We start from the raw sequence: 288,358 nt of genomic DNA, 5'->3' as shown, positions 1-288,358 counted from the left end.
TTGTTTTGTTCTTTTTCATAGGTCCAACCCGTTGGTGGTGGGCCTCATGTTTCACATATACTGCGGCTGCGGGGGTCGCCCTGTAGTCACACTTACATCAAGGGTCCTACCCCTCTGGTACACCTCTTTGGCCATGCAACTCCCGGCTTTGTGGTTGTGATTTGCAAGCAGGTCACACACAAGATCAAATGACATGACAGTGTGCTTTGATGCCCCAACTTTTGCTGTTTTCTTTATTTTCTGAGGAGTCTGGGGGAAGAAGGTAGAGCAGAACCCTCTACAGGTGGATGGCCTCAACCAAATGCACATCGCCAGATGTTGGCAGTCTAAAGACCCCGTCTGAGGTAGGAACACCCCCTATAAGTGAAGGCTTACAGCCAGTAGTACGATCTTTTTGTACGGTGGCTGATGCACCTAGACCCAGTTCTACTTCTACTGAACTGATTTAGTGGGTTATTGCCAGTGCTATAAATGGGCCGGTACTGAGTACCAGCACTTTTTTATTTTGAGAGGGAGAGTACCTGCACTTCTCAAGAGTGGCGTAATACTTTTAATTGGAAAATACCAGAACCTCTCAGAAACAAGCAGGTACTCTGGTAGAGGGTACCTGCACTTCTATTTTTCCATTTCAAGCACTGGTTATTGCCCCAACAGCCGAAGTCAAATATACAAGAATGCTGAAACCATTACTCCTTTTTGGGCACAAGGTGCTGGAGACAATTACACATTTTCCATAACACCAACTAGTGCTGGAACACACACTATGGAGCTTCTCAATTGTATCTGGAGTTCATGGTGAGCAAAAAGGGCAAATAAAGGGGAAGCCAAAAATAACAAGAAAATGACCCGAAAGAGCCACACCTACTTGATAAAAGTTGAAGGAAAAGAAGGTGAACGTTAGAGGGGTACCCAGCCTCCTCTGTGCGTGTACGGGCCCACCCTTGGACCAGGCTTGCCGGGTGTCCTCTCGCTGCTGGACAGCTGAAAGCATTATATAGAGCAAGTGAAGATGGTCCCGCCTCTCGCCTCAGAGTCAGCTAGGGCAGTGCTGAGGCTCCTGGGACAGGTAGTCCCTCATGAAGGCGTCTGTATGTGTTCCCTCGCTGCTGGACAGCTGAAATCGCTATATATAGCGCAGGTGAAGATGCCCCCTTCTCTTACCTTTGAGTCACCTGGGGCAGTGCTGAGGATCATGGGACAGGTAGTCCCTGATGCTAGTGTTGGTCTGTGTCCCCCGTTACAGGAAAACTGAAAGCACTATAAATCACAGGTGAAGATGGCCTCTCCTCTCACCCCCAAGTCCCCGTACAGTGCTGAGGATCCTGGGACTGGTAGTCTCTAATGCTGGCATTGGTCTGGGCCTCTGTGTCGCAGAACAGCTGAAAGTGTTAGATAGCGCAGGTGGAGATGGCCCCTCCTCTCTCCTCCGAGTCATCTAGGGCAGTGCCGAGGATTCTGGACAGGTAGTCCCTGATGCTGGTGTCAGTATGGGTGATTTATACTATGCATAGAACTGTTTGGTTATTAGCTTGTTTTTAGCATGTATGACGAAACACTTGTCCACTTACTGCTTTCTAGGCATTGATAATAAAGCATTACGTTTTTGGTTGGTGTACTCTGCGCGAATGGTTCTATACTTATCTGTTATAACATGGAAAGTATTATGGTTGCGATCAGTGCATTGTGATATGTTATGCTGTTCGTGGTAGCATAGACATGATTGCACGCTATGATTGTGGACAGTATTATTAAAGCTGACAACTATGTATGTGATCTTAATTATTGAAGCTGACCCCATGGCTTGTCTAGCTCACACCTGTCAAGTCTGTTTACAATTTCCTTTAGTTATACAAGATCAATAGTCAACCATATTTTGACCCTCCCGTGTAGGTATTTGCATTCATTTGTGGTGTGGATGATACACCACCAGTTTAATACTCAAAATGATGAAAATGGGCCTATGCGTACGTATATTACTCATCAGAACTAAATGGTTTAACCCCTTTCCTGCGCATGATGGAACCACACCGTCATGAGCCACGGGCAGCGTGTGCTCATGACGGCGTGGTTCTGTCATGTTTCGGCCGCTCCGCCCACGCAGCACCGATTCCCCGCCTGTGCGAGCGAATTAGTGAGTGAGTGGAGTCGTGACGGAACCACACCGTCATGAGCACAGCTCGCCCATGACTCATGACGGCGTGGTTCCATCACAAGCATGGTTGCACCGTGCTCAACCCCCCAGTGCCGCCGCAAAATTAGAGCCGCGGCCAAGGGGTTAACAATATATTGCTTATCAAAATTAACTGTGTTACATATTTTGCCCTCTGATGTATATGGATTGTATGACCGATAAAGTTAAGTTGACGATATATATCCCTTTTTGACCATTTGCACATTTAAAGATGGCACTCAGTAGTGCATCCCTACCACTTCGTTGTCTATTAATACTGCACTGCACTTTACAGTCTGTGTGCTGTTGGGAATACATCACCACCCATGAATAAAGCTAAAACGCAATGGGAGATTTGTGTTTCTATTGTAGGTCATAGTGTAGTTTAAATCTATTGAAATTAAATCTATTGGTTTGAATTGAATCAGGCGTATGGGATTCTTTTGCGGATGGTTGTTTATCACACCTCAGCACACATATGCATCACAAGGGTCGGTAGGAGGCTTCTTTGGACTTGTACAATGTGTGTGTGTTAAAAATGACATATAATAATTACATTGTTATTTTGTTATTTTAAATTTGACAGTACACTTAATTCAGAAATGGAATTAAATGTAACTTTTGAACTTTAGTTAAAAAAATGAAAAACAATTTAACTTAATTCAACACATAACAGAATTGTAGCAACCTGTTTTGTAATTATCCTGTTACTTTCTTCCTAACTGCTCAGTCAGTGTGAATGTCCTGCATGGAATGTTGGTGTGGTGAAGATGGATGGAATGTTTGAGTGCCTGTGAACTGAAATGTGACAGTTGGAGTATGGGCTGAGCAGCAGGCAGACTGCTCCTGGAGGGGCTTCTTCACAGGAACTCAACAACTTGTAACCAAGACGTAATAAATCTACCTAAATACATCTCGGCTACTGTACTTCATTACATCACATTTTTGGCGACGATCTGGAGACTGACCCGTGTGTTCAAACTGGATTTCAAAAGAAGATGTTAAAGCTGAGGAATCTTGCACAATCTACTGAAGCTAACATTTTAAAATGCAAAGTCTGAAGATATTGACTGAATCAAAAAGGCTCTGTCCATGCGATGTACACCCATCTACAGAAAGCAAAACTTTGAAGGAAATTCATGGTAATGTTAACCAAAGAGAGTCACAAATTGCCCTTGTTTTTAAGAATTCTCTGTGACGAGCCACATTGTGTTTTATTTTGCTGTCAAGGGAAACTTTCTGCCACATCGCACTACTCTCTGCCTGTACGCTGGAATACACTAAGACGGTATAAGGACAAAAGTTAACTTGATGATGAACAAGCAACCCGGACCTACATTTTTCTCAACGCACAGCCCCAGTCTTGTAGGTTCTACATGAAAAGAGACGTTTTGGGACCATTCATTTAACATCATCAAGGCATGTTATTTTGGATTTGGTGGCTGAGTTGGTAAGCAGACATGTCCACATCTTTAAAATTGTATATGGTGACATTGTATTTTCATGGCTGAATGCACAAGGATGCAACCTTACCTTTGCTGCGGTTCACGCGACTCTTGGTTGTTGCCGTGGGTGTTAGTCATGACGCTGTAGGGCGAGCAGTGAAGCTTCCCAGTAGCTGTTTGTTGGCAAATGCTCCATAGCGACATTTGGTGCACGCACACGCCTTGAGCCATCCGGCACTGGGTTTCTCTACTTGCCACCATCTTGGTTCAGTGCGGCGGTACACTGTGATACTGGGTGTCTTTACTTCAGTTACAACATCGTGAGTGATGACATTCAGGCATACACGCGAGGAGGAGGCACAGGCACAAGGAAAGCACACAATTCCGACTGTTTGTATTCTGGATATGTTGTGTACTCAATAGGACTATGTTCGGAAGCTGTCATTTCAAAGTGAATTCACTTGGTGATTACTGTCTAGCCCATGTGGGTGAGAAATTTTTTTTTCTCTCTACTAATGACTTCACATCTTGCTATTCACACTTCATGAGGTAGTTTGCTATTCTATGTCAGGACAGGAGGCTCCGATTATGCTTTCTCATTTCTTTAATGAAATGCTCAGCAGCCAATAAAAATAACCAAAAACTACATTTCCCATGAACATTAGGGAATGACCATAGAGACTACAGTATAAAAGGTCCCAACATTAGTCCTTCTTCCTCTTTCTTTGCTGCTCCGCAGCCAGTTAAGTGTTTCTATATATTCATGCTTACTTGTTTGCTAAATGCTTGCTGTGCCTTGGTGTTTTCAGACTTGTGTTTGGCAAATTTCCACAGTGCGCTGCGTTTGTGCTCCGTTGGTACGCTCCGGCTCCAGCTGTTTCGTGTCTGAGCTTCGGTTTCGTGTCCGTTCGCCGTTTCATTGTTGGGAGCGTGTGCACACCTCCGTTTTCAGTCCGGGCGCTTGGTGATGCCTGCGGACTTTGTGGAGCGGGAGCAGGGGTTCTGACTCGCACAGGGAGCGCGAGCACTCTCGAGCCGGTTTCTGGTGTCAGGCGGCGGTCGCGCATGCGCGCTGATTCTTTCCGGCGTCTGAGCATTCTCCTCAGCGCCGGTTGAGTGAAGGAGACGTTTTTTCAACGCCCATGCCCACAGCCTGTCTCAGTTTAACCCCGTGTGACACTGGAGTCTGGTAAAGGCTTCGGTTGTGAACTAATAGCATAGGCTCTGCCTAGAGTGTATTGGACTGCGCAGGCTTTTTGCTCCCTCCACGCTTGAATTCCTTTGGAGTCAGGTGTGTGCCTGATCTATCATAAGCCTGCTGTGGGGTTTCACACTCCCCCCTTGACTTGTGTTTTTTGACACTCCATATTCCGGTGGTCATCTGGTGGGCTCTTGATACTACTTTTAGGGTAGAATGGCAAACTACTATGACGCAGATGATGACTACTATTATGGGGATGAGGATGACGGGTCTTTGGAGCATAATTTGGTGGAGGAATTGGACAAAGGGGTCCAACAATCGGTTAATAAAACACTGGTACGTGCAATTAATCCCCTCAAGCGTCATTTAAATATGTATGCGCAGCAACAAGGCTGGCTGCCTCCTCCTAAAAAATCCACGAAGTCGCCAGTTAATCCCCATAAATCTGACTTCCAGAGGCTGGCCAAAAATTTGGCGGCTGCGCCTTCCAGTGCATCTGCTCCTCAGGATACTGATTCGGACAATGCTCATTCCTCAACGTCTTCAGATCTTGCTTCTCTCCCGCCAAAAAAGCGTGTCCATAAAGAGCATTTTGTGGACGCTCCGGAACGTCCTTCGGTGCTCACTTTTGAGCCAGCGGATATCTTACATCCGAATTCATCTTCCTGGTTGCCTTCGCCTGCTGTTGCCGCCTACATTCAAGCACATATTCGGCAACCTTTTGAGGCTCCGGTCCGTGCTAGACTCTGTTCAGAATGTCCGAGGCCTGACCTCGCTGACCATTTAGCTGAGACACCGGAGGTCGACCCTATGATGATCACCTATTTGAAGAAATATGCTAAGGACCCGAAAAAGGGCCTTGACCGGTCTTGGCGGTCTTGTCAAGATAAGATGTTGGACATGCTTGGGCCTCTTACCAAGATTCTTGATCTAGGCTTCCAGGCGAAGGAAGCCTCAGCCCTTGTGGACCCGGACGAGTTGATTGAATGGGCACAAAGGGCGATCTGCCAATTGGGTAATGCCAATTGCGCTGTGTCTGCTGAACGGCGCAGGTCGATTCTTTTAAAACTGGATCCAAAGCTGTCCGAGTTGGCGACTTCGAAATCTGGTCCTGATGCGCAGGGTCTCTTATTTTGACAGCCTTTCTTGAAAGAGCTTACAAAGTTTGTTTCCACATTCAGTGGCATTGACAAGGCGCAGGCGTCCTTGCGCCGGGCTATGCGTCCGGTTTTTGCCAAGGCCGGACGTGGTCGTGGACGCTCGTTCGGCCGTGGCTCCACTCAACAGTCCCACCGAGGTCATCCCTCTCATCGTGGTGGAGCGCACGACTCAGGATACTCCACCAGAGCTAACTTCTATCCCTCCCGCAAGGGGAAAGGACAATATGGAAAAGGCCGTCCCGGAGGACAACAAGGACACTACCAGGACTCCAACTCTGCAGGTGAGCCTGATTCATGCTTGCGATGTGATGTTGGGGGGTCGCATACAGTTTTTTCTCGAAAACTGGCGCATGATCTCCAACGATGCATGGGTGCTAGAAACAGTACAAGGGTTCAAGATAGAGTTCTATCACCCTGTGCATCAGATCCGTCCTCCCCCTTGTTTAAGTTTTTCCCTTCAAGATCAAGTTTGCCTCTCCGAGGAAATAAGCGTACTTCTCCAAAAAGGGGCAATTCTTCCAACCGTCCGTCATCCGACGGGGTTTGCCAGCTCAGTCTTTCTGGTCGAGAAGAAAGGAGGCGGATCTCGTCTAGTTCTCAACCTGAAAGACTTCAACGGTGGGGTGGTTTACCGGCACTTCAAAATGGAGGGCATCCATCTCTTGCGGGATCTCCTGCGCAAGGGGGACTGGATGGTACGCCTGGATCTCAAAGACGCGTATCTGTCAATACCGATCTTCAGGCCCCATCGTCGGTTTCTCCAGTTTCAGTGGCGCGGAGTTTGGTACGAGTATCAGGTTCTACCGTTCGGCCTTTCGTCGGCACCATGGTGCTTCACGAAACTACTGAGACAGTTGTGGAACATCTGCGAGCTCGGGGTGTCAGACTGATTATTTATTTGGACGATATTCTCCTTATGGCGGATTGTCCAATCCGGCTTCTGCAACATCTGGAGTGGTCCATCGGTCTTTTGCAATCTCTCGGGTTTCTGATCAATATTCCGAAATCGGTTTTGACTCTCACTCGAACTATAGATTTTCTGGGTTTCAAGATAGACTCTGTTGCTTGCCTGCTCCTCTTGCCCAGACAAAAGATTTGTTACATCAAGAGGGAATTGACATCTATTATTTCCAAACAGACTGTGTCATTGAGATCGTTGGCACGTGTGGTCGGTCTGTTAGCGTCTACAATTCAGGCGATCTTTCCGGGTCCTCTACATTACAGAGCAATGCAGCGTCTGAAGATCCAGCATCTCCGGAAAGGTCTCGGGTACTCGGAGCAGATTCCTCTGACGGAGGAAGTGCAGTGGGAGATGCAGTGGTGGCTAGCCCACATGGAGGCCTGGAATGGTCGAGCCCTATTCGGTGCATCGCCGGAACTGGTGGTAGAATCCGATGCCAGTCGATGGGGTTGGGGAGCCCGTTGCGGTCCTGTCTCGACGGGGGGTCGTTGGTCTCCTCAGGAGTTGTCGCTCCACATAAATTGTCTGGAACTCCTGGCGGGTTCTTTTGCGATCAAGTGTTTCTCCCCGCGTCAAACCAGTTGCTGCATTCTTCTCCGGATGGACAACGTGTCCGCAGTCCGTTATGTCAACAAGCTGGGCGGGACTTGATCCAAAGTGTTGGCGGAGATAGCCAAGGATTTTTGGCATTTTTGTCTGCAGCAGAGGATCACTGTTATTGCAGAGTATCTTCCGGGTCGCAGCAATCAAATTGCGGATTGGCACTCCAGGCATCTTCGGGATTTCAGCGACTGGAGGCTTCATCCTCGAGTGTTCCATTCCATTCTTCGGCGTTGGGGGTCAGTGTCGCATAGACCTGTTTGCCTCTCGCCTCAACACACAACTACCGATGTTTTACAGTTGGAGACCGGATCCGCTAGCTCTAGCCACGGATGCTTTTCTTCAGCATTGGCCGTCGACTCTGTGCTATGCGTTTCCCCCATTCATGATGCTACCCAGAGTTCTGGCTTACACCAAACGGTTTCGAGCGGATCTGATTCTGATTGCTCCGCTCTGGAGGGCTCAAGCGTGGTTCCCGGTTCTCCTGGAGATGTGTTGCGAGCCACCTCTCCTTCTTCCCCAGAAGTGGAATCTGTTGTTGGATCCTCTCGAAGATCCGTATCCCCTAATTCTGTCAGGCTCTCTCCAGCTGCTGGCGTGGCGAATCTCGGGGATCGCTGGACGATCCTGGGCATTTCTAGCGACGCTTCCAAATTCATTAGTGAGGCATGGTCTCCCAATAATCACAAGCGATACAAGGGGGCTTGGAAGCGGTGGTGTGATTGGTGTGCTCAACGGGAAGTTGATCCCGTTTCAGCGGATGTCTGTTTGATCATTAATTTTTTGGCGTCTTTGGCCTCTTCAGGTCTGGCTTATAGGACGGTCAATAATTTTCGCTCAGCTATTTCAGCTGGCCACGTCCAAATTGATGGCAAGCCAGCTGGGGAACACCCCTTCATTTCCAAATTGCTTAAAGGTATTCGTCTCTCGAAACATCCCACTTCTAAGTATGTCTCTCAATGGGACGTTTCCCTTGTCCTGCGGTTCTTGGAGGCCTGGCCTTCCAATCTGTTTTTATCACGAAAACAATTGTCCGCTAAGTTGACCATGTTACTGTGTCTTCTGTCTTGTAAACGTGTATCGGATGTCCGCGCTTTAGATCTTGCGGGTCGCAGTTTCACGCCTGAAGGTGTTTCTTTTCGCCTTTCCAGACGGACTAAGTGTAATACTACTCTCATTACTTATCCGTCTTTTCCCGCACATCCCAACCTTTGTGTTGTGCAATGCCTGAAGGATTATGAGGTGAGTACTGCTTCTTTACGTTCAGACATGCAGGGTCAATTGTTAATTGCCTTACAGAAACCATTTCGCCCTGTCACTCCAGCTACTCTGGCGCGCTGGGTGCGTTGGCTTATGTCCGAGGCGGGCATTGATGTATCTGTGTTTGGTCACATTCTGCCCGTGGAGCAATGGCTTCTAAAGCTTTTTCCATGGGTGTTACCCTTTTTGACATTATGAAGGCCGCAGATTGGTCTTCTGATTCAGTTTTCAAAACATTTTATTACAAGCCAATTGATAGTGTTGCTTCTGTGGTGGTGAAACAGCTTTAAACAAGCATAATCGGAGCCTCCTGTCCTGACATAGAATTCAAAATTTGCAAACATACATGACAAGAATTTTCAATTCTATTAAGGACAAGGAGGCGAGGATTATCCCACCCATTGTATTTGATTTGCATTGTTATATTCTGCAATCTGTTTTGATGTTATTGCAAATCTTTTATTCCTTGTTCTTTCCCCCCCTGGATTGCTTTTGACTCTATTGCATTATTTGGATGTTACGGCTCTATATCTCTTTCAGGTTCAGACCCGAAGTAGAGTTTGCCGACTTCCTCCTGAAGTTCATCATTTTCCTGGTTCACGGACCCGGAGTTCTTCTACGGCCTGCTTCCAGTTCCTTTGGATTTCTGCGGCGTGTTTGGAGTTGTTATTGTTATTCTACATTGGATTGTATTTTGACCTTGAACTGTTTCCACAACAAAGAAAGAGGAAGAAGGACTAATGTTGGGACCTTTTATACTGTAGTCTCTATGGTCATTCCCTAATGTTCATGGGAAATGTAGTTTTTGGTTATTTTTATTGGCTGCTGAGCATTTCATTAAAGAAATGAGAAAGCATAATCCTCGCCTCCTTGTCCTTAATAGAATTGAAAATTCTTGTCACGTATGTTTGCAAATTTTGAATTGTGTGCCACAGGGTGTGCACATGATGTCTGTGTGGACGACCCAGTATTAGCCATCATGGAGACTGTTCGATCTAAGTTTATAAACCTGTATGTGACATGGGTATATCACCTCTTCATAACTTGTATTATGCTGGACCCCTACTAGCGCTGGTATACTTTTCTAACAGAGGATGCTGGTAAGACTGCTTTTGTTTCTTGGACTTCATCTTGCCAAGATCTCCAGTTGTTTTTAATGGGACTAGATTTGGGTCAAGACTTTTCGTGTGAGAAACCTCTCACGGGAGGCCTGGTTCAGGTCATGAACACTTTACATGGTTTACCTGTATGGTCATCACTTATTGGTATTGAAGTTTTGGGTGCTAAGTTTCTGAGTTGGAATTTCCTGCACACTTTTCTGTTTTTATTGTTGTGTAAGGTTGCAGTGCATGGTATCTCTACTGTGTCTAGCTGTGTTCGGTCAAGTACAGTGTTGGTGAGTTTTCTTTTACTACGATGCTAGTTGTTTGTATGTTGGTGTTGCTCCCATTTCAACACTGTACACTAATTTTATTTCTCTATGGGTGTGCTCTTGACCATGTTTCTTTAAGTTTACCCTACTTGCCCTTACATTAGGGATGTGTATGTGAGTGTCACTCACCACTACTACTTATGGGTACTAGTCCCATGTGTACATATCACGTTGCATATCTTTTCTTGAGGGATGAATGGGAGGTGTGTAAGTCACCTTGCTACACGTTTGTTAAACGGTGTGTAAGTCACCTTGTGCTGCATGTTTGTTGTATGGTGTGTAAGTCACCCTGTGCTACACATATTCATGTATTTGTTAAAAGGTGTGTATGTCACCTTGTGCTGCACATTTGTTTTACGGTGTGTAGGTCACCCTGTGCTGCACATTTTCTATTAGTTGTTTTATGGTGTGTAAGTTACCATGTGCCACACGTGTTGTTTTCTGCTCTTAGCTCATGAGCGGCTGTATGGGTAGGAGTCAGCCATCTTTTCATTTTCCCCTAAACTCTTGTACAATTAGGATGTTGGTTGGGTGTGGGTGTCCCCTGCTGTTTCAGGTTTCTCCACTCGCCAGTGTTTTTGGGGACGTTTTTTCGATGTGTGATTTATTATATTGTCTTGTATATTTTTCCACGTATCTTCTCTATGCTTCCTAATCTTTATGCATATTTTCCTATGCATTTTCTTTCTTCTTCTTGTACATCCTTCTATTTCATCTACTTCATTTTCACTTATATATTTTCTTGTTCATCTTCTGTATAATTTCCTTTCATGCTCATGGTGGTTTTTTATTGTATCTATGCTGTGATTCTTTCAGTTTTTGAGCTGCATTCCTTTTGGAAACTCATTCAAGTTTGCAGTTTAATTTTTTGTGTTGTATACGGAGGGAGGATATGTGGTAACCTGAATTGTAATTATCCTGTCACTTTCTCCCTGCCCGCTCAGTCAGTGTGAATGTGCTGCGTGGAATGTTGGTGTGGTGATGATGGATGGAATGTCTGGGTGCCTGTGAACTGAAGTGTGACAGTGGGAGTATGGACTAAGCAGCAGGCAGACTGCTCATGGTGGGGCTTCTTCACAATAACTTAACAACTTGTAACCAAGACTTAATAAATCTACCCAAGTACATCTTGGCTACTGGACTTCATTACTACAAGTATTTAATACACAGTAAATAAAAATACAAATGTTAATGTGAATGGTAGTATTTCGATTTATTCTTTAAGCAATATTATTTATAAATACAAATATTTAAATTAATGTTTTAATGCACATTTCATTTAATGGGAAAATGAGCTACAATATTTTATTTTATCAGTTCTATGTGAATAACAAATATTGACATTTTTGTTGCATTGATATTAAAATGTTTCAAGATTTTTGTTAGCGAATAACAAACTTTAATAATTTTCCCTATACATTCCCATAGGGAGATCTCCATCTTAGTGGTGGAGATCTGCATCTTCCGTGGCTAAAGTTATAAGTAGTAACTTCACAATCAAAAAATCAGTCTTGAGGTCTCCACCCCTGAATGGAGAAGGTTGAAGACATGTTAGTCTACAATGAAGTTTACATCTACATTCTGAAATGGCGAATATCATAAAGTGTAGGATTACACTTAAGTGCAAGAGTAGATTTTGACATGAGTAAACTTATATATTTAAATTTAACTTTGTGAATAGGCCCTTTGGTGTTTTAGTTAGGGTCAGAAGTTTAATGGTAGCTCAGGTGATCAGAGGGTATATAATGGACTGTAACATGATGAAGCAACAGTAAGATTATTACAGGGGACAGATTGTTTGTTGATTTGTATACTGTATTGATAATTTATCTTACGCTTAATTTTTTGTTTTTTTTAGCAATTCTTCTTGGTGTGAATATGTGGAATTGAGGGTGTGCCTGGGAAGATTACATAAAGTTCAGGTTGCAAAATTCAGAACCTTTTCTAATGGATGCTTTCAAAAACTCATAGAGATTTGTCATGTTCGAGCTGCACTGAAGTTGTCAAAATAATTTTCTGGAATGCCAAGTTACATTTAAAAAAATCATGCTTCTATTTATACATTATAGTGTTTAAAACTCACAGCAGAAAATGTATACTTCCAAAACTCCATTCCCAGCTAGTGTATGTTTCAGTCCCGGCATGGCCCTTCCTCATGGCTTCCTGAGAATACACTAAGGGCCTCATTTATGGGGTTTTGGCAAAGGGCAGTGCAGCAAGTTCCCTTGCTGCTCTGTATTATGGCAAAGTGAAAGGGCAGGAATGCCCTGTATTTATCCAATACAGTGCCTTCTTGTCCTTTGCCCCTGCACTGGTGCTGTTTCGGCAGCCTAGCACCAACGCAGGCACCCTTACCATGGTGCAAGGGTGCCAGCCTTCTGTGTGTGCTGCAGGACACATAGAAAGAGGAAAGAACTATGAGAAACAAGCATTGGCATAGCCAATAGGTCTCGCCTCTGGGACCTTAAGTGTTTAGCCAGAACTTTTGGCTATGTTGTAGATCATTGTGGCTGCTGTGCATTATGTTGAAAAGTTATAATAAATAGTGTTAAGCATTTTTGTTACCTTTATACAAACGTAGATGACATTATATACAGCTGAAAAAACGGATTAAAAAAAGATTTTAACATAAAAAATGTCTTCTAGTTTTCTTGTACTTGAACTGCTGGCAACTTCTTCCTGCCTTTCTCTTGCTTTTTTGTTATAAAATAAATTGTTATTGGGGAGTGCGACATAAATAATGGGGAAGGAGAGGTTGGAAAATAGTAATTTAATTAGAAAATGAGCAGGGGACGGACACTAGGGCAGAATCAACAGATGCCAGATTCCAAGGGCAGACTGACGTGATGGTTTGGTGGTGCGCGGATTCAAAATGGTGGTGGCGAATGATGTTTGGTGCTCAGGTGGTGACACTATATAGTGTGGACTGGAGGTTTGTTGTGGATTGTGGAGCTCTGGAGTTGAAATATGATGTTTGGTGTGAAATTATGCGGTGTGAATTGGAAATGTGTGGAGTTGGATTGTGTGGCCTGAAACTGTGGTGTTGAGTGAAATTATGCTTAGTGAAATTGTGTCATGGTGTGGAGTGCATTTATGTTGCTTGGTGGTATGTGGTATAGAGTGCATTTATGTGGAGTGTATTTATGTTGCTTTGAGTAGAGTGCAATTATGTGGCATGTAATTATTTAGCACTGACTGGTATTATGTGGAGTGTATTTATGTTGCATTGAGTAATTATGTGGCGTGTAATTATGTGGTACTGCGTGGTATTATGTGGAGTCTATGTTGCATTGAGTAGAGTGTAATTTTGTGGCGTGTAATTATGTGGAACTAAGTGGTATTATAGGGAGTGTATTTATGTTGCATTACGTAATTATGTGGTGTGTAACTATGTCACACTGAAGGGTATTACGTGGAGTGTATTTATGTTGCATTGAGTAGAGTGTAATTATGTGGTGTGTAATTATGTGGCACTGAGTGGTATTATGTGGAGTGTATTTATGTTGCATTGAATAGAGTGTAATTGTGATGTGTGATCATGTGGTACTAAGTGGTATTATGTGGAGTATATTTATGTTGCATTGAGTAGAGTGTTTTTTATGTGACATGTAATTATGTGGCACTGATTGGTATTATGGGTAGTGTATGTTGTATTCAGTAAAGTGCAATTATGTGGCGTGTAATTATGTGGCACTGAGTGGTATTATTTGGGGTGTATGTTGCATAGAGTGCAGTGTAATTATGTAGCACATAATTATGTGACACTGAGTGGTATTGTGTGGAGTGTATGTTACATTTAGTAGAGTATAATTATGTGGTGTGTAATTATGTGGCACTGAGTGGTATTATTTGGAGTATTTGTTGCATTGAGTGCAATGTAATTGTGTAGCATATAATTATGTTATTTGAAAAACAGGGGACCCCTACAGTAATAAGTTTGCTATACGTAGGGAAACGACAATTTTAGAAAAATACAATTATAGCAAACACTCAATTAATAAATGCCAGCTCTCTCAAACAACAGGAATTAAAACATGACAAAAGAAACGACCTTCAATGTACGCCTATAAATATAGCAACACAATGTATTCTGATATACAAAACATTTTATTTTATATAGAGATTTAGATCAAACATTATTATTTCTTAAATATTTTCATTTTCTGTTTCATTAAATTATTCAGTACAGATACATTGAAATTGATCAACAAATCACAAAAATAAGAGAAAAGAGACAAACAAAAATTACAACAAGTCACACTGGACCGGTCAATATTCTATAATGGTGGGCAAAGCGGTTGGATTTGACTACGCGCGTTTCGGCATTCTGCCTTCATCAGGTGACCGTCATTCGCACATACACTGAACAGGACATAAACTAGAAGAAAAATACAGAAAATATATTTATATATATATATATATATATATATATACACATATTATAAAAAGGTCGCATAATGATACTAAACAAATTCTATTTACAAATATCAGCAAGAGAGACAAGGTCATTATTTGCAATAAAAAATTGTGAAAAATACTTTTTAATATTTACAAAATGTGCCGCTCATATATGTCTTGTAACGTCATTACTCGGACGGACATTCTAGACATGTTGCATGTTCCTATGTATATCACATGATATCTCCAATAATAATCCAGAGTCTATATCTAGCATATATTAGCCACAATCCTTATAAACAACACGACTTAGTTATCAATTCATGTTAAGCTGTCACTCTACATATTTTATCGAGCAGTATCTTAGATTCTCTTTTGGCCACTGAAGGGCAATACATAGAATGTGCAACTTCGATATGGAGAAAAGATGTACAGAAACAGAAACCACACGTCATAATTAAGACAGAGGTCTAAGGGTTGATAACTAACCAATATTCTCAGTTTAAGCAGATAACCAGGCTTCATTAAGGAGACTATGCTTTAGCCGATCGTTTTAACAGTTATAATTTTCTGGATATACTTACGTAAATTCTAAGTAAAAGGTAAATCTTACGTCTTCTATGATATCATCGTCTGACTTCTATGTTTATTGTTATTAACCTTAAATGCAATGAAGATAAATGAGGGCAATGCTGGACATAAAAGAACGATTTGTATTATTAAATCCCTATTAATTTCACAGAGGTGCTGTCCCAGGGAAACATATAATGAAAGAGTCAGTTCTAATTTCATATGGAATATTTATACTACTAAACTTAACCTGTTAGTATAGTTCTATTTGTTTACCATATATGAGACAGGCTGATTCCTAAATCAAAGGATGTTTGACTTGAAAATCGGGATTCAGCATAGAGGTAAAGCGGGTAGGTGCTGGTTATTAGAGGGTCCACATCGACCTTAATCAACAGATAGATGTGGATCTAAATATCAACAATATAGGCACTATTTAAACTCTCCATCCATGTAAGTATACTTTCCTGGATAATTACCTTAATTTGATCGAGGTATATCGCACTAATTCATGGATCTAGGCGCGAGCGATACTGACAGGCTCATATCGTGGAGGCGGCAATGTTCTACGTAGAATGAAATAAAATGATGGAAACAATTTCTGGTAAACCTGATGAAAAACGAACGAATGCTATACTATTTGAATTCCAAAAGACTAGTTAAGATGCACGGTACCTTTAAGATCAAAAATATTCCCTGCTGAAAACTGGTCTCTGCCGTAGTATGCACCCATGCGTTTGGGCTATAGTCTGTTAATCCTAGACAGCCGGGGAACGAAAAAAGAACTGTTCAAGCTACCATGTCCAAAAGTTAGTTTACCGAAAAACACCGCTCTTTTCAAAATCGCCTTACCTTCATGTTGGCCCGTATATTCAAGACCCGGAACTCCCAAAAGTAGTCTGCATCGAATCCTCCACGCAGTACTAAAGAAGCGGGGGACTCTAAGTGTGTTTATATACCCCAGGCGTTCCCGCGTAGACGGTACTGAATTGAGAGCACCTGTGTACAAACATAGCGCATTCATGATGACGTCCTTTCTATGCGATGTATGGGCATAGAGATCGAAAGCGGATGAACCAATAATGTGCGCGATAAAGAGGCATGGTTGTTCAAGTTGTGCAAACATATAGAGTGTGCTTTATATACACACTAATATTCTATAGAGCCAATGTCATGTTTTTTATTAAGTATTTGGCGAAGAGGCAGCATTAGTGATAATTTACCATTTTTAATACACAAACTATGGATGAAAGTTACGAACTCCCTCTTAGATGGCTAATTGATTGTTACTTATTCAATTGCATATAGGCCTTCAAACAAGACCATAAAGATTATGATCAATACATAGTATTGGTGTACACACCGATATAATTGTATTAAATACGTATGTATATAATAGATGAAAAGACCCAGCCGAATATTATCAGGAAGGTTATATCCAGTAAATATGCTGGGATATATACTAAGCATAGTTAGACTACAAAGTAAGGCTATTATAGAGACATGAATATCACTATCTCTCATATCTTATATGATCGCCTGCTCCCATGGAATGTCCAAATTGAGACCCCTATTGATAGTGTCTAGAGAGAAGATCCAATAAACCTCACGAGGGTTATTATGTGGCATATAATTATGTGGCACTGTTGGTATTGTGGCGTGTATTTATGTTGCATTGAGTGGAGTGTAAGTATGTGGTGTGTAAATATATGGCACTGAGTAGTATTATGTGGAATGTATTTATGTTGCATTGAGTAGAGTGTAATTATGTGGCATGTAATTAGGTGGTACTGAGTGGTATGGGGCGTGTATGTTGTGTTCAGTAGAGTGTAATTATGTGGCGTGTTATTATGTGGCACTGAGTGGTATTATTTGGAGTGTATGTTCCATTGAGTGCAGTGTAATTATGTAGCATATAATTATGTGGCAGTGAGTGGTATTGTGTGGAGTATGTTGCATTCAGTAGAGTGTAATTCTGTGGCATATAATTATGTGGCACTGAGTGGTATTATTTGGAGTGTATGTTGCATTGAATGCAGAGTAATTATGTAGCATATAATTATGTGGCACTGAGTGGTATTGTGTGGCGTGTATGTTGCATCCAGTAGGGTGTAATTAAGGGTGTGTAACTTTGTGGCACTGAGTGGTATTTGAAGTGTATGTTGCATTGAGTGCAGTGTAATTATGTAGCATATAATTATATGGCACAAAGTGGTATTGTGTGGAGTGTATGTTGCATTCAGTAGAGTGTAATTATGTAGTGTGTAATTATTTGCCAAGGAGTGGGATTTGGAGTGTATGTTACATTGTGTGCAGTATAATTATGTAGCATATAATTAAGTGGCACTGTGTGGTATTATGTGGAGTGTATTTATGTTGCAATGAGAAGAGTGTAAGTAAGTGGCGAATAATTATATGGCACTGAGTGGTATTATGTGGAGTGTATTTATGTTGCATTGAGTAGAGTGTAATTATGTGGCGTGGAAATGAGTGGTATTATATGGAGTGTATTTATGTTGCATTGAGTAGAGTGTTATTATGTGGCGTGTAATTATGTGGCACTGAGTGGTAATATGTGGAGTGTATTTATGTTGCATTGAGTAGAGTGTAATTATCTGGTTTGTAATTATGTGGAACTGAGTGGTATGTGGGGTGTATTTGTTGCATTGAGTAGAGTGTAATTATGTGGTGTGTAACTATGTCACACTGAGTGGTATTATGTGGAGTGTATTTATGTTGCATTGAGTAGAGTGTAATTATGTGGTGTGTAATCATGTGGCACTGAGTGGTATTATGTGGAGTGTATTTATGTTGCATTTAGTAGAGTGTAATTATGTGGCGTGTAATTATGTGACAAGGAGTGGTATTATATGAGGTGCATGTTGCATTGAGTGCAGTGTAATTATGTAGCATATAATTATGTGAAACTGAGTGGTATTGTGGGGAGTGGATGTTGCATTCAGTAGAGTGTAATTATGTTGTCTGTAATTATGTGACACTGAGTGGTATTATGTGGAGTGTATTCATGTTGCATTGAAAAGAGTGTAATTGTGACGTGGGATCATGTGGTGCTGAGTGGTATTATGTGGAGTGTATTTATGTTGCATTGAGTAGAGTGTAATTATGTGGCACTGATTGGTATTATGGGGAGTGTATGTTGTATGCAGTAGAGTGTAATTATGTGGTGTGTTATTATGTGGCACTGAGTGGTATTATTTTGGAGTATATGTTCCATTGAGTGCAGTGTAATTATGTAGCATATATGTTTGTGGCACTGAGTGGTATTGTGTGGAGTGTATGTTGCATTCAGTAGAGTGTAATTATGTGGTGTGTATGTATGTGGCACTGAGTGGTATTTGGAGTGTATGCTGCATTGAGTGCAGTGTAATTATGTAGCATATAATTATGTGACACTGGGTGGTATTATGTGGAGTGTATTTAAGTTGCATTGAATAGAGTGTAATTGTGACGTGTGATCATGTGGTACTGAGTGGTATTATGTGGAGTGTATTTATGTTGCATTGAGTAGAGAGTAATTATGTGGCGTGTAATTATGAGGCACAGAGTGGTATTATTTGGAGTATATGTTGCATTGAGTGCAGTGTAATTATAAGGCATATAATTATGTGGCACTGAGTATTATTGTGTGCAGTGTATGTTGCATTAAGTAGAGTGTAATTATGTAACACTGAGTGGTATTTTGTGAAGTGTATGTTGCATTGAGTGCAGTGTAATTATGTAGCATATAATTATGTGGCACTGAGTGGTATTGTGTGGAGTGTATGTTTCATTCAGACGAGTGTAATTATGTGGTGTGTGATTATGTGGCACTGAGTGGTATTTGAAGTGTATGTTGCATTGAGTGCAGTGTAATTATGTAGCATATAATTATGTGGCACTGTTGGTATTATGTGGCATATATTTATGTTGCATTGAATAGAGTGTAAGTATGTGGTGTGTAAATATATGGCACTGAGTAGTATTTTTTGAAATGTATTTATGTTGCATTGAGGAGAGTGTAATTATGTCTCGTGTAATTATGTGGTACTGAGTGGTATGGGGAGTGTATGTTGTATTCAGTAGAGTGTAATTATATGACGTGTTATTATGTGGCACTGAGTGGTATTATTTGGAGTGTATGTTCCCTTGAGTGCAGTGTAATTATGTAGCATATAATTATGTGGCACTGAGTGGTATTGTGTGGAGTGTATGTTGCATTCAGTAGAGTGTAATTCTGTGGCGTGTAATTATGTGTCACTGAATGGTATTATTTGGAGTGTATGTTGCATTGAGTGCAGTGTTATTATGTAGCATATAATTAAGTGGCACTGTGTGGTATTATGTGGAGTGTATTTATGTTGCAATGAGAAGAGTGTAAGTAAGTGGCGTGTAATTATATGGCACTGAGTGGTATTATGTTGAGTCTATTTATGTTGCATTGAGTAGAGCGTAATTATGTGGCGTGTAATTATGTGGAAATGAGTGGTATTATATGGAGTGTATTTATGTTGCATTGAGTAGAGTGTTATTATGTGGCGTGTAATTATGTGGTACTGAGTGGTAATATGTGGAGTGTATTAATGTTGCATTGAGTAGAGTGTAATTATCTGGTTTGTAATTATGTGCAACTGAGTGGTATGTGGGGTGTATTTGTTGCATTGACTACAGTGTAATTATGTGGTGTGTAACTATGTCACACTAAATGGTATTATGTGGAGTGTATTTATGTTGCATTGAGTAGAGTGTAATTATGTGGTGTGTAATCATGTGGCACTGAGTGGTATTATGTGGAGTGTATTTATGTTGCATTTAGTAGAGTGTAATTATGTGGCGTGTAATTATGTGACAAGGAGTGGTATTATATGAGGTGCATGTTGCATTGAGTGCAGTGTAATTATGTAGCATATAATTATGTGAAACTGAGTGGTATTGTGGGGAGTGGATGTTGCATTCAGTAGAGTGTAATTATGTTGTCTGTAATTATGTGACACTGAGTGGTATTTTGAGTGTATGTTGCATTGAGTGCAGTGTAATTATGTAGCATTATGTGGCACTGTTGGTATTATGTGGTGTGTATTTACGTTGCATTGAGTAGAGTGTAATTATGTGGTGTGTAATTATGTGGTACTGAGTGGTATGGGGAGTGTATGTTGTATTTGTATTCAGTAGAGTGTAATTATGTGGCGTGTTATTATGTGGCACTGAGTGGTATTATTTGAAGTGTATGTTCCATTGAGTGCAGTGTAATTATATAGCATATATTTATGTGGCACTGAGTGGTATTGTGTGGAGTGTATGTTGCATTCAGTAGATTGTTATTCTGTGGCGTGCAATTATGTGGCACTGAGTGGTATTATTTGGAGTGTATGTTGCATTGAATGCAGTGTAATTATGTAGCATATAATTATGTGGCACTGAGTGGTATTGTGTGGAGTGTATGTTGCATTCAATAGAGTGTAATTATGAGGTGTGTACTTATATAGCACCGAGTGGTATTTGGAGTGTATGTTGCATTGAGTGCAGTGTAATTATGTAGCATATAATTATGTGGCACTGAGTGATATTGTGAAGAGTGTAATTTGCACTCAGTAGAGTGTAATTATGTGGAGTGTAATTATGTAGCATATAATGAAGTGGCACTCTGTGGTATTATGTGGAGTGTATTTATGTTGCATTGGGAAGAGTGTAAGTATGTGGCGTGTAATTATATGGCACTGAGTGGTTTTAGGTTGAGTCTATGTCGCATTGAGTAGAGTGTAATTATGTGGCGTGTAACTATGTTACAATGAGTGGTAATATGTGGAGTTTATTTATGTTGCATTGAGTAGAGTGTAATTATCTGGCTTGTTATTATGTGGAATTGAGTTTTATGAGGGGTGTATTTATTGCACTGAGTAGAGTGTAATCATGTGGTGTGTAACTATGTTACAATGAGTGGTATTATATGGAGCGTATTTATGTTGCATTGAGTAGAGTGTAATTATGTGGTGTGTAATTGTGTGGCACTGAGTGGTATTATGTGGAGTGTATTTATGTTGCTTTAATAGTGTACTTGTGATGTGTGATCATGTGGTACTGAGTGGATTATGTGGAGTGTATTTATGTCGCATTGAGTAGAGTGTAATTATGTGGCATGTAGTTATGTGGCACTGATTGGTATTATTTGGAGTATATGTTGCATTGGGTGCAGTGTAATTATGTAGCATATAATTATGTGGCACTGAGTGGTATTGTATTGTGTATGTTGCATTTAGTAGAAGGTAATTATGTGGCGTGTAATTATGTAACACTGAGTGGTAGTATTTGGAGTGTATGTTGCATTCAGACAAGTGTAATTATGTGGTGTGTAATTATGTGGCACTGAGTGGTATTTGGAGCGTATTTTGCATTGAGTGCAGTGTAATTATGTAGCATATAATTATGTGGCACTGTTGGTATTATGTGGCGTGTATTTCTGTTGCATTAAATAGAGTGTAAGTATGTGGTGTGTAAATATATGGCACTGAGTAGTATTATGTGGAATGTATTTATGTCCATGTGGAAAACTCTATGTATGTCAGACAGAACGCAAAATCAAAATAAGAATCACCGAACATAAGAGTAATATCCGACAAAAGAATCAAAAATCTACAGTAGCTATGCATTGGATGGAAGAAGGACACAACATTACTCACCTTTGGTTTACCATATTAGAAGTGATTAAACCTCAGCAAGATACAGATACCCATAAAAAAAGACTCAGATCTGAATATTATTGGATTCGAAAGATGGGCAGTCTTCAGCCACAAGGATTGAATGACAGGATAGAATTATCATGTTTTTTGGAACTACCGACTGGGAATGCTTTTGTGATTCTGTACATAGCATGTAGTGAATATTTTCTGCACGAAGAAAAGGACCCAAACCAAGATGGCCGACACTATTATGAAACCATTGCAGGCCATGCATATGTTTTACTTGTTGTTTAGCGATGTGGACATTATAAATATTGTGAGAAGGTCACTTTCATTTATTTTTGGTATCCAACGTACTTATGACCACTTTGTACACTTGGTGAGGAACACACATTTTGCGCTTTAATTCGCACTGAGTTCACATAGCCAACATTAAATCACTTGATATTAGCTTTAAGACAAATATTAAGCGTTGGCACCATGCTTAATAATCTTTAAATAAACCAAGATAAGCCTGTTACGGCTGTTGTAATAATCCGCGATCATGTGACACAGTTGCGGTCCAATCAACACACTGGTTAAAAGTTAGCAAATGCTGTAGACTTTTAGCGCGATTTCGAGTGGTTGAACACCGAAGCTCACTTCAGTTACACTTCTGTAAGTACAAACGAAGACGATTTAGTTGTTTCAAAGTGTGTACTTTGAATATTTCTTAGCGGTTTAGGGCAGGATACATAAATGAAACTTGAACACATTTTATTTTATCACAACTTCAGGTTTCTCTGATACATAATTTTGAGACATACATGTTGGCACTTTTTTACCCGCATCGACTAACAGAACACTTGTGGTGATGTCAACTCCACATTTGAGATTTAGCTTGGGCAGTTGAGAAAAATGCATGCACTGTTGGAATCCTTGTTACAGATTATGAAATTTCATACACTGATTCGGTTTTTGGACTAATGAATAGTTGTTTTGTCTTATCATTGTTTGTTTATGAGGCTGGATCAAAAATCCTTGTTTTTTTCTATGTACAGACCCCTGAGGAAGGGTCCCATATGACCCGAAATGCATTGGGTATATGTGGAATGATGAAGTGAAGTGTACCAACGATATTATGATGTTCATGAAGAATATGAATATGATCAAATAGAAAATAAAAAATATCAACGAATGAAAAGAAATTCCTTGTGAATGATTGGATATAGAGAAAATTGAGGACGACCTAACGGTCAAAGTATAATTGTGCGCACGACCACCAAAGGTGGAATTCTCCACCTTTTCTAGCAAGTTATCACAAAACAGTGTTCCCAGACAAAACACTTTGGGAGGAGCCGCACAGAAATCAAATTGGATTAAGTAAATACATCAAATTGAGTTAATACAGTGTGCACCAACGGACCTTGTAAAATTTACTACAGAATTGTCTACCCCCCATTGGTATTTAACAACAAGGGGTGGTGATGGACAGAGTTTCTGAATTAAGCAGAATACTCTCACCCAGTCAAGAGATCAGGGCTAGATCCAACACCGTTTTTTAGCTCACTGCACCATCCCAGTTCAGAACCTGGCTATATGCAAATTAGTCTGTTCCTGTCCCAGTGCATGATGGGAACAGGGCAAACCAAACTACCAAGCCAATTCTTACACTGGGAAGGAAACAAGCTTCCGGGGACCGGTTTCTGCCATTTCAGGCGTCGTCGGCCCGGCTTGCTTGAATCCTGATGGTGCAATGAGCAAGGGACTCACATCTGAGTATACCCGTCCACGCTTAGGGTGGACAAAATATTTAACAACAAGGGGTGGTGATGGACAGAGTTTCTGAATTAAGCAGAATACTCTCACCCAGTCAAGAGATCAGGGCTAGATCCAACACCGTCTTTTAGCTCACTGCACCATCCCAGTTCAGAACCTGGCTATATGCAAATTAGTCTGTTCCTGTCCCAGTGCATGATGGGAACAGGGCAAACCAAACTACCAAGCCAATTGTTACACTGGGAAGGAAACAAGCTTCCGGGGACCGGTTTCTGCCATTTCAGGCGTCGTCGGCCCGGCTTGCTTGAATCCTGATGGTGCAATGAGCAAGGGACTCACATCTGAGTATACCCTTCCACGCTTAGGGTGGACAAAATATTTAACAACAAGGGGTGGTGATGGACAGAGTTTCTGAATTAAGCAGAATACTCTCACCCAGTCAAGATCAGGGCTAGATCCAACACCGTTTTTAGCTCACTGCACCATCCCAGTTCAGAACCTGGCTATATGCAAATTAGTCTGTTCCTGTCCCAGTGCATGATGGGAACAGGGCAAACCAAACTACCAAGCCAATTCTTACACTGGGAAGGAAACAAGCTTCCGGGGACCGGTTTCTGCCATTTCAGGCATCGTCGGCCCGGCTTGCTTGAATCCTGATGGTGCAATGAGCAAGGGACTCACATCTGAGTATACCCTTCCACGCTTAGGGTGGACAAAATATTTAACAACAAGGGGTGGTGATGGACAGAGTTTCTGAATTAAGCAGAATACTCTCACCCAGTCAAGAGATCAGGGCTAGATCCAACACCGTTTTTTAGCTCACTGCACCATCCCAGTTCAGAACCTGGCTATATGCAAATTAGTCTGTTCCTGTCCCAGTGCATGATGGGAACAGGGCAAACCAAACTACCAAGCCAATTCTTACAATGGGAAGGAAACAAGCTTCCGGGGACCGGTTTCTGCCATTTCAGGCGTCGTCGGCCCGGCTTGCTTGAATCCTGATGGTGCAATGAGCAAGGGACTCACATCTGAGTATACCCTTCCACGCTTAGGGTGGACAAAATATTTAACAACAAGGGGTGGTGATGGACAGAGTTTCTGAATTAAGCAGAATACTCTCACCCAGTCAAGAGATCAGGGCTAGATCCAACACTGTTTTTTAGCTCACTGCACCATCCCAGTTCAGAACCTGGCTATATGTAAATTATTCTGTTCCTGTCCCAGTGCATGATGGGAACAGGGCAAACCAAACTACCAAGCCAATTGTTACACTGGGAAGGAAACAAGCTTCCGGGGACCGGTTTCTGCCATTTCAGGCGTCGTCGGCCCGGCTTGCTTGAATCCTGATGGTGCAATGAGCAAGGGACTCACATCTGAGTATACCCTTCCACGCTTAGGGTGGACAAAATATTTAACAACAAGGGGTGGTGATGGACAGAGTTTCTGAATTAAGCAGAATACTCTCACCCAGTCAAGAGATCAGGGCTAGATCCAACACCGTTTTTTAGCTCACTGCACCATCCCAGTTCAGAACCTGGCTATATGCAAATTAGTCTGTTCCTGTCCCATTGCATGATGGGAACAGGGCAAACCAAACTAACAAGCCAATTCTTACACTGGGAAGGAAACAAGCTTCCGGGACCGGTTTCTGCCATTTCAGGCGTCGTCGGCCCGGCTTGCTTGAATCCTGATGGTGCAATGAGCAAGGGACTCACATCTGAGTATACCCTTCCACGCTTAGGGTGGACAAAATATTTAACAACAAGGGGTGGTGATGGACAGAGTTTCTGAATTAAGCAGAATACTCTCACCCAGTCAAGAGATCAGGGCTAGATCCAACACCGTTTTTTAGCTCACTGCACCATCCCAGTTCAGAACCTGGCTATATGCAAATTAGTCTGTTCCTGTCCCAGTGCATGATGGGAACAGGGCAAACCAAACTACCAAGCCAATTCTTACACTGGGAAGGAAACAAGCTTCCGGGGACCGGTTTCTGCCATTTCAGGCGTCGTCGGCCCGGCTTGCTTGAATCCTGATGGTGCAATGAGTTCATGTCATGAAATCATTAACTAACGCTGTGCATCGGAGTCGAGAATGTGATTTTTATTATGCATTCTGAGAGGCCCAGCAGCCCGAGCAGACAGCCAGCCTCTGAACAGTTTCCTCGAGTGAACACCCCCTGCCCTCACCTCTTGATTGCCTTTAGAGTGGCGCCGCCGAGGTGAAATCCTTGCCTGAAGGCAGGGATTTCACCTAAGCACTTGATGGGTTATAAGCATGGGGTGTGAAGTGCACAGCAGGGGGGAAGGCATGGCCAGTGCAGGTGACGCTTTTCTTTTGTATGGGAATTTCTGCTGGTGTCATAGCCCAGGGTGTGCTGTCTGTGCCCTTGTATAGATGTGCATTCCATACAAGTGCACAGACAGCAAACCCTGGGCTAAGACACCAGCAGAAATTAATTTACAATGGAAAAGCGTCACCTGCACTGCCATCCCTTTCACCCTGCTGTCTGTGCACTTGGATGGAATTCACATCCACCGCACTGCTCACCAGATAAATGGTGAACAGGGCCATGGATCTTTCTATTTTCGCATCCAAGGGCAGCAGCGAAGAAGCAGAGGAGGCCCAGGCAAGGAGAATCCAGGAGACCTATCTACTCTGAGACCTTCGAGGGGCTGGATGCCAGGACGCAGTGCTGCTGATCAGCCCGACTCCACAGTATAGTATCAGAGGAGCAGGCAGCAGGGGTTAATTTTAGGGTTCTGAGCGGGTATGGGTTTTGGGGTTCCAGGGGGCAATTTTAGGGTTTAGGGTGGGTATGGGTTTTGGGGTGCCAGGGGTCATTTTAGGGTTCAGCGTGGGTATGTGTTTTGGTGTGCCAGGGGTAATTTTAGGGTTCAGGGAAGGTGTGGGTTTTGGGGTGTCAGCTGGCAATTTTAGGGTTCAGGGTGGGTATGGGTTATGGGGTGCCGGTGGAATTTATGGTTCAGGGTGTGTATGGGTTTTTGGGTGCCAGAGGGTAATTTTAGGGTGTGGGGTGGGTATGGGTTTTGGGGTGCCAGGGGGGCGGATACTTTTAGGGTTCAGGGTGGGTGTGGGTTTTGGGGTGCCATGGGATTAATTTTAGGGTTCAGCGTGGGTATGTGTTTTATAGTGCCAAGGGTAATTTTAGGGTTTAGGGCAGGTGTGGGTTTTGGGATGTCAGGGGGCTATTTTATGGTTCAGGGTGGGTATGGGTTATGGGGTGCCAGAGGGGAATTTATGGCTCTGCATGGGTATGGATTTTGGGGTGCCTGGGGTAATTTTAAGGTTCAGGGTGGGTATGGGTTTTGGGGGGCAAGGGGGGAATTTATGGTTCAGCATTGGTATGGTTTCTGGGGTGCCAGGGGTAATTTAAGGTTCAGGGTGGTAATGGGTTTTGGGGTGCCAGGGGGTAATTTTAGGGTGTGGGGTGGGTATGGGTTTTGGGGTGCCGTGGGGGGGGATAATTTTAGGGATCAGGATGGGTATGGGTTTTGGGGTGCCAGGGGTAATTTTAGGGTTCAGGGCGGGTATGGGTTTTAGGGTGTGAGGGGGTTAATTTTAGGGTTCAGCGTGGGTATGTGTTTTGGTGTGCCAGGGGTAATTTTAAGATTCAGGGTGAGTATGGGTTTTGGGGGGCAAGGGTGTAACTTTAGGGATCACTGCGGTATGGGTTTTGGGGTGCCAGGGGTAATTTTAGGGTTCAGGGTGGGTATGGGTTTTGGGGTGCCAGGGGTAAATTTAGGGTTCAGGGCGGGTATGGGTTTTGGGGCTCCCGGGGGGTGATTTTAGGGTTCAGGGTGGTAATGGGTTTTGGGGTGTCAGGGGGCAATTTTAGGGTTCAGGGTGGGTATGGATTATGGGGTGCCGGGGGTATTTATGGTTCAGCATGGGTATGGGTTTTGGGGTGCCAGGGGGTAATTTTAGGGTGTGGGGTGGGTATGGGTTTTGGGGTGCCAGGGGGGATACTTTTAGGGTTCAGGGTGGGTGCGGGTTTTGGGGTGCCATGGGATTAATTTTAGGGTTCAGCGTGGGTATGGGTTTTGGGGCTCCAGGGGGGTGATTTTAGGGTTCAGGGTGGTAATGGGTTTTGCGGTGTCAGGGGGCAATTTTAGGGTTCAGGTTGGGTATGGGTTATGGGGTGCCGGGGGGAATTTATGGTTCAGCATGGGAATGGGTTTTGGGGTGCCAGGGGTAAATTTAGGGTTCAGGGCAGGTATGGGTTTTGGGGCTTCAGGGGGGTGATTTTAGGGTTCAGGGTGGTAATGGGTTTTGGGGTGCCAGGGGGTAATTTTAGGGTGTGGGGTGGGTATGGGTCTTGGGGTGCCGGGGGGATAATTTTAGGGATCGGTATGGGTTTTGGGGTGCCAGGGGTAATTTTAGGGTTCAGGGCGGGTATGGGTTTTAGGGTGTGAGGGGGGTTAATTTTAGGGTTCAGCGTGGGTATGTGTTTTGGTGTGTCAGGGGTAATTTTAAGATTCAGGGTGAGTATGGGTTTTGGAGGGGCAAGGGTGTAATTTTAGGGATCACTGCGGGTATGGGTTTTAGGGTGCCAGGGGTCCTTTTAGGGTTCAGGGTGGGTATGGGTTTTAAGGTGTGAGGGGGCATTACCCGATCCTGATTATCTGCCATTTTAGCTCCGCCCCATTGATTAACATTAGCCACGCCCCTTCTTTTGCCATGTTAGCCCCCCCCCCGAAATGAAGACCTAGTTGCGCCCCTGGCAACACCCACCACACCGATAGAACCTCCTGATGGATACACCGAAATGGTGCACGCACACACCAGGGACACCCCATAGCAACTCTTAAGTAGGAGCTCAACTCCAGATTAGCTTCAGGAAGATAATCACCCCCTCCCCCCACATTCACGGCAGTAGCACTCCAGATCATCAGGTGACCATTCAGACAGAAGATCTGCTTCCCCCCTTCCTCAGTCTGCACCCCCTCCACCTCCCTCCCCGCTGACCCTGTATCAATACCCAAGTTCAACACTCAAGTTATTAGTCAGGGATACAGGCCAGTAATTTGGTATCGACATTAGTTGGCAGATATGTAGCCCAACTCCGGGGATAGAAAACCATGGTTCCCAATGACGTCTAAGGCAGATGAAGCTCTTACACTAGGGGACATGCTTATACACATCATATCTAAAACACCTTGACTTTGTGGCTCGCCCTAATATGCATGTACTCCCAGGTCAATACAAATGATAAGAGGCTATTACGTTTGAAGATCACCACCGATGTACTATCTACTGCCACTTTCATGTCTGTCTATTTCAGTATGTATTTCATATATGAACCTATGCTTCTCTGTATATAAACTGTTAAAATCTAATAAACAAAAGTAAACAAAAAAAAAGTAGGGGAGTCTACGGCATACCATAAGTTATTCACATCTCGCCAATGCCTGAACTATTGGCCAAGTCAATTTGAATGCCTTTTAGCTATGTTATCTAGTAACACATCTGCTGTTCAGCATGGCTGAAATTTAGTGGAAACCCAGAATCACAGGATATTGAGCCGACGCCAAGTCTCTTTGTCCCGCACCCCCATGTTGAGTTTATTGTCTTGCCCCTCCTAACACGAAAAAGCGATATGACGTGGCCTGTGCTGGCCACGTCATGGCACTTTTTTTCAGTGACTTTCTGCCATACTGAACAGCAGATGTGCTGCTAAACATCATTCAGAAAAACTGAAAGGCTCCATTCCATGTTTAGAAAAGTTTCTTTGCCACTTTCTAATCAGTATATCAATCCTGCCTCTTTCTGACATAGACTCAAATCTCTACCACTGCCTCATGATTGTGAACAAAATTTATCAGCTTTTAGAAGCCTGTTTTTTGGTGGTTTCCAGCAAGCTCTATCAATGGTACTTGAACAATTTTCAGAGTGGGGGGGTGATGCTAACAGTGTTACATCACTGAAGTCATAGGAATTGTAACAAAATCCAAGCATCACACAAATATTAAGTACAGCAAATGAGCCACGCCCATTCAGCAGGAGAGCAGTATGGACGTGGTATGCAGCAGGTAGTGAATTTTGGGAACACACAGTCATAAATATATTACTACAGCATGGTGTGGTAGCGCTTTGTGATTTACAGACATCACTTTTCCCATTAAAATCGCAACAACATTTTCAGACATGCAGTGTTACTAAGAAAATATCATGGTGCACAAACAATAATGTGTAGAAATCGCTTTCAGCCAATATTTATCATTTGCACATCACCAAATAAAGATTCTTCATTTATTTTGATCCTATTAAAATCTTTGTTTCCTTCACATTTCAGAATTACAAAACATGTGCTTCATGTGTGCTTTTCTAACTGCTATGTTTTGGAATATGTGTACAGTTAATTTCCAGGTATTTAATGCTTTTGTGTGGTAGTGAACTTGGAAGAAGTTGATAGTGTCTAGAATTGAGAGGAGGCATCTTCTTGAAGTCTTCCAAGATGCAGAGGTTCCTGTAGCTTTTGGTCACGTTTAGGCAAGTGCTAGCAAATGCTGATTTGTTTTGTTGAGGCGTGTATATCACTAAGGAATTAGTAAGTGAAGGTGGGAGTAAGTGAGCAACAAATGAGAATAGGTTTTCATTTGGCAGCCACATCCACGAGGAAACTGTCAGAAAAGGTCACTGATAATAAAGGCGTGTCTCCAGTGTATGTCTTTAGAAATCTCCCTGATTCCGCTGATAACATAAATTTGATCTGCCCCTGTGATAATCAATCTGCACAATCACTTTCGCACTTTATGTTCCTTTGCAAATCATACAGTCTAGCACGTAAGCACTTTGTATCCAGCCTTTGCTACGCAAACTAGGTTTCTGACAGTGTAGAGTAGCCGTGCTCCACTTAGTTTTTAAGCTCATACGAAATGTATTTTTCTGTGGGTGCATTTCTGAAAACAGCCATTCGGGTTAGAAAATCTATGGATGGCTAACTTGCTTGCACCGAATCCCTCCTCGTCAGATGGTATTAGACCAAGGAGTTTCACTTTTATTCTTTTAGCATTAGCTAGGTGCACATGGCGAACCCTATTTGCGGTTTTTGTCCTCCTATCTTGCTTGATAATTGTGCATTTGTGTCCGTGTTTCTGGTAATGTTTGTGTTTGCGTTTTTAACTTGGTTATTCGATGAACTCGGGCACCTAAAATGCAGTGACGTAATCACACTTTTAAATGTTTTTTAAATGAATGCAAATTTGGCTTTTTCCTATTGTCACACTGTGGATCTCTATTTTGATTTCATGTGCTTTTATGGTCTATTTTATTTGGCAGAGTAAAGAATTTTGAATTTTGCTTTATTTTGATGCTATACTTGTGGTAGAAGACACTACACAAAAGCTGATAACATAACATGTTCACGTAGACCATAAAGAAACCAATCTTAAAAGATATGACTGTTCAGTGCTCGTCAAAACAACAGTTAATGATTCGATACATTTAAAGTGCTATTCCTCAAATGGCTGGTTCAGGTTCCAGTTTTCCATTTGTGTACATACACATTGGCCAAGTAAATCACACGTTCATTTAAATGTTGGTGACATTTGATGTTGGTTTGAGAAATCAATGCTTTAAGAATACTGCAAAAAAACCATTTTGTACTAGTGCTGCAAATCACACTACATACAGACACCTTTCAACCAGTGAAATCCTTGCTTTGTCACACAGGATACGGGGAGAGGTCGGGAGTTGTAGGACTGTTCTTTCCATCCTACTGCTGTGATGGGGTATGGGGTAGAGTCAGAGAGAGATACCAGTGAGAGAGAGAAACTCCATATCGCTTAAAAAAATTAGCTTTAGCTGCCAGTTGTTGTGCAAATGAACTGTATTTAACAGTGCTTCATTTGTAAAAAGCCTAAGTGTCAGGGCCCTCCTCGGAAGGCCGCTGCAGTCTGCACCACAGTGTTGCCAATGTCAAAGTGTGACAATTCAGACTATTCCAGGCTCTGAACACTATAAGAATGGATGAGCGTTGTAGGAATTAGTCCTTTTTCATGTCTATGGGATTAAAAAACAACTGTTGGTGTGCTCATTTTTAAATTTGGCAAACAGTGGCAGCATGTTGCAGACTGTCATAAGTGCCGGTGTTGACAATTAAGTGGCAGTGCCAAGCACCGGAAACCACAGGCTCAAATTAAGTACTGGTATTTAGTATGTTGAATATTTGTATTTGTTGAGACAGAAAAATCCTTGGCATGGTAATCGAAGTACACCCATGCCCTGAGTGCTCAACTGCACTAATGCATGGTTCCCTAATGCTGATTTTTGTTGTCATAGACAAACACATATCATGCATGTGCGCCACGACATAGGCCTGTCTCACAGATTGTGGTCATATTGGACTAGGAGGCAGCGCCCAAAACCCTACCCTCATAATGGTGGAAGTCTATCGCCTTCACCAAGAGTTAAGCAGCATGAGGCTGGTGGTGGCAGCATGCCATGTAGTGATCAGCATGAGTGAACAGGGGCTTTTTAACCTGTCACTGGAGTGAGGCCTACATGTTCACTCATTTGTAAATTTCCGCTTCTGTGTGTCCTTGGCCTGGATCAGTTTGGTGTGCAGTGCATGAGTGGTGTATTTGCACTGGGTGTATGTGTGCCTGGAAAGGGTACAGTGCACAGATAAAGCAGTACTGAGCAGTGCATGCACGTGCAGTGTGTATGTGTACCTATGAATGGAACAATACATAGAGGATGTAGTGCTGTTCAGTGCGTGCATGGTAAATGCATGTGCTGGATGTATGAGGTCCTATGAGTGGTGCAGTATATGAGAGATACAGTGCAGTGCGTGCATGTTAAATGTATGTGTGCCTGTAAGTGGAACAGTACATGAAGGATACAGTGTGCGTAGGTTGTATACATACACTGGTTGTGTGTGTGCCTGTGGATGGTACAATACATGGAGGTCTCCGGGTTCCATTTTGGGGGACCCAGGCCTACATGATGAAACATGAAGAGGAGGTAGAGCAATCCCCACCCCAGACAAATGTGTGTATTGGTGCATTCCTGTAAGCTGGGTGGGACCCACACTGGAGAGGGGAGAGCCAGGCTTCCACTGTACACTTCAAAGGGTGCTCTTTGATTCAGTGAGAGATCACAAGGAAGGGTCCTGGGCACATCTCAGGAGATGTGGCTTAAATAGAGAATCATAAAGAGTAGGACTGGTGCCCTAAGCTAACTCTTTCATACATATATCACTGTGACTGACATCAAGGTGTGAACACAAGTCACTCCCAGGGACTGCGTTGCGGGGCTATCAGCGTCATTTCTGCTGTAACAGACTGCTTTCAAGAAGAAGAAGAGAGCAGAGGAGTGGGTCCTTCAATAGAAGCAGCCCCCAAATAAACTTCAAAAACGCAGACCCTGAATCACATTTGGTGTCTGGAAATGGACAACAAGAAAGAGAGCTTGATACCTCAAAAATTGTCATCTGCCAAGCAGCCAGATGGCCTTTGTGAGGAGGAAAGCTCTTCAAGATTTCTGCCAGTGACCAGGACTGGCCTGCTAGTCTCCCTGCTGGGTGATTGGATATCACCCAGGGAATCCAAGAGCGCCTGCCCTGGATCAGCACCTGTCTGCTTGCCAAGACCAGTGTGCCCTGTGAGTAAGAGGAGGACTTTGGAGGGAACAAGGTCCAGTAGGGAGGTAGCCACTATAAGCCGCTCTAACTTACTAAAGAGCGAATCATTTCTAGCAACCACTGAAAATGACAACCCCGATTCCTCAGGAATCCTGGAAACAGTACAGAACCTTTCGCTCAGTCACTCGTGCTGACTTGCTCTCACAGAAATATACAGAGAATACCCAGTGGGACGTTTTCGATAATATTTATTGAACAAACTTTATTCTTGCATAAAATACATGTGCTGCAATTATTAGGGGGCAGATGCAAATAAAGGAGATTACAGGCACCAAGAGAGTAAACAGTAGATACATTTCTACCATGGTGCTGAAGCAATGTATATATGCAGGTATATATGCAAAATGGTAATCTACTGTACTCCTACGATGTGAACCCTACTCTAAGTGTACTAAGAGTAGGTGTAGAGCCAACAATCCCCGCTAGGGAAGATCCAACTCCATTACCTGATGGAAGAGAGTTAAGGACCCCGTCTTGGTCTCGAGTTAGATACCCCTCATGGTATGTCTCACTTGGCAGGGACTTTCGGTGTCAGCAAAAGTGCCTCCTCTATCAATCTATCAGGATGCCTATTATTTATAATAAAAAGCAGCCTATGCAATGTGCGCGCTAGATTAATGATGTTATGGATATGCGGATAGTGCTGTTGCCCCGTGGATGAAGATAGGACGACTTTGTACCTTTTGCGTAGAAAGGGCTAGCACATGATGTTCAGGGCTTCGTGACAATGGTGTACATAGCTGGATGTATAAACAAAGTAGTTTCAGGGAACCTAATCCAACATTCACATGCATGCAAATGTGTGAAAAAGGTCACTGTTGAAACGTTATTTTCTAGGACAATGTAAGGAATAAGCTGCCTTGCTACATGGGCCTAAATCAGGAATATACCACCACTCCTCATCCTAAGGGTCGATATATAAAAGCTATCTAAAAAGCCAGTATAAAAAGGGGATACAAAGGTCAACACTATTCTTAACATAGTCTAAAAGCAAGCTTCGCCTTTAAAAGATTCTAAAAAGTCCGTGTCCTTACAATGTTTGAAATCTTAAGCACTCTGAAAGCCATGGTGACTAGAAAAGAAAAATGCAACAAAAATGTTTTGTTTGAATTTAGTTTATAAAACAAGCCGAATTGTTCCCACACGGAAAAGGCAAATTATTTCATTTGTTCCGGGTGGTAGACACAACACTGTTTCTGTCCATAACCGCAGATGACAATCCCAGAGGCACACCTCGAAGCAGATTAATTAAGCACAGGTGTTTCCATCCAATTCCAACAGCAGCCGCTGAGGAAGAGACTGCATCCTGAATGCTTATTGTGGAGCCATTGCCAAGTCACTAGGAGCCGAAGCGTCCCAGGGTAGCTCAATAAATGCATTAATCAGCAACGTAAGATGCTGGGAACAAAAATACCCATGGGCAGTTACCGGGTCCAGCAGAACATCAGTGTCCAATGGCGCAACCAGGTGTGATCCTTGGCATATGGAAAATACGCATAGGTGGATGCAAAGCGGACAGTAGAATACAGGTTGTATGCAGTTAAGCCAAACAGGCTTGAAGGACAAGAACTAGTGCTCTTCCAGTTCTCGAAGTTGAAGTGTGCCAAACGTGTGAATCATGCTCCCGGCATCGTAGCACAAGTAATGCTGTCTCCATTCCGAATTGAAGTGGAATGTCCATTGCGGATCAGAAAAAATAAAATCAGGATTACTGCCACAAGTAGCAGCACAAGAAGAAGCCCTCCAAAAAGGCTTCCCAGCATGGAGTGTATGAATGATGGAATAAATCCGAAGACTGTTTAAAATGTGCTAACCAGTCCAGAGCTGATACATTTAAAAAAAAATGCACTGTTCCTTTCGTATCAGAAATGTTAAAGATATGAAGGAGTAGCTCCCCAAAATGCAGCGGGAAGTTAGGGTGGAGCAGTGTCTGTATCTCCGACAAGGACCTTGCAACCTGGAGATAAAATGTCTCTCTGGCCGAAATTAAGATATCTTGTTGAAAAAGCATGGCTTTCAGTTTGCTAAGGGAATCAAAACGTATGTTGAAAACATTTTTCAAAGACCACAGCGCCGCCTCCCTAATTTTGCGGGCAGGTGGAAACAGTACCTGTGTACAACAAATGACTAGGGAATTACCCGTCACCAGAAAAGCGATGCCAGGTTCCATTCCACAGCAACAGTGATCATTCAGCATCATGTAGTTCCCATTCAATGCTTCAAAAGAAGCATGACCTGCCCCGAGAAGAAAAATGTCCTTGCAAACTAAGGTACCGGTTAGGGCATCCTCACAGTCAGAACCACAAAGAAAAATGTTTGTGCCCCCTTTTCTGCTCTTAAACCTGAAAGGCTATTCCCAATACTCATGCACATAACCTTCCCCAAGCTTTTCGTATCTGCCTACCTGTTGGTATTGGAGACAATATTGGAATTGGAAAGTCGTGACCGTTAGGGTGATATAACAAGTCCACGGATGCTGTTTTTGCCACGGTAAAAGGTAATTGGTCTAATTTTTCAATGTGCAGCATGGTGTATTTCGCATCTGTGCGTGCCATAGTTATCTGCCTTTTCATCAGATCGTATTCAGAAAACAGATTGGTAGTGTCAATGTAACACCAAAGCACATGGCCAGAACGTGGCGTTTGCAACGTCCAGCTCAGCATTACAATGGAACGTAATTGTGATCGTCCATGTTGTAAAATAGACTTGTCCTGCTGTATTATGTCAATTGCAGAAGACACAATGCTGCCCAGTGAATACATTTTGGATGATAAAGTGGTCATACCGTTGTCAACCACAGCCAAAGCCTTTTCCATATTTACCCTGTCGATCTTGCACAATCTCTCTGCAGCTTCTTTCTGAGAAATCTTCTGTGGCTCGTTGTATATTCCATACAAGAAACGCTTTTGAAGTGGGTTTCTGGGACCAAGTAAAAAAAACCTGAGATCCAGGTCATCAGACAGAAGGGACAAGTGTTGTTTCGTTTTGGAAAGTGTTGATGTCTTTTGACAATCTTGGCATAACTTCTTAGCACTATACGATGTTACCACCTCTTCGTGTTCTGTTTGTACATAGAGTAGGTCAGGGCTGTTGATCTCCGATCCTTCTGTGTTATCCCAGAACCTAGACTGACATTTGTCTGTGTCTGGAGGCCAAACAAACAAGCCCTGATGATCGTGGTCCGGTGTATTGTATGAGCCATTGAGGAGTATGGCATCTAATGTATCCTCAATATACTTTGGGGCAGATTTACGAGCCCCTTGCGACACATTTACGCCGCTGTTGCGTCCCTTCTGTGATGCAGCGGCGGGGTAAACCATGCCCGTGTTGCCCCTTATTTTCAACGTGACGCATCTAGGGAGATGCGACATGTTGTAAAGTCCTGCGTATGCAGGGTGGGCGTTCCGTCGGAAAAGGCCTCGGAAAAGTGACGCAGTGAAATCTACAAGATTTCACTGAGTCATTTTTCCCACGCTGCTGCATCAAAACCGTGCGCCTGCTTGAAGCAGGCGTAAGGCGAGACGCAGCACGTTAGGTATGGGCAGCCCCTGAGCATTGTTGGAGTTGCGTCACGCTTGCGACACGACTCCAGAAATGTGCAGACCTTACGCCATCAGATGCGTCACGCATCTGTTTATCCTTGCGCCATGATGCGCCGCATTGTAAATGCGGTGCATCTGTGATGACGCAAGGGTAAACTTGCATGCCGCATCTTACCTGGCGCATCCCTCCTGATATGCAGGGATGAGCCAGTCATTGTAAATCTGCCCCATGGTGTATTGTTGCCAATGTTCAAAGCTTGCAAATATGAGAATGCAAGATATGTTCAAATCTTTTGCCTAAGCTAAACCAAAACAGGAAGTTTTATTCAGGAAAATCATTTGATGTGGAATGAGACATGCTCTAAATAACGCCTCTTTTGCCTGAACCTGCCAATCTTTTGTTCCCCAGACAGATTTTGTGTCTGTTGTGTCCTTCCAAAAGTCGAATGCCTGTGAAGACAGTTGGGAAATAACGGAAGCAGAGTACATCAGCTTGGTGTTTGTGAGCATATTCTTCTTTGTAGGTGTAGGTGCAAGCTTCTAGTAATAAGAGGCTGGGTCCGATGTGTCAAATCCAGAAAAATATGCAAACGTCTGTGCAAATGTTTTTAAACTACCTTCTGGCAGTGTTGGGCAATGTTCCCATTGGGTGTAGTTGTAAACAGTATGTGGTATACTAGCTTTGTGTAAAAAATGGTGACCATAATATTGATAACAGAACATGTCTCTAAAATTACCTGTGCCATTAGACAATTCATCATTAGAATGGTCTAGATCTGAATGTAAATTATGCAGTTTCAATATCCCAATCATCAGATAATATACTAGAGGTGATGATATAATTTAAAGATATTTTAAACAAATATGGAAATTGTAAAAGTTAAGTTGGACCATATACGTCATATGATGCCCTGTCACATACTATTGCATCCGGAACTGGAACTGCTGTAATGTTCACCAGGGACAGGACCCTTAGTTCACAGTGCGAAGATGCATGTGGTTTTAGAACCAAGTTCACATGTTGGACTACAGAGTGGTCTGGGAAATAATATCCATTCAGATGTAGAAAAAAGACAGTCACCACACAAATCCAGAGTATCAGAAAAAGTAATCTAATCGTGACCCAGAGGTATATCCAGGGGGCAACAAGGTATGGCTGTTAAGTCAAAGATAGACAGAATAAACTTGTAGCTTGAAAGGGATTGGCAGTGGTGGCAATTCAGGTTCATTGGGATCCGATGAAAAGTCTTCATAATGCATGAAGTAGCCAGATGCCATCCGGTCTATTTTTATCAGGTCAGCAGGTTTTGTAGAACTGGAGGTGACTCAATCTGTGGCATGTTGACATAGACGTCGTCAAGTTTTCAAATTGGGATTTCTGTACTAGATGACTGTACTGTTGTAGTTGTGTCAATGGAGAGAAGCATCATCTAATTTTCGTTGACAGCCTCTCTTTGGAAAGTGGAGTCTTCTTCAGTCATTATTAAAGCTTCAATCTGAACCTCCTGTAAGGTAGCGAGAGGAGATCGTCTTCTATCCAGGAGCCCATGTGTCCTACTGTTGAGAATCGGCCACATAGTGTGGTTTGTTCAGATCGATGAAAACAAACCCTTTGTCTCGGGACGGGCAAGAGACGGAAGAAGTACACTTCTGGTTCCTTCAACAGCCAGGACAGGTACAGGTGATCTGAAAGACGCCTCAAATTCTTTCTTGTCCTGTATTTTTTCTGTGACCAGGTCCCAAATCTTTCGGACCTAAGCAGGTCTTGCCGAGACGGCTTTCACTTCTCTAGTGGCAGTGCATTTAACTTGGATGTTGCTTTGTAAAGCTCAGTATTCTTTTAGGTCCTGTAAAACATCCAAATGATCATTGATGTCAAATTGCGTTTAAGCCGCCACTGCACTGACACTTTTGAGGTCTGTGACCCACATTCTCAACCCAAACAGGAGCTCATAGGGTGTACGACCCCCCCAGTGATTTTCTTGGCATGTTGTGAAGTGCCCTCTGGACCCCGCATATGTGATTGATGCAACTGCCACGAGACTAATACGCTAGCTGTTAAGGATTGCTTAAAGTCACGGTTCTTCATCTCAATGACAGACTTTCCCTTGGGATGGTAGGAGGAGGGATATTGCAAGGCCACACCCAATCTTCCCATGGCTTCTTTGAGAGGGCGAGAGCTAAACGTCGGACCTTGGTTGGAATGTAATGTGCCAATTGCGTATATCCCAATAAAGACTTGCAAATGCTTTATAACAGTTTGGGCGTCAGCCGAGCGCTGGGGCCAAATCCATAGGAATCTGGAGCATGAATCCACTGCCACCAAGATGTACTTGTAAGCCCCGTCTGAGTGTAAAGAGCCACAGTGATCCAAATAGACACAAGCAAGAGGTTTGTCTGAGATCAATAAAGGTGTTTGCAGTTGACATGCTACGGTTGAGCCTTTCATCTGCTGGCATATTTCGCATTTAAGTGCAAAGTCCATGATCTGTTTATTGCGGCCTGGCCACCAGTAGCGCTGCTTTAGTAAACTGTAGCAGTAATTCGTGCATTTTCCGAACCCAGACCCTCATGTGCAGCTAGTATCAGTCCCAATCTGTGATCAGTGTTTGGTATTACTCTATCCCCAACTCCTGGAATTTGAGCATATGTAATATTTTGTGCATCTAAATTGCAGGAGTACTTGCGTGGAAAGCCTTTCAGTAGTGTTGAGCTGTTGTGTGTGGCATTGACAGCTATCATAGTTGTTCCATCTATCCTTGTACTAGAACGAGTGATTGTAGTATTGGCAGCAGTTTGCACTGTTGCCTTGGCGGCTTCATCCGCCATTGAATTCCCTTCAACGTGAATGCCAATACGCTGATGACTCAATGTTTGAATTACACATGCCTGTGGCAGTCCTTCTTTCAGCTTTGCCAGTTGTTCCCAAAGCATCTTTTGCTTGATTGTGCAACCCTTCAAATGTCGAAACCCATTTTGGCCCCAATAGTGAAGATATTTATTATAAGACTGGACACAGTAAAAGGAATTGCACACTATAAGTGTGGGGAATTTGTGATCTGTACGTTGAAGTGCCAGTATCAGGGCTTTTAGTTCTGCCAACTGTGCAGTGCAGTCCCCTAGGGGCTGTGTTTGTATTATTCCAGGAAGAAACTTTCTGTCTCGTATGCACCCTTTTACTATTGCGCATACCACGGAATATTGTTGTTTCGATCCAACGGCAGGTTAAGCAGATCCATCGGTATAAAAGATACATCCATATCGATCTAGAGGCATAATTTCATTCAACAGAGGATATTCTTGTTCGTACTGCAGGAATGCTTGTGTTTGTAATGTAGTGTCAAATCGGTAATCTACATCAGTTGCAGAGAGAAAGTTAGCCCATCATATCCATCTTGGATGTAGAGCTTTAGCATTTGGAATGCTCACTTTAGTAATCACCTCTAAGGCTTACTCTGGATGTTCACCTACTGAAACGCTAAAACCCTAAGGTCAGGGCGGCTGTTTAGTTGTTTGCGAATATCATATTTTTCTTTTGTTAAGTTAGTAGTAGAATTAAAATACATCTACCCTTGACTACTATTCCATCAGACGCTGAAAGGTAAAAGCGGAGTGTTGAGTAAGACTAATATGACGTGCCATGTGCATTGTAAATTGGCAAATAATGTCTAATTAATAGAAATGTGCTATCTTATAGAGACATCTAGCCGCAGATTCCTTGGCTTAGAATATCCTCCAGGCTCCAGTCTGAAGTTGGAGATATTTCAGCAGCACCTCTGCGCGCCGGGGCATGGCGCTGCATGTCTCCCCCCCTGATGTTGTCCACGGAAATGACATCAGTGGAGCCATGTAAGTCCCTCCGGCGCGCTGACGTCAGTTTTCTTGTTTCCGCCCCTGCGACATGGATCCAGAAGAAGGGGTTCCTCTGGCCTGTTTTAGTTTTGGGCCTTACTGATGCCTTTTTGTGTCTGGGATCAGTGTGCGATGCCTTCTGGCTTACAAATCATGCAAGAGCTGTACGTGGCACATGTTGGCGACAGATCCGCACGCAATCTGTATGTGGTACTTGGGTGAGCACCACGACGCCGTGGAGTGCAACACCTGTCGGCAGCGGAGGCCGAAGTCACTGCGGGAACGTTGGATTAAGTTGTTGTCTGCCCGGATGTCCTGTTCGCAGTCCAAGTGCCACCGGTCTCCACCTCCAGGTGAGGCTCCTGTTTGGGGCAGGTCACTGAGTCATTCCCGCAGATGTTGCTCACCTTCCGCAGGTAAGCACAAGAAGTCATGGAGGCCGTCGGCCTCACGTAGCTGTGACATCGGTGCCACTGCTCCCGGTCTTCACCGGACACGGCCCCATAGCAGTCGACCCCCACCTACCCACCTTTTCCCGGTGTTGGGGCACCTAGGACCCAGATGGAAGCCTAGTTTTGGGCTTTGCAGGCCATCTTTGGGTCACCCCCTCTCCCTGGTGCGCCTTTGGGCCCCACAGAGGGGGTAGGAACTCAGATTGGGAGCTCACCAGCGGATTCGCCCTCGCGCCAATCGAGTGCCTCGACTCCGGTTCTGGAGTTGCTGCGACAGCTGGAGTCGGCCCATTGGGGCTTCCCAGTCAGATGTCAGGTTGCAGTCCACCTTCAGCGTCATGGCACAGTCCTGTGGGGCTCTCTGTGAGTCTTTCTGATGCAGCCGCAGCAGGGAACTTGTCTCTGAGTTGACGTCTTCCCACACCGCAGTCTCTCATCACGGTGGTTGTCGAGTCAACGTCGTCCCGATGCCGGCCGATGGTGTCTCATTCGGCGCTCATCGGCATAGATGAGACGCCGTCTCACCGTTGTTCAATGCCAGTGGCGTCCCTTGCTTCTCCTTTGCTCATGAACGATATCACCCCTGGGGGTTCACCCCCCCCAGTGTTGCTTACATGTTCCCCGGGACGTGTTCCAGTGGAGCGCTTCCAGGCCCTTGGTCCTCCTCAGGTTGCAGAGTTTTTGGCTTTTGGTGGACGTGTTAGCCTGCAGCTGTCCCCTATTGATGATCTGCTATCGCCACATTGAAAGGCTACGGAGGCTAGTGCAGCGTTTGCAGGAGTTGTTCGCAAAGCTGCTGACATGAATGAATGAATGAATGAATATGGACTTGTTATAGCGCATGGCTACCCTAAGGCATCTCAGCGCTTTGACCCAGGACACATCACAATCACTCATCGGAAAAGAAAGGTTTTTAATTGTTTCCGGAAAATAAGATGGTTCGGTAGAAGTCGGATGCTCTCAGGAAGATTATTCCAAAATTTGGCTGCTTGCAAGGAAAACTGCCTGCCCCCCGTACGGGATCTTTTGATCCTAGGGACTGTCAGAAGATTGAGTTCACTAGACCTAAGGGTTCTAGAGGGTCGGTATGGACAAAAGAGTGGGCGAAGAATATCAGGACCGTTGTTTGTGATGGATTTGTGAACCATGCACATGGCCTTGAAACCTATCCTCTCCTGGATGGGCAGCCAGTGTAGAGCACGCAGAGCCGGCTTAACCAAACTGTATCTGGGGACTTTGACCAGAAGTCGAGCAGCGCAATTCTGGACTAACTGCAGAATTTTGATGGTGCCTATCGGGGCACCAAGATAGAGTGCATTAGAGTAATCCAATCGGGAGATTATAAAGGACTGGACCAAGAGCCGTCTGGAATCGGGAGGAAGGAGGTTCACAACCTTCCTTAATACCCTAATCAGGCTAAAGCATGTTGCGGCTACCTTCCTTGCCTGCACTTGAAAGCCGAGGGAGGGGTCAAGCCAAACCCCCAGACTCTTGATTTGTTTCTTTGGGGTCGGGGGGGGACCCAGGCAACTCGGCCACCATGGGTTGAGGTTCAAGGGAGCTTTATAACCCATGATCATGATCTCGGTTTTTGTCCCATTTAGTTTCAGAAATGAGGCTTCCATCCAGTCACGAACCTTAGTGAGACAGGGGGATAGATTGTTTGTTCCAGGGGTCCCTTCTTCAGACCTCGTGAGTGAGACCACCAACTGGGTGTCATCGGCGTAGGTGACCAATTTTATTCCCCAGGGAAGTACCACCTCGGCCAGGGGCCTCATATAGATATTAAATAAGGTGGGGCTTAATGAGGATCCCTGGGGAACGCCGTAGTGAAGAGGGAACTGTCTTGATGTAAACTTCCCTTCGAAAACAGAGAAAGTTCTTTCTGCTAGGAAAGATTGCAGCCATTTAAGGGCAACGCCAGCAATACCAGCCTCGCCAAGGCGGCCAATCAACAGGGAGTGATTAACCGTGTCGAAGGCTGCGCTGAGGTCCAAAAGGATCACCGCAGCGCAGCCTCCAGCATCTACAATCTTTCTCGCTTCCTCCACTACAACCACCAGGGCCGTCTCAGTGCTCTGTTTTGTTCTGAAACCAGTTTGAGTAGGATGGAGCACTGCCTCCTTTTCAATAAAGGCAGATAAAGCTAGGTTTACAGGCTTTTCTGTGATTTTACTTATCCCTGGCAACAGGGAAATAGGGCGGTAGTTTGACCAGTCCTCAGGGTCAAGATTGGCTTTTTTTAATAAAGCTTTGACTCTGGCCTGTTTCCACAGTGGGGGAACCACTCCCATAGAGAGGGAGGAGTTGATTACATCCCTCATGATTGGAACTACCACCTCCGAGATTTGTTTCAGGACAGAGGGCGGAGCCATGTCCGAGGGAGAGCCTGACTTAAGATTTTCCAGAAGTTTTTCTACTGAGGAATGATCTATCGAGGGTAGAACATCCAGAGTAGGTGAAGAGGCCAATCAAGTGGTAGGCTCAATGGAGTGACCCGGATCATTAGTATCTTCCTTCACACATTCCACAGATCCAGCCTCCATCAGTCTCTCTGCCTTCTGATCCCTTGTTGGATCTGCTCCACCTGGGAGATGCAGACGTCGGGCCCTTGCTGCCTTTTGTCGAGTCATTGTACGACATTCTTCTAGGGACTTGGGTGCCGTCCTCATCGGGGGACCCTGTGGATCGTGTTATGGCACATCGTAATCACCCGGCTCCCGATGACCTTGTCTGTTTGTCCCTCCACCATAAGGCTCAAGGGCTGATCGTCAAGGCAGCCTCAGACTCGCTGCCTTCGTCCTCTCTTCCGTTACTTTCACCAACAAGGGAGTCTCGATGGTCGGAGACGTGTGGTCAACATATATTTGCATCCACGAGCTTGGCCTTTGGTCCTTGAACACATCCTGCGTGTTTGCGTGAGCTACTTTTGCTCTCTGGGACTCAGTTGAGCACTTCCTTCCCTCTCTTCCGGAAGGCCCTCGAGCTGACCTGGTGCAGTGTAGAAATCTACCTCCGTGAGGGCACACTGGTGCAGGGCCACCCTCTCGTCCACAGGGCCGAAGACTAACCAGAGAGAGATCGGCAGTGAAGTGAAACCAAGTTTATTTATTGCTCATGAGCAGGACTGCGTCCGAACAACACCCTCAAGTGTTGTGGGAGGAAGTACACATAATGCAAAAACCATCGTCCTTAAATACTGTTTGTTGCAATGCAATCTCATGGGAAGGAAAACTGGAGGGAACAGGTTTAAGCTCGGAAATAGCTGTAAGCAAACAAGAACAAAGGCTGAACAGATGGTCAGGAGATGAGGAGGGGGAGTAAGGAATGTTTATGGCAGCAATAAGCTATCAATCGATAACCTCTGAGACTAGGTGGACAGTAGCTGCAACCCCCCAGCACGTGCATCAGATTGACCATGTCAGAGAGGTCAGCTAAAGTTAGAGGACACAGGCTGGGTGAAAAGAGGAACAGCAGAGAGTAAAATTAACACGACAGAAAGGAAATGGAGGCGATAGTCAAAATGGCTGCCACTTATGCTAACATAGAATTTACACTTTTCCACAGACGACCCTTTTAGCATAAGCTTAGACAGTTTTATGTTCCTTCTTAAGGGCATTTCATATGTCCTCAACATCTATTGCCATAAGTCTGTATATTTCTTGTTCCATTGCTAAACAGGCATTTACATTTTCGACATTCACTTTAGACGGTATGCAGGCAGTACAGGCAGAAGTACAGAGGGAACAGAGCATTGGTCCACAATGAATACACAAGCAACAAGAGAGGATGATAGCTATTAATATGCTATTAATATGAACAGGGCTGATAATACTTTTAAACCCCAAGCTGGAAGTAAGTTCCAAAACCACCCAGTCCAAGTCCATGTTCCTGGGTCTTGATGTATTTTGGTGGCTATTTTGTGCAGTTTGGAGATGGCCGCATAGACAGAAGGTGAATTGTCTGGTATTAAAACACAGCAGCTTGATCCGATGATATGGCATGCTCCACTTCGGTCAGCTAGAATAACATCTAAAACAAGTCTAATCTGTAAAGCAACTACACAGCTTGATACTTGTTCTTCTGTCAAGTTTCCTAAGGCCGCAGTTGTCGGATTGATCACTGCCTCCATTGTACGGGTGAGGCGACGGACCAACTTATTGTTCTGTACTGGGCCAACGAAGAAGAAAAATCCTTTATTAAAGTCTGTTTATTGTTCCCATGTGGTCTCTGTCTGATCGACGACATAGACATCGATAGCATGTTTTCCCCTACTACCAACATGGTGATCAAACAATTGCAAATCTTGGGGGTATGTTGGGGGAGCTAGAGACACAGGAGTAGAAGAAAGGCTATGTAAAAGGTACCAGACCAGCCTAAAGGTAGGAAGTAGTATGCCTTAGCCCCACAAACAAAATAAGTATGACGTGATGCAAGAAAGCTGCTTCGGCCTCTCGTAGACATCAGCAACACTGTAGTACAGTTACTGTGGCCCACTGGCACATCGCCTGTACTCTGTACGCAAAGGGAGCCAGCAGTCAGAGCAACAGAGATAACAGGAGGCCCATTTCGTCTAGCCGACCTAGAGTTTGGATACATATAATTCATTGCTGCACTTCCTCTACTGTATTTTTCCATTTCCAAGGCAGTCCCTTTTGCTTGTGGGTCCCCATCTTCATTGGGATAACATGCTTTATTCAGTTTGGCGTTGAGGTTACCCACATCCCATGTTTCTGAGAGGTTACATTTGTAAGAAGCATATAGAAGCTTTTACCAAGCTTTGCACGAACCATTGTTAGAAAATGGCAGTGGTGACAATGGGATTCCTCTTATGTTCTGGTGAGGAGGAATCTTGCCACAACCCAGCCGTTAGTAGCATTGCTTAGCTGATGTGTCTGATGCAACATTTGAAGAAATTAATTGTTTTTCAGATGTTGCCGGTACCCCTGTTCATGTTGCAGCAAATCAAAATGATGATGTTCCTTGGTAGCAAGCGATGTAACAGTAATGTTAGGCAAGGAAGCTCCAGGCATTGCTTCCTACACTACCCACATTATAGTAGCAACAATGGCAGCAGCCAGAGTCAAATCAAGGATACACATTGTCGCAGCGTTCTCCTTTTTCTTAGGCAAGCTCATTTTCATCAGCAAACGACAAGAAAGGTAGCGTCCTAAGAGTTCTGAGCGGACGTTGGTTTCTTCACTGACATTGAGACGAGTACCTCTTATAGGAGGCCCCCCTTTGTAGTCACACTTAACCACTCAGTATAATGGCTTCACCTGTCTTGGTTTGTACTGGAGCGCCTTGCTTTCTGGATTAGAGTAGATATCTGGATGCACCGGGGATCTTGTGATCCGGGAAGACTCCCTCAGTTGTTTCAGGTGATGTCTCTATGACCAAGATGTCGCAGTGATCCTTCAACGCAGTAGGATTCACAAGGGTGTGTGGCACCTTTCTACAGTACGTGGCATGCGTCCAATTATTCTGGTTGGTCACTTGGACTGCAGTTCTGGTGGCGAGAAGGACTTACTCCGGACCCTTCCAGCGAGGTTCTAGACAGTTCATCCACTGGAAGACCTTCACCATAATGAGTTCACCCGGACGTAGGTCATGTCCATCACCTTGTGACCGGTCCAGGAGAGCTTCTCGAACCTGCTGATGAATAGAAAGTGAACTGTCAGTCAACTGAGACAGAAAATAACTCATCAATGTGTGAGGCACATCATGTATAGGGCGAGGCTTTGGGATTCCCCCAAATATTCATGGGCCTACCAAACACAATCTCATATGCGGTAAGCTCAGAGCGTGTATGAGGTAAAGATCGAATGGAAAGCAATGCTAAGGGCAATGCATTAGGCCATTTCAAAGTAGAAGCGTGTATTTTTTCCAATTTCAGTTTCAATGTGGAGCTGTAGCATTTCACCAAGCCTGCTGACTGTGGGTGAAAAGCAGCATGGAACTTCCACTTGACCCCTAGCCCTTTCATAACATAGTTTACAATTTGTCCAATGAAATGAGGCCCATTATCACTCCATAAAATTCAGCAAACAGCAAATCGAGGAGAGAACTCCTTTGGGACTATTTTTGCAGTCGTGTGGGCAGTATTGTCTTTCATAGCATATGCCTCCACCCATTTACTGAATGCGCAAACTACTACTAAGACATATTTAAGATTGTTACAGCGCTCAAACTGAATGTAGTCCATTTGTAGGACCTCAATAGGTGCAGATGGTTTCGCAAACCCTCCTGTTGGAGTCTGAGCTCCCTTTCCAGGATTATACTGGAGACAAATCAGGCAAGACTAGACTATCTTTTTAGCGGTTCCAGATGATCAGACTTGCATAAGCTGTTTTGCTACTGAAGATGCACCAACATATGCTGGACCATATGCCATATGGATCAAAGGATATAGGTATGCAGTGGGCAACTTCCATTTAGTCATATCTTTGATCCTCCAGCAGCCCTCAACATCCGATCCTCCCTCCTTAAACCATTGGTCTAATTCCTCAAAGGAGGCAGATTGTTGCATATCCAACACTTCCTCTCTAGCATCATGCCAACGTTCAGCTTGTGACTTAACCCTACACATAGAGGTGGTGCTGCGCTGTGGTGCGGTCTCACGAGCTGTGCGATCGCAAAGGCATTACCTGCTCCTACTTTACCTATCACCTTCTTGTGTGCACTACACTTAATGATAGCTATTTTCTTGGGATAAATTAAGGCAGTAAGAAGATTATTCACTAATTCTCCATGCACTATCTGTGGTCCATTTGAAGTGAGGAAACCGCGTTCCTTCCACAAGCGGTCAAAGTTGTGCGCTACCCCAAATGCCTACTGACTGTCAGTGTAGACATTGACAAGCAAGTCTGTACTAAGCTCACATGCTCTTGTTAGAACAATCATCTCAGCTGCTTGGGCTGATTTCTGTGGGATGCGAGCTGTCTCATCCACTGTCTGGAGTGTCAGGCAGCAGATGTGGTGCCATCGGGTAATTTCAAACATGACCCATCAACCCACAACTACCCATTTGGAATAGAGAAGGGAGTGTCTTGCATGTCAATGCGACCCTTCGTCTGTTCTTCAGTGTGAAATATATAATCATGTGGCTCCTGTGACTGAGGCTGAGTAGATGGAAAAGGTAACAGTGTGGCAGGATTTAGTGTCAAACACCGTTTTAGCGTTATTTGCGTGGCAAAAAGTGTCAATTCATATGCTGTCAGACGGGCACTAGTCAAATGCTGCATCTTCGCTTAGTTTAGTTAGGCATCAACTGAATGGGGTACTAACACAAGCAGTTTGTGTGACAGAACTATACCTTCACTCTGGCGTATAGATACAGCCGTTGCTGCGACTGCTCGGAAACATCCAGGCAGCGCGCAAGCGACTGGGTCAAGGATAGCTGAAAAATATGCACACAGGCATTGTTTATCGCTGTGTGTCTGTGTTAAGACCGAGAGGGCACAATCTTCCCTTTCGTGGACATAGAGTGTGAAAAATTTAGAGTAATCTGGCGTACCTAATACTGGTGCAGAACAAAGGGCTTGGCGTAACTGTTGAAAGGCGCTCTGGCATTCAGTGGTCCATGGGAGGGGCATTGGGGTGTCTGGTCAAAAGGGCTAACAAAGGTTTGACAATATGCGAAAAACAGGGGATCCACTGCCTACAAAAGGAAGTAAGGACAATCAATGCAAGACATCTTTTTGAGTACGGGGTACAGGAGTGTCTAGAATGGTTCAGATGCAATCTGGTGTGAGCCCGTGTCCCTCCTTAGACAGGAGGTGACATAAAAAGGTAAATTCGGTCTACAATATTGCAATTACTTTCTAGAAACTTAGTGATTATGTGATGCAAGAAACAATAACAGTAACAATGTACCTTCTTCACATTGCTCTTGAGTGTCAGCAGCTAATAAAATGTCATTGACATACTGAATGAGGGCCACCCCTTTTGGTACGGGCTAGGAATTAAGTTGTCTCTTCAAAGCCTGACTGTAAATACTAGGACTTTTTGGATAGCCCTGTGGAGCTCTACACAAACGGAAGGATCTATTTTTTAGTGTAAATCCAAATAGATAGCGGCTTTCAGGGTGAATAGGTATTGAAAAGAACGTGTTTTTCAAGTCAATGACCATCAGTCAGACCAAAAATGTCGTGGCAGTGGGAGGGACCATAGTGAGGAGGGTTGTTATGTCAGAAACTACTGGATATTGGGGCACTACAATTTTGTTGACCTCACGCAAATCAATAATAAACCTATAAATCTTAGTGTCAGTGTCCTTTTTCAAAATGGGAAGGATAGGGCTATTGCAAGTATTATGGGGAACTCTTCCACTACACCTACTTCAATCAAGTCCTCTACAATACCTGCTAGTGCCTCCTCACCCTCTCGAGATATCTTGCATTGAGGCAATGAGGCATCTTCTCTCACTTCAATTCGTACAGGAGGAATAACCATTTGACCCACATCAGTATCTGAACTAGCCCACAGGGTGCAAGGCAAGGACGCCAGAGTGGTGTCCTTACTGAAAAGGCAAGATCTATCAATGATTGGATAGTTGTCATTGAGGATAACACGTACACCTTCTGGGGAACAGCGTATTTAGCACGAAAATATTTTAGTATATTGATACCTACAATGTTATCTGCAGTGTTAGGGGTAAGCAAGATTGGGCATGTTGTAGTAAATGTATCAAGTCCAAATTCGAGTGGCTGTGATAATGGGCTAGGTGTAGGTGTTCCATCGAACCCGATTGATGTTATCATTGTGCCAGACAGGGGATCCCTAGGAACCAGTCTTTTAGACAGGGTACTACGGGTAGCCCCTGTATCATCCAGAAATTGATCAGTAGATCCCAAGACATTTGCGTCAACATAGGGACCCATTTGATCTACTGGCACCTTAACCGGTCCCACACCCCGTTCTAGGCATCCCTACGCATAGTCGGAATCTGTGGGTGTATCAGCAGAATAGTCAGTCATTTGGTACTGATGTTATTTGTCAAAAGCATTAGGGTAATTTTGTCCCTTTTCAACTGCCTCAAACCAAGGGGCGAACAATTGCACCACCCCTGCTCCCTACGTTCCCTGATGCCCTCTCATACTTCCCCATCCCCGCTGATATTGCTGACCTTGCAAAACAGGGCACTCAGAACGCCAGTGCCCAGTCTCTTTATAGTAGGCACACTGATCAGGAGACAAATTGGCCCGAACGAGAGGGAAAGATCCTGGTGCATGCATCGCACATGCGCCCCCCCCCCCCCCCAACTCTCCTAAGTGATGGGCCATACGCTTGAGCCATCATCACCGGTCTTCAATTCCTTAACCTTTTTATCCTCCCTCCCTTCACTTCTAGTTCTTGTCAGTCATAATATTGTGCCATTGTCAAAAGGGAAACTGGGGAGGAAGTAATCCAAAAACTTTCCCTTGCTTCAATGTGACTAGCTATTTCTGGTAACATATTAGCAACAAATATGTCGACAAACAAATGTTTGCCGGTGTCATCGGCCAGGGACTGGCCACTAGAATCATTAAAAGTCTCCTCAAACCTTGAAAAGAAATTAGAGAGGGATTCATCTTTTTTCTGTTTACAGGACGCCAATGTAGTCCAATCTATTTTCTTAGGGGGTATGAGAGTCTTCAATTTAATCACAATAGCTTTAGGAAGATCTAATATCTCCTGTTGGAGCTTCTGGGCAGGTAACCTATCCGCATCTATTTCTTCTAATTTTATCCAAGTGTCACCAAATGCCTCAGCGTCATTGATTTTGCGTATCGCTCTCCACATATCAGGGGCAAAATAAGCCCAAAGAACATATCTATGTCTGCTAATGTCATAGTACAAGAGGACTACAGAGGAAGAGGAAAAGGCTCGACAAGAGGCCAACGCAGACAAAAAGGAAACAGACAAGGAGAGGAAAAAAGAGCAGACGAACCAGAACATGTGGGAACCCGGACACGCACAGAGGAGACTATAATGGAAGAGTTACAGATTGTAAACCTATCCAATCTAATTATGTCAGAATGGAAATTAAAGTAGTAAAACATGGTTTAAACTTTTGACCTCTCAAACGCATGGATTTAGCTCAAACATGTATCGACATATATCGATATGTAAGAAAAATCAAGTTAGCAAAAATAATTGCTGAACACAAAAAAATGTGTGAATATAAGAAAACGGTTTCAATAACAGAGACACTCGCAGCAAGGGATGCTGTGCCTCTATTAACTCTGATTAATTTGGACAACACTAGCCAAGAAAATGACATTGACTCAACCACAGCATGTGAACAAATGGGCGCCAGCTTGAGCGGTATGAAACCAAAATCACAATGTTATCCTCAATTGCCCCCTGGCAATAAAATTGATATTTTCCAGGAAGCGGTAACGCAGGATATTTGCTAAATCAAACCAGCGAGGTACAAAGACAACTTAACAAAAGAGGAAAGAACAGCGGTATGGAACTTGTCACGAGATGACGGATAGTAATAAAGATGGCAGACAAAGGCGGAAACGTTAATATCTGGGACAAAAAGGACTATATCAAAGAAGCACATTCCCAGCTAAACAACCTTGAATACTATGCCAGATTGAAAACCAATCCTACACTTGATTTAAAAAAAACTTGGGTTGCCCAACTTGACAACTGGCACACTATGAACCTTCTAGATGAGGATGAAGTTAAGTATTTGAAAACAGAATCTCCAATCACTCCAACAATTTATTTTTTGCCTAAGATTCATAAACATGCCACAAAACCTCCAGGAAGACCAATAATAGCAGCTAATGGATCTTTATTGGAAGCAACTGCAAATTATGTGGACTTTTTCCTGTTACCCTTTTTTCAAAATATAATATCGTACATTAAAGATACCAGCGACCTTCTAAGGCATATACAAGACATCCCATGGCAGAGTTCCTATTAAGTAATAATAATGGAGGTGATATCACTCTACTCCAATATTGAAAATCAAATAGGATTAAGAGCTTGTAAATATTTTCTGGGAAAACGCAATATTCAATATCAAAATCACAATAAAATGGTATTACAGATGATTGAAACATGTTTGACCAAAAATGTTTTCCTATTTGGGGATGACCTCTACATCCAATCAAAAGGGCCGGCCATGGGATTTTCCTTTAGTCCCAGTTATGCATGCCTAGCAATGGGCTGGTGGGAGCAGCACCTTGCCTGGCACCCCAATCATGATGAGCATGTCAACAAGATCGTGAGTTGGCTAAGATTCATAGATGATCTTTTCATAATTTGGGACGGTACAGAATCAGAATTCAAACAATGTTTTGAGATACTCAATAACACAGAGGCAAACTTACATTTCACCTATGACATCAATCAAGAAAGAATAATTTTTCTGGATACTGAAATGTATATAAAGGAAAGAAAATTACACACAACTTTACACCGGAAAAAGACAGTTACTAATGCTGTCTTGCATGCACAGAGCTTCCATCAAAACTCACTAATTCAAAATATCCCGTATGGGGAGTTTCAGTGCATAAAGAGAATTTGCTCAGCGCAGGAGGAGTGGCAAAAACACAGAGACCAAACAGTAAAAAGATTCATAAACAGAGGATATCATAAACAAATAATCACAGGATGTCGCAGAAGAGCCTAATCTAAATCAAGGGATAATATAATCAAAGAGAGATTACAATACCCGAAACAAAGGAAATTCGACTGATCACCACACTGTCACAAGAATCCAAACAGCTAAGAGGCATTTTGAAAAAACATTGGAAAATCTTAAAACTAGATCCAACACTAGCTGCCATTATGGGTGACCATCCAAGTGTGACGTTCGTAGAGCACCAAATCTAAAAGACACCTTAGTCCAAAGTCACTTTTGGAAAAAGAAGAAAAAATCATCTCAATGGCTACAGACAACCGGCTTTAATAAATGTAATAATTGCAAAGTATGCCAAATTGCACGTAACACCAAGGAAGTAGTCTGGGCAAACAAAAAAGTATGGAAAATACAAAAGCTTATCACTTGCAAAACACAGTTTGTGGTCTACGTAAAAGAGTGTCCGTGTCATCTCAAATACTTTGGGAGCACAATTTGTGAGCTCAAGAAACGAATATTAGAACACGTGAGAGCCACCATTGCGATGGATAGAAGCGATGCTGTGGCTAAACATATGGAACAGGCTCACAACAGCGATTGGAAGCAACTAAGATTCTATGGTATTGAGAAAGTGGAACAACATGCGAGAGGAGGTAATCGGGAGAAACATCTGTGACAAAAAGAATCCCGCCAAATACTTGCCCTTCGAATTTATATGCCTCACGGCCACAACCAGGACGAAGAACTTTATGTACATTTGTAAATAATGAACTATGGTTTCGCTGCCCATCAATTTTAAGACCAAGGTCTTCATTTTAACAAAATTTGTTTTTGTTTATAATTTTAATTTGAGGGTCTTTGCATAAATCATATTAATGGTCTGTCAGCTAGTTACATGCATCCACCGGTGGATTGTAGGTTAAACCCCACCAGAGAGCTCTATAGGAATGGATACTACCATGCAATAAGGTACATGGATGGTTATATCCTATGAGTGCATCATTTTTAATGCAAATTTACCGGACGTGGCAAAACCCCCACTAGCGGGGCTTAAACTTAAACTTGCATTCATTATTGCAATGTAACTTGCAAAAACGGTAAAAGTTTGCATTGGTGATTATCAGGTTGCAAACTACAAAGACCAGAATGCCTAGCGTTGGTTGTGAAATGTTTGTTTTATAAAAAAAAATATATATTTTTTAAGTCATGTGACTTGGTTTGAAAATAAGTATGTCGGGTAAACAGTGTAAATCTAACCGTGACCAAGCTCTCATGGAATGCGATATGCGTTGGTGAAGACTGTGGATTGATCCGTGTGGAATGGTTTTTGAAAAATAAACACCTTGTTTGAAAAGCCCTTTGTTAGTGCACTCCGCTTGTTCTTTCACAAAAGATATATATATATATATATATATATATATATATATATATATATATATATATTTTATCGCTTCAATTCTTCTCCCATTCACCAGGAAAAGAGAAACAGCACTCACGGGATACTTTGCACAGCAGTGTTCTTTATTAAATCGACAGACGCGTTTCGGTAATTCCCTTCTTCTGTGTCTAAGCATAACACACATTGCTGCGCCATTTATAACTCTATGATCATGGAAACAAACATAGGACACGACGTGACCCACAAAATTGTGCACGCCATCTTGGAACGATGTCCACTCCATTCTATGGATATAGAACTCTTGGTTACATAAATACATTGATTATATTTAACAACATAAATATGAATACCATTTCCGTATATCAAATATATTCAAATAGTTAGTTCGAAAGAGTGTGGTCTTGCCGTGGATCGGCGATGGCAACCTACAAGGTTGCCCAGATGTCCTATTCTTGCCCTATTACAATTGAGTTACCTCTAATAGTTATTTATGCCAGGCTTTTCAACTACTCATATCTTAATGAACTTGATTGCTTTTTCCTTACCAGAAAGAAGAAGATTGAATGCACACAAAACCAATCCATACAAAAATAGTGTCAATACAGAAAATGAGCGTCGCCCCGAATATTGAAAAATTTCATAATTTCCTATGTGCCCAAAAGTACCGCCAATTCTTCCCCACCGTTAAGTCCCTCCGGACTTTTAGTTTGCAGATCCACAATATATCTAGACTCTAGTCTGCGTAACCTTTGCAGTCAATCCCCTCCTCTTGCATTTTCCGGTGCACAATCTAGACAAAAGTATTGCAACATACTCCTATCACTCTTATGTTTAATGAAGAAGTGGCGTGCTACCGGCTAAGTAAAATCCTTATTCGTAATAGCACGCATGTGCTCCAGAATTCTCAGTTTCACACAATTGATGGTGCTACCCACGTATCTCATCCCACATGGGCACTTCAAACAATAAACTGCAAATGTAGTCTGACAGGAAATGAATTTTTTATTCTTTTTGCCATCTTTCAGTCCTTTCACCTCATAGGATAAAATGTGTTTGCTGGCTGAACACGCTTTACATTTCCCACAGGGAAAGAACCCTTTAGCATCTTTCAATGTACCTTTCTTTTTTACGATGGGTTCTAGATGACTGTGGACTAAACCATCCCTCAGAGAACAGCCACGGAGGAATCGGTTCTGAAATTGCATATAGCCAGTGTCTAACCCAGGGTGGCGTGGAGTGCAAAAAACAATGGATTTAGGCCCAGATCATTGTACTGGGGTGAATGTATGACATTGTTCTACATTCTGTCCATCAACTGTGTTTTTTGCAATTTTCACCCCGAGTGGGCTGGGTATGCTCAGACGTGAGTCCCAGGCTCTCCACACCACTGGAGTCAAGCTATCCAGGCTGAACGAAGGCTGATAGCCAGAAACCGGTCCTTGGATGCTTGATTCCGGTCTGGGAAAGACATGGCTTGGTAGTTCGGACTGGACTGTTCCCATGAGGCACAGGGTCAGAGCTGATTTGCATATAGCCAGTGTCTAACCCAGGGTGGCGTGGAGTGCAAAAAAACGATGGATTTAGGCCCAGATCATTCTACTGGGGTGAATGTATGACATTGTTCTACATTCTGTCCATCAACTGAGTTTTTTGCAATTTTCACCCCGAGTGGGCTGGGTATGCTCAGACGTGAGTCCCAGGCTCTCCACACCACTGGAGTCAAGCTATCCAGGCTGAATGAAGGCTGATAGCCAGAAACCGGTCCTTGGATGCTTGATTCCGGTCTGGGAAAGACATGGCTTGGTAGTTCGGACTGGACTGTTCCCATGAGGCACAGGGTCAGAGCTGATTTGCATATAGCCAGTGTCTAATCCAGGGTGGCGTGGAGTGCAAAAAAACGATGGATTTAGGCCCAGATCATTGTACTGGGGTGAATGTATGACATTGTTCTACATTCTGTCCATCAACTGTGCTTTTTGCAATTTTCACCCCGAGTGGGCTGGGTATGCTCAGACGTGAGTCCCAGGCTCTCCACACCACTGGAGTCAAGCTATCCAGGCTGAATGAAGGCTGATAGCCAGAAACCGGTCCTTGGATGCTTGATTCCGGTCTGGGAAAGACATGGCTTGGTAGTTCGGACTGGACTGTTCCCATGAGGCACAGGGTCAGAGCTGATTTGCATATAGCTAGTGTCTAATCCAGGGTGGTGTGGAGTGCAAAAAAACGATGGATTTAGGCCCAGATCATTGTACTGGGGTGAATGTATGACATTGTTCTACATTCTGTCCATCAACTGTGTTTTTTGCAATTTTCACCCCGAGTGGGCTGGGTATGCTCAGACATGAGTCCCAGGCTCTCCACACCACTGGAGTCAAGCTATCCAGGCTGAATGAAGGCTGATAGCCAGAAACCGGTCCTTGGATGCTTGATTCCGGTCTGGGAAAGACATGGCTTGGTAGTTCGGACTGGACTGTTCCCATGAGGCACAGGGTCAGAGCTGATTTGCATATAGCCAGTGTCTAACCCAGGGTGGCGTGGAATGCAAAAAAACGATGGATTTAGGCCCAGATCATTGTACTGGGGTGAATGTATGACATTGTTCTACATTCTGTCCATCAACTGTGTTTTTTGCAGTTTTCACCCCGAGTGGGCTGGGTATGCTCAGACGTGAGTCCCAGGCTCTCCACACCACTGGAGTCAAGCTATCCAGGCTGAATGAAGGCTGATAGCCAGAAACCGGTCCTTGGATGCTTGATTCCGGTCTGGGAAAGACATGGCTTGGTAGTTCGGACTGGACTGTTCCCATGAGGCACAGGGTCAGAGCTGATTTGCATATAGCCAGTGTCTAACCCAGGGTGGCGTGGAGTGCAAAAAAATGATGGATTTAGGCCCAGATCATTGTACTGGGGTGAATGTATGACATTGTTCTACATTCTGTCCATCAACTGAGTTTTTTGCAATTTTCACCCCGAGTGGGCTGGGTATGCTCAGACGTGAGTCCCAGGCTCTCCACACCACTGGAGTCAAGCTATCCAGGCTGAATGAAGGCTGATAGCCAGAAACCGGTCCTTGGATGCTTGATTCCGGTCTGGGAAAGACATGGCTTGGTAGTTCGGACTGGACTGTTCCCATGAGGCACAGGGTCAGAGCTGATTTGCATATAGCCAGTGTCTAATCCAGGGTGGCGTGGAGTGCAAAAAAACGATGGATTTAGGCCCAGATCATTGTACTGGGGTGAATGTATGACATTGTTCTACATTCTGTCCATCAACTGTGCTTTTTGCAATTTTCACCCCGAGTGGGCTGGGTATGCTCAGACGTGAGTCCCAGGCTCTCCACACCACTGGAGTCAAGCTATCCAGGCTGAATGAAGGCTGATAGCCAGAAACCGGTCCTTGGATGCTTGATTCCGGTCTGGGAAAGACATGGCTTGGTAGTTCGGACTGGACTGTTCCCATGAGGCACAGGGTCAGAGCTGATTTGCATATAGCTAGTGTCTAATCCAGGGTGGTGTGGAGTGCAAAAAAACGATGGATTTAGGCCCAGATCATTGTACTGGGGTGAATGTATGACATTGTTCTACATTCTGTCCATCAACTGTGTTTTTTGCAATTTTCACCCCGAGTGGGCTGGGTATGCTCAGACATGAGTCCCAGGCTCTCCACACCACTGGAGTCAAGCTATCCAGGCTGAATGAAGGCTGATAGCCAGAAACCGGTCCTTGGATGCTTGATTCCGGTCTGGGAAAGACATGGCTTGGTAGTTCGGACTGGACTGTTCCCATGAGGCACAGGGTCAGAGCTGATTTGCATATAGCCAGTGTCTAACCCAGGGTGGCGTGGAATGCAAAAAAACGATGGATTTAGGCCCAGATCATTGTACTGGGGTGAATGTATGACATTGTTCTACATTCTGTCCATCAACTGTGTTTTTTGCAATTTTCACCCCGAGTGGGCTGGGTATGCTCAGACGTGAGTCCCAGGCTCTCCACACCACTGGAGTCAAGCTATCCAGGCTGAATGAAGGCTGATAGCCAGAAACCGGTCCTTGGATGCTTGATTCCGGTCTGGGAAAGACATGGCTTGGTAGTTCGGACTGGACTGTTCCCATGAGGCACAGGGTCAGAGCTGATTTGCATATAGCCAGTGTCTAACCCAGGGTGGCGTGGAGTGCAAAAAAATGATGGATTTAGGCCCAGATCATTGTACTGGGGTGAATGTATGACATTGTTCTACATTCTGTCCATCAACTGTGTTTTTTGCAATTTTCACCCCGAGTGGGCTGGGTATGCTCAGACGTGAGTCCCAGGCTCTCCACACCACTGGAGTCAAGCTATCCAGGCTGAATGAAGGCTGATAGCCAGAAACCGGTCCTTGGATGCTTGATTCCGGTCTGGGAAAAACATGGCTTGGTAGTTCGGACTGGACTGTTCCCATGAGGCACAGGGTCAGAGCTGATTTGCATATAGCCAGTGTCTAACCCAGGGTGGCGTGGAGTGCAAAAAAACGATGGATTTAGGCCCAGATCATTGTACTGGGGTGAATGTATGACATTGTTCTACATTCTGTCCATCAACTGTGTTTTTTGCAATTTTCACCCCGAGTGGGCTGGGTATGCTCAGACGTGAGTCCCAGGCTCTCCACACCACTGGAGTCAAGCTATCCAGGCTGAATGAAGGCTGATAGCCAGAAACCGGTCCTTGGATGCTTGATTCCGGTCTGGGAAAGACATGGCTTGGTAGTTCGGACTGGACTGTTCCCATAAGGCACAGTGTCAGAGCTGATTTGCATATAGCCAGTGTCTTACCCAGGGTGGCGTCGAGTGCAAAAAAACGATGGATTTAGGCCCAGATCATTGTACTGGGGTGAATGTATGACATTGTTCTACATTCTGTCCATCAACTGTGTTTTTTTGCAATTTTCACCCCGAGTGGGCTGGGTATGCTCAGACGTGAGTCCCAGGGTCTCCACACCACTGGAGTCAAGCTATCCAGGCTGAATGAAGGCTGATAGCCATAAACCGGTCCTTGGATGCTTGATTCCGGTCTGGGAAAGACATGGCTTGGTAGTTCGGACTGGACTGTTCCCATGAGGCACAGGGTCAGAGCTGATTTGCATATAGCCAGTGTCTAACCCAGGGTGGCATGGAGTGCAAAAAAACGATGGATTTAGGCCCAGATCATTGTACTGGGGTGAATGTATGACATTGTTCTACATTCTGTCCATCAACTGTGTTCCTTGCAATTTTCACCCCGAGTGGGCTGGGTATGCTCAGACGTGAGTCCCAGGCTCTCCACACCACTGGAGTCAAGCTATCCAGGCTGAACGAAGGCTGATAGCCAGAAACCGGTCCTTGGATGCTTGATTCCGGTCTGGGAAAGACATGGCTTGGTAGTTCGGACTGGACTGTTCCCATGAGGCACAGGGTCAGAGCTGATTTGCATATAGCCAGTGTCTAACCCAGGGTGGCGTGGAGTGCAAAAAAACGATGGATTTAGGCCCAGATCATTGTACTGGGGTGAATGTATGACATTGTTCTACATTCTGTCCATCAACTGTGTTTTTTGCAATTTTCACCCCGAGTGGGCTGGGTATGCTCAGACGTGAGTCCCAGGCTCTCCACACCACTGGAGTCAAGCTATCCAGGCTGAACGAAGGCTGATAGCCAGAAACCGGTCCTTGGATGCTTGATTCCGGTCTGGGAAAGACATGGCTTGGTAGTTCGGACTGGACTGTTCCCATGAGGCACAGGGTCAGAGCTGATTTGCATATAGCCAGTGTTTAACCCAGGGTGGCGTGGAGTGCAAAAAAACGATGGATTTAGGCCCAGATCATTGTACTGGGGTGAATGTATGACATTGTTCTACATTCTGTCCATCAACTGTGTTTTTTGCAATTTTCACCCCGAGTGGGCTGGGTATGCTCAGACGTGAGTCCCAGGCTCTCCACACCACTGGAGTCAAGCTATCCAGGCTGAACGAAGGCTGATAGCCAGAAACCGGTCCTTGGATGCTTGATTCCGGTCTGGGAAAGACATGGCTTGGTAGTTCGGACTGGACTGTTCCCATGAGGCACAGGGTCAGAGCTGATTTGCATATAGCCAGTGTCTAACCCAGGGTGGCGTGGAGTGCAAAAAAAACGATGGATTTAGGCCCAGATCATTCTACTGGGGTGAATGTATGACATTGTTCTACATTCTGTCCATCAACTGAGTTTTTTGCAATTTTCACCCCGAGTGGGCTGGGTATGCTCAGACGTGAGTCCCAGGCTCTCCACACCACTGGAGTCAAGCTATCCAGGCTGAATGAAGGCTGATAGCCAGAAACCGGTCCTTGGATGCTTGATTCCGGTCTGGGAAAGACATGGCTTGGTAGTTCGGACTGGACTGTTCCCATGAGGCACAGGGTCAGAGCTGATTTGCATATAGCCAGTGTCTAACCCAGGGTGGCGTGGAGTGCAAAAAAACAATGGATTTAGGCCCAGATCATTGTACTGGGGTGAATGTATGACATTGTTCTACATTCTGTCCATCAACTGTGTTTTTTGCAATTTTCACCCCGAGTGGGCTGGGTATGCTCAGACGTGAGTCCCAGGCTCTCCACACCACTGGAGTCAAGCTATCCAGGCTGAATGAAGGCTGATAGCCAGAAACCAGTCCTTGGATGCTTGATTCCGGTCTGGGAAAGACATGGCTTGGTAGTTCGGACTGGACCCATGAGGCACAGGGTCAGAGCTGATTTGCATATAGCCAGTGTCTAACCCAGGGTGGCATGGAGTGCAAAAAAACAATGGATTAAGGCCCAGATCATTGTACTGGGGTGAATGTATGACATTGTTCTACATTCTGTCCATCAACTGTGTTTTTTGCAATTTTCACCCAGAGTGGGCTGGGTATGCTCAGACGTGAGTCCCAGGCTCTCCACACCACTGGAGTCAAGCTATCCAGGCTGAATGAAGGCTGATAGCCAGAAACCGGTCCTTGGATGCTTGATTCCGGTCTGGGAAAGACATGGCTTGGTAGTTCGGACTGGACTGTTCCCATGAGGCACAGTGTCAGAGCTGATTTGCATATAGCCAGTGTCTAACCCAGGGTGGCGTGGAGTGCAAAAAAACAATGGATTTAGGCCCAGATCATTGTACTGGGGTGAATGTATGACATTGTTCTACATTCTGTCCATCAAGTGTGTTTTTTGCAATTTTCACCCCGAGTGGGCTGGGTATGCTCAGACGTGAGTCCCAGGCTCTCCACACCACTGGAGTCAAGCTATCCAGGCTGAATGAAGGCTGATAGCCAGAAACCGGTCCTTGGATGCTTGATTCCGGTCTGGGAAAGACATGGCTTGGTAGTTCGGACTGGACTGTTCCCATGAGGCACAGGGTCAGAGCTGATTTGCATATAGCCAGTGTCTAACCCAGGGTAGCGTGGAGTGCAAAAAAACGATGGATTTAGGCCCAGATCATTGTACTGGGGTGAATGTATGACATTGTTCTACATTCTGTCCATCAACTGTTTGTTGCAATTTTCACCCCGAGTGGGCTGGGTATGCTCAGACGTGAGTCCCAGGCTCTCCACACCACTGGAGTCAAGCTATCCAGGCTGAATGAAGGCTGATAGCCAGAAACCGGTCCTTGGATGCTTGATTCCGGTCTGGGAAAGACATGGCTTGGTAGTTCGGACTGGACTGTTCCCATGAGGCACAGTGTCAGAGCTGATTTGCATATAGCCAGTGTTTAACCCAGGGTGGCGTGGAGTGCAAAAACACAATGGATTTAGGCCCAGATCATTGTACTGGGGTGAATGTATGACATTGTTCTACATTCTGTCCATCAACTGTGTTTTTTGCAATTTTCACCCCGAGTGGGCAGGGTATGCTCAGACGTGAGTCCCAGGCTCTCCACACCACTGGAGTCAAGCTATCCAGGCTGAATGAAGTCTGATAGCCAGAAACCGGTCCTTGGATGCTTGATTCCAGTCTGGGAAAGACATGGCTTGGTAGTTCGGACTGGACTGTTCCCATGAGGTACAGGGTCAGAGCTGATTTGCATATAGCCAGTGTCTAACCCAGGGTGGCGTGGAGTGCAAAAAAACGATGGATTTAGGCCCAGATCATTGTACTGGGGTGAATGTATGACATTGTTCTACATTCTGTCCATCAACTGAGTTTTTTGCAATTTTCACCCCGAGTGGGCTGGGTATGCTCAGACGTAAGTCCAATGCTCTCCACACCACTGAAGTCAAGCTATCCAGGCTGAATGAAGGCTGATAGCCAGAAACCGGTCCTTGGATGCTTGATTCCGGTCTGGGAAAGACATGGCTTTGTAGTTCGGACTGGACTGTTCCCATGAGGCACAGGGTCAGAGCTGATTTGCATATAGCCAGTGTCTAACCCAGGGGGGCGTGGAGTACAAAAAAACAATGGATTTAGGCCCAGATCATTGTACTGGGGTGAATGTATGACATTGTTCTACATTCTGTCCATCAACTGTGTTTTTGCACAATTCCAAGCCCCTGCAGCCACACATTACTTTTCAGTGGTGGTGCAGTCTTTCTCAGCTAGGTTGGTGTGCTAAAAATCCAACCAAACAACTTGCCATAAAGCAAAGACGCACTTCAACAATGAAATCTTCCATCCGAAGCTATATTAATGAAACCAGCATTTGCATTCCAAAGATTTTCTTTGCCTTGCCGACATGTTTCGGGGCTCCTGTGTGTATGTGTCTACATGTAACCAGTCCAGTGCCCTTACCCCGCCTGCAGCGCAGTGGCCTTTTCTCACAAGGGGGAAACCGGCGCAATCCACATGCAGTTTGTTTCAACATGAGTTCACTGTGGGTGAGTCTCAGCTTATGAGGCTTTTCCACAGTAAAAGCAAAAAAATTAGGTGTTCAAAAAGTGAAAAATCCAGGCAGCTCAGATGGTCAGAACCACCTTCTAACACTGCCTGTTTAGTCAATCTTATTGAGAGTTCAGTTCTCTTTTGGAACTTGCTGGGTTTCAGTCATAGACCCTCCTCCAATGGGGTATAGCTTTGGTATCTATTCGAAGTTAAGGAATCTGCGGCTAGATGTGTCTATCAGATGAACAAGTTACTTACCTTCGGTAAAAATGTACCTGGTAGAGACACAGTCTAGGCGCCCATCCTCTCCGCTCTACGAGGACATTTTCAGGTTGGGTTCTTACCTACTGATTTTGTCTCCAGTGGTCTCTGTCTTCAGGCGTGTTAGTCTACCTCCCATCCTTCTCAGGTCAGGATGCCTTATTCGGTTTTCCCTGTTGCTTCTCCACCCATTCTCGCAATTGGGTGGTGGGCTCCTTTATCCATCCACGCCCTTGCACCATGGTTCTTTTCCAGTGTGCAGATTGGTTATGTCCTTCTTTCCTCCCTCACCCCCGATACTTTTTCTCCATTGGTTTGGGGTCTATTTGACTGTGCTACAGTCAATTAGTCATATATAGTGCGTACGGTTGCACATTCTCGGTTGTTCCTGAAGTGTTGTAAATTGCCATAACAGTCTTGTTGTGCATTACCATACCATTCATGTGGTTGCAGACTGCTTGTCATTTACCATAACATTCTTTTCCATTGCTATTTTGCTTCATAGGAGGACATGGTTCTTCGCTAATGCAAGACTGTTTCTAGGGGCAAGCACTCGGCTCTCTCCTTTCAGTCCCTTGCAGTCTGAAGTGTTTTCATCTATCATCCATTGTGATGTTTCTCATCATTTTAATTCTTTATTGTCATTTTGTTTCAAAGATTTTCACTCTTTTTTGGCACACTGTTCCCACACTCTCAGTTTTAGTAGTAGCTCTGCGTTATGGCGCGGAAAAGTTTCACAGTAGAAAACGGACTTCAGTGCGCTGGGAGGGACTTATATGGCTCCACTGACGTCATATCCATGGACGTCAGGGTGGAGCCATGCGACGCCGCCCCCCGGCCTGCCGATGTACTGCTGAAAAATCTCCAGATCCAGACTGGCACCTGGAGGATATTCTAAATTAAGGAATCTGCGACTAGGCAATATCTCTACCAGATATATCGTTACCGAAGGTAAGTAACTTGTTCACTACTGTCAAATTCTGGTGAGGAGGGTGGGTGCATGTGAATCTACAGCTCTACACACTACGTAGATGCTAATAGGGTGACATTCTCTGTTCATTGCAAGGGCCTGTGGATAAAAATGCTTGGCATTGACTGTACAGCAGCTTCCTCCCAACAGTGACTAGCGAGCAGATGGTGCTGATGTTTGCAATAACCTTTCTAAATAACCAGGCCATCCACAGCAAGTTGAACAGCTTGTATGTCCACACAGTAATGTTTTGCATTTGTGGTGGTGGTGAGGCATTGCCGATATTACCTACTGGAATGTTACCAAGGAAAGCGATTGTGGCTCCCTTTTTATGTGTGGCCTTGAGGGGGCAGTGAGAACATGTTTCGTTTTGGCATAGCAAGTTTGTATGCATTTGACAATCCATCTTGTAATGCCTGAAATAGGACAACCTTTGTAGGGTTTAGCAAAAGCCACAAAGAGCTGGTTAGTCTTGCGGAAAGCCTTAGTTGTTCCAATATAACACATAAGTGCCTGCTTAAAGGTTAAGGTGTGTAACGTTATTTTCCCTGCGGAATCGGGTTGTGGGAAGAATAAGGGCAGCTCGATGGTTAATCTAGAAAAGTGAGACGACCTTAAGCAGGAACTTTAGATTGGTTCTAAGGACTACCCGATCCTTGTGTACCTGAATGAATGGTGCTTAAATGATGAGAGCTTGGAACTTGTTCATTTGCCAGATCGAAATTATAGCTATAAGAAAAGCCACCTTTCAGGAAACGAACTCTAAGTTGTAGTTATGGAGGGGTACAAAAGGCGGTCCTATGAGATGTGTATGAATTACATCAAGTTTCCAAGCTGACGCTGAAAGAAGTTCTTGAGGGTATCACTCCTTTGAGTTCTTCCATGAACGCCTAGAATACAGGACTCTTGAATAGAGGCAAGTGTTCCCTGTCCTGGATGTGTGCACCCACAGCAGCTAAGTAGAGGTATTTAGAAGAATGCAAAAGGCCTGCCTTTAAAAGGTGTAAAAGGAAACAGACAATGTTTTAAACTGTGACCTTGAAGGGGGTCTAGTTGCTAGGAGATGCAGTAGTGGACATATCTCTTCCACTTGGTCACATAGCATGCACGTAGTGGGCTTAGGTGTCTCCAGCAGGATTGTCATACACTCCTCAGAGAAGGTTAGGTAGCCACACTCTTAGACCTCATGTGCCAGTTTGCTAAGTTGAGCTGCTTGGTATCTGGGTACCTCATTTGGCCCTACTGCAGAGTAAAGAGGTCCAACCTGACCGATAGCTTCTCGTGGGGCTGATGGAGTCCTCCAAGAGCATTGAGTAACATGGCTGTCTGCCTCAGGTTGGGGTGGCTATTTGCCTTAACTTCTTCACTGTGTAAGGGATGAGTGGGAGAGGAGATGAGGAAAAGTGTTGTCAAATACCCCTGATGAATTATTCCATGATGATTTGCTCATGGAATATGGGTTTGGGTATCTGCAGGTGAGGCTTGAGCATTTTGCATATTCTGATGAGACCAAGAGGTTGATGGCTGCAGTTCCCCACTGCTTGAAAGACCTGTGGAGGACCTCGAGGTGGAGTTCCCACTCATGGACTTGATGATGTGTCCTGGTTAAAAGGTCAGCAAGATTGTCGTCCACCAATGGAAGGTGTTCTGCCAGGAGACAGATCTTGTGGTGGACTACGCAGATCTCTTATGCTATCACAGGCAGCTGGGGGAGAGGGTTACCCCATTTCTGTATGTAGTACATTGTGGTCATTATGTCGTTCCTTACAAGGACCACCTTGCCGCAGAGGGCTAGGCGAATGGGCATGAGCTTTAGGTAGTTCATGTGCTGCCACCGATGGGGGGCAGGTGGGGGTCAAGAAGCCTTGCACAGTCATGTTGCTGAGATGCGCACCTTACCCAACAAGCGATGGATCATCGGCAATAGTTACCTTTGGCAGAGAGTCTAAGAAAGACCTGCCAAGCATCAGGTTGTTTCTGATCCACCATTGTGGAGAGCCCTGACTGCTGTCCTTTATCATCACTAGGTCTTCCCAGTGACCCCTTTCTTGTGGCAATTTTCTTGTGAAGCACTGTTAGAGAAGGCACACATGCAATCTGGTCTGGGGCACAACTGCTATGTAAGGTACAAATATACTCAACAACTTTCTTATCGTTCTTAGGTCAAGGGAAAATTTGACTGAAAAGGAGACAGCAGCTGTTAAAATGCTATCACCCATTACTAGTTGGAGGCATGCTTTCCTTGCGGCAGGAAGGGCTTATCTCTAGGGGGTTAGAGGCGGGACTTCTTTGTGTTTATGGTGAACCCTAAGCTGTGAAGCAGGGTTAGAGTTGTAGAGTGTGTACTAAGTATTGCCTGCTGCTGTTCTTGATCAGCCAGTTGTAGAGATATGGGAAGATGTGGATGCCCTCTCCTTGTAGATGAGTAGCCAGCACCACCTTAAAATTGTTAAAGGCCCGGTAGAGCATCGATGAACACGAATAGTAGAACTAGAAACTGGTAGTGCTGCCCACTTACCAAAATGTGGAAGTAGTTGTGCTTTCGATAGAATGCCATCAAGAAGTCGTCCTGGACGAGTAGCAGGATGATATCCTGCACACTTGTCACATAAAAGTGCTCCGACTAGATGTACAGATTGAGCAGCTTCAGGTAAATAAATGGGCCAGAGGGCACCTTCTTTCTTTGGAATGAGGAGGTACAGCTAATAGACAACCTGACCCATTGGTGTGAGGGCGCCAGATGTATTGCAGCACTTTTGAAGGAGAAGCCCTGGTAAATGCCTGCTAGTTTCCATCGATGTGAGATGATTTCCTCCCAGCGAGTGGTAATCCCTTAACTTTCCCAACAGGTGATGTGAAAGGGGTAAGAGGGGCATGGGAGATTCAGTGTTTGCGAGTATGGGCTTCATTACCAGAGTAGCCTCTATCCAGGCCCTTGCCTGTAACCTCCCCAGATGTATCCTCTGCCTGGCTGCCACTCATGAAAGGGCTATTGTTGGCACTTGTAGGATTGTGCCTGGCTTGAGGGTATGGTCTTGCTTCCACCCCTGGACTGCTGTTTGTGAAAAGTGCCCCTCAGTGGTGCGGACTGAAGGACACCCATAGACTTTGTAATCTGTGTTTTTCTTTATTATCTTTCGGTATGTCTCAGGAGGCACTGCATATGTCCTTCATCTCCTACCAATGATCTGTCAGTTCAGTTCAGTTCATGAAGCTTTATTCGGTTCATAATAGAAATGATCATAAAAGCACAGCAAACAGGCAACAAAATTAAAGAAAATGCAAACATGATTAAAAACTCATACTTTTTCTAAAAGCCATAGATTTACATATAAAACTGGCAGTATAAAAACATATGTCGGGGTGGTCCAAATTGTACAGCAAACACATAGCATCCTCCACATTTAAAATTCCATACTTAAGAAATATTGGTTTTAAAAAAGGAGATCCTAACATTCTGAAATAGGGAGCAGATGAGCATAAAGTGCATTGTGCTTTGCTTAGAATGTCCATCACAGGGACAAGGGCCCAACGGGGGCTTTTTAGGATGTGGGAAGGCCACTAATACATGAGCAATGCCAACTCTTAGTCTAGTCAATACAAATCTATGTGTTGGCCTGGTTACTACGTTCAAGTAATGCTGAAATCCCTCGACAGCAATATATTTATTGTAAGTTTTAACAGTAACGAGGGAGTTGGTTATTACTGAACGTTTATGCGCTTTATATGACATAAAGGTATTTTTTAGATCCTGTTTGGCAAGACCTCTAGGGGGACAGTTTTCTAACAACAAATTAATATCAAGGATACTGTTGTAACAATCTCCCACATATTTAAGCCACGGTATCTGCATACATTTGTCTAATCCAAGACTGTCCCTAATTACAAGTTGATTGAACTCAGTCTCTTCCTTAAGCCAAATTGCTCGGTAAAGCAATAAAGGCCTAAGTAAGGCAAGCTCGGTCAGGTGAAAAACCCCAGCCTCTCTATGGGTCAACTCTGTTGGGGCAGATTTAGGGAGGTACAATAATTTCCTAAGAAAGTTGTTTTCTTCTATCTGTAAACAATCAGTATTACAGTAACCCCAGAGCCCCGCCCCATAAAGGGCAATGGATACACTACAAATGTGAAGCTACAGATGTTGCGGGATTCTCTTCCAAAGGAAAAGACAAATGCTCAGAGACCACAGGTTGTGAAACCGTGGAAGTTTCGAAGACGAGATTAAAAGAAGGAGGTTGCTCATAAGTCAAATCAAACCAATCACAGTGCTCTGTCTCTGAAGTGGCATGCCCTTTGATAACATGGGCCTGAAGTGGAGGGTCTCTGAGCATTTGTCTTTACCTTTGGAAGAGAATCCCGCAACATCTGTAGCTCCACAGTTTGTTGTCCCTGTCAATTTGTCATTACCATCAGATACAGTTGTTAAGGAGTCTTCTGAAGTGGCAACCAAAAGAGCTTTTCGTTTAAAACAATTGTCTTGTAGATTGAGAGACTATGTTTTGGAGTAGCTTTTTATTTGCAAATGTCTGTTTTCTTTGTTACCCTTTCAAGAGGGGAAGATGTTATATAATCATAATTTCATATTTCCTTTCTGTATTCTTTATGTATGCCAATAGTCTTGTACTTGCAAGCACAAGACTAGTTCTATGCTTTGGGTTCTGGAATGTCGCCCTTCAGTCGTGAAGATTCCCTGAACGTCATTCTGGACGTTGGCATACTTCACGACTGGACGGCTCTGGTTGTGGGTGTTATGGACTTTTATTCGAAACTACAATAAACCCACGATTGAACCGCAACAAGTCTCCGGTTCATTATTCAACAGGGGTCTCAAAGGATACTAACCATTATTTAAATACTTAATTGATCAACTATCCTTAAAGTAATCTCTTACAGAGAAGTATGTATAAGGAAAGAGGCAGGCATGTAGCCAATATTCATGCAGAAGATGGTTAATTACTTGATAAATCAGCATTTAAACCTAAAGATTATTTGCTGTTTTCATTCGATCCCACACTTTCACCAAAACAATACAGTCTTGAGGATCTCACTAATTTAGATCCTTTGAAGTAGAAATACAAATCTACCATTATATCATGTTAGATATTCTATAGAAATTAAAGGTATTCATTAATCAAGTGGTATATGAATATTGGGTATGCTTGCACCTGCAACTGAAGGTTTGGGGATTCCCTTTCTGAAGATCACTTGGTTGGATGCCCAAAGGTGGTGGATTCCCAATAGAGCGCAGCAGTTTGCCTTGTAAGGACTCAACACTCTCACGGATACCCTCCATGTCATATGCTGCCCCTCAAACTCATCGTAACCAGTATAGGTAAGGTGTCTGAGCGATGTCCAACAGGTAACATTGGGCAGAAAGCAACCTTTTGCATTTCGCTTTACGTGTGAGTTTGAGCAAGTGACACTATGCTTTTCAACAAGACAAATGAAGCTGAGAAAAAACACTCCCTCCCAACTTGCAGACGTTAGTGGGAGAAGGTGTATAACAACTTGTTCTGCCTGGAAGAAGCTGTAATACTCTGGGTTGTTCAAGTCACTCTTCCTCCCTTGCAGCAGTCTCATGGATTTCCAATGCTACATCAACCTACCAAGTGCTCCGCTGAGGCAGATTGTGACTTCTAATGGTCCCATCACTGTTGAAGAATCCGAGAGGTTACATCCTCTTGCCAGCCCTTTTGGAAGAACTGCATCCCCAGTTGTATGTGCTTCTGTGAGCCAATACTCATTACTGTCTGTGTTGTAAACTTCAATTAGGGTGAGTTGTGGTGCATTGTAGTTCCTGCTTGCACATGCCTAACAAGACGTAACTGATTCTAGACACAGCAACTCCAGCTCTGGCACCTTAAGACTGTGAGCGCCCAACTTGTCCTGGAAGCAGGTAAGACATTCAATTTGGTGAACATGTAAGCAAGCTGCTTGTGCACCAACCAAATAAGCACAAAGGAACCTCTGACTACAGGAATGATCACTGTAACTGCTCTATGTAAGGACTTCAGGCAGAGGCAGGTGACCACAGTAAATATGTAGGCAACCCTGCACTTGGTGGAGCTAACACCGTTTGCCCATTATGTACTACAGGTACTGCGCGTTTTAATAGGTTTTATTGTAATGTAAAGAAAAAAAGAATGCATTTTAACTTCGTGTAGAAATATATTTCTCCTACCCTGTAATATTTCTCAGATGCCCTGCAACTTTCAACCCCCTGCCCTCTTCCAGGTTTCTTCGTGCACCTTATCCTACTTCAGTCTCTGATCCCATTCACTAGCCCTTTGCATAAGTCTCTCACTCTCTGCTCCATTCTAGAATGTGGCTTCATCATTTTTTACTCAATAGTTATGGTCCACATCTACCGTTCGAGAATTTGAAGGACCCAGAGCATTTTGTATTGTATTGAAATTGCATTTATATAGTGATTACTACCATTGACGAAGCTGGACACTCCAGCTCTTTGACTAGGTTGCTTATTATTCTAGTAAGAGGCTCCTTGTTCCCTAAACTCTTTTTGCATGTCCTGTGTGGTTTCAGTCATTTTTCCAAGCCCAACCTCTGCCATAGTTTTTGGAGCAACATATCACAGGTACTATGTTACCTATCTGTAAATCAAGTCCTTTTCTTATATCGAAACAGTGACACAGCCTTTTTAAGTTTTAGGTGTTAACTCAGTAATGTTTTATTCTGAGTTTCTAAACTTACATTATTCTTTAAGAGTAGCTGTGACTGCTTCAGCCTGTTACCACTAGAGTCAAAGCCCACAAGGAAGGTTCTTGACATTTAGTGATCTGCACTGTACTACCAAGAATCCGGACATGAAAGACAATGACTGCCATATGGTTTTCTCAAGATCTCGGGCCATGTTTCCACAGGAAAAGCGTTTTGTGACTTACTTAAATCTTTGGCATTGGTGGATGAATCTTCATGGAATTTTCCAAAAAAGGTGTCCTGGTGATTGTTGTGCATGGAAAGTTTCGGGGTGATCCGTCAAGCGGGCGTGAGAAAAGGGGGTTGTAAGAAAAGTGTTTTTCAAATGCTAACTTGCGCAGAGATTTTAGACAAAACTACTGCCCGAACCACTGAACAGAATTACACCAAATTTGGCAGAAAAGTAGCCCTTGGTCTAGAAAGAACCCTTTTTGTTATCTGGTGTACATCCATTCAGTAGTTTTTGAGATATTAAAGAAAAAAGATACATACACACAGACATATATATATATATATATATATGCAAAGGCTCCGCTGCGCCCCTTGAGCTCATGCTGAGATCAGATTTACTGCCAACACTTCAACTAGGAAATCGGACCTACTACCACACAAGCCCTAACATACCCATTCACAGACCCATACCAGTACTCATACCAACAATCACTCATGCATAGAGATTCCCATGTCAACTTACTCATACAGAAACTCACACAGCCACTCAAGCACCAACTCACTCACCAATACAGCCACCTACACATCCAATCAGGCACTTACACACCCACTCATACACCCTTACAGTCACTCACACACGCATGCACCCACCATACAGCCACTCGCACAGCGATTAACTCACCCATAAAGCCAGCCATAAAGCCAATCTCCAATACAGCCACTCACTCACCCATACAGCTACTTACATACCAACTAACTCATCCATACGGCCCCTCAAACACCCATACAGCCACTCTGTTATCTATCCACACACTGATACAGTTAAACAGCCACTCAGTATGACTAATTACTAGTTCAGAAGAATAATAATTTAACTTATGCTGTAGCTTAGTACACATCTTACAGTCTCAGAATGTTTACAAAACACTTAGTCACTGGATGATCTCATCAGTGATATCATTTAAGAGGTCATCAGTGATGTCACTGACCAGGTCATGAGTGATGTAATATGTGAGGTTATCAGCAGTGCATTGCAGGGTGTAAGTTATAGTTAGCTCAGGTAACTAACTGCTGAATTTCACTGGTTTCTTTTTTCCAGTGAATTTCTATGTTTTTTTAAATTCTAATTTCTAACTATAACGTCCCTGCAAACCTTGTTTTTACACATACATACACACACACACACACACACACACACACCCCCTACCTACCTCCACGATCCTTACCTTCACATCCCAGGGGTAAGTTGTCTCTTTGTACCGCGGAGCAGGCAGTAGCAGCTGATCTCGGAACTCATTGATGGGCCACCAAATCAGCGAGAGTTGAATCCGTAAGATCCAATGCCACATTAGTGGAGGAAATAGATAATCAAACATTATGCATTGGAAAGAAATGCTGAATGTTTGGAATACGGCAGCCCTAGAACCTGATGGTGATTTAAATTACACCCGTTTGGAGAACTGTTTTTTTTTTACTCATTTCCCAAAAACAAAAAAAATCAAAAGCAAGAAATTGTTCAGTTTGTATAGCATGACTGGAAAATGGAAAAATGCCTAAAACAATTAAGTTAAGTTCTCACATTTTATTTGACCCGCGTCAACATTTAGACTGAGTCTATTCTGTGGCACATTATTTGATGGTTAAAATTTAACATCAATATTTATTATCAAACAGAGTTAATACTGGGTTATGGGCACCGGAGAGTTTGCATTTAACACTCTACAGAACTTTTACAACATTTAGTAACTTATTTAAGAATCACATACACATCATTGCATCTACGCCTAATACATTATAAAACACACCCGAGTATTTACATATTTGTATAGTCAAATATTTTTACAAGATCGTCGGTGGTGTTTTGCTGCAGCAGATCTATCAAACTGATTGGATTGTACATAGACACCATCTTTAAGAACATATATATATATATATATTCAATGAAAAAACCATTTGAGATGTCATCAGTGATGTCATTTGAGATGTCATCAGTGAGGTCACTGACCATGTCATGAATGATGTACTATGTGACATCATCAGCAGTGGATTGCGGGTGCGCGAAATATATAGTTAGTGCAACTAACTATATATGGGAATTTCATTGGTTTTGTATGATTAAAATATTCACCTAACTATATATGGTCTCAAACCTATGGTTTTTTCTGTGAATATATATATATAAATATATATATAAATTTCTATGGCAAAATGAAACCCCTCATTTTGTTCCTTTTCAAAATAAATGTATTAAGTGTTAACACTTTATTCCAATCAAGATGACTTCAGGTGTGCCATACTTTTGTCTTAAGTAAGACTGTTAGCGCTCTAGTTGTTCTTTAGAACACTCTAGGACATTCTGTCATTGGGCTATAGTTGGGCTACATCTGTCTGATATTTGGGCTACATTTGTTTTTTTTTGTCTCTGGTGGCCATCTTTGGGCTACATTGGGCTACATTTGGGCTACATTTGGGCTCTTGTCTCTGGTGGCCATCTTGGGAGACTGCATATCAGAATTTTTTTAATGAAATATAAGAGGATTTGAGAAGTCACTCAAAATGTGCTCTAATTTTTCTTTCTTAAGCACTAATCATAATTTATATGGCAAAATGAACCCCCTCATTTTGTTCCTTTGCAAATTAAATGTTTTAAGTGTTAACACTTTATTCCAATCAAGATGACTTCAGGTGTGCCATACTTTTGTCATAAGTAAGACTGTTAGCGCTCTAGTTGTTCTTTAGAACACTCTGGGACATTCTGTCATTGGGCTATAGTTGGGCTACATCTGTCTGATATTTGGGCTACATTTGTTTTTTTTGTCTCTGGTGGCCATCTTTGGGCTACATTGGGCTACATTTGAGCTCTAACATATATATAGCCCAATGTAGCCCAATATATATTTTTTCAAAGTACATTTTCGTAAAAACCACTGTAGCACATATCTTGAGACATAGCAAAGGCACATCGGGGTACCAGTCCCTACAATTTTGCCAAGTTTGGTGAAAACCCATTCAGCCGTTCGGGCTAAAAGTGAGGCCAACCGCCCTAAGGAAATTAACATGGGGAAAACACGTTTTGGGACCCCCCTTTTTTCTCGGCCCCCCCTTGACGAATCCCCCCCAAACTTTCAGGGAAGGACCGGAGAGTAAATGTGCCATTTTCAGGAAAATTTCAGCCAATTCCGTCCATCAACGCCAAAGTTATTCAACATAGAATTTTGAAAAATCCCATAGGAAAAAGTCCTAACTATATATACCTACTGGCGACCGCCAGTAGGTAATATATATATATATATATACATCCCAGTACTACTTGTGTCATTTCACAGACATTTTTTTTTAAGTTCCATACAATATCTTAATATAAAAAGTTAATGGCAAATGCATTTGCCGGAGGACAAATTCTCAAATTAGATTTACAAAGTGAAACAAATGTGTGTTGTAAAAATGATGAGTCGAGTGATTCTGCATTAGTCGACCAATGAATTCACTGAAGAGAAACTGACCTATGGCTTTTGTGCTTTAGAAGTAACATTATACTGTACTGTGGGTTTAACACAGCAAAGGGTATCCGTGTCCTGGGTCATTTACAGACTGTTGACTAAAAGCAGGTGCAATAAGTGGAGTGGCACAGATGTGAAAAAGTACCAAGCATTGCAGTTTTGAAAGAAGGAACCTTCCATTTACTCTTTTCCCATCCCACTCATTTCCCCTCCTTGCCTTGCAAGTCGAAAACATTCTGCCACACAATGATACTGCAATACACTTGAGCCTCTGATCCACACCTCAATGCTAATTTAACACTGGTTTCAATCTCATCCTGTTCACACTATCGCCCAACTAGAGCACAACGATCAGGGATGTCATATTGTTCGGTTAATCTGCCCTACCCTGCAACCTAGTGCCATTCCCCTTAATCACTAACCTCTACATTTTCTTACTTGTCTCTTTTTAATGCCCTGAAATGCTACTTGATGCCATCCAACCACTTGTGCTTCAAAGTAGTTCCGATCTTACGCTTTTCTGCCACCCCTTTTCCTGTTGAAGACCGTCCCTACTAGAGGTCAAGATGATGGACGGAGTGCTAAAAACAGTCAAATGCGTGCCCAGGTCAGGCCAGAATTCCATTTCGCCTTGTTATTACCAGTACTGACTTACATGTAATAGTCTGCCTACATTTAACCATCTTTTGTATGCACCTAAAATACAATGGAAAATAAAGGACTTTCCCTACAAGAATGCTCCTTACCTGTTCAGGAGCCCGAAAGACAATATTTGCTAAAGCAAGTAAGGGTAAATATGTATGCATGTACAGATTTTTTTGTATAGCCTAAATCTAGCAGGAAAGCAATGGGCCAGTAAAATAGGCAGGAACCCTGTGAGACCATTCAGGATCATGCAAATGAGGCAGAATGGAAGAAAGATTAGTGCGAGAAGAAAGCGAACGTGCTGAAGCATGATGAAGTGCAGGAGGCGGCGAAGGATTAAGTAATACTGAGATAAGTAAACGGATATCATGATTTTCACTTTACCTGAAAACTTACTGTGATAATCAGCAAAACAAAAACACAATATTTTAAAGTAACATTTTAAAGACTGTTGTACACAAAAAATAGAAAAGCTATTACGAAGTATTGTAGTATAGAGTTACTGTAGCGTTCGCAGATCGCGAATTTATAACACATTATATGTTCCAGTATATCAAGAAGCAAACATAACATTAAATATATACGTGCAAGGTCATTTTTAGGAAAAAGAAAACCTACTGCTGGAGGTGGCATCTCCAAAAAATTATTATGAAACATTTCTCTTCCTGGATTGCAGGTATCACAATAAACAGTGTATACTGACTTGTAGCTGCCATTGAAATATAAGTACAGGAATTAGATGTATAGTCAGTGCGAAGCAAGTTGTTGGTTGGACAATGCTTCAGGGTGCAATAATAAATATTTTGTAAAGGCGCTCTGTGCGAGTGCCTGCGCCGTCTCTTTTGTCCAGGTTTATGCACTTCCGAATCACAGATTCCAATATAATGCATACACAGCAGCAGTCAACTAATGCCACAATGAGGGAGAAGCAACAACAGCACCATTTTCACTGGTGCTATATAGCCATTTTATGTTCTTCGAGTAACCTGTGGTAGTGTGGAAATGAGAATGCAAAAGTAGGTTCTCTAAGCAAGTTCAACCTTGGAATTTTTCAGAGTACCCTACTAGTTATAGTTGAGTGAGGGGAAGATCAGACAGGCTGTCGGGGAATTCAAGGAATACCATCCTTTCTCTGGCAGCACTGCGAAGGTGGCACTTCCCAATCATACACATAGGAAAGTCTGTGTCGCACCTCCTCCTTACATAGTCTTCCATCTTGCACCAGGCTGCGGTGCTTTTCCAGCATGTCTTCCAGGCTCTGCTTGTGACTCACAAGGTACTGGTTGCTGCAACCGCGAGATTTGTACTCCGTGTCAAAGCGGGGGTCATGCACCCGCTTCAAATCCAGGGGCGCCAGCCACACACCCAGAGAGACATCCTCATTCTGCCACAGGCCAAAGTAGTCATGATTCAGAGCCAGGTAGCGGACCAGGTCCCAAGAAAGCACATAACCACCCCCAAGGGCATATGGCAAGTAATAGTCACACAGCACCCAAGTACTCTCCTTCCACTTTCCACCAGCTTTCACCCGTCCTCGACCGGAGAAGAAACCCCAGTAGAGACGGTGCGGCTCCTGGGCCCGCAGTTCCTGCAGCATAACATCAAGCCGTGCAAAGGTATCATCATCTGCTTTGAAGACATATTTGAAGTTCAGGTTCTTGTCGAGCCAAGTGTAGACTTGAAGGACTTTGGTGGTTAAGTTCTCGTAGGAGTCACGGAGTTCTGGAAGGAGCAGGAGATCCCCATGCTGCATTTGTTCTTCTTCCAGCTGCCGGCGGTCCTCTGCTAACAGCCCTGCTGTGCCAATAGCAAAACGTCGCCACACATCAGGTGGTCCAGGAGCAGAGGATGTTGAAAGCCAGGTGCTGCGGATAACACCACGGCGTTCAGCATATTTGGGTCCACTGGCAATGACCACAGCCAGGAAGGCGGACTGCAGAGAAAGAGAGTGATGGTCACCGCCATCGCGATGGTGAGCAGAAATACGATGAGGACTTCCTGGCCCAGTTAGATCTTCTGATGCACACTTGGCAAGGTATAGCAAAGCGGTCACAAATATAGCTACAGCACCCAGAGCTAATGTCGTTTTGTGGCGACAGAAAAAACGCAGGAAATTCATGGTTCACTTATTCTTTAGGTTACCCACGTGCTAGTGCAAATGCTGATTGTTTTCAATTATGACTCCCAATGCCTTCAATAAGATCCAAGTCTCTGAGGAATACACCCCAATGCTCAAGCGACACACACACTTTTTTAATAAAAAAAACATTTGTTCATTTCATGGACGTCATGGTAAAAAAAAACACAGAGCGGTTGTAATGCAAAAAGCTACAAATACCCCCAATACTGAAATTTATATGTGGCCATATTTTATCTAAAAACACGTCAGAATGTCACTAAAACACTCAGCAAGTATGTTCCTCTTGAGTTTCCCATGTTAATGTTTAATAAGGGATGGGGTCAGATTCAGCTGTATTTTGTACTGAAACTCTCCTTTGTTTCTGGACACTCGATCCAGGATGTTTTGGAGAACTGCAAGATAAAAAAAAGTAATAATTAGCAGAAAAAATATTCTATGCAGTCTTTTACCACGTTCAACTGTTCAGAGTATTTTTTTTTAATCGTTTTATTAAACATCCTCATAATATCTCTTGCAATGCATTACAAGCACACATAATTTACTGTTTCAATACATTGGTGTCATTATAGCCAGCGCAACATTTAAAGTACACCCCAGTTTTGTCAGGTTATCACATCCTTAACAATGGTTAGTACAAACAGTTTAAACTTGGGATTGCCACTTTACACAGATTTCGCCTATTCCCCCTGCCTCGCACCTTAGCACTATCCCTTCTAAGTTTCTATATGTCTCCCAGGGGGACCACATTTTTTCTTACATCCTTCGCTATAGTATATCACTTTTACCACCTGGACGCACCAGTCAAGGTCTGCCTCCCATTTGGTAACAGTTGGGTGGACGCATCACCCCCATTTACATGCTATGTTACTGTTGGAAAACGAGGCAGTATCCGTGAGGCCTGCACAAATAACATGACACATTTGTCCTTCACTGGGAACCAAACACCCTAGGGCAGCGCCTGACTCTCAGAGGGTAGCGTTGCAGAGCAGTCTGAGGCTTACTCAAGGGAGGTGGTGTGGGCTAGTAATCGCCATTTTCAGGTGCGCAAAAATAATACTCAATAATTGATTGTCCAGTCTGTACTTTGCTTTATAAAAGTAAGAGTACATTTATTAAACACACACACCACTCAATACTATGCACCAATTTACAAATAAACATAAGCTGATGGAATTACTTGGTGACATTGCATAACATCTCCACCCCTCCCGCAGGGGGGTGGGGTCTAGTACCACCACTCCCATGTATGCACATCATCTTGCCCCCAATGCAGTGAATTGGTCTTAACCTGGAGCGAGGGCCCTGCGCACTGGCGCCATCCCAATGGCGACCCCCCCATTACCTCCACAAGCATTAAACAGGCTACACCTGCCTTAGTGACACATGACCCTGACTGAGCATCTCCTACCGACCATACACTATTCACCTCTTCATCTTAAGGGCTAACATTCTGGGGTCTTCACCTAAGCGCAGCAGCAAGAATACATGTTTAGGCACACTTTAGAATGACAGTACTCAGCACATTTGGAAATCATTAGAATGCATTGCAATTACAGCCCCTAAAGGCATCACAGATAAAATCACAGGTTTAAGTATCTACAGTCAGACACCCTAGCAGGAATGTCTAGCCACTCAAATCTATTTTTCATAAGGCATCACCTTGCACCAGCACCTCACATTAACCAAGTGAAAGTCAGTCCCTCTACAAGAAATAACCATTAATAATCGCAGTTCAGTGCAATTACACCTCTTCACCTCCAGGGGATGCCTTTCTTGACATCCTCCATCTCAGCTCTCCACTCCTTGATGCAATTGTCAAAACACCCTCAGCTGAAGAACAAAAGTTCCAGCCCAGAGAGTGTTAACTGCCAGTTGAGCCCTGGAGGGGTTATTCTTCTCAAATCCCCAGGACACCTAGGGTGACTCGTCATCTTTGCGCTGGGGGAGACTGTGTAGCTCCTGCAGCTCCCCCGGCACCTTTACACTCGTGTAGGGGTGACCCTGCCCTCCTGGGGCCCCCACAGGCAAAGAACACGCTGTTAGCCCTTGCAGGCCGGTCCTGGCCTGCAAGGCATTATGGGCTGGGCCGCATATTAGATGAGCGGCTCTCCCGCTGCTCCGGGGAGAGCCGCGCTGGCGCTTCGCCGCTTTTCCTGGCCTCATTGGGGGGGGCCCGGTCCCACCCGGACCCCCAGGGATGCACCTACGACTAGGGGAGCCCACCCCCGGCGGCTCCTCTTCTTTTCTGGGGCCCGGTCCCACCCGGGCCCCTTGCACCACCGATGGTCTTTCCTGGGGGCCCGGTCCCCCGGGACCCCCGCGATCCTCCTTTGTTGGAGGGCAGCCGGGGGAGCCCACCCCCAGCTGCCCCCGCCGGCTCCCCACGCGGCCAGCACTCTTCCGTGCTGCCGCGGGAGCCGGCCGATCCCTTCTGTTCCCGTCTGCCCGCTCCGGCGGCAGACACGAAGACCAGCGCGGCTCCCGCTGGCCTCAGGGGAGTGATGCAGCACTCCCCCCTCCTTCCTTCTGACATCGGGGCCCGGGGATGGGGACCCGGGCCCCCGGACTCGCACGGGGGGGGGGGGGCGCGACGGCGCTCCCCCTCACCCAGGCGCCTCGGGCCCGGGGATGGGGTCCCGGGCCCCTCCTCTCCTCTTCTTTGCGGGGTGCGCGACGGCGCCTCCCGCCCCCGCCTCCTCACACGGGGCCCGGAGTTGGGCTCCCGGGTCCCTCTTCCCGCACCGCTTCAGGGGGAGCGCGACGGCGCTCCCCGGCGCAGGTTTCGGCGGGGGCCAGGGTGGGCTCCTGGCACCCCGTGGGGGCATCTTCACGGGGGGCGCGACGGCGCACCCCGGCTTTACTTCTTGGCGGGGGCAGCCCCCGGGACCTGACCCACCCCGGGGGCATGATTGCGACCGGCGGCGGAGCCCCACGCGCTTCGTCGTCGGTCCAAGGCGGGGTCAAAGGTCGCCTACCTTCTCGGGGGCATATCTCGGCCCCCTGGAGTCCGATTTGCCCCATTTTCGCGTCTTCTCGCTCCTGGTGGCGTCCCCCAGCCACTGGGAGCACGCTCCTCCGTCCTCCGGGTCTCCAAGAGGGTGCATTCTGCAGGGAGCGGTTTTCACGGGCTCCCTGCGCCTCTCTTCTCTCTGCGCAGAGGCCCTCTCTTCTGCGCCACGATCCTGGGCTCTTCTTCTGGCGCTGTTAGGGGCCTGGGGGGCAGTCAGGGGTTTCCTCCTTCCAACTGCCCATTGCACCAGGCTCCAGCACCTTTCGCCTCCGCAGACCACACCCCAGAGAGAGCGTCTCCTCCTGTGCAAGTACTTTTTAAAAGTTGAGTAGGGGGCTGGCAGAAAGTCTCTGTGTGTCCTATCACACAGCGACACATCACTTCCCTGCCCCCTCCCTCCTTCTTGTCCAGCCTCTGGGTAGTTCAAAATGGAGTCGTCCAGTGTCTCTGGCCACATGGCCTCTGAAACCCAACTCCTTCCCCCTTCACTGCCTTCTCTCCTCGGTGCAAACTGGTGCCTGGCACCCTATCGACAGCAGTTGATGGATTGGCTTTAGCTCCACCTATCTTTTCTCCTTGGAGGGAAGATCTTGCTCTGGGAAGAAAGGTCATTAATCTAACCTGCCATGGCCAGACCCCAGCCAGGGACTCAGGGAAATATGACCTTTCTGGACGACCCAAAAGCAGTACAAATATGACTGTGGACTTTGCAGAATACTCATTTTCACATCTGCTACACTGGACATTCGTGCGTGTGTGGAATCTGTAGGCTTTGTGGAAGTCATTTTAGGCATGGGCCCCACATCCCCATAGGGAAATAATGAAGTAAAAACACAGTAAAACACACTGACTTTCCCTGGCATGGTCCTTCCCAGGATATAAAGCCTATTCCATGTCACCACCCAATTCTGCATAAGCTGGTCACGCCATTTCCTCTGTAGCTGCTCCTGGACTGCGCACGCTAGGAATCTCCCCTGCGCAGCCCCTACACGTGTGCACACGCATGTACACCTGTGTCTGCATGTAACCAGCACGGTGTCCCATACTCCAGCTGCTGCGCAGCGGCCTGGTCAAGCCAGGCGGACACCAGTAAAATCTCCATGCAGTCTCCTTCATTATGAGTTCACTGTGGGTGAGTCCCAGATTATGAGGCTCCCCCACAGTAAAAGCTCAACAATTAGGTGCTCAAAAAGCGAAAAATCCGGGCGGCCCATAGTGTCAGAACCACCTTCTAACAGTTACGCTTGGCCACTCCGGCTGAGAGGGTGAGCCAGATTCTCATGTACCTAGGCCAGTCTTCTTCATCCATGATTATCAGTAGGAGACCCTTGGCCTCCATAGGTATTTCTAATCCAGTTACCCTGGTCATTATCGCCACCGCTCCCTGACAATAGAGCGCGACCACTGGGCATTCCCAAAGTATATGAAAGGATGATCCTTCAGCTTGGCATCCTCTTATGCAGTCTGCGGACTGTACTTTGCCCCATTTGTATAGTAGTGTGCGAGGATAGTACAAACGATGCAGTATTCTGAGCTGTAGCAGCCAAAATTTAGACCGGATTGCTATTTCTCTAGGCCCCTGCAATACATCGGTCCACTCTTCATCTTCAAAAGTGCCCACCTTTGAGTTCCAAGCTGCACGCAGGAGTGTCAGGGGATCCGGCATATTATAAGATTCGTTTTTTTTATATATTATCAAAATCGCCTTGTCCAGTATGGGATCTGCCAGTAGACTATCCTCTAGGAGGGGATGGTTTTTCCTTTTTAGGTCTCGGCTAGCGTAGGCTGCACATGCGCAGTCTCGCTGGCGAAATCTTATGTCTTCTAGTAGGGAGGTAAACGAGCTAGCTTTTCTCCATTGGCTGGCTTCCTAAACTGCAGAGCTGTGTCCGTCACTTTAAGCCCCGTCCGTTTTGGATTGAGGGGCGTGTTTTTTGCTGTCCTTTCTATCCATGACGTCTTCAGGAAAAAACACGCCCCCCCCCACCCCCCAGTCTGAAAAGGGCGGGGCTTAGAGCAAATGGCGAGCACTCGAGCGCTTGTTAAAGTATGTCTGCTAAAGGGGATAAAATACCGTCCGTAAGTGCTTCTCTATTTTCTGTACAGGCTGGGACATTAAAATATAGACGTGAAATTGTGCATAGGGGCAACGTTTTTGTATTGTTTTCACAGAAATCCAAGATGGAGCTGGAACCCTGCAGATGAGGGTCAGCTGACTGCAGCCGCGGTACATGTGCTCCACGCCCTTCGGTTAGGTCCTCCGGTGCCCCTCTACATCCCCGTCCGCCGGTCCTGGTGCTGGACTCCACGCCCCGGCGTGCCCCACGTCGGGCGGAAGTGCGCCACGTCCCAGAGTACAAAGGGCTGCATCTGGGGCCTGGGCGATTCTCTTGCTTTGGCGCCGGTGGCAGGAGCAGTGGGTCCATGTGCGCAGCGCCCGCACCTCTTCATCACTACGATCGCACAGCCCCGCCAGCCCTCCCACAGCAGTTGTGGCGGGTTCTGGAACTGGTGACGCTTACTTTCTTGCACTCTTCTATTCACTCATCCCGAACCGCCATTGTTGGGCGCCTTTTGACTTCTCACTCTCACACATCCATACGTGCTTCTGATCCGGTCACTGCCGGGTCCCCAAAGATGAGCGAGGCTTCTACGTGCACGCCTCGCCGAAAGACCTGCTGCCACAGCTCGTAGGCCAAGGGCCACGTACCTCTTTCAGCACTCGGACTAAAGCGAGCTTCCCATCCGACAGTCGTCTTTGTAGGACCGTTCAGAGAAATAACCGTAAAAGTGGCACGTTTATGAATTCTTAATTATTTGAAAATATCAATGTATTGATATGGCATATACGAGTTGTTAGGTTGCAAAGCACAAGAAATGTTGACAGTTGGTTTCCTGAGTTCAGATCTTAATGGAAACTGACATCATGGACTCGTTAATAGAAGGAGATGCTATCTCCTTTCTGGATGAACTTTTTTCCGCATAGCTTTCGGTGTAATCACATTATCTAATTACCCATTTCCGTTGCTTTCACGTGCATGTGGATATTGTATACTTGTGGTGATTTTAAAGATTATTTTCACAGCCCCTATAATTATCTTTAGTTCTCCTATTTACCGAAACTTTCCTTTATTATAACCGGCATTATTTGGATTGCGTACAGCACAGAAGCGTCGCTACCGAAGCACCACCTAAACCTGCTTCATCTCTTAATAATTGGACGATCTTTCGTATGTGTTTGTGTGTGTGTGTGTGTGTGTATATATATATCCAAAAGGGGAGCTACATAAAACTAGCGAGATTAGCATACCTTACTGCCCACATCTCTGTGTGTGTGTGTGGCTCTGTGTGTGTGGCTCTGTGTGTGTGTGTGGCTCTGTGTGTGGCTGTGTGTGGCTCTGTGTGTGTGTGTGAGTGTGGCTCTGTGTGTGTGAGTGTGGCTCTGTGTGTGTGTCTCTGTGTGTGTGGCTCTCTGTGTGTGTGGCTCTGTGTGTGTGTGGCTCTCTGTGTGTGTGGCTCTCTGTGTGTGTGGCTCTCTGTGTGTGTGGCTCTCTGTGTGTGTGGCTCTCTGTGTGTGTGGCTCTCTGTGTGTGTGGCTGTGTGTGTGTGTGTGGCTCTGTGTATGTGTGTGTGGCTCTGTGTGTGTGTGGCTCTGTGTGTGTGGCTCTGTGTGTGTGTGTGGCTCTGTGTGTGTGTGTGGCTCTGTGTGTGTGTGTGGCTCTGTGTGTGTGTGTGGCTCTGTGTGTGTGTGTGGCTCTGTGTGTGTGTGTGGCTCTGTGTGTGTGTGTGGCTCTGTGTGTGTGTGTGGCTCTGTGTGTGTGTGGCTCTGTGTGTGTGTGGGGCTCTGTGTGTGTGTGGGGCTCTGTGTGTGTGTGGGGCTCTGTGTGTGTGTGTGTGGGGCTCTGTGTGTGTGTGGGGCTCTGTGTGTGTGTGGGGCTCTGTGTGTGTGTGGGGCTCTGTGTGTGTGGGGGGCTCTGTGTGTGTGGCTCTGTGTGTGTGGCTCTGTGTGTGTGGCTCTGTGTGTGTGTGGCTCTGTGTGTGTGTGGCTCTGTGTGTGTGTGGCTCTGTGTGTGTGTGGCTGTGTGTGTGTGTGGCTCTGTGTGTGTGTGGCTCTGTGTGTGTGTGGCTCTGTGTGTGTGTGGCTCTGTGTGTGTGTGGCTCTGTGTGTGTGTGGCTCTGTGTGTGTGTGGCTCTGTGTGTGTGTGGCTCTGTGTGTGTGTGGCTCTGTGTGTGTGTGGCTCTGTGTGTGTGTGGCTCTGTGTGTGTGTGGCTCTGTGTGTGTGTGGTTCTGTGTGTGTGTGTGGCTCTGTGTGTGGCTCTGTGTGGGTGGCTCTGTGTGGGTGGGTGCGTATGGCTGTTTGTGGTTTGTAAGTCTTCAAACTATAGCGTCGCTGTACCCCTCCATATGTTGCTGAGATGATCGATACCCAAGGATCTCCATCCCACACACCCCTCCATGTTCACCTCCCCCAGCAGGTCACCCACCCACAGTGGTGTCATCGCCGTCAGGCGGCGATGTCACCCTAAGTATTTATTAGCTGCAAACCAGCACTGTAGGACAGCTGTTGTATGGGCCGGTAGAGCCTGCATGTTACCCTGGGCATATAGCAGGGCCTCATGGTTCCCATTGGGCATAGCCTTCCTATCCATTCTATACGCTGGTTCATCTCTTTCAGTATATATCCGTTTGTTGATAACATCAGCTGTGAGACCCGGTAATATAGCCTGGCATCAGAGACCGCAAGACCGCCGTCGTAGACTCCTCTCTGTAGCTTCTTCAAGCTTCTTCAAGGCTATTCTAGGTGTCCCCCCCCCCTGCCAGATTAAGCTGCAGAGTTCCTGGACTATCTACTTAAAAAAGACGGCTGGCACCGAGTAGGGTGTGTTCTGTAGGACATAAAAAGGGCACAGTGTATTTTATACAGCGCCACCCTACCCATCAGCATCAGGGGGAGTGTGCGCCAGCGCCCCGCGTCCACCTGATATCTCTGCAGTGTTGGATAGAGATTTGCTTGTAGGAATGACTGAGGATCTCAAAATATGTACAGAACAAGATACTTAAATCCTTCCTCTACCACTGGGACCCCGCAACCAGATGGCAGCCTCGGAGGGAGTCCAGAGAGGGGCATAACTATAGATTTGGTCCAGTTTATAACAAACCCTGAGTAGCTGCCAAACAGATCGAAGATGTGGAGGATCTGAGCGATGGAAAAATAGGGTCTTGATAAATATAGAAGTATATCATCGGCATAAACCGATATGCGCTCTTCCCACCCTCCCGGTGCCTGAACACCCAAAATCCTCGGGTCTTTTCTAATCCAGTGCACAAGTGGCTCCACCGCCACCGCAACCAGTAGTGGTGACAGGGGGCAGCGCAGTCTAGTTCCACTCCCCAGTGCTAACCAATGGGATAACGTCCCATTCTCCTCACTTGTGTGAGCGGGTCACGATATAACAGACAAACCCATTTGCAAAACTGCGGGCGGAAGCCCAGCCTGGCTAGGACAGTGAATAGATATTCCCACTCTATACTATCATAAGCCATGGAGGCATCTAGTGCCATCAATGACGATTGTGGGGATGTAAGGGCGGCCGTCATGTGCAGGACGCCGTATAGATGCCGTAGGTTGTGACGGGTACTCCTGCGTGGAATGAAACCTGACTGATCCACATGAATAAGAGTCTTTAGGACTGCCATCAGTCTGTTGGCAGAGCCTTGGCTAGTACCTACGCCTTGACGTTCAAGAGGGAGATTGGGTGGTACAAACTACAACTTTCTGGAGGTTTCCCCGCTTTCCGTATCACCACAATTGTGGCTAGGCGTTGGTCTATAGGCAATGTACCTAATTGTCTGGCCTCTTCAAGCATGTCCAATAGGGGGCGAGTAATTCTAGAAGCCATGCCTTTAAACAACTCATCCGGGAGGCCGTTAGGGCCCACAGCTTTCCGAGATCAGAGGGGTTTCAACGCCAAGGCCAATTCCTCTTCGGAGAGGTCGGCAGGAGAACTCCTAGTGCAGGGGGCTCCAACCTTTTCTGTAGTGAGAGCCACTTCTGATCTGTGAAAATCATCGTGAGCTACTAAAGGCAATACAACTTGAACATTATTCCCCAAGTCCCCCCACGCCCAACTTCATTGACTAGGGATAAAGAGATACCCATTTAGTGTGCTCTGTGTGTGTGGCTCTGTGTGTGTGTGGCTCTGTGTGTGTGTGGCTCTGTGTACAAAACCAGAGAGCCTGGGATTAGTACTGACTTCCCTCTTCAACAAATTGTGTGCTCCTGAACTCTGTAGTTACCAGCTAAGAAGGCTACTATCATCATACAGACCTGCAGTGGTGTTCAAACCGGTCAGCATACTAAAAACCATAAACTGCACATCTTTGTCTCACACCTTTTCATCCGCCACACTACTATGTTCCATAACTCCGTAATTGCACGTTGATGGTGATCACGCACAACATGGAAAGACTTTCCACATAGGAATACAAAATAAAAACAACACCTTCCAACCACTCAGGATTAGCTTGCTGACCATGTAAGTGCTTCAGTGCACCACATAAGGGTTGTAAGCACTATATAAATGCTGCAATATTTTATTTATCTTCCCTCCTTTCTCTAGTCTACATTATCACACAAGGGGACTTTGAAATGCCTGAGTTCAGGGTGTGCACAGTACAAAATTCTCTCCTAACAGACTATACATTTGTTCCACGTAGTAGTAACCTATTCGACATGGATGGTGCACATGGCTTGCCACTTAGTTCATTACTATAGCTTTGTCATCAGGAACGGTGGGAGACCATGAGTGTTTCATGATCAAAAGCTATTACTTCTAAAAATGCCTCTAAATGTAGTGAGATAATATTTTGTTCATATGAAATGCTGTAGGAGAAATAAACATGGCGATTTTCCAACACATTCCATCATATTTTTAATGACTTTTGTGTCACTATTTACACTATTTTCAAATCTTTGCTCATGCAAGGAAGGGGCCACAGACCTAAGCTTGTCCCATGCTCAGCTCTTCCTGTAAATGTATTGGCCTAATTTATAAAGGAAAAATATGGCCAATGCAAGGATGAGGTACTTTTTTTCAAATGGGATCAATTGAAAGTGAAATGTTACGCCTTATGTTCCATTGTACCATAACATTAACACTCCATTTGAAATTTCTCCCATGATATCTGAAAATTAAAAGCATAGTTTTACAGATATGTGTTTTCAAATAAAGCCTCTCTTGGAAGTTTTCTCTGGGCACCATCCGGAGCCAGGAACTTAATTTTATAATTCTCGCATTATTTCATTAAATGTAATGAAAAAACATGCAAAATTATGTTCTTGGTTTCGTTTTGTGGCCAGGAACAACGTGCAAGGGACATTATTTAAAAGAAAAATATGCCTGTGCAGCTCTGCTTTTATTTATTGAATAAATTAAGAGTGTTTCTAATGGATTTTTTTAATAAATAGAGAACTGCTCCCGTTTTAGATGCCTTGAATAACGCCATGCACAGACATCTTTTTAAAAAAACTTCTTGACCACAATCCTGATGCCTGTCTGGTTGTGCCTAAGGTGGCAAGCGCTGCATCTCCTGTGCTGCGGGATGTAGAGCCAGTTGTGCATTCAAGGCTGTGGCTCCAGCCGCCAAATCATGCAGGATCATAGCCATAGCTGCCAAGGTTCCCGTTTGTTTATGACTAATATTTTTATACGTTTTATGTGTGACATCTCAAAGTATTATGTCTGACACTTTGAGTGACACTTTGTTATCAGGATACCAAAGTTTGGAATGTCAGAAATTACCCATTTTTCAAAACAATATTAGTGTTCTTTTAATTGTGGGGAGATTGAAACACAAACAATTACAAAAAGGTTTGCACTTTCAAACTCGAGATTATCAGGATTATTCTAGTCACTGCTCCCTTACTCTTCATATCGCTTACTCTTTAAAAAGTATATTCTTCACATAATGTTTACCGAACATATGCGGTATCTTATTTTAATGAAACCCGATATCAGCAAGATAAAAGATTGAAGGAAACATATGTTGTTTCCAGAATATTTGACTTTTAAATATGTTAATGGAAAAACACCATTGTGAAAGGGAAATATGTGTCTTTCCAAATAATGTCCGTGCACCCCGTAACGAAGCGCGCAGTTTTATAAAAGTTTATTATTAAAGCTGCGTGTTTGAGCATGTGCTTTATAAGCACATTGACAACAGGAGGAGTAAAGTGACGAGCGCACTTACAACCGGATTTGATTACTTTGGTGGCTGCTCCCATATAGTTCTGTGCCGAGGCTTTCTGCTGCAGGGGAGAAGGGACTTGCCTTTGAGCTTTAAATCACCAGGACCGCCAAGGACAGGACTTCAGCATGCCTGTCTACATAAAAGCCAGAGGTCAGGTTCTTTCAGCCTGTTTGGGGCATTCTTGTGGAGCGTGTTCCCTGCCTCTCCTCGGCGCTTTCTTGCTTCAGGACGATCAGAGCCACTGCTGGGGAAGGCAACATAGAGTTTGCACAGCGCACGTGGGTGACAACAAATTACGGCAAGCAAAGGGGGGGGTCGCTTGCCCAGTGCTCTTCAGTGGGCAGAGAGTCTGTCGGATTCATCCCAGGCGCAAGAAAAATACCTCAGCCTTCCACTTGCAGGCAGGGGAAGAAGAACGGACTTTACCGGGAGAGTTTTAATTACTCAGCTTAGCCCTGCCGAGTGCCACAAACATGCGGTCTTTGCACGGACGTGCATATATCACTAATATGCATTAGATTGTTACACGGTTAGAGGTTATTATAACAAGTTGTTTGGTATGTGCGACGGCTGTCATAGTGCGATTCAGGGCTGCAGAAGGCAGGCTTCGTGGTTCTCCGTGGTCTTGCTAAGGCATCTCATGCTGGCCCAACGTCCGCCCCTTCGCCCCGTCCTGGATAGGCTCAAATAGACAGTGTGAGCGGCTCGTATAGCTGCAGAGAAGCATAGACCTCAAAAGGCCTCAAAACCAAACAAGACGATGTCGATAGGGTACAAAAGTTGAAGTTGGGCCGCGAGCTACTAGCAGGGTGTGAGAGAGCTATTTGTAGCTCGCGATCGACCGGTTGGAGACCCCTGTGACCTAGTGGGAGCTCAAGCAGTAGCGCACACATTTTGGGAAGCATGATCAAGTGTAATCTGGGTGGCACATATGCAGAACAGAGTCAAGTGACGCCCATCCCAACTGCCCCCAAGGGCTATCCCGCAGCCTGCATCATCCCTTAGTATCTTATGAATCGTGAGGGGAAAGGAGTTGCGCACCTGGATCCCTACCCCTCTAGAACCACCCGTGTATCCCAAATGGGCCACTAGTTTGTAGCCAAAGCGATCTAGGGCCTTATAATGACTTCCCTTTATATATGTCTTGTGGAGCATGACTACTTCTGGAACATGACGTTTAATGTATTCAAGCACCAGAGTCCGTTTGATCTTGTTCCCAAGACCATTTACTTTCCCAATTGTACAGCAGACCTCTGGTGCATTTTGTGCTGACCCTGAGCCCTTCATGTGTACACGGTTGACTATTAAAGCTATGAGCCTCAAAACAACAAACTTACAACGTGGACTCCTGAACTCCCCCTCCCTGTATCCCTGCTAGGTGAGTTATAACCCCCCACCACACCAACATGCAGAGTGCCTGTCGCCCAAACAAAAACGTGATGACAAAGTTACAATTAGCGGGGTTAGAGAGCACCAACTGCTTGGAAGTTCCGGAGCACAGTTTGGACCCATTAATGATCCCCCATTAACATGCTCAAGCACCTTCTAAGGATTAATATTAGGGACAAGGCGCGTCAAAACAGATCAGCCCCTCGGCCACGCGCAGATGTGTATTATCTAGTTAGCACGGGCTGTGCCCCCTGTCCCACTCTCAAGGCTACTCGGAGCATGGGGACCCATTACTTCAGGCCCCTCTACAATGTCCCCTGGACCCCAAATGTCACTTATCTGAACCACATTCATTGGCTTTGTCTGGCTTGGAAGGCAGGCCCCGATTCTTATGCTACTGGTCTTTTCGCACCAGTGATTGTGCTTGGTTCTTTTTTCGCCCAGCAACCTGCCATCCCTCCAACCAGTCCCACGCTGCCTCAGGAGAGGTGAAGAAGTGCGACTTCTCATCGGGCAACACTAAGTTTTGTGGAGTACATCATCATATACTTCACATTTCGTTCTTGGTGGGTCCTTTTAACAGAGTCAAATGCCCTGCTTTGGCGGTGTACCTGCAGTGTAAAGTGTGGAAAGAACCGGATTGTGGTGTTTTCAAACTGAATATCTCCCCGGGTTCGAGCAGCATGCAGGATAGCATCTCTATCCAGGAAGTTTAAGATGTGGGCCACTATAGTACGCGGAGGCACACCGGGGCGTGTGCCCAGCTCACGATGGGCCCAGCTCCACTGTAAAGAAGTTGGAGAGTCTTGTTGGCTTGAGGGCGTGGGTGATCAGGTGCTCCTCGAAAAGGTCCACTGACTGTCCCTCTGCCCCTTCTGGCACTCCCACAACGCGGATGTTGCGGTGCCATGCCCTACCCTCCTGATCCTCCAGACGGGTCATGATGTCCACATTTTGTTTAGTAAGGGCGGCAACCTGTTCTTCAAGGTGTTTAATCTTGCTTTGCAGAGTTCCAATGTTTGTTTCAGCTGCGGATGTTTTGTCCTCCAATTTTCATAGGTCAGCCCTGAGTAGGTTCACCTCTTCAGTAACTGAGTCTAATTTAGGCTTGAGGGTGCCCTTCAGGCCTGCTATCGCCCACATAACATTCATGAGGGATGGGCCCAGATTCAGTTCCCCCTGCAGAGGAGCCGTCTCCTCCTTCACTCCGTCGCGGCTCATTGCAACGATATATTTATAAATTTGATTGTTCTGCCCCGGGTCTTAATAACGCCCCATCGTGTTGAAAACCCCTCCTGTTTGAAGCCAGGAGGTCTCTCTAGCGGGGTTGCGGGCTGTTTCCTGTATGTTAGGACCGCCAGTACATTTGGTTGTTTTGATTCCCTCTAGCTGTACCCTCGTGGGTGCAGACCTCAATGCCTCTCTGATGTGTCTCAGCTGATGGCCTTATGGGTACACCCCTGCATCGTGGGTCTCAAATCCTATTATCACTGCTGCATAAGAACGAATGTGCCTTGCAGGAGTGGGTTGCCATGCTTTCTGTGGGGGCTATTCCTGACATTGATGCTGGCTGCTTGTTGGGTGCCACTCCACCCTCTGATGCCGGCACCCCGCGTTGCGGCGTATCCTGGGGGGCTCACTCGGTCTGCTGTGTCCGCCGCCGACTCAGCGCAAACACGCAGGTGCCTGTGTGCACCTGCCTGGGCAGACAGTGCGGGTTCACCGTTCTCTGGGGGGGTTCCCGGCCTCAACGTGAGCTCTGGTGTAGGTTAGCGGCCAGCGCGTCTCCGTTCTTTATGCCCAGTGGGGATCCGATGCACCGTCGCTCAGGGGATCCAGATCCTCAAGCGCACCTCGGGTGCAGGAATACGTCCGGCGCCATGTTGAGACGAGGTCACGGCTGCTGCTCTCGCCTCCTCCCTTCAATAGCGCCTGAAGTTCGACCAGGACGGCCCACACTCAAGTATGCGCTGTTTCTGTAGGCGTTCCTGCCTGTCGGTGCTCAGTTTTGAAACAGCGAATGCCGGATTTAATGGAGATCTAGCAGTTGGTTTGGCGGAGAGCACTCACAGAGCGGCCATCTCGGTCGGGCTCAAGCCAATCCCTTAACTGTTCAGAGTATTGAACAATTAGCAAAGTCCAATGCAGAAAAAACAATAGTGTTTTTTGTAAGAAATATAGGCAACTGTAGTTTAATCAGCTTCCCTTTGACTGTTTTTTTACCTAGTGTTAAAACCATTATCCTTATTTTTCGGAAGTGGAAAACCTTTTATAATTATTTCATTTTAGCCATCTTTAGTGTCCTGTTGTTTGCTTCTGAATATATTTCAACATTATAACTGTTACGTGAAGTGGTAGCATAACCAGATAGCCGTGGTCCCCACGGCTTACTCTTTTCTCCCAGGCCATTTCTTTTCTGGCTATAAATCAGAGATACCTTTTCCTGGGTTTCCATTTTATTTTACATTTTCCTTAGGTGTTGTCTTCCACCTGCCAGCACTTTTCCAATGCCTTGGGCGTCTGTGGTCCAGAACAAAGCAGTGTGTGTTTGTAAACTTAAGCCATCAGCTGTGTGCGAGCTGATGCAAACGAAAAGAAAAGTGCACCGAAAATAAATTAAATGCCCAGAAGAGTAACACAACATGTAATAAAGCCAGTGTCCATGGGAAATGGACAGAACAAAACAACAAAAGGCGGGACAAATGTAACCAAATCACCACTTAAAAGCAAGGATTTCTGACACACAAGAACGAATGAAAAACATTGGGCATGCTTGAAACCTCTAGACCAGATATAGCATGTCTCGACAGAGCACGCGCTGTCTAGGCTCGACCTAAAAACAGCCCAATTGGCCATAAAACAGGCCCACAAACTGCTAAAAAAAACAGCTCACACACTGACAAGTGAGACCAGCCTATTGGGCACTGCCTAATTGCATTGTAGGCCGGTTCGACACTGGGGGCTGTTTCTCTGCTTTGAGTAAAACAAATTGCAATAAAGTGGCAATCGAGTCATCTCACACAAGACATGAAAATTACACACATTAACATAATGCAAATATTGAAATGCCCTATATAAATAGGAAGAAAACAGGGTAGGCGAGCTAGTCTCTCCCTACAGAAAAATAATTTATCTCATTTGATCTCAAAGCAATCACCCTATAAAGTCAATTAGTCTCAAACTCTTTGGAAACTGAAAAGGTTGCTAAGCATGCGTTAACACTAGTCCTTGTGCAGCATGCCCAGGATGGACGTGGCAACCCAAGTTTTCCATCTCCTTTTGTTGGTAGCCTCTGTGTAATGCATACAGGCCAACTCCCCCGATTCAGTTGGGAGACTACAGATTTCAAAACTAGTCTCCTGCCTTCCGATTCCTGCAAAACCCCAATTCCTCTGCAGGCTTCAGCCAACATGGACTGGACTTGTGTGACTCGGAGTATGCACTGGCACACTGCCAGTAGTTAGGGTGACCAAATGTCCCGAATTTGCCCGGACCGTTCCGTATTTTTGATGACTGTCCCGGCGTCCTAACACGTATTGTAAAAATGAATAAATGTACAGGTTTTGAGAGATGGTCGGGTGTGCATGCATATTTACCACTGTGCTGTGAAAGCTCACATTCACACGGCCCTCTCGTGACACCAGGGACAGAGTTTTAATTGAAAGAGTCTCCTACTGTTCTGCCTGACTTAATCAGTCAACATAGGAGGATTTAATTGGGCGGGGGAATATCAACCACTGAAGAGGCCATAAACACACAGGTCCCCCTGCAACACACCCCAGCATGGCCAAGGAAGTCTTTAATTGTTATGCTACCGAGGTGTGCACACACCTATGTAGCATGAAAATCAAAGCCTTGTTTGGCTTTGCTGTGGTGTGTTCCATATGGCTCTCCTGAACACAAACATATAAACATACTATATATATATATATATATATTTATACACACACACACATAGCCATTGACATAGAAATCGGACTAAATGTTGACCAGTGTAAACATTGTGTCCTTTTTCTATGTCAATGGCTGTCCCGGTTTTATTAGGTTCTGAAAATCTAGTCACCTTACCAGAGTACAACATAGCTGTCAAACTCTCTCTGCCTACCAAAGCGTTTTCGCCGTACAAGGAAAAAAACATATTTTTATATTTTTTATATCCTAACCTGCAGCATCATGCGTGTCAATATACCCGATTCAGGCCTCCATAGCAGTTAATGGGAGTAATACATTCTCCCAATTATTATTTTTAAATCGCCCCCTTTCGTCTTCTAAAATGTTAGCATGTATGGGAATACGACCCTTCAGACCGCAGCTCATTCGAGGCATATACACACGGGTAATTCATATAACCTCTGCTTCATATGCATTCTATCCATTCTGGTGACCAAAGCTAGTGACGCCTCTCACTTGCTCCAATTCAATGACTGCCTGCCGGAGCTAGAAAATCCTTCCTCTGTTCTATTGTCTGTCCCAACCTCTGCAGTTTGCTAATGAAACTACCAACACTAGGAATCTCTGTTTAGAGCACAGTCCTTCCAGAGTCCTTACCCCCAAAGTGATCTTGCGTCTTGACTCCAGCTTCTTATACAGACCCTGATCTTGTTAACATTTCTTCTACGATGGCTGGGGATGGAGCAAGGAGGCATGACAGCAGAAACAAAAATAGGACTACCGAGTCTGTGTAGACCCGTGCTGTTGAAACTGATCGCTGAAAGAGGTGTTTAGAAATATTTGTTATCCGTTCCCTGCTCTTAACCGTCAGAAATAATTTTAAAATATTAGGTAAATAAAGCATTTCAATTATTGTTAAAATAGTCGGCAAGTAAAATAATAGCCAACACGTCAAATATTTTTGATTTCGTACAGAAAATAACCTTTGAAGAAAATAATAATTGGGCATCATACTCCCCCGCCCCCCCCCACGATTTCCTGAAAACATGCTTGATGTATGGCGTTTCCTATCGTGCACATCCGAGCATACCATATAAACATGGCCGCCACCCCTATCGTGTGTGGGCGGACGACTCCAAACGTCCATACCTGTAAAGCTCTCATTGGTAATCGGCAGCAGACAAAGTCCAGCAGAATGTCTTTCCTTTTAGCAACAGACCTGTACTGCCCCGCCCCGTTCACAGTAAGGAAACAGAAGTGCTCATTGGCAAATCTTAGTCAATCGGTTATAAGCATGCCATAAATGTACTATTCCCCAAACTCTCCACTCTTAAAAAATAGGACGTCCAGTTTTCGTAAGGAGTCCAGTCTTCAAAAAGGGTGCTTTACCGATTTTTGTAGCTTAGCGACTTCATTGGTGGTTTCACAGGATACCTCTAGAAAGGTGACTTGGGATACTGGACACTGATATTAATGACTTCTTTCTGTTAAGTGACGGGTGCTCCTGCATAAAGATCTTGCTGCCGACAAATCAGATCGGCGTGCAGCTTCTCGGGTCTAATTGTGCCGAGAAGAGGGGAGGGTCGAGAAGCTGGTCCTCCACGAGGAGGCGGGGCTATGAACGAAGAGCCAATAGTGCAAAAGGAGGGAGGAGTCTGGAAGGTAGTCGTGGAGCAGGGGTTACGCTGATTTTCAAGGAGTACCAATTATTGTACGACACCGGCCACTGTCTTCTGTTTATCTCCATGACAGGAAGAGGGTGACGCGTCACTGTACACCGTGCTCCACCTAAGAGAAGCAAGGCAGAGAGTACCTCGGAGCACTCTCTAGTGGGCCCCGACAGCTTGAAGTGCTTTCTGTGGTAAGAAGGTGTGTTGGGGAGGCAGGTCTCAGCAATGGGATAACGCGGTGCGAGGTTATCTGGGGATAGTGCACACATTCAGGCATACTAGGCGTTCGAAATGTAAGGGTGAAAAAGATAAGATTTAGACCCAAGGTGATCTAGACCGGTGTCCAAGGGAGGATGCCGGTCCTGTTAGGCAGGCAAGATGAAGAAGGCTGTGAGCCAAACATGCAAAGGGAAAGCATCGGACAGGGCCACGTAGACTTAATTTAGTGGCTTCAGGAGCCCTGTGCGTAGTAAAAGAAGGGGAACTACATTGAAAAAATGTTATCTGTAAAGAAAGGGTGCTTAAGTCGGATTATCGGATGGAGAAAATGCTGAAATCGATTTAGTGGTGGGACAAGATGAGACAGTCAGACCTATAAATAAAGGTCAAGACCTTGAACTGTGTGGTTGAGTGCCAAAGGGCAGTGGCTCCTCCAATATTCTTATTCGGAGCAGGACGGTGTTCTGGATGGTGCTGCTGTCACTGTGGTAGACTATATTGCCATGAATATTGTTTGCACCAGATTCTAAATCTGGTCACCCACTGTCATGCCCCGTAGCACCAGTTGATAACAAAAGTCTTTACCCACTGTTGTTATGTCATTAAGGCATTCCAGGCCAGACTGATAGGGCTCTCGAGTGGCTTGGCAGCACAGGTCTGCTCGTCTGAATTGGCTGAAAGCAGAAAGTATAGTCACAGGATGGGGAAGGAAGGCAGGGAAGGTGGTGGGGCTTGGTTAAGGATGGCTTTCAAGAATCATCCTCTCTTCTTCTATCTAGGTTATAAGGGTAACATTCGTTGAGGTGCATGAGGTGGGATGTGTGGCTACCTACATCAAGGGATAATCATAACGTTTGCCAGAGGGAACCTCAAAGTCACTAAAGTACCGTGAGCTCAGCTCCCTGCTTTACTACTGCACAGAGCAGACAGGCTAAACCTGGGGCAATATGTAAAATATTAATGCAGTACCAATGAAGTTGAAACAGAAAACAATAAAAATCCCAACCGAATCAGCGAAATAGAGCAACATATAACAGTAACAATGACAATAAAATGTCAAAAATCCAATAGGAGGACCCTGAGACATTAATTAAATTTTTTTAAAGTAGGAATAGCGCCAAGAGACATACATGTTGCCCCCTGTGCCCTCCCGCCCCGCTCCCCGCCGCCGTGAGATCGGACACACCCCCTTTTCTTTCTGTGCCCTCCCCGCTCCCGCCTCCCAGCTGCTCCTCCCTCCCTCCCTCGCACTTGGCCATAGATGGCGACCGTGCGGCGCAGGTGAGTGTGACCTATTCCTAGGACACCCCCGCGCCGCACGGCCACCAGCTGTAGCGTGTGCTCCCCGCCTGCTTCGCTGAGCCTGCCTGCTGCTGGCTGACCACGCCCCCTGCCTCGCTCGGCGTGGTCTCCTGCGGTCTGTGTCTGCTGAGTTATTTCTGTTGCCTCGTTGCCTAATTTAGGCTTTTTTGCCCCTTTTTCTCGCTTTCTGTGGGCCCCCCTGTGCTGTTTGTCCCCATTGTTGACCCCCTGTGCCCTCCCTCCCCGCTTCCCGCTGCTGTGAGATCGGACACGCCCCTTTTTCTTTCTGTGCCCTCCCAGCTGCTCCTCCCTCCCTCGCACTTGGCCATAAATGGCGACCGTGCGGCGCAGGTGAGTGTGACCTATTCCTAGGACACCCCCGCGCCGCACGGCCACCAGCTGTAGCGTGTGCTCCCCGCCTGCCTCGCTGAGCCTGCCTGCTGCCGGCTGACCACTCCCCCTGCCTCGCTCGGCGTGGTCTCCTGCGGTCTGTGTCTGCTGAGTTATTTCTGTTGCCTGGTTGCCTAATTTAGGCTTTTTTGCCCCTTTTTCTCGCTTTCTGTGGGCCCCCCTGTGCTGTTTGTCCCCATTGTTGCCCCCTGTGCCCTCCCGCCCCGCTCCCCGCTTCCCACCGCTGTGAGATTGGACACGCCCCCTTTTCTTTCTGTGCCCTCCCCGCCTCCCAGCTGCTCCTCCCTCCCTCGCACTTCGCCATAAATGGCGACCGTGCGCACGCGCAGCGGGCGCACCGATTGTGCGCCAAAGGTAAGCCCGTCTGCGCCCGTCCGCGCCAGGACCGCGCCCAGCGCCAGGACCCCTGGCCCCCGCAGACACCAGCCCATCCGCTGGACCTACGACGCCACCGAACTCAACACCGGCCGATCCCCGGGATGCCACCGAGCCACTCAGAGACGCACCCACGGACCCTTCAGCTGCCACTCCTGCAAGTTCACCTGCAACCGGACCTGCACTACACCAGCACCCAACAAGCCGAACACCAGCAGCAACCACCTGAAGTGCATCCTGCTCAACACCCGCTCTGTCCACAGACACGCCATCGAACTCTGGAACCTCCTCGACACCACTTCTCCAGACATCGCCTTCCTCACGGAAACCTGGATGAACGCATCCTCAGCACCCGACATCGCCATCGCCATCCCGGATGGATACAAGATCTCCCGGAGGGACCGCGCCAACCAGACGGGAGGAGGCATCGCCATCATCCACAGGAACACCATCCGCATCACGACCAACACCGACGACACCCTCACAACCGCCGAACACCTGCACTTCCAGATCCACACAGACCCCAAGACCACACTCAGAGGCACCCTCATCTACAGACCCCCGGGACCTCGCACACAATTCAGCGAAGACATCGCCGACCTCATCAGCCTGCACGCCCTCCCCTCCGCTGACTACATCCTCCTCGGGGACCTCAACTTCCACCTGGAGAACAACAACGACCGCAACACCACCACCCTGCTGGACAACCTCGCCAACCTCGGTCTCAAGCAGCTGGTGACCACCCCCACCCACTGCGCCGGACACACGCTCAACGCCGTCTTCTCATCCAGCAAGGACATCGTCTACAGCCACGCCACCGGACTCCACTGGACGGACCACAGCTGCGTCCACTTCAGCTTCAGAAGAACCACAACCCACCACCACCAGCAACAGGTTCCTCGCAGGAGCTGGAGCAAGATCACAGCCGACCAGCTCGCCGCATCCCTGAGCCAGCACCCTCCCACCAGCTCAGCGAACCCTAGCCAGGCCGCCAACAACCTCACGAAGTGGATCAGCAACTGCGCAGACGACCTCGCCCCACTGAGGACCCCTCCCAGCAGACCCGGCAGCAAGAAAGCATCCTGGTTCACCGACGAACTCAAGAGCTCCAAGAAGAACTGCCGAGCCCTCGAGAAAGCATGGTGCAAAGACCCAACACCAGACAACATGACCACCCTCAAGCTTGCCACCCGAAAACACCACCAACTGATCCACGCCACCAAGAAAACTGCATTCAAGGCACGACTGGACAACAACGCACACAACAGCAAGGAACTCTTCAACATCATCAAAGAGCTCTCCAACCCCAATGCCGGAACCAACGACATCACCCCATCTCAAGACCTCCGCAACTCCCTCGCCTCCTACTTCCACAACAAGATCGCAGACATACACAACAGCTTCAGCACACAACCGACGCACCCCAGGACCGCACCAACGCCCCCCACCACCGCCGTCCGCGCCTGGACCCCGACCACCACCGAAGACACCATCCGTATGATGAACTCCATCCACTCCGGATCTCCAACCAACCCCTGCCCTCACCACGTCTTCAACAAAGCCAACGCTGTCATCGCACCCCACCTGCGGGACATCATCAACACCTCCTTTGACACCGCCACCTTCTCGGAGAGCTGGAAGCATGCCGAACTCAGCGCTCTGCTGAAGAAACCATCAGCGGACCCCACCGAACTCAAAAACTACCGTTCCATCTCGCTCCTCCCGTTTCCTGCCAAAGTCATCGAGAAGACCGTCAACAAGCAGCTGGCCGCCTTCCTCGAGACAAACGGATCCCTCGAACTCTCGCAGTCTGGCTTCCGGGCCAACCACAGCACCGAGATCGCCCTCATCGCAGCCACGGACGACATCCGAGCCCTGCTGGACAACTGGGAAACAGCGGCCCTCATCCTCCTGGACCTCTCCGCGGCGTTCGACACTGTCTGCCACCGCACCCTAGTGCAGCGCCTCAGCAACGTCGAAATCCAGGAGAAGGCACTAGAATGGTTCATCTCCTTCCTCGCCGGAAGGACACAGAGTCCGCCTACCCCCGTTCAGATCAGAAGCCACCGAAGTCATCTGCGGCGTTCCTCAAGGCTCCTCGCTCAGCCCCACCCTCTTCAATGTCTACATGAGCCCCCTTGCGGCCATCGCACGCCAACGCAACCTCAACATCATCTCCTACGCCGACGATACCCAGCTGATCCTCTCCCTCACCAACTTCCCCGCCACCGCCAGAGCCAACCTACACGAAGGGATGAAAGACGTTGCCGAGTGGATGATGAACAGCCGCCTGAAACTGAACTCAGACAAGACGGAAGTTCTCATCCTGGGCTCCTCGCCCTCCGCCTGGGACGACTTCTGGTGGCCCCCCGCCCTGGGCAGCGCACCCAAACCAACAGACCACGCACGCAACCTGGGCTTCATCCTGGACTCCTCCCTCTCCATGACCAGACAAGTCAACGCCGTCTCCTCGTCCTGCTTCAACATCCTACGCATGCTACGTAAGATCTTCCGGTGGATTCCCACCGAGACCAGGATGACGGTCACCCAGGCCCTCGTCACCAGCCGACTGGACTACGGCAACGCCCTCTACGCCGGAACCACCGCCAAGCTCCAGAAGAGACTCCAGCGTATCCAGAACGCCTCAGCAAGACTCATCCTCGACATCCCCCGACACAGCCACATCTCCAAACACCTGAGAGACCTGCACTGGCTCCCGGTCAACAAGAGAATCACCTTCCGTCTCCTCACCCACGCACACAAAGCCCTACACAACCAAGGCCCAAGATACCTCAACAGCCGTCTCAACTTCTACACTCCCACTCGCCAGCTTCGATCGACCAGCCACGCCCTCGCCGCCGTCCCCCGCATCCGAAGAGCCACCACAGGAGGAAGATCCTTCTCCTACCTGGCCGCCAAGACCTGGAACTTCCTCCCGACCCACCTCCGCCTGACCCAAGACCACCTCGCCTTCAGGAAGCAGCTCAAGACCTGGCTGTTCGAGCAGTAGCGGACCCCCCTCCCCCAAGCGCCTTTAGACCCTCCGGGTGAGTAGTGCGCTATATAAATGGTTTTGATTGATTGATTGACAATGCCAATGACAGTTACTGGTCGCTATGGAACGGAATTTAGGCACAATTTAACGCAGACATCGATGGAGCACAGGTCAGATACACCAACCAGGTTCAGCCTGGTCAAAGATTTTACCTTTTGACTTCCCAATCTACTACGGGAGTACACTCTTAAACTTCCCTGGACCTCAGGGAATGCACTTAGAGACTCACAGGGTGTCCGACAGCGAGTAACGTCCAGTCTAGGTTCAGCAGCCTCTGATCAGCTGTGCAGTTTCAGGAAACTCCTGTTGCAGATTGCTGTTTCCCAGTAACTTGAACAGGAAGTCAGGCGTATGACCCTTAGAGTCGACGTCTTTGTCCTGAGTGAAAGAGAGAGCCGGTCTTTTCCTTTAGGGCTCTTCTTAAGTTGCAGACACCAGGTTAAGTCCTCTTCTGATCTTCCTCATGTCTAGAAGTGTTCAGAAATGGGTGCCTGGAGATGCCACATTTGTCTGGCATGAGACGGTGATTGGAAATGACTCCTGGGTGCAACCTAATCAATGGGGTAAATGTTTCTAATACCAACCCTACCCACTTTGGGCATTTTCAAGATGGCGAAAGTCACTGTCCACTAAATTTGGGGTCCGAAGGTTGGCAGAGGGTGCACTGTGTTTTGGGACTGTGCTATGGTAATACTAGTCTCCTCCCACATATAACACTACAATCCAATTTGGGGCAGCCACTCTACCTACATAAACCCAGATAGAAGACTGGTAGAACAAAAGTAGAATTTTTCAGGAACCAGACAGTGGCTACACATAAATTGTTTTGTCATCCTGTTCCCCTTCATTTCAAGTTTGCCTCAGTGTTATATGTAAAACCCAGAGACAGAAGTCTGGTGGGCAAGGCAGGTGCTTCAGCAACCAAACAGTGTACACACAAGAACTATCTTGACATCCTCTTCTCAGCCTTTCAGGTGTGTTCTGAATCACTAAACCCAGGAGAGCATTATTTGACACTCCAGCGTGATTTGAAACTGTAATGTCAAAAAGAATGCTCAAAGCCCCCATCCTGCATATTCAGTGAGGTTCAGAGGAGTCCTCTCTGCTCAGTCAGGTCAGCCTATTGTTTTCCCTTAGAAAGCATTTCACACCTATTCAAATGTTAATTACTGGCATGCAGAAGAATGAGAGTAAATGCAATTTTAGCCACCAGGCACATTGGCTAGTGAAAAGGTAACTTTTTAAAGTTACTCCCTTAATATTTATTAAAAAATCAGACTTCACCATTGAATCGGATTTTTATTAACTATTAAAATAGTTGTTACTTATTTTTTCAGTTTGTTTCATTCCCGAAATACAGTTTGGGGATTTTAATGTATACTCTTGTTTTCTACATAGGACAGTTAGGCCTGCCATAGTGAAAAATAGCATTTATGTGCTAGTTGCTGTAAAGACATGATCACATTACATTTCTACTTGCTCTACTTTTGAGTTACCTGCACCCTGCTTTGTGCTCTACAAGATCTAACTAGGGGCGAGATAATAATATTTAAAGGAAGGTTTTGACCTGTCAAAAGGGTTTATTTTGAGAGGTTGAACTGCAGTTTTTATGCTGCTGCAGTCTGTCTACATTGGTAGGCCAGAAGTCATGTTTTGCACTGTCACTGTAGTACATGGCACAATGGCTACCGCAGGCCACTTATGACATTTATCTTACAGTCCCTGGGTATATTTTTTACCATTTATTAGGGACTAGTAGGTAATTTAAATATAACAATTTGGAAAATGCCAAGTTGACCATGTTTAGAGGGGTAGACAGGCAATTTACCACTATTAAGCTCAGTTAAAGTGCACAGAGGTCCAAAGTCAGCAAAATAGTCAAGGCAAATATCTGGCAATACACCATGCAAAAGATGCTAATTCGTACACTTTGCTAGAAAAATCTATATCTGAAGGCAGACGCATCAAGAACATTTCTCGTAATGGAGGGTGCTCAAAGGGAGAAGAGGTGAATATGGTTTTGAATTTGCAGTGTAAATGCAATGTAAATATTGGACAAGCAGCCTAAAAACAAAGAACAAGAAGGGAACAAAGTACGGAATGTAGGCCAGAAGCATTAATGTTATGAATATGGGGGGTTCAAAGCATACTGTGTTGACCTTTTATGTTTCCAGCTATCAAAGCAGGATGCTATAAATGTAAAATGTTAGGTGTTGTAATTTTTCTCAGGTGTGTAAGGAGAGTAAGTAGAGGGTAATAATTCTGTTAATGTGATACATAGGGGAGAACCTTAGATGAAAAGTAGTGAGTGATGAGAGCAACATGGGAGTTCTGATTGTGTTTGGTGGCAACCTATCTGACTTTACTGTGAACAAATTGAATGAATCATGTCATCCTCCTAAGAGTTTAGTGGGGATTAGAAGCAAGGAGATACTAATGTAGGCAGATTTGTGTTCATCATGCACTCTGATTGGCAAATTGTTTGGGAAAAGTTAAAAGGTTTTAAGTTACTAAAGGAACTTTAGAACAAGTGGCTGCTGTGGTGGCAAGTTCTGATACAAGGATATTTTTAGGTTGAATTTTTCCTATAAAAATAGGAAGGCAGAGACCAAAGTGTATATAGTAGAGAAAGGAAAGATACTTGCGTTGGAGAGAACACTTTGGGCATGGTCCTGGTCTCCCCATTGTCTTGAGCTGGTACTTCTTACAGAAGATGCATAAAAATGATTGCATGATTTCCCGCAAATGTATGCTTTAAAGCTTCGTTGTCTCGCAACGAAATTCGAACATAGAATTATTCTCAAGGAGGGAGCTGTACACAAGGTGAGGAATATTCCTTTAGCTATCGAGGACTTTGATCAGTTGTGTAAGTGTAACGTCAGAAAACCTGTAGAATCTTGAGATTTGCTTATTCCAGTTTTAGCAAGGAAGGCAAATTATAAAAGATTTGCACTTGTATCTAAGAGATCTGAATGAAAGTATCTGGGTTGATCGCCATCCCCTTCTGAGTATTGTTTAAATTTGGGTGAATGTGAAGGATGTATCTTGTTTCTCCTTGTTACACTTTTTGAGTGTATATGAACAAGTGTTGTTGCACCCAGAATCTAAACATTTGACTTTGTCTGTGATGACAGAGGATGCTTTTCAATTTGTGAGAATGCCCTTTGGTCTGGCCTCTGCGCCTGCAGTTTTTAACCGATTTTAATACGAAGATTGTTCGGTGAGTTGCACAATGTCTTATTTTTTCGAGATCATGTGGGGGTCAACCAAGGAAAACATGACAAAGTCTTGCCTTGTGCTCTCTCTAAATCGGAAGAAGCCATATTAACTGTTGTTATATACAAATGCAGGTTTGGAGTGCATGAAGTGGAGTATATGAGACAAACGGAATCCAGGGAGGGGTACTAGTGTTCTCTAAATAGAGAACTTTCCGCACATTCGTTGACTTCACAGTATCAACTGTTCTAATATAAACGTGGGAATAGTATATACTATGATAAAGTTAAATAATGGGTGCTCAATTAGCCCTAACAACACCCACTACCCAGTGGTGTATATAGCGCACAAAGTGTGCTTCAGACAAAAACACAAAAGGAAGGGCTTGGACAGCACACCTATGGTCACTTATTAAGTCAGCAAACATATATTACAATCAATGGGTGTCAGTATTACCCACTCCAACCTAAACAAAATAGTATCAATCACAGTAATATTCATCAAAATATAAGGATCCCAGGCACGTGGTAGTCTTGATAATCACACAATCTATATTAAAAAACAGAAAGAAGTTATCCATTATACATACAAAAACAGATACATATAGACCTATATTAAGGGAGAAAATAAAGAAACCATGATGTCCCTATGATAAACAAAATTGTTCAACATCAGTTACACTCAATTTTGGCAGCAGCAAGACAAAGTGCCATCGCTGCTGCAAAAATTGAGTGTAACTGATGTTTTCTCCCTTAATATATGTCGATAAACTTTGAGTTCTAATTGTCAAAACGTTCTAAGCTCCCTTTGAGATATGAGATCAAAAGGTTATATCTGATGTATCTGTTTTTGTATGTATAATGGATTACTTCTTTTCGTTTTTTAATGTAGAATGCACTGTTTTTAAGAGGTGTGTTTATTTTAAATAATACATTTATAGATTGTAATGGACTTTCTAATGTATTTGATTCATTCATTTATTTGTATGGAACACTCATGGGTGTATTATTTTAATATTTCCAGCCTTGAAAAAGTCTCTTAAGACGAAACACGTGTCTGCAAGTTGTGTGCTGCGAAGTTTTAAAGAAATTGTATTGGAATAAAGATTATCAAGACTACCACGTGCCTTGGATCCTTATATTTTGATGAATATTACTGTGATTGATACTATTTTGTTTGGGTTGGAGTGGGTAATACTGACACCCATTGATTGTAATATATGTTTGCTGACTTAATAAGTGACCATAGGTGTGCTGTCCAAGCCCTTCCTCTTGTGTTTTTGGAATCCAGGGAGAGTCTAAGTTAAAAGATTAAGCTTGCGTGAGCCATCAAAAGGGACCCTTCTTCATGTGATAATGACCTTTTGTGTTTATTTCTTGGCTTAATGAGTACACTGCCAAGTTATTGGATTTTGTTTTCTGTCATAGTTTAACTACTAAGTAAATTGATGAAAAGAGATTAAACATTTGTATAGTCCAAAGAGTGCTAGCAGTTGTCCGAGCAAATACATGTACAGCTGGGGCTGTTGTTCTTAAGACACACAATAATAATACAATTATTTATAAAGCACCTGGTTGCTCCATACGGAGTGTCCCCCGGCAGCCGGCAGTCAAAAAAACACTCGCTTTCGCATGCGAGTCAAAGTGAAGCACTCACAAAAAAAATGTATGCCGTCAAGAATAATAAAAAAGCAGTTAAAAACAATCCCCTTGCAGTTTCCCCCAAGCTAATCAAAGTGTCTTATTGAGAGCTCCATGTGATCAGACAATAGTGGTCACAGATGCCAGCATGTATGGTTTGGGAGCAGTTTTGATGCAGGGCAGGGACAGATGAGAAAGAGTGGTTGCCTTTGCGTCACATACTTTGAGTAGCTCACTGTTCCGGATTACCAAATAGGCATAGTAGGCACTAGCCTATGGGCCCTTCTCCCTTTTAGGGGCCCGCAACAACTGATCAAAATAATATTGATTTGATCTTGAAAGAATATTACAATCAAGCTTTCTTAAATACTGTTTCCAAAAGATAGAAAAACATTAATCAACTCAAAGAAGCGAAAACATTATATTAAAGACTCTATAGAGAAACTACTGCATCGATGTAAAGTACCTAATAACAACTTAAAGCACATAAACCAGAGATATCAAATTCACATAAGTTTGTCTCTTAAAAGCTCATCTCCTGGCAGCTGTCAGTTTGTAAAAACATCCAGTGCATTTGCGAGGGGGCGGGGGGAGGGCAACATTTTGACTGCCTAGGGGCCTGCACAGGGTTTAATCCAGCACTGATAACTCAAAGAACATACGCCTCCATTGAACATGAAGCATTGGCCTGTTGGTGAAGTGTGCAGCATATTAGAATTTGTGTGTACCAACCATAAGCTTCAAGCTGAGTTGTTTTTAACAAAGGGGGCAAACAGAGCAACACCCCATATTGTGAAGGGGATTTATAGAATGCATGAATACAGTTTTACTATTAAATATGTGCCACTGTGAAGAACGTAAATGCTGACTACTTATAGTTGCCATTGAGGGCCGATGATGTTGTTGATGACGATCAATAGAGCGTAGCAGAGAAGGAACAGTCGTGTCATGGGGCAGTTTGGGAAGATGAATGGAAAGCAACTGTAAAAAAAATGATACGGCCATGTTGTTGCTTGTCGAACATCTTCTGAAAATTTGAGATGGAATGTGAATGCCTCGTTTGGACTTGGGAGAATTCAAATCTTTTTGGTCTGAATTGTCATTTGTGGCTGAAGTGTAACGAAGGTGTGATAGGTTAATCGTTCTTGCAAGTTTAGGAAGGAGGCGTGAAAGCTGCTGGATGACGTCCAATTGTCTTCAGCTAAACGCTAGTAAGACCGAGGTCATGGTATTTGGTAGACAGCCGGAACTGTGGGGAGAGAGATGGTGGCCGGGGGAGCTGGGTCCTGCTCCCATCCCAGTCGCCGAGCTTAAGAACCTCGGGGTCTGGCTGGACCCCTCCCTTACGTTTGCATGCCACACTAAACGCACGGCTGCATGCTGCTTCGGCATCTTGCGTGGGCTACGTCCTGTGCTAAAGTTCTTCGATGCCCCCACCAGGCAACTCATGATCCAAGCTACTGTCATCTCCAGGCTGGATTATGCGAGTTCCTTGCTGGCCGGTTTAAATGTGGCAGAGATCGGGCGCTTACAGAGGATCCAGAACGCCGCAGCGAGAGCGGTGGTAGGCCTTCCAAGATTCTGTCCTACCTCCAGCACCATACGGGCGCTGCATTGGCTTCCGGTGGCCCAGCGGATCCAGTTTAAGGTCCTCTGCGTCGCCTATAAGATCTTGAAGGGGACCCCGGCAATGATCCTTACGACCCTCCTGGCCAATTACATCCCAGCACGACTCTTAAGATCGGCAGACCTCGAATTGGCCGTTGTGCCGCGCTTCAAGCGAAGTAGGGCCGGTGGACGCTCATTTCGAGTGCGTGCAGCTACCCTGTGGAACTCCTAACCCCCGGCAATTCGCGCTATGAGCGATTTGCTTTCCTTTCGTCGCGCGTTGAAAACGTTTTTATTCCCTTAGTTGTATGTTTGTGTTGCTTATAGTTTAGTTGTGTTGTGTAGCTGCCTTGTCGGGCGCCAGGACGCTCCTTAGCTGGAGCATCTGTGCGCCAAATAAAAAATCACATAACATAACATAACATAACAAAGAGGTGTGGCGCAGCGGCCAGGGCGACTGACGCTGGAATCTGGGGCCCACGGTTCGATATCCGGCACCGGCGGCAGGTCAGCCCAGCACCATATGACTCTGGGCTTGCTTAATCTTCCAGAGGGCCCCCAGCGCTGGGACACCACTTCGGAGGTAGCTGCATGCTTTACAAATACTGGTATTTCAAGATTGTTGAGGTGGTTGTTTGAGGGTCATGGTAGAATTTCTGTCATGTAGATTAAGACCCTGGTAGAATTTGGTGGCCAGGTATGTGTTGTATCCTGCTTATGTTATGTTATAATAATAATCCTGTATTTGTAAAGCGCACAGCTACCCGTAGGTTTACCAGCGCTGGGGGCCGTCGGGAAGATTAAGCAAGCTATTGCCCAGAGTCACATGGTGCTGGGCAGACCCCTGCCACCGGTGACAGGCTGCTCCTGGTGAGGCTGGAGATTAAGGAACACCAGGCTAATGAACATTTGTACATATTTAATAACCTGCAACAAGAAGTCAATAAAGAAACTTACAAAACTCATCTCAAATATTGTTGTGTGTGCAAGTGGATGAATGAACTGAGCCCCTACAGTGTCTTTCACATCGGACTGCCAAAGTCTATGCGTTTTCCTCTGTTTGACATCTTTTGGGCAATATGATGAACGCTTACTTCTTTGGGATGTTCCCCTGCTGTGCTTGTAATAAGGTCGTGTGAAGATCTCTACACTGTGACCCCCTGAAAATTTTGTAAAATTCAGCGGGTATTTGATCCGGGCCTGCTGCTTTCCCCAATGGGGGGGGGGGGTCCATAGCTTCCCCCAATTCCTGTAGTGTGATTGGGAGATCTTACTCCTCTTTTTCCTCCTTGGCTAGTACCGAATGTTGAGTACCTCCAAGGTACTCCGTGACCCAGTTTGCAGAAATTGGCTGTTGTTGATCGTAAAGAGTCGCATAGAACCCTCTAAAGACCTCCCTAATAGCCTCAGGGCTATTTACCACTCCCCCCTTACCGTCTGAGATTTCCTTAATTTCCCCTTAATTTCCCCTGCTGCCAGTTTCTGCCTTGTTCGGATTGCCAGTATATGCCCAATACGCTCGCTAAGCTCATAACATTTTTCCTTGTTAGTTAGGTAGTTACCGGCTGCTTTACTCGAAATACTTTCACTTGCCTCTTCTTTGTTAAGGTCAATCTTTAGGAGAATATCCTCCAGGGTGCCCTTTCTTTCTATAGCCCTAGACAGTTGTTCTTCTAATTCTGCTAAGTCTTTCGTGATTTTATCTACTCTGGCCCTCTCCTGTCTATTCCTGTGTAGCGTATAGCTTAGTTTTTCCCCTCTAATGCTGGCTTTAAATGCATCCCAGGCAACGCCTGGGGGAGCACTCCCTCTATTAATTTCCCAGAATGACACCATCCACTCCTGCATATGTTTGATATATTTCTCGTCTTTCAGGAGGGCTCTCTCAAATGTCCAGCTGGATTCTTTCTTCGGGGAGTTTCCTAATGTCAGCGTTAGTACTAGTGGGTTATGGTCTGAGATAATTCTTGGTAGCTTATCTAACTGGCTATTGCTTACCAGAGAGCTGGAAATAAAGAAGTAGTCCAATCTAACAATAACCTTATGAGGGGCCGAGTAAAACGTGCTACCGGAGCCAGCTGGGTTGCACCCGGCCCACAGATCCACTAGTGCATTGTGGCACGCCTGGTTAAGTATTGCTTGGCATGTCCGTTTCTTCCGGCCAGAGTAGATCTGTCCGGCCTCCGTACCTAAACAATCCAGCCCGTTAATATTAAAAACCCCGCAGCAGATGACTGGTTCTGGCCATAGAGGGAGTTCGGAATCCAGGAATTCAAATAAGTCCGGATCATCCTCTGTGGAATCTTAGACAGAAACTTATGTGAATATTTCGCCCCTGGTTTTACCTTCCAGCATTACCCACCTACCCCATTGATCTTCTTTTTTCATTCTGATCGTGATATCCCCCCTTTTGGCAAGTATGGCTACCCCTCTTGTTTTAGTCTCCTGCTTTGTGAGTGCCAATACTTCAAGACCTAGCTGTTCCGGCAGGTATCATTTAGTTCCTCGATGTGGGTCTCCTAGAGACATATTATGTCTAATCGCAATGTTCTCAACAGTGCTGCCACCCGCTGCCTTTTATTCCCGTCATTTAGGCACAGACATTAATAGAAGCTATTCTCATGCTCATCTGTGCTTGCTGAGAATTTCCTCCTCCTCTACCAGTCCTGTGCTATTCTTGCTCACCCATTGCTTAAGAGTATAAATAGAGCATATGTAGTGCTGTGCTATGTTACAATGTGCTGTACGAGCCAATCCACCACCAACTACTCTCCCCCCCTCCCCCTCTGCCCTCCCCACCCAGACCCCCCTCCCCATGAGAACCCCCCCTCTTTTACAGCAAATAGGTCACTCATTTTATTTATTTATTTTATTTATTTTAAGAGTTTTATATAGCGCTGTTAGACCCGGAGGTATCAGAGCGCTTTACATGAGGAATTTAGCATTTAGCATATTAGAACGTTACAAAATTTACATGAAAGATCGTTGCGAGGAAGAGGAAAAACAAGGTTATACAAATACATCTAATGATTAGATCATTACAAAAACAGAAGATATTAAGGAGCAATGGGAGCGAGGGAAAATAGGGGTAAGGGAAAAGAGGGAGAAGGGAAACGTGGGAATGAGTGGGAGCAGGGAGAAAGGAACTGACAAAGGACGGAACAAGACGGCAGGTCAGGATCAGAGGAGAGGGTGAGAAGGAAGATGGGGACAAGAAAAGGGGTTCTGAGAGAGGGAGAGGAGGTCCTCGGAGGAAGATATAAAGAGACACCAGCGAAAGGATGTGGAGTGCCATGCACCAATGTCCGGCTGAGTAGGTGACGGCCGCGGGCGCCAGACTCCTCTATAGCCGTACCAAGCGGCTCCACCGGGCATCGGCCATGTCGTCTCAACGTCTTTACATAAGTTTCCACAAAATTATAGAATTACACCAGTTACAAGTTACATGAGGAATTTAGCATTTAGCATATTACAAACGTTACAAAATTTACATGAAAGATCGTTGCGAGGAAGAGGAAAAACAAGGTTATACAGATACATCTAATGATTAGATCATTACAAAAACAAAAGATATTAAGGTGCAATGGGAGTGAGGGAAAATAGGGGTCAGGGAAAAGGGGGAGAAGAGAAGGGAAACGTGGGAATGAATGGGAGCAGGGAGAAAGGAACGGACAAAGGACGGAACAAGATGGCAGGTCAGGATCAGAGGAGAGGGTGAGAAGGAAGATGGGGACAAGAAAAGGGATTCTGAGAGAGGGAGAGGAGGTCCTCGGAGGAAGATATAAAGAGACACCAGCGAAAGGATGTGGAGTGCCATGCACCAATGTCCGGCTGAGTAGGTGACGGCCGCGGGCGCCAGACTCCTCTATAGCCGAACCAAGCGGCTCCACCGGGCAATGGTCATGTCGTCTCAACGGCTTTACATAAGGTTCCAAAAAAACAGATGAACATGAAAATCAAGATCAGAAAGAATGGGGAAAGCTGGTAAACCACAGGAGGAGACAGCAGCGGGGAAGAAAACGAGACAAATGTCCAAAGTACGAATGGGTAGGTGACGGCCATAGCGGTGTGCCAGAGCCAGTCTCCCCTATAGCTGTCTGAGCAGCTCCACCGGGAGTCGGTCATGTATGCGTTTCGGACTCCGCCAGAATAGAGTGAGGATCAGGAGGTGATCAAAAAGTCTAGTCTTTGGGGTACCTATGTGAGAGATCAGTCTAAAGCAATGTAATGAGGACATTCCAAGATGGCCGAATCCTTAGTATGACTTGTTGCCCGGATATATAGTCCTTTGTTAATGTCCAGCATTGGTGAGTCCTATTACTCTGTTTAGTGATTGTAGGGACTATGGTCCTCTTTCAGTTGTCATAGGGTAATGGGAACACACCAGCAAGCGGCCATTTTAAATTAAACCACTATGTTGAGGAGTCCATAGCATTTAAATACATACAGGGCCAGTAAAATAAATAAAGTGAAAGTAAAAAAGAAAAAGAAAAGTCACCGACTGAAGTTCAAGTTATCAAAATGCAAGGCAGCCAAGGTGGAGGAAAAAAGAAACTTGCCTTAGTTGTCAAAAGTGCCTCCTATGTGGTGTGAGCAGGACGGTGATGGCGCTGTGGATTTAATTTAATTTAATTGTGGGTTTATATAGCGCTAGGAATCGACTCCCGGAGGAGTATCTCCACGCTTCCTCTCTGGGATCTTCGTGAGGGCCCATGAAGTCGGCATAGGTAGGGAACCGGATCTTGACCTGAGTGTCTTTCAGCTGCAGGGAGTTGGCGATCTCGATGCGCCTGGCCCGGGTCATTTCTAAAGGGTCATTTTTGCAAATGTGATCATTGTAACAGGTATTTGTGTATCACTGGCCTGCCACTGGTTTGGTATTGTAGCAATTGTGGATGTCTGTAATGTTTCTTGCACAGTTCTGTGCTATATTTTGTTTTTTAAAGTTCGGGACATCTATTACAAAGGTTTGTGACTTGGGTACTACGCGTCCTTTGATGGTTGAATAATTGTCCAATAGTCAGCTTGATGAGGTCCTTATAGTAATATTGTTGCAGTTGAGCTCATTTGTGCATATTTTTTATTGTGTTGGGTGTTATCTTAGTCGGCTGGGCAATGCCCTTATTTTGGCTGCCTTTGTGTGGCTTGCATCTGAAAAATTGTTAGCAACTTTTTGTAGTGGGAGTAAAACAAAGAGTCCATGTGGATTCCTGTTACATGAAGTAAAGCATTGGCCTGGTGGCTGACCGTCAGTCTTTGTAGTATCTAGAATGTGTGTGTGCTGTACAGTGCAGTATCTTGAGATATGACCAAAATTATTGAATTTGGGTTTGCATGCTTTGTTTAAGATGGTATGTGATCAGTTTAAAGCTTCTGTTTTTTTTGTTTTTGTTACTTTTTCGATGAAGTCACATTATTTGCTGTATTGCCTTTGGATCCACCTTAGTTGCTTACCAACGTGGTGTTGGTGCAACAATTCTGTCTTCTTTCACTTCTTTCAGCTTTGACCTCTAGTTGTGTATTCTGTTAGTGCTGTGGAGGCTATCAATCAAAGGAATGTTGCTGAGGCTTTATATGGACTGACGAAACAGGAGGTCCATATGCTGACCTATTGACTTTCGTAATGCTTTTTCCTGATTCTGTTAATCTTTGGCAGATACAAAACATGGTTATTTTTGTATTGCTGATGTTTACCAGCACTGGCAAAAAAATTGAAAAAACAAAGTGCCATGATGCATATCCATACATCCGTCATGAAGATCTGGGGACCACAGTGCATTCATCACAATGCATGCACGTACATATGGAATGATGTGATGATCATTTTGTTTTTGTTGTTTTCATTTACCATTCCAAGATGGCTGTCCGTTTCCAAAGCTTTTTTTATTGCTGCTGCTGAATCCTTCAAAAAAGGAAAAAACGTCTTTTATTTTGTATTTTTTGCTAAAGCACGTGATGATGAGAGCAATGGAGGTGCGGTGGGGTCGCTGAGTTTGTCAAAACAGACTAGGGAATCAATAGAGGCGTAGTAAGGTTTGGGGATCTAAAAAGTGAAAAAGAACTTGCGAGGATTGTGGAAGTAATGGTGGACGTGGGGTAATCAAAGTGGAAAGAGTAGGGATTGGATGGTGGCTGGCAGCACATGAGGGAGAGAGCAAAAATGACATGCACTTCCATGGAATGCAGAAATAACAAGCATTTACAATGCAACGGTTTCGCCTTTGAGAAAGTTAGACCTATTGGCATTGTAAATGACAACATTTTTATTTATGTGTTGATTTTCAAAACAGATAAATAAATGGCACTGTCATTTACAATACCAATAGCTTAATCTCTCGCAAATGCCACACACAAACACACAGACCCACAGAGTCCCACACACATCCATACCTGCAGAGCCACACACACACACACACACAGAGCCAGGGTGTCTGTGAGGAAGATGGACAGGTAAGCCACAACAACAAGGGAGGGGTCGAAGTTACAAGGCAAGCAACAATAACGAACAGGGAGGCGGGAGGAGTAGGGAAAAGCAGCAACAATAGCAAAATGGAAATGGAGAGGGACGGGAGCAAGCAATAACAAGCATTGGCAAAGCTAATAGGCTTTAAAAAATAAATATATATTTTGGCAGTGAGACGTGAAAGAAGGACAGGAGGAGTAAAATAATCAGAACAGAAGGACAGGTAGGGGAAATAGCATGGAGGGCAGGTGGGGGAGAAGCGGAGTTGAAAAATAAAAGCACACTGGAAACCGAGGAAAGCAGTGGGGAGAAAAGTACACGACAGACAACAGGTGGACACACATGCACTCTCATGGAGTGCTTCGCAAAAAGAAACAAGTAGACCACAGAAACATCTGTCCAGAGCGCGCCTCAGGTCAGTGGAATGTCAGGCTGCACGCCATGGACGCATACACGGAAGCAACGCGAGATCACGGCGCTGCCTGCTGCTTACATGCGAGGTAATTGGTAAACTGATTACACGAGAGGTAAAGTGTCCTGGCGCGTAGCTGGAAAGTGCAGACAGAGATGGGAGTGACTGCAGTGGAAGGGGGTGAAAAGAGGGAAACTTATAATACAAGGCAGAGACCGACTGATCCAAATAATAGGAGGAACAGGTAATTAAACATGCAAGCAAGGATAAAGGACATTAAAGATGGATAAAAAAAAAGCATAGTCGGCGAGTGGAAAACTTCAGAAAGGAACGGGAGCGTCGTACAAGTTAACGGCAGAAAGTCATATGTGCAGTCATGAAGCGTCACATGGTGGAGAGGCGAAGAGGGAGTGGGATCCCCACACGCTGAGACGAGTCAGGCAGAGTCATAGGGGAGATGTGTATAGAAAAGAGGCGACTAAAGTGTGGGGGGTCACACGGGTGGTGAGGAGTTGGGTATAGTCGGAGCGAGGGGCGATGAACCACGGTATACCAGAGAGGCCCGTGTGCTGGGTCCGCAAGGGCCTCGAAGCCTCAGGCTTTCCGCTCTTTCCTTTGTTTGGCGCTTTCTTCAAGCGCCTTCACTGGGCGGAAGCTTGAGACGCTCGAAAGCCTAGATTTCTCAACGCCAGATTGGCGATTTTGTCTTTTGAGGCACAGACTTTCAGCACAATAAACTAACGCTGCAGCGAAACCCACTTAAAAAGAAATCTACGTGCAGCTCCTGCTGTTTTCCAGCCTAGAATGGGGGCACGGCCCCAGAGAATACAGCAATGTCCCTCGGGGCCTCGATAGAGGCTTTACAGTAAACCCTTCCTCGTCCAGTGCGGTTCCCTGGGTATAGGTCTTAAACTACGAATATATAACTACGCAGAGTTCACCGTCTGCACCACACCCCCGGTTTCGAGAGCGTGTTGGGTGTAGCCGCTACTACACCCAATAACCGAGGCCGGTCTCCCTGTCTGCTTACTCAGGCTCGGACTCGGAGACACGCCGGGCCTCCCCCGACTTTAAAGCGGGACCCGGCTTTACACAGCCCGCTCTCCCTCCCGGCTCACAGGCCGGTCTGCAGCCTGCATTCCCACGCCCCCGAGATGCCCAGCAGAGTGCAGCCAGCAGCATTGCTGCATTTCAGCCCAGTGCCCCAGATCACACTCAACACAGGCATATCAAATAACACCCAGTCTCTGCCCCCGCATACAATACCAGTCACATTACCCACACCACTGCTGCTCTTACGGACATTACATCACAGAACAGGGTAGCTGATGTGCCCACACGAGTGGGAAAGCGATCAGCTGTAGAGGAACCACCTTATTTTTTATGCTGTATTTTTTTTTATCCCTAGTTTTCTTCCTTACTGCCTACTATGTAAAGCAATTTCCATCTGTTCTTTTACAGGATGTATGTAAAGCGCTCTGATACCTACTGGTTAAGCTAGCGCTATATAAAACCTAAAATAAATAAAAGACGGGAAGAACAGTTATAGCTTGCCGTCTAGGGAGGGGGGGCACTTTTTACACCCACGTGTCAAGCACCGGCTCTGCATCCTCAGAGGCAGCTGCTGCCTCCCAGACCTGCTAATTCCATCAGGGAGCGGAGTCCCACCCTGTCACCAAATGCTCTCAAAAGCTGTAATTGTGCTCACAACATGGTGCAAGAGCCAAAACTCGCACATCAAACGAGATTCCCAGCCCCCACCCCTCCCAGGCAAAAGGAAACCACGGGGCCACCCCAAAACACTATGCTGGTGGGAGTGGCTTCGTCCCACACGGCACATAAAAGGCACTCCTATAACCAGGTATACATCCCTTTTCACGGGGTTCACAATACAGTTCACGCTGGTTGCGATTCCCTTAAAAGCATTTTTAGAGACTCTCCCTTCTGCCCCACCACAAACACGTGATAATAAATCAAGGATTTGCCAGAATGAACAAAAGAGACGTGACCTGCGATAACACCACTTGCACGAGGAAAGTTCACTTCCCAGCCAACCTGTGGCAGGCGAGCTGCAGAGGCTAAACTTTGATCCACACCCAGTTGCCTGCAATGAACCTTCTGGGGAGTACCAACTCAGCGTGAAACAGCCTGGAGCAGTTCTCTGACGTGCAACATTTGAACATACCACCCCCTCCATCAAGGGATTCCAACACAGAACAGGCACACAGGCTCTGTGCGGGGCGTTCCTTTTTTTCACAGAGCCCCGAGGTAATCAGATTTTCACAATATTTGAAACAAGGCTGTTGGGACTTCCTGCAACGTAAAAGAACAGGAAACATTGACCACCGCACCCAGCCCCCTTAAGACCGTAGCGCGAGTTTGGCAGGGGGGGGGGTGCATTTTCAGACCGGGTAGTAAAAACTCCCCCTCAGGCTCAACTTTTCTATTATTCAGGCTCACCTCTGCAGATCCGGGAGGTAAAAATCCACAGAAAATCCAAAATAACTGCCCTCCGGTCCGGTGTAAACTGCTGGGTTCCCTAAATCCAAGAGCCCCCGGGCGGAGGAGGCACAGGGCGAGGAGAGCCGCAAGGGTGGGGGGGGGGCTGCCATGGTTGGTCTCCTGGGTTCTCTGTGCGGACCGGCGCTGCTCTCTGCCTCCTGTCCTGTCTCTACGGCCCCTGCTGCGGGCTCTTTCCTGCCTGTGAGTCACTGCAGCGGGGCCTGGGAGTAGTCTGCTCAAAGTCACCAAGCCCCCTCTAATTCTGGCGCAGGGGCCCGCCTGCCCCAGGCATTGGAACTAATTAAGTACGTTCTGTGTGCTTTTCACATCACAGCCTTAAGCCCTGCCCCCCCCTGCCCGGTGACATAATGCAATTATTCGGAGGCCGCTGTGTCTCTAGCCCCCTTCCTTTAACCTTTTTAAACCGCGAGAGGTGCACGGCTGGGAGAGGACCAGGGGCCCTTCACAAACGCCAGAAAGGGAAAGTTGCGACACCTCAGGTGTGGGTAGTTAATCCAGTCCTGTGTTTATTCATTGCAATATGTATGATACATGCAGTTCTAATACTTTCGAATTAGAAATACGGGATTCCAAGGCTAGGTACAAACAAGTCAGGTCCCGGGCCGGCAGCAAATCACAGCGCGGCCCGGGAAATGACGTCACGGGAGTGTCCCGGGCCGGCAGCCAATCACAGCGCGGCCCGGGACAAAGGGGCGGGGCTTAAAAAAAGCACCAGAAACGCCCCCGAATCGCGTTTTCAAGAGAGAGCGCGATTGACAGCCTCTGTCTCCCAATGGCTAGTCTCCATTTATGGAGCTAGCCAATTGGAAACAGAGGCGGTCCAAACATCCCTACTGAAAACAAAAGTTTTCGATCTGGGAGGGGCTTTGCCCCTCGCCAGGTCGAAACCTAAAAAGGAGAAAAGTATTTAAGCAGTGTAAGGATGCATGTGATCACAGTGAAAGGATGGTAAAGAAGCTATGCTTCAGTGAAAGTCCTAATGCAAAAAGAGGAAGGAAATCCATCAAATAAGGAGCAAGCAAAGAAATTAACAAGAAAGTCAACCGTTTGTAAGCAGTGAGCTGACCAGTTGTAAGCAGTAGACCATCCCAAAGCCCACTATAAGTATTGGTACTGTCCACAATAGGTCTCTGACAAAACAGAAATGTTGATATTTGGTACTCCTTCTCCAATCGATGTGGCAAGTCTATGGCCTACCAAATTAGGGCAAGGACTGACACCCTGAACAGTCGTCAGGAATCTTGGGGTGTTGTTGGATGCAGCATTATCTTTCAAATCCCAAGTCAATGCTACAGCTGCTACTTGTTATAGGCTTCTAAAATCACTAATGAAGTCCTTTAAAATATTTCCCTCTCGTCACCCAAAAGGTGATGGTATGTGCCCTGGTTGCCTCCAGATTAGACTACGCTGATGTCCTCTATCTCGGAGCTTTTCAAGATCTGCTTTCATAACTTCAGCGTGTTCAGAATGCTGCAGCCCAGCTTGTACTAGATATTCCTAAAAGGGATTCTATCAGGTCAGGCTTAAAGGAACTGCCTTTGCCTGCCAATCAAGTCTACAATTAAGTTCAAAACATTTCTGATCACTTAAAGAGCATTTCATCAGACTTGCCCACGGTAAATCCAGAATAGGTGAACAAGATGCTCCCCTGCAAAGGGCATTGCGTTCTGCAAATCACAGTCTGCTTTATGTTACTAAAGTACGAACCCAAATTTGTCGGGAAATCGTTTTCTTTCCTAGCCACACGTATTTGGAATTATTTACCACTGTATTTTCGTACTATTCTCAATGCAAGCCTATTTAAGGCTCAATTGGAGGCCTTCCTGTTCCAGAAATTGTAGACTCTGCTCTTACTCATGCCATTTTTTTAGCACCAAGACGCTTTTTAAGAAGTAGCAGTTCTGCTCTAGAAGTTGCATTTGATCCATTCATCGATAAATTAATTCATTTATTGACAGCAGATGGCTTAAAGCGGTACATGGGTGAGACCTAAAATCTTGCCTCTAGGAGCATAGCTCTGATATTTTTGATGGTAAAAGTGACGGACCAGAAAACCATTATTAAGAAAAAAAAACTTATTCCAGCCCTACCCAGATCTGTCCCGTGCCAGGTTATTACCCACTTGCAATATCTGTTCGGCTTTTTATATAAATTCAGTAAGCTGAAAGTGCGACATGTCCAAGGTTGCAAGCACGATTAGGTCTCCAACCTGAGGGTAGATCTACGTCCATCACTATACATCCAAGATTACTCTTTCTTGTTGCTAATATTGTGAATCTTCTGTGCATCTAACTGCTCACTAGTGTAATCCTTTGTTTCATAAAACCTGTAATTGTCATGCTGCTCCCTGAGAAACCAGTAGCAAGTGCCAAGGTGTTTGCCAACCTCTATAATATAACAGCTTGTATTTTGGCAAATGATCTGGTTTCTGTCACTCAAAAGGAGCAGACATTGCAATTAATGATTCAAGATAGCCTGGCTGATGAGGATTATGAATCCGAAACCGGTCCCAGGATGCTTGTTTCCGGTCCATGGAAGACATGGCTTGGCAGTTCGGGCTGGACTGTTCCCATGAGGCACAGGGTCAGACTGATTTGCATATAGCCATGTCTGAAATGGGGTGGCTGAGTGGGCTAAAGAATGGTGATGGATTAAACCCAGATCAGTTGACTGGGGGTGAGTGTTTGATTTGCTCAAACGCTCCGTCCATCGTCCCCTTTTGTATCGCTTTGTTCGCCCTAAGTGTGGCAGGGTATGCTCAGACGTGAGTCCCTTGCTCACTTGGCCACTGGATTCAAGATAGCCTGGCTGATGAGGATTATGAATCCGAAACCGGTCCCAGGATGCTTGTTTCCGGTCCATGGAAGACATGGCTTGGCAGTTCGGGCTGGACTGTTCCCATGAGGCACAGGGTCAGACTGATTTGCATATAGCCATGTCTGAAATGGGGTGGCTGAGTGGGCTAAAGAATGGTGATGGATTAAACCCAGATCAGTTGACTGGGGGTGAGTGTTTGATTTTCTCAAACGCTCCATCCATCGTCCCCTTTTGTATTGCTTTGTTCGCCCTACGTGTGGCAGGGTATGCTCAGACGTGAGTCCCTTGCTCACTTGGCCACTGGATTCAAGATAGCCTGGCTGATGAGGATTATGAATCCGAAACCGGTCCCAGGATGCTTGTTTCCGGTCCATGGAAGACATGGCTTGGCAGTTCAGGCTGGACTGTTCCCATGAGGCACAGGGTCAGACTGATTTGCATTTAGCCATGTCTGAAATGGGGTGGCTGAGTGGGCTAAAGAATGGTGATGGATTAAACCCAGATCAGTTGACTGGGGGTGAGTGTTTGATTTGCTCAAACGCTCCATCCATCGTCCCCTTTTGTATCGCTTTGTTCGCCCTAAGTGTGGCAGGGTAAGCTCAGACGTGAGTCCCTTGCTCACTTGGCCACTGGATTCAAGATAGCCTGGCTGATGAGGATTATGAATCCGAAACCGGTCCCAGGGTGCTTTTTTCCGGTCCATGGAAGACATGGCTTGGCAGTTTATTTTTATTTTATTTATTTTATTTATTTATTCAATTTGTATAGCGCAATTATCACCGATAGGTCTCTAAGCGCTTATGGTGTAAAAAACTGAATCAGTACAGAGGAGAAGATCGCCCAAATCATGCCAAACCCCAAGCTTCTCGGAACAGGATCGTTTTTAGCTTACGCCTAAAAGGCAGTAAGTTTGGTTCTTTCCTCAGACAGAGCGGTAGTTTATTCCAAGCTGCCGGGAGAGTAGTGGACATAGCACGTCCACCATATGTGGTCGTGCGGTAGCGAGGACAAACTAAAAATGACTCCTCAGATGAGCGCAATGTTCTTTTGGGAAGGTAGTGTCTCAACTTATCCTTAATATATCTAGGAGCATTGCCATAGACTGCCTTATGCGCAATGCACATGCCCTTAAATAAAATCCTCTGCCTAATTGGGAGCCAATGTAATTGGCATAGGAGAGGGGAAGCATGTTCTCTTCTAGCCTTTCCAAAAATCAATCTCGCAGCATCATTCATTACAATTTGTAATCTTGAGAGTTGCTGCTGAGGGAGTCCAACATAAAGGGAGTTTCCATAGTCGAGACGCCCTAAGATTGTTGCGGACACCACCGTTCTCAAGGTAGAGAAAGACAGCATCTGCGAGATTTTCCGCAGTTGCCTAAGAAGGCCGACGCATGTACCCACCACCGACGACACCTGATTTTTCATTGACAGTTTCTCGTCAATGTGGATGCCCAGGCTTTTCACCACCGCAGCTGGTACCGGAGTCCTCCCCAGCTCCTTAGGCCAGAGGCAATCGTTCCAAGGGTTTCCCGAGATGGTTATGGGCAACACCTCAGTCTTCTCTGGGTTAATTTTTAAGGAGTTGGTGGACATCCAGTTGCTTGTGAACTTTAAGATGTTATGTAATCTATCCTGGGTTCCAGATGAATCTTCAATTTGTATGATCTGGGTGTCGTCGGCGTAGTTATAGACTTGGCAATCCATATGGTTGAGAGCATAGATCAGAGGCTGGAGGTATATATTAAAAAGGAGCGGTGAGAGGGCTGACCCCTGCGGAACCCCGCATGTCAAGGCTGCTGCAGTGGAGACAAAGTCTGACAACTGAACCCTCTGCGATCTTCCCTGCAGAAAGGAGGTCAGCCAACTTAACACAGTCCCCCCGATGCCCAGATCTCTCAGCCGCTTCAACAACAGCTTATGACACACCGTGTCAAACGCGGCTGAGAGATCTAAGAGCACCAGGGCCCCAGGGATCTTCTTGTCAGCTCTACAACGTAGTTCATCCAAAATGGAAACCATCACCAGCTCAGTACTATGGTGTTTACGAAAGCCAGCTTGATTATGCTCTAATAAGTCACAGGTCTCCAGGTGTTGTGATAGGAGTGTTAGGACGTGCTGCTCGACTACTTTAGATAAGAAGGGAAGTTGGGAAATGGGCCTGTAATTCTTTAAAAATTTTACATCTGCCCCTGGCTTTTTTAAAAGCGGAATCAGCCGGGCTTCTTTGAAAGACGTCGGCACCTGTCCAGTTTCCAACGACTTATTTAGGAGAGTAAGAACATCTCCTTCACACCCCAAAATAGCGACCTTAAAGACGCTAGGGGGACAGGGGTCTGCCTGGGATCCTGAGTTGACTCTCTCCACCAAACTGGAGAGCCTCTCCTTAGTAATCAAGGGGAAGGTCTCAAGTGCTTGGCGTACGTCCTGAGTAGTTGGCAGAGTACAGGATGGACAATCAAAAATAGGGGTCCGCGCTATCTCCTCCTGGAGATCCTCTATTTTACTTATAAAGAAATTCTGGAAGTTCTGACAGTCTTCCTGGGAGAACTCCGGCTTTTGTTCTTTAACATTTTTCAGTTCATTGAGAACTTTGAAGATTTCTTTCTGTGGGATCCGGGCTGTCGCTATTCTTGTCTCAAAAAAAGCTGCTTTACAGGACACGATAGCTTTTTTGTACAATGCTAATTCTTGTACATAGCGATTATGTGCCAACGAACAATAGTCCTTCCTCCACGCTCTCTCCAGTCTCCGGAGGGCCTGTTTCTTGGCTCTTAAAGTCTCATCAAACCAAGGTGCCCCTGGCCCTCTATCCACCCATTTCACCTTTTCTGCTGGAGCGACCACCTCCATGGCTCTCATCAATTTATCAGTGAGCTTTTGACTGCCAGCCTCGACGTTCTCGTTGGTCATATTTAGGACAGTGGAGTTCGCTAGATGTTCAATCAAATCTGTCTCATTTATATGATTCCATCTCCTAACGGTTTTCCACTTCATTTTCTGCCTGTATGCCCCCTTGCCAAGCTTCTTTTGACCTATAATTAGAAAATGGTCTGACCACACACACGGCACGGAGGTGGGTTGTCCTGATGTAGAGTCAGTGGTCCATACCAGGTCCAAAGTATGACCTTTGGCATGGGTAGGGCCAATTACCAATTGCGTCATTCCTATAGCCCTAAGGGCCTCTTCTAAAAGAAGAGCCTGTCCTTCCTTTGGGGAGAGCTCCCAATGAAAGTTAAAATCTCCCATAATCAACAGATTTTTATAACGGGATCTAAGATCATGAGCAATTTCCAAAAAGGAATCCAGGAAAATTGGTTTAGCCCAGGGAGGACGATATACTAATAAAATAACCCAGCAGGTAGTACCCATCTCAAATTTTACTCCCAGCACCTCTGCGCCTCCGCAATTTTCTGCGCACACCCTCTCTGTCCGCCGATGCCCGTTATAGAGGAGCGCCACCCCCCCTCCTCTCTTGGGGCCCGGACGATTAAAGCAGATAGCCTTATAGGTCGGAGGAAGTGAGGGCCACCAAATCTGGGTTGGAATCATCTTCGAGCCACGTTTCCGTAATACCCAGAATATCAAGACCCTCACCCTGAAGTAATGAAAATATTTCTAGGTTGTGCTTTTGTAGGGAACGGGTGTTTAAAAGGCCGTACCTCAAGATGTTATCAGTTCGTTCATTTTTCCTCTCCTCCCTTGGACGTATGGTTGTATATAGACCCTCTTGCTGTAATATCGTTAAGCATCCCTGTGAAGGTATGGACCCAGCATGCCGTAGCTGTAGCAGAGCCGCTTTACTGTACCTGATGAAATGGCCAGGGGTTATGGCCCCAGGGCCCGGCTGGGCGTGGATTGGGCGTAGATGGGCTCGCTGGACTGTTCCCATGTGGCACAGGGTCAGACTGATTTGCATATAGCCATGTCTGAAATGGGGTGGCTGAGTAGGCTAAAGAATGGTGATGGATTAAACCCAGATCAGTTGACTGGGGTGAGTGTTTGATTTGCTCAAACGCTCCGTCCATTGTCCCCTTTTGTATCGCTTTGTTCGTCCTAAGTGTGGCAGGGTATGCTCAGACGTGAGTCCCTTGCTCACTTGGCCACTGGATTCAAGAAAGCCTGGCTGATGAGGATTATGAATCCGAAACCGGTCCCAGGATGCTTGTTTCCGGTCCATGGAAGACATGGCTTGGCAGTTCGGGCTGGACTGTTCCCATGAGGCACAGGGTCAGACTGATTTGCATTTAGCCATGTCTGAAATGGGGTGGCTGAGTGGGCTAAAGAATGGTGATGGATTAAACCCAGATCAGTTGACTGGGGGTGAGTGTTTGATTTGCTCAAACACTCCGTCCATCGTCCCCTTTTGTATCGCTTTGTTCGCCCTAAGTGTGGCAGGGTATGCTCAGACGTGAGTCCCTTGCTCACTTGGCCACTGGATTCAAGATAGCCTGGCTGATGAGGATTATGAATCCGAAACCGGTCCCAGGATGCTTGTTTCCGGTCCATGGAAGACATGGCTTGGCAGTTGGGGCTGGACTGTTCCCATGGGGCACAGGGTCAGACTGATTTGCATATAGCCATGTCTGAAATGGGGTGGCTGAGTGGGCTAAAGAATGGTGATGGATTAAACCCAGATCAGTTGACTGGGGTGAGTGTTTGATTTGCTCAAACGCTCTGTCCATCGTCCCCTTTTGTATCGATTAGAGAAACCCAACACATTTCTCAGTGAAGAGAAACAGGTAGCAGAAAGAGCTCTAACCACTTTTGTGCAGCCTATGATCATTGTGTTATGGTTATTTTTATTAGACAATTTTAACTGTATTTAGGAATCACGGGCACTCGCTTTGAACAAATGAATCCTTCCTTCAGAACTTCATCCAGTAAATTATAAATAGATCATCTAAATCCCGGAGAAAAGGATGCTTTGTCACATGCTACCAAATTCCTTTGCTCAGTTTTAGTATTTTACTGTCAATAGCCACGTCTAGGATAGCCAATCGGATATCAACGGCAGGTGCAAATGTAAACTGACTGTTTCAGAGTCTTTTCTTTCTAATGAACCAAACAAGGAGGATGACAAACACCTCAATGTTCATAAATTACAACTGTTAATTGATAAAGGGCAACAACCCTGTCTTTAGGGTGGTAGAGTTCCAGGGTTCCATTCTGTTTATATAAAGAGAGTGGTCTAGCGCTAAGGTATGTTGTTGTGGCTGTATTTGGTGATCAGTCTGGCGGTTTTGTGTTCCTTGAGTCAGAGAAGGCTGTTGTTTCTGTTAATTTCTGCTGGGTAGTTGGAAGCAGTGTGTATGTGCATTAGTGTTCTGCTGTCAAATCTGGGAAAAACGGGAAAACGCATCAGAAAGAAACACCATGTGGATGATCCTACATCTGCTTCCTGCTCTCCTTCACCTTGCAGAAAAAGATCTAGACAGAGATCTACAGATGTGTGAGGAGGATTTTAAATATTAAGGGCCATATGTACAAATTTAAGGAATATCAATTACCTGATTGCAATTATTTTGCGAATCACAATTTGGAAATTGCTATTCCTCATGTATGAAATTCATTGAGTTTAATTTAGTGATACCTACTGGGTCGCTAATCGACCTACCTCATAAATATTAAAGAGGTAGGTCGCAGTTTGTGACCCATTAGGAATTTCGGCCATCGTAGGGATGGTGGCCTGCTGAGCAGACCACCATGTCTGTAATTGTTTTTAATAAAGCAATCTTCTTCTTTGATAATTTTTAAATTGCAGGCCTTTTTCCTAAAAGGAAAACGTGATGTGTTTAAAAAATAAAATGAAACGTCCAAGTTTCATTTTGCTCTTAAACACCGTTTGTTTCAGCAATCACAAAGGGGAAGGGTTCATCAAAACAACAGATGACACATGTTTCGTCCCGATAAGGACTCTAGCCCTGTACTTTTGGGCCTCTATGTTATAAGAATGCAGTGTTACTAAAGATAGAAGCCATGCTGCTGTACTTGTATTACCTGCTTATTGTTTGGGAATGACCCCTCATCAAGTCAGGTTGTATGGCTATATGCCCTTCGACAGGAGATTCTGTTCTATGTACAAACCTGGCGAAGGCATTTATTTATGTTTAGTTACCCAGGCCGTATCTATATTTAACACGTTTAGCCAACTGCGTTTCTACAGTATACTCCGATACCTACCCCAGGATCCAGGACGGCAACCACCACAAGCATCTTTCCCACCTGCTTGGGCTTCCCCAATACCTCTATGAGCCCTGAAGAAGTCACTTATAATGAAACGCGTGTCAGCTGTTGTTTGAAGACACATGTACCGGTGACTTCAGCATTCTCCACAACCTAATAAAATGAAACTACTGAACATACTACGTATGTATCCTATGTGATTGAATTTTTACTCATTCTACTTGCATTCTGAGTGCTATGGTGTCCCCAGCCTTGATTGTTTACAGGGAGGATGACTGTTTTACATCTTCAGGGTGGCAAATATTCCCTCACCTGGATGATTAGTTACTTACTGCTCCTTCACCAGAGGATACCTAGAAGGGTCTAGAAGCTCTTTGAAACTGACTGTCAATTCATGGCCTACTTCTAAATGTCAAACTGCCAGATGGTTCCTTCCCAGGACTGAATATTCATCAGAGCACCCTTTCGGACAGACTGGGTATGGTATCGTATTTCCTCCTGAAGAAAGAGAAGAGCATTTGGGACTGTTGCTATCATCTTTGCTAGCTCAATCATGACACTGGTTGAGGTTTCAGGGAGACTTTGCCTCTTGTGTGTTTCTGATACCATAGGCTTGTCTGCATTCACACCCCTTTCTTATTCATCTTCTACAGGATAGGAATCTTGCGTCTCAAAACTTCAAAAGCTCATTCCAGCGCCCCCTGATTACACCTTCTTCAGTTGTGGCTGAACCAGTCTACCTCTCGTGGTAACAACAGATGCCAGCCTGAAGGGTTGGGGAGCTACTGTACTAGACTTATCAGTTGAAGCAAAAGTTGTTGGAGAGAGAAAGTGAGAAATCTTTGATGTGGGGGGATATGTCACAAATTCTTCATGGTCTTTGTTACTTCACGAACAGTCTGGAGCATCAACGTGTTCTGGTTCAAAAGGACACCCTGGCGACTTTGGCTTTTTCTAAACCATCAGCGGGTGACCTGTTCAAATCACTAAATCTTTTAGCAATGCAGCTGAGTTTCAGGGTAGAGGTTCATCTGCTTTCTCCTAAACTGTTCATATCGGATGCAAGGGCAGTTCCCATGTGAACAGATTAAGCTGAATCTTTCCCTCTTCACAAGATCTATCACTAACTTCTTAGTTCTTCAACACACTCTGTTAGAGGTTTGGGAGACCTTTCCTAGCTCTGTTTGCCTCCCAAAAATAAAATGCATGCATTTCAAGGTTTAGTCATGGTTTTCTGTTCTAGGTTCTTAAAGAGTGAATGCTCCTCTTTACCTTGATCTCGTGATCTATATGCCACAAGTACTTCCTCGAATCTAGGAGAAGTCAGCAGATGTAATTGTGGAACTTCCCTCCTTAGCCTGCAGTTCCGGATTTAGTCTTCTGCAGTCTATGGCTCTCTCTCAACCGTGGAAACATCCTCTTCAGTTTCTGATGTGTCTTCCTCTTCAATGTCTGTCTTTCCTGACCTGGATGTTGGAAGGATTGAGCTAAAGTCATCAAGCAGAGGTCATTCAAAAATCTAGGCTTCCTTCACCTTTAAAGGCTTATTGTAACCACTGGGGTAGTTGGTGCTTGCCCACATCATGGCCTCCTGTCCCATGTAATCTATCTTCTGTTTTTCAGTTTGCTTTTGTTGGATTTGAGAAGAATTTAACAATTTCAACTTTGAAATCTTAACTCCTTCCCTGCTGATGACGGAACCGCTCCGTCATCAGCCGCGGTGGCGCTGTGCTTATGATGGATCGGTTCTGTCATGGCCCGCTCGACGCGCCTGCGCGGCGCTGATTTTGCGCCTGCGCGGCTTGTTCTATTAAGTGGGTGGGGCCAAGACGGAACCGCTCCGTCATGAGCACAGCTCAACCGCGGCTGGGGACGGAGCCGTTCCGTCACCAGCATGGGCCGGCCGCGCCCCCCCCCCTGCCCCCTTAGCGCTGCGGCGGAATAGCCGCTGCAGCGATGTGATTAATGGGCAGAAATTAAAACATTTAGGGAACCTGGGGTCGGGAGGTGGGGGGGATCATGGAATGGATGAATTTCCATTTATGGGGCTTCTTTGGGCTTTTCTATCTCTAAATCTTTGGTACATCTAAAGGTTGGTGTTGAGATCTCTTGGAATCTTCTCTTGAAACCATTGAGTATATGGATTTGACGTTTTTAAATAGGAAGACAACCTTTTTGTGTGCAATTGTTTCTACTTGAAGAATTGATGAATTTGGGGATCTTTTGTGTAGTCCCACATTTCTCAGGATTTTGGATGATGCTGCAGTTCTTGAGCCTGATCCTAACTTCGTACCTAAAGCAGTTCCTCTAGTGGTCAGTTGGTCCTACTTCCTAACCTTTTCCCCTCTCTTTCAAACCAAGAAGATTTTCCTCATGCCCTGGAAGGAAATATAGTCATTATTATTTATTTTGAGCGGTCTCAACCCTTTCTTAGATCTGATACTCTTTATTTATTTTGGTTTTGTTTTGTTACTGTTGGCTTTTCTAATTAAGGTCACACAGCTCCTACATATTCTGCTAGTAGCTGGTTCAATCTATCATTTTTGTCCTATTTGAGATTCTTTTCCTGAATATGTTCTGGGTAAATCTAGTAGAGTGGTAGCTACTTCTTGAGTTGAAGTCCAGGGAGTCTCTATTTCTAAAAATTGTACGGCAGCTACTTGAGCAGAACCGCACACTTTTATGATCCAAATTCTTATTCATAATATAATAGAATTGTACTCCTAAATGTGTTTTAGCTTTTGTTGATTATTTGTTTTTCTTTGGACCAGTAATAAATATTGTTTGCAGACTAAGTGCTTTATTGAATGTTAACTTGCCAAAGATTATCAAAGGCCAATATGTTTGTGCATTCTTCAAATGGTACAAAGATAATGGATAGAGGAATAATAGTTTAATTTCTTACCAATAATAATCTTCATTAACCTTAAGTATTCTTAGTTAAGATGTTCTCTGGTTTTGTAGCATGGGTGCTGCCTGTAAAACTCTGGTCTTCTGCGGTGCGGTCTTTAATGTTGAATCTAAGCCTAAAGGAACTAACATGTTTTTTGGCAGCACTACTTTCTTGAAGGGATGGGCAAACTTGGCTAGTTATTGATTATCATAGCAACCATTTTGGTCAAGATAATTCCCATATCTTATGATTCTTGCTTAGTTTATAGGCACTGTCCTTGCTGATTTACCTTCAAAGGTACGGCAACCTCCTCACACTATTTTGATGGGTGCCAAATGAGCAGGCAGCTGGTTAGCACCCCATAATAATTGATGACATATAATATGCTTCATAGGCTGGTATAGTGACTACCTTCAAGGGAATTTCTTTGTTAATTTGGGCTCAGAAACTGTACTGGAAGATCCGCTGCAGATAGACCAGCTAGTTCAAATTTAATGGCCATGAGACTGGTTCGGTTGTTGATACAGATTACATCAGAGTTTCATATTCCTATTTATTGTATGTTCATAAATAAAGACAACAGTGGTTATAGTGCAGGGGTCACCAACCTTTTCTGTACTGAGATCTACTTATGTTCAATGAAACTCATTGCGAACTACTAATATTATTAGTGTTGTATAAATAACATTTTGTTTTATGTATATTAATTCAACAAAGCAAAAGCTTTCCAATTTAATAAGCTGGACTGCACACAGGTGAGCTACCGAGAGGCAGCTAGAGAGCTACATTAGCTCACGCGCTTCTCATTGGAGACCCCTGCAGTAACTCTTATCATGCTCTTCTGTTTCGCACCTGTTTCTAATAAGAATGGTTAGACCTGTATTGAAGCAGGAATGATTACTGTTGACATCTCCACTGGGGTGAGGTGCACCATCAACAGTTTTCGGCCTCAGTTGTAAAGAAATCTTTACTACGAATCAAATTAACTTATTGGTGCCAACACCTCAGGGCAAGTACTGTGTTTGAACAGCTCAGTAAGGTTATTGAGGTTTTATGCTGACATGTTCAGTTCGTTGTGTGCAAAATCCTGGGGAAAGTAATATAGAGTGGTGAAAATATTCCAACACAAGGTGAACGAATTGCAATTAAGCATAAGTGTACAATGGTATTGAAAATAGTCAAATGGACTATAATGGTAAGACCTGGTATAATACTGAAGATCTTTACAGCTCTGTAGATGATTGATCCCTTCAAAATTTGGTAGATAGACATGGCCAAAACAGGGTCTTGGATCCTGTTATGCATTTTGTGAGTCTTGGCCAGGTGTGGGTTTATAATTTCACAACGATTTACGGTCCTGGTAGTACTAAAATATGCCCCTGTTTTTCCCTTCTTTGGTAATGGAAGGATACAGACTTTCAGAGAAGTCGGGGCGACTGAGAGGCTGGACAGTAAGACCTCTGGCGTTGATCGAGTGCCTATCAACCTTAAGAAGTCCAATCTGGATCTTTATTTAACTCCGGTTCTTAAAGAGCCTGTTAGTTTTCCCAAATTGGTGGCATCCTGCCATAATTAAAAACCTGTTTAGAAAGGGTGATCGGGCTTGTGAATCCTGTTGTGGGACAATTTCCTTATTACACTCCTCTGTCAAGTTGCTGGGATGGTTGGTAGTTGTAGGCAGATTTCACAATCCGGTGAAACAGAGTACGCAAACGCAGTACCAGAATTTTCATTTTCTTATGAGCACATGTGTTTAAGTCACACAACCTGCTCTTCGTCTAACAATTCTGGATCTGTGTTCTACGTTTGACATAGTGGCCAGATGCAAGCTCCGGGTGAGTGTGCTGGATGTGGGCGTGGCTTTTCTGCTGAAACAGATTTGTATGCATCTGCAAGGCTCCTTGAGGTTTGGATGTGCTCGGTAGTGCAGTGACGTTGTTAGTTCTATATCCAGTGTTTCTCACAGTTCCTTTTTTCCCTCCCTTTCTGCTTACTTTGTATGTTTAACAGATTGGATCATGTTTCATCTTGTTTAGCTTCTGAATAGCCCAAGGTGGATCTCGCGTTTACCCTTATTACTCTATGCAGCCAATGTATACCTTATTTCACAAATCTAGATTGGGCTACAAGCACTAACCTCAATAAATTTCTTTTCAGACAGACTTGTGATTTACAACAAACCTTATTAACTCTAAAATATGTCATTAGGTGTATCTAGCAAAAGCCCAAAGTATATTTCGGTTGACAACATTATCCTGGAAAGGGTGAACTATTTCTGTTCCTATGAGTAGAATTGGACTACAAACTGAATTTGAGAATATGTACATATACAATTTATAGTGAAGACGTGAAACTCAAAGGGTGCATTTTGAGCTTTGTATTGAGGATGAGAGTGTTCATGGTCCATCAAGCTTGAAAATATATAGGGTTCTCTCTGTTTGTTATGGGGCTGGCATTGTGGGTTGTACAACTGGAGCTAAATTGCAGCTGGAGGCATTTCAGATTTTAAAAAGGTTATTGTGTCTCCCAATTGCCATATCGTATTTTGCTTTTCATTGGTAAGTATTCTTGCCTTTTATTTGGGTCTCAATTAGGTGTGGTACACTGGCCTTCTAATTCTCTACTTATTCCATCAATAAAGTTGAACTCTTCAAGTGCAGGCACTTTATATCTGTTACTTTCATTAAAGATCTCCTTTTTTTGTATTTGTGTTCTAGGACTTAGAAGTTTGTTGAAAACACATTTGTTCCAGCGTGTGGCCTTTGAGTTACATGATCCAACAATGATGTCCAAGCAGGCATTCCTATGTAGCCTGGGCTCTCTCTATCTTTCCCTCCTCTTTATTTTTTTGCTGATGGATGTTTATGCCAGGCCCGCCAACAACTCTGCCCTCAAGATGAAGCCAGTTGAACCCAAAGACGAGAATGAGATCCTGCCGCCAGACCATCTTAACGGTGTCAAGATGGAAATGGATGGCCATCTAAATAAGGACTTCCACCAAGAAGTCTTCTTGGGCAAAGAGATGGAGCAGTTTGACGAGGACTCTGAGCCACAAAGAAACAGGCGAAAGCTAATGCTAATATTTGGAAAGTAAGTTTTTCTGGGTGGTCCTTAATGAAGGGTTAGTTCATATGCGCAAAAATACCCTCCATATGGAAAAAAAAGATATACTATAGATGGTAACAAATATATTGAAGTTCAAATATGGCTATGTTTCCTCCTAAAGCACAATGTAACATTTTAACATGGTTGTGATCAAAATATACTTTAACTCTACGGGGAGGGATTCCATCTTCTGCCAATCCTGGAAATGTTTGTAAATTAGATAAATGCTAAAAGTGTTTTATAAAACTGCAGTTTTGCATGTGTACAGTTCAGTCATCAACATATTTTTTGCATTTTCTAACATTTTTATTAGGTACTATTTCAACAAGCAAGTAACCTCCCTCTATTGAAAAGTCATTGCTGCTAGTTTTATATCAAACCGCTTCCAGCTGCACTTGCTGATAAATACTCAGCAGCACCCAGAAGTTGTGCACGTGCCTAGAAATGTCAATTCTATGCTTAGGTATTCTCACAGTTCGTGTAGCACAACACGTCCTGTACAGAACATTGCACAGTTGAGAATGGGTTCACTTACCAGGGGGCAGCTGCTCTTTTCCATAAACTGTTTAATACAATTTGCATAACAGTAAGTCCTACACAGTATTTCACAGCACACTCCTATTTGTAGGGACAGTTCTTCCATGGTTTTATGCTGACTAAATGTGTAACATCTTTAGCCCTTTAGAGTGATTGAACAGCTTTCAACACAATGCACAACATTATTTTATTCTGTCACTCTGTGTCCTGCAGACCTAGGATTGACACAAAGAGTGTTGAGGTACTTTGAAATAGAAATTGCCTAAATATGGAAGCAATTGTTCTAAAAGAACATTTATATATCTGAAGTTATCCTTAAAACGTATTGACTTTGAGTCTAGCTTCTGCATCCTATTTTACCCGATCAAGAGAGGGGGTTTAAATAGCGCAACAATGCTAGATGAGTCACAAGTAATCATGGTTGCCTTTAACCCCTTCTGCGCTCATGACGCGCTCAGCTCGTCATGTGCGACGACGCTCGCACGCTGATGACGAGCTGAGCTCGTCATGTAACGCGGTGTTTTTAAAAACGCAGCGCGGAAAACCGCTGGCGCGCATGCGGTTAAAATGTGAGGGTTTTAAAGCCAGCGTCATAAACCCAAATTGGGACAAAGTACATCGGCAATTTAGAGCAGATTTGCTGAAATTCCAGTTTTCCACCTTTCCCACAGGCATTCATCGTTGGTTGCACAGGGCCATAGCCACACTAGATGTATCTAGTATCCTGTTAGAGGGACTGCACCAATGATGTGCTGACTTTTATACTCCGCAGGTGGTTGCACAGCAGTCCACATGATTGCCAGGAGCCAGTCAAAGTATTCCTGATATGTATGATGCGCAGAGTGGCCCAACACACAACTGCTGATCACAGCTGCTCATAGACCGAACAAGTCCATCCTCTGTCAAACAACACTGGGACATTGCAGTAGTTTGTTGTTTGATAGAGCACTTTGCAACCTCGCCATGCTACTTTGGCAGACATGTTGCATATTACGGATATTTGACTGGCAATAGGTTGCATGCTGTCAGTTATCACATCTTACAAAAAGTCGTATGGGAAATTCCCATTTATTAATGGCCTGCGCTGACAGTCTTGCATGTAAGCACAGTGGCTTTCCATGAAGGAGTTTTTTTAAAAATATTGCTCTGTTCCTAGTTCACAGCGGGTGAACTAGGAAATGTGGATGGGGAGGTGGTAGGGGGATCTGCAGCTAAATGAGTTACCTTGCTGGTGCGTGTGGAGAGTGACTGTGTGTGCAAATGTGTGCACATGTCTATTAGACTGTGAACATTTTGTGGACGTCACACACCAAACACGCAATAGGTGATGGGAGTAATGTTTGCTAATAGTTTAACCCACTGTTAATTGCTCTGGGTAGCGTTCCAACCCATCAGTTTCACCCGCTTTGCCACTCTAGACAGAGGCCCCCCTTTTGCAAATTAGAACTGACCCTGCTGCTCATGTGAAAAGTCCCACTTAAGGTCACGGGCAGGGCCCTCTCCTGAAGCCAACACTACAGTTATGGGCAGAGTGGTGGGGCAGTGGGGAGATAGGGGGTGGGGGGTGGATGACGGAGAGGTGAGAGGGAGGGAAAATGAACAATTAATACATTTTTTTTAAAAAAGGACTTGCTTTCCCCCTGACGCTCTTTTCCGTGTCCACAATGCAGAAAAGGCTCCCAGCCTCCCCTGCGGCCAATCCTGACGCTGCTCTCATGTTTGAAAGCAGCGTCCGTATTGACCTGAGCGCTGGGAATTTGCGCTCCCAGAGAGACTGGGAGCCTGTGCTTTGCTGTCTCCAATCAGGCAGCCAGGCTGAGGTTGGAGACCGCTCAGTGATGCGCATGTTGATTTGGCCAGCCTGAGATTGCCCGCCAAACTGACATGCGCACTGTCAACGGTGCAACCACCCCTCTGCCACTGCCCTTGCAATGGCCCCCACCCCCAAGACTCGCCAAGCCCTCAGAACCTTGAAAATTAACCGATAATAAACCTGTTTTATAACTGTTTTATTTTTCAAGTTTAGAGGCAGGCAGGGTGGCGATGCTGCTCCTCCATAGCAGAGGAGCCGCCCTGCATCACAAGCAGCCCTAGAGTGGTTTCACTGTAATTAGGGCATGACCCTGACCTATAGCTTGGATCCTGTGACACCGAGAGCAGTGGATCCAAAACACCTGTTCATACCCTTGTCTACTTACGGCATTTCATTAAACACACGAAAAGTGATGGTAGGAAATCGGGCCATATTCTGTGTGCGACCCAGAAATCTGCACTACCAGCCATTTAAACGTCTTTATTCATGGGCTCTTAATGTTTAAAAGAAACATCAGCCTCCACGAAGCTCGCCCTTGCACTTAAAAAAAAATGTTTCCCCTTGAGCACAACTGCTTTGGCCGATTCCTTTTCACAGGTTTGTGTGAGAAATATTTATCACTTGCCCAACATGTTGCAAAAGGTTTTGGGGTATACCTCCTCTACTTTATTTAATGTTGGTACCTGTCCCACAAAGAGTATCTTTTCTGCTGCACTTATACATAACTCCGTCTCCAACCACGCTTAGGGTTCCCAACCAGCGAACAAGTCCTAAAAAAATAAAATAACAAAAGTGGGGGGGACTAACCAAGTTATGCAGGTTGCAAGTGACATCATGGTGCGTGATGTGACGTCATGGCGCATGATATCGTGCATAGCATCACAGAAAGTGGCATCAGAGCCCATGCCCTCAAAGGAAGTGACATCAGATCATATGACCGGAGCATATTATAATATTTAAAAAATGAGATGTTTGTGTCAGGGTGGTGCCAAAAAAGTGACTCAGCCCGACGCAAAATCTGGAGCTCAACCTATATGTTAATTTTTATAAACTCTTCTACAAAGAAATTCACAACAAGGAGAAATGTGCCAGTTAATCTGTTATGCTTAATTGGTGCACGGTCTGCATTTTAAAATATTTTATGGGGTTAAGGAACCTTCTGCATAGATCTTTGTGTGTCCAGTAACTCTCATGGAATAACAATAATGATAAGATAACTCTGGAGGTTAATGTACGTGCTGGAGAGATCTGTGTTTTGTCTAGTCCCAGTTTTAAATCAAAGTAGCATAGAGGTTTATTATGTTTCCTGAAAAGCAAATCATGTAATCTGCAGATTATAGATTTTCATTTTATGGGTAAGCGGGTTACTGCTTTTAACCCAGAGATTTCTTTTGTTGCTTGCAGTTCATAAATTGTATCCTTTCAATATAGCACAGTGATTTATGAAGGACATGTGGCTCCTACACCTTGTAACACTCACTGTCTTATGTTACACATCCTGTACATTGATTTAAACACATGATAGTCAACATATATTGTGTATGTGGGATGGAAAGCGCTCTGATTCCCTGGATTGAGATGAGTAGCACTATAAAGGAAATAAAACAAAATAGTGGTAGTTAAATTACTATTTGTGTAAATACTGGGAAGGTCAGCACATATGACATTCTTACAGTGCATACATATCTATTATATACGGGGAATGAAAAAGTCAAAAACATGCCTGTGAGGTGATAAGCTGTATGCCCTCCTTTCCCCTCCATTGCATTTAGAGGAAAGTCTCCTGATAGCTCCCAGCCAGGATAGTCCAAAAATGAGGCTTGAAGGTCCTTTAACTTCTGCCTTTGATTTAGGCCCAGCTGAAATTTAAAATAACAAAATTCCCTCACCTGCACCTTACTGGCCTGGACGAACTTGCGGGCGCTGCTGAATGTGTCCTCGTGTCTGAAAAGTACACCAGAACAAGTTCAGCATATTTTTGTGGGCCCTAACTTCTTGGCAGGGTGGACGGCATCCACTCAGTGAAAATAGTGGGTGGACACCGTGTACCCTCGACTTTGCTATGCTCCCCCAGTATTGGACACCGTGTTGGAGCAACATTTTCCTTCTATGCATAGTGTAGAATCCTTGCTTCAGTGCTGTAGATTCTCTATTGGCAAATCCAGTTTTATCTACAGAGGGACTTCAGGCCTGTCTACCGTTCCTGAATCTTCTGGTTCGAAGTGTGCACTTCCAACTGCTCATGAAGTATTCATTTTGCATCACATTAAAATTAGCAGGTAGCAAAAAAACAAACTCAAACACTTAGATCTCACAAGTTGCCTAGGAGCCTTGAATCCTGGAACATATTTTCCACATTATCCAAATTACCAGATTGTTTCACATTGCTTGATACACAGCTGCCTCCTCATCGTTCGTTTGAGATGCAATACTTACCCTCCATATAGAAGGTTCGCTTCTTTCCTTTTTAGGTCGAGCTGACGTTAGCATTCATGCGAAGCATGAATGCTGTCAGCTCGTTAGGTCGAGCTGACGTTAGCATTCATGCGAAGCATGAATGCTGTCAGCTCGACAACTAATGTGATCCGTTTTCAGGAGAGTGGACACCAAAGTGTTACGAGCGTTTTCAGGGTCGGATTTGACCTCGGGAGCGAGCGTCTGGTAGCTGCGCATGCGCAAAGCCGCTGCGCATGCGCAAAGCCCTTGCTCACACACAGGCAGCCCCCACCTCTCTGCATGCACGCACGCACACACACACACAGGCGCGCGCATGCACACGCAGGCATACAGCACCCATACAGGCACACATACAGGCACACTATCCGCTACCTCGCATTCTCTCTCAATCACACACAGTCACGCATGTGCACACACGTTCCCTCGCGCACACACGCACACACTCCCCCCCCCACGCATACAAACAGGCACGCACGCACTTTACATCAGCCCTGGGCCCCACTCACCAACTGCGCTCTTCCGGCGGGGCTCCTCACGGCGCGTCTCCATCTAAATCGGGGCTCCCTCAGGTCAGAGGAGCCCCGCAACAGGCGCCACACTCCTCCTTCTCCCCGGCCCCCTCCTGGGGACCCGGGCTACATCGGACGGCAGGGCGCTCCATGCGCCGGCAGCTCGCGGACCTGGGGAGGCGGGACTTCCGGTCGGCCGCGAGCGGATTGGCCGGCCGGCCAAGAGCTTCCAAGAGCTTCCGGGTCGCCGCGGGCAGCGTGGCGGCACTCTCCCGATCACTGGGTTGTGACACGGCCAATGCAATCAGGGAAGAAAGGCTTGTTTTTCCTTCTAACGGTTTTCTTTTGAAGGATGCCAATGTTACAAGACTCTTGAAGCCTGCTCTAAGTGACTTTTTTATGCTGTTCACCAACCGATTAGTAGAGTCTCTTGGGAGTTAGAGGTACACCAAAAGAGGTACTCTTTTTAATGTGGGTGTCTATCGCCACATGATAATAACACTACCACCGATTGGTGACAGTTGATTACCGGCATTCACGTGCCGCTGTATGGCTTAGTGCCTGAGCGCCACTGCCCAGGACTGGCTTTAGCGCTGGTGGCGCCCAGTGCTGCAATCTTTATTGGTGTCACCCCCGCCCGTCCCCCCCACAAAAAACTCATCTGAATTAATTCCCTCAGTACCACACTCCTGCAGAGCCCCTTATTGCTCCACAGCCTCTCGCGCGCATGCATTTCATTTTGTTTCCTAGCGCTACTAATACCACTGTAGAGTGTCAGAGCACTTTACACCACACACACATAATACAGAACCCATGGTCGACTGGTGCGGCCGCACTGGGCGCTGACCTCCTGGAGGGGGAGCTGACCTCAGGTAGGGGTGCGCTGTGTTTAGAAATAATTTCAGATTGGAGAGATGAGGGGCACTGTTGCCCAGTGGTGGTGAGGGATCGAGGGACGTAGGAGCGCCAACAATTATTTTGGCACCGGGCGCCAACAGCGCTGACAGAACTGTGACAGAACCAATACATTCTGTGTGTGAATCAGTCTATAGGAAATGTTACACAAAACAATTAGGATTACAAGATCTGGGAGTCACATGCCATCGATACCAGTAGGCAGTATATTTTTAAAGTGTTTGGTCTGGTGAAGCAAAACTCAGGATTTAAAACATAGCACAATGGTTGGTTTTAATAATCGGAATGTGTTCCAAGCCCTGTGACCCTTTTTTAGCAACATTAGGATAATAAAAAGGCATGCAGCTCTTTGATGACAGTATTAGCTCACAATGCTATATTAGGGTTGTAACATATGACAGGTAGCGAAAGGCTCTCTGTGACAAAGGCAGTACCCTACATAGCGATCCACATACTATATATACAGTCCAGTGATTTGTGTGGTGTACGTTCTTTGCAGCAGTCATACTAACCCTCTGCTTTCAGAAGCGGCTAGTCTCATGGTAGAGTAGCAGGGTGGGGGAGGAGTATGGGGTGGAGGGGATGGACAGACGACAAAATAAACAAAAACAAGCATTTGCAATGCAATAGGTCTCGCATTTGCGAGAGTTTAAGCTATTGGCATTGTAAATGACAATGCCTTTCATTTATGTTTTAAAAACCAAAACGTAAATAAAAGGCGTTGCCATTTACAATGCCAATAACTTAAACTCTCACAACTGCGAGACCTATTGCATTGCAAATGCTTGTTGATATCTTGGTGTCCTGTGCAGCTGCTTTTAACCACGCTGTTGCCCAATGAGATCTAAAAAAATAATAGCCGAAACAATTAACTAATGTGGGCCTGCAGTCACTTTTTTCTATTTATTTCAGGATATGAAAGTTAACCAAGTAACCTTTGTTGAACAGTCACGCAACTGCTGATGGAATACACTCCAATCCTCCTTTCAAAGCAGTCTATTGCAAAGTTGAACCAGTACACCCCTCGAAGCTTACTCCGTTATCTCTCACTAGCTGGGACAGAATAAGCTCTGGAATGTTTTTGAAATTATTCTGTCTTTTAAATTCATATATTCGAGCTTTCAATTAATAGCGGTGGGAGGAATTCTCTCCTCATCGATAGCAATGAAAGTAGATCAATTTACCACCCCTTGCACTGACTCTGTGGGGGCAGTGAGAATAAGCATGCACAGGGTGAAGGGAGCAAATGCACTGAAGAAAGAGCAGTGTGATCGATAAAGAAGTGTGAGAGACAAGTGCGCAGTTTGATTTTTAGTGGGCTGACCGCTATGGGCAGCTTTGCGTGTCCACTTATGGGATTGCTTATGTTCATAGTCCATTTAACTGGTTAATGCACTGAATAGTCCATTCTGAGATTTTTTTTGAAGTTTGTAATCCTGAGGCATATGTTAAAGAGAGAGATCGTGGAGAGATCTGCTGGGATGGGCTTTGTTCAAATCATCCCATATCTGACTATCATTGTGAAATGTCAAGTATCAGTCGTAGTATGTAGCCTGCTGGGACCTAAAGTGGGGGACTAAAGCAAAATCTTCAGTTGGCCAGTGGCATGTGGCATATCTCTTCAGTTATTTAATGAATGTTCAGATTAAAGTACAAAAAGCTAAAGTGAGCATATTAAAAAGTAGAGTAAAATGTGTGCAGCAAAAGAGTGGGGAGACAACACACAAGATGTTGGAAATGGAGCAAAGTGAGCAAGAAAGAGAGTAGGAGATTAGAAAAAGTGATGGAGGCACGAGAGACGGTGCAAAACAGCGAGGTTGGCACATAATAAAAATTAAGGAAGAGCAAAAATCAGTCAAATGGAAGCAAAAAATGGCAAACGAAGCAAAACAAAAACAAGCTAGCAGAAGTATGTGCGAGAGAGGAACAAGAGTGGGAGGTGAGAAAGCCGTAGCGGAGAGAAGCAGCATAAGGCGACAGGGTACGTCACACTACCAGGAGCAGGATCCACAAGGACCGGGGGAAGTAGTCCAATTTAGGGGCCATTCACAAAAAAAAAAATTTTTTTTTTTTATTAGAACCAGCATTAACAAAGGATAACACATATTCTATACAAATTAAATAAATAAATTCCGTAATGTACAATACATTCAGTGTTTACATTTAAATTCGGTAAAACGTAATGCAATACATGCCGTAGCGATCATAAAGAAAGAAAAAAAAAACGTTAACAGAGAATACAAAATAGGGATTCCAATTTAATTTAACCGATTCCACTAGGACATAAACCTTCTTTCCAGGTAGACATAAGGCGCCACAGTTCTTTACCACGAAGTTTTGTTTTGATTCCCCTAGTCGCATATATTGCAGATTCAAAATTAAAGACCGCGAGAAGGCGAGCTAGCCACATTTGGAAGCTAGGGGGCAAACTATCCTTCCAACGCGCAGACAAAATTAATCTCAGTACAGCTGTACCTATAAATAATAATCTTTGTTCCGATTTACTTAGCTTTAGCGAGCTGTCATATCCCAAAACATATAAGGTATCAGACTCTGGAAGTTTATGATGAAAGACTTTCTCCCAAAATGAGGCAATCATATTTTTTAATAGAAGTAACTCGGGGCAGCTGCTGAACAGGTGAATTAACGTTGCTGGACCTTGTGAACAGCGTGGGCATAAGTCGTTTTCCCTTTTGCCCCATGCAAAAAGTTTGGCAGGGGTAAAATATAAATCATAAATGGTTTTTTACAATTGTGCCCTTAAATTACTAGCCATAAATAAATTATTGCTCATTTCTAGTGTTTTATCTATATCAATATCGGGATTATTTAACTTTACCGCCCATTTAGTTTCTGTTTTCTCGATATCATCATCGACATTTATTAATAGAATATTGTATAATGTTCCTATCCTAGTTTTTGCAAGGTAGCATGCTTCTATTAGGTCGTTCTTCTGAAGATTGATTAGATCGTTTTTAGCTTTTAATTTTGCATGCAATTGAGCAAATTTGAGGAAATCCCCTTCCGGGAGACCACATTTTATTTTTACATCTTGAAATGTAGTCTGTGGGCCATTTATCCAAACCTCATTAATTGTTCTTATGCCCCGGCTATACCATTTCTTGGCTGTATGTTCAAAATCAAGATCGGAGGTAATGGTCGATTGAAATAGGGGCGTATATCGGTTAATTTTACCGATCTGTATATGTTTAAGTATCTGATTCCAGATTAGCCAAGCGCTTTTAATAATCTCACCCTTGATTTGCTTATAATTGGCATTTTCAGTTTTTCTTAATAGCATACCGTAAGCTTCCTGCCCAAGCATTAGTTCATAAATTGTAGGAATGGTACATTTTAAAAGTATCGGTGGCAGAGGGTATTTCTAGAATCATTGGTTTTAGGTGTTTTAAAAAGGCTGCCCAATGGTACAAAATAATATTCGGTGCTGTAAGCCCCCCTCTGTTGAGCGGAATGGATAGATAAGGTAGAGATCGTCTAATCTTCCCATGTTGCCACACAAATTTAGAAGTAAGTTTATTAATTGAATTAATTATCTTAGAGTCTATAATTAAAGGGATAGAGCGAAAGAGGTACAGACATTTTGGTAATATATTCATCTTTTGATAGTTCACTCTGCCTATAATGGAAAGATGTAATCCGTTTACCCTATCCAGGTCTATTTTAATTTTGTCTATAAGGGGGTCAAAATTGTTTTTAACTAAAGTCTTTATATCAGCGGAAAGAATCACACCGAGATATGTCGCAGTTTTTGCTCTTCTCGTATCTAAGCATATAGTGTTATCGGTGCACAGTACAATGGTCTTTCCCTTATTCAGAGAATAACCCGAATATTTACCATATTGGAGAGAGTGCAGTTCGATTTCCTGTAGCGCTTCGATCGGGTGGGATGTTAATACCGCGATGTCATCAGCATATGCCAGAACTTTGGTTTCATAATGGTTACATAAGATCGGCTTTATATTATTATTTTCTATTAATTTAAGATAAGGGGATTAATATAAAGGGCGAAAAGTAAAGGAGAGCAAGGACAGCCTTGTCTTGTGCCTCTTGTTATATTAATGAAACCTGATTCCAAGCCCAATATTGAGACTTTTGCTTTGGGTTGATGATACATAGATTGTATAGATTTAAGAAATTTGGGGCCGAAATTAAGACGCGCCATAGCGACCCATAAAAAGCTCCACGAGACACGGTCAAAGGCTTTCTCAGCATCAAGCAGGATCATAGACATCTGATCCCCGTGACCGACATGGCATCGAATAAAGCGATAGTACGGCGAATATGATCAGTTGTCCCCTTACCCGGAACGAAGCCATGTTGCCACGGAGAGACCAGATGTCCAATGACCCTGCTGAGTCTAAGAGCCATCACTTTGGCGTATAATTTGGAGTCCGAATTTATCAATGAGATAGGTCGATAAGAGGTCAACTGTTGGGTGATTTTCCCTTTTTAGGAAATACTATAATGCTAGCCTCATCCCAAGAAGGTGGGGGAATGCCATTGTACTGTACACCGAGAAATAGATCCAATAATAAGGGGCTTAGTAGGGAGCTAAGAATTTTGTAGATTTCAATTGGCAATTTATCCGGGCCTGCTGCTTTGCCTGAAGATAAAAGTAAGAGAGCTTCTACAACTTCACCAAGTGTAATCTCCGCCTCAAGTACTTCTCTCATCCCATCATCTAGCAGGTTAATGGCTGCCGTATTGTTAAGAAAGCGAGACAAAAACATATCGATGTCTTTTTCAGAATTATTCCCTTCCTCGGAGTATAAATTTTGATAGTACTGTTGAAATTGGGTAATAATATCTATAGGTTGAACGTATGTGCGTCCGCCATCTACAATAGAAGTAATGTTATTATAAACATTTTTTTGACGCGTACGCAAAGCCAGTTGTTTACCTATTTTTTCCCCTGTCTCGTAGACCTTCTTTCTATAAGCTCTATAAGTTTGAGCAGCTTTTTGACTTAGCTCAGTATTAAGCTCGGCTTTTAAAACCGCAACCCGAAGCCATTGATTATTAGAATCTTTGTTCTTTTCTATCAAACAGGTGTGCTCTAATTCAGCTTTCGTTAGATCCATTAACTTTATTTCATAACATTTTCTAGCTTGTATTCGTGCTGCATATTGAAAACTAGAAATCTCTCCTCTTAAAGCAGATTTATATGAATCCCAGACTATATTTCTGGACGCACTAAAGCGATTTATATTGAAAAACTCCTCAGTCCAATTTTTAATATGTAATATAAATTCAGTATTAGAAAGTAGTTTCCGGTCAAATGACCAAGACCTCTGTTGAGTAGAAAGAGGAATAAATGTAACTGCACAAATTAATGCGTTGTGGTCTGAGATTATTCTTGGAATTTTTTTATTAGTTGAGAGTGGGACGAGGTCTGCGGTTGCAAATATGTAATCAATTCGAACCTGCTTTTGATGCGGATGAGTGAAGTAGGTAAAACCTTGATCATGTGGGTTGTTGTGTAGCCACATATCTATTAATCCAAGATTATTGATAAGTCTGCTAAGGGCTTTGTAAACTCTGGGTTTACGTCCTTTGTATTTTATTTTAGAGGGAATATTAGATACAGGTGGTATTAATGAAATATTAAAATCTCCACATAGGATTAACGGGCCCTGCCATGTAGGCAGCTCGATCTCTAGTTCTTCAAAAATTGTGGAATCGTCTAGATTTGAGCCATAAACTGTACAGATGTTAATACCACAGGCAAGTTTTGAAATGGCCCATCTGCCATGGGGATCTGATAGATGTCGTACACTTAGTCCCAGATTTTTTTTCCCGAGTATTGCAACCCCCCTTATATTTGAGGTCTGCGTAGAGACAGCCAATATGTTGTACCCGTTAATATTTAACCAAGCTTTTTTATCCCATGGCAGATGGGTTTCTTGGAGACAAAGTAGATCTACTGGAGTTAATTTGAGCAATTCAGCCATTCGTCTTCGTTTATCTCCTGTTAATAAACCACCAACGTTCCAAGTCTGAACATTTAGGGGTTGGTTTGCCAGGGGAGGGGGGGGCACGGGTGGGTCACCTAGGGAGGTGAAAACTAAAAAAGGAAAAAATGACCCAGTTTTCTTAGCAGAGGAAATACGTAAAAAGAGATTAAACAGTACAGTAACAGAATTAGAACATTATTTTATAATAAAGATGTATTTGCTTGAGGCACTGCTACAATCATTTTCCATTCACAAAAAATTTTCAGTGCAGGTTCTGGCTGAAAATCAGACACATGCATACATTTGAAGGTTAGGTAGAACGGAGTTTGGCCACCCATGAAGTGTTGGGTGTAAGGCCTGGTCATATGTTAGACCTAGTGGCCAACTTCTTTAGCGCTGGTCTTTAAGCTGTGCTTAGTAAACTGATTACCAGTAGGTTCTGCGTCCAACCCTTGTTGCATTTGGCTAAAGACTGTGTGCTTTAGAGGTTGGCCCTATGAAGTTTTGGGATTGGAGCTTGGCTAGAAGTCAGGTTGTGCAGCAATCCCCCTTTATACTGCGATGTAGGTCATGCATAACTGGGGTTTGACATTTGTGGATGGGTGGCCGTTGTGCAAGGCCCTGCAGCCAACCCCACTGCTCACAGCTAAAAGTTGTCCTCAGTGTGAGCTGGTCGCTCTGTGGGTTGGGCAGAGGATCTGGTCCTGTAGGTAGCCCCCATTGTGCATGGCCAAAGGCAGAGTATTGGTAACTCTGGGTGTTATCATTGATGTCTTTAATGCGTCTCTCGCCATAGGAACTTTCCCAATTCCTACCCAGATTGGTCAAATCATGACAGTATCAAAAGAATTAAAACAGAACATGATTATCTAACCAACTACAGAGCAGACACACACACACACACACACACACTATTCATGGGTAAGATTATCAACTAGTTTGCTGTCTTCTGCTCCTTGGAAAGACTGGGACAATATTCCTCTAGTAGCCGCAATCTGTATTCAGACCCAGCGTACAGCACATATACAACTGTTCCAAATCACATCCCTGTCTGCCGATCTGCTGGATAAACCCCGTTAACTATCCTCTATTCAAGAATGTGGTGTGATGGCATTGTTTTTTATTAGTCTGAATACTGCTTCCACAGATCTCGGCTTATCCTGATGAGCACCTCCAGAGCCAACCCCTGTCACTGTGAACTACAGAGTCACCCAAAGATCCATCCTATCGCTAGTAATCTCCTTCTTTCTATATGGAAACCCCGATAGTCCCTCTGGCCTGCAAGAACATAACGGTCTGTCTCCATGCAGACAAAAACAAACTCCACCTACAAGTCACATCTAGAAATTACATTATGTGGCTCAGTATTTGCCTTTTCAGCAATTAAAACTCAATGTCTAAGCCTCACTTGAAGCTGAACCCCATTTGAAGTAGAACAGTTTCTCCAGCTCACCAGTGAGCATCATCATGAACCAGTTCAGGAAGAATTTCACAGTGGACATTTGACACTCCCCCCACAACTGATCAACAGCACCTGAGCTCTAGGGTTACACATTCAAAACACCTTCCACTTCAAAACACACACATCAAAATAATAATAAGAATCCTAATATTTCCTATTTGTAAAGCACAAACCTATCTATCACCCTTTAGTGGTTTCAAGGCCCTGGGGGCCATTGCGGAGATTAAGTGAACTATTGCCCAGAGTCACATGATGCTGGGCTGAGCTACCGCCGGCGCCAGGGATCAAAACGTGAGCCCCGCGCTCCAGAGTCAGCCGCTCTGTCCCAGTTGGTTGACAGTTAAAACATACTGTTTAAAATAAACAACGAGGTTGCAGTGATGTTATCGCTGATGTCATAGAACGTGCCATGAGTGATGTAATATGTGAGGTAATTAGCAGTGCACAGCAAGGGCGAGAGTTGTAGTTAGTTTAGGACACAAATTATAGTGACTGGCATTACAAAAGTTAAATAAAACTTTATTTAAAAAAAAAAAAATCAACAGGTTATTGACCATTTTTTCAAGCTACAAAATTGAGCCGTAGCACTGACCAAAAGGGGCTTCTTTTTTCGCGAGTTGTAGAGCATATATCTCCAACTACGAGTGCTTTGAAAGAATATGGTATGCTGCCCTGGGGTCATGGATTTAATGATCCAAGAGGCTTCTGCCCTCCCTGCAGCCCCCAACAACATAAAAAATGTCTGGTTGTGCCCTACCTCTTCTAGGAACACCACCACAAGAAAAAATATTGTTTTAAATAAAGAATCTAGGGCATTATGGGGCGCTCCTTTCAAGGAGCAGTGAATATTAAAAGAATGGCTCCTGCCGCTCATTTTTTTATCACTTTTTTAAATAAGTTTTATGTGTCTCCTGGTGCCCACCCAGGATGCCCACATCTTACATTTTGTTTGGGGGCTCCTGGGGGAGTCCTAGAGACACCATGACTCCATCTGGCACCTATCGTGGGTACCAGCGGTAGCCGGTATCTGGTTTTCTTAATATTTTGCCCACCTGGGGCACCCACAACTGAATTTTTGAGGATGTGCCCTTCACTGAGCTTCACAGCCTGGTTAACTGAGGAGAGGTGTGCATGGTGTGAAAATGAAAGAACACTATTGTTGGCCTGCAAAGTATCAGTTTACTCAAAAAACAAACCTCTGCTTGGAGAGTGTAAAAGGGTACCCGTTCGGGATGCAAATAGAATAGTTGGCTTTTCAGATCCTTTTTGGCAACCATGAGCTTGTTCCCACATCCCGGCATTAGGGTCACTTGATAAATGCTGTATTCAAATTGGTTTTATATCGAAACCTCAAGTCCTGTGTGGGGGGAGTGTGTGGTCGACTACATGTGGTACAGCGTTTCTAGACCAGTTTGCCTCTGGTGTGAGGTTTGTGGTTTTCTTTGCTTCTATGCTGCTTTACAGTGGTGTTGAAGAAACCTAATACATGAACCCGCTAGCCTGCCATATCGTCTGCTTTCTGTATTATACAGTATAGTAGATCTATCAAGTCAAACCTGTTTGCAGAATGTATGCAGTCTGCTGGTATTGATCCAAGGGAAGACGAAAGTGTAGCGAGCAAAACTGATCTTCTTTTTCCCAGCAAGGAAATACAGTAATGTAATAGACATATAGCCCCTCCATAAACTGAACTGCTTAGACGAATGTTCTCTTATCTCAGATCCCAGCAGTACAGACAACTACTGCACTTTTGATTACACCAGCAGGCTGTATCTAGGAGCATATGCTTACATCCTATGTGGGCAACCACACTGCAGACCTCTGCCTCAGTGCTGCTGTATCGCAGCTCTTGCTTTGACTTTACAAGCTCCTCTCTTTCGCCCAGTTGCTAGGCTCATCTCATTTAAGGCTCTGCATCACAAGCGTTCATAGGAAACCATCCCAATGGAGCCTCAGATTAAAAGCGTGCTTGGTATGGCGATCCATAAATACTGCAAGTTCAGCTAGGGCCTATCCTTTTACTCAGAAGTATCTCGAAAATTATGGAATATTTTAGGACAGTTGGAGACCCCCTGATCTTTAACAGGGCATTAAATCATAGCAGGAATGAGGTAGTAAATGCCTTTACAACAAGGAAGCCAAAGGTCCACGCTGAGAGTAACATGTCTAGCCTTCAACAGGGAATGAACGCTGACGCAAGCCCTTGTTTTGTAGACTGTACCAGGCTCAAACGTCCACCACAAACCCAATCACGTGACTTCGCTTTGCAGAATGAGCTTGAATATCACGCCATCAGTAAAAATGTTTGGATCTGTACAGAGTGCCACCAGCACCCCAAACTCAGATAACCGCATTTGAGCTTAATTATGCAACCGCACAATGGAGGTGCATTATTTTAGGGACCCTTGCACAAAGATCTGGAATAAAAGTCTGCTCTACCTCCGGTCATATAACACCAACTGAATTTCAGAAAGACAATGGATGTTTATTTGGTTGGTTAACCTGCTTTGGGCGGTTTTATTGCATCTTTCCTTTCCCTGTGTATTCTTCAGTTCCTGCACTTGCTAGTGCTATGAAGCCCTCCTACTATATGTGCACTTCATAAATAAGGTAATATTAATGATGACTGCGTAATCCTGAGAAACATCCTCTGCATCAGACCTTTTTGTTAATTGACTTGCATCTTCTCTTTGTTCTTTTTATGACTTCAGTATATAAAAACCTATTGATCCTACAGGGTTCTGAATCCTATCATGACTATCTTCCAGAGAGCCAAATCCGGTCTCAATTTCTACAGCTGAAAAACTCACACCCTCTGCTTTTCTTCTGGACAGAGTCTGATCTCACACGAGTTTCTGTTGTTTCTAATAGTAGTACTCAATTGTGATCTGGCTACAGTATCCCTGATATTCAAGTTTTCTTTCCAGGTTAAATTGGCATCATTCTTTTTTTCCATTCTTCTTTGTTTTTAGAGTCGATGTGAACAGAGACAGGAAAATCAGTGCCAAGGAGATGCAGCAGTGGATCATGCAGAAGACCGAGGAGCACTTCCAGGAGGCTATGGAGGAGAACAAGATCCACTTCCGGTCCGTGGACCCTGATGGTGATGGTAGGAAAGCATTGCTGTTCACCAAAGGCCTGCGAGTCTCTTCACATGCCCACTTTCCTGATAAATAAGGATCCCTCCCGTCTAACAAGAGCTCTCCTGGGCCTTATTGCTTAGCCCAGCTTTGAGAGCCTCACACACACTACTGATGGGTGAATTTCTGCTTTGCCATCTCTCGTATGTGGTATTTTCTGGAACTTTTGGCCATCTGCAGGGGAATGCTGGTAAGACTAAAATATTAGTACTCGGTACAGTTTATCTTTTGGGCATGCAGGTTTAAATAATGTAAATGCATGGCAGATAAATAAGAAAAACACAATTTGGGTGAAATTTACTCCAGAATTAGAAGTGTTTGAGGATGCCTTGCTGCGGTCACACGATGTGCCAGTTTGCCTGGCTGCATTAGAGGAGCTATTAATCCACAGTCAACGTAATCCTTTTTGCAAGGACCCAGTTACCTCACGGCAGTAGTTTTCTGCCGAGTACCTGAGCCCATTAAATCCTTGAAAGCATTAAACTGCAAAAGGTACTCGGTACAGATACTCCTGCATTGATTTTTAGTGCTTCAGTGGTGGTTGAGGATGACATTTTCTATGTAAAATGCCTGATGAATCGATTTGGTGTCCTTCCGATAATACCTCTGAAAGCCAAACATATGACCGATCGGCTGTGCTCAAAAGCCTTCCAAGGTACCAACCTGTTGCAGTAAAGCCCTGACTTTCCGATATTGCTAGCTACACTATGGGACAAAAGCCAACCGTTCGAAAAGCTTTTCCTAGGTCACAATGCTCGTTCTATTAAAGCCTTATCCATAAAGATACAAATGTACTTTTTAGATTGGTGGCTAAATATATAGTCCGGAAACGCATTTCCTTTTAAATTACAAAAAAACCTCATTGATTAGGACAGCTCTGTTTAACAGAAAAGGTATTCAATCTAACAATTGAAAGCATTGGTGTCTGGGTTTTCCTGTCCCCTTTGTCTCATATGTCACTTGAAGAATAGGTCTTGCTGTGAAAGTTGGTATTTCTCCTATGTCCGGGATTTAATTACAAGCTATAAAATACAAGCTATGAAATACAATATTCATGTGAAATAGTCCTACTGCTGCTCTTGGAGTTGCAAAAATCTCTTTTATGTACATCTGCATTGTATATTGTATGTATTCATGTTGTGACAGTTTTGCTCTGGGCAGTGCATGTAGGGAGCGTCTGCTTGTATGCAGTCATATGCAGTGTAAGTGTTTTGCAGGTTAGACCATTGCACGCTGTTGAGGACTGACATGTATGATGCCCACTCATCTGCAGTGATGGCCTTGCTGGGTAGATCTGTACTGTCTCCTATTGAGGGCCGTCTGGTGCCCAGTCCTGAGATTAGGACTTGTGCAGGACTATAGGGCGGGTCCTGTGCTTTATTTCTTTTAGTTCGCATTGGCTCATAGCTCCTCATTTGTTTTACTTTGTCTAGGTCATGTGTCCTGGGATGAATACAAGATCAAATTCCTGGCCAGCAAAGGCTTCAACGAGAAAGAAATCGCAGAAAAGATTAAAAAGAATGAAGACTTAAAAATCGATGAGGAGAGTAAGTGTTTTGCATTTTTTATTTGATCTAAAGAAACTTAAAAGGTGCCCCCACTCTGTTATTTTCTCTAAAAACAGACTTAGTGAACACCTTTAAATTTTTACTGTACCTGCAAGCGTGGGGCCAGTTTGCATTGTGAATCCCTGCCCCAAAACGAGCAGGAACATACATATATATATATATATATATATTTTTTTTTTTCTCCCAAAAACCTTTATTGCACCTTCAAGTTCACACAGCTGTTGGCCTACAACCCATGGGGCCGGCCGCTATCACATTCTTATTAGCAAAATGCAGTGAAAACAGACTGGGATCAACGATTCGGGTCATAAAGCACCATGCAATTGCCACAATCAAAAGGTACAGTACCGCTAATGAGTCATTCGTTCGTATCGGTTCTTGGTTTTCTATATGCAAAACAACAACAACAGAAACAATTCGAGGAATCACATCTTGGTCAAACATTCGGTTAAAAGGTCGCATCCACTAAGTGTACAGAAGCCCCTTCCCTATAGCCTCCACCCTTGGTCTCACCAGCCCCCCCATGAACTCTATATGCGTGAGTAGTCAGGCTTACGCGGACTCTGTTACCCAGGTCCCTTATCCACAAGCCGCCGGGCACCTCCCTTTAGACTTAGGCGTATCTAGTGTCCATGGCCCCCCATCACTGTTCAGGATGTAGTCTACTCCTCTTCCCCCTCTTCGTCCGATAATTCTTGGTCCTCTAATGGCAGGGGATCACAAATTTCACCCCTATACTCGTTCCACTTAGTCCAGATTTTATGCCTCTTCCCCGGGCACGCTCTACCAGCGTACACTGCTCTCTCTGTCACCATGACTCTGTCCATGTTAAGGCACCACTGTGACTTCGTAGGGGCATCTGCCGCCCCCCACTTCTGCGCTATGTCTCGCTTAGCGACGATCAGGCCCACCGTGACCCAAAGACGAGCATGCCTGGATAAGTCTGTAGGTTCTCACACATTCAGTAGGCACCTACGTGGTTCGGGCAGCAACGAGATCTCCAACGCCTGTGACATCATGCGCATTATTTGCCTCCAGAACTCTAAGATAAGAGGGCAGTCCCATAAGGTGTGGTAAAATGTACCCTCCTCCCCGCACCCACGCAGGCAGTAAGGGTGTTGTGCTCTAGCAATACGGTGTAGCATAGTCCTAGTGTAGTATGTCCTATGCAACACTTTCAACTGCACTAGCCTCAGCCGAGCGGAGATCCCTACCTCCTTGGGCGACGCCAGCTCTTCGTTCCACTCCTGTTCGTCCATGTCACAAGTGTCACCCTCCCATTTCTCTTTTAGTTGGGCCAAGGGGTCTGGAAGGTTGTTAAGTAACTTACGATATATAAGGGAAGTCGCGCGATCTACCATAAATTCCGTGAGAAGGCGGTCTTCGAGCGGGGAGGACTCCGGCAGCTCGGTGCCAGGGGGCAGGGCTGTGAGTAATGCATGTTGTATCTGTATGTACCTGTACAATTCTCTCTCTCCCATATCGTATAGGTCTCTCAACCTATCAAAAGGTATCACCGCTCCTCTGTCCCAGAGATCCCCAACCGTGGAAATTCCAATAGTATCCCAGTGGGAGAACCCCCTGCTGTTTCTCATGTTACCTAGGGCTCGAGAGTCCCATAGTGGGGTCAGTTTGGTCAGTTTCCCCTTCCATCCGAGCGTTGCCGTTGCCGTGTGCCATAGCGTCGCTGATAGTTTGGTGGGCCCCATCAATTTGCGCAATTTATTCCTGTCGTATAACGGAGCCAGTAGACTAGCCGTACCCAATTGCGCCCTGTCTGCTTGATACGCCGGTTCAGTTTGCGGAGTGTGTAGCCATTGGTTGATGGGTTTTAGTTGCGCTGCCCAATAATATAACTTCAGATTAGGCAGTGCAATTCCGCCCTCATACCAGCCCCTATGCAGCTTGGTCTGAGCAATGCGGGCCGGAAGGTTCCCCCACAGCAGGGTCGAAACCAATGCTGCGATCTTTTGAAAGAGTCTCGGAGTCACCGGGTAAGGGGTGTTTTCAAGTATATATAAAAATCGAGGGAGGGACTTCATTTTGTATAGTGCAGCCCTTCCCAGTATCATTAGGGGCAGTCCCGCCCAAAACTGGACATCCTGTTTGAGTCCCGCCAGAGGAGGTCCCAAATTTTTATCCATAAATTCCGCCGGGTCCCTCGTAACATGTATACCTAAGTATTTAAAGGAGGATCCAGCCGTCTTTAGGGGGCAGTTCAACGAAAGCGATGAAGTCGGACCCTTCAGCACATACATCTCCGACTTGTTCCAATTAATCGTGTACCCAGACACTGCGCCGTGTTCGTCACATAATTGTTGGAGTACCGGTATACCCTGTTCGGGGTTAGTTAAGTAGACTAGCATGTCATCGGCATATAGGGAGAGCCGGTCTTCCCAGCCCTTCTCCCAACGTATCCCCCTCAGCAGCGGGGATGTCCGTATTAAGGTGGCCAAGGGTTCCAGGGAAATCGCAAAGAGCAATGGCGATAGGGGGCAACCCTGTCGTGTGCCTCTCCCTAGAGGGAAGGAGCTGGAGATATGGCCATTCGCCGCTACCTGCGCTACCGGGTCTGCATAGAGCAATTTAATCCAAGCAATGAATTTGGGGCCGAATCCCAAACGCAACAGGACTTCGAACAAATAGTTCCACTCCACAAGGTCAAAGGCCATCTTGGCGTCCAGGCTCAAGATAGCCGCTTGTGTTGATAGCATGTCCGCCCTGGCTAGGGCCCCATGTAGTCTGCGCAGGTTCAGCGCTGTGTTTCTACGGGGCATAAAGCCGGATTGATCCGGATGTATGATGTCTGGCAGATGAGGCAGGATCCTGTTGGCTAGAAGCTTGGCAAGGATTTTGGTTTCTGCATTAAGCAGCGAGATGGGCCGATATGAGGAGCATTCCTTCGGCGGTTTCCCCGGCTTGGGGATAGATACGATCGTGGCCAATCTCTGATCAGGTGGAAGTACCCCGTTCACCAAACATTCCGTGAACATTGCTAGCAGATGTGTACTTAGGCTCTCCGATGCCAATTGATACCATTCTATAGGTACGCCGTTCGGTCCGAGCGCTTTGCCCGGATTTAAGTCATGGATAGCCCTTTGGATCTCATCCTCAGTAATGTCTATGTCTAAGTCTGTAGCTGCCTCTGGGGAGAGAGTCTGGACCTCGATACATTCTAAGGCTGCTCTGGCAGTCTCAGGAGTTATCACTTGTTCAGGGGTGTAGACTCCTTTATAGTGGGTCGCAAGCGCTTCTACTATGCGTTCCGGGTTCGTGTGTAACACTCCCCTGTTATCTCTTAATTGTTGGATTCCTCTAGAGCTTCCCCCTTTTTTATCGAGCCATGCCAGTAGTTTGCCCGCCTTGTCCCCAACCTCGTATATCCTATTCTGAGTGTCAGTTATGTGTCTCTGGACCTGGGTCCGCAAGTGGTCCGAGTAAAGCTGTTGTTGGAGGTGTAATGCGTGTAGCGAGGTCGGGGTGGGGTTCAATTCGTGTGCCGTCGTCAAGTCCCGTAGTTTTAAGTCCAAGATATTCAATTCTTGAGTTTGTGTCCGTTTGTAGCCCGTGATCGAGTTCATGGCTTGGCCCCTTAACACTGTCTTGTAAGCCTCCCATAAGGTTTCTGAGGAGCCCACTGACCCCGTGTTTTCAGTGAAATATAATGTCGTCATTCGTTTGAGTGCCTTGCGGACTTGGGGAATTTTGAGGTATGAAGCGTGTATGGGATAGACCCGCTTACGCGCCTTCTCTCGTGTGGATAGTGTCAGCGTGATTGGGGAGTGGTCCGAGATGCCCCTTGGGTGAATGTCTATGGTATCTACATGTTGGATGCCATTTCCCAGCGCCAGGAGGTAGTCAATTCTAGACATGCTACCGTGCACTGCAGAGTGAAAGGTGTATTGTTTAGTCTGAGGGTGGGTGTGTCTCCATATATCGATCAGGCCAATAGCGGTCAGAAAGCGTTGGAAGCGGGAGGGTCCCCCTACTGGAGGTGTAGCCGGGAACCTATCTAATTGAGTGTCTATGGTGGCATTAAAATCTCCCCCCAGAATAACATCCCCTTCGGGAAGGGTCAGTAGAAAGTCCGCTAGCTTTGGCAGCTGTACGGAGTGGAGCGCAGGGGGGATATACACAGAAACCAGATTGAGGAGCCGACCCTCCCATTGTCCTTGCACCACTGCGAAACACCCCAGATCATCAGTCTTAGTTTGCAAGGGAATGAACCTGGAGGACCTGTGGAGTAGTACACCCGTTCCCCTGGATCCTGACGTGAATTCGGAGTGTATTGCCATTTTATATCCTTTCCTGTCCAGTGCTTTGGAAGCCCCCCCTGTTAAGTGCGTTTCCTGCAGTAGTGCTATTGCAGGTTTCAGCCTTTTCAGCTCATTAAGCACCAGCCCCCTTTTCACCTTATCACCCAGCCCCCGCACATTCCACGCCAGTATTTTTAGGCACAGGGCTTGCTGGCCCGAGTCAGTGAGTGAAACTTCTTCGGCCATTCATGGGTATGACAATGATAGCACATGCAACCAGATACACAGCCCCACAGTTATCCGTAAGGCTATACGACAAACTGCTTGGGATCCCCACAGAGGAGCTAGGTCCACTGCGCGAATGTCCAAGCATATGTAAATCGCCCTTGTACATCACAATTGTCCTCGACTCAACCTGTGCAACGGGTTCCATGGTACATCGGTGGGCAAGTGTAGCATGAGTGTTGGGTGTATAGTCGTGCAGGAAGTTGCTAAAGGTCTTCATGGAGGCTGCAGATCCTCGCACTCCCATCCCATTCGGGATTGACTCATGTGGAAGCCTAGTCTTCGTGTTTGACCGTGTATGCGTATTCCTAACTGCAAAAGAACATTCCCTTCCCCAATCCCCCCTCCCTGCACCCCTGCCTAACGGACCTTCAACTGCCCGCCCCCCCAACTGAGCAGAGTGCTTGACCCATCCCACAACCAGTGTACTTGCGTGTAGAGGGGAGAGCGTCTCCCCGAGCAGGCGGCATCCCTGCGTGGTCCCGGGGTAGCCATGCCAGAGTCCAACTGCAGCATTTGAAACCGTGTGTCAATGGTCAGCGATTGCCACTAATACGAGTCCCGGAGTAGGGGTTATTCCTCTCCACCGGCTCCTGCAAATCCATGGGAGGGAGAGCCCTCCACTCCTTCTCCTCGACCAGACGTTTGTGAGCCGTTCCTGCTGTCTCCTCTGCGTTCGTGAGTTGATCTGTGGGTTCTGCGCTGCCGGTCAACAGTTTGCCATCCCTCAAGCCAGTCCCGGGCAGCGTCCGGGGAGTCGAAAAACCACACCTTTTTGTCTGCTACTACTCGCAGTCGGGCCGGAAACAGCATCGAATACGGTAGTTCCTTCTCCCTCAACGTTTTTTTCACCTCCAGAAACGTCCTCCTCCTCCTGGACACCTCGGCCGTGTAGTCCGGGAAGAAGGCTACCCTCGAGTTCTGGATCTGAATGGCCGGCGCCACTCTTGCTGCTTGCAGGATGGCGTCGCGGTCTCTGAAGTTGAACAGCCTTGCCAGGATTGGCCGAGGCGGGCCCCCTGTTTTAGGCTTCCCCCCTGGTACTCTGTGGGCTCTTTCCACTGAGAAGAAGTTCGAGAGCCCCTTAGGCTGGAGTTTGGTTTTGATCATGTCTTCCACGTAGAGGTCCATTGCCCCCGTGTCTTCCGATTCTGGCACACCTAAAATTCGGACGTTGTTACGCCGGGAGCGTCCTTCTTGGTCGTCCAGTTTGTCTCTGAGCAATTTGTTATCAGTTTGCAGTCGTTCCACCGCCGTTTGTAATTCGGACACATCTTCGACCAAGGATTTGGTGACCACCTCAACCTGTTTAACCCTTTCGTTTATTTTCTGGAGGTCCGCCCGTATCAAGGTGACCTCAGTGGCTGTCGCTCCCACCGTTGCTTGCACCTGAGCCAATGCTGCCAATACATCCTCAATAGTGGCCTTTTTTGCCCCCTCGGTCTCCGTTGTTTTCCCCGCGTTTTTGCGCTGTTCCTGGGGAGGAGTCTGCCCCCCATAGGCAAACTTGTCCAGCCTGGCCTGGGTAGTGCTGTGCTTGGGGCCTCTGTTAGACATGACGTATTGTTCACCGGCGTTGCAATCTGCCACTAAGTGTCGGTGTACGGGCCGAGGGGGGGCCCGTGTCTCAATTGTTGTCCGTGTGACGGCAACGCAGTCAAATCCGTCGTGAGGGAGAGCCTCGTCCCCTAAAGAAACACGAGGCCGGGCAGGGTGTTATCAGTTCCAAAGAAATCAATGCGGCACCCCTCCCACCAATGCCGCAACACAGGCGTCTCGTCGAGCCACTATGCTTATAGTGTGTCTGTCAGCAGGCCTGGCGAGGTGTAATGGGGTTGTTTCCAACACTGGGACGTGTCCCCGTGTTTCACTGAGCCTCAGTGCCCCCCAGTCTGTTTGCTGCCAGTGTCCCGCCAACTCTTCCCAATGTCTTTTCAGGAGGGGGCGGGGGGGTTCCAACTCACCGTCCCCACTGCAGTCGAGTGCCACATGACCGTCCGCCGATGACCTCAAAAGTGGGTCCGCAATGAACGCGGACCTGCACGCTCACTCCCAGGGAGGCTGCGTGAAGCTCCGTTCAGCAAGGGTGGCAGCCGCTGGGATTCAGGGTGAGACGCGCGTCAGGCGCGAAAGATGGCGGCTTCACGTCGTTGGTCCGAAGCGTTTTCCTCACCCCTGGGCTGGACCTGACGGCTGCGGCAGCATCCGCTGGAAGCCCAGGGGCTCCGCTCGCGTTATCGGGTCGCCGGAGGACGCTCCGCAGATTTTCGGGCACCACGTCTGGGGGGCCGGCACTTCCTGCCACTCGCCGCCGGTCTGAGGATACTTCCGGCCGGCCTCAGTCCGTCCGCCGCTCCGCTGCTTCCAGGCACATGATAGGCCCTCCCTCTCCCCGGACACTGCTCAGCGTTTCGAAGTGCAGTCGGGCCGTCGCCGCTTCCAGAATTGCTGCGCTGGGTGCCGCAAGGACTCCGGGTCCGGCTCACCCCTCAGAACATCAACGAAGAGAGGATAAATATTACGGATTGTAGTGGGAGGCCGCCTCGTCTCGGGAGCCTCTCTAAGCTGCGGCCGCCATCGTTGGCTGCTAGCCACGCCCCTCATACATATATTTTTAATAAACGTACTTGTCACAATGAATGCATAATACATAACAAAAGGTAAGGTAATTTTATTTTAGGTGTTTTGAGAAGTGCGTTTTTCATCCCGAGGGATAACTCGTACTGCAAAGTAAACTATGGCCTCAGAAAGGCCAATCACCTAAAAGAAAAGCACAAAAATTGAAGGTAGAAATAATAAGCAAACCGCCAAATATTTATCTCCTGCCTACATTTTTGCAGCTCAAGAAAGGTGTGGGGTGCAGGCAATTCCTCTCCCTAGCTGCCAATCCAGAACAAGCATGACCACCAAAAGTTTGGCTGTGAACTTTGGGTACAGAAAGAAGTTTGTTCTGTTTCTGAGTGAGCACGACGGCTAATACAGACAACACCGAGAACTAATAGCAAGGCAAGATGAAGACAACATGGTTTTGTGCACCAGACACATGAATTTAAATCCTATTCTAGTTATCACTGTCAACGAGTGCAAGGTGGCCAGAACTGGAGTTATTGCATCTTCAGTCTAAGCATTAATCTTGCCGCATAGTTTTGAATGGGTTGAAGCTTGTGATTTAGATTCCTTTATTTGGATGCAAAAATCAACCATAAAAGTGCATACATCATAGTAAAACCATATTCAGAATAATCATACAAGATAAATTGATACACAGTATCATAGTACCAATACTAAAAAACATAACATTAATTGACAGAAAGGTACTAATAAAAAATAGCTAGCAATTAAAAGCATGATTATAAATCACTTAAAGCGCGTAGTGCTTTGTGATCGAACTGCTAGTCTCATGAAAAAGCCTACATGGTGACAGCATTCAGTGTCCTCATCATAAGTGGAAATAAAAATAGTTTAGTACATTTCAAATAAAATTTACAAAAGAAAAGAAATGGAGCACTGATTGAGAGGACGGTCCAACACAGGGACAGGAACAAGCTCTAGCAGTATTTTCTTTTTGGTACCCTAGGTAAAGAAGAGTAGATAGATGATGGGAAAGTGGAACAGTAATGGTCTTTTCCAACGACCTCGAGTGCTAAGCAAATAGTGTCCCAGAACACCTGTAGGGCTCGGGTGCAAATAAGTTGAGATTGAAGATTATTTGCATTCTGTTATAGACCTTTGTGTGCGAGCATGGTTTAGCAGCAATACTTTCATGGCCTTATTTTCCTGCCCAATCTCCTGAAAGTCTTTTTTCACATATGCTAGCCAAGGGGGATACTGAAGTCCTTGTCACATGAATGAATGAAAAAGGATTTAAATAGAACACAGCTACTTCTAGGAATGTCCCGGCGCTCAGCTCCAAGGTAGAGTCACACGTTTTGCCAAGATCTCTAGTCTTGTACAAACAGCCATGTCTTTAATGTTTTTGTGAACATGGAAATGTATTCCACAGAGAGGACCTTATGAGGGAGCTTATTCCATGCAGATGGTCCCATATAGGAAAAGGCCCGCCCTCCTGCTCTGGCACAGTGAATCTTGGAAATCCTTGCCCATAGGTCGTTTGTGGATCACAGGTTCCTAGTGGGGAGGTAGAAGCTGATTCTGGCGCCCAGATAACTTGCTCCTGTGTGATGAAGCGCTTTGTGAATTAACACCAGTACTTTAAACAGGATTCTCTTGCTCACTCAGAGCCTTTGCAGGGCGCAAAAATGAGGGGACTTGTGCGTTCTGGTAGGTTGAGAAGTAGGTTGCTGTTTGCTGGACCACCTGGAGTCTATTAATCAGGTAGTCGGGTAGTTCCAGATGCCCAAGTTACTACTTGTGTAACGATATATCTGTAAGAGACATTAGTTAGTGATAGATTCCTTACCTTAGAATATCCCCAGACGTCAGACTGGATCCGGAAATTTTTGCGTAGCAGTACCCTTGCGCGTCGGTAGGCGTCGTCTGCGGCTCCGCGTCCGTCGTCGACGCCTTGATGACGTCGTCTGAGTACTTAGACGCCGCCTCCGCGTGCTGAAGTCGTTCTTAGAGACAGCTTTTACGCGCCAGAAGCGTTGAGCCATGTTAAAAACCAACACTGTTGGCATTGAAACTAGGGCCCTGAAAGGGGATGACCTTAACCCTAGATATCGGTTCGCAGAACGGGGAGGATGGGTGGGTCGGTAAGGAATCTATCACTAACTAATGTCTCTTACCGATATATCGTTACACAAGTAGTAACTTGTGCATCTGAAAGAGACACGTTAGTGATAGATTCCTTACCTTATAATAGATACCCCAGCAATACCAACCCCGGTGGTGGGTCTGCGAACCAATAATTATTATTATTATTATTAAAGGTTTTTATAGCGCGCTCTGTTACTAAAAAAATAGTATCCTGGCGCGAATAATCACACCAGAAAGTCCTGGAGGACGGAACGGCCAAAGAAGCCATCGCTCCGGACTTGACTGTCCAGGCAGTAGTGTCTTGCAAACGTGTGCAGCGAGGCCCACGTAGCTGCCTGGCAAATGTCCTGCAAGGGCACTCCCCGGCCCAGGGCAGTTGTAGTCGCCGTGGCCCGGGTGGAATGAGCACGCAATCCAACAGGGGGCTCCTTTTTAGCCAAGGAGTAACATGCCTGGATACACAAGATGATCCACCGAGAGATGGTCCGCTCGTGCACCGCTTTTCCCTTCTTAGCGCCCACGTAACCAACAAAGAGTTGGCCATCCACCCGGAACTGGCGTGTGCGATCCAAGTAGAATGAAAGCACACGTTTTGGGTCCAGACGGTGGAGCCGCTCTTCCTCTTTAGAGGGATGCGGTGGCGGAAAGAAGGTGGGCAAGGTGATAGACTGCCCGATATGGAAGGCCGTGACAACCTTGGGCAGGAAAGATGGCTTAGTACGCAACACAACCTTGTCCGAATGGACAGAAAGGAAAGGGGGTGTACATGAAAGAGCCTGGAGCTCACTCACTCTCCTGGCAGAGGTGATGGCAACCAGGAAAGCAGTCTTCAAAGTAAGAAAACGGAGAGGACAGTTGTGAAGTGGCTCAAAGGGAGCGCACATCAGAAATGTAAGAATCAGGTTCAAGTCCCACTGAGGCATCACAAACGGAACAGGAGGGAACGTGTGAGATGCCCTTTAGAAAACGAGTTACAATAGGGGACTTGAACAAAGAAGGTTGATCAGGCAGCCTTAGGAAGGCTGAAAGGGCAGAAAGGTAGCCCTTGATAGTGCCCAGAGCAGAGCCCTGCTGGGCAAGAGAAAGAAGGAAGAGAAGAACCTCAGAAAGAGGGGCAGCAAGAGGATCCATAGCCTTTGCTGTGCACCATGCCACAAATTTGTTCCACCTGCAGGCGTATACCGACTTTGTGGAGGGAAGCCTGGCTGCCAGAATGACATTACAGACTTCAGGAGGCAAGTCAAATGGCCTCAACTGTCGCCGCTCAATCTCCAAGCATGGAGGTGGAGACTGGACAGGTTCGGGTGGAGGACTGTCCCCTGCTGCTGCGACAGAAGGTCCTCCTGAAGAGGCAGACGAACCGGGGGTTCGACTGACATACTGAGTAGCTCTGGATACCAGTACCTTCGTGCCCAGTCCGGAGCCACAAGGATAACCTGGGCCCGGTCGCGCTTGATCTTCTTCAGCACTCTGGGCAGAAGTGGTATAGGCGGAAAGGCGTACAATAGACCGCAACTCCACTCGCGACGAAAAACGTCTCCGAGCCAGTGCCGCCTTGGAAATTCCAACGCGCAGAACTTATGACATTGCGCGGTCTCTTCGGTGGCGAATAGATCTAACCAAGGCTCTCCCCACTGCTGAAAGAGGCCTTGCGCCACGTCCAAGTTCAGACGCCATACGTGATCCATCATGCACCGACGGCTGAGTTCTTCCACCCTGGCGTTCAGAGAACCTGCCAGGTGTTGAACCACCAGGGTCACGCCCTGATGTTCCAGCCACTGCCAGAGGCGCAGAGCCTCCTGGCAAAGGGTCCACGACCCCACCCCGCCCTGTCTGTTGCAGTACCACATGGCGGTGGTGTTGTCCATGAACACCTGCACTACACTCCCCCCGAACAGAGGGGAGGAATGCCTTCAGTGCTAGACGAATCGCCCGCAGCTCCAAAAGGTTGATATGGAGCCGGGACTCCACCGGAGACCAGAGGCCTCTGATCTCCGCCTCTCCCATGTGGCCTCCCCAGCCCTGGAGGGACGCGTCCGTCACAACTACGTGCTCCGGTTGGGGAAGGGAGAGGGATCTTCCGCTGACCCAATCGCGGTCCGTGAGCCACCACTGCAGCTGTCTCGCAGTGCCCTCCGAGATCAGGACATGGTCGGATAGGTTGCCCTGATGCTGGGCCCACTGAAACTTCAGGTTCCACTGCAGAGCCTGCATCCGCCACCTGGCGTGATGCACCAGAAGGATGCAGGAGGCCATCAGCCCCAGAGGCCGCAGCGTCAACCTGACCGAAACTCGGGACAAGGGCTGAAAGAGTGGAATCGTAGCCTGAATGTCCCGAACCCGCTGTTCGGGAGGATAAACCCGAAACTGCGCCGAGTCGAGAACCGCTCCGATGAAGAGGAGCTTCCGAGAGGGGCACAGGTGTGACTTCGGCACATTGATGGAAAACCACAGCAAGTGCAGGAGGTTTGCCGTCGTCTGGAGGTGGTTGACGACTGTTTGGGGCGAGCCCGCCTTCAACAACCAGTCGTCGAGGTAGGGGAAGACTGAAACCCCTAACCTGCGCAGATGAGCTGCGACCACCGCCATCACCTTCGTGAACACCCGTGGGGCGCTGGTAAGGCCGAAGGGGAGCACGGTAAACTGAAAGTGCTCGTGGCCTACCGTGAACCGCAGGTAATGCCGGTCGGCCTGCAGGACGGGGATGTGGAAATAAGAGTCCTGCAAGTCCAACGCTACCATCCAGTCTCCTGGGTCCAGGGCAGCTAAGACCTGAGCCAGTGTCAGCATTTTGAACTTCTCCTTCCGGAGGAAGCCGTTGACGTTCCGTAGATCCAAAATAGGGCTTGGCCCCCTTTGCCCTTCTTGGGTACCAGAAAGTAGTGGGAGTAGCAACCACACCCTACTTCTGGCCCAGGAACGCGCTCGATGGCCCCCTTGGCCAAGAGGGCCGTAACTTCCTCCTGCAGAAGTCGCAAATGATCCCCCGATACACGGTGGTTCTGCGGTGGCATGGCTGGAGGGGTCTCCTCGAAGGGGAGGGAGTAGCCCCTTCGGACGATTTGCAGCACCCACCTGTCCGACGTGACAGTGCGCCAGTGGAGGAGGTGATGGCGAACCCTGCCCCCCACTGGCGACACATGGGCCTGAAAGCACGGACTAGGAGGGTTTTGAGGCGGATGCTGCAGGGGAAGGTGTGGACTGTCCTCGCCGGTGTCCCCGACCTCCGCCACGGCGGTTTCCACGGCCGTCACCGCGTTGGGTATTACCCTGCAGCGCGTGGCTGGCAGCACGTGTGGGTACACCCCTTCCTTGGCCACGAAAGGGGCGAAAAGCAGCCGTTTGCTGGCACGGGACCGAGAGCCCCAAGGACTTGGCCGTAGCCCTGGAGTCTTTAAAACGCTCAAGCGCATGGTCTGCCTTGTCGCCAAAAAGGCGACGGCCATCAAAAGGCATGTCCATCAGTGTATTCTGGACATCAGCCGAGAAGTTGGCGGACCTCAACCAGGCGTAGCGACGAATCGCCACCGTCGTTGCCATCGCTCTACCTAGTGAGTCGGTGGTATCCAGTCCACACCGGATAGAATAACGTGCCGCATCTCGGCCCTCCACAAGGGCTTGGCCGAGTTTAGCCCGTACCTCCAACGGGCATTCTGGCAGCACGTCCGCGGCCGTATCCCACAGGGAGTGGGTGTAGCGGCCCAAGAGGCATGCGGTGTTGGAAGACCGCAGTCCCAGACTTAGGGAGGAGAATACCTTCTTGCCGTATTGCTCAAACCTCTTGGATTACCTGTCAGGCAGAGCCGACGGGAATGCGGACTGGAAATTTGAGGCCTGGATCACCAGGCTCTCAGGGGTGGGGTGGGTGGACAGGAAACAAGGGTCGCCCGCGGCCGGGCGGTGGCGTCTGGCCACGTTCCTATCTACAGGCGAACCTGTAGCGGGCCTGGACCAAGTGCCCACAAGAACGTCAGTCAAGGCCTCATTAAACTGCAGCAGAGGCTCAGCCGAGCTTGACTGGAGGTTAGTCCTCACGGCCGCGACGGGGAGTTCAAGGCCCAAGGCCTTGGCCGCCCGCATCAGCACCACACTGTAGGTAGCCCCCTCCTCCGTAGCCACAGTAGGAGGGGAGACAAAACCAGTGACTGGCGAAGTGTCCAGATCACTGGCATCCCCAAGTCCACCTGTCCAGTCCTCCTGGGACTGACACTCCCGTGTCAGAGGGTCCTCAGACCCCTCCCAATACTTCTCATCACCCATCTCCTGGTATTCAGGGGGATCAAATGATGGGGCCGGTTCATGGAAAGTGACCTCTCCGAACGGCGTCGAAAGCGGCGCCGGAACCGGATCGAGGGAGGCATCAGGGACGGCGCCGCCCGAGGATGGCGCCGGGGGTGACACCTGAGGGACCGGCGCCGGGGAGGTCGTTAAGTCCACCGGCGACGACCCGGATCCGGAACCGGATCCAGTGGGGGCCTGCGGCGCCGGGCCCGAAGGCGGCGTCGGGGCCGAAGCACCCGACGGCGTCGGGGCCGAAGCCCCCGACCCGTTAGGGCCCCCAGACGGGTCCGCTGGGCCCGGAGGCGCCGCGGCGCCCATCGGGGGAGTGAGGGACCTCATGGCCATGAGGAACCGCTCGATCTCCTCTGGCGTCGCGCGCGGCCCAGGGACCGGAGGGTATGGGGCCGGACGTGATGGTGCCGTGTGGGCAGTGCCACCTGAACCCCCGGCCATGTCGCGCGAGCGTTGGGGGGGGGGGGGGGGGGGGGGAGGAAAGAGTCGGAAGAGCGATGACATCTCTTCGACTTCTTGTGCTTACCTGACGACTTCGACCCTGAAGAGTGATGTCGACTCCCGGAGCTCCGATGGCTCCGCTCCTGCGACCGGTCCCTCAACCTCCGTCCGGACCGGGACCTTTCCTGGTGCGGGGCGGACTGCCGGAGTTCAAGTCGCTTGCGTGACCGCTCCCGCCTAGCTTTCGGAGTCAGGGCCTGGCAGTCGGAACAGGTCTTGTCGTCGTGGTCGACGCCGAGACAGTGAAGACACCGACGGTGAGGGTCGGTGACCGACATCATTCGGTCGCAGGCCTCACAGGGTTCAAAACCTGGCATCCCTATCGGCACTTCAACAAAAGAGGGGGGGACCAAGGAGCTTTTTAAGGTCCAGTGTCCATGCTCCTTAATTATAAATGTATACCAAAAAAGGGAACACTGTTCCTAATGCAAGGTGCAAAAGTCAACCATACAAAAGGGTGCAAAAAGTCACCCATTTAAAAACAGGGGAAGAAAAGAGAAAGAACAGGGATCCTAGGTAACAGTCCCCACTAGTGATAGGAAAACCATATTGTTGTCCTCTGTTGCCCTCACACACCCCGAAAGGTGTCATGCTTCATCATTGGGCGGTTGCTCCTCGTAGGGCCGGCCCTGCAATTCCCTACGGGTCCCCCGAAGGGTCTCTTTATCGGAGATCTTTTTTATAGGACTGACGGTTGATGCATGTGGGTGTGTGGGGAATGGGGTTTCCATGTTCAATTGAGGGTAATAGATTGACGTGCAAGTGTGATATAAAAATAGGGTCACCATGCAGCGAAGGTAAATTGGTGTACCCAGAGTAGACTCAACTACTAATTAAAATCTAGCCCCACTGGCATACTATGCCCGGGCATAGAACAACATAGGTCAACATGTTTCGCGCCTGTATTGCCATAAGGATCGTTGGCGCTTCTTCAGACCAGAGCTATAGTGTGTAAGGTGCACGTGAAAGAAAACTTAAAAATACCCTCACATAAATCAGGGCGGCGCAGTAACCTGTATGCCCAGCTTCTGGCTACAACTGCATGGTGGAACCGCTCCTGATCAGTACATAAATCAGGGCGGCGCAGTAACCTGTATGCCCAGCTTCTGGCTACAACTGCATGGTGGAACCGCTCCTGATAAGTACCAACAGCTTTCTGCAAACCTCCTGGACCTTTACCTAGGATCCCTGTTCTTTCTCTTTTCTTCCCCTGTTTTTAAATGGGTGACTTTTTGCACCCTTTTGCATGGTTGACTTTTGCACCTTGCATTAGGAACAGTGTTCCCTTTTTTGGTATATATCCCTATCGGCACCGTCCGGAGTCGAAGACTCGAAAAGAAACGATCAAAAAGGATCAAAAATGTTTAGTCAAAAAAGACTAAGGTACCACTTTTTGCCGGATCTGCGCTGCTGGCGCGGAAAAAAGAACTGAAGTCAGCACGCGGAGGCGGCGTCTAAGTACACCGACGTCATCACAGCGCCCACGGCGCCGACGACGGACGCGGAGCCGCAGACGACGCCTACCGGCGCGCAAGGGTAGTTCAAGTTCAAGGATTTGTATAGCGCACTACTCACCCAGAGGGTCTCAAGGCGCTTGGGGAGGGGGGGTTCAGTTTTTGTCGAATAGCCAGGTTTTGAGTTCTTTTCTAAAGGAGATGTGGTTTTGAGTGAGGCGGAGGTGAGTGGGGAGTGAGTTCCAGGTCTTGGCCGCCAGGAAGGAGAAGGATCTGCCACCCATGGTGGATTTCCGGATGCGCGGGACTGCTGCGAGGGCTTGATTGGACGATCTAAGTTGGCGGGTGGGTGAGTAGAAGGACAGTTGAGTGTTGAGGCATTCGGGTCCTAGTTTGTAGAGGGCCTTGTGTGCGTGGGTGAGAAGGCGGAATGTAATCCTCTTGTTGACAGGAAGCCAGTGGAGGTCTTTTAGGTGTTCGGTGATGTGGTCTTGGCGAGGGATGTCCAATATGAGTCTCGCTGATGCGTTTTGGATGCGTTGGAGTTTTTTCTGTAATTTTGCTGGGATTCCGGCGTATAGTGTGTTACCGAAATCCAGTCGACTCGTGACTAGTGCGTGGGTGACAGTCTTTCTTGTTTCGAGGGGGATCCAGCGGAAGATCTTTTTGAGAATAGGAAGAACGTTGAAGCAGGAGGATGATACTGCGTTGATTTGTCTGGCCATCGAAAGAGAGGAGTCTAGTATGAAGCCAAGGTTGCGTGCGTGGTCTGTGGGTGTGGGAGCTGTGGCCAGAGCTGTAGGCCACCAAGAGTCGTCCCAGGCAGAGGGGGAGGATCCTAGGATGAGCACCTCCGTTTTGTCTGAATTGAGTTTTAGGGTACTGCTACGTAAAAATTTCTGGATCCAGTCTGACGCCTGGGGATATTCTAAGGTAAGGAATCTATCACTAACGTGTCTCTTTCAGATACAGAGCGTTCCCATAGTCCAACCTCTGTGATAAGTGCTTGGACGACAGATTTTCTGGCACAAAAAGAAGACATTTCTTCAGAACGTGAAGCAGACCAAAGCAAAAGCCTACCACAGAATTAATTTGTGGTTGAAAAGAAAGAGGGCTGTCAAATTTAACACCGTGATTTTTGACTACTCCCACCTGAGGGCCTGGTGGGGTGACGCCATCTGGCCAAAAGATCTGCCAAGGGAATTTTGACGAAAAACAGAATTTCGGTTCTGTCTGCATTACACTTCAATTGGTTGATGGTCATCCAGTAAAATACTGCCACTAGACAAGATTTCATAGATTCACATGCTATCTCTTCTTCTTGCTTGCAGGAGAAAAGCAGCTGTGTATCGCCGGCATTGGAGATCACCTTTGCCCCCAAGGCTTCCGTCATCTGTGATAGTGGCGTAAAATAAATGTTGAACAGTGTGGAGCTCAGGGCAGAGCTCTAAGGCCCCCCCCCCATCCCCACTGTTCGTTCAAGAGACTCTGAAGAGAAAAGAGGGATCCATACCTCCCGTCATATGCCACTCAAAATAATGCAAGCCAGTTCCGGGCCTGACCTTCCACTCCAAGTGATTGTAGACATGCCAGGATCCTGGAGTGGATGACTGTGTCCAACACCATTGACAGTTTAAACACTGCCTTCCCATCTGCATCCAGGGTGCCTCTGATGTACTCGGTGACCTCCATCAATGTGTGCTCTGTACTAAAATTAGTCTAAAGCCAGACTGGGTAGAGTGTAACAAGTTATTGTCTTCCAGATACTGGGAGAGTTGCCTGTTACTTTTCCAGCACTTTGGACAGAGCTGGCAACAAAAATATCGATCTATAGTTGGACTGTTTTGCGGTCTGCCGCATTTTTTTCCCTTTTTTTTTTTAAGGAAGGGAACAATTTTTGCCTGTTTCCAGGTATGCGGAACTGTCGCCATAGACCGAGAATCATTTAACACCTTATTGACTAAAGGGTGATGACAGTCGCTCTTAGTGCTAATACATTGGGAAGGCAAGGATCCGTAGGTGATCCTGATTTAAGGGTGCGAATAGCCGCCAGTGTCCCCTCCGAGGGGATGTGATCAAAACTTGGTATTGACGACCCCACAACGGCGACCGTACTCACCATACCCATCAGACCTTTGTCTATCTGTATACTGGAGGTAAGACTTGCTTGAATATTAGAGATTTTGTTTTGAAAATAGGAGGTTACCTGTTCGCACCATCCACATCACGGTTGTTGAACTCCGGCACAAGCCTCAGGTGACAAAGTTTTTTTATCACCTTGCTAGGCAGTCATTAATTATGGCTTGATTCAATTCTGCTTCATTGGTCTTCCGTAAGATATCCACAAAAGTAAAGGATTAGCTCTGATACGATCCTTTACATATCTCATGCCAATTTCCTTGTGGCATAAAAATAAGAGGTAGATGGGGGTGGACTGACAGAATCGTTCTGCAGAAGCAATTGTCCTCATACTGGATAGCGGCACAGTTAGTTTTACCCTAGATCTCGGCTCCATACATTGCCACAGGTGCACACTGCATTTTATAAATCTGCAAGAGACTGCAGGAGGTTTTGAAGAGAACCATCTGCTCTAGATAGCTTTAGCCTACACAGCAAATTAGGTATCCATGAGCCAGATGGTTCAAAAGTATTCCCTGATAGCTCTTATTAAAGATTCAAACAGTTGGGTTGGGTTTTGGGAGTCTTCAGACCATCCTAAGACAATATGGGGTCGATTGAAGTTTGCTGATTACATCTACTATTTTTTTCTTACCTTGCCTAAGCGTAATGATAATGCTGCTTCTACGGGGTATGATGTCCAAAGTTTTTAGATACTACTGCCCCTTGTACTAGTGAATTACTTAAACTGTTGAAAATAAAAATGTAGTCCATTACTGAGGCACGGCCTCTGCCCCTGTAAGTGGGTAGTGAGACATCTCTCGGTTACCCCTAATTCTCGGACGTTACACAGATCATGGGGCTGTAAAGTTTCCTAGCTCCTTATCTCTATGATCTTCACAACCGGCAATAAACTCCAGATGTTCAAGCACAGGGCAGTGTCCCAGTCTGGCATTGAAATCGCCTGCAGAATCAGGTGTGCCTCATGTCACCCCAGGGCATTGCTGGTGCCGGAGCTGGGGGATAGTGGTCCCCAGGGCCATTTACGGCTCCAGGAGTGCCCCCCTCCCATTTTGAGAATTGCCCCGGGGAGGTGGTGGTCCTCTGGGCAGCGGAGCGCGTGCGCTCTCCCCGCATTTAGTATAGTAGTCCCAGGGAGGTGTCGATCCCCAGGGCTGTGTGTGTGCGTCGGGCCCCCTCACGCATCTAATTGAATATAGCCCCGGGGAGGGTATGCTTTTATGCCCCTGCAGGTCCCTCTGGGACCCTCTGTACAGGCCTAGGGGTTCAGGGTGTTTCTATCCTGCCCCCTTTTTTTTTTTTTTTTTTTTGTTCTTTCTTGTGGCTCTGCTGACAACACTTCCTAGTTTAAAGTGTTGGAAGCCATTCAGATCTCAGGCATGAGATCCGAGGGTTCGCTGATCCACCGTGGCCATATTTGTATATCTGAGAAGTCTTTACATTTCTCAGGAACTACTGAACGGATTTACACCATTTACCAAAAAGAGGGCTTTCTGTACCAAGAGCTACCTTTCTACCAAATTTGGTGTAATTTCGTTCAGCAGTTCGGGCTGTAGCCTCGTCAAAAGTTTCCTAAGGAAATTAATATGGAGAAATGGCGTTTTGGGGCCCCCCCTTTTTCTCATCAAGTATATCCCAAGATAGTTTTCTTTATATCCCATTGTCACATTTGTAGCCCTACGAATACTACTGTCAAACTCTGCCTACGTAGTCATATCAGCACTTTATTTTGGGGGCTATGATCAATTGCCAGGACATTGCTGTTTTGCTTTTGGCCACAACTTTGCCAGGTCAACTAACCTACATGAAGTTTGCGACAAAAAACAGAGAGTTTGAGGCAATAGAGAACCGCATGTGTCAAAAGAAATAATACTCGCTTAAAGGATGAATATTTTCAATGGTGCAGCGGACTTGAAGTACACCCCTCTTTACTTCAGAAATTGGAGAAACTCCAAAACAATTTGACAAGCAATGAATTGAGTAAATTACAATTAAGGTCCAATAAGTCTCTTTTTTTCTTCTTTCAATTGTTCTTTATTAATTTTCTTCTCATGGGTACAACAACAATGAATGTAAGATAAAACTCAGTAGCTGATGTGTTTCGTCCACACGGGACTTCTTCAGGGCTTAGGACTGTGTATAGGACTCACCAATTCCTTATTGTCTGCTGGCATAAACAGGATTCACATTAGTTTGATTCATTAAGTAAATACAGTAGAATACATTTGTTCCTTTAGAAAAATATGGCCATGGCGTCTGCTTCTAAACAAGAGCTACTGTCAAGCTCTGCCTAGGTTGTCATATCGGCACTTTATTTTAGGGGCTGTGATCAATTTCCAGGACATTGCTGTTTTGCTTTTGACAAACAATTTTGCCAGGTCAACGAACCTACATGAAGCCTCGCCTATCTTAAGCCATAATATGATACCAAGCAAGCATACTTCAGGGAACAGACTGGTCATACTTGTGGCTGTCAATACCTTTTTATCACGGGTAATAGTAAAGCCCTGCAAATTGGTGTGATATTGCATATGCGCGGGTACTTGGGGACAACTACTCCACAGAAAGACATCTTTTGATCATAATGCTTTCACCTAGAGTTGCATATTGGATTTCATATTCTAGTTAACATTTCAAAGTCACTTTCATGTTTTGCACATCAGTTAATTACACATTGATATATATTTAAAAAAAAAGTTTAAATGCTTGTGGTTTGTCTTTCTCCATGCTGGAGACACCTTAAATTAACAGCTGGACAGCTACCAGGTGTTTTGCCCTTTGGTGGCACACAGTTCTTGGACTTTTTAAATGCTGTGGATTATATTGTCATACAACATGTTAAGTAAAATGTCACAGTTGTATACCTGGGGTGATCAAGGTGAAAATAACACAAGTGTATCACTGCACTGGTGTTCTAGAGTTCTGGACAGTGCATAGTGTTACTCTTGTGATTGTTGCTTTTGACTCACATTTTTAGAAGACCTAGACCAAAAGTATTAAACTTTCTAAGTATTAATAAACACACACATGTGCATGCTTTCAGGACTAGTTGGGTACTCGGAGCAGTCTTATGTTTTAGTTTTTATGGCACACGGGTACCTATTTTGGGTTTGACATTATGGGTGTAAAGCTTTTGGATTTTTAATTGGTAACTATCCATGGTACGTACTTTGGTGGATGTGGAAGGGTCAGGTTGGACAGGGCCAGCTTGCCGTTTTTTGCTGGGTAAGTAAAAAATGCGAAGCCTGGTGGTCATTGGTGTCAAGGAATGAGTGAATGTGACCGCCTGTAAAGGGTGCAAACACGTATAACTTCCTTATACTATCACAGGATGTTAAAGGAAGCTAATCTTTGCCTCTTCATAGTTACTAGTCTTTTTGGAAGGACCGATCCACTTCTGAGGTGGTTAAAGTTGTTATTGTAGATTCCAGCTAATTTGGAGATTAATCTTTCTTACTCAATTAGAAAAGAAATGGGAGAGTGCCCAGAGGTGACAACATAGACTGGTGTAATTTGAGCGTCTGGGTGGCATAAATATGTTAAAACTAGTTCAACATCTTCATGGAGCGTCTGTAAAGGACTGAGTGAAGACAGTATTAAGATGCAGTCAGTGAGGGAGAGTTATTGATTAGCTTGTGCACAGATAGGACAGTATGAGCATTTGAGTTAGTGGCATAAATATCTTAAAGAGTAGTGTTACGTCGTTCTGAACGGTCTAGAGAGGTGAATATAGGACTTTGGCTCCATGCCTGGACAGTGGCAGCTAGTGACATTTGAGAGTGGTGAGGCATAAAATTTCTGGTTGAGTGCCATGTGGCGAGCGAGCGCTGCAAGCGAGGTCGGCCGCCATAACAGGGGCTTGAGAGGGGGTGGGGGGGTCTCCCCACAAGGAAAGTTTGAAAAAGAGCAAGCAAATGGTGCGTTTTCAAGCTAATTTGAGAAAGCAAGATGGTTAATAAAGCAGTCATGAAAGTGTAGTTAGGACATCAATTAAGAGATTTCATATGATAAGTCCAGAGAGTGAACCAAAAAGGTGAAAAGGAGGGAACACGAAGGATGTTTTAAGGAGAGATCCCAGTGACGACAATGATCTTCTCCAAGGAGCTATAATGTTAACCAAATAAGAGATAATGTTTAAGGAAGTTGAAGCATCTTTTACTTGAAATTGGTTGTCAAACAAACCAGGCCTAATGTCTAATAATATTGGTACTAAAGTTAACAACCTTGGAAGGATGAAAGGTTGAGTGGACCGAGTCAGGATTCAGATCCATCACCTGTAGGCCACACCAAATGACAGCAGTGAGCTCTAAGTGCTTGGGAGCACTAACTGACTTGGATTCCCTTCTTAGCCAAATGCATTTTTACCAATTCTCTGTAATGTTTTGCGGAACGTTGTCATAAATTAACTCCAGACCCATTGATGTTCCTCGTGATTCAAAGCTCGGTAGCTTTTATTACCACAAGAGAATATCTTCCTATCTGTGCAACTCGGTTTTAGAATTGCAGCATGCACAAGAGAAGCAATTTGGCAGCTTGGGTCTGTTCTCTGTAGTCTCCGGTGATTACATAAAGCACTGAGCACACACAGCTGCCCGCGGATCGGCGGAGAACGCTGTGCTTATTTATTCTACTGTTACACAGGTGAGGCCACGTGCAATATGAGTTCATATTCCAAATAAAGGGCCCAACAACGAGAATACCTTGAACTATCATCGTTTGGGTCATCCGCCAACAGAACATTAACCTAATCAAATGAGTAATGTTTGTGGCAGCCTTGATAATGGAGCTGTCTGAGTTTTGTAACAGCTTGCTTTCATGCCAAGCGTATGCTGATGTAAACTCAGTGAATTACTCTACCCCACAGAATTGGAACTCCTTATATCGACCTTGATCGGATGAAAAGCAGTGATAGCGCAGCCAGGACTTCAACTTGTGACCTATGTGCGTGCAGATTTCTGTAGCAGATGCATTGACTCACTCACATATCTGTCTTAGTAGCCTCAACACACAACCGGAAAGCTAAATTGTAAACAGCCCAGCAACACATGCTCCCATTTCATCTGTGCTTAAGGAAGTGGTTCTGATTCTTATTAAAGCGAAGACCTGATGGATAACGCACACAGATATGGGTGCTGCTCTTGTTAGCTAGATGCACGAGCTAATTTTTAAAATACATTATTGGATCTGTTTCGAGAATCCTAGCTTTTAGGCTGAAATCTACTAGTTATGTTATGTTATGTTATGTTAGTGGTATTTGTATTGCGCACGGCTGCTCCAGCGAAGGAGCGTCCCGGCGCATTGACAGTAAAGTCAACTGAAAATCAAAACTTCAAATATTAATCTGAGTCGAGGCAGCAGCCTCACTATCTGGTGATCATGCCATGCACCTGCTACATGAGAAATAAAATTGATGCCATGTCACTCAGTACAAACGCGTGCTGCATATGTATGGGAATCGCTGCACATGCTAAACAAGCCAATGAAGGTTTTGTATGCTGAGCCCCAGCGCTTCCGGTGCCACAGGCTACATTTTTTAACACGTTACCGGGGGGGTCAATAACTGCACCAAGGTGTCCACTGGTGTGGCATTGCCAACAGGTGCCCCAGTTCAAGCAAGAAACATGGTTCATCTGCCCCATTGTCCAGTTGGCCTCACCTTCAGCACAGCAGTTTCAGTTTGCCATTCAGTCCTTCTCACTGTGAGCCCGCGTGTTCCTCTACCTCAGAAGCAGCTGTGGGACGTATTCACATGAACCTAAACAATCTTGCCGTTGCTCTCCTGCTGTTTTCAGCATGAGAGAAGCTAAAGCATACGGGAGGAACCTCTGCTGTGCCTGAATGAGATCTACAGGCTTTGTCAAGGATTTCCAATCTTCTTTGAGGGACATGCCATGTGGTGCCTCTCGCCTTTCTGGCAACAAATGATTTGTCCCCGGAACGGTTTAAAGAAAGCAGAGCCTCCACATTTTCCTTGGGCTATTCTGCCCCCACCAAACCATTCCAAAAGTGTGTCCTCTTCTTGTCTATAGCGAGGGTTTCATTGTCGCCAGGATCCAGCCCCTCCAGCAGCCCAGTGGCCCTCTCAGCCCTTTTGTGGTCGAGACCACTGCTCACATAGACCGCTTTCAGGACAGCAGGCACAACTTGCAGCTTAGTTCCCACCACTTTACATTCCTCCGCCTCAAATCCGCTTTAGTGTGTCCCTACCGGTGCACAGCCACCATGTTGGAAGCAGAATCTGATTTCATGTCAGACAAGTGGGTCCCTAAAATTGTACGTTGGAGCTATGCCCCTATTTCTTCCTAGCCTGCCACACCTTACACCATAATCAGGACAGCTGATGGAGGATCACTTGTCCATTTTGTAGTAGGACGTGCCGGCCCTTTTGGCCAAAGGGGCAATAGAGAGAGTACCACCTTCGGAAGTAGGAATTGGGTATTACTCCTTCTACTACCTTGTGCTAAAACAGATTGCGGGGGTCTTTGTCCTACTGTATACCGTTCCTACCTCAATAACTTCCTGGAGAAAGATAAATTCAGGATGCTAGCACTTGCCCATATCCTGGACAAGGACGCTAAACCCCAGTGACTTAGATTGTGGCGTTGGACGTGCAAGATGCTTATTTCCCATATCCCTTTCCTGGAGGCCCACAGGTGCTCTCTAGTTCATGGTGTACCTGGAGCATTTTCATAATACTCCCTTTTGGCCTCACCAGTACCCCTCGGGTGTTCATAAAAGCGATGCCGGTGTTCACAGCACATCTTTTGAGGTCAAGTGTACCAGTCTACCTTGATAACTGGTTGCTGAAAGTGATCTTTCCCCTGGCAGTCATCAACCACCTGCAAACGACTACAAACTTCATAACATTGTTGGTGTTCACTATCAGCATGCTAAAGTTCTACCTGACTCCTTTGCAGACGCTCCCATTCATAGGAGCTTTTCTGTATAGAGTACAGTTGTGTGCATTTCACATGGATAGAAGAGTCCAGAACATTCGGACTATGATCCTGATGTTTCAGCTTCTGTCCTGGATCTCAATCTGGATGACTCTGAGGCTGCTTGGATTGTTGGCCTCCTTATTCATGCTAGTCAAACATACCAGATGGCACATGCAGGCTCTACAGTGGAACTTCAACTCCCAGTGGGTACAGCACCAGGGGAAATCTGTTGGACTGTATCAACATTTCAGACAAGACTACAAAAGATCTGCAGTGGTGGCTACTGGACTGCAATTGGGTCAATAAAAGACCCCACTCCCTACCCAATGACTGATGCATTACTTCGGGGTTGCTTTGGGCACTGTTATCTATTTCTCTGCTCTTTTGGCTTTTTTTGTGGTTGCTAGATCAGAGTTCCTTATTTTTTTTTAAATTTTTTTTTTTGCACAGTTTGTACAAATTTAGTAGGACTGTGGATTTGATCAACAAAACATCATAATACAGAGACTGAGTCTTCTTATATCATCAGTAAATGATGATTCGGCTAGCTCACAGTAATGTCTAACTACTAAACCTCCAGAGTTATAGATGTTGTCGGCAACCTCAAACATGACTACTCTTATTCCCAAGCAATTAGTGGAAACAGATCTAATCCTTTTGTTTGTCACTTTTGCATTCCCAAGGTTTCACAAAGAAAAAAGACAATAGTACATTTTCAAATGTTTATTGAAAAGATCTAATCCTTGTAAGAAAAACATGATCTGTGATTATAAGACAGATTAGACATATCATTGTAATAACACTAGCAAGAGCATTGTGGGAGTACCCTTCTGCCAGACCCTGTTGGGATGATAAAACCCTATGCCTTGGTGTAATGTCTCAGGAAGCTGGCCTCCGTGCATTAATGAATGCACTCCATCTGAGTGTGCAAGCCAACATACATCTACCTGCACAGCTTTCTTCCTTCTCAGTATGAAGGTCAGGGCCTGCAGAGCTTTATTTCCTTCATATCTCTCAGCAGCTTCTCTGCTAACTCTGGTGTGAAGTGCCTCTCACCGAATACAAAATGGACACTGTTTAAATAATAAAACACCAGCTATATCTCATTCTAATATAGATGCAGAAAAACATCAATACTTATTCTGGATAAAAGAGTTGTCTCCTACGAGCACAAAATACAGCAAGAACATTGCATTCTAGTGTGTGTTCCTCAAACTAACAGTGCAGACTACAGGACAACAATGTCTAGCATAAATGCATGCCTGGCATTTTGTCGTGTTTGTGAAAAACATGGTCAAACTACCATCTCAAAAAGATGCTGGGTTAGTAGGGAAACCTAAATGGAGACAAAATCCATTCCCTATAACAATTCTTTTGTTTTGATGAGGTTTATGAAAGGTTTGCAACATGTATTTCTTCCAATACCCTTTGTGGTGCCATGTGCTTCTTTCAAGCCGATGGTCAGTTGTCCCTTGAGACTTTTAACATTGGAAATGGTGTTTCTCATTGCCGTAATAGCTAGGCATGTGAGCGAGCTGCAGGCTCTTTCTGTGAACCCACCTTCTACAACATTTGTTCCAAATAGGTTGGTGTTGAGGACTCAAGCTTCTTTGTACTGAAAGAAGTCATTCATTTTCATGTCTGACTGCTCGCTATCGCCCCTTTTCCATTCTTTTTAAGAGATTTAATCTTTTGGACCTCAAGATGTCACTTAGCTGTTAAATCGATCTTACCAAAAATTTTTGGTCAGAGGATCAGCTTTTTGTGGGTTTCTTCTAATGGGTGGTTCTCTGCATAAATATCTGCTTCGCATTGGCAAAGAATCTGTTGCCAGAAGACTTATGGCTCATTCCCTCTGTGCTAAAGCTGCTACCACTGCACTAGCACAAGTAGTACCTATCCTGAATAATTTTCAGGCAGCTGCTTGGGCATTGGTACAAATATTTATAAAGCACTACTGCCTTGACAATCCAGTCCGTCGTGGAGCCTTTTGCCCACCTGTCTAGGGGCATTTTGCTCAGTCCTGCAGGCCTTTTTGGTCTTAACCAGCTCACATTGTGTTACTTCCGTGAAGTACTCCATACCTGTTCACTACTTTTCATTCTTTTCATTCTTTCACATTTTTAGAGTTGGTTGGTACACCACACAATGGGTTGTACGCAAGGGGAACTGAATTGAAGTGGGAAAGTAGAACAGGGATTCTCGGCGATGGACAGTATATAGATAACTGCTAATATAGCAAACAAAATTGTGAAAGCTATGGACACGTAGAAATCCAAGTTGGACTGTTCAGAGATTAGGACCAGGTAATATTGTGTTGGGTATCCTTAGCTGACACCAGAGTACATCTTATTTAGGCACTTTGGCGTCAGGTAAGTCTGTTGCAAGTAATTGCATTGCTGGAGCCTAAAACAAGCATTTCTGGACACCCTAGAAACATATTTCCTGGTGCTCTGCCATTCGTTCTGTAAATTGCGTATTCTTATCACATTTTTATTTAAGATTCATGGCAACAGTATCCATATGTTGGTGGGAATATGCACAAGTGAGTTATAGCTTTTTATCCCACTTGCCAGCGTTGTTCATCTGGACGACCACATGTGTACATGTTCCCAGTAGTTATTCTTCTAGTTGTAGTGCACCAGTCAAGTAAGGAGATTATGCAGTGTAATTCTCCTGTGCGACAAGTCAATGGTATCTATCTCTTAGTTCTCCAAATGTGATTAGGGAGCTGACTGCAAAAGCTTTTCCTATTATGTTTTTTTTAATGTCTCCACCACACCAACTAGAATTTCCCATTGACCAACCAGGCTAAATTCAGGTATACAAGGGTACTCTAGGGTCATACGCCACCACAGATACTTGAGCAAAAGATGTCGGTTTCTAAAGTAATACACTGTGCTCACATCAGTTGGTAGTGCACTGTAAATGTAACGTCAGCCTCAAACAGCAAAGGGAAGGAGCCCTGGTAACAATGCCTGTGTCAAAAACCTTCTCTATTTCTACCCTGCTAGTCATTGTGTCTCCCATTGCAACTGCTGCCAAAAAAGAACGTTCAATATATGGTACTTCCATTCTGCCTTCGGAGAGAGTACCCCAATCTTCCCAAATGCAGCCCTTATCTTCTTCCACTCCATATCCACAGAAGCAGCACAGTCTTTAGTATTGCTGTCTGTCTGCCCCCCCCCCCGCGGCTTCAAGAGAAAGGGACAAGTGCTTCATAAGGATATACAATCCCCCATTGTCAAACAAGCCCTTTTTTGAATCATAGATCCTTAATCCCTAGTATTTGAAAGTCTGTTGCCCAGCTCAGTTGAACTCAGGAGGTAAACTGAACCATCGCTCACTGCCCCTTCTGAAAGGAAATAAACAAGATTTAGTCTATTTAACCCTTAAACCAAACAAACTAAAATAATTTGATTATGGATGCAAGGTCTTTCGTGAAGGGGCTTGGAGTGGGGGTCTCCGTAGTACAGCAGGACATTGTCAGAGTACAGGGAAAGGACTTAAAGAATGCAAAAATACCATGCTTCTCTGCTCAATCAGGAATTTTACTCAGCATGCCATGTGCTCTATAGCTTGAGTAAATCATGGAGGGCCAGGAGGCCTACTCTATAAGCCATGTGCTCGAAATTGATCTCTCATGTTTGGTCGGAAGATCATAGCCTGCAGCAGGTCATATAGATAATCTCAGCCCAACATATTGAATGCCTTCCAGGTGTTCAAATGTGCTTCTGCAAATCCAGCATTTCTCAGAAAGTCCAGCAGCTACATGATACAGTCTGCTTTTGTTGAATGTCAGACTTTGACCAAGGACAAACCTGCTGTGATCAGAGTGGATTAAAGACTGGAGTATAAATAACAACCTACTTGCCAGTATTTTATAATCTCAATTCAGCATCATTATCACGGTCTGACCTAGGAATCCCCACGATCAGGGGGCCGTGGGCAACAAGCTGCCCATTTTTAATGAAGTGTTCTACATATCTATTAAGATGAGGCAAGAGCAGTTTGGCAAAAGAGGCATAACATTTAGGGGAAGACCATCCCTCCAGAGGGTTTTTCCACTAGGAATAAGCATGAACGCGCCTCCCCCAGCGTGAGCAGTGCATCCAGTTCTCTCTAGATTCCGATATTTTGGGAAGGCATCCCTCTCCAACGGAGAGGCAAGATCTGCTAACCTTGATGGCGGAGGTCTGGAACACAGGGTGAAGTAACACTGGGCAAATACATTTTTAACACTCCCTACTGAGTACTAGATTTCTGCTTGCAAATCTCTCTACCCAGCCAGTAGTGTGTATTTCTTTCTGCCTTGATCAGTCATGCCAGTGTGTGGCCTGATCTCTTCCCTTCCTAATATGCCCTTCCAAAATATTTACTAAAAGCTATGCAATGCATTCTCTTAAAAACAGTACAAGATTTCTCACTTGACACCAATAGTTCAGCAACAATGCCACCCTTGATGCCCTTATTACCCCAAAATCCTCAGCATTCTCTTGTGTTGTCCGTTCTCATGTCAGCATTGTTCTAAAACTGCATTCTGTCCTAGTGGACACTCCTTAACGGTTTAATGTAGGATTCCCCCCCTGCCCCCCCTCCCAACATTATCGTAGATGTCTGTGGATGCGTTCGGAAATCAGCCATGAGTTTGGTCCATAAAACCACAGGCAGCTATCCGTTCTACTCCGCTCTACCACATCTTGCCTCTTGTTTGGCTGTGTTTTTTACAGACAGAAGGAAGACTCAGGGCTTAACCTCAATGAGCAGCTCCTTTCAAAAGAGGAATGTTTAATACCATGTATGTGACCCCCCTCCAGCTCTTCTGTAGATTTTGAACTTCCCTGATTGCTAAATGCATTTTCCAGCACAGATGCAAGATGCCCCCAGTGTTGTATGTGAGCGTGTAGTCTAAAACATGCCTTAGAGCCATCCATTCCTCTCACATTCCCTATTAGAAAAATACATTTGCACTAATAGGGGTGCAAAAGAATCTACACTAGGCATTGTCTGCACCATGCGACTATGTCCAGGGCGTTTTTGTAGTAGTTTTTTCTTTTCCCCCGGGCCGTGGATCCAAGGATCCAGGCTCTGGTCAAGAATTATACCTATATCCAATAATATCAATACTTTCCACTAATGTTAATCAATTGCAAGGACTGTGGAACTGCACCATTTGGAACAGACTATATCCCAAAACGACATCCCATCCTACAGTTTCCCCCAAATAAGTGAACTTCCAACTTTGATTAAAAAACCTAGTACATGTATTATAATTCAGGGGAGAGTTTTGCTATGCTATTCAGTCTTCATAAAAATAGCTGCCCGTACTAAAGGGCATAAAGGTGATAAAAACAATTTGCAGAAGTCTAAAAGAAAGCCCAAAGTGCTTCTGCTGTGCTCCATTCTTGCTGCTTTCCAGATCAACTATTGTTCATTCACGAGTACATCGATAATGCAGAGAGAAAAGGAGGTATCTCCCTTCTACTCAGTCCTAACAGAAAAGTTTCAGGTTACAGCGAACATAAAGAAGAAACAGTACAGGGCAGGTAGCCTGATTTCTTCTGTCGTCATCGGGACAACTGGTGCTGGCGGGCTGTCGGTTGGCAGTTCTCGCGAACTTGATGCAGTACCTGTGGACCTCCCATCAGTATCTGTTTGACAAACAATCCAGATCACATGACCGCTTGGCGACTTCTGCTGATCTTCTCTTTGCCGTCTGCGCATGTGGTGGGCTTCCAAAACTCTCATGCTTTCCAGACTTAGATTTGGATCATTGCTCTCCGGTTGTGTTAGTCAGGATCCTTCCATAAGCTTACACCTTCAACTTGGAGGGAAAACAGAGTATACAGTTATTATACCATAATGTAAGGTCTCACAGGCATCTCTTGTCTGTTAAGAACGAGTTGCATGTTGCAGAGATTGCTAGTAGTCTAGGAAAATCAAGATGGTAGTGTTCCCAAAGACAATGGGGCCCTGATGTCTCGCCCTTGAAAGATGAGCCTGGGTTAAGTGCTTGAGGGTATGGGCTATCAAGGATCTATGCCGAATTTGATTATGGGACAGACACACTGGTGGCCGGGTGAGCACGTTCTTGGGAGAAGAACTTAACAAGCATTTGCAATGCAATAGGTCTCGCATTAGGAAAGTTTGAGCTATTGGTATTGTAAATGGCAAAGTTTTTATTTATGTTTCTTTTTTTTTTAAATAGCTAAATTAATAGCTTCGTCATTTACAATGCCAATAGTTATAACTTTCGCAAATGTGATACCTATAGCATTTGTAATGCAATATGTTTTGTATTTACAAACCGCGAGAGGACAAAAAAAAGCTCCGGACCACCGCCTCCTCCCAGGCCTTCAAAAGGGACCTCAAAGTTCTCCTCCTCCAGAGACACCTCCAAAAGTAATTCACGTCCTCTTGCTATTGTGAGGAAGACTTCCCACTACTGATAATTTCTACTTTCCATGACCATGGAAGTGCCTTCCCAGTGTATGCCTGTGATTGGAGGGTCTGCCTTTTTGCAGTATTTTCCATGTACTGGTGTTCGGTGCCCTTTTGTAACATGCACACACCACTCTGCCCTTGCAACACACGGCTGCTACCTCTCACATGTCTTTACCTTTGATACTTGCACAAGTGCCACCTTGCCCATGTAACGCTTGTTCCTGAGCATGAGTGTCTAGCACTTATTGCAGGACTATACCTCTAATCATACTCTGTTTTCTCTTATAACTGCACACTTGTCACTTTCATTTCCTCTTGTGCACTTTTGACTACCTCATGTATTTTGGTTGCTCACAATTTTTACTCAAGTATTTTGTTTGCTCACGATTGTCACTATTACCTTTACTACCTCATGTATTTTTGGTTGCTCATAGTTTTTACTACCTCATGTATTTTGTTTGCTCACAATTGTCACTATTACCTTATGTAAGTAACGTATGTTTTTGCAACCTGTTCTTTTGTAATGTTTCTCATTATGTTTCATTTCTGTTCCTGTTGTGAAGCCTCCGACGCCTTCGGGTAAAGTCCGCGCTATATAAAAATGCATAAATACATGAATAAATAAATACCGCCTTCGGGTAAAGTCCGAGCTATATAAAAATGCATAAATACATGAATAAATGAATACCGCCTTCGGGTAAAGTCCGCGCTATATAAAAATGCATAAATAACTAAATAAATAAATACCGCAAATCAAACATCCTCGTCACTCTGCCGGCCTGCGACCAGGAAGTCAGGCAGGCCGGCGCGACAACCGGAAACAGGAAGTAGGAGGGCGGGAGCCTACCCCGCCTCCCACGGAAGAGCCACGATTGGAGCCGTGTTTGGTGCACCGGAGCAGGCAGGAGCCTACCCTGCGCCCCGGTGCCGAAGGAGGAAAGAAGAGTCATGCTGCCGGGCCCTGCAGCTGAGGAGAGCCGCCGCACGAAGGAAGCCGGTGAGTGGGTTGCTGAGCGGGGGGGGAGGGGGGAGAGCATGTGTGTGCGCGCGCGCGTGCGGGGGGGGGCGGGCTGTGTATGTGTGTGTGTGTGCGTGCGTGTGTGTGTGTATGTGTCTTGGAGTGTGTGTGTGTGTGACTGTGGGGGAGGGGGTGAGTGTGTGTGAGCGAGTGTCTGTCTGCGCGCGCATGTGTACGGCGCGGGACGCGACGTGCGCGTTCGCGCACACGAATCCAGCAAGAAAAGCTTGTGCACCCTCTGGTCCGTCCTTCCCCCCAGACTGATCGCTATTGGTCTCCAGCTGGACAAATGCATCCTTGCGGATACATTGCCAGCGAGACCCAAAAAGGCCTTCGGTGCAAACATTTAGTAAACGAACCATCCAAGTGAAGCTTCTTATTAGTGGCCTCTGCCCTTTCAAAAAACCCTTGTTGGGGATGTGTTCAAGTATGGGTCAGTTTTCTGAATCTTCATCCATGTACTTGAACTTTCTGATTATCTCCATCCTCCATGAAGCCCATCTGTGTAGGGTTGAGAATTACACATATATTCTATTGTGTTTTCAGTTTATTTAACTCTACAGCTCAGTTTGCTTCATCCAAGAGATCAGGCCCACAATCTCAGTTGACAGTATGCTGTGTTAACAATTTGATATCTCAAAAGCCATGAAATTGAAACGATTAACGTGAATTCATAGCTTTAAAATCCACACAGACTTGCACTTCTGATAACATACAGCTTACATCACGAAACGCCATCCCCCCAATGAGTCCTTCCATGGCATAATTTATGATACAATACATAAGTAAAAAAGTAATATTTATCCTATTAACCCTAATATTAACACTCCTATAGTGTTTGTTTTTGGTGGTTCCCAGTACCCTAAAAAAGCAGAACTAAAATAGGTCATGTGTTACATGTTTAAGAGTTATATTGTATTAATAGAGGCTTTTTCAAGCAGAGGTACTTTGAATCAGTGGTGAATAAATAATTGATTATCTGATCACATCGCAGGTCCTGTGTAAAGAAGGGCATAATTATGTTGTTGCAAGTGGTTTAAGTGATGATCGTCTAACTCTCCTTTTTTAGCGGTTGTTTACGTATGTCATTGTAAGTGTTAATAAATTGATGAGAAAGCGACTGAATATAAACGAGAAATAGTGAGTGCATGCTTGGATGTAGGAGCAAATTAGTGAGTAAGCTAATGAAAAGTAATTGAGCGATTGTCAGTGTGAGTGAACATTAGAAGATTTATTCGACAGTAATTGCTTTCTGCAAAGGAATTGTTATATGCTCCTGTGGCTGGTGAGCCATATGCCAAGAATGTGGCATTAAATATCATATAATGGCCCAATAATACCAAGCCATGCTCCTTAAGGAAGAATTAGCTGAACCTAAACTACCTTCTTTCTTAGGACCCATTAAATTGTGAGAATTCCAGAAGTCGGGCTAGGCCTTTAAGTTATGATTTTCAATAATGTAGTAGACACATTAGTATCTTTAGAATGCGAAGGACTGTAAAGTAAGAAGGGTGCATGGCTTCATGTGAACATAGGGGGTTCTTGGTTTGCAAATTCTTGACATCAAGGACTGGCCATGATGTCTGTATGCTCCAGGTTACCAGGGGGTTCATGGCATTGACTGAATATGGGTGGGCTGCTGTAGTAAAATAGTATGTATATAATACAGTACTCAGCATGAACTAAAGATGAAGTTGAGAGAACGAAAACACTCAAAGCCACAACAAGAAATCTGCAGAATACAACTCCTCACTGTAGGATTTGCAGATTTTAATAACCTAAAAATGTCAAGATGTCTTTGATGTCAAGAAACTAATGTTGCACTGATTTCATCTGTCAAGACAGGTGCAACACAAGATCTTATTAGAGGGTCCTAGAATATCTGACATTCCCAGACTCAAGTTCCCAAAGCAAATGATCTCGCCTCTTCTGTTTCAAAGTATGTTTGAATGCTGCACACCTAATCACATCAAAGGAGAGAGATCTCATAATATATGTAGTTTCTAATTGCATAGTTTTCAGCATACACCCTGCATTAGAAGGGAAACCTCTGCTTTGGGGATATGCTCTTTAGCCTTGTGCACTTTGAAGACGAACATTGTAAGTTAAGAAGAAATCCCCTTATCTCAATAGAACCTTGTCTTTTAACAAAAAGGCTGCACACTCCTCCATTCCTAGTGCATAATATATTGTCTCCTTTCTTACTTTTACTCATGGAGTATCATGGTCTGACTTCTTTCCACTTTACAGCCTCTTGCCCCTGCAACAAGTGCCTTTTTTTCTTTTACATTTTCAAATGGTTGGGCTGTTAATCTAAAGACTTTAGTCTTAATGCTCATTAACAGTCAACACAGAGTTCATCTTTGGGAAAAAAATCCCTAAAGGAAAAAACTCCAGCTCTTTCTTCACTGCTTGGAAGAGCCAAACCCACTATTTCAAATCAATCTGAACTACAAAAGTGAATATTAGAACATGCTGCCACATGTTTGATCGATCATATTCATTCTTATGTGAGTGTAGGTTTATGAAAAGCTATATAGAAATTCTCATGTTTCCTGTAAGTCTGCCTTGAATCTTTGAGCTGCAAGTTCAACAAGTCTGATTCTTGCTTCGCTATGTGAAACTGCTGTATTGATTGAACTCCGTGTTTGGCTTATTTGGTTTACTGTCAGTCCCTAGTAGCGTGCACCAGGAGTGCCAGGGCTTGTAAATACAAATGCTGCTAGTGGGCTTGCAGCACGAGTTATGCCACCCACAGAAGCGGCCTGGTAAAATATGTCTAAAGGTCTGCCATTGCTAGACCACGTGCAGTCTGGTCTCGGCCCTCTTCATTCACCTGAGCTAGAACAGCCCCCACGCCATGCTCTGAAGCGTCCGTCTGGACAACAAATTCTTTAGAAAAGTCGGTGCTTGGAGTATGGGTGCTGTGCACATTGCAGTTTTCAAGGTGTCAAAGGCCGTCTGACAGGCGTCAGTCCAGATCACAAGTCGTGGCTGCTTCCTGGAAGTCAGCGAAGTCAAGGGGTGCACAATGTTACCATAATCCTTGACAAACCTCCTGTAGTAACCCGTGAGACCCAAGAAGGCTCTCACCTGAGTCTGGGTTTTGGGCGGTGCCCATGCCAGGATGGTATCAATCTTGGGTTGCAGGGGGGCCACCTTGCCGCTCCCTACTTGGTGCCCCAAGTACACCACTGAACCCTGCCCAATCTGGCACTTACTGGCTTTGATTGTGAGGCCTGCTCTGCGCAGGGCCAACAGCACTTCCTGGAGGTGGCGCAAGTGTTCCTCCCAGCTGGCGCTGAACACTGCGATGTCGTCCAGGTAGGCGGCACTGAAATCCTCCAGCCCAGCCAAGACCTGGTTGACCAACCTCTGGAAGGTGGCAGGGGCATTCTTCATCCCAAAGGGCATAACCCGGAACTGGTAGTGCCCATCTGGTGTGGAGAATGCTGACCTCTCTTTTGCCCCATCAGTCAAGGCGATCTGCCAGTACCCAGACGTTAGATCAAACGTACTAAGGTACCGGGCAGCCCCTAACCGATCTATGAGCTCATCAGCTCTGGGGATGGGGTGCGCGTCAGTCTTGGTGACTGAATTGAGTCCTCGGTAATCCACACAGAACCGAAGTTCCGGTGAAGCACCAGGCGCTGCAGCCTTTGGGACCAAGACCACTGGGCTGGCCCAAGGACTGCTAGAGGACTCAACCACCCCTAAGGCAAACATTTTGGAGACCTCCTCCTTGATGTATGCTCTGACCTTGTCAGTCACTCTGTAAGCCTTGTGCTTCACAGGAGTGCTGTCCCCGGTGTCCACATCATGGACAGCAGGTTACCTTACAATAGTGAATAACGAATATGGCTGTAATTCACTATTAGGACATGCCAACCTTGTCAGGCTTGTCCTACCTTATGCTTACAATGCACCCTGCCTTTGGGCCTACCATAGGGGTGACTAACATGAAGTTAAGGGAAGGTTAAGGGAAGGTTTAGGGACTGGCAAGTAGAAGAAGAAAGAAGGGGCCATAGAACAAAACAAAGGCAAAATAACAAACCCCCCCACCACCCTGCACCCCTGCAATGGCTACGGCCTAACCCACTAGCAGCGTGCCTGTCGCCCAGAAACGTCCCTAAAAGAGAGAAAGAAGCGGAGGAGGAGAGACAAAAAAAAAAAAAAACACACCCCGGACTCCCTTACCCTCCACCAGACACGACCACCCGGAAACAAGTGCAAAATAAATATAGTGAGATGCACAATCAATCCGGGTAAGTACGAAACATACCACCCGACTCCCGCATTTCACAGGTCACAATCCCAGCAGCAGATTAAATTATTTTCCCGTATCCTAAAAAGTCCCACAAGTTAACCCTGGCCAGTACGAATGTCCACTGGAGCACTTATAACCCAGGCCACTGCAACAATGAGAGAGGTAAAGTTTTCATGAAAGTTCAAGTCAGTATGAGCAAGCCAAATAAAGGATAAAAGTTCACGATCTCCACAGAGCAAGCGAGGAAAAGCGTGGAAGGATGATAAAACTTTCCAATAGTCACAGGTGATCTTGTTAAGGCAGTCAAGGTCGTCCATAGTGATATTCGGCGAGATAGGGTTCAAGCAAGGGACGCTGACAATGTCCACGGGCGCGCGATCTGTCTCATAGGAATCAGCAGCGCGAAAGAGATCCGGCGTCTGCACAGGGACCTCGAAGTTGGATACACGATGTTCCGTTGGTGGCACCGCTGGCTGCGATGATGGCAAAAAGCCGCTGTCCGGTCTCCGGCAAAGATCATCCATTGTTACCGACAGTGCCTGGTAGTTGACGATGATCTGTGAGTGGAGCGCTCTAATGGCCGCCATTACGGCGCGCAGCGGTGGTGTGTCTTTCGTCCCCTCCATCTTCTCTAAGCAACAGATCAGGATGCAGACCCCGGAGGCCGGCTACTCCGGGCAAGCAGGCAAATCTGGAGCGGACACCAACCAGGGGCGCTCTCACCTCACAATTTTGCACCTTAACCGCTGGTCGGGGCTCCCGTCCGCACCCCCCCGACAAGCTTACTATGTCTCCGGGCGTCGGATACAGGGCCGCAGCAAACGATGTGTCACGCCGTGGCGTGTGCGTTGCAGGCAGGATACGAAATCGCCGTTTAAAGCAGGTAGATTATGTCCCCGTTCGGGAGACCGGACAAAGCCCAAGGTTCACAGCCGATGTTGTTCAATTCCAGCCCGGATGGGTTAGAAATCGAGGCCCCGGCTTCCACTACCAGGTAGGCCGAAAATGAAACACGGCGTATCTCAGTCATCCGGTGTGATAAAAAGTTCGGGATTGCGCCTTCAGAGTCAGTCACTCCTCATATATACGGGAGTCCGGTTGGAAAACAGGATAACTTGCAGGATATACGAGCTGCTGGCGGAGCCGGGAGCTTATGCGGCCATCTTGCTTGCTAGCGTAGCTCCTCCTCCGCTGCCAGGATTATTAATGCTATAATCCTAGCGGGCTCGGGGAGCATGGTGCAATGTCGAGTTTGGTATCCCTGAACTCAGGGTTTAATAACGCATCTGTTTGGGTGGATGGTTTTTAGACTCTGTGTTTGAAAATAGCACTTTTAGAAAGTAGCTATTTTCTTGTCTAACTGTCTACCGGTCTCTGCTGGTTCTGGTGTGCGTGTGACAGGAGCTGGGTGGCTCCAGAGGTCTGAATGAGTCAGTGTGGGATGAGTGGGGCATTTGCATTGAGAGTAGGGGAAGAGTAGCTCCTGATAGCCTGCCCTGCCTGATACAATGCTGGCTCCGCCCCCCTGGCCAGGCGACTGATGACTCTGTGCCTGCCAGGGACTTTCCTGGCCCCACCTCCTGCCGGGCAGCTGATGGCCCTGCCCCTGCCAGTGACAATGCTGGCTCCGCTCCTGCTGGGTGGCTGAAGACTCTGCCCTGCACAATGAATAGGCCAGGTGCCTCGGCCTGGCAACACCCACAACAAACCCGAGATGGGGGGAAATTCCCCTGCATGGACAAAGGGATCAAAGCCTAAAAGGGGTATAAGAGAAGGACTCCTGAACCAAGAATTTAGATCACTTCTGACAAGGAAACCTGAACCAAGGACAAGAAGCCTGCTGATCCAAGGACTGTCTACCCCTTCTACCAGAGTGCTGTTTGTTGGGGGAATCCTGCAGTTGCTTCTTTATTTTTGCCAAGGAACCAGGAGAGAGGAACTGAGTGTGTACTCTCAAGCTTGCTAAGAAAATCTCCAAGGGTTGGAAGAGTGCCAGCCTCCTGTTGAAGTCACAGGGTCAAAGGACTTCATTTGTTTGCTGAAAGTGCTTGTTGCTGGAACCTGAAATCCAGCACCTCTGAAGAATCCAGCAATCTCGACGCCGCCGAATCCAGCTCGACATCGTGAGTAACGGCTCCAGTGTCCCGCACCTTCGACGCCGGCCGCCGGGCCCGATCGACGCCAGTAGCGACGCCAGTGAGTAGCGAGTTCGGCTCCAGCTCCAAGTGACCCTGTGTCGACGCCGCCACTGATCGCATCGACCTCGAGCCCTCTCGACGCCGTGAGCGCTGCTCACTCTTGCAACATCGACATCGACGACGACGCCGTATCCTGCTTCATCTCGTGAGCGCTGCTCCCGCCTGACTTCGGTCGACGCCGCTGCAGATAGCCCCGACTCCGAGGCCCGATCGACGCCGAAGACGCGACGCCGGACATCTCGACGCCGCTGATCATCGAGTGCTTCACTTTTCCAAGGTACTGTGTTGTTGGGGTCTGTGCGACTCCGGGCTCGACGTAGCGCTCCTCGCGGTCGACGCCGAACCTTTGGATTAACTTTGCCTCGACGTCGTGTGACTCCCGTGTGGGTTACATTGTTGCCAAGAACTGTGTTTTAAAGAAGAGTTGCTTTTGTTACTAAAGACTTGGTGCTAAGAAGAAACCGTGCTTGAACTATTATTTTTCTTGTGCTAAGCCTTATATAAAAATCCTTATTTTTATAATACTACTGTGTCATGTCCATTTGTAGTGTATTCACTTTATTACTGTATGTGGTCATAAATGCTTAACGCACTGCCTCTGAGATAAGCCTATCTGCTTTGCCAAGCTACCAAGGGGGTGAGCAGGGGTTATCTAAGTGTGTGATCCCCTTGCCCTGACTAGAAAAGGTGTGTCCCTATTTGTCAGAAGTGTATACCTCTGCCAACTAGAGACAGCCGCTTCTAACACGGAGGCAGAAGACAGTGTGAGTTTCCCAGAGTGCCTGTCAGTGGGTCAAAGAGGCGTGTAGGCTCGTGCACATCCAATCTTGGTCCTCTTTGCAGAGCACACAGAGAGGTAGTTGCTTATGTGCCAGCTGTAACTGTGGGAAAGTTCGAGATATGCAGATGTTGGATTTCAGTGAGGTGTTGGGAGAAAACAGTGTCTAAACTGAGTGAGAGACTGCAGAAGAAAGTGGTGCCAAGGGAAGAACAGGAGTGATTGAAGCTCTCTGACGACTGATGCCATTTTCCCAGGCCTTTATTTATTTATTTTTTATTTCAAAGTATTTTATTAAGTTTTTTAAACCAGTACATTCCCAATGTTTAATTCCCGAACTTTAATGCTTGAAACCTTTTATATTCTGATTATTCACAATAAAAAAACGGAAGTTATCTATTTATCTGAAACAGCTAACCAGTATTGGCAAATCCATTAGGTCTGGCTTGTTTTGGATACGCACATGTTTATTGTTGTCTTACATGTCTGGATAGAAAAATGGAAAACTCAGAGAGAGGCACCCAAATACTTGTCAGGTGGCATGCAGTTTGGCGCCCAAACTTTAGTTTATATATTTTAAGGCATGCCCTAAATCAGTGCAGTAACTGAGGGGGACCAGCACCTTGAAACCCTAGCGGGTGAGTAGTCGCGCTTAAGAAATACTGACTGATTGATTGATTGACCCAACCAGATCCCAGATCTGGTAGCTATTATTAACCTGGAACCTAGGTCCACGCCAGACCCTGTTAAATATGCTGAATAGGTCCCAGTTTAATATGCTTACAAGGGGACACATTCAGCAGCATCCATCCATTCTGAGAAGCAACCTGCAGGTGGTGAAAGAAGTTTATTTTCAATTTCTGTCTGGCCCAAGTCAAAGGCCCGATTTAAATACCCATTAGCCCTCCTTTGTTGGAGTCTTGTGCTAGCTAGGAACTGTCTGGATCCTAATACCTAGATGCTCATATAATGGAAGGAAGGAAAGGCACACAGCTTATCACTGCAGAAGTATTCAAGAGAAGCTATGATTTGGGGTCAGGTTTTTGATGTTGTTCAAGCCCTGTTTATATGAGAGATGCATGTACTGTAAGAATGTCAGATGTATTGGTCTGTATGAAAATTTACACATATCACTATTTAAATTGCACTTGATTTTTTGTATTTAATATTTTTATAGTGCTACTCGTCTCGATGTAGGGTGTTGGAGCACTTTATATCACAAGCACACATTATACAGAGACAATAAATCATACAAGTGTGTAAATCAATATACAGGAAACGTCACATAAGAGAAATGGGGTTACAAGGTGTATGAGTCACATATTGTCCTTAATGGTAGGCAATATATGTTAAAAGTGCATGTTCGAGAGAAACTCAAAGCTAGGAATTAAAACGTGATTAAGTGGTTGAGACTGTCGGTACTAATAAGACTGTATTACTCTCATAAGCAGTGGTGTAGCAAGAGGGGGGTTCGGGGGGCTGTCCGCCCCAGGTGGCACGAGTTTTGTGGGTGACTGGGCCCCCAATCAACTCTGCACTTACATGAGTTTGCCACGAGGGCGGCAAACGCGGGAAACCTCGCCAGCACCACTCCTCCCACCCGCTCTTTAGCGCGGCCGCAGGGCGGCCAAGGCAGGGATCGCCTCGAGCTCTAAAGTGCCTAGCTATGCCTCTAGCCTTAAGGAACCCTTTTAGCAACCTTAGAATAAAGATAGATTGAGAAAACAGCCAAGAAGGTTCTGAACCCATGCCTTGCACTTTGCATGCAGCACCTTGATGCTGGTTAATAGCTCTCTGGGCTGTTTTAGAAACATAGCAACATATGAACTGCAAGTAACAAAAGGACCTCTGTATCAAAAGCAGTAACACACTTAGCCTGTCCACATAAAATACAAATCTGTGATTTGCATGTTATACAATGTGCTTTACAGCAGGCTCATCAAACCTCAGTGGTACTTCGAGTCACAACTATTACTAAACTTCACACAGATCTACTCAGCAAGTGGATTGCTACTGGAGTTCCTATTATTATTATCAGCCTCTAAAAAGTGCAGGGCGCACTAAGATCTCTGCGGCTGGTACCTTAACCATTTAAAATGCAGTCTCTGTGACCAATTAAGTAAGCCAACTCCAATAACTGTGATATTATGTTTCTTGCTTATTTACTTGCTGCAGTTTTAAAAAAAAATGAATGTATAATTTAACTGTCAGACTCCAACCCATGTCCGCTGCCACACCCAAAGACATCTTAAGTTTCTTTTGGGGCCCTGGGCCAAATGTATTTGGGGGGCCCCTGTTCTGAACGGATTTGAATTTATTATCGCATTTCAGCTCTTTCATGCCCTCTTTGGCCAGGTCATTGACAGTGCATAGGAACACTCGTCCAAATTCTGAAGTTGTTACATCTAATGGTCCGGGACAATGACGTGTTTTCAGTATTGTAACACAGCAGCAGCAGCTCGCCATTATTACTGCAAATAATCACTGTAACACCCTCCCATTTCTCATATGAGAGTTCCTGTTTAGAGCTTAAAGAAACTTTTTTATGGCTGTTACAAGAAACATAAACGCAACATTTCTCTGCAAAATATCTGTAATAGACGCTCACACATCACTCACATTAAAAATAAATTAAAAGGAAACCGTATTTAAACCAATCTATTTAAGAATTATTCAAGGTCATCGGGGCAAGACCCTCTGTAGAACAGAGCGGGCTATATTAGGGCCACCTTAAAAGCTGGGGACCTGGGCCAGAGCCCACTTTACCCATGCCTTAAAACGTCTCTGGCCTCACCTTGACATGTATGGTTTCCAGAAGTCTTTTATTTATTTTTATTTTTTTTAAATCTCGGTGTTGACCTTAATTATATAGGCACCTTTTTCATCCAACCTAATGCCCTGGGTGTGTGGTCGTTGTGGCACTTACTGGCAAACCTATTCTAGTCTATTTATTGCTTTCAACAGCTCAGCGGCCTTCATTTCTGCACGAGGCGCAGCTTCTTTCCCCTTGCAGAAATGAGTCAGAAATCCCCACTTTTCACTCCAGTTTGTATTTTCTGTTCGTCAGACTGCGCGCTGGTGTGCTAGAGGTAGTTTCATGGCTTCCCGCAGGTGCACGTCGGTCCGTGCCGTTCCTCCGCTGTGGTTGACGACAGTTGACTGGAACCAAGCGCAGCAGCGTCGTGACTCCACCCCCAGCCGGGTATCAAAATATTTTTCTTTGTAGATTTTTTTCTGCAGATAGCCTGTTTAAATTATGCTCTAATGCGCAGGCCAGATATTTTGCAGCCGTTTTGTATTTTTGCCCAAGATGTTTGCTTTTTGCACAGAACACTATTCTTATGCTTTTGCAAAGACATATGAAGATTCTGCTCAATTTATGCAGCTAAAGACCTTGCGTAATTTTCGTGCCTCTTCTGGAAAAAAACACGCAAAAGTTCAGTCTGTCACATAGTGCACTTTTAGCTTGAATGCTGTGTGCAGAAGTCTTTGGTGGGGAGGGTGCACTGACTGAAAATAGGGTTTTTTTCGCGTGCATGTAGTATTTAAAGGGAAGCCGTCTCCGGCCTCTGCTGTGGGGCTGACCTGGTAAGTATTGCTTTTGCTTGTTTGCTGATGTTTGGAAAAAACGACGCTTCTAGATACTTAGTGCTGTAGCCTTGGTTGAGGAGGGTCTACTCTCTCCACTGTTAGTTTTTAGCATTTCAGGACCATAGAAATGGTTAGACTTCGCTGTACAAATTCACTCAACACAATGTGGCAGTGTTCTATTGCTTGATTGGCATTTGTATTGTCCACACTGCCCTTGGCATGGCTTTATAGGGACTCCAAGAGTGTGTGGCATCGGACAGGAAGTTGTGCCAAGCTTTGCAGATCGAGTTATTGTACAAGAGGGTCACAGTGCTATGTATTGTGTTGCATTGAGAATGGCTGTAAGCCCGGATTAGTCATCCTGTGATTGGCAAAGCATGGCTTCAGCGATATTGAACAAGCATTGTCAAAGCCAATAGTTTTCGCCTTTGTGACCTATTGGCTTTGCCAGTCATTTTCAGATGCTTCATACCTAACATTTAAGCCCCAAAAGGAACTAATGCCTTTGACACGGCCGCCCTCATCATTTTGTAGGAACAAGCACCAAACATAGGCATGCATACAAAATGATACAGGTACTTTTGTCTTTTTAGCTATGATCAGAGTTGGATCTGCAACTAAAACAACAAGAAAATGCTAAAAGTGTTTTGTCTTCTTTGAAAGCGGGTGGGGAAGCAGAAGCAACACAGGGTGGAACGTGAATGGTACATTTTCCAGGGGAATGGCGGGATGGGGGAATACCAAAGGAACAAAGGAAGGGGATGCAAAAGCAAGAGGTTAGGGTTGGAAGGGATAGGAAAGCAACGGGGGTGGGGGGGAGGGGAGCAAAGGCAACTCAGGGGTTGAGGAAAAGCAACACGGAAGGTGCATGTGAAAGCGAGCAACACTAGGTGAACTGGCAGAGATGTACTCGAGGTGGATGTTTCAAACACACACACTCTAATGGAGTGCTTCATACAAACGAGAAAAGCAGTGCTGAAAAGCAAGCAGGAGGAGCAGGGATGACAGCCAATCAAAGAGATTGTAAATAGAAAATGCTCGAAGGGAGGGACAAGCACAAGATTGCTAAGCTGGTACACAAATAAGAAGCAGGGAATTGAGGGTGATGAGTACAGCCAGCCAGTGGTAATGAATGGGCAGATACCTCTTGATAAGCCGCAATATGCCTCGCAACAAACAGTGCATGCTCTGACTAGTAGGCTTGATCTAAAAAAGTAGATGCTTGTTTTCTCAAACAGAAGAAGTTGAGACACTCCTCCTATTCTAGTGCCTTTCCTATATCATTGTTTGCTCAGAAATCTCATAAGTGCAGCTAGAAGTGATACTATGGCCACTCAGGGTGATGGTTGAGGGAAGCTTTATTCCTTGTGGTCCCGAGAAGTGTATTGCTGCTGAGGTGGTCTCCTAGCTGCTTTTTACCAGCCTGAACTGTATTTTAAGTCCAAGCCAGGAAGAGTATTTGGGGGCATATGTATCAAACGATTTTGTAGTCGCAAACGCTGCGATTTGCAAAAAAACAGCATTTGCGGATATAAAATCGCTAAACGCGATGTATGAGACATTTTCGCACCGCATTGTTAAGGAATCGCTAATTTTGCGATTCTCAATTTTGCGAAAGCAGTCAAGGAATCGCAAATTGCGATTCCTTAAATGCGATGTAACAAGCACCCAAGTTGTGCGATTTCTCCTTAGGAATTCGCAAATTACCACCAACTTCAAGTTGATGGTAATTTGCGATTTCTTTGAAAAATTCACTTTTTGGCATTTTTCAAAGTGCCATGTGACGCACAGACATGCCCTTAGGGCATATATGTGTGCCATATGCGCACACAAGCTCATTTCAGGGGTGCATCAGGGTGCCCTTATGACACCCTTGCACCCTTGAAATTATTCTCAATTTGCGATTCTCTAATTGCGAATCGCAAATTGAGAATGACTTCCCATTCATTCCTATCGGACTCCTGGCCAATAGGAATGAATGGGAAGGTATTCCTTAATTGCGATTTAGCAATTTGCTAATCGCAATTAAGGAATGCCAAGAAATCTCAAAATATTTGCGAATTTTTAAATACATCCCGTTTCACAATTCTCAAATAGCGTTTCTCAAAAAATCACTATTTGAGAATATCAATAACGGATTTTGATACATATGCCCCTAGGAAAAGCAGTGAAACCTGGTATTTTTCCATTCTGAAGCATAACTCCAAAACAGCAAACGGATAAAGCAGTTGAAAAGTACTCGATAGCCTAAATCAGCCTGGTGGCAAACCGATTTTTGGTGGCCCAGGAAAGTCCAATCAATAAATAAAGATGCCTTTTAATTTCATATTTTAATCTTGTCACTTTTGCTGGTGCTTCAATGACAGAGGTCAAATGTCAGGCTACATCTTCTGAGAAATCACTACTTATTATTTTAACATGGGATTAGTGTTTACTTTTTTTTTTCGCTGACATCAAAATGAGAGGCGTTTTTAAAGTGAATTATATGACAATCTTGCTGGAGTAGAAGGAACGTGAAAGGAAAGGCAGTAGGATGTCCTTTTTTGTTACACACAACGAAATATAAATACCTGCAAATTAACTGTGTGCTTCCAGCGGTTAGGAAAGCAACAAAAAAATAATTCCAAAGTGGCTGAAAACAGAGATTGCCGATCAAAACAAACAAGACACTTTGGTGATGCATAAATGATAAATTTTGACAGAAGCCAGATTTCCACGCAATTTCCATGCATTATCATTTAAGTGCCATATAATTGTAGCAGTAAAACTGAATGTCTGTGCAAGGTTAATGGTAATTTCAATAAAAAATGTGCTGTCTGGAAATAATGCACTACCACACAATACTTTAATTGCATTAAAAAAATAGCCTTTCCTCATGTCCATTATAGGTAGGTAGGTCGCAAAAGCTTGTTGTTCTAAAAAGTGGGTCGTAGTTCTAAAAATGTTGGGAACCACTGGTCTAAATCTTTTCAGAATGATTTGAACAAACAGTGGGATATTTACAATGTTCGAAAAGAAGCCTATTCAACCTCCCAATACTCGACTGTTATATAGTAACAAAACATGTTTTTTTCAATGAATTGTAGCAACCCTTGCAGCCTACACTTGCATCCTGATGCTTTCTTTGCTCATTTCACTGTCAAACCCGAATTTAGATTTTGGGGATTTTCAGAGCCGTATGGCTGTTTCATAAACGAGCATTGACAAAGCCAGTTATTTTCGTTTCTGTATTTTGAAAAGTCGTAAACAGGCTTCTGGAAACACGTGAATTGCAGTATTGGCGGTTATTTCCCTCAAACAGTGGGGATCTTGCACTGTGCACATATAGCTAAGGTTTGTGCACTTTGTGTGTGTTCTATCTGTCCTGCAACTGTTATTTGTGTTAGGGAAGCATGCCCTTATGCTACCAAAGCAGTTCCAGCATTGTAAGTTACAGGGACTTGGTAAACGACTTGTCACTGTTCAACAAGGGAGTAGATCGGGCTAAAAGCAGGTTGCAAGGGGTTGGGAGCGAAGGGTGTTAGCTTTCCTTGTGCTTACAACAGGTACTTCACACACAGCAGCTGAATATCAAAACATCAGCTTTCCTTGAGCATATAATCAGTGCCGTCTTAACGCATGGGCACGCTGGGCAGTTGCCCAGGGGCCCCAGAATTCTATGCAGACCAGAATTTAACACTAATTTTCTGTTAAACATTTTTATTCCTGTGAGTGGTTGTGTAGGCTGGGCCCATTGCACAGCTTTGCCCGGGAGCATATACTGCTGTTAAGACAGCCCTGATCATAATACTTCTAGTACATACAGAAGAAGTGACAACCTTCTGACTCACAAATGAGGTTCTGATGGGGCTCACGAGTGCAGGATTCCCCAGTACAGACAAAGGAGGTACACCTTGTTTTTTTGGATAGTAAGCTTCCCTGACCCACAGAAAACCGCTGCCACATGGACTTGCAAAAGCAACCTTACCTCACACATACACAACAAATGCCACATGACCACCCACAGTGCAAGCTGCCCTCATACACACATTGTGTTGTCACATCGACATCAGCAGTGCTAGCTTCCATCATGCACACAGAAAAGTTAACGGCATAGACAGAAGTAGCCACCCCCCTTCAATCACGCACAGATTAGTTTTAGGGCAGGCATGAGTACGTCAAGCTCTGCTCACACATAGAAGAGCAATGACACATGGCTGGGATGCAAGCTTCCTCCCACTCATATAACAGGCACATAATGGACAGCATCAGTGTAAGATACAGAAATAGAGAGGGAACACCTGCTGGCAGCAGCAGTGCAAGACCTCGATCCCACAAAACTGGTGTGGTGGAGGCAGGAGCAGGGCACGGCATAAGCCTATGTGCTCGCCTGCCTAAACTGGACATCAAGAGTGCAAGCCTCCCTCAAAATCCCACATAGCAGATACCCCATGACGCCTCAATATTTTATAGCATTCCTGCACTTTGCAGTGCCGTTGTCATATGGATTAAGTGATAGAGGCCCCATCCAACGCAAGCTCCATCTTCTGTCAGTATTCCTATCGTACAATGCTCAACTCCTCAATGCCTTGCACCAACCTCCTGTCAATGTAGCACTACATCTGAAGACTTGAACATTACTGGGTCTTACGGAAGAAGATCACCACAGTCAAAAGCAACAGAATCAGAGAGGCTCCAACTCAGTTTTAAACGAAATACATTATTAACATTTTGATGAAGAACAGTGGACTTAGCTACATATTTTTCGGCTAACCCAACTGACAAATAAATGCGTGGGATACAATAGCAGGACTTCAGTAATCCGGGCGTACCTTAATGATTTGGGGGTAGTGTAGAGTTTGTGATTTCCCAACAGGCATACTAAGCTAGTTTCTGTAGGAAATCCTTTGTTACCACACTTTGTCAACTGAATGTTTCCAGCTACATGATTGGTTGTCAGCATTTGGTTAATGTGATCACTGAACGAAAGAGACTCAGTAAAAAATTTGTAAGATTTAAGTCATACGCTGGGATAAACAATAGCTTTGCAAGTTTTTCAGTAACCGTTCTGTTCAATTCTGGAACTGAATGACAAATTTAACATAAATATGGCTATCAGTGTTGTTTCTACTAATAGTCGAAACATAAGCTGAAGGTTGCCTTGCTTGAAAGATTGTTCTGCATCAGTTGTTTGGAAGTGGTACATGAGCAAGCATTTCAAGATGGCGTTTTCATTAACACTGGGGAGGTGGCATCAGTCTACGTTCAAGATCAGTGTGCCATGACTGCACTCGTAGGCAAAGTGGCATGATGAACTTATCACCACTTTGAGTGTACGTGAAAAATGTGATGCATTCAGTACCTACATTACCTAGAATGTGAATTGTTCAATATCACTAGCAACACATTGAATTTTAGTGCATCACTCTTGCAAAACATAAAAGGGAAGATGCTATCACCTCTCCGTGGGTTTTGAATAACATTCGATTTCCTGGGCCTAATTGACCTGGCAACCATTTACATTTGACATTTTCCTAGATTTTGTTAAACTCTCCAGCCTGCAGGATACCATGGCAGTGATGCCATTACAAACAATGCCTTACTCGTATATCGGTACCCATTGCAAATTAGAAATTTCTATTTTGAGGAATTCATCACATTGATACTCGCAGTTTAGGTGGTAGCAGAACCCTTAAAAAGGTTTTTGACATCAAGTATGTATGATTTTTGGTGCTAGGCACAGTCTCCATTTCAAATTTTATGCAACCTACGTGGGTTGACTGGTTCCCCGGTTGTCCTCGCTGTTTAAAGTTGCAAAGGACGCTGGGCAACTTACATGTAACATGCAAGAGGCGTTAATAACCGTGCGACCCAAACCGGGGAGAGACTAGGCGGAGGTTTCTTAATGAACATACACTACAAGATTCTCATTGGAACCCTAGCAGACAGACTGTTACCCCGCCTACAGACTCTTATCCACCCGACCAGTCAAGGTTCATTCCCATGTGTAACACTTTGCAAAATGTTGGACAACTTAGACAGTGGACCCCCCCCCACCCCCGCCACAGGGCTCCCCGTGATGGCCCAGGCTCTGTCAATAGACACTGAGAAGGCCTTTCACTTCCTGTCCTGGGAACTCTATGTCATAGTGATGGGTATGGAACTGCGGATTCATCAGTTGGACCAAGTTGCTATACATAGCCGATGGCCCACGTGAAGACAGGCTGTATGGTATTTCAACAGCTACGCAGTGGTCAGAGGCACTCAACAGGGATGTCCACTATCACCAATGCTACTTGGGCTGGCCCTGGAGCTATTGGCTAATGTGATTCAAAAAGTTGCTCAGTGTCACAGGTTCAGAATCAATGGTGTGTGCATTTCTGTAATTGTATACTGACAACTTGTAATAATACTTACGAGGTGTGGGGGGAGACATATAGGGGATGATCTTGGCATTTAGAGGGATATGGCGCAATCTCAAGGATGGCAGAAAGCCTGCAAATTCCCTATTTGGGACCAAGGGGAGTGGACCAAATCTGCAACAGTGGAGGACTCCTTGCAGTGGAAACCCACCACAATCAAATATCTTGGGATCTGCATCTACCGTATGGCGGACCAACTTCTAGATGGAAATGTCCGGGTGACTGTGGCCTCTTTGCGCCCAGCTATCAGATTCTGGCTGACTAGGCCACTGTCAGAAATAAGCAGGTTAACTGGTAAACATGAAAATCCTTACTATATCACTTTGCTACTCTTCCCCATCATGATTCCCCCCCCCTCACCCCCCCCCCCCCCCACCCATGGGACTGCATTGGCACAATCACTACTGGCCCCAGCGGGCAGCCTTGCCCACTTGAGGAGGGGATCCTGGTGGCAACTCTCCATTATGCAACGAACAAAGACACAGGCACCCTTTCCTATGAAGCTTCCACACTTGCCTGTCCTTGCCCTACCAGATAGTGGTAATAGGAGCGAACTCCAAAACCGGTTGGCGCTGTAACTCACCAGACTGTGTGTTCTCTGTATTAATGACTCATTTTGGCAGACTTCATAATCCGGGGCGCCATTTCTTACTTCAGAGAGTGGTTGGTGCGACTGTGTACCAATGGTGGCTTGCCGGTTTGCCCAAGCCCACAGTTCCCGTGGACCTGCAATGTATTTGCGAGCTCTCTGGAGGACGACATGCAACCACACTGCTGGCTCAATCGAAAGCCGACCTGGTCATTCAGGGAACCAGACCTGCAGTCCACCATCAGCGACTCCGACTGGACTAAAATACTGCCACATACTCCTACGGTCTCGAGTAATGTGAGATTCAAACGCGTATGTTACTATTACCTTCATAGGGTTTATGTATATCATGCCTAAACAAGTGAATATGGTATTCCCTGAGATGCATGCGTGCTGCCCCAGGTGTGAGGAGGAAAATGCTGCCTTCTTTCACCTGGTCTGGCTATGCCAGATTCTCACTCTGTAGTGAGACAAAGTAATGGAAATAGTGGCAGTGGCTACTGGGTGACAACTGGCTAAAATGGCTGGGATCTGCCTGCTCAACAGGTTTACTAGAACTAAGGCATGCGCTGTCAAGTCTAGATTAAGACCTGGCCTTCATACTTGCTACTCTCTTACTAACAAAGGCCTGGAGGTCTTCTACGGGCCTTAGGTTGTGGAGCTGATTTTTGGAACTCCACAAATAGGCTACCTGCAAGGGATTGGTGCCACAAGGAAGGCTAACAGGAGTTTGCAACCTGGGAGGTGGGCAGAAGCCTGGAACTAGCTACTACTTGACATACCACATATTCTTAGAAGGGGACAAATCGTGCACCGCAAGGCTAACAAGGGGATCACCATGAGTGCACATGATTGGGTGGGATATCCACAAAACAAGAGGTGAGCTACCCACGGCTGTCACTGCCCCAGTCTCTGGTGGTTGGGGACCAGTGCAAAGCCACTGGCACACCAGCAGTACACACCCACCCTGATACCCAAGACATCACTTAACCTATCTCTAGCAGGGTTGTCAAGTGTTTTACTGTTTGCTTTTATTTTATAATATCTTATTTTCCTGTTTTAAATGTTACTATCTTCATTGTATTAACAAAATCATCCAAACGCCTGAGGGGCAGAGAGAACAAGACAACATGTGATGTAACTTCAGTGTAAAAAAAATCAATAAAATACATTTGAAAAAAATGGGATGTCCAGTCATTGTCTGATCTTATTTCACTTCAGTGCTTTCTATAAATAAATAGACTCCATGGAGAAAAATATACGATTTGTATTGCTCAAATACACCTGATGGAGCTTCTATTCCTCACTCTTGGGAGATTCATGAAAGGCAATTTATTCTTGAATAATTCCTACATAGAGCAGACGCCTGTTTCCCACATTCAGGTGGGACTGAACAAGGTGGTGATCCAATCTTTACCCAGTATGTGAAATACTGACCGTTATATAACCCTAAATCCTGTTCATCTCTCATCTTTGCATGCTCCCTCTAAGCCATTTCTGCCTGATAGTGAGATCTTGTGTGCTGAGATTTGCAGAAAAGGTGGCGTCTGTCTCAGTAATATGTGAATCACTGAACCAAACAATGTTCCTGAAAATAATATGCTGTTTTATAGCTGTTGTGCTAAGTGCCAGTCGTGCAGTCCTTTCGTAGGCCAATTTCCACCAGGTTGTACCCACTGTGATGTAGCAAGTATATAAATCTAAGGATCAACCTATTTCTGACTCTGGATTGCATGGCAATAACTTTTTTTTTTTTTGTGATTTACCCCAAGAGCAACAAATTGCACTACACTCCTAGGAATGCATGATACATCCCTCTAGTAAAATAAGAATTTAAATTAACATATTCCCAAGGACATAATGCAAATAGCACTGAATTTCTTAACATCCCTCTATAAGTGCCTCATTAGAGAAGATAGACTTTGGAGTCATTTGTCCTGTTTCTCCCAATAGATGTTTCCTTTCTTATGTGACAGGACTAAAACCAGAAGATGGTTAAGATCGGCCACCTGTCTTTTTAAGCTGATACCATTTGTGGAGCATTTACCTGCGAGTAAACTCTGAAAAACCAAGCTTTTGCAGCATGAATCTTTTCTGGATTCACATTATCTGCATCATCCCACCATCAACTGGTTGAATGCTGAATCGTCTTTTTGTAGGCTCTTGTTAAAAAACCCATTGGACTTTTCCATTGGCTTCTTCCATGTGGAAGAAGCTAGTAAAAAAACCTTTGTGCTGGACTGGAACTGAGGAAGCAGGATGGTACAGTATAAGCAGGTGTTTCAGAGGCTTCACGCTCTTGTTACGTGGAAGAGAATAACGTTTGCAGGGGCATTTACCCATCACAAGCACATGGGCAATGCGAAGAGATAAATCTTTACTCCTCTTTTCCCTGTAAAGGAGTCTACCTCAATTTTTAGGTGCAGTGGGAGAAAATCGTCCTGAGAGTTGTTCCTTGGGCATGTGGAGAGATTTTGTTCCAAAATGTTTGGCTCTTTTGTGCTGAGAAGAAGCTATGGTATGTAGACTATAAACACAGGCGAGTACCTTAGTAAGGCGGCATCAGTGTTGAGGGCACAAATGTAGTTCTTGATAATTCTCCCTCTCACACTTATAGTCCACATCGCTTTGAGTAAGATGATAATGCTCACTCGTCTCCCGTATTTTACAAACGTCTCATAATACTACACCCAGCCCTGAGGAAATTGTTTACGTCGTTTGATATGTTACTCAAGGACTTCCTTTGTGTAGCAGTTGCGGTAGAGTAGCATTAGCCAGGGGAGGTCACTTCGAACATTGATACTTGGTGGCTAAGTTGCAGTGGGTATGTCAATGGTTCAGGACACTCACTAGAGGACACTTGAACAGGGCAGGGTCCTTTGCAACCCAACCACTTACTCAGGATTTTTCTTCCACAAGCTAAAAGTCTAAAGGGGCACTCTTGGCAGTTACATGTTGCTTAAAATTACTTTCAAAGACGCTTGCTCATCACTTAACGTATGGCGACCTATGTGCGTAGTATCCCTCTCTTGGGCTTGCCAAAACAGCAGGGTTACTTCTCCACAGGTGAGTTAAGACATTGGAATATGGTTAGTTTTACGATGTTGAGTGACCTGTTACAAGATGGTCAGCTCCTAACATTAAAAGCCACTATAGAGCTGCTTAAAATTCATAAGAGCCAGTTTAACACAAGTCAAACTACCTGGGGCATGGAAACTAAGGATCCTCATACACATTCTCTGGCGCAAACTCTGTTTACGATGGACAACCTTCGCAGGCTAATTAGCTTGATGAATAGGGCTTTTGAGTTAACCTGTACGGATCTCACTACAGTGACTGAACGAGATGTGGGAATCTGAAATATGGAGAGTATTGCTTAACAGGAAATGGGACAAGATACTTTCATATCCCCTCGCAGTGTCACATAACGCTGGATTCTAGTATATTCAATTTAATGTACAAACAGAGCCTACCTCTCCCACGACAAAATCAATGTCATTGTGCCTTCAGCTAAGACCTTGCCCCCCTGCTGTGATGCCCTGCAGTGGATTTACAACACATGCTGCGGTGTTGCGCTTCTCTAATAAGCTACTAACTCCCAGTCGCCGATACAAGTACTGCTATCACTTGCAGAAGCCCCGTCCTCAAAACCTAGAACGTTTTTACCATGGGCCTCTTCAAATGCACCCAAAAGAATAAGCTGGCTGATGGTTTTCTAGACCTGGTCCTACTGTTAGCCAAGTGAACCATAACATTGAAGTGTAGAACAACCATAATTCTTTCAGTGACGGACTGGCAGCACCCCACACTAAAATGGGCAGAAGCAAAGAACAAAGCCCTAAGACTGGAAAAAACTAAAGACTTCAGAAAGAGCACCCTATAGGCAGGGGATGGGAAAAACTTCTTACATTTAAAACTTTCGAACCTTGACTATTCGTAGTCGTTTGCACCATTAGCGCCACGTTATAGCGGCTAGTGGGGCACATGAAAAATTAACACTTCAGTTGGAGCTGTGTTAAGTCTGGTGTGGAGGCATCATTCTGTTGAGACTGTATGGGTGTAAAGCTGCAGTGGGGCAGGTTAGAAAGACAAATGGAAACTATTTAACTTCCTGTTCTTGTCATTGCCAAGTGCCACCTGTTCCTTTGAAGGGGCTCAGGTGTTGACTCCATTAGCGTCTCTGTATGGTACAGGGCAAAGACTTTGAAAGCCATCTTGGACGTCAGCATTGTGACATTTTTTTTTTTTATTATTTTTTTTTTTTTTAAAACCTTTATTTGAGCAAGCAGAAATGTACAAGGATGGGCCTACAACCACACGGGCCAGCCGCTAAAAAGGAGGAGAGACATATCACATAAGCCCGCAGAGGTAACCGTCAATCAACAATGCAATACTCCACATTATATACAGGACCAAAACAGGTTTTATATATATGAAAGAACAAACATACAAAAAGGCGAGAGTGTATCACTGAAGGTCAGCCCAAGGGACGCAAGGGGGGGACAGCAGCGGAGGTGCAGTAATAATATCCTAAGCACTAAGGAGTATGGAGCGGGGGGGGGGGGGAGGGGGGCAGAGACCAGGAAGAAGAAGGGGGGAAGAGCCGGTGACACCAGCTCAGTCCCTATATGAAGATTCCGGGAACGCCAGCCTAGGGAGATAGGGTAATCTCGACAGTGTCCACAAGGGGAGGAGTACAAATGTCGCCACGGTATTCGTTCCATTGACCCCACACCTTCACCCATGCCCTGGGTCTACCCCTGGCCACATAAACAGTTTTCTCACGGAACATGGACCAATCCATATTATCCTCCCATTGCGAGAGGGCAGGGGGCCTGGAGGCCCCCCAGAGTTGCGCAATATCTCGCTTCGCGATCATATAGCCCAGGGTGGCCCATCTAGTCTGTGCCACCGAATAGTCCGTGGGCTCCCAAACATTCAAAAGACAGCGACGAGGTTCCGGTCGCAAGGATATCCCCGTCACCACAGTCATCAGATCAAGCACGGCCACCCAATAAGCAGCCACCATCGGGCACTCCCAAAGAATATGCAGGAAAGTAGCACGCAAACCACATCCACGCTTACACAGTCCATCGGAGGAAAAGCCCATCACCATCAGTCGCGGTCCCGTCACGTACACCCGATGAAGGATCTTCAATTGGACCAGACGGAGTCGAGCCGGTATAGCCACCTCCTTCGGAGAGGAGAGGGCCGATTGCCAATCCTCATCATCAAGTTCCAACCCATCCCCCATCCACTGTTCCCGAAGTCGGGCCAATAGGTCAGTCCGATTGTTGATCAACTTTTTATAGATCAGGGAGATAGTGCTATCAGGAAGATGTCCGTCAAGGATACGGTCTTCAAGTGGGGAAGAGTCAGGCGGAATCTCACCAGGAGCAAACACCGAGACCAAAGCGTGCCTGATCTGTAAATAACGAAAGAATTCCCGACTACTCAGGCCGTAGTCAGCCTGGAGGGCCTGAAACGGGCGCACAGAACCCTTAGAATATACATCCCCCACTTTAGAGATCCCAATCAAGTCCCAACGGTCAAAACCCTTGGAAGACCAAAGACCGCCCAGACGTTCCGAAGCATAAAGCGGCGTCGCCAACGTCAAGCGATCCTCCCAGCCCAGGCTCACATTCGCGGCACGCCACACTGTCAAAGCAGTCAAAGTAGGTCCCACAAGATGGCGCCCAGCGGAGCGAGAATAGAGTACTCTATTAAAGTCACCTCCCGGAAGCTGAAGTTTATCCATCTCAAACGCCGGATTACGACCCGGAGAGAACATAGCGTGATTAATAGCGGACAGATGGGAAGCCCAGTAGTATCTCTTAATATCGGGGAGCGCCATGCCCCCATCGTACCATGGGATGGAAAGTTTCGCGAGAGCAATGCGCGGTCGCCCATCCCAAATAAGTTGCCTCTGAAGGCTCTCAATCTCCCGAAAATAGGTCTTGGGGATAGGATCATAATAATTCTGGAGAGCGTAGAGAAACCGCGGTAGTGACATCATCTTAAACAGGGCCGCCCGACCCAGTGGAGACAGGGGAAGTTTGCGCCAGCGGGCAACGTCCAAACGGAGCCTAAGACACGGGGGAAGGAGATTACGATCAAAACGAAGGGACGGATCCAAGGTAACAAACACCCCCAAGTATTTGAAACCATCCCGGACCACCTGAAGAGGAAGTCTACTCGGCAACGGAGGCAAGATACCAGACAAAACGTATACACAGGATTTAGACCAGTTGATGACGAGGCCTGAGTTAGCGCCAAAGGATGCAAGAACGTCAAATAAAACAGATAAAGACTTGCGAGGGGAAGTAAGATACAAGAGGATGTCGTCCGCATAAAGCGAGACGCGGTCTTCGAAGTCCGGGGCCCAACGAATACCTTTAAGGGACGGTTCCCAACGGAGCCAGGCCGCCAACGGTTCAAGAGCGAGCGCGAACAACAGAGGGGACAAGGGGCAGCCCTGACGGGTACCCCTGCCCAAGGAAAAGGGGGCCGACACTCTACCGTTCACTACAACTTGCGCCAGAGGTTCCGCGTACAACAGCCTAATCCAGCTAATAAACTCGCACCCGAATCCAAATTTCTCAAGTGTCGCCCATAAATAGGGCCACTCCACAGTATCAAAGGCCATGGAGGCATCCAGGGACGCCAAAATGGCCGGTTCAGTCAAAAGCCCCGCCCTCGCCAGCGCGCCGTGGAGGCGACGTAAATTCAGAGCAGTGTTGCGATGCGGGATAAAGCCAGACTGATCCGGATGGACCAACTCCCCAAGAACCGAAAGGAGACGGGTCGCCAAAAGTTTAGCCAACACCTTAGGTTCAACATTTAATAGGGATATGGGCCTATACGAGGAACAGAGGTCACGCGGTTTACCCTCTTTGGGAATGACGACGATTGTCGCCAGACGCTGATCATAGGGAAGCATGTTCCGCTCACGAGATACTAGAAACATGGCGCGGAGATACGGCGCCACCTTATCGGGGCATAATTTGTACAACTCAATAGGCAAACCGTTCGGGCCCAATGCTTTGCCCGAACGGAGCGATCGAACTGCATTGGCTATCTCATCATTCGTAAAAGGGGAGTCCAAAGCAATACGGTCCAAGTCGGTGACACAGGGCAAAGCTGTTAGAACCGGGGGTCTCTGGTTGGCAAAGGTAAGTACCTTGGCCCAAGTAGGGACCCCTAGCTCCGGTCAGGGCGACGGAATAACCCTCTGAGATAACCCCTGCTCACCCTCTAGGTAGCATGGCGAGAGCAGTCTAGGCTAAACTCGGAGACAATGTGGATAACATTTGCACTTAACACAACAATAATCCCCAATCCACCACAAACTGAGACCACACAGGTAAGTATATTTTTATAAAAATATATAACTTTATCTAGTTTCAGCATGTAAATGAAGCAGTTGCATGATAATCACTTCTTTAAAACACATAGCATTTCTAACTTAAAGGTTGCACGTTAAACACTTCATTTAGAACAAGGTTGCACTTAATTCTTAATGGTTCTTGTAAATAGGCAGTCCTCAGAATCAAAACAAAAATAGTCTCTAGTCCCTCGGTATCAAAAACAACGAGTAATACTGATTGACTTTATATTAGCCCTAAAAACGAGCAAGGAAAACAAGGTGGATGCCAACCTGTGCCAGAGGAAACATCCCCTACCGCTGAGAAGCCTAAGCGCTACGAGCGCGTCTCACCCGAGGGCCGGGGGGGACTCCTTTTCCCTCCCCCGGCACTTCTCCTGCCTCAGGTGGACCTCGCTGGGGAGCGCTCATTCACGCTCGGGCCCGGCCGGTCTCAGCAGGCTCTCCGCCTGCTCTCAATCCTTCGGGGAGCGGCGGGGAGCAGAGACGGCAGGCCGGGGGCTCGAGCACTTCTCCAGATCCCTCGGCGAGGTCGGGTCAGTCTTCCCCGGTCCCGGCGGTGATCACAGCACTTCCTCGGCTCTCGCAGCAGCTTCAGCGAAGCCAGCCAATCCCGTCGCGGCGTTTCTGCCGAGCCCTCAGTGACGTCCGCAGCTCTGGGGGGAATCAGCCAATCCGGTCGCGGCACTTCTGCCGAGCCCTCCGCGACGTCACCGCAGCTTTGGGGGAATCGGCCAATCCGGTCGCGGCACTTCTCTACCAGCCTCCGGCCACGGCCAATCACCGCACGGCCCCTTCGTGAATGCAAGCAGACCCTCGAGGTCGATTTCAGGGCCCGGGCCCGCGGCGGTGATGATGCAGGCAAGCGGAATTAACCCGCGCTGCGCTGGGGGAGCTTCAGAACCCCTCGGCCCCCACGAGCACGTGTCGATGAACACGCCGATCTCGGGGCAAAGCAGGCAGCAATCAGCGCGGCGCTCTCAATCGGAGCAGAGAGCAGCCAGCGCGCTATCCGGGACACACAGCCAGGCTTAGTCGAGCAGTCCCCGATGTTCACTGCACACAGCAGTTTCACGATCTCCCCGGCCCACAGCTTCAGGGGGGGGGCACAGCAGAGTCTTGCAGTCCTTGGGCAACCTTTATGTTCCTGGGTTGCAGACAGGGAGCCAGCTCTTCTCAGGCCCTTGGAGATTCAAGCTGTAGGCACAGCACACAGCAAAGTCTCAGCAGTTTCAAGCAGGCAGGGACACAGCCCACAGCAAAGTCCCTTTCCCCTCCTCAGCTTCCAGTGATACAGCAGAACAGGTCAGCCCTTAGAGCACACAGCAAGGCAATCTTCCTTTTGTTCTCTCGCCGTCCTCCTTCCAGCAGAGGGTCCGTCTTGATTGTAGAGTTTCAGAATCTAATCTTCTGTAGTAAGGGGTCCTTCCCTTATACCCCTGAACGCCTTTGAAGTCCTTTGTGCAAGGGGATCCTTGGCTCTGGAATGTTTCTGGTGTTCTTCTTCCTGACAGCTTCAGGGCCAGAGGTGACAGTGGACCGGCAGGGGAGTTAGCCAGCACGGTGGTCAGGCAGGCACAGCCCAGCACTATCAGGCTCTTCTCTCTCCCCTTCCCCGGGCAACAGATGTCGCCTTTCACCCCTGGGCTGACTCCAACCCCCTCCGGGGCCCTGCAGCTCCTGTCACGCAGGCATTCCACACACAGGCCCAGGCACACAGAAAGGTTTATACAAAAGAACAGCCACTTCTAAAAATGCTATTCTCAACCCCAGGATCCAAAAACAACCTTCACCAAAAGATGTGTCATTTAATTCTGAGTTCAGGGATATCTTTCATGGATGTTCCATCTTGTTCCTATAGGGAGATAGGCTGGGATCCAATGGGACCAGCCTCCCCAGGCTACCCTAGGGAGCCCTACAGCCCTACAGCAGTGAGCACACAAAGTGGCTGCTGCTCTCTACCAGAGCATGTTACCTGCACTAGTACACGCTCTACCCTATCCATTCACTGCACCCTACCCAGGGGGGTACCTGGAGCCTTCCATAGGGGTGGCTGAGGTGCACAGACAGGGGAGGGTTAAGCCTAGCCAGTGGGGACACTGGCCAGGCTGACATGGCAGTCACTGACTGCACACAGGCCCTGCGCTGGCGGGCCTGAGTCACCTTTTAAAAGCTACTCATGTGGGTGGCGCAATCTGCGCTGCAGGCCCACTAGTAGCATTTGTCATCACCAGCCCTGGCACACACAGTGCCCTCTACTAGGGACTTCGTGGTGATACAAATATGCCAATTAGGTATACTCAATCAATATGACAATTTACAGAGGGAGCACTTACCCTCTGACACTGATCAGCAGTGGCAGAGGGTCCAAAGCATCTAAACCAGCAAAAACGAAATCCAGCACAGCATCAAAAATACATGAGTCAGAGGCAAAAAGATGGGGGAAAACCATGCCAAGGATGTCAGGTCTAACACGTGTCCCCTCCAGCTGAAAGTGGGGAGAACTACCCAACCTCTTGGGAGTCCTCATCACTAAGGCGGAAGAATCTGGACAGACCGTCAGCATTGGCGTGTTCTGTACCAGGGCGGTGCTCCACCGTAAAGTCCATCCCCTGTAGGGAAATGGACCACCTCAACAATTTTGGATTCTCACCCCTCATCTGCATTAACCATCTGAGGGGCCTGTGGTCGGTCTGAACGCGGAAGTGAGTCCCAAACAGGTAGGGCCTCAGCTTCTTCAGAGCCCAGACCACAGCGAAAGCTTCTCTTTCAATGGCACTCCATTTTTGTTCCCTGGGGATTAGCCTCCGGCTAATGAAAGCCACAGGTTGGTCTCCTCCCTCATCATTGATCTGTGAGAGCACTGCTCCCACGCCTTGCTCTGAAGCGTCAGTTTGCACAATGAACTCACTTGAAAAGTCAGGTGCCTTAAGCACCGGTGCTGTGCACATGGCAGTTTTGAGGGTGTCAAACGCAGTTTGACAGGCCTCAGTCCAATTCACTTTCCTGGGCTGATTCCTAGATGTCAGCTCTGTCAAAGGGGCCACAATGGTGCCATAGCCTTTGACAAACCGTCTGTAATACCCGGTGAGACCTAGAAAGGCTCTCACCTCAGTCTGGGTCTTGGGGGGTTCCCAAGCCAGAATGGTATCAATTTTTGCCTGTAGGGGCGCCACCTTGCCGCTCCCCACCTGGTGTCCCAAGTACACCACAGATCCCTGCCCTATCTGGCATTTACTTGCCTTGATAGTGAGGCCTGCCTTCTGCAGAGCCTTCAACACTTCAGTGAGGTGTTGCAGGTGTTCCTCCCAAGTGGAGCTGAACACCGCAATGTCATCCAGGTAGGCTGCGCTGAATTGCTCCAGCCCTGCCAGTACCTGGTTGACCAATCTCTGAAATGTGGCGGGGGCATTTTTCAACCCAAAGGGCATGACACGAAACTGGAAGTGTCCTTCTGGCGTTGAAAATGCTGACCTCTCCTTTGCCCCGTCAGTTAAGGCAATCTGCCAGTACCCTGAAGTCAAATCAAAAGTACTCAGGTACTGGGCAGCTCCCAACCGATCCACCAGCTCATCAGCTCTGGGGATGGGGTGCGCGTCAGTCTTCGTGACCGCATTGAGCCCACGGTAGTCCACGCAGAACCGAAGTTCTGGGGGGCCACCGGGGGTAGCAGCTTTCTTAGGCACTAAGACCACTGGGCTAGCCCAGGGGCTGCTGGAGGGCTCAATAACCCCAAGCGCCAACATCTTGGAAACTTCTTCCTTGATGCTAGCTCTGACCTTGTCAGCTACCCTGTAAAACTTCTGTTTCACAGGCATGCTGTCTCCAGTGTCCACGTCGTGGACGCACCACTTGGTGACACCTGGGGTCAGGGAGAACAGTGGGGCGAACTGACCCAAGACTCGGCGACAGTCCTCCTGCTGTTCTGGGGTCAGGGTGGGGGAGAGGACCACACCATCCACTGACCCATCTTGCTCTTTGACTGCCAGGAGGTCAGGGAGAGGATCACTATCCTCCTCCCCTCCAACATCTGTAGCCATGAGCATAGTTACTTCAGTCCTCTCAAAGTGGGGTTTGAGGCGGTTCACATGTAGCACTCTCAGGGGCTGCCTGGGAGTCTTCAGGTTAACCAAATAGGTAACCTCGCTCTTGCGCTCCACCACCTCATATGGGCCAGACCACTTGTCACGGAGCGCACAAGGCTCCACTGGCGCCATCACCCACACTTTCTGACCAGGTTGGAACTCAACCAGAGAAGTGTTCTGGTCATACCACCTCTTCATTTCCTCCTGGCTAGCCTCCAGGTTCTCTTGAGCGAGCTTCCTGAAGCGCTTGGTCTGGTTGCGAATGGCCAGCACATAGCTGAACACATCCTGAGGGGTTTTCCCACGGGATTTCTCCCACCCCTCCTTCACCAGAGCCAGAGGCCCTCTAACAGGGTGGCCATACAGCAACTCAAAGGGACTGAACCCTAATGATTTCTGAGGCACCTCCCTGTAGGCAAACAACAGGCATGGCAACAAGACATCCCATTTCCGCCTCATGGGCTCCTCCAGGCCCATGATCATGCCCTTCAATGTGCGGTTGAATCTCTCAACCAAACCATTTCCTTGAGGGTGGTAAGGAGTGGTGAATTTGTATGTCACCCCACACTCACTCCACAGGGACTTCATATATTTAGAAATGAAGTTTGTCCCGCGGTCCGAAACGACCTCCTTCGGAAATCCCACCCGGGAAAAGATCCCCATCAGTGCACGGCCCACCACTGGGGCGGTGACTGTCCTGAGCGGAAGGGCTTCCGGGTACCGAGTGGCATGGTCCACCAAGACCAGGATAAACCTGTTGCCTAGGGCTGTCTTGGGATCCAGGGGCCCCACGATGTCAATGCCCACCCGCTCAAAAGGGGTGCTCACCACGGGAAAGGGTTGGAGGGGTGCCACGCGCTTCCCTCCACTCTTGCCACTGGCCTGGCAAGTCTGACAAGACTTACAAAAGGCAGAGACGTGCGTCTTCATCTGGGGCCAGTAGAAATGGGTGACAAGCCTGTGATAGGTCTTGTCTTGCCCCAGATGTCCTGCGAGAGGCACGTCATGAGCCAGACCCAGTAGGAAGTTCCTGAAGCGCTCCGGTACCACCAGCACGCGGGCTGCGCCGGGCTCAGCGAACTTAGGCTCACTATAAAGTAAGTCATCCTCCCAATAGATCAAATGCTCCTTGGACCCCAGGCCTGCGGCCTGGTCAGCAGCCTGCTGCCGCACACCAATGAGAGAAGGGCACTCCTTCTGAGCCTGGCAGAATTCCTCCCTGGAGGGACCACCCTCTTGCTGCCACTGGGACAGCTCAGGCAATTCCCCTAGTTCGGCCACCTGCTCCCCTGTAGGTTCCAGGGCATCCCCTTCCGGGTCTGCCTCCTCCTGGACCGTGGGAACAGTGGGGGCCGGTTTCCCGCGCCCTCTACCCCTTCCTCTCTTGGCAGGTCCCTGGGCCATTTTTCCAGGCTCCAGCTCTGTTAGACCGCCCTCTCTTACTGTCATTGCACGGGTGGACACACAGATCCACGCAGGCAAACCCAACATCTCCAAGTGAGTCCGGTGCTCCACCTCTTTCCATGGGGAGCTCTCCAGGTCATTACCTAATAGACAATCTACAGGCAAGGCATCACTTACTACAATCTCCAAAATACCGGAGACTCCTCCCCATTCAAATGGAACTTTCGCCAGCCTGCAGTAGCGCACTGAACTGTCAGCTGCCACCACAGGCCGGAGTACCTGGGGAACAATTTGCTCTTCAGACACCCACTGACACCTAACAGATGTCACGCTGGCCCCTGTGTCTCTCAGAGCCTCCACCACCTGTCCATTGATGGTCACCTTCTGCCCGTATTTCTTAGTGTTTTGGGGCAGCAAGGTTTCCTGGGCCATCTCTCGGTCTCCTAAAGAGACAAGGGTCATCACTGCTAACCCTTCCTCCCCACTAGAGATCAAATCCCCTCCCAAAGCTACACTGGCCAATGCCGGTGCTGGAGCACCAGAGGGTGCTGGAGGTTTCTTTGGACATTTGGGGGCAATGTGCCCCACCGCCCCACATGTAAAGCAGGTAGGCGGGGGCCTGTTGTCCTGCTTGCCCTTACGGGGCCAGGACTTCTTAGACTTGGGGGGTTGAGACACCTTCTCCTGGGAACCAGTTTGGGGCCCTTTAGAAGACTCCTTTTGATTACCCGTGTCCCCCCCACTCTTCTGCTGGGGACCCTGTCCACCCTTGGCTGGGGTACTCACCACCCCCTTGTGGACCCTGGTGCTAGTCCACCGGTCCGCCTCTTTAGCAAGCTCACTGGGATCAGTTAACTTACTATCCAAAAGATGCTGGCGCAGCTCTGGGACACACAAACTACTTAAGTGCTCCCTACTAATCAAGTGACACAACCCCACATAATCAGTAACTTTGCTGCCCTTCATCCAACCTTCCAGTGCACGCGTGTACATACTCACACACTCCACCCAAGTACTTGAATCAAGCTTCTTGAAGTTCCTAAACTTCTGGCGGTACTGTTCAGCAGTGAGCCCATACCTGAGGCACAAAGCCTCCTTCATGGCGGAGTAGGACAAAGCATCCTCTGCTTCTAAGGGTGCCAAAACATCCCTCCCAGAGGCCTCAAAATGCTTCCACAATCCTGCTCCCCAATTCTTCTCAGGCACCTCATTCATCTTTAAGGCAAGTTCATACGCTCTGAACCACGCATAAATATCCTCACCCCTCTGATAATTCTGTACCAGATCCTTTGGTATGTATACCTTACCCGCCTGTACTGGTTGTGCGCTGCCACCATTAGAACTGGACCCCCTCTCTTTATATTTGAAATCCAATTCCTTCATGCTCCTCTCATGAGCCAATTGGAGCTTCTTTTCCTCCAAAGCGAGAGCATGCCTCCTCTCCTGTGCCTCTCTCTCAATTTCTAGGCGCAGTTTCTTCTCATCGGCGTCCGCTCGGAGTTTCAAAAGCTCAATCTCATGGGCCCTAGTTCTCTGATTCTCCTCCACTTCCTCTGGAGAAATATTCCTACTGGAGTGGGTGCTGCCGGCCCTAGACGCTGGCTTCGCCACTGGCAATTCACTGGGCCAAAACCCAATCTCCTGTGCGCCACCCTCTTCAATAGGAGCTTCTGGGACACCATGTTTGGCCTCCCACCAGGCCCTCAGAGCTGTCCTTAGCTCTTCCTTATTTGCGCCGCCCCTCACTGGGCATTCAAGCTGTTGGCAGACTTTTCTCAGTTGCTCCTTGTTATAGGTTAACAACTTCTGGATTTCAAATTCCACCTCCACGTCTCCATTCACGCTTGGCGCTTTCCGAGACATGATGCTTCCTACCCTTTTTCAAATGGAAAGGTTTCACCAAAAAGAAAAAGTCTTGCGCAACCTGTTCTGCTAAACTAGACTAGTGATGTACAAGAAATTACTGCCGGTCAAGTGCAATTATTAGTTCAAAATCCGCACCGCGAGCCACCAATGTTAGAACCGGGGGTCTCTGGTTGGCAAAGGTAAGTACCTTGGCCCAAGTAGGGACCCCTAGCTCCGGTCAGGGCGACGGAATAACCCTCTGAGATAACCCCTGCTCACCCTCTAGGTAGCATGGCGAGAGCAGTCTAGGCTAAACTCGGAGACAATGTGGATAACATTTGCACTTAACACAACAATAATCCCCAATCCACCACAAACTGAGACCACACAGGTAAGTATATTTTTATAAAAATATATAACTTTATCTAGTTTCAGCATGTAAATGAAGCAGTTGCATGATAATCACTTCTTTAAAACACATAGCATTTCTAACTTAAAGGTTGCACGTTAAACACTTCATTTAGAACAAGGTTGCACTTAATTCTTAATGGTTCTTGTAAATAGGCAGTCCTCAGAATCAAAACAAAAATAGTCTCTAGTCCCTCGGTATCAAAAACAACGAGTAATACTGATTGACTTTATATTAGCCCTAAAAACGAGCAAGGAAAACAAGGTGGATGCCAACCTGTGCCAGAGGAAACATCCCCTACCGCTGAGAAGCCTAAGCGCTACGAGCGCGTCTCACCCGAGGGCCGGGGGGGACTCCTTTTCCCTCCCCCGGCACTTCTCCTGCCTCAGGTGGACCTCGCTGGGGAGCGCTCATTCACGCTCGGGCCCGGCCGGTCTCAGCAGGCTCTCCGCCTGCTCTCAATCCTTCGGGGAGCGGCGGGGAGCAGAGACGGCAGGCCGGGGGCTCGAGCACTTCTCCAGATCCCTCGGCGAGGTCGGGTCAGTCTTCCCCGGTCCCGGCGGTGATCACAGCACTTCCTCGGCTCTCGCAGCAGCTTCAGCGAAGCCAGCCAATCCCGTCGCGGCGTTTCTGCCGAGCCCTCAGTGACGTCCGCAGCTCTGGGGGGAATCAGCCAATCCGGTCGCGGCACTTCTGCCGAGCCCTCCGCGACGTCACCGCAGCTTTGGGGGAATCGGCCAATCCGGTCGCGGCACTTCTCTACCAGCCTCCGGCCACGGCCAATCACCGCACGGCCCCTTCGTGAATGCAAGCAGACCCTCGAGGTCGATTTCAGGGCCCGGGCCCGCGGCGGTGATGATGCAGGCAAGCGGAATTAACCCGCGCTGCGCTGGGGGAGCTTCAGAACCCCTCGGCCCCCACGAGCACGTGTCGATGAACACGCCGATCTCGGGGCAAAGCAGGCAGCAATCAGCGCGGCGCTCTCAATCAGAGCAGAGAGCAGCCAGCGCGCTATCCGGGACACACAGCCAGGCTTAGTCGAGCAGTCCCCGATGTTCACTGCACACAGCAGTTTCACGATCTCCCCGGCCCACAGCTTCAGGGGGGGGGCACAGCAGAGTCTTGCAGTCCTTGGGCAACCTTTATGTTCCTGGGTTGCAGACAGGGAGCCAGCTCTTCTCAGGCCCTTGGAGATTCAAGCTGTAGGCACAGCACACAGCAAAGTCTCAGCAGTTTCAAGCAGGCAGGGACACAGCCCACAGCAAAGTCCCTTTCCCCTCCTCAGCTTCCAGTGATACAGCAGAACAGGTCAGCCCTTAGAGCACACAGCAAGGCAATCTTCCTTTTGTTCTCTCGCCGTCCTCCTTCCAGCAGAGGGTCCGTCTTGATTGTAGAGTTTCAGAATCTAATCTTCTGTAGTAAGGGGTCCTTCCCTTATACCCCTGAACGCCTTTGAAGTCCTTTGTGCAAGGGGATCCTTGGCTCTGGAATGTTTCTGGTGTTCTTCTTCCTGACAGCTTCAGGGCCAGAGGTGACAGTGGACCGGCAGGGGAGTTAGCCAGCACGGTGGTCAGGCAGGCACAGCCCAGCACTATCAGGCTCTTCTCTCTCCCCTTCCCCGGGCAACAGATGTCGCCTTTCACCCCTGGGCTGACTCCAACCCCCTCCGGGGCCCTGCAGCTCCTGTCACGCAGGCATTTCACACACAGGCCCAGGCACACAGAAAGGTTTATACAAAAGAACAGCCACTTCTAAAAATGCTATTCTCAACCCCAGGATCCAAAAACAACCTTCACCAAAAGATGTGTCATTTAATTCTGAGTTCAGGGATATCTTTCATGGATGTTCCATCTTGTTCCTATAGGGAGATAGGCTGGGATCCAATGGGACCAGCCTCCCCAGGCTACCCTAGGGAGCCCTACAGCCCTACAGCAGTGAGCACACAAAGTGGCTGCTGCTCTCTACCAGAGCATGTTACCTGCACTAGTACACGCTCTACCCTATCCATTCACTGCACCCTACCCAGGGGGGTACCTGGAGCCTTCCATAGGGGTGGCTGAGGTGCACAGACAGGGGAGGGTTAAGCCTAGCCAGTGGGGACACTGGCCAGGCTGACATGGCAGTCACTGACTGCACACAGGCCCTGCGCTGGCGGGCCTGAGTCACCTTTTAAAAGCTACTCATGTGGGTGGCGCAATCTGCGCTGCAGGCCCACTAGTAGCATTTGTCATCACCAGCCCTGGCACACACAGTGCCCTCTACTAGGGACTTCGTGGTGATACAAATATGCCAATTAGGTATACTCAATCAATATGACAATTTACAGAGGGAGCACTTACCCTCTGACACTGATCAGCAGTGGCAGAGGGTCCAAAGCATCTAAACCAGCAAAAACGAAATCCAGCACAGCATCAAAAATACATGAGTCAGAGGCAAAAAGATGGGGGAAAACCATGCCAAGGATGTCAGGTCTAACAAAAGCGATATCACGCAGAAGAAGGCGGGAGTCGGCAACATCCCTCACAGACACGGGAGCATATACCACACGGAAATATTCCGCAAAACGATCAACAATGGCGGTCGGATCTATCACATTCTCACCACTCGCAGACTGAATCACGGGCACCACACGATTAACTCTTTCTTTCTTGTCCAACCACGCTAGGAGTTTGCCCGCTTTGTCACCCACATCGTACAATCTGCCCTGCTGCTCACGAAACATCACCTTTGCAGCGTCAGTGACCAGAGATTTATATGCAAACTGTTTTAGACCCAGGGCATGGAGTTTGTCAGGCGTGACACCAGATTCCAACTCGTCCTCCAAAGCAGAGATCTCCCCCTCAAGTTCCACCACCTCCTTCCTCCCTGCCCTCTTAGCTTCAACAATCAAGGAAAGGGCCTGTCCACGAATCACAGTTTTAAAAGCCTCCCACAGGGACACAGCCGAAGAGACCGACCCCTCATTTTCCAGGAAATATGAATCCATGGACTTGAGCAAGAGGGTACGAGTCTCAGGGGAGGAAAGATACCAAGGGTTAATGGGAGCCACTCGGCCCGCCGCCTCTACCCCAACCTCGAAACGAAGCCAGAGCGGCGAGTGATCAGAAATACCCCTCGGCAAGTGTAAAATCTCACGAACCGCCGATGATTGGGCTGCGGGCATCAGGAAATAATCCAGCCGGGACAGACTGCCATGGGCCCCAGAATGGAAGGTGTATTGGAGTTGAGTAGGATGCAACAGTCGCCAGCAGTCCACAAGGCCAAAGGTATCTAAAAACCCACCCAACCACTGCTGAGCCTGCGGGGTATCTCTAGGGGGATGGCGATCGTGAAGGCCGGAAAGCACCGAATTAAAATCACCGGCAAGAAAGAGAGTGCTATCAGGGAGATCCAACAGAACACGGCCCAAGTCAGTAAAAGTAGAGGCCTGCAAACCCGGGGGAACATAAACATTGAAGAGAGATAGGGTGCGGCCTTCATATCTACCCACCAGGACAGTATATCTCCCACGGTCATCATGAATCACCTCATCAATAGCCAGGGGGAGGGAGGTTCGAACAAGAATACCCACACCCCTAGATCCGGAGGTAAACCCTGAGTGCGCCACAAGGCGGTAGCCCCATCTATTCATTGCATAACAAACATTACCAATCAAATGGGTTTCTTGCATGAAAACAATGTCCGGTGACAAACGTCGAATACATTTTAAGACCACACTGCGCTTAATACGATCTCCCAGGCCATTAACGTTCCAGGAAAGAAATTTCAACCCTCTACCCCCCATCCCAACCACCCGAGCCAAGACCCCTCGTCCATGAGCTAGACATCAGAAACAGCAGCAAACACAGGAGCAAATCGCCTTGAAAACAACACACAGAAAAGAAAAAACTTCCCAACCCCCCTCCCCCAAACTGAAGAGAAACACCCCCCACCCTGCACCCCTGCAAAAAGCTAAAGAGCCACCCCAACCTGCAGTGTGCCTGTCGCCCAAGAACCCCTATTCTACACAAAGACCCCGGAGGAGGAAAGGTCTCCGTTCCATCCACCCCCCGACCTCAGCAAGAACAAAAATAACAAACGAAAAGACAGAATGATCACAATGTAGAGGGACGCCGGCCAACACTCCTGAGAATGTATTCAAAATAAGACATAAGAGCCGAACAGTTAGATCTCCACACCACCTTCGGCACCGCCAGGGTGAGCGGCGGAGTCTGTCTCAGGAGGACGGTCAGGCAATGAGTCCAGCCAGTCATTAACAGCATCTGGCCGATCAAAGAAAAGGGTACGTTCATTGTATTCAACCCGGAGTCTAGTGGGAAAGAGCAGGGCGTAACGTAGGCCCCGATCCCGGAGACGTTTCTTGGCACCACGAAACTCCATACGTTGTCTCTGAACCTGTTGGGAAAAGTCCGGGTAAAAGTTCACCGTAGCATTCTCAAAGGCCACCGGGCCCTTCACCCGCGAGGCCTGCAGGATAGCGTCCCGGTCTCTATAATGAAAAAGCTTCGCTACAATGGGTCTCGGCGGGGCTCCCGGCTTGACTTTGCCCCCTGGAACACGATGTGCACGTTCCACCGTGAAAAATTTTGTGAGACCAGAAGGGGCCAAATGGTTCAAGACCAGATCCTCAACCAGGAGATCCACCGAGTGGGGTTCAGGGTTTTCCGGTACACCAACCAGGCGAACATTGCAGCGACGCGCCCTATTTTCAAAGTCCTCCAGGCGACGGGTCATGAAGTCGTTCCCCCGACGGAGATTTCCAATCTCTGTTTGGAGCTCCGAGACGTCATTCGTAAGGCTAGAGGATTTAATATCCAGTGATTGTACCCTCTCATTCGTCTTGCCGAGATCAGCACGAACCAGATTCACCTCAATAGCCACGGTGTCAAGTTTGTGGGCCAAGGCCTCGTACTGTAGGCCGATGGATTCCCTCACACCCGAGATGGCGCCCATGATATCCTGTAAGGAGGGCTCCGCCGATTCTTCCAAAATTCGTTCGGACGCAATACTAGAACCAGGCAGGGCAGCTCCGGGGGACCCCTTAGAATGGGTATAACGGTCCATGACATTCGATTGAACTGGAGCTCCGCGCAGAGGTGTTTTCGTCTTGCGCGTCTCTCTGTCCCCTCTGCCCGCCATTTTGAAGATGCGTCACAGGACAAGCCACCAGGTTCGACGGGCCCGACACCCAAAGTACAGGATCAAAAGTACATAAAAAGGGGGCACAACTCGGGTAGAGGTCGCCAAACCAGCAAATAGGTCACATGAAAGCCCAACAGCCGATCTGCCTCCAAGTCTCAGTCGCAACACGACATCCACAGCCGTGGCCCAAGTCGGAACGGAATCGAAACCGAAACCTAGGAAGGGGGGACCCACAAGGCCAGATCTCCTGCCGTTGTTGTTCAATTGCAGGACGGCTACAGTACCGCACCCCGTCCCGGGCGCACCTCAAGGGCGGAGCCCAAAAGTTCAGAGCACCATAACTCAGGAATACGAGATCCAAATCGATTCCTGAAAAGTGCCAGGGTAATCAGCCAAACGTCCCCTACACGAATTCTTGCATGAAATCAGGATTCAGCCAGGATAAAATGTCGGGAGCGGCGAGGGTCCGGAGAGCGCTGTGCTCAAGCGGCCATCTCGGATGCCCGCCAAGCTCCTCCTCAGCATTGTGACTTTTAACAACATAATCACAAAATATGTTTTTACTCATTGAAAACAGTTAAGAAACATATTTTGACCAAGTATGCTGTCACTTTGTTTTCAAGTGTTTTCACTTTGTAACTTAAAGTTGAACTAAATTATAATATGTCAAAAACCTACTTGTAACTTTATGATAGGCATATTTAGTTTTAAAAGCTATTTTTATATTTCTGTTTGTTACATCTGTTTAATTTTTTGTTTTTATTTATCACTCATAACTGAAGTTCTCACTAATGAAAAAAACTGAGCCTGATCGCAAAAACCCTGAGATGCTTGTATGGAAGAGAGCTCACATGCCCGGTGGCGTTTTCTATTGCGTGTACCACATGTACTTGAATTTAACATGAGAAATCAATTGAGACAAACTGTGTATAAAGAATGATACCATAAAGTGTATAGATTATTAATTGAATCTTGTATTCTATAATATATCCTATATATTCACTGCTGCTTTCCAGTTACTGGCAAAACGGTTGACATGAATGTGTGGTTTATATAAACATTAATATTCTATGCATTACCAGGGTGGTAAATAGGCATCCTGTCTGGATGTGTACCACAGGTTTTTCTGGGGACGTGTGGGAGTCTCTAATGGACATGCCATTTGATGGTTGCTGCACTATAGAGAGGAAGTGATTGTGCATGTGATCGCTTCAAAGACTTTTGGATTAGGGTCCTTAGGCTTTCTATCCCGACCTAGTCAATTCCATCAGCAATACTGAAAATTCAGAAGATACTTTTGGACTCTCTCCTATTGCCAAATGCAGTCCGTGCAACAACCCATACAGCCTTTTTGCGGCACCAGAGGATGTCATGGCAGAGGCCTTGTTCACCTGCAAGTACTGCTGTCCCTTTCCAGTACGTTACCTGCTGTGACTACAGCAAAGGCACTTTGATTCACCCTCCCATGGTCTTCATGACTGGTAAGTAACAGAAATTGTTTTTACCTGCTAGCAGTCAATTACCTCGGACCAATAAGTAGGGACTGCAGGGTTTTCAGTATGGTTATACTCTTCCCTCTTTATATCATTTCATGTTTCTGTACCATCTGTTTTTGCTCCGACATCAGCAGGCTATGCCTCCATCCTTGCCCTGGATGCTCAGTTATTACTGGTCAAGGGGGTCATAAAGAGAGTTCCGAAGGCAGAGCGGGTCAGGGGGTGTTAATTTCCTATACTTTTTAGTGCCAAAGAGGGACAGGGACTCAAGCTGATATCACACCTTCGGTTTATGAACACCTTCCTTCAGTAGGACAAGTTGAAGATGTTGACCTTCGCCCATGTCCTCACTGGCTTGGATCCAGGACACTGAATGTTGTCCTTGGACTTGTAGGATGTGTACTTTCCTGTGCCTGAACTGTTGTCTCACAGATGCTTTCTTCTGTTCATGATGTGGTCGGAACACTTTCAATTTGATGTCCTGCACTTCATTCTCACCGCAGCTCTCCAGGTGGTTAAGAAGGTGATGGCACTGGTTTAAGCCTATCTCCGCATGTGTGGGATACACATATTTCTGTACATTAATCACTGGCTCTTGAAGACGAGCATGCTGCATTCAGTCACAGGTCACCCTGCTGTCATTCCTGGGATTGAGAATCCCATCTGCAGCTAATGTAGAGGATTCCCTTCATAGACACCATCCTGGACACTGTGGCTTTCAAGGCCTTTCCACCTCTGCAGCGAGTCCATGACATTCTGATTATAATCTGGCTATTTTGGGCTTGCTCCTGAGATCAAGTATGGACTGTTCTGATGTTTGGTTGCCTTATCTATCCTGCTGATCTCTTGTGCCATTGCCACATTTGGACTCTGTGGTAGAACCTGCATGTGCAATGGGCCTAGCACTGGGCTTGCCTTTCAAAAACAACTGTATTTCAAAGAGGCAGCCGGGACCATCAGTGGTGGCTTTCAGAAGCTAAACTGACCTGTGGCCGGCTTCTCTCTATTTTACGCCCTGCGCTTACAGTAGTAACAGATGCTCCATCTCTGGGTTGTGGCAGTCACTTGGGGGAAGTCAAATTCGGGGGCCTTTTGACTGTGATAGAACCCAAGCCACCATATTGGTCTTTTGGAGCTTCTTGCCATTCAGGTGACCATAAAGGCTTTTCTTCCATTTATGAAGGTGAAACCGTTGCAAGTCCTGACAGAAAAAGCCATGGCTCACTTTTAATGAACTATCACAATGTCAGGCTGGACAAGTTCAGCAGGTGCAGATGCCGCCTTGCTGATCATGAAATGGTGCTGCACCTGGTGGAGCAAGACATCTTCATCCAATTGTAGATCCTTTCACTAAAAGGCAGTTTTGCGCTTACTCTGTGCAGGAATTTCCACCTGAAGCTCCATGGGAAATTGATTATTCTTGCATTGGGACTTTGATCTCTTTCATGCCTTCCCACATCGCCCTTGAGTTCTGATGATGGCTAAGAGGGACCTTTATCTTCGCACCCTAATAGCCCTGGATTGGGCCGGCAAGTGTGGTACTAAGACCTCCAGAGGTTTGGTCCAGTACTCAGTCTGCCTATTCGAGAAGATCTTCTGTCCCACCTACATTGCAGAGTCTCACAACCAAATCTGCACAACCTGGTGATTGCATTCATGGAGATTCACCAGAAGCATCTGAATAGTTTTGGTCTACTTGCAGAAGTAGTTGATATCCTTGCAGCTTGGCATCCATCTACCAAATGCATTTATTCTGGTAGTTGGGTGAAGTTTGAGACCTAGTAGAGACACAATCGGGTTGATCCTTTTCAGGCTAAATTGTCAGACTCTCTAATATATGTTTTTCTCACTTGCCCAGTAAGGCTTTGGTGTGGACATGATCAAAGTTTATTTGTCGCCCACTATGACCTTTCCGTGTTTGCCTGATCAACCTTTGTTCTTCAAGTCACCTATTGTGATGCAGTTCTTAAAAGGGCTGACGTATAGGTTCCCTGCTGCATCCTTTATTTTCTCAATGGGATCTTAACTAGGTCCCAAAATTCGTGAATTGTACACCCTTTCAAACCTATGTGCAGTTTTTCATGAAGATTGTTGACGATTAAAATGGTATTGCTTATCACAATTACTTCTGTGTCTTTTTAGTGAGCTGCAGGCTCTGCCAGTGCAACCTCTGTACACTACCTTCTTTCCTGACAATTGGGTGTTACACATTCTTGCTACTATTGTGCCGAAAGTGATGTAATGGGACAGTACATAATTTGCCTAGTTTTGTTTTCTTTCTGTCACATCCCTCTAAGGAGAGGCTTCTTCGAGGGGACCCAAATAGAGCCCTGCTTCTGATTTCTATATATGCCTGTTTAGTGAGTATGTTTTTTAAGGCTAAGGATATGTATGTTGGGTGGTGATCATTGCAAGAGACTACATGATAAAAGGAGTTACTGGTGGCCTACTTTATTTTACACATTGCCTTATCGATTGATGTCCAGTGTTTAGCTATATGTAGATTACTTTACAAAGATGAAAGGCAACCAAAATTCCAAAGTAATAACAACCAAATCCTTTGCTGAGATGTGAGGTGAGAAATAAGACGAGTTGTTTTTTGCTTGAATTTTTTTTTTATTCTTTTCTTCTCCAGACAGACAAATCTGCGCAGCCAACGCACTTCGCTTAAACATAGACTTCTTCAGGGCAGTGCATATACATTTAACTTGGTCACGTATTGAGTAAATAACTGTGTCACACTGAAACTATGAATGTCAGTTCCATGCAAACACCTCTCCGTATTTGTAAAACCCTGGAACAAAAAACTTTGAAGACTCGAGCGTCCAAAACATGTAGGTCTCTCGGAGATCCATGGTAATGTTTATTTGGGTTTGCTGTGTTCGGCACAAAAGTGTTTGAAGAGAACGCTGCATATGTGTTCATGTGCAGTAAATATTTAGCTTACGAAGCCTCTTATTTTGGATCACTGATGTGAAGTGGAACTACACTGTAATCTTGCTGGCTGTAAGATGTTGCAAGGCAATGGTGTGTCCACTTGACATATACTGTTTTAATAAAGTCTATTCTGGACCGAAAGAAGTTGGCTATACTGTTAAAATTGCAGAGATGGAGGTAATTTGATAGTTAGAATCAAGTTTTGTGAGTTCAAGAACAACTTGTAAGCTTTGGGATATTACCAACTCAGTTGTTGAAAAGGCAATGTTTTTTCAGTAGTTGTCTATGGTAATGTTTTTGTTTGATTTTGTAAACCTTCTTGTTCCTCTCTAAGAAGATTCCAGTTTTCTTAAACAGACTTGAGGTAGCATTAAGTCATCTAAAAGATACAGAGTCACTGTTTTGCATCTTTTGTTATGTCGCCTCTGTTTTGATTTCAAAGCCAATAACGTGTACTATCTCCTCACGGGGAGAGGAGTTGGCCTAACGGCTAGGGCGCTCGACCTCGAACCTGGAGGAACTGGGTTCGAGTCTCGGTAACGACGCCAAAACCTCCTGTGATTCTGGGCAAATCACTTAATCTCCCCGTGCCTAAAATGAAAGTAACTGGGAAATGTAAACATGTAACATAACTGGATAAAATATGTAAAGCACTCTGATACCTGATTCGGTTCGGGTCTAGTTCGCGCTATATAAAACTCTGCAAAAAAAAAAAAAAAAGTTTACTGTTTTACAAATCAATTACATTTGAGATAAATAATTTGGCTGCAACCATCTCTTTTTTTGCTGATGGCGAATAGTTGTCCCTGTGCTGCCGGCAGCACCAGGGATGGAAGGAAACACTGCTCTGAGAAGACCAAATTTGAAAAGTGATCATGCTCCATTATAATATGAAATGTTGAACTGATAAGGATAAGAAATACTTTGGCTATGATAGTAAGCGATGGTGGTAATTTTCCCAACACTTAGAGATGGATGTAAAAGTTTCGCCTAACAGGGTACCCTGTCACAGTTGTGATGGAGTACCCTACCGAAGGTCCTCCCACCCCATTTAGTGTCAAGAGGACTGCCGGCATCCTGTCAATGGTGCCCCAGGTGTCTCTTTTAATGAAAATGTCATCTGACAGAGTCGGGACTGGCAGAGGAAGGGCATTACACAATAAAAGACTTTGGTAAAGTTTGGTTAATGGTGGTCACAGCACACATTGCCCATAGACCAAAGGTTTTGTACCTTGATAGGAAGCGCTGTGACTTTGGTTACTTGCAAGTTATAGTAATCGCCTCTAGGCTGGTGGTGATCTCAAAATTTGTCAGGTGGCAATCGTTTTGGTAGCGGACGTAATGTACTCCACCAGCCCGCCAGACCGTACTCTGTTAGTCAAACTCTAGATCAAGCCCTTAATGTTTCCTTTCATTCACTCAGTGAAGAAAGTGAGTGTGAATGAGTGTGTGTCTGAGCAAATGTGTTTTTGAACTAATGTGTACGTGCATGCATATTTGAGTGAATATTTAGCGCATAGCTGCTTAAAGGTATGTTAAGGAATAATGAATGGATACACTTCTTTACCTGCCTATGATGAAGATTGAATGTAACATAACTGCATTTTTTTTTTTGCCGTGTTGGCATTGCACATTATTGTCACTTTTTCTTTGTAAATACATATTGAGGGAATATAACTTGGACTGCTTTCATTTGTAAGCACCTCTCTTACCCAATTTGTTAAAATGATAAAGCGGAGTGCATCACTGGCCTGCTGGCCAGAGGTAAGTCTCCAGCTGTGCCTTTGACTTATAACATCAACTCTAGCACCATCACAGTCTACAGTTAAACACCGGGCTAAGTCTCTGCTTCTCCTTACTGCTGATGCAGAGTATGTAACACACCAATGGAATCTCTATGCAGCTTGGGAGGCTGTCCTTTTTTCGGCAGGTCTTGCACCACACCACCGACATGGTGTCAAGCATACATAGGGGTTGGAAGTGCCACACAGTGTGAAGACCGCTTCTGTAGTCCATCTCTTCTTTAGGGGCAGACATTCATTCCTTGCCTATCTTCAGTAGCTTGACCTCTGAGATGCCAAATATTGGAGATATGAGAAAGTATAAATGCTTGCTCCTCAACACCAAATCCTTTTTTATTCTGACCACATTAATTTAGCAGGAAATGAGGAAGTGGAAATGTTTAAGTTATTAAACAAACTCACTTGTCCCGGGCCAGTAACCCGGGAGATTGAACCCTCCCAAATTCTGTGTGTAGCACTCAGCACTATTTTCGATGAGATCATTGAATCAATTAAGAATAGCATTCTGGATGCCTCTCTGCTTCGATTGACTTGCAATCGCTGGTCGCGGCAACGAGATACTGGTGGAGCCCTACATCGGCGGTTCCCAATTCATTTGTGTCAGTAACGCCCGCAATACAGAAACTCATCCAGAAAATTCTGTGTGTAGCAGGAGAGAGAAAATACGATTTGCGCAATCTGTGCAATTAGTTGTATCACCTGTGAAGGCCTGATGAGGACCTTGCTATAAAAGCTAATGCATCCCCGTCAACTATAGAGGTCGAAACGAGTTGGCAAAAATCCTGGGGAAGAAGTTTGAAACCCTCCTCTTCATATAAAACAACGCATACCATCTGTGGATATTCAATAGTGGCACGAGTGAGCATAAAAAGAAATGATAGGTCAGGCAGAAAGAAACAAGAAATCATAAAGACGTGTCTTCATCCCCAGAGGGGAATACATTGGGTGTTGTGAGGTGCAAATAACCTTAACGTTGCATATCCACACAATTTTCATGGGATTCTGAATCTTGTTTAACAAATAGTTCTCAAAAATATTTGTGTTTTTCGTTAATGTAAACGTGCTTATGTATTATTGTTTTTGTTAATTGAATTAAATGTTGTATATAGTGTTAATTTTTATATGTATTGCAGACGCAAAGATCAAGAATGAATTAAAAACATTTGATTAAAATAAGTGCATAAAATAAATATGAGATCAACTCTCAACACATGGGATATACAGTTTTGGTGTTATAAGCATCTCTGCCTCAACACACTAGGGAGCTTGCAGACTGCGGCACCATTAATTCTCCCTCCTTGGTTCAGCTTCCAGCATGAGACTCTTTTTCTCCCATGCATGAGGTGAAACCTGGCTCTCTGCTGCATCCCTGCCACCCCCTACCACTGTGAGAGCCCTATCTGTTATAATGGCAGACTCTCCATTACATTTTTTCATTAAGCCACTCGCTCAGGGCATTGCCTCTGAAAGGTTTAAAGCTGCAGTGATACTTTCCTTGCTGAAGAAGCAAGGCAACAATCTTAAGCTGCCTCAAAATCACTGCTCCATTTCACGTCTCCCCTAAGCAGCCAAACGTGTAGAAAGGTTTGTTATTCAGGTGCTATTCGGGTTCTTGTATTCATCCAACTTTCTTCATCCATTGCAGGCTCGTTTCCGCCCAGCCCACAGTAAAGAAGCAGTGATGCTTTCTGCCCTTGATGATCTACAAAGGGGTTGGATTTGGGATATGTGTACGTGTGGTTTTCCTCGATCTAACGGCTGCTTTCAATGCTGTTGGCCACCCGATTCTGCTGAATCGTCTGAAGGCGGGGTCTGTCAGGTCAAACTCTGTCTTGAATATCCTCCTTCTTTAGGAGGCTGCACACAGGACTTGCAGTTAGGCTAGTTTTACTGTTCAAAGACCCATGTCATCTGGGGGAGTGGTCCTCCAGAGCTCGGCATTATCTTATTTGCTGTTTGTTACATCTGCCCTTTGATCTCAACCATAGCTACTTACTCATGGTTGCAGATTCTACAATTATGCTGACCCTCATCTCACCCTCTGGCTTGAGGGTACTGCCCAATCGCATCAGTAATTTCAGTCTACCCGAAGTTCATTTGGAAGTTAATGGGCACTAACTTCTACAAGCTAAACCCTGATAAGGCAGAGCTGATCATTCACAATCACAGGACCGATTTGTGGACCAACACGTACTGGTCCTCTGAGCTCGGTGCCCCTCCAGTCCCAGTGGCAGTGGCCTCTGCTTAGAGTCTGGGCGTCGTGCTAGACAATCAACTGTCCATGAAATCCCCCCCCCCCCAGATCAAGGTAGAACGGTGAAGTACCTTGGCCTATTGAAATCCATTAGGAAGGACATTCCTCTTCTGACACCTCAGGCTTTGAAAGCGGCTATTGCAGAGGTAATTATGTCCCTCTTGGACTATGCAAACTCCTTATATTTGGGTCTCCCTACAAATTCTTTACACAAATCATTCAAAATACAGCAGCGAGGATAATCTGTAAACTGCATAGACATGTGCATATATCTTCTGTCTTAATGAAGTTTTCACTGGCTCTCTGTTGTCGAGCAGAGAGCTCTTTTTAAAGTGACTTGTATTACTTACAAATAAAGTAGCCTGTATGACCTATCTGCATGGAAAGTCAGAGAGGATGAGTTTTTTAAAATGTATTTTTATTTTTAAAAGAATGCAGTTGCTAATCATTATTATTTTGGGTGCAACATCTTCCTGTTTCTTTATTCAGAAGAGATCTGGACCCACTTTTGGCTTGTAGGGCCTGCGATCCATGGAACACAAATGATCATAAAATGATGACTTGCGAATTGTGTTCCTGGTGGATGTTAGCTCCACAAGGGGTATTAGCGAGTTGCAGACTGTATTGACTTGTAAGCCTAACACATTGTTTCATATATGTATGATTTTCCTATGGTCCCTCCCTATATTTCTTTTCGTGTGGTGACACTTTTTCATATCAATTTCCTCGGGAACAGTAGGATAGTGCATTGTTTGAACACTCAAAGGTCTCTTACCTGAGAACTACATTGAAAGGCTCTTTATTAAATATAGCTGCTGTACGTGATAAGAAAATTCGTAGACCCCATTCAGTCCGGGCGATGGTATCCTGTAGTCTGGAAAACTGCAGGCTTGCTGCCTCCTTTCGCAAGAGGGAGACGAAGCATTGATGCTCTTGCAGTGACCCAAGTGCTCTGTCGCTTTTCCGCTTCGCTGCTCCTGAAGGTCATATGACAACCTTTTGATATGAGTTTGTTGGAAACTTTTGTTCACTGAGCACCTTTCTTCTACCCATAAGGGAAGCTTTTTTTTTTTTTTTTTTTAGATTTTGTTTTTGTTCTGTACTGATCATCTTTTGAAACATGAATAATCGTTGACGGGACGAAGTTGGTGAGTCTTATTTTGTGAGAAGAAGGTTGCATGTTTTGCCCTCTTGTGGTTTTCTCTGTCACAGAAGGCTATCGTTTGTGAGTTCTTTAAGCCTGAAAATATGTAATCCTATGGTATATGAAACTTTATCATTTCATCCATTTCCCTGCCAAATTTTACCTCACGAAACTGGACACAATACTTCAGATTTCAGTTTCCAGAACTAGATGCTAGAATCTAAATAGCTAAGCTATGCGTGGCCCCCTAGAAGTAGATGAATCTCTCCAGATGAGCATCTGCCACAAAGACAATAACTTCACCTTAAAGACTCCTTTTGATAATCCGTTGCACACTCTGTAGCTTGCTACAATTGAGGTTCCATAGTTGGAAATCTTAAGTATACAAGTTCATTCTTTCTCACTGGTTCTCAGTTCTGCTTGCATTCCGTGGACCGCTAAAACGCCTAGCTGCTTAGTTTTACTTTTGGAGTTTGAATGTTAAAAAAAAAAAATAATTAGTAGAGATGCCTAAAAAAGCGTATTTAGACAATTATGATTTTCTTCATCCAGATGTCAAGCAGTGAAATGCTGAGCTCTTGCAGACAAACACGCAAACAAAGACAATCTGTCAGTCAACCGGCCCCATAATCCACAAAGCCATACCATACAATTCAGTCAAAGCTGTATCAAGTCATCCAACACTCACAAGTGTTTAAGATGCACAGGCCCGCATTGGAATGTCTCATGAATGGCCCCCAGGATATGGAACGCTCTACCCCTAAAAACAAGACTTAATCCATCTGCGGCCTTTTTAAAAAAAAAAGTGAAATCAATTCTCATGTCCAAATTCACCTGAACTTGTCTTAGACACTACTGCAGCTATGTGCTAATCTTTCATTGTTCCCAGTACTGTATTCATATAATCCACTGTATTTATATTCACATGTGTTTATATGCTATTACCTATATTTGATCTGTAAAGCGCTCTGATACCCGCAAGGGTCTTGTTCGCGCTATACAAAACCGCCAAAATAAAAAAATTAAAAAATTGATAAAGATGTTGCTGAATATAAGATTCAAGCAGTGTTCGATCAATCGACTCCAGAACCAACAAGCTATGACTATGCACTTCAACACACATACAATTTCCTCTACTCATGAATATAATACTACAGCAAGAGATCAAGGTGTAACAACTGGCTTATTGTAAGGCTCACCAACATGAAAAGGACGAGTCAAAACTAACACTAGTGTTGATGGCCGAGCTATAATGACCAATTGTACAATAGAGTGAAGTTGTTAAAACAGAGCAGTTCTAGAAGCCAACATTGAAGTATTCAGCCAAACACACTGTGTAAAAAAATATTTACAATTTTTTCACCAGCCCAAAATGTTTGATACAAACCCTGTTTTTTTTCCAACACCCCATGCTCAGTTCAGCCTAGCAACAATTGAAAGACCTGTTAACTTTTTATTGAGCCACAAAGTCAAAATTATTGCTATTAACCTGAATATTTGCCGAACTCACGATTCCCACCTGAATTTAAATTATTTTTTGCTACCTCCAAACCTATAGGAGTTGGATGAACTGTCGAATACAAATGCGATCCTTCCAGTCAAATTTACAATAGAGCTCTGTGGACATCTCGAAAAACACAAAAAATACAGGTGTTCAAATGTCAATTTTGTTTTAACCGTTTGCAGTGCTGATTTTTAATGCATGAGACACAAAATACTGAACAGATGTAGATCAACCTACAAAGAGGGCAAAATTGGGCAAATATGCTCTCTGCGTGCCATCTTTTAGTAGTCTGGGCTGTAGAAGGGAGCAAAACTTAACATCTACACATCCACACCTTACAAACCATTTCACCCAAATAACTTGAGAACCCCTGAACAAATCTTCACTAAATATTAATCTTGGGAGTATTGGTCGGATTTGGTCAAGTCATGTGTGTTCCAAATTTCCACATGTATAAATTCCAAAGAGATGGGTAGACGTGGGATGCACCAGTGCCCATTCTGCAGCTACAAGTGTTAGAGGTACAATCAGCATGCGTTTCTCTTTCTAGTCATCTCTGGGTTTGTTAACCACAGGAAACGGGTAAATGATAACATCAAACTTCTGAAAAGGTGACTGGTTAAGCAGGGAAACCATCTTGATAATTTGTCTTTTTTGCACTGTGAACAGACAGGAAATTGAATCATGAGACGCTCATGTACAGCGATTACAGTGCCTTGAGCAATATATATTTTTTCACAGTCTTTACTTTGCGTTGCCGAGTGCCGGAAATGTAGTCTTTTGTTTTGGAGGAAAATGTTCCAGGTAATATGTTGTGCGTCATCAAATGGAATTCTTTTGGGGCCGTCCCAGGCGTAACAGTTGGGCGCTTTTGTTTCACGTCTTACTTTTCTTTTAGATAATATTTTATTTTTACATTCTGCTGCCACAGCAAAAACAAAAGGCCAGTCTCTTATAGAAGTGTTTTGCAGGAGCTAAGCAGTTTTGTGGTGAAGCGTAGGTTCATTGAAGTTCTGAACGATGTATGAAATATCTAATCCAGCCTCCTTCCCATGCCCTTGTTGGCCTGTTTTATCCCTGCCCAAAGTGATGCTTTTAAGCACATCCGAGTGAGGCAGGATTGTTAATACTTGAAGATGGTTGTTGTGAGACTCACAAGACCGTTAGTTTTTAAGATTTTGCAAAGTGACGTGCCGAATGGCCTCCCCGTGGAATTATACGAGTGTTTGAGCGATAAAATTAGGGAACATCTCCGGAATGTTTCCAGACTCAAATAGAGTCTGGAATCTCCATCAGAGGACCAAAGAACTGCCATAATCATTGTTATTTTTAAGGAGGGCAAACTGGGGACTGAATATGTGTTTTACAGACACATCTTGCTGCTCAACGTGGAGGCTAAGGTCTTGTCCAAGGCCATGGCCCTTTGATTGCGGTCGGTAATTACATTTGTGGTCCATCCAGATCAGTCTAGATTCATGCCGCCCAGAGGGACGTGTCTAAAATGGAGACAACTGTCCAGAGTCTTGTATGTCACTGGAACCTCCTTTGCCAACTCTTTGCTAAGATGGCGTTTAAAAGTGTGGAATAGAATAATTTATTCGCCACGTTGAAGCGACTTGGTTTTGGCCCAAGTTTATCGGATGTGTCAGGCTATCTGGCGCGTGTTTGTGTAAATAACGACGTGTCCTGAGTATTTGCTGTCAAGTAGGGCACAAGACAAGGTTGTCGTTTGTCCCCCCACGCTTTTTGCGCTAGCGCTTGAACCCCTGGCAGCCTGGGTTCGCCCAGACCCCCTCATTTGGGTTATTCCAGTTAGTCGGGATTGGGACGAAAGAATCTCCTTGTACGTAGGTGATATTCTGTTGTATGTCACTAAGCCGCTGTGCTCAATTGACAGAATCCTACAAATCTTTCACTTGTTCTGGGATTTTTCTGGCTACCGGATTAATTGGGAGAAGCCTCTACTCTTCCCACTAGTGGAAGGGACCCTGCAGTTGTTTTTGAGATGCACGGTCCCTATGTGGCTGTCCAGCTTTAAATATCTGGGCGTCTGTTACAAGGGAGGCTCAAACCTTCTTTGACAAGAACAGTCTCACACAGCTAGACCGGTTCCGTAGGGACGTCCAACAGAGGCGGTGTGAGAAGTTGGCCTGATGTGCAGTGCTCACTATTCTAGTGATCACTATATATCAGACCAAACAACCCTTATTGATGATTGGTTGTAAGTCAACCTTATAGACCAGCTATCCTAGTAGCATGGATACGAGCAGTCTAAGGCTAAGACTCTAGAGGGCGTGTTAAGCCAGCTGTTTTACCATCACATTACCCCTTGAACACCCAGTGAAAGGACACCACACAAGTTGTTATGAAAATAAACAGTGTATTTATTTATAACAAGACTACCCTGGCTCTTTATGAGACAGGGAGGTAAGCACACAACAAAACTCTTATAAAAATACTTTAAGTCGCACAATTTACACAAATGCCCGAGGGGCACGAAAAACCATATACTCTAAAAGTGGAATGCGAATTACTAGCAGGTAAGTAACGATTCTCAGAGGCTTTAGAAACGCTAGGCCTACAATACTAAACACTCAGGAAAGGAGCAGGAGGCCTAGGGGAGCCACGTGCAGAGTGGGAACTCTCACGCGTAAGGCGGGAAAAAGCCTATGGAAGCTAGAACTCACAAAGTTACTGTTCTCGGGCGAACCCGACTAGGTAGGTCGAAAACGACAGTGGATCTGGACCCTTGGATAGTGAGGCTATGCTGGGGCACCGAAATGCCGAAGTTACCTAGCCCAGGGGCTGCGGCTGCATAGGTCTGAAAAGATGTCGGGATTCCTCGTTGACGAACCAGGAGCCTGAAGAAGAAGTTGCTGGCAGGCGGCCAGTGAAGAAAAGTTCGAAGAGATCCAAGCCTGGATCAGGGAAGAAGAAAACCTGAAAGCAGAGGGGACCAAGTTCTTGAATCACTAGCCAGTGATTAAGTGGGCACCAGGATGGCACCGGGCGAAGTCACCGCAGTCAGGTGAGTGGGCGCTGCTGGGCTCTGTAGTCTCACGGACCAGGAGGCGTTGTCGGCGACCAGGATGGAGGTACGAGCTGTCCCACGATGGATGATGCTCTCGACGTCGCTGGACCCAGGATTGGGGCAACAAGTCTTGGCAAATTCAAGCCCACGCGGTGGACCTAAAATGGCGTCTGGAGTGGACCAGGAGGGTCCGGGGTGCTCCTCTTCTGGAAGGGAGCAAGGGCCAGTCTGGAGCAACCAGACCAGCAGCAGTGATGTCGTCTGGCGTCGTTAGGAAGGCCACAAGCCAGCGGGCTAGTAGCCAAACAACGCGGTGAGCAGCAAAAAGCAGAAGGGCCCCACGCAGATCGTGGAGATGCTGGGAGGTTGATCTTCGGTGCTGGAGCTGCTCAGGGTCGGGGCTTCTCGGTCCCCAAAGCACTCACCAGAGGATCCCTCGGCGGTCGTGCTGGAAAGAAGTCGTGCAGTCTTGAAGATGGCCGGTCCCTCGAGGTCTCGTCGCACCCACGGTTCTCAGCTTGGCTGTAGAGGTGGGTAGAGGTCAGAGGTGCCAGGGAAGCCGGTTCTCGTCGAGCTGGGCAGTCGGATTCCGGAGGAAGGACTTGCAGCAGACCGCAGTGTTCTTAAGATGGTGCCTGCGGATGCAGGGTGACTACTCCTTAGCCACAAGGGAGAATCTTGAAGAAGAAATCTTGATGTCCTTTCGTAGAAAGTCGTGTCTTGATTCCAAAGATGATCTAATTTGGAAGGGGGCCTGCTCCTACCTTTATCTGGGAAAAGGGAGCTGGCACGCGACTAAGTCCTGCCCTATGGGTGGGACCAGGAGGGGGGTGGTTACACCCCTCTCCTTTGGCGGGCTTTCCCCAGGCCAGGGGCTGGAGTGCCCCTGGAACTGGTTTCAGCCGGCCTATGCACAGTGAGCACCGGGGTGCCACTTGCAGTCACCTTCCTCTGTAGCCCTGCCTACCTGGAATACACAAAACCCTGTCTGGGACGGTGCTGGCACCGCCCCTGGCAGGAAACCCTTTGTCCTTGCCTCCTGCTCTGGGAGGACTCCCAGCAGCAGGAGGGCAGACTTGTGTCTCGGTGGCAGCATCCATTTTGTGGATGCTAAGGCTCTGTCTGACTTTAACCGGGGTTACAGGTTACATACATGTCGTGTCCCTCTAGAAGGGTGGAATGCTAACCTCGTCGCCAGAATTGGCGAGGGGTTAGTATTCCAATTCGTATGACACCTTACTCGACATGTTTTGATAAAGCGATACCAGAGTTGGCATATAACCGCGAGGATTATAATGCACTTAAGAGTATATGGTATGCGATATCATGGAAACGGCTAAGGGATAGATCCCGAAAGCCGCAGACAGGCTCAGCTCATGCCAGAGCACCATCTCACACGATTCCAAGCACTCTGCCTTCAGGATTGTTAAGGCCTGCCATAGGAGTGACTGATAGGAGATCTGTGTGTCCATTTTAGGGTTAGATATAGGTATACTATATCTAAAGCAAAGGGTGAGTACACCACCTTGCCCCAGCTGTCGTGCAGCCAGTTGTGTCAGTTTAGTTAGTCAGCCCAGGGGTGGCATAATACATGCTTCAGCCCCTGGGAGACTTCTGGGTGCACCTCAGCCCTGGGTACAGGGACTTGGAGAGGGCCCAGTGCCAATTCAGTACCGGAGTACAATTTGGATAGAGAGAACAGCTAGGCTGTGGGTCTGATTAGCAGGCCCACAGCCAGGGAAAGTCGTAAACCAGTGCAGCAAAAAGCAAAAATCTGGGTGATCATAGGATTGCAGACCCTACTCTCCTACAGGCGGACACTCTTGCTCTCTCTTATGGGTTAGGCTGCCCTATTTAAAATGACTCTCCCCTGCGTCCTATACATCCTGCAGAATTTGCCCAATAGAATCCCGCCAGATTTCTTAAAAAAAAAAAAGGCTAAATCTGTCATCTGTCCTCCCACATAGCCCTTCTTAAGTTTCAAAGGGGCTTGGCAGAGCCAAACATTCTGAAATATTATTGTGCTGCCCAGTCAGTATCAGTGAATGACTGGGTGTTTGCAGACCAGGGAGAACCTGCCTATCAAGTGGACAAAATGGCTTAGTGGTGTAAGGGGTTACCCTTCTGTCCTATACAAGAGAAAACCTGAGTGCACCCTGCCTGCCCACAGGATGTGGAGAGAGGCCACCAAATATTTGGCCAAGGAGGGAAGGCTGATGGAAAAGTCCCTACTTTGGGACAGCTGTCCTATGTCTAAAGTAGGGAGACTGAAAGACTTCACAACATGGAGGTTGATTGGCTTGGAACGGCTGGGTGATGTGTGGAGGGGACAGGTGTTTGTGTTGTTTGAGGTTCTCCAACAGAAATATGAATTGAGGGATTCAGAGCAGTAACAATACTTGCAATTCGTACATGCGCTGCGGGGTCACATCCGGGAAGGAGAGCAATTGTCTGAAACGGCCCCACTTTTGGACCACCTGTTAATGAATCCCCTGACGGGCATAACTACATCAACCAGTTCCAGGAAATTGGTGAATAACTCTCCAAAACCCCTGGTGTCACTGAGTGGCATGAGAGAAAGACCTACGTACACTTGATGATGAAGATTGGGTCGAGGCCAAACAAGGTCCCAGAGAAGTTGCAATATGATCTAATTTCCATTTATTTAGTCCAATTAAAGATCCTCTATAGGGCATATATTATTCTAGAACATTGCTAAATCGAATGGGGCGTGCTGCTACTTCTCTCTGTCAACGGGGTTGTGGGAAGAAGGGGACTTTTATTATCTGTTGTGAGACTGCCCTGTGATACTAGGCTATCCGATAGAAATTGTACGAATAATGGGCAAGTTTACGGGACAGGAGGTCCCTGTGGAGGGCCAGTGGCACCTCCTCCACGTTTTGGGCAAAGTGATCTGGCCTCGCTATCGGAAAATATGGCTTGCTTTAGCTTCTAATGTGGCTAAGCGCAATATTGGGCGACTGTGCCGAGTGGTGTCCCCCAATGTGGCTGATTGGAAGGCGGACCTTGACTGGTGTCATCGGGCAGAGCACACAGTGGATCTCTGCAGAGTTTGTCCGTGCAAATGGGAAAAGGTTTGTGGGAAGGCAAGGAAACTGGGGTCTATGACCTGCAAAGGAGTGAAGATTATTACTGATGTACTGTTCGAATGACAGTTATTTCTTTTGGGGGTAATAGTCTACTGCTTGTTGGAACATTACAGACTATGTTATCAATTTCTCTATGCAAAGATCGTATTTTGTGCCTCCGTGATCTGAGCTATAGTGAACTATTATTGCAGTACTGTATTGCTGCTTGAGCACCTGTTAAATACAAAGAGTAAAAAAAAAAAGTTTGTTTTTACAGCACTTTCTGCAGTCTATGCTTAGCTTTTTACTGCTCGCCTTCCCGAAGCCAATATTATTGGCCTTTATTTTTAGCTTTCTTCCTATTTGACAGATGAGTTTCTTCTCAACTTCGGTGTTTAACAGGATAGATCCTTTCATCCCCTCTTGGGTAATGCCTAACGCACCAGTTAGTTATTTTCCATTTTCTCCTAACTGCCAACAAAACCTCATAGCCGAATCCTGCTTTCCTAGTCCAATAAGGATCTCAGCGTTCCGCTCCCCTCTTCCTCTCTCCCGTTGTTTCTTCAGGTGCATCTCCTCCTTTTTTTAAATGTATTTATTTTAAATAACCTTTTTATTTGGTTTTCATTCAGTGTAACACCATTACAAGTAATCAAGATCACAATTCGTACTTACACAGTCACATTGACGTTATCTCGCTGCTGATTTGTTGCCAGATGCATGTAGACCCATTATTCGCCAAAATGATTCTTCCCCATCACTGATGCTTCTTGTTTGCTTCCTCAACTGACTTCGTTGCAGGATCACCTTCAGTATAAACAGTGGAAATACTTGCTATTGCTTTTTGGTATCCTTTGGCACATACCATCGTCATACACTTTATTTCGATCACCATGATCATGAAAGTGCAACATACATAAATACATCACATAAAAATACATACAGCAATAAAAATTAATAAGATCGACGTAAAATGCAACAAAGGGAGCTCTTAAATTATTAAGATAACATTCATCATAGCAGCAAAGGTGAAATTAGTTCTAATAGAAGAACCATTATATAAAAAACCCCACTTTTTTTGTTGCAAGCTGTAAATTAACAGTAAAGTGCAAAACCAATACATACAAGATAATCTATTTGCAAAAAGTGAGCCTTACAATTCTATCATATATTCATCAAAATGCAAAGGGCAAATAAGATAACAAAGCTATGCTCAGATCATTATCATTGTTCCTTTCAGCCTCTGTGAAACATATAGTACAGGGGCCAGTCTAATCATACATAAGTGAATCAGTTGAACAATTACCTTGTGACGCATACAAAACTTTATTGTATATGGATTTTTTTAGTCATTTAGTTTACGTCCGTATACACTGGTAAATTTGAAACGGATTTCCCTTTGGGAAGCTTGCACATATGTGGTGTATCTGTAGGCATTACACATAGCAGGATTACTGTAAAACTGAAGGTGGGGAACATGTGTGATAATCTGCATGCAACACTCATCTTCTTGTTAAACAAGTTTACCATGGCGTTCTAAATAAGATTGTGAGAGTTGTATTTGGCATGAAGATGTGTACATGACAGCTAGGTATATTGCACAGTATAATGTAACTGCAAGTCGCCTTTGCAGGTATAGTGCTATATTTCTTATGTTTTGAAAAAAGTAGTGTTTTGAAATGAAGAGGAAAAAACAGTTTGAGTGACATAAATCGAATACCTGTTGCTGAATTCCTTTTTCTTAAAAAAATAGTTCTAGCTTTTGTCCCCATGGAGCAGAAGTAGGCATATGTTTCACCTTTCTACTTTACACACCTGAAACAATTCTTAAAACTGTTTTTGTGCACCAAACCTGACTTTCAGTGAGCTAAAAAAGCAAATAAATTGTTGAAGCAAAAGCTCATTTCGATGTATACAATCAGGATTGTGCTTTTGCTCTCTTACCAGGATATTGTTACTCAAAGTGGAGAAGTGTGGCTCAAATGGTTAGAGCGGCCGAACCTGATGCAGAGGTCTGGCCGGGACCAGGGTTCAATACTCGCCTCGGCGGGTCTTGGGCTCAATTTCCTCGGACCCGATAATTCTGGCCTCGGTGCCTATTCTAATCATGGGTCCCACTCTGTGACTCTGGGCAATAGCTTGCTTAATCTCCACAACGGCCCCAAAAGCTCTGGGATGCCTGGTTTCACCCTGGGGGTGCCCAGGAGTGGACACTCACAGGGAAAACCAGGAAGGGTTCCTAAGCGGTATACGTACAGCGCCGGGACACTACCTTCGGGAAGTAGCTGTGCGCTCTATAAATATCGGTACATTTACATTTACATTTACATATTTCTCCAATGTAATACGTTTAGTATGTGAACAAATTCACTCCCTATGGTGGGTTTGGGGGCGTTCTGGGTGGGTAAGACGCTCACAGACTCTTAAAAATGCAGCTATTCACCAGAGTCCAGCAGGTTTCCGACCCTGAAATCGTTTCTGAATGCACTCCTGTTAAGGACAGGGGTAAATAATGTTTTTTATGGGGGGAGTGAGTTGATTGAGATAAATGCCTTTATTGGCCCAGTGCTGCCACATGACTGGTGCCAAGCCGTACATTTTAACAGTGATTTGATTGCCCACTGCAAAGACCTCTGGGGACCCATTTTTCAACTCTGGCAACACAATATTATCTGCAGCTAGAACACTATGCAGTGGGATGTGTTAACAGATCTCTGAAGGACAGGCGCTCAAATCCGTCCTGAACACATTAGATCCTATGATCTACTACATGAAAACTGGAAATCAGCAAAGCGTTTGCACTTTAATGCGTGAAGGTCCATGAAATGCATACCATTGAGTCATAATATCGATTTAGAAGTGCAAGATTTCAGCTTATGGTGTAAGGTATTTAAATACCAAGTTAAATAGAGGTTTTGATACAGGCTGGATCTGTAGGAATGAGTTGGATGTTAAGTTTCTACAACAGTAACTCTTCTTTTCCAGCGCAGGAAGTGCTTGACAACCTGAAGGATCGCTGGTTCCAGGCTGACAATCCTCCTACAAATCAGCTGCTCAACGAGGAGGAATTTCTCTCCTTCCAGCATCCAGAGCACAGCCGTGGAATGCTAAAGTTCATGGTGAAGGAGATCGTGCGAGACTTGGGTAAGACTAGTGGCTAATGGCTTAGAATAAAATGTTTTTGACCAGAGCACAATCTCAGCTTGAAACCATCTCTGAAATGTGCGTGGGACTCATCGCTCTTCCTGGCAGTAGGTAGACAAAGCCTTACGAACAGGAAATGAGAATACCTTGCAAAATATTTCCTGCCCTTCAGTGTTGTGGTGACTGCCAGGAATCCACGTTCCTTTCCCCAGAGTACATTTTAGATTATGGACCTATTCTCGCTGAACTTGTTGTCTAAATTATGCAGCCTTTTGGTTGCCCTTGTCTGTGTAGTCCTATGTTTATTTCTTTCTCTACTAATATAGCCTCCAGATCTGGATACAATATCAACTTGTGGATACTAGACCTGACGAAGGGTTTCAGATGAACTAGACATGCTAACAGCCTCCTGTCCAGGCTTGCCGACATCGGTATTTGTGATCTTGCCTTAGACTGGCTGAGCTCATTTCTGTTGGCTAGATCTCAACAGGTTTGGCTCCCTCCGTTTTCATCTTCGGCTAGACCACTCCGTACAGGGGTCCCGCAGGGCTCGACATTGAGCCCTTTGCTCTTTAATATATATCTGACCCCCCTGATTGATCTAGCCGAATATTGGGGAGCCAAAATTATTGCATACGCGGACGACACGCAGTTGTTGTTCACCTGGCCAGGGGAGGCACTGGATACAAAGCAGATCCAAAATTGTCTGTCCTCAGTCTTCAATTGGCTAGCGTCATCTCAATTGAAGTGCAATGAGAACAAGACGGAAATCTTGCTCTATGGCCAGTTTCCCCCTGACTTTAGGTCACTATTGTGGCCAGTTGGCTTCCCCATTCCGGGTACCTCAAACACCTTGGCTAAGAACCTCGGGGTCTGGTTTGGGGAGGACCTCCGCTTTGAGGGGCACATTAAGAGGCTCACTGGAAGTTGCTTTGGGACCCTGAAGTCTCTTAGAAGGTTTTTTCCGCTGCTGCCGGCCTCTGCCCGCGAGTCAGTCGCGAGAGCTTTAATTCTCTCGCGCCTGGACTACGCGAACGCTCTGTTTAGTGGCTCTCCGGCTTATTTGATAGGGCGGCTCCAGGTTATTCAGAACGCCACTGCTAGATTGTTGGGGAATATCTCCAAGCGGATCAGCGTTAGGACTTACCTTGAGAGCTTGCATTGGCTCCCGGTGCAGCATCGAATTACCTTCAAAATCCTGACTTTGGCCCACAAAGCCATCAATGGACGCGGCCCCGTCTATCTGATGAAACGATTCCTGCGGTACACTCCCAATCGAGATCTGCGCTCAGCATCTCAACACCTCTTGCAAGTACCGCGTTTCCGGCGCATCCGGTTGGGTGGGCACTCTGTGACAGTGAGAGCTGCGCGAGCATGGAATGCGCTCCCAGTCTCTCTGCGCAGCACGGTGGACTTCACGGTTTTTAAGAAAGCACTAAAAACCCATTTGTTTAGATTAGCTGTGTAAATTGTTATGTTACTTCAGTGCTTGGCTGCTATTCTTCCTTTTTTTTTTTTTTCCTTCTTTCGCGCCAGGATACTCCGGCAGTAATTGTGCGCGCTATAAAACAGCTTAACATAACATAACATAACATAACAGTGCTACAAACAAGCCATCTGAACATAGACAGGACCCCCGGAATACCCCCGCTCCCGCCTCCCAGCCTTTCCTCCCTCCCACCTCCCTTGCATATTGGCGGCCGCTGTGCGGTTGCGCCACTGGCGCGCCAAAGGCAAGCCCCCCTGCGCCCATCTGCAACCCAACCGCGGCTAGCTCCATGAACCCTGGACCTCCCACTACCCATCGCTACAACGCCACTACCCACCTCGCAATCGACCCTGGAAGGCCAACAGGCCTCGCCGAAGACAACCCACAGCCAGTTCTCCTGCCTCCACTGCCGCCAGACCTTCACCGCCACCCCGGCCTCCAACACCGCCGACGCCCGCACCGGCGACACCCTAAAATGCATCCTCTTCAACATACGCTCTGTACACAAACACGCCATGAAAATCTGGAACCTACTCGACTTTCTCTCGCCCGACATCGTGTCCTTCACAGAGACCTGGACCAATGTATCCTCCGCCCCCGACATCAGCACAGCCAGCCCAGACGGATACAAGATCCTGAGGAAAGACTGCCCCAACCACGTAGGAGGGGGCATCGCCATCGCTCATAAGAGAGCCCTCTGCCTCACCACCTCCAGCTAAACCTTCCCCTCTGCCGAACACCTACACTTTCAGATCTAGAACACCCCCAAAGCCACACTCTGAGGAACCCTCATCTACAGTCCCCCGGCCGAACACCCTTTGCCACCACCATCACCGACTACATCGCACCCCACGCCATCGCCTCAACAAACTACATACTCATTGGAGACCTCAACTTCCACCTAGACAACCCCAGCCACCCCAACTCCACTATCCTTTGTGACAACCTCGCCAGCATCGGACATAAACAACTCGTCAACACCACGACCCACAGAGCAGGGCACACCCTCGACCCCATCTTCGCGGCAGGAAACGGCGTCCAATTCAGCCACACAACGCAGCCGCCATGGACCGACCACCACTGAGTACACTTCGCCATCAACAAACCCAAGGCACCCAAACCAGTCCCACGCCCACCACGAAGGAACTGGAGCAAGGTTATCAACGAGCAACTTAACTCCACCCTCACCCGAGACAACCAAACCTGGGCCCCCGACGCAAACCACGCAGCCAGAGAACTCCACACCTGGATCTCCACCTTTGCAGACACAATCGCCCCGCTACGCAACCCGACAGACAACGTCCCAGGAAAGCCACCTGATTCACCACCGCTCTCCAAGAAGCCAGACGCACCTGCAGACGCCTGGCGAAGAACTGGAGAAACACCAAGACAACAACGAAAACCACACCACATACAAGGACGCCATAACGGACTACCAGAACCAGATCAGAGCCACCAAGGGGAACTTCATCCACAACAAAATCCTGACCAACTCCAAGGAACTTTTCACTGTCATTCAAGAAATCACCAACCCACGCAGCGGAGCCACAGACATCACCCCATCCCAAGTCCTCTGCGACAAGCTTGGAGCCTATTTCCACTTCAAGATCAAAAACCGCTACGACAACTTAATCGACCGTTCACCAGGCACCACAGACTGCCCCCACCCCCAGAAACACCAGCCAGCCCACCATCTCCAACTGGACACCGAACACGGCCGAAGACACCGCCTCGACCATGAAGCCATCCACTCAGGGGGCCCCCACCGACCCCTGCCCCCCTCAACTTCCAGAAAGAATGCAAGACTTCGCAGTTTAGATGACCAACAGCTGCCTGAAGCTCCATGCCGAGAAGACAGAAGTCCTCGTCCTTGGTACCACCCCTTCTGCATGGGACAGCCCCTGGTGGTCGACTGCCCTCGGAAGCCCACCTACCCCCTCAGACCGCGCCAAGAACCTCTGCATCGTACTCTACTCATCACTCACCATGAACCGACAGATCAACGCAGTCACCTCCAGCTGCTTCAACACCCTGCGCATCCTCCGCAAGACATCCTTGTGGATCCCCCCTGAGTCAATGAAGACAGTCAGCCACACACTCATCACCAGCAGACTGGACCATGGAAACACACTCTACGCCGGCATCAACAAGTCCCTACTCCGCAAACTCCAGACAATACAGAACACCGCCGCCAGACTTGTCCTCGGCATCCCCCTAAACGAAAACATCAGTCAACACCTACGTCTCCACTGACTGCCTGTGGAGAAAAGAATCACTTTCAAAATTCCTATTCACGCCTACAAATGCCTACACAACATCTGACCCAAATACCTCAACGACAGAATAAACTTCCACGTACCCAAAAGAAATCTCCGATCTTCCAACCTCTTACTGGCCGAAACCCTGCGCATCCACAGAGCCAGAGGAGGCGGAAAATCCTTCTTTCACATTGCAGGCAAGACCTGGCTCTTCAGCTGAACAGATCTGCGGACCCCCACCCTCAGCACCTTGAGACCCTCATGGGTGAGTAGCACGCTTACAATTCCCTGATTGATTGATTGATTGATTGATTGATTGTTAGTGGAAATTCTATTTGTCCGGTTTTTTCAATGTATTAGAGAAAGAAAAGTCACCCCACCCCTATAGGTGGATTGCAGGTCCCTGTTCTAGTTAAAACAGAGTTACAGACCACACCATTCTATTTGTCTTCACATCACTGGGATTGCAAATTATTATAAATATCTAGTAGGCTTACTGTTGTGTAAAGAAGATAAATATTAATCAACATAAATTCAAATTAATCCCTGTAATTAGGAATGTAAATGATACATTGATGGATTCAGACATATTGTTATCAAACAAATGTCTATGTAGTCTAATCTTTGATTATGTACTTACCTAGAACCCTCACTAGACACACATTAGTAAGAGGGATGGCTGCAGTTGGAGGATTTATAAGAATTAGGTTGGTCGGGGTCCAACGCAAACAATGAGTGCATTGCATCTCTAAACTCCATGACATGAGTTTAAATTCAAACTTCCTGGAGATCGTTTTTTATTTTTTGGGATGTAGGTGCTCGAAAGCATTATTTAAAATTCTAAGTATACATACAAGCAATACGTTTAAAACTGTCCTTGCCCTGATTAAAAGCACCTGCCGATGTTGCATTTAAGTTAGCGTGTGCACTTTTAAATTCCTCTCAATTAGAATGCTGCCTCAAGACTTGACAAACCAAAGTATAAGTGGTAAATGTTTTTGTTTCTGATTTGGTAGAGCAGATACTTTGTTGTGCATGTTTCATATTTAAAAAAAATAGCTGGCTACTATTTCAGAGCTTAACGTATTTGGAAGAAAATGGATGGTATACGGAATTTGGAGGAGATAGCATGTAGCTTGTTTAAATCACCATTATCATATACCTATTTTGTTTGTAGGAATAGACCCTTCATAATATCTACAGGTAGTTGCAGCTAGTTCCATGAGATGACGAATTCTGTGTTTCAAAGTAAGGCAGGTGGCAACTAACTTGTGGTTGGTAAGGCAAACCTCTCTAAAGAAACTTCCAGTTTATTTGAAGATACCTTTGAAACTATTCATCATGTACATATATTTTGAAAATAAAAAAGCGTTGATTTGTAAGTGTGAAATACTCACAATCTTCAAACAATATGGAGGACATTCTAATGTTTTAACACTTGGCATTTTCAAAAAGCTCCTTGTAACAAAATGTCATTTAATGTAATTCCATTTTACAATTAATTCTTGACACATACTGCTAAAATATAATGGAAAATGTGAGGGACAGAAACCTGTGGACTGAGAAGGGGGACTTATTTTATGACTCATTTTTTTTTTTATTTGATCTCGATTACGTTTGTTTGCAGTTTTGATTTTATTTGTAAACGTACTGGGTTCTTTTTTGTATTTTATTGTCATGTTATAAATTGAAACTGAAAAAACTTTACTTGCAAACCATCATTTTTTAGTTAAATCAAGAACATCGGGGAATATTACTCAATACCATGACATTTTCATATACATGAGATTATATAAACCATCATGACAAAAATAATTAATTTGATGTAAATTACTAAGTAAATGTCGAACGGACAAGAGTTTAGTGATTGACATCATCACTTTACTAATACTACAATCAAAGAAAAGTTTGATCTGTTATTCCTTTCCAGAGCCAACAAACACTGTGTGTCCCACTAGTCAAGCCATTATATTGCATCTTATTTTCAGCCAGTACCTGTTCAAGCAGTACCTATTCAGTCTGTTATCAGCTTATGTTGTGACTTATCCCACACTAGACCAATGATCCCCATCTCCCTGATTTCCCAGGTTCCTCTTGGCCAAATGACCACTTGTTTCTATCACACTTCGTTTAGACAGGCTGAACGGGGCACCAGGGCATTAATTGCATTGCAGTTTTCTGTTTAGATAAGACCAGTCCCTTTGCTCCCTTCCTGGATTCCATGGTTTTGAACAATACTTCTTTTTAGGTTGGGATCCAAGTAGGTATCATTGAAGGATAGCTGTAACATTACATTCCAGACTCTTGAAAATGCACTACTTTGGCAGAGTTAATCTAGGGTACTTTCTTGGTAAGCATTCTAAAAACTCAGCTCGGCATCTGATATCTCACTAAAACAAATCGATATCTAGCAAGGGAAAAGGTCTTGCAGCTTCATGTGACTATGCAGTGCAACTTCCTCCCATGCCCAGCAATTTAATTTTGTTATTTATCACATGTTCTTCCAAGATCATAAAAAAAAATCTACAGTACACTTCAAAGGCCTACCCTCCATGTACCAAGAATTGAGACCTACTAGCAGCCCCTAATTTAGAAAATGGTGCAAAACCAATGATTTGCATTTTAATAAACAAGCACCTAGATATCCCGTGCCCGCCGTTTGATAATCGGATAGCCCATGATAATGCATTGCCAGGAAACAGAATGGTTACCTTCCACTGGAATGAAAGTGAAAATAAACATAACCAGTTTCTTGAAATCTTTATTTTTCTCTCTCACTTTTTTTTTAATAAACATATTTTATTGATTTTAAGCCACAGATACATCACATCATCAACCCCTCGTAGCAGTATCAAATATATGTTCCATTTTACTCCCAACGTAACTCGGATCCCTCCCCCCCATTCGGCAAGTGGTGTGAGCAACACCAGACACTCATATTCACATAACATAACAGCGGCTATTGGGACAATCAGATGTAACACAACGCACTTTGCCTGCATAGCACATGGATGTTCCATATAGTTCAGTCCTGAGCTCCCTCCTGGTGGTCCCGTAAAGCCTGCACCAGCGCTACCCACGCCCTGGCGAGCTCTAGCGCTTTGTCGTTATTCATGCGCTTAGCCTGTCTCATTCTAATAGAGCCTTCGCTATCCGCCCACTTACAGAGCTCCGACCTCCACCTCCTATACAGTGGCCCTTTCTTCGATTTCCAATGCCATGTAATCTCCCTTTTCGCAAGAAGTAGGCCCAGGTCTATGAATTGACTAGTAATTTTAGTCTTGGCTGTGTGTGGAAACCAATGTAGCAGGCACACTGCCATATCAAAGTTAAGATGCCTGTCTGTGATCTCTGTAAGGAGTTCCCCCACCTCCGTCCAATAATTGCCCAAGGCCGGGCAACTCCAGAGCATGTGATCTAAGTCAGCACCCAGCTCACGGCACCGAGGGCATGCCGCGTCTTGAACCCGGAAATATTTGGTAATCTTTCCTGGAGTCCGATATGCACGGTGCAGTATAAAGAATTGTACTTGTTGAAAGCGTGCATTCCTGCTACCCTTCCGCGCCCTCTGCATAATGTGTCCCCACACAGTGTCAGGTATCTGCTTAGCTATGCTCGCCTCCCTCTCTCTCACATACCATTTGTAATGATTTTACAAGAGCTAACATTCTTTTCTGATCATTCCACAAGGTAAATGGACTAATGAGTAGCACATTTGTGATCCCATAAAAAATCACGGTACCTTGTACTGGGATTGAACAGCATAATAAAATAATTTGGAAATGGGGCTTTATTCTGGATAGTGAATGGGGTTTGGACCCATATACAACAGTACAATAATTGGGGCAGGACTATCATCTAAGACAATAATCATGTTGCCATTGGTGATAAAGGGACTTTAATCTGAATATTTTCTAGTTTCACCAATCCCTGCAGCTTCCTTTCTACTTTGCAGATCATCATCACCGCCTTCCTTTCTCTGTGTAACCCTTTACAAAGATGTTTAAAACTCTAAATGGACATTTATAAGGGTAAGCCTTTCAACTTATGTATATCCTAGATCAACACCGATAGGGTGCTGACTTTTTCCTCATTGTAGGAACTTTGAGAAAAATAGGACAATGTCCTAAAATGCCACTACACTCAGTAAACAACTTATACTTGATTTGTTCCATGCTAGTAAGTCGCTTGTGCTTTGGGAAACTTTGCATTGAACTCTATGAAACCTAAATCCTTTATTGAGAAGGGATCTGGGCAGATGATAGGCTATTGTGAACACTAACGTTGATAATGGCCAATATTCCCTTGTAACCCTTTCATTCAGTATTTCTGCTGAAATTACTCTATTCATGTGAAGCTTGCATAGTAATTCCACCCAAAGATTGAATTGGTCCCAAAACCAAAGTCTAAAAGCCTTTTGGGCTGGTAGACTTCCCCACTAATGCAATTGGGTGACATATCCATTATTAAAAACACTTTACATACATTTTAGTACAGAAATAAAGCCTCCGAGATCTACATGTACATTTTTTACAATATATTTTGCCACTCACCTAGCTAAAATGTTCGTAGCATATTACAGTCCACATTTATAAATTAAAGTGCTATACATGAACCACATATATTGTTATGTTTAAGTTTCAGTAACAATACCAACAACACTTCTTTAACAGACGTGTGATCAAACCTTCCACCAGCCCCTCATTATAGATCTATAACAGCTTAAAGGTGAAATAAACATTGTAGTCCACATACAACTCAACTGTAGATCCCAGTGCTGTCCAAGTTTTATTAGTCCCCACATTTTCTATCTCTCGCTTAACTGCTACCTCTGTGATAAGTACTGTTAAACAGGTCTGTGCAGTGTTTGTTATTTACAATGCTAATACATGATAGAAGTGAAAAACAAGTTAGTATTCAAGGACTTGAACATGCTTCCTTAGTTTTGAATATCCAAGATTAGCCCATCTTCTGTGGGTGCCATCATCATGATTAAAACTATAAGCGTAACCCTATCCGTGTTGGCTTTGTTCATTGTGTTCATGTTTTTGACTCTTTTCAACAGACCAGGATGGCGATAAGAAGCTCACCAAGTCTGAGTTCATTTCTTTGCCTGTGGGCACGGTGGAGAATCAGCAGGCACAAGACATTGACGATGATTGGGTTAAAGACCGCAAAAAGGAGTTTGAGGAGGTGATTGACGCCAACCACGATGGCATCGTCACCATGGAGGAGTTGGAGGTGGGTGCTTCCTGCTGTCTTGTGGGAGTCCACGGGTTGTGGAGTGGGGGCACGTGTTTTGTTTTGAGAGACTGCTCAAATGCTGACTTGGTCTAATCTGTGAATTTCTTTTGCTGCTCTGTGTCGCAAGGCTTGTGACTTTACCATTGCTTTATACTCGGCATGGATTCGACATGTGGCAAGAGACATGGGTTTCAAATCTAAAGATCCTCACTTGCCCCCAATCAGGTGTGAAAATAATTCACACAATTGTATGTTGTTTTTTAAATATTTTTTACTGTATTCAGCACGTGCAGTTTATTACCTTTCCTAGATAAAAAGCAAGATTATCTAACCCAAAAGGCAAAGAAATATGAATGAACTTATAATCACAACTTGTCCTCGGGCAGGAATTGCAAGCATTGCTTTTACTCACTTATTCCTTACAGTCCTAAGTAAGTTGAATTCAGTCAAAGAGGGGATGACATCATGTCACCAGTAAAATCGCCTTTTCGTTTTGAACTGTCCTATTCCAAGCCATTGTAATTCAGTAAGTAGTTCCGTAGAATTATAGCACGTCTGCAACTCCCTGAACATGAAAGGCGATTAAATAGTTGTCCAGAACTAGGAAGACAACATTCCTGATGACATGGAGTCAGTCCTAGGATAACCTTTGTAATGGGATTGCTCTTTCCTTACATCATCATCCGCAATTTTATCGGTTTCCTGCTCTTTGTTGGTGATATTTTTATGTGAGTTCGTTGGACGTTTTATTTCAAGATTGCGACCTTAAATTAAAAGTTCAAAATCACTGCAATGCCAGTGCAGCACTTTTTATGATTGACAATCCCTCTCTCTATCCCAAACTAGCTTGCACCGGGGATCCAAAAGACTATCAACTCTCTTTTTTTTAATAGAGTAGTTAGTTTTGCATCCTGTCTCCTTGCTCCTCCTGTGGGAATCCCATGTCCTTCTATTTCTATCTCCATCTGTTTCTTTCATTATAATTTCCATTTTATTAATGTCTTGTTTCACTTTTAAGTTTTGCTTGATTCGATATGTTATCCATAACTGTCTTTGTACTATCTTCCATTCACCTCTAGAAACTATTGTATTGGTTTAAAAATAGTGGAGCAAGATGTGACCGTTTAACACAGTTTTTTCAACTGCAGAAGATCCACCAGGCTTTTGTCCACATCTGTGCAAGCATGTTGCACTGATGGAGTGTTATGGTAATTAATGGGTTGCCATGTTGAAAAAGAAGCACGAAGAATAAATCTTCCTACCACAAGAGTGAGGAGAACGGGAGTGGGCACAGATTTTGGTACATAATTTACTCACAGACCACATGTTGCTGGTGTTCGCTGCCCCATTTTTCTGCTGCAGGCCTGGGTGAGTCGCTGTCACTTGGTCTCACCAAGCAGACCTTTGAATCTGGCGCAGTAGGCAAGACCTTTCCCCTGAGAAAACTGAGACTGACCCATTTTTTTTTATTAAAACAATGGATAAAGCAAAGGAGTCAATAGGAGACTGGTGGTATCATAGATGTGACTTCGGTGTGATTTTTTGGCTAGTAAAGTTGTCCCACACCAAGGTCTTTTCGTGCTACTGCATTGCTCTTGCTCCCGTCTACTCCTTGTTTTCCCCCCGTTTTTTGCATATGAAGCCGCTGTCAGAGAGCCGCTGCGTATTACAGGCATGCTGACTCTGCATGCCAGATAAGATCTTGCAGCCAGGTTGTCTCTGCGGGCCGGATTAAATGTTGTAGCGGGCCGTAGTTGGCCAGCGGGCCGTGGTTTGGAGACCCCTGATATAGCCAATTGCTGGTGTAATTTTCTGTGTACACGTTTTGCATTTTCATACTGTTTAAGTCCACATAGTCTGCTTTTGTGTTGGGTTTATGCAAATGGTAGCATGCATCTAATTACTCTTACACTTCGAGTAACTTTACTACTTTTGGCTATTCACAAAATCTTAAAAAGTTACTCAGATGTGTAGACTTACATATCAACTAGGCCTGGGCGGTAAATTCCATTCCGCTCGTGGAATTTGGGTAATTTTGCATTCCGCGGAGAACGTGGAATTGCCAAAGATTCTGCATCTTCGCAGAATTTATTGCTTGTTAGCGCTTTCAAAAAGCGTGTTCACAAGATATTTCTCCCCGAGCATGCAAACAGCGTTTGCAAACAGGAAAAAAATATTGCGAGCACGCGGAACAAGCAATTCCGCGTGTTCTCAGAGATTTTTTACTGTTTCGCGGAGCTTTGCGGAGCGCGACTTCACAAATTGCACCCACCCCTAATATCAACCCATAAAAAAGGGGTGGGGCCAAATATAAGAGTGTTAATTACTACTGCCAAAAAAGAAACAGTAAGTCCAGCACCACACATGGCGAACCACTGCTAGGATAAAGCCCTCCTACAGAAAATAATGGTGGAGAGACTTAAAAAAATAAAAAAAACACCATTGGGCATAATGTTAAATTAATTAAAATAGTTAAAGGTATAAATAAATATAATTTGATGTTAAAATGTGTTATTTATTTTTACTTTAGGTGAAAATTTTGTTTGTAAATTAAACTTTAGGAAAATCGTTTTAATGTACTATATTTAAATATGTAATTCAAAATTAAATTAATAGTTCTGTAGGATTTTGCATCTTGTTCTACATTTAAAATAAACAGATAACAATGATGTATATAAATATTCAGCATAAAATTATTATGTTCAGTTATTAGTAAAGTTGAATAAACCTTTTTGTTTTTCACTGTACTTTACCACAGGGAAATTTCCACCCTCACTGTGGAGTCTCTGTATCGTAAAGTACAGTGAAAAGTACTAAAGTGGGTTTTGCTAAAAATAAAAAAAATACTAAAAATATTTTTACATTAAATGTAAATTAATGTTATATGTATTTTAAATGTAGAAGAAAATGCTATAGCACTATTTACTTTCTTTAGAATTATATCTAATTTAAATGTATTAAATAAATATTATTTTCTTAAAGTAAAACAAAAATTTAAAGTGATGTATAGAATCAATTAAACATAATTTGATTCAGTTTTGATACAAATGTTACCTTAATTTATACATTCAAAAACATTTGGCCAAAATATTTTATAATTATACAATAAATGTTTAACATTAAAATACATGTACTTGCATTTTTGACTATTTAAAATATTTTAATTTAACAATGTGTTCTTTGGATTTTTATTTTAAGTCCCTACCTCTGGTATTTTCTATTGGAGGGTGTTGCAGTACCAGTGGGTAGCTATGTGTGGTGCTGGACTTGCTTCAGATCTGAGCTGAAGTTGCGCAGTTCTGTATTGGGTCCCTGTTTGACTATAGTAACTTTAGAAGCGCAGTTTGTAAATGGCATTGGGATTAATCTTTTATTGGTGGTTGCATGTCGCTCCCTAAACCCCTCACATTAAGTTGTAAGTATGCCAGTTTTTCCAGCCACGCCTCCCTTGTCCTCCCCATATTTGCTACTAAATTGGAAATTTACATGTAGGAAGATATCCCCATAGAAAAGACAAGAGAGGAAAAAGTGGAGATTTACACTCATAGGTTTCTGAATAGCATTTTGCAGTCCTTTAGTAGTACTATTGTAGTACTGGTAAAACAACTACAAAATGCCGTTTGTGAATAGGCCTCAGTAGTGTTTTGCAGCCTATCCAAGGTTTGGCTATATTTGCAGCTAATGAGATTATTGAGCTCTGAACGCTACTTATCCTAAAGATCATCTTAACCTCAGCTTCTGCTGCACATTGTGTGAAGGGAATCCTCTTTCGGAGCAATAGCTTTTTTAATGATTTAACACAAGGGGGTTGCCCCAAAATTAGAATAGCTCCCACTGTAAATGAAAGAACTGATGCTACTAAGCAAGCGAAGCAAGTGAGCCAAGCCCTCCCTTTACATTCTGATACTCATTAATTATTTCATTCATTCTTTTCCCAGCCATCCACCTATCTTCTCTGCCATCCACCAATCTTCTCTGCCATCCATCCACTCTGCCATCCATCCACTCTGCCACACATCCATCCACTCTGCCATCCATCCACTCTGCCATCCAGCTATCTATCCATCCATCCACTCTGCCATCAAGACACGGTGCCATCGATCCATGCCCACAGTGTTACCCATCCATCGATTCTGCCCTCCATCCACCCGTTCTGCCATCCATCCACTCTTCCATCAATCCACCCATCCATCAGTTCTGCCACCCATCCATTAATCCACTCTCCCATTCATCCATCTTCCCATCCACTCCATCCACTGTCCATTCATCTAACCAGCCGTCCATCCATCTACCCTGCTATCCATCCATCTACCCTGCTATCCATCCATCCACTCTGCTGTTCATCCAGTCATTCTTCCATCATCCATCCATCCACTCTGCCATCTATCCATTAACTGTCATCCACTCACTCATTTATTTCACCCACTCATCCACCCATCCCTTTACTCTGCCATCCTTTCATCTGTAAATCCACCTATCCATTCAATCATTTAACCACATATTCATTCATCCACCCAATCAATCAGGATTTATAAAGCGTGGCTGATCACCCAATGGGGTATCCAGGTGCTTGCAGGTTCGGGAGGCTTATTCAACCAGCCAGGTCTTGAGGGCCATTCGGAATCCTGGAAGTGAGGTGTTGGTCCGAAGGTGCATGGAGAGGCTGTTCAAAGGCTTTGCTGAGGTGTGGGAGAAAGAGCGTCCTCCGCTTCTGCTTCAGTTAGATGCAAAAAGTATGGGCAAGTGAGACTGAGCGTAGTCTTCTTGACGGTTGGTGAAAATTCAGGCAATGATCAATGGAGGTGGGTATTTGGTTGTGTAGAGCCTTGTGTGTATGGGTCAGCAGCTTGGCGTGTAATCTCTTCTGTACGTGGAGCCAGTGGAATTGCCTGAGTTGGGGTGTGATGTGTATTCATCAGGAATGGCCAAGGATGCGTCTGGCTGGGGTGTTCTGTACAGTCTTTGTAGGAGGTGTGCTGTGGTTCCTACGTAGAGGGTGTGCTGTAGTCCAGTCTGCTGATGATGAGGGATTGTGTCACTGTGCGTCTGGTGTGTAGGGGTATCTACTTGAAGATCTTACGTAGCATGCATAGAATAAGAAAGTAGGCAGCGGAGAAGGCGTTGATATGAGTTTGTATGGTGAGCTTGTTGTCAATGATGATTCCAAGGTGTCTGGTGTGGTTGGAGAGAATAGGTGCGGGTCCTAGGTCTGATGGCCACCAGAAGTCATTTCATGTGTTGCTGTTGTTGCCAAAGATCAGTACTTCCGCCTTGCCTGTGTTCAGCTGCAGGAAGTTGTTCTTCATCCAGTTGGCAATGTTTGTCATGCATCTAGGGTAGTTGGTTCAGGTGATGGTGTGATCATCGTTGAGCCACTCCTCAATTAATTGTTCCATCTTTTCATTTTTCCTGCCAATATACATTTTTTCTTTCCCAGTTCTATTTACCCAATTGTTGTTTTTCCTTTCTCCTGCTTACTCGTTTTTTGACCCTGTATTCCAGCGTTATTGATGAGCTTTTGTCTGACAAATTGCAGACAGAATAGACCCATAAAGAACCCCACCCCCGCTGTAGATGATAAAACAGCTGGTTCATGGCGCCCCTGATTCAACTTATATCAACATTCGAAGCTCAGACAAAGCATTCATTAATTTAAACACCTTGTCTTAAGTTGCAGCTCTCTGGACAATCTGCTACTGTTTTAGAGTAAATGGAGGAATAACAGACACATGCTGCAGTGGCAATCATAACTGGCACTCCTTAAAAGCCACAGCAATCCCTCTTTAAACCATGTCTTGTGATTTAAAGAAAATGCGTTACTGACTCTCATCTTGAGTGCATTTATTGCCATTTATCCAGCCTCTGTTCTGTATTGCCTGGCTTTGATTTTGCTTTAAGGGAAGCCCCATCTTCTGGGGAAGAAGCCATTGAAAGCTTCAAAAGGCTGCAAAGAAATTAAACCTTTGGAACCCTCTATTGTTGTCCCTCTCAAAGTTGCCCTTGTCACTGGCGTTCACTTCACTGCCAAGACGCAACACTCATCAATATTCCATCAATCATCAAAGGAGAACTCCACCTCATTGATGACTTTGAAGCAGAAAATTGCCACACCATCTGCTTATTCAGTTTGTCAATGGACCACATTTTCAAATAAGCCCATGTTGACCATTTTAGTTTCCTCCACTGCAGCTTCTGCTAGCCACCTGCCCTTTGCTTAATGCATAATAGCAAACTCCCAAAAACATTTGTACGAAGAAGAGGAAATACAAATTATAGACGAGGTAAAGTAAAATGGACAAGTGGAATTTCCACTATATGGAAGCAATGCATATCATTCCCGAAGGTAAGAGAGATTGATTATCATGAAGAAAACAAGGATACTATTTTCTTGACTCTTACTTCTCACCGTTGTGACTACAGACCACTTAGGGGTTCTCTTCAAAGGTATTGGATGCTTTTCAAAAGGGTTCGAAGTGAGTCCCACTACACATAGGTTCCAGGAACCACCCCCAGCCTGATTCAGTGCTGCCTTTTTATTCTGCTTAATTCAGAGACTCTGTCCCTCACCACCCCTTGTTGTAAATGTAGCCTTTTTAACCGTGCCACACCTTTTAGTAACATAGACATCATTGGGGGAGTCTGGTTTCTTTCAGACACCCCCCCCCCCCACCTACAAGACAGTTGTTGGTGCAAGAAAGACCCAAAGGACAGAGCAGCAGATCAGGATATCTGAGATAAAAGGAAGGCCAAGGAGAAGGATTGGAGCACAGAAATTACTATATGAGAGGCAGTGATCTACAAGAGATAAATTAAACTACTATTTAATCACAGATGAGTTTGTCTCAGTAATTGCTTATTTTTATGTATAACAAATTAAATAGCACTCCACACTTCTTTATTTTCTAAGTGCTGTAAATAACAATGGCTCAATATAGTGGTACTTACTTTTCTATCTCAGGATAGACAGCTCAGCAGCCTTGCTGAAATTCAAAATCATGGCCTGCACATCCAATCACATATCTGGTAAAGACGTCTAGCTGCAGATTCCTTACCATAGAATATTCCCCAGTCAACGGACTGGATCCGTAATTTTTTTTAGAGTTATACCCTCATGCAAGTAGGTGGTGTTGTTCGGCTTGTCGTGGCATCAGCGGCGGTGGCCCACTAGAATTGACTAGCACAGTGCTAATATAGTTGCCACCCCATCGCACTGATGTCCGTTCTTTTCTTTCCGCGCCAGTCAGCATAGATCAGAAAAAGAGATACCCCTAGTCACTTTTTGACTGACCTTTTTCAACTTTTTGTCGAAGCTTTTTTGAGATTTTGTCTCCTTGTGTGGCAGGGATGTCCATGAATAAGGCTGGTTTTAATCCTTGTGGCGCCTGTCACCTACAAATGTCAGCGACAGACCCATAGTTAGTCTGCCATTGTTGTCTTGAGCATGACCATGATGCTAAGAACTGCATCAATTGCCATGCCATGCACTGCAAGGCCGTGAGGGAGCAGTCCTTCAGGCTCCATGCTGCTTGCCATGCGATGCCTCATCTGGCTCGGTCCTGGTAGAGCGGGATGTACCGGTATCAGTCGCGGAGCCACCGTTCTCCAGTATTAGGGGTGTCTTTCATAGATTCACATGCCTGAATCATTCCCCGTCGTCGGAGTGGGAGTCCCATGGTACATAAAAAAGCAATAATATGCCATAAATATGTAGTAATACTAATAGAAAAAGAACCCGGAAGTAAAGTAACCAATGGTACAGTAGGAAAAACTTCCACATCTATGACTCTCATAGTCATTTTGTATAGTCCAAACTACAGCCAAACAGGCGCCAGCACCCACCAGAATGTTCTCCCCAGAGGCTCAGGCTCTCAGATTTGCTACCGCACGTCGTGTGAAAGGGAGTCTCCCTGAGCTCTGCTCAGTTTTCTTAAATCTAACTTCAATTTTTCTACTTTCAAGGATGTCTTCTAAGAAATCTCTCTTTAGAGCCTGTGACTGCTGTGGTAAGCTTCGGCTTTTTGAGAAAGATCCACATAAAAAGTGCATCTATTGCCTGTACCCAGATCATCAGGCCTCTGACTGTAAGATCTGCAGAACCATGCCTCAAAAGACTCTCAGGGATAGAGAGGGTCGTTTACTTCTGTGGTTGAAAAGGCTAAAGGATTCTTCTAATCCTGCTTCTGAGGTAGGCAGCATTGCCTCTGGTTCTACTACAGCCTCTAGGAAGAGGCCTGCGCCTGAAGGAATGTCATCTCCTAAGGCAAAGGTGACTAAAAACAACCACCTACTAAGGGACTGGATAAGCCTTCAACATCCACGGCTGTCCCCACAAGCAGAGGCATGGAAAGCGCTTCTGTCTCTAAAAAGGGAACAATCATCAAGTTTCCTCAATCATCTGAGAGGAATTTACCACAGGCCTCATCTCCTCCAATGGCGATGTCCACTTCAGCCTCCTCGTCGACGAGAACGACGACTACAGTGACATCAACGGTAACTTTTTCCTCTCCTAAACCTTGTATGGTTATGTCATCGTCAACATCATCTCCAACTATGGTGTTTGTTTCTGTGAGGCCTGTATCGTCGACGTGCCTCGTCGTCGACTCCTCTGAAGGCTCTACCGCCGACGAAAAACAAGTCGTCGACGAGCTCGTCGACGGGCTCCACACCGTCGACGAAGAGTGTCCCGTCGACGAAGAGTGTCCCGTCGACGAAGAGTGTCCCGTCGACGAAGAGTGTCCCGTCGACGAAGAGTGTCCCGTCGACGAAGAGTGTCCCGTCGAAGAAGAGTGTCCCGTCGACGAAGAGTGTACCGTCGACGAAGAGTGTCTCGTCGACGACGAATGTCCCGTCAACAAAAAGTGTCCCGTCGACGACAAAACCATCGGAAGGGAATCCTCCGACGACGACGCAGTTATCATCATGCACGGCACTACAGGTTTGGTCTCCGTCTACGGTGTTTTTAACACCACAACAGGCATCAGGGCAAATACGTGAAACAAAAATGCAGCTTTCACCCCTTTGTATTTCACCTCAAAAGGTGTCTTCTGAAGTGCCAGACCAACTTTTGGACACTGAAAGTGAGGATGAGATGGTCCAGAATGCATTTGGACAAGCAACTAGTCCATCGGAGTAGCATATCAAACTTCAAGAGGAGGAATATGATGCTTCTCAATCTCCCGTTAATATATCGACACCAGTGAGTAACCCAGTTGCTCAGGTGCCTATGGCATTGCTATCCAACTTACAATATATGCTGGACGATTACTATAGGAGGTTCCCACCATCAGAATCGGCAGGTTCTGGACCGACAACTCCAACTTCTGAAGTACCTCCATCTGTGCTCCCACCGGTGTGTCCGTCCTCACACTCACAACCTACTCAAGAGGGAGCTCCGCAGTCTTCGGAGGATGAATATCAAAGGGAAGAAGGAGAAGTAGATGATTTATCGGAGTGGGATGACTATCAAGTACAATCTCCTTCACCATCTCCTCAGACTACGTCCGCCTCCCCTCCGGTGGATGTAGCGAGTTTTCACTTACTAATGGAGCGTGCAACTGAACGCTTTCACATACAGATGGAACAAACGCAACAAGAATGTTTCTTATACGATTTTAAGGATCAGCCCAGACGACAAATAAAAACAATACCCATCATTGATTTCATCTGGAAGGAAGGGATTAAGGTAATGCCAACGCCGGCCTCCATTCCTCCGGTCTTGCCACGCATTGATAAAAAGTATAAAGCTCCCGAAAAATCGCCTGCATGTCTGATTGGACATCCAAAACTTGACTCAGTAATTGTTCAGGCTGCCCAGAAGCGAGCCAGAAATCCATCCTCTGCAGTTACGGCGCCGCCGGACAGGGATGGCAGACGCCTAGACTCAATTGGAAAGCGTGTTTCCACCATGGCTGCAACAACTGTTCGTGCTGCCAATGCATTGGCCATTTTGGGGCGGTATGACCGCCAAATGTGGTCGGACATCGCACCTTTCATCGATCTCCTCCCTGAGCAATCCAAGGCTGAAGCACTCCAAATTCTTCAAGAAGGCCAAAGAATCTCGGAAGAGATTATTGATTCAGCTGTAGATGTCGCATCTACGGGATTTCGACAGTTAGCAGGAGCTGCTGTCCTGCGCAGACAGGGGTGGTTACATTCAACTTCTTTCAGGCAAGAAGTCCAAAACCGAGTTTTAGACATGCCATTTGATGGCGAATATTTATTTGGTCCCAAAGTAGAGGAAGCTTTACAAACAATTAAAGGATACTGAAACAGCAAGATCCTTGGGCACTCTCCAATTCCGCAAGCCGCCCTTTCGAGGAGCGAGAGGACGAGGGACGTCCTCCAATAGAGGTGGATACCAACAACAACAATCCACATACCGACAAAGTAACCAGCACTATCAGACACAGCGCTACCAGTCTTATGGGCAGAAAAGATCATACTACACCCAGAACAGGGGTAAGACAAATTACCGCGGCAAAGTCAAGCGCCAATGAAATTTTTCACCTGCCACCACCTATTTTCCACCCTCACAAAAAACTTGGCGGAAGAATATCGAAATTTTACTCCAACTGGCAGTCTATAACAACAGACAAATGGGTCCTGGATATTGTGGCAAGGGGCCATGCCCTAGAATTCGAAAAATTCCCTCCAAATGTTCCGCCAAGAGGACCGCCTCCAGCTCACCTGAAGGAGCTGCTTACCCAAATCAAATTGATGATACAAAAAGGAGCGATCGAGAGCGTTCCTCAGAGGATGAGAGGAATAGGCTTTTACTCCAGGTTCTTCCTGATTAGGAAGAAGAACGGGGAGTGGCGCCCCATCCTCGATCTTCGCGCTTTGAACAAATATCTAAGAAAATTAACGTTCCAGATGTTGTCGCTTCAGGAAATATTGCATCTTCTAGCAGCAGGTGATTGCATGGTCACTTTAAAACTCCAGGATGCATATTTCCACATCCCCATCCTACCTCGCCACAGGAAATTCCTTCGCTTCAGGGTGGCTGGCAGGGACTACCAGTTCAAGGTCCTTCCTTTTGGACTGCGGTCAGCTCCAAGAGTATTTACAAAAGTTTTAGCTCCAGTGGCTGCGCACCTCCGGCTGGAGGGAATACAAATTTTCCCATATCTGGACGACTGCCTTATAAAGGCCAGTTCTCACGAAACCGTTCAACGTCACCTTCAACAGTGTCTACACCTATTTCAGTCTCTGGGCCTGACAATCAACTTCAGCAAATCCCAAATGCAATCGTCTCAAAGAAAGGCATTCTTAGGAGCGACTCTGGACACTCAAAAACTCAGAGCTTTCGCCTCCAAAGAGAGACAAATGAAGATAAGTCGGCTAGCACAAGATCTCATGCAAAGAAAGTCAGTTTCAGTCCGACTGTACAAGTCTTTTCTAGGGATGACATTGGCTTGTATTCCATTACTTCCAAATTGCCGGCTTCGAATGAGGCCGCTTCAGGAGGATCTAACCTTACAGTGACAACAGGTTTCGGGCACTTTCGAGGACCTCATTCAAATCACACCAATCATGAAGAAGTCTCTTCTCTGGTGGACACAGATGTGTCATCTGAGGCAGGGGTGCGCGTTCCTTCAAGAAGCATCAAGTCTAACCATCACTACAGATGCATCCCTCGAGGGCTGGGGGGCTCATCTACAAGGCCTCACGATCAGCGGCAAATGGACTGCGCAACAGAGACGGTGGCACATCAACCGTTTAGAACTGAGAGCCATTTTTCTTGCACTCAAGGCGTTTTGTGCCATCATTCAGGATGCCAGTGTGTTGATACGAACAGACAACACAACAAGCATGCACTACATCAACAAGCAGGGGGGAACTCGATCTCTTCTCCTGTCTCAAGAGGCGCAGGATTTATGGACATGGGCTCTTCACCACAATGTACATCTGCAAGCAGTGCATGTTCCGGGGACGGAAAACGTCCTCGCGGACGCACTCAGCAGAACAACGATCACCACCCACGAATGGGAGCTTCATCAGGAGACAGTGGAACACATATTTCATCAGTGGGGTTGGCCAGACCTAGATCTATTTGCGACAAGTACCAACAGCAAATGCCAGAGCTTCGCAAGCTGGCATCCCCACAAGAACTCTCTGGGGAATGCGTTCTCCATCAATTGGTCTCTGACGTTTGCGTACGCTTTCCCACCGATTCCACTAGTCCCCAAGGTTCTGCGGAAGATGAAGAAGGAACATTGCCGACTCATTCTGATTGCGCCCAGATGGCCGCGCCAGTATTGGTTTACAGAGCTCCTCCTACTGTCAGAGTGCAAGCCAATTCAGTTACATCCAATCCCGAACTTGCTCAGCATTCAGGAAGGACAAGTCTTCCATCCGGACCCAGCATCTCTGAGATTAGCGGCCTGGCTCCTGAATACCGTGAGTTCGCACACCTGAACATCCCGGAGGACTGTAAAGAGGTGTTGGCCAAGGCTAGAGCGCCTGCTACCATCATGACGTACAGTCTGAAATGGAAGCGCTTCTGCATCTGGTGCCGTTCAGCGGGGGTTCACCCTTTTTCAGCAAAACCGGAGGAAATTCTTCCTTTTTTCCTGCATTTAGCACGAACAGGTCTGTCTCATGCTACCTTAAAGGTGTTTCTGGCTGCAATATCCAGATATCGACAGGATGGGACCAATTCTCTGTACTCAGCAAGGATTATCCAACAATTCTTCAGAGGCCTCTTTAGAATGTTCCCTCCTGTACGCCATCCACCTCCTTCGTGGCATCTGAATGTGGTCCTAGCTCAACTCATGCGTCACCCATTCGAGCCCATCCACAATGCCGACTTGAAGTACCTTTCGTGGAAAGTATCACTGCTCTTGGCTTTAACATCCTCCAGGAGGGTTAGTGACATCCAAGCTTTCACGGTGCATCATCCTTTCCTGAAATTCACAAGTGACTCTGTGATTCTTCGCACAAATCCAAAATACATTCCGAAAGTACCTTCGGATTTCCATTTGAACGAAACTATTGTTCTTAAGTCGTTCTTTCCAGACCCGCAAACATCTGCGGAAAGAGCGTTACACTCGCTTGACATTAAAAGATGTCTTAAATTCTACCTACAAAGAACGTCCACTGTACGCACTTCTGACCAGTTGTTCATTACCTACGGTGCGATTCGTAAGGGGCAGGCAGTTTCAAAACAGACTATTTCAAGATGGATCTCTGCTGCCATTGCCTTTTGCCATGCACAGGCTGGGAGACCTTTAACATCAGCGCCCCGAGCGCGGTCTCTTCATCTATGGCCTTATTTGCTGGAGTTCCTCTTCAGCAGATCTGCAAAGCGGCTACTTGGGCTAGTCGCCATACCTTTACCAGACATTACTGTCTAGAGTCAATCAGCGAGGCTGATACTTCTGTGGGTCGAGCTGTTCTACGGAATCTGTTTCATTAAGGTGAGCCTCTCTTTCCCACCTCCATCTTTCTGCTGTCAGACGCTTCTTATGTTATGTTCACACATATTTCCATGATTGCATTATGTTATGCTTTATACAACATGTGTATTTTCACTTTGCATTGTTATTTGCATTACTAGATGACAAGCTTGGCGTCATTGGCATCTGTCCAGCAAGGATATGTACTGCTAGCTACTCTGATTCAGGCATGTGAATCTATGAAAGACACCCCTAGTACTGGAGAAGAACAATAGTTACTTACCTGTAATCTGTGGTTCTCCAGTATTGGTGTCTTTCATAGATTCACATGCAACCCGCCCACCTCCCCTCAGAGGCTTTTTAGGCTATTTTGGTTTACCTTCACTCCTTGCGAGAAAATCTGAGAGCCTGAGCCTCTGGGGAGAACATTCTGGTGGGTGCTGGCGCCTGATTGGCTGTAGTTTGGACTATACAAAATGACTATGAGAGTCATAGATGTGGAAGTTTTTCCTACTGTACCATTGGTTACTTTACTTCCTGGTTCTTTTTCTATTAGTATTACTACATATTTATGGCATATTATTGCTTTTTTATGTACCGTGGGACTCCCACTCCGACGACGGGGAATGATTCAGGCATGTGAATCTATGAAAGACACCAATACTGGAGAACCACAGATTACAGGTAAGTAACTATTGTTCATCTTTGTCGCAGTCGAAGTTGTCTGAGTATTTGGGTAAGTCCCACACGAAGAAGAGTAAGAAGTCGACAAGGTCTTCGACTTAACCCTGTCTGTTGAAGTCATCTGACGAGGCAAGGGAACGTCGGCATTCAAGGCCTGACTCTGCGGTTGAGCCTGTGCCTGGGCCAACTCTGCGCCTCTGCAAAGCGTCATACTGGTTAACATAGGGTCTGACTTAGAGTTTGGCGGATGGAGTAAAAGCAGTCAAGGTGGCAGAGGACTCTACATCCATAACCCTTCTTTAACTCCCATTTAAACGTTTGGTGTGTGTCAGTCATTGGAGATGGATACTTACACCACACTTTTAAACGTTTTTTTATTTTCTGAAAACAAACTTTCAAAGTGGAAGTTTGTTTTTGGGAAAGAAAAAAACTAGTGGCCACAACACTACGAGAGGTTTCTCACATGGTGTGACGGTCAATTTTTTTTAAGTGTGTTTCATTTTGATTGTGCTCACTGTCAAAAATTCCTGGGAGTGACTGGCAGTATTAAAACATGAAGAAAAAAGCCATCCGATCACTCAGTTTAATAGAGTGGATGGTCTGATAGCTTCCCTCTAACTGCCCATACTCCCTCGTACCACTGGAGGAAAGTTTAGGCCGACAAATTAAGTTTTACTCCGTCAGCGTAAATCTGGTCTGGAAAACAGAGTATATTTGCCAAATGACTTTTCCCCACATATCCCGCTCGCCTGTTCTTATTTGCAATTTCAACAGACAATTACATTACTTTGCAAAGAAGACTCTTGCATCCAGTGTAATCACGGCCCCATGATATACCTCCATAAAGCAAAGGATATTTTCTCCATAGAAAATGAGCTCTCTTTACCAGACCGTGTTACTCTTCACCCCCCACCTACACAGGCTTTGTGCGACTCACTTAATACTTTCTTCATTGATAAAATCACTACTATTAAGAACAATATCCCCTCGCCTTTATCTTCTTCCCCTCCTCCTCTGCCTCCTAGAAATCCTTGTTGCCTGGATGTTTTCCCTCCGATCTCCCTTGAGGAGTTTCATTCATTACTGCAGAAAGTGAGCTCTGGCTCTCCCAATGACTGCTACCCCCCACCCCCCTAAGTACTTAAGGAAGTCTTTTTGGCCTGTCCTGACCCTCCACTGTCACTACTCAACAACTCGCTGGCAACGGGGGTGGTCCCAGACTCCTTTAAACAGGCAGTTGTGATATCTATTCTAAAAAAAAAACATGCCGATCCTACGATCTTGAGCAATTACAGACCTATCTTCCTTCTCCCCTATCTGGGGGAAATTTTTGGAGACATATGTCACTCGCTGCCTGAGTGCTTTCATTGAGAGCTCGTCTTTTTTGGAGGCCCAGCAAGCCGGTTTCCGCCCACTTCACTCCACCGAGGCGGTCATTGTGGCTGTGATGGACACTCTCGGAAGGGGCGCCGACAATAACATCTCCCAAGCCCTTGTCTTGTTGGACCTGTCGGCGGCCTTTGACACGGTCGATCATGTAATTTTGATCGACCGTGTCAAAAATGCCGGCATTCAGGGAGTTGCCCTTGATTGGGTGAGATCTTTCTTCGATAAACGTTCTCAGGCTGTGCACTGGTCTACCTTCTCTGCCTCCTATTCCCCCCTATCCTGTGGAGTCCCACAGGGCTCCGCCCTATCCCCTCTGCTATTTAATTTGTACATGCACCCCCTAATAGTTTCCCTCCATAAATCTGCGGTTACAACTTTTAATTACGCAGATGATTTGCAGTTAATTTTCCCTATCGATACCTCTCTTTCCTCCTGTACTAGCTTTCAAACTACTATGCTTGAGATATCGGAATGGATGTACCACAGCCAGCTCAAATTAAATCCCATCAAGACCGAGCTTGTGCTGGTGGGCGGGGCAGCCAACCCATGGAACGACAGCTTTTGGCCTCCTTCACTAGGGCTTCCTCCGTGTCCGGTCAACTCAGTGAAGAGTCTCGGCGTAGTCATCTCCAGTGACCTATCTATGAGGCCCCAGATTAGTGCTGTTACGTCATCCTGCTTTTTCCACTTGCGCAGGATATGTAAAAGCAATAGATTCCTCACTAGAGAGGCACTTATCCTTGTCATCCTGGCCCTCGTTATGTCAAGAATTGACTATGCCAACACCCTGTATGTGGGAATTCCAGCATACCATCTCCACAGGTTGCAGCTGGTGCAAAATCATTCATAAAGGGGGTGGTGATGGACAGAGTATCTGAATTAAGCAGAACACTCCTTCCCAGTCAAAAGATCAGGGCTTGATCCATCACCTTTTTTTAGCTCACTGCACCATCCCAGCTCAGAACCTGGCTACATGCAAATTAGTCTGACCCTGGCCCAGTGCATCACGGGAACAGGGCAGACCAAACTACCAAGCCAATTCTTTACTGGAAAGGAAACAAGCTTCCGGGGACCGGTTTCTGGCATTACAGCCGTCTTCGGCCCGGCTTGCTTGAATCCTGATGGTGCAGTGAGCAAGGGACTCACATCTGAGCATACCCTTCCACACTTGTGGTGGCCAAAACGATTCATAAAGGGGGTGGTGATGGACAGAGTATCTGAATTAAGCAGAACACTCCTACCCAGTCAAAAGATCAGGGCTTGATCCATCACCGTTTTTTAGCTCACTGCACCATCCCAGCTCAGTACCTGGCTACATGCAAATTAGTCTGACCCTGGCCCAGTGCATCATGGGAACAGGGCAGACCAAACTACCAAGCCAATTCTTTACTGGAAAGGAAACAAGCTTCCGGGGACCGGTTTCTGGCATTACAGCCGTCTTCGGCCCGGCTTGCTTGAATCCTGATGGTGCAGTGAGCAAGGGACTCACATCTGAGCATACCCTTCCACACTTGTGGTGGCCAAAACGATTCATAAAGGGGGTGGTGATGGACATAGTATCTGAATTAAGCAGAACACTTCTACCCAGTCAAAAGATCAGGGCTTGATCCATCACCGTTTTTTAGCTCACTGCACCATCCCAGCTCAGAACCTGGCTACATGCAAATTAGTCTGACCCTGGCCCAGTGCATCATGGGAACAGGGCAGACCAAACTACCAAGCCAATTCTTTACTGGAAAGGAAACAAGCTTCCGGGGACCGGTTTCTGGCATTACAGCCGTCTTCGGCCCGGCTTGCTTGAATCCTGATGGTGCAGTGAGCAAGCGACTCACATCTGAGCATACCCTTCCACACTTGTGGTGGCCAAAACGATTCATAAAGGGGGTGGTGATGGACAGAGTATCTGAATTAAGCAGAACACTCCTACCCAGTCAAAAGATCAGGGCTTGATCCATCACCGTTTTTTAGCTCACTGCACCATCCCAGCTCAGAACCTGGCTACATGCAAATTAGTCTGACCCTGGCCCAGTGCATCATGGGAACAGGGCAGACCAAACTACCAAGCCAATTCTTTACTGGAAAGGAAACAAGCTTCCGGGGACCGGTTTCTGGCATTACAGCCGTCTTCGGCCCGGCTTGCTTGAATCCTGATGGTGCAGTGAGCAAGGGACTCACATCTGAGCATACCCTTCCACACTTGTGGTGGCCAAAACGATTCATAAAGGGGGTGGTGATGGACAGAGTATCTGAATTAAGCAGAACACTCCTACCCAGTCAAAAGATCAGGGCTTGATCCATCACCGTTTTTTTAGCTCACTGCACCATCCCAGCTCAGAACCTGGCTACATGCAAATTAGTCTGACCCTGGCCCAGTGCATCATGGGAACAGGGCAGACCAAACTACCAAGCCAATTCTTTACTGGAAAGGAAACAAGCTTCCGGGGACCGGTTTCTGGCATTACAGCCGTCTTCGGCCCGGCTTGCTTGAATCCTGATGGTGCAGTGAGCAAGGGACTCACATCTCAGCATACCCTTCCACACTTGTGGTGGCCAAAACGATTCATAAAGGGGGTGGTGATGGACATAGTATCTGAATTAAGCAGAACACTCCTACCCAGTCAAAAGATCAGGGCTTGATCCATCACCGTTTTTTAGCTCACTGCACCATCCCAGCTCAGAACCTGGCTACATGCAAATTAGTCTGACCCTGGCCCAGTGCATCATGGGAACAGGGCAGACCAAACTACCAAGCCAATTCTTTACTGGAAAGGAAACTAGCTTCCGGGGACCGGTTTCTGGCATTACAGCCGTCTTCGGCCCGGCTTGCTTGAATCCTGATGGTGCAGTGAGCAAGGGACTCACATCTGAGCATACCCTTCCACACTTGTGGTGGCCAAAACGATTCATAAAGGGGGTGGTGAAGGACAGAGTATCTGAATTAAGCAGAACACTCCTACCCAGTCAAAAGATCAGGGCTTGATCCATCACCGTTTTTTAGCTCACTGCACCATCCCAGCTCAGAACCTGGCTACATGCAAATTAGTCTGACCCTGGCCCAGTGCATCATGGGAACAGGGCAGACCAAACTACCAAGCCAATTCTTTACTGGAAAGGAAACAAGCTTCCGGGGACCGGTTTCTGGCATTACAGCCGTCTTCGGCCCGGCTTGCTTGAATCCTGATGGTGCAGTGAGCAAGGGACTCACATCTGAGCATACCCTTCCACACTTGTGGTGGCCAAAACGATTCATAAAGGGGGTGGGGATGGACAGAGTATCTGAATTAAGCAGAACACTCCTACCCAGTCAAAAGATCAGGGCTTGATCCATCACAGTTTTTTAGCTCACTGCACCATCCCAGCTCAGAACCTGGCTACATGCAAATTAGTCTGACCCTGGCCCAGTGCATCATGGGAACAGGGCAGACCAAACTACCAAGCCAATTCTTTACTGGAAAGGAAACAAGCTTCCGGGGACCGGTTTCTGGCATTACAGCCGTCTTCGGCCCAGCTTGCTTGAATCCTGATGGTGCAGTGAGCAAGGGACTCACATCTGAGCATACCCTTCCACACTTGTGGTGGCCAAAACGATTCATAAAGGGGGTGGTGATGGACAGAGTATCTGAATTAAGCAGAACACTCCTACCCAGTCAAAAGATCAGGGCTTGATCCATCACCGTTTTTTAGCTCACTGCACCATCCCAGCTCAGAACCTGGCTACATGCAAATTAGTCTGACCCTGGCCCAGTGCATCATGGGAACAGGGCAGACCAAACTACCAAGCCAATTCTTTACTGGAAAGGAAACAAGCTTCCGGGGACCGGTTTCTGGCATTACAGCCGTCTTCGGCCCGGCTTGCTTGAATCCTGATGGTGCAGTGAGCAAGGGACTCACATCTGAGCATACCCTTCCACACTTGTGGTGGCCAAAACGATTCATAAAGGGGGTGGTGATGGACATAGTATCTGAATTAAGCAGAACACTTCTACCCAGTCAAAAGATCAGGGCTTGATCCATCACCGTTTTTTAGCTCACTGCACCATCCCAGCTCAGAACCTGGCTACATGCAAATTAGTCTGACCCTGGCCCAGTGCATCATGGGAACAGGGCAGACCAAACTACCAAGCCAATTCTTTACTGGAAAGGAAACAAGCTTCCGGGGACCGGTTTCTGGCATTACAGCCGTCTTCGGCCCGGCTTGCTTGAATCCTGATGGTGCAGTGAGCAAGCGACTCACATCTGAGCATACCCTTCCACACTTGTGGTGGCCAAAACGATTCATAAAGGGGGTGGTGATGGACAGAGTATCTGAATTAAGCAGAACACTCCTACCCAGTCAAAAGATCAGGGCTTGATCCATCACCGTTTTTTAGCTCACTGCACCATCCCAGCTCAGAACCTGGCTACATGCAAATTAGTCTGACCCTGGCCCAGTGCATCATGGGAACAGGGCAGACCAAACTACCAAGCCAATTCTTTACTGGAAAGGAAACAAGCTTCCGGGGACCGGTTTCTGGCATTACAGCCGTCTTCGGCCCGGCTTGCTTGAATCCTGATGGTGCAGTGAGCAAGGGACTCACATCTGAGCATACCCTTCCACACTTGTGGTGGCCAAAACGATTCATAAAGGGGGTGGTGATGGACAGAGTATCTGAATTAAGCAGAACACTCCTACCCAGTCAAAAGATCAGGGCTTGATCCATCACCGTTTTTTTAGCTCACTGCACCATCCCAGCTCAGAACCTGGCTACATGCAAATTAGTCTGACCCTGGCCCAGTGCATCATGGGAACAGGGCAGACCAAACTACCAAGCCAATTCTTTACTGGAAAGGAAACAAGCTTCCGGGGACCGGTTTCTGGCATTACAGCCGTCTTCGGCCCGGCTTGCTTGAATCCTGATGGTGCAGTGAGCAAGGGACTCACATCTCAGCATACCCTTCCACACTTGTGGTGGCCAAAACGATTCATAAAGGGGGTGGTGATGGACATAGTATCTGAATTAAGCAGAACACTCCTACCCAGTCAAAAGATCAGGGCTTGATCCATCACCGTTTTTTAGCTCACTGCACCATCCCAGCTCAGAACCTGGCTACATGCAAATTAGTCTGACCCTGGCCCAGTGCATCATGGGAACAGGGCAGACCAAACTACCAAGCCAATTCTTTACTGGAAAGGAAACTAGCTTCCGGGGACCGGTTTCTGGCATTACAGCCGTCTTCGGCCCGGCTTGCTTGAATCCTGATGGTGCAGTGAGCAAGGGACTCACATCTGAGCATACCCTTCCACACTTGTGGTGGCCAAAACGATTCATAAAGGGGGTGGTGAAGGACAGAGTATCTGAATTAAGCAGAACACTCCTACCCAGTCAAAAGATCAGGGCTTGATCCATCACCGTTTTTTAGCTCACTGCACCATCCCAGCTCAGAACCTGGCTACATGCAAATTAGTCTGACCCTGGCCCAGTGCATCATGGGAACAGGGCACACCAAACTACCAAGCCAATTCTTTACTGGAAAGGAAACAAGCTTCCGGGGACCGGTTTCTGGCATTACAGCCGTCTTCGGCCCGGCTTGCTTGAATCCTGATGGTGCAGTGAGCAAGGGACTCACATCTGAGCATACCCTTCCACACTTGTGGTGGCCAAAACGATTCATAAAGGGGGTGGGGATGGACAGAGTATCTGAATTAAGCAGAACACTCCTACCCAGTCAAAAGATCAGGGCTTGATCCATCACAGTTTTTTAGCTCACTGCACCATCCCAGCTCAGAACCTGGCTACATGCAAATTAGTCTGACCCTGGCCCAGTGCATCATGGGAACAGGGCAGACCAAACTACCAAGCCAATTCTTTACTGGAAAGGAAACAAGCTTCCGGGGACCGGTTTCTGGCATTACAGCCGTCTTCGGCCCAGCTTGCTTGAATCCTGATGGTGCAGTGAGCAAGGGACTCACATCTGAGCATACCCTTCCACACTTGTGGTGGCCAAAACGATTCATAAAGGGGGTGGTGATGGACAGAGTATCTGAATTAAGCAGAACACTCCTACCCAGTCAAAAGATCAGGGCTTGATCCATCACCGTTTTTTAGCTCACTGCACCATCCCAGCTCAGAACCTGGCTACATGCAAATTAGTCTGACCCTGGCCCAGTGCATCATGGGAACAGGGCAGACCAAACTACCAAGCCAATTCTTTACTGGAAAGGAAACAAGCTTCCGGGGACCGGTTTCTGGCATTACAGCCGTCTTCGGCCCGGCTTGCTTGAATCCTGATGGTGCAGTGAGCAAGGGACAGCCCGCCTGGTTTACCATCAGCCTAGGCATCAGCACGTTTCACCGCAGTTGCGGAGCCTGCATTGGCTCCCGGTGGCTAGACGTTGCACCTTCAAACTTGGCTGCACGATATTCAAAGCCCTGTCTGATCTTGCTCCTGTCTTTACTTCATCTAGTCTGAAGCGATATGTTCCCACGAGAGATCTCCGCTCTAATTCTCACAATCTTTTAATTATCTCCAAAATTAAACGCAAAAAACATGGTGGTCTCAGTTTCTCGTTTTTGGCCCCCAAAACTTGGAACTCCCTTCAATCTGTCTTCCGACACTGCCCTACCTACGACTGCTTTCGTAGGATGCTGACAACTTTCTTTTTTCAATCAGCATTCGAGTAAGCCCTGCTCCTGCCCTCCGCATTTGTTATGAGCGCCATGAAACCGTCAGGTGACCGAGCGCGGTATAACATTTTTTAACATAACATAAAAAAATTGTTGTCCAGACATTTTCATTTTTGGTTTGTGTTTTTGAATCATTGGAGTAATAATTTAGTTTGGGTAGATATCGCTGATCCGGGCTGAATTTTTCTGGACAACATTTTTGAAAAAAGCAGCTGTAGTGCAGTGAAGATGTAATATTTCAGGAAAGTACCTGTATGTGCAAGTTCTTTAGGTATAGCCTTTAGAAATGTTGTAGGTTTTAGCACCCCATAAGTATCTTCACAACCAGATGCACAAAGATTTTTCTCTACATATGCATGATCCAAAACATTTACACATCTTCTGATCAAGTAGAACTCTCTTTTAATGTGTTCACGCACAGAATATGACTTTGGGGGAAGATCACTTAGTTGGACTGATCTCTTGAATTCACTGTACCGTAGATCAGCAAATGTGTGACAGTAAGAACTTGGTTTCCACACACGCACAATGTATTTTTCTGTGTCTTTAAAGTCACATGCTTCTTCTGTCTCAGCAAATCATTTTAGAAACTTCGCAAGCTCAGAAGTTAAAGCTCCAAGCTTTGTTCCAAATTGTTCATAGTGTCATCACCCGTGAGAATATGTGCCTTGATAAGAACACTGGGATCTCTGTGTCAATTTTCTTATACAGAATATGAAGCGTGATTATGTGTCTTTTCTCTCCTGTTCTATAACGTAGCCATAACTATGACAGTCCTTGACTTATGAACATTGCAACAAATCTAAGTAGTACAATAACATCTGTGTCATTTGACAATACAATGACTCGATTGGAACCATTTCATAGAGCCCACTACATGTGGCACAACACGAAGGTCAGCTTCCTCCAATTTGCTGTTAAGTTCTTGAACAATATGACCCGTAGCTTTTGAATCTATCTCTGCAGGCACCAACTCCTCATTGACAATCATTCCACTTTCAGAAAGTGGAAATTAAGTGTTCACTGATGCATCAACAATGTTTTGGCGAGTTAACATCTCCAAGTTCATCTTGTTCAATGTTGATGACCAGATTTGAAGCAGGCAAACTCAATTGTTGCACTTGTAGACATTCATCGGATTCTCTCACATTCATTGACAGATAGTTCAAGATAACGGTCAAAGACAATGTGCAGTTCTTGCAAGGTGCACACTGACTTTGATATCTGTAGAATAGTCTGAATGGCCTCATCGAAGTTTTGCATGGATGAAGTCTTGACTAGTCGCAATTGTGACATAGTCTACAGCACCAGCAGTTTTCATTGAGGACACCTTTTCGAATTGAGATTCATCAGGTGAAAGGTTTTTTTCAAGCTCTTTTACGAGTTTGTGCTCCACTGGTTTGGTTGCAGCATCTCCATCAAATAATGCGTTTCTTTCCTAAATCCTCTCTCTGTGCTTGCGAAATTTGTTTTTTTATAACCTGTTTTGTAGTGGCTGGTTGGACTAAACACTTACTATGGCAATTAACGCGTGGAAGTTTAGCTTTAGTGATTATGTCAAACTGCTTTTTCTTTTTCAATACAAATCTCTCCTGCTTCAGTTCTGCGTATAGTTTCGATCCATGTTCCAGGACATCTAGTAGACTGTCTTTATATCGTTATCCACATATTGTTTGGTCACGAGTTCTGTAGTCGCACAGGCTCAGTCATTTCAAAGGGGTTTCCGTGCTGCATGAAATGAAGAAGGATGTCAACAAGTTTATTAATACCTTCCCATCTCTTTCCCACAAGTTCGTGTTAAGGAACAGTTTCACAATGGTCCATTCATTTTGAATTTGCCATCTCTCTGAAAACATTTTAAATAGAAAGGACTTCATGGTAAACTAGCTGCCTTTGAGCAGCATATTCACTTTTATGTGTCTGACCAACAATTCGCTTGGAGCTTTTCTGTGATCTCTGGGTCGTTTGTTCCAGTTTCATATCTGGAGCCCGAGCATTGAACTATCCCTCCCTGGCTTTCACCACAAAATGTCTTTTGATGAATTTTCTGTAGAGGTATGTTTTTTCTATCTCTAGCTTCTTCACTCTTTCCAAATATCAGGACCCATATTTCGGGTAGTTTGTGCAATCGAATTCGCAAAACAGAGTAATCAGTGACTCCACAGTCTTCACGTGCAGCTCCCAATCACCTTCCCGATCAGCATGTACCAAGTTTTTCACTAGCGCCATCTTGTGTAAAACAGTTCTCCAGTATTTGCAAAGTTCGGATTTTTCTTCACATTCTTTGAAAAACTCTATGAACTTGGTTTTCAGGTTTTCTGATTTTGAACTGAGTGTATTGAACATTGACTGGCTTTGCATTATGCCATTTGAATGCCGTGCACCCTGTGCCTTGTTCACCTCTGAGATAAGATATGCAAAACCTAATTTGTCATTCTTGTTCAAGAAAGCATTTCAATGCAATGTTTCTATAGCCTCAGATATGATGAGCATATCTTGTAACGAATGAACATAATGAGTTATGCTCAATACTGGCTGGACAGTTTTGCTTCCAAAGATTTCATCCTCAATAAGTGCATCGTCTATGCCACATCCACTGAGATAACTTCCTGCACACTGCAACACAACTTTTGTCATTTGGAAAACGCCCATCATTGGATAAAGAAAATCAAATTCTACTGGATGGCTCATAAAAATGTCAGCTACAATACGGAAAACCCCTTCTTCGGAGAAAATTGGCAGGATATGCTGGTCTTGAAGCTAAACACACACATTTTAGAATTATTTTTAGAGCTGTGTATACTGTTGAGTTTGTTACTGAAGAGGGTATTACTGGTGAAAACCGGTGAAAACTGGTAAACCCTACCTTCAGTGGGACGGTATTCTGGGAGATCAGAGCATGAATTCCAGCCCACTGAGGAATTAGCTTTCCTTCATCCTTCAGTCCGCACCAAATAAGTGGGAGGATAAATTCAGTTAAATCAGCTTTGAGGACCGCAGTATCAGGTAGAAGAAGATTCATGTTCTCAGCCACTTTGAAACTTTCTGGTAGAGTGGGACGTATTGATGGCTTGTAGTGATAGTGCACACATTGTCATGGCAGTTGGGTTATAAGTTTGTAGCTTTGTTTGTTTATGCCTACAGCTTGTTTTCAAGTATCTACTTCATTGGTACAGTCTTAAACAAGCATTTGCAATGCAATAGGTCTTACATTTGCGACACTTTGAGCTATTGGCATTGTTAAATGACAATGCCTTTAATTTATGTGTTTGTTTTTAAAACATCTAAAAGGCATGGTAATTTACAATGCAAATAGCTTAAACTCTTGCAAATGAGAGACCTATTTCATTGCAAATGCTTGTCTTTCTTGGGCATTGTGACACCCATTGACTCACAGCCTTAGAAACATCTTGTACTTGAGAAATTATGTTTAAAAACAAATTGTCTTATTTTTAGTATTATGTATATTGATATGTTTGTTTGCCATACATTATTTAAATGATTCATGTCTATTCAAATCATATCATTGTATTTTATTGAATCAAATTTATCCACATATATATATATATATTTTTTATACTTACATTAAAATCAATCTTTTTGATATCAATACAGTTTATTGCATTTTTAATGAGTTGTTTATAAATATGTGTCTCTTTCATTAGCCAGTTTTTGTTCCTTTTTGTCTGCCTGGGTTGTTACCTTTGCACAAAAAAAAAAAGACACCCATCAGTGGCACATGAACTGGGAATATGAACGTGCTAAGTGATCGGTAGAGCCTATTTCTTGTGAATGCCTTTATTTTGATATTCTAAATCTCTTTGGATGACTACATCCTGTGATAGATGATCGAATCTTGGTTATTTTGTTGCTGGGATAAATGGTGGTTGGATCGTGTATCCAACTCTGTGTTTGCTCAAATGAGAATGCTCTCTCTCTTTCCTCGCTCCCTTATTTTATTCATTATAATTAACTGCAGTTTCTGGTGTTTTTAGTTTGGCCTACCGGAGACACCGTTAGCATTAGCTATCTCCCCAGCTTCATGTTGTCAAAAAATCATAAATTAACAATTCAAACATATGTATAGGGGAGTGTTAAGTCAGCCTTTGGTGTGCTCAGCTGTCATTCACATTGGGATTCTACCCACCAAACCATATAGTATTGAGCAGTGAGTCTGCCCACATTAGCCTTTGGCTTTATCATAAATGTGAGTAACAGCATTTTGTCTAATCACATGTGCATAGAAAGGAGTGCACTTGACAGTCAGGACTGTAAAATCCATGCCCATAGAGCCTTTTCTTTTTGCTAATAAAAATACAGGTTTTCTAATGATGTGCATCAAAACTAAAAATAGGTTGTTTATTTGCTCCAAGTGCACCTCCTTCCTAGGATTCGTTCCTTTTTGCCCTGTCAAAATTCTATGCAGTGGTATTTTAAAAAAAAAGCTAAATATGTCTGAAGTGGAAAAATACAAACTAAAAGATTAGACAGTGAAAAGTGGAAGTGGAGGACTATGGAGAAATACAGAAGAGAATAGTAAAAGGGGCAGAGAGAGAGCAAGTAAAGAGAACAAAGGTAGAGGAGAAGAACATGAAGTAGAAGAATGAAGAGAAAATGAAAGAAAGACGAAAGGAGTAACTAAGCAGAGGGAGCAGTGTAGTGAAATGTGAAGTTTCATGAATCTTGTGTGTTGGAACTGAAATGCGTGTGAGTGGTGGAAATGCAGTGTGTGTGATAGAAATAGCAATATGTGAGCGTAAAGCAGAAATAGAACGATTAGTGGAGAGAGGAAGATAGAGCGTCAGAGTGAGGGAAAGGCAGATTGACAGGGAGACTTAGAGAAAGATGAAGAAGATGAGAGAGAGCTAAAGGGAGAGCAAGAGAAATAGAGAGAGGGGATACGAGAGATAGAGCTAATCGGAGAGAGAAATTAAACTTGAGAAGAAGTACAGAGTACAACAAGTAGAGAAAGAAAATAGAGAAAGAATACAAAATGTAAAGGTGTGACAGAGAGTGAAACACAGAGCGATAGAAAGCAAGCCCGAAAGAGAAAAAGTAAGAGAATTAGGAGAAGGTGGGATTAAGGTAGAGAGTGAGAGATAGACAAAAAAGAGCACTGAAGTGAGCTAGAGGGAAGGAGAGTGAAAGACAGCTGAGGGTAGAGGGAGAGAGAAAGTTTAAAAGTGAGAGCGAGAGCGAGAGAACAAATGAGAGAAAAGAGAGCAAGAGAGAAAAGCACAGTAAAAGCATGTGTGAGTGAAAGCTTGTTTATATTGTGAGGGATTAAATGAGTTCTGGTGAGTAAGAAAATGAAAGCACCTGCGAGATAGCGATGGTAATTTGGCTAGATGTAAAGAAAAAGCAAAGTGAGGAAGAACAATATTATGAGTATAAAAGACAATGAGATGGGAGCATTTTGTCAACAAGAAAGATCGGATCGAGAGAGTAGAAAGACAGAAGAAAGGCTGTCGTATAATTGAGAATACACATGAGATTTTGCGACCCATGTACCTAGTTTGCCATAATTGTTCTTGTGTGTAATATTATATCCATTGTTACATCCAAACACTGTTAAATGAAGGTACATGAGCTCGATTATGAAGGGATCTACACATGTATTCTAGTTATACATTATGCTAGGTGTTGAATTGTTGGTAAGTAGTGTGCTATATATAGTAATGAAACGAAATGGCCCATCAACTCGTTTGAGAAAGGTCGGGGGCTGAGCTAAGTGAATCAGGCGAAATGTAACAAAATGTAGCACTATATTGAAACTGACTGCACATACGGACAGTCTCTTATCTGCATTTCAGAGGTGCACAACCCGTCCTCCTACACACACACACACACACACACCTTAATTAGCCTCCACCGGCCTCTTAGGGGAACTATTTGAATGTTGCGAACTGGCAGGCAAGAGACTCCTGGTGAAATCACCATAGGAATCACGGAGTTGTCCCAAGGTCTGTACTGCTCAGCGACCAGAGGAGTAGCTAGCCCTCAATGGTGCAGTGGCACTGACACTTAGCCCCAATTTGATTGGTGTTTGCGCCTGCACCCCGGTGTTTACCTCGGCTAACCTGTCCTGTGTATTTAACCCCTTTGCTGCGGCGGCAATTACGCTACAGCGCTAGGGGGGAGGGGGGCTGCGCGGCGCTCCCATGCTCGTGACGGAACCGCTCCGTCACGAGCCTCGGGCGCGCTGTGCTGATGACGTAGCGTTCCGTCACGGCCCCGCCCACTCAACAGAACGTCCAGCGCAGGCGCGGAATCAGCGCCGCGCAGGCGTGCCGAGCTGGCCGTGACGGAACCGCTCCGTCATCAGCACAGCGCGTCTGAAGCTGGTGACGGAGCGGTTCCGTCACCAGCATGGGAGGGGTTAATTGACACCCTCCATCCGAAGAAGCACCGCGACTGCAGAAGGACACGTGAAAAGCAGGGAATGGAATAACCGAAAATAAAAACCCTTTAGCCAACTCCTTGCTTGAAAACAAGACAGTTTCACGGGTTCTGAAAATTAGAACTCAAGCATACTTACCGTGAAAGGGGAAGGTGTTATCGTTTAACATGAAATGAATGGCAGAGGCGGCAACTTCTCTCCCAGGCAGGCAGCCATGTCTTCTGAGGCTCCTGGCGGGGCAGAAGCATAGCAGCTATGAGTGGTTATTTTGAGCCCACTACATGCCTTGGCAGCAGGACGGTGGTTCATGCTCGGATGCCTGGGAGATAGATGCCACAGTGCAGGATGCCCGTTGATCCACCGTTGTCGATTGATATTTTTGCTGTAAGTCAGGGTTCCATGTGCAGACACTGTGAAATCCTAGATAAGACCAACGTAAGTGAGGTGAGGAAAGGTGCCTCCTTCCGTCGTCTGTATCTCGAACCTTCACGCTATGGGGGGGCACGTCGTGAAATATATGGAATGGATTTTAACAATGAAAGTGGAACCACTATTTTGTGTACAGTCACTGCCCACACTCTGACAACAGTGAGCTATGAAGCGGTTGTTCAAACTGTGAGCGGTCTGCAAATGGAATCAATAGGCCATTAGTCCTCCGACCTGGGCATTAAAGCTTAGCAGGGGTCCTTATGCACTGTTTCCTTCCAACTGAGATCTCCACAACCCCACTGGCGCGTAGCGGCGGCAGGGCCTGTACGAAGCAGGACACCCACTAGCAAGATGTAGAGGTAGCTAAGCCTTGGGGCTCTAGAGCCCAGTTCTGCCACTTTATATTTGGCCACTTGGACTGAGGGTTCCCTGATCATCAGACAGGCAGGTCCTGCATGGGGAGGGAGCAGCCTAGAGAGGACAAGGACAGCGGGTCGGCCCAGTGGCCGGCTTCCAAGGCTCACCTGTGGCCCTTTTTGCCACTGGGCCTCCGGGGAGAGCTCAGGACGACCTTACCAGCCAAGTCCAGGGCGCAGATGCAGCCTTCGGCACAGCCCCGCAGTTCCTTGATCTCCACCTCTGATGTCAGCCAGGCAGGTTCTGGCGATATTCCCCTCTGTACCATCCCCAATCCCTCATGACAGATGGGGCGATGGGGGGGTGGGGGCCTCGCAGCACAAACCCACTGACCCGCGGGGCACCAGACCCAACCAATATGCCCACAAGTCCTCAGGTCAGCCACTTGGCAGCCCAGCAAACGTCACAGTTCTGGCACCACAGGCCTCTGCCACACCACCAGCACAGACCGCAGGCAGGGCCCACTCCTCCGTCCGAGTGTCAAGGATCTCCGATCCAGCACTCTCCCTCCTCCTGGGTCCAGAAGGTCTTCACCATTTATAGTGGCAGCAAGGTCAGCTTGTCAGCACATAGGGATAGCAGCAGTTATCCCCTTCGGGGCTGATGACGAGCTCAGCTCGTCATAAGCGTAACGTGCCGTGCGTTGATGACGAGCTGAGCTCGTCATGTAACGCGGTAATCTGAAAAGCGCAGCGGGAAAAACGCTAGCGCGCATGTGGTTAAGCCAGATTTTGGCTAGAATTTACGGGGATGCCGACGGAGCTTCAGCTCCTTTCAGCCATTTTGGTTGGTGGCTTGGTCACGCCCCTCTTCCAAGAGCGTCCTTCACTACTAGGTTCTTCTTCATTAAGAGCCAGGATTGATGCTTTTTTTCATAACCTGGGGTTATAAAGAATTAGAATTCGGAGCTTTGCACATCTCAGAAGACTTTAGAGATATTCTGTAGGTAGTGAGGGTCCAGTCAGCCACAAAGATGTATACTCCAAAATGTGAACAATTCATGAATTGGTGCAAATGATGCATCTGCCTTTGAGCCACCAACTGCTACTTGTTGCATCGGGAAATGCTTAAAGTACAAGCCTGTCTTGACCATGCTAAATGCTCCAACAGTTGCAATATTAGGATGAGAACCTAAGCACCTTATTTTCCCTGTGCAGTATCAAAGAATTGACCAGCACGGTTAGCTTCTTTCCCAATGGTAGCTCTTTCTTAGAAGGTAAGCTCAGTCCTCTCAAGTCAACACATAAGACAGAGTTTAAGTACATCACATGAAAGATTGTGATACTACTCCCTCTCATCTCTGCATGCCTGTTGAGTACAATGCAGGCTTTTCCTTCTGTTCCAATACAACTTTAGTCTGGAAAGTAATCCCAGATCCTGTCTAAAGTTCCACCTCCACAGACCTATGGTACTCACCACTTTCTTCCTCAGTACATCCACTCCAGTTGAGAGTTCTTTCCATTCTTAGGATTTGAAGAAATGGACTATGTTATGTTTGCAAGAGTGTGTCCTTGAGGAATTTTGGCACTCAAACAAAATCTTAACATTCTCCTAGCAAAAAATTGCTCACTGGACTGCACCTTTCAATGCATTCTGGCAAAGCAAGGTCAATCAATTGCTTGCCTGAAAAGGTCTACAAGGGATATGGCAGCCACAATAACCACCTCTGCTGGAATACCACTGAAGAATATCCTCAAGTCTGCAATGTGGTAAACAGATCACAATTGTACAAAGCACTATTGCTTTGGTGTCTCATAGAGCTGTGAGTCCAGTGTTTGGAGGGATTTTTATTTTAGTTCATATAATTTGAACCTAGTGCCAACTCTACTTTCTGCTGTAGTACTTATATCTAGTCTTAATTTAAACATATATTAATCTTTAAAAAGACAAACGTTTACATGAAAATAGTACTCGCTGCCAACTACAAAGCTCTATTGTTGGCACCTTTCAGTTTCACATAGAGCTCTCCTCCTTCTTGGTGCTATGCTAATTTCTTTAATTCACTTGTGCTTTTAAAGAACTTTATCGATCTTTTTAGAGGATTGTTTATCCACTTCATTGGTTGTAATTCAGTTCAAACAATGAAGTGGCTGAGCCACAAGACCCCATTATATATGATGTGTGTATATTAACTCCGCATCCTCACAGTGGAGAATAATTAATATGTGAGCGTCTTTAAAAGATAGCAATGCTGGAAAACTATTATTATATTTAAGTAACAGTTATTTCCTTCCGTTCAGTTTGTGCAAAGTAATTTTTTGGGGGGTGGGGAGGGGGCGTTTTTCTGTGAGTGATGCAATCTATTTTGTCCGAACTGTGCGGTCTGTTTTCTATAGACTTTGCTTTAATAGTTCAGTGTATCTCATGATTCACTTAGCGTGATTGCCTCCATGATTCGCAGAATGTTCCTCACTTCAGTTCCCCTGAATGATGATTTGTTTGATGCTGTTCATGTGACTAACACTTTGTATTTCCTAAAGTATCTGATTGTGCACTGTTTCAAATTCCACTTTCTGTGCTTAGTGTAGGAAATTTGTGGATTCAGTTTTCTTGACCAGTGGAAAGTGTTCTGTGCACAGTTTGTGTGAATTCTGCAGTTTTATTCTGTATCCACATGGCATGAGTAGTGCTTATTTTCATGCTTTCAGAGTGGATGGTGCAGTTAGTTTTTAATGTATGCACTATTGTATATTCTTTGTCGTAGAGCACATAGGGACTGACATTCTGCTCAATTATGAAACGTCCTCCTTCAATATCTTAAATCTATATCTGAAGAGTGTATGTACTTGCTTCTCTCATCACATTCACCTTTTTCTCTCCATATCTAATCTCCAGGAGTACATGGATCCTATGAACGAGTACAATGCCCTCAATGAAGCTAAGCAAATGATTGCTGTGGCAGATGAGAATCAGAACCACCACTTGGAGCTAGAGGAGATTCTGAAATACAGCGAGTACTTCACCGGCAGCAAACTGATGGATTATGCGCGTAATGTGCACGAGGAGTTCTGAGCACATATCTGCTTTACTGTGCACGCAAGCCATGCACGTGTTATGGCCTGTGCACTCTGCCTGCTCATGCAATGGGGAATTGAATGAACGGCAGGAGAGAACTTCCACAAATCAAAGTTTGGACAGCTTAAACGGCATTTGGGAGATTACATGACAGCCTGGTCCCTCGGAATGGTGTTTCGGCTGAAGCAGTCATATGCATGCCAAGCAAAGTCTGGTGTGCAACTGATTCTGCTCACAACCTTAAAGTTCTTTGGAGGCATTGGATTGTCGAGCAGTCTCTCACTGTTCCTGTAGTCATCCTGTTCTCTGGGGTACTGCTGCTGCTATATGTGTTTCGTCCGCAGTATTGTTTGTGACTTGCAGCCGTCCATATCCTTTGGAGGAACTGTGATTTGTCGACCTCCCTGTTTAGGGGAATGCATTTGTAAATATTGGACCTATTCCACCATCTCAATCTTTGCTCATGCTGCATTGCCAATGAGAAGGCAGGTAGTACCCCTGCATACACTCCTGTGCCGTTGGGTGAGGAAACGGAGCGTTCCCATCGAAAAGCTAAAGGTGATTTCTAGTGGTAGCATAGTCAGTGGCATTTCAGCCAAACAGTGGGGTTTGTAATTCTAATTATGAATAGGGTAAAATAAACAGAAGTCTACACAGATTTTAGATATGGGATAATCGGTCTAGGTGAATCTACAGTGCATGAGCCTGATGCTCCGATTCTTAGATTCTTGCAGTAATTCTGATCAGCGGTGTAAGATGATAGATGATGGAAGAATTTCTTTTTTGTACATAATTGTTTTTAAAGAGCCAGCTGAGTCCGGTTGGTATGTATTTGGAGCACAGTGTGCTTCATACTCTGGTCTCCTGTTTGTATGTTGTTCAGCGCTGATGACCCTGGCTTTGCAGGCCTGCACCAGGAAAGATAGTGATGCCACTGCACGTTTCTCCATGCATAAGAAGCTAGTGCAGGCAACTTCTTGTAGACTTCTCAAAACCATACTTTATGACCGGACAAGGACACTGTGGTCTACGAGAATCCAAGTGAAGCAGGGTGATTCACTCACATTAGTGGGTGTCAGGGCTAACATGACTCGCTTGTTTTATGTAAATGGCATCATTCTGTTTCTAGAGCAAATTGTTACTTGCCGTCCTCTGTCAGTATAACAAATCTCTTAAATTAAAAGGTGTTCTGGAAAGCTGTGGCTCTGGTCTCTCTTTAGGCTGGGAATTTCTCCATTAATCTCTCGTCCATAAACCACTCACTCCATGATTGTTGCAGACTTATTGGCAGTAAGTATATATAGCGGTGTAGCGGGGTCTGAAGGAAAATGAAGTATACTGCGTCGGGGTAGAGATGGTTTTATTTTGAAATAGTCTCGTCTTTTGTGAGTAGCCAGTTTTACCCCTCAGTACTTGTGATTAGATTAAAGGTGAAGGAAAACAAACAAGAAAAATAAACAAGAATGCCACGAGGAATGCTCCTCTTCTTCCGGGCTGGTTTCGTCCTGTCCTACACATCTGGTCAAGGCAGGGAAGGTTCTCCGTATACCCCAAAAAAACACAAACAAATCCAGATCAGGATCTCGTCCCGGTCGTCTTAGCACTCACGGGGGAGGGGTGTGAGGAATCACTCTGGTGCACCGGTGAATAGGCAGCGAGGACGCAAGGGTGAGAGGAGTGATGGTGAGGGAGGGATATATTTACAAAATTTGTACACGGTGAGGCGGTAATCGGCAAAGATCTTAACCCTCCGGTTTCTCCCGCCTCCTGACCCAGCCTGAGAATCTGGCCCGTACCTGGGTCAGCCATGCTCCTCCGGGGGCGTGGCTTGGCGATACGTGTTCCCGTTGGCCTCCTGACTTCAGCTCCCACTCTTGTTGCGGGTCTTCTCCCTCCGGGCTGGATGCCTTCTCCGGTCGTCTCGGGTTCTCTTTGGCTGCACTGTTTCAACGTCCTTCTCGTTCCTCACTCTCCAGACTTCCTCCGGTGTCGGCGCACACCGCGTTCCGTATTCTGGGACTCCTTATTGGGCGGCAACTCTTGACATCACAGGAGGGAGCGTCATCTTCCCAGTTAAAGGGACTGTCCTCCCAAGTAGAGAGCTCCGTATTTGAGGCTGGACACGTTTCTTCCTGGCGAGGAGAAAACAAAGGGGTTGAAAGTTCCTGGGCTTCCCACCAGTCACCCCATTGGTCTTTCGCTTCCCTGCTGCCCTCGTGACAAGCGGGTAGCCCAAAAAGCCACACAGTTAAGGAATTTTCACAGTTTGATAATGAGCACCCTCGGATTGACCTCCAGTCCTCCTGAAATTTATATGAAAATTATGAGAGAATTCTAAAAAATACATTCATAAGTGTTTTAATACCTAGTCAACAACAGAAGATCATGTGTTGAAACAGCAGCAGGGGATGTGTGGTGAGTTGAGAGACAGATTTCCCAATGCATGTTGGTGGAGGTCTGCAGTTTGTAAGTAGCTGAGGGAGATCAGGGTCTCATGGTAAACTGGTGCTAGTGAGGTGTTTTAGTGGTGGACAGCAAGGAAGGGGGTGTAGAAAGGGTACCCTTTGTTCGTGAAAGCTGAGAAATGTTGTCCTTTTATAGGTGGTGCGTATTGCACACAAACGTGCATGGAGAATCTGGTGGGCTAGAAGACTCCTGCAGGGAGTCCTAAAGTGAATGTTGCAGCATTATCACCATTCTAATCTGGGTTCTACATGTGCCTGTGACCTTTTGATATTTTCCCCAAAACTCATTTCGTTGATGCTCCTTTTACAACCTAAAAACAGTGGGTTAGCACTTCTTTCAAATGCCCTCTCAACCCTTGGGATCCCATTCCAATGGAGCGTGAACAGTAGGTCAATAAACTCATGACTCCATCACAGGATGAGCCATCAATGACAGACAATAAGGCAGTATCCACTACTCCCACATTCAACGGCAATGAACACCGATCTATTGAGCCCGAATTTTCTCAAACTACTTCTGACAGCAACACCTGTCTACCAGACGCAGCATCAGTCCACCCCCCCTTAGACACACATCCATTCTTTGGTTATTAGATCCCCACCATTCGCAAGAAATGCTTTTACATGCCAACATCTAACATACTGCGTATAGAGTTGTCCTTTGCCTGGGTGGGTTCTGCATCACCATGCATATCCAACATTAAGGAAGTCACTTCAGGTTCCACCTCCAGGATACTAGAACATTGTTAACAGTGCACTTTCTTCCCAGAACAGATAGATCCTCAGCACAACACCACAGAGTGCGATCAAAGGCCTCCAATACTGTAATGCATCTGATTGAAGTTTGCTCCGTAATCCGGATCATAGCAAATAGCTTAGACTAGTTGAAGTATACTCTTTGCAAATTGTTTAACTGTTTGCCCTAAACTGCTTACTGTGCACACTTCTTTCAGGGGGGACAGTGCTTTATCCTAATCCTCATCCTAAATTGGGCCAAAGTTATCCTCTCACTTCCTTGTCAGGCCCTTCAAACTCTCAGTCACACCTGAGAGTCCTGTATATTCTTATATTCTTGATTGATCCATCCATCAGTTCCCTCCAGCTAAACCAAGGCTTGATTCTGTATATTGCCCCAGTCATAATTATGACCTCCTAGTTGAACAGAAGGTACCTTTAGTATCTGTGTTTCACCAATTCAAACTTGACACTCATTTCATCAAAGGATATTTTTCCAGTTTAGAAATCCATTTTGCATCCTTGTTCCTTTAATTCCCTCAGGCCTACCACATCATTAAACATGTACTATTCCAGATTACCATCCTGTTTGCTTTGTGGCTCCCACCGAGGATTTTCTCAAATCAACAATACTGTTGAGCACCTTCTCTAACAGCTTGCCACCATACAGATACTATACGTTTTACTTCCCGTAGCCCATTAATCTGTTCTGACTGGTTGCTTCTCAGGGGGAGTGTAAGAGGGGACGCTCCGAAGAATAGCTGAAAATCCCCGGAAAAAACTTCAAATTTAATGAAAAAGTAACATCAGACATCGACTACGCAACCGGAGAACACAACTGGCCTTCGGAGGTGACATATTTGATACTGAACACCTCCACTATGTGACTACACATACTTAGACAAATGGCGAGGTAGGTGCCATGGTAAACCCCCCTTTCAAATTCTGCCCAAGTGCCACCACAAAGTCGCCCAACCCGATCCACACGACGATCCAAAGAACCCTACGGAACCTTGCCAAAGGACTCCAACAAGGGAAGATTGCATAAAGCATAGAAGCCGAGGGTCGAGCACAAACCCGCGAAGGGAGCTACGCCCCCTTCGAACAAGGAGTCCACCACTCCAAAGAAGAGGAAATCTCGGGTCACCGACGCCAATAGAGCCCTCGAGGTTGAAGGGAAGAAAAATGCCTTGAGTCAGAAAAGGCGGCACTCCTCCAAAAGAAGGAGGAGTTTGACGAAGCACTCAATGGATTCCGTATTCTCGTGGATCCCACCAACTACAACGAAAATGTTGACGCTGAAGACGAAGAGGAAGAAGAAATCCTCGAATTGCCTCAAACCCCCGAACCACATGTCGAGGATGTCAAAGAATACATCGATATACAAGACGACAAAGACGCCTCTGAGACTTCCGAGGATCAATGGAACAACCTCAACACCCAAAGCCCAGAAGAGGAGATATGCTGCTATCCCTCCAAGGCTTCGCCTCCAGATGACATTGCATTCTATAACAGCCTTGTGAAAAGAGCAGCTGACGCTTTTGGAGTTGCCCTTGTAGAGAAGGAATATACCTGCTTCCTCTTAGAAACATTAGCCCCTGCCAACAAGGGCACACAGTATCTTCCCATGCTACCAAGCATCCTGGACCAAGGCAAATAAGCCTTTAAGGAGCCTGCCTCAGCCAAATCAGTAACACCAAGGGTGGAGAAGAAGTATAAATCCTCCTCCAAAGACCCTAAGTATATACAGGGAAATCCTGTACCAGACTCTATTATTGTCACCACAGCAAGGAAGAGGGACAACTCCCTCTCTAACACCGGCCCACCTCCAGAAAAGGAGAGCAAAAGGATGGACATGGTAGGGGGGCGCTAGAGGGCGCACACGCAGAATGGCTGCCTGACACTGCAGCTCCCGCACCTTGGCCAGATATCCTCCGAATATCCTTGACCACAGTTGACCAGCACTGCTTCTGACCCAGCCATCTGACGCGCGGAGCTGTCCGCTATCTTCGTTCCGGAGCCCGACTTTGTCCTGCCCTCGGACGCGGAGATCTCGCCGAGTGGAGGCTGACCGGTGAGGACCCGGGCTGCTGCTGGACGCGGCGGCCGGCTGCGGGGATCTGCGTGAGGCCGGTGCTCGCCACGCGGCTCTAGGCCCCACCTGCCCCGGAGCCCGCGGACACTGTATGTACCCCGTCCTGTCTCTGGCTCGCTGCAGAACTGGGAGATTCGTGATCTTGCTGCCGGTCCCTCACGGCGTGCGGGCACAGGGTGTGCCCCCCCCCCCCGGAGGATTGCCGGCGGGGCCTCCAGTGGATTGTGCTGCCTGGCGGACCTGGGGCTTTCTACTGCTGACCGCCGGAGGATACCGCTGCTGCCCCGTGCGTGGTGAGTGGTGCTCTTCCCTACAGTGCCCACCTTCTGCTCTTGCCTTGCGCCTGTCATCTGCTGGGGCGGGCTGCGAAGCCCCGCACTGCTCCTGGCATACCTTGCTCGGGCCCCGGGGCCTGCCGACCCGCTTGTGTTTCCCTTGGTCCGTGTGGGAGCCCCTGGGCGCCTGCTGCCTCACTGCAACGCGGCCCTCCACTGCTCCTGACTGTGCTCCCGGTCGGGCCTGCAGGATACTAGTACCACCACTTTACCTTTGCCTATCTAAGCCTGGGGTCGGGCCCGCCTCGCCTGAGGGCCCTTGCGCTGCAGCGGCCCTGTCAGGCTGTGTGCATTCATCGGGCCTGCCGGACACCAGTACCACCACTTTCAGCGCGCTGTGTTTCCCTTTCTTCCTCCGCACAGCCAGGCTGGGCATCGAGCCTGCCTCCCTGGAGAACATTCGCGCTGTCGCGGTCCTAGCTGCTCTCACAGCCGCGCAGTGGACAGCCTGGGCCTCTGGCCTACCCCCTCCTGCTTGCCGCCATTGGTGCTGCGCGTGCTGCGTTGCCCTCCTGTACCGCGGTTGGACGCTCCTGCCCGCAATTGTCAGGAAAGGGTTTCTCCACGCACTGCGGCCTTCCTGGCTGTCTGGACCTGGCTGGAGCTGCGCCGGCGCGACCCGAGCGA

At 45.8% G+C, this 288,358-nt stretch overlaps 2 protein-coding genes and 1 long non-coding RNA gene across 8 annotated transcripts; 1 reads left to right on the top strand and 2 right to left on the bottom strand.

Moving 5' to 3' along the window:
- Positions 1-14,339: 14,339 nt before the first annotated feature.
- LOC144753132 (uncharacterized) lies at positions 14,340-16,186 on the bottom strand. 2 transcript variants are annotated; one of them, XR_013594213.1, is made up of 5 exons: positions 16,050-16,186; positions 15,873-15,955; positions 15,677-15,763; positions 15,212-15,287; positions 14,340-14,607 (listed from the first exon to the last, which is right to left on the bottom strand). It is a non-coding gene; the product is annotated as an uncharacterized LOC144753132 (long non-coding RNA). The 2 variants fall into 2 exon arrangements; XR_013594214.1 differs by lacking the exon at positions 15,212-15,287.
- A 59,468-nt stretch (positions 16,187-75,654) lies between these two features.
- B3GALT6 (beta-1,3-galactosyltransferase 6) lies at positions 75,655-95,445 on the bottom strand. Of its 3 annotated transcripts, none has more exons than XM_078642374.1 (2): positions 95,293-95,445; positions 75,655-77,754 (listed from the first exon to the last, which is right to left on the bottom strand). In XM_078642374.1, exon 2 carries the CDS (start codon positions 77,339-77,341, stop codon positions 76,334-76,336), a length of 1,008 nt encoding a protein of 335 aa, XP_078498500.1. In that variant the 5' UTR covers positions 77,342-77,754; positions 95,293-95,445; the 3' UTR covers positions 75,655-76,333. The 3 variants fall into 3 exon arrangements, with proteins under 3 accessions (XP_078498500.1, XP_078498503.1, XP_078498502.1); XM_078642377.1 differs by lacking the exon at positions 95,293-95,445 and adding an exon at positions 95,053-95,279; XM_078642376.1 differs by lacking the exon at positions 95,293-95,445 and adding an exon at positions 94,561-94,715.
- A 97-nt stretch (positions 95,446-95,542) lies between these two features.
- SDF4 (stromal cell derived factor 4) lies at positions 95,543-283,297 on the top strand. Of its 3 annotated transcripts, none has more exons than XM_078642371.1 (7): positions 95,543-95,764; positions 131,410-131,782; positions 148,438-148,574; positions 150,039-150,152; positions 240,556-240,714; positions 249,527-249,702; positions 281,922-283,297. In XM_078642371.1, exons 2-7 carry the CDS (start codon positions 131,475-131,477, stop codon positions 282,096-282,098), a joined length of 1,071 nt encoding a protein of 356 aa, XP_078498497.1. In that variant the 5' UTR covers positions 95,543-95,764; positions 131,410-131,474; the 3' UTR covers positions 282,099-283,297. The 3 variants fall into 3 exon arrangements, with proteins under 3 accessions (XP_078498497.1, XP_078498498.1, XP_078498499.1); XM_078642372.1 differs by having other exon boundaries at positions 95,550-95,772; XM_078642373.1 differs by having other exon boundaries at positions 95,598-95,811.
- The last annotated feature ends 5,061 nt before the right edge of the window (positions 283,298-288,358 follow it).

This window comes from Lissotriton helveticus, chromosome 5_1 (assembly GCF_964261635.1).
Source record: "Lissotriton helveticus chromosome 5_1, aLisHel1.1, whole genome shotgun sequence".
NCBI lineage: Eukaryota > Metazoa > Chordata > Amphibia > Caudata > Salamandridae > Lissotriton > Lissotriton helveticus.
Note: the sequence above shows the minus strand (reverse complement) of the source record. Positions and strands in the feature narration are given on the sequence as shown.

Excerpts from the sequence above, each read along its gene's own strand:
- B3GALT6 (XM_078642374.1), bottom strand. The coding sequence starts at position 77,341 with ATGAATTTCCTGCGTTTTTTCTGTCGCCACAAAACGACATTAGCTCTG.
- SDF4 (XM_078642371.1), top strand. The coding sequence starts at position 131,475 with ATGATGTCCAAGCAGGCATTCCTATGTAGCCTGGGCTCTCTCTATCTT. Across the intron at positions 131,783-148,437 it reads CTAATGCTAATATTTGGAAA|AGTCGATGTGAACAGAGACA; the intron begins GTAAGTTTTTCT and ends CTTTGTTTTTAG. Across the intron at positions 249,703-281,921 it reads TCACCATGGAGGAGTTGGAG|GAGTACATGGATCCTATGAA; the intron begins GTGGGTGCTTCC and ends TCTAATCTCCAG.